We start from the raw sequence: 256,336 nt of genomic DNA, 5'->3' as shown, positions 1-256,336 counted from the left end.
AGCCTCCCAAGTTCCCAGGGCTACAGGTGGGCACCACCATGCCTAACTAATTTTTTAACTTGTTTTTTTGTTTTTGAGACAGAGTCTTGCCCTGTTGCCTAGGCTGGAGTGCAGTGGTGCAATCTCGGCTCACTGCAACCTCCACCTCCCGGGTTCAAGTGATTCTCCTGCCTCAGCCTCCTGAGTAGCTGGGATTACAGGTGCCCACCACCATGCCTGGCTAATTGTTTGTATTTTTAGTAGAGACGGGGTTTCACCATGTTGGCCAGGCTGGTCTCGAACTCCTGACCTTGTGATCCACCTGCCTCAGCCTCCCAAAGTGCTGAGATTACAGGCGTGAGCTACTGTGTGCCTGGCCTGATTTTTAAATTATTATTATTATTATAGAGATGAGGTCTCACTATGTTGCCCAGGTTGGTCTGCAGCTCCTGGGCTCAAGTGGTTCTCCCACCTTGGCATCCTAAGTGCTGAGATTATAAGCATGAGCCACCACACCTGGCCCTTTATCCATCTTTTAATGTTAATAATTATATCCATTTCTGTTTTCTTCAAAAATTCAAGTGGAAAACCTGACATAACTAATGGTAACTTTATTATTATACCTATATCAATTAACACATATGATAAAACTTCTACTTAGTTGTGCCAAATATAAGTGCACAGTATGGGTGATTTCCCCCACTTGTGAAGAATAGTGCTGTAGTCACCCCACAGGAGCAGGATAGATCCCCGCTTTCAAAATTGGGTTTGGATGCCAAAATCAATAATGCCATCACACATGCAGCAAAGGGGTTTGAAAGGTTTATTGCTCACAGACTAAGCTTTTTTGGGGAGAGTAAGATGGGTTCCCAAGCTGGTCTGTAAAAATCCAGAGAGAACAAGAAAGGAGAATGGCTTTGGGATTCTTATTGTGGTTAGGAGTGGGGCTGTGGTGAGGGTTCCTGTACATGGGCTAGGGCTTACTCTGTTGGAACTTCCTGCTAGTGCCAAGGAAGGAGCACCTAGGCATTCTTATCAGTTTGCCCAGATGTGGGGCAGAGAGGAAGGGAAGTGGTGGGGCTTGAGAGCTGTCAGCAGTCAAACATCAAAAATTAAGTCATACTCTGTATTACAACAATTAGAAAAGAAATAAAATGTAGTATATCAGTTCTCCATTGCTATAATATTGTTACATAACAAACAACCCACAAACCTCAATGGTATACAAAAATAAATGTGTCCTGCTCACACATCTGGAGTCAGCCAAACAGCTCTGCTGATCTTGCCTGAACTCATTCATCTGTCAGCTTGATCTTGGCTGGCTTTGCCTGGAATGGGCTGTACTCTGCTCCACGTCTCTCATCCTCCAATAGGCCAGCACAGGCATGCTATCATGGCAAAGGCAAAGGTGCAGGAGTAAGCCAGCCCAATCACACAAGCACTTTTTAAGCCTCTGCTTGTGGCACTTTTGCCAAAATCCTATTGGCCAAGCATGTTACATGGCCAAGCCATGAGATGTGTACACAGAAGAATAAAAGATGTGTACATGGAAGAGTAAAGAATTGGGGCCTTTTTTGTAACCTACTGCACCTACTAATGGATTGCTAATATATTACAACTCTTATCCTAGGTTACAGTATTAAGAGAAGGAAAGTCAATTCAATGATATATTTACTACTAAATGTTAGGTACTGTACTTGGAATTAGAGTTACAAAAATAAATGAGATAATACTAAGGAGCTCACAGTCAGATACTGGAAAAAAAAACAAATCAATACATTATTAAAATAAATGAAATAAAATCCAGTGTAAGTACATGAACAGATATTTTAACAAGAAGTGGCATGGAAATGAAAATAAACTCTTTTGTCTCCTTTATCATATATTTCATAGCTAATTAAATTAATTTTATTGTAATCAAATTTACTTTAGACTCTGAGGACATAAAGAAAAAGTTTACTGAGACTCCCCAGTGAATGGCTGCATAAAAATGCAAGCCCTCTAAAAGCAAAACCAGATTGTAAATTCTGCTAGGCTAACAGAAAGTCATTTGATTCTTTTGTTTTTCCATTACACTTAGTAGTCAATCAAAATGTATAGTGTGCCTATATGTGTTATTAGTCAGGGTTCTCTAGAGGGACAGAACCAATAGGATAGATAGGAAGGGGAGTTTATTAAGGAGTATTGACTCAAGATCACAAGATGAGGTCCCACAATAGGCTGTCTACAAGCTGAGGAGCAAGGAAGCCAGTCCAAGTCCCAACACCTCGAAACAGGGAAGCTGACAGTGCAGCCTTTAGTCTGTGGCTGAAGGCCCAAGAACCCCTAGCAAATCACTGGTGTAAGTCCAAGAGTCCAAAAGCTGAAGAACTTGGAGTCTAATGTTTGAGAGCAGGAAGCATCCAGCACAGAAAAAGATCAAGGCCAGAAGACTCAGCAAGTCTGCTCTTCCGTCTTCTCCTGCCTGCTTTATTCTAGCCTTGCTGGCAGCTGATTAGATGGTGCCTACCCAGACTGAGGGTGGCTCTGCCTCTCCCAGTCCACAGACTCAGGTGTTAATCTCCTTTGGCAGCACCCTCACAGACACACCCAAGAGCAATACTTTGCATCCTTCAATCCAATCAAGTTGACACTCAACATTAACCATCATGATGTGCAAGCTGTTTTGCTGGGAATTTGCTAGGAATCGAAAATTCCTAGTTTTTCTTGTGTGTTTGTTTGTTTGTTTTTTGTTTTGAGTCTTTAATGAGGAAAAAAATACTATCATGCTCAAGAACACTGTGTGTCTGGTGTGTCATTGGGTCAAGGGTTGGGGACACACATGGCAGAATTCAGAAACAGGGTAACATTAACAAAAATACACACAAAAATAAAAAGAAAAACTAGCACTTAGCATGATCAACTCTGTTTCCTCATCATTCAGCAGCATGTTGGGGATCCCGCGGCTGACGGGGAACACATGTCCAGACTCTGGGCACTGCAGGGTGCCCTCCAACACATCTCCAGCAGTATGTGGTGCATCATCCTCACCATGGAGATTCCTAGCAAATACTCTAGGTATTTTAAATAGAAGAAATTTAATACAGGGAAATGATTACATATATAATGGAAGAACTGAGATGTCAACCGGAAGAGTGAGGCAATCCACATTTTAGCAACTACAGTAAGTGATCTCCAACGTCATGGCTGGAGGACTCAAATGGTGAGAAGGCAGAAGCTAGAATCATGGTGGACCTCACCTGCAAGAGCCACAAAGAAGATACATCCATTCAGTTCACAGAGAGGGAAATACTCTAGTTTCTACCTTCTACCTTCTTATTGCTCTCTAGTCTTCCATTTTATCTAGACTGCTGACAAGCATGCAGTGGAAGGTGAGCACCAGATCTGAGAGGAAACAGGCAATGTCTGGTGCACTACACAAGAACTCTCGCAGGCATCTACTAGGCGTGCTCGGTGACTCATTTAAGGAGTAACCCTCTTTTATGTATCAGAGTAGTCTATGGTGTGATATAGTATATTGTTTCTTTTTTTTTTTTTTTTTGAGGCGGAGTCTCGCTTGGCCGCCCAGGCTGGAGTGCAGTGGCCGGATCTCAGCTCACTGCAAGCTCCGCCTCCCGGGTTTACGCCATTCTCCGGCCTCAGCCTCCCGAGTAGCTGGGACTACAGGCGCCCGCCACCTCGCCCGGCTAGTTTTTTTTGTATTTTTTAGTAGAGACGGGGTTTCACCGGGTTAGCCAGGATGGTCTCGATCTCCTGACCTCGTGATCTGCCCGTCTCGGCCTCCCGAAGTGCTGGGATTACAGGCTGGAGCCACCGCGCCCGGCCTATATTGTTTCTTTTGATGACTGGTTTCATTTGTTCCCTGTAGGCACCTAATCACTGTTTTTTAAATTCCCCAGGAGATTCTGATATACCCAATCAGCTGAGAACCACTGAATAGTGGCTTTCAAAATTTTGAACATCCAAACATTGTCTTCACAGAAAATCTTAATCTCTGAAGTCTACTGTACAAAATATAGAAAAGCAAGGCTGTTCTGCTTGAAGCGTAGGTTGGGAACCTGGATTCCTCTCAAATCCAGGCCACTCCTGGGAACATGGTCTGGAGATTTGAAGATTCCCAAATCTAGTCCATCTCATTAGTTGATATGTATGGACATCCTCTGTGTCTCTCAGTGCTCTCTCATGTGTAGACATATGGTGCCCCATTCCAGAGAGTGACTTTAGTGTAATGCGGCATTAAAGGAACCCTGGATAGACCTGTACTGGACCTTACATATTAGAGAACTCTGCAGATAGCTGTAAATTGAGTAATAATTGGTGTCAGGTTATTTTAGCACAGTTTGGGGATAAAATGGTGCATTAATCTCCCAGTTTGTGGCTTATTAAACTTTGAAATGGAATTATTTGAGACATAAAAGAGATAGCAGTACTTTGCTGGATCTTCTCCATTAGTCGAGATTGTTACAGAGGAGAAATTTTTGCCACTGTTTATCAAATATTTTTTCCTCTAGTTAATCCATATCATTCCGGGAGCTTTACCCAGGAGGAGGACGAATTACTTGCCTTCCCTCGATCTCTTTCAAGTCCTACCCCCATACCTTTAAACTGTCACATGGAATCTTTGGTGACAGAGGAATAGAGGTGGGCAAGCAAGGCGTTTGGAAACCAAACTGAAAACAAATTCTCCATAAAACACAGATTCACTAGCCTAGAAATGGCTCTGTCTGGATGGATTCCTTGAGATGTGTTTTATTTCCATTAAAAACACAAAAACTTTCCTTTCACTGTGTCTCAAAACGATAGAGAAAAACATTCAGCCTTTCAAGTATTCAAGAAAAGCTTGAAGAAATAAAAGAAACTCGTTGCTCTCTAGGCCACGTTAGGAGGCAGAGCGTTCCTGGAGAACTTCAGGATTCTTTCTCAAGGGAACCCAAGGTGGGCGTTCAAAGCCGATCCAAAGGGTAGTCCTCTTTTTAGAAAACAAAAGGAGCACAAGGGTGGGGGACTGAAGGTGCCCAAACCTGGTGGGTCAGTGTCACTTTCTTCCTCCCTTTCGCCCCTTTCCTCCCGCTCCTTTCTCCCCTGTGGCCCCGAGTGCCTCTGCTCAGCACCCCTTTCTCTCCAGCCCGGACTGCCCATCTTCGCTCCTACCCTCGCGCGTCGGGGCCGTGTCTACACCCACCCCAGGACCTGGTCCGTCCAGGCTCCTTCCCATCCTCACACCCGCGCCTTTCTCCCTGCGGCCCCGGCTTGCGGCTCCAGCTGCCCAGCTCTTCCCGGGACAGGGGATCCCGCCAAGGGGGCCGCCCCCGCCCCGGCCCTCCCCCGCCCGGCCGCACCATAAAGCGCCGGGCCGCGGCAGCTGAGCCCAGCCGCCAGCTCCCAAGCACCGCGCGGCCGGGACGCGAGCGCCTCCCCCGACGGCAGCCCGGACTCCGAGCACCGGTCACCTGCGCCGCCGGCCCGGGCCCCGACCGAGGTCCAACGCACGGCCCGGGGACCCCCAGACAGGGCCAACGCCGCCGTCGCCCCAGGCCTCGCGGGGAGCAGGAAGAGCCAACATGCTGGCCCCGTGCGGAGCCGCCGTCCTCCTGCTGCACCTGGTCCTGCAGCCGTGGCTGGCGGCCGGCGCCCAGGCCACCCCCCAGGGTAAGTGGGTTCGGGTCGGTCCCGGGGGCCACAGGCACCGGGTGCCCCCTCCGCGGAGCGAGCGGAGGAGGGACCTGCTCGGCCCTGTGCTCCTGGGCCCTTGCTCAGCCCCTCTCTGTTCCTCCCGGGCCCAAAAAAGCATATTGTGATTGGACGTAGTGATTAGTCTAGAATTTTCTGAAATTTGATTATCCAATGATGGGAACAATTCCCTAAATAGGTGGGGGATGTAAAATTGATTCAAACTATGCAAAGACGCGGGGTTGCCTTCCAAACTTGCTACACGGCGCTAGACCTCTAACATGTTAGGCTCTGGTGTAGGGTGAACTCCGGGTCCTGCATCCTGTGCCGGTTCCCTCCAGGCAGCCTTGCACCCTAAATTCTTCCATAAGCAGAGCGATGTTCGCCCAGAGTCTGCTCTTGACATCCCTGAGAAAGACGCAGAATTACTCTACTTGCCCTGCCACCTGCATTTTCTGCTCTGACTTTGCTTGAACGCCAAAGAGAACGTTTCTTTCGAGAGTTGGCTTGATGTCTTAATTTCTGAGATAAATAGGAAGGGCTGAAAAACTGGTCTTTTTCAGTGAAATCATGTTCTTTGCAGCAAGATGAGTGCAGCTGGAGGCCATTTCCCTAAGTTAATTAAGGCAGGAACAGAAAACCAAATAGCACGTTCTCGCAAGTGAGAGCTAAACAGTGGGTACATGTGGACATAAAGGTGGAAACAGTAGACACTGGGGACTCCAAAAGTGGGGGTGAGGGTTGGGAAAACTACCATTTGGGTACTACGTTCACTGGGTGATGTGTTTACTAGAAGCTCAAATCCCACCTTATGCAATACACCCGCGTGACAAACTTGCACATGTACCCCCTGAATCTATAATTTTAAAAAAAAAATTGGTCTTTTTCTATGAAAAGGTAAAAATATAAATAATGTGAAAAGATACCTGGACAGTCCTCAAACCCCTTGGTTAAATGGGGTGAGATAGCCATTGGGTAGAAAGCAGTTAAACAGTTTTTTTGTAAAGACCAAAAGAAAGACATAATTTAAGCAAAAAAAAAAAAAAAAAAAAAACTTAGGGCTATAACTGGTCCTAACTGGTCAGGGGTGAGCTTCATCTGTTTGAACTTGGTGCCTGGGTTGATTTATTACTGACTATGGAAATAAAACTGGAAGAGACACACAACTTGAAGTAAAAGTTGTTTTTCCTCTTGAAGCCAGAGCAAAGAATGCCTATGAGGGTGTTCTCAACTCCCCTGCCTCCTGCTGCTGGAATCACCCATTTAAACTGCATTTCGCCAAATAACTCATTTTCATTCCAGACCAGACAACCAGAATTGTGGTTTCAGGGGCTAGAGTGCTGCTAACTTTTCGTTTGTGTTGCAGTATTTCAAATGCTGTAGTCTGTGCCCCATACTTCTAGGAAGGTAGGAAAGGAAGCTTTTAAAGACACTTCAAAAGTCTTATTGTGGTGATATTTGGCAAGTTTGAATTTACAGGTATAATTTTTTTGCATTATATGCATTCTTGACTTTTGAACATACAACGTCATGGTGTGCCTTAGGTATGCTGTTTCTCAGACATACCTGACCATTTTGTGGAGACTTGAACTCAGCCTATATAACCTAAATTATCTGGTTAATTTAGTTGCTGTAGATGATCTGATTAAGTCAACTTTCTGATAGATTCTTTTATTGCATTATCTAGTCTGCAATTATCAGGCTTAACAGGATAATTTGCTTATCTCCTTCTTCCTCTGAGCTGCATTGCTAGTCTTAAATTAGTATATATTCAATTTACATACCATGGTAGCTGGGCTCATTGGTAGCAGTAATTTCACCTCTAACACTAGAGGATTGTGCTTTGATCCTGGCACTTTTACTAAAATGTAATAACATTAATAGAAAATGGTAGTGTCTCATTTCCTTTTCAAAACACTCTGTATGTTCATTACTAAGTAATCCCATCTCTGCCTCTTGAGAGAGATGCAAACGAATCAGATGAACCATAGATTGAAATACAGCAAGTTTAGCTTGAATTACATCATAGACCTGATCATAGTCAAAGCAAAAATCAAGAGTACTAAGAATTTTATTTTGAAGGTAGTTCCCATACTTTAAAAACATATCTCTTTTCTGAAGATGTTTTGTCCTGAATGGAACTTTAAAACATAATACCTTATTTCTCTTTGCCCTCATTAGTGGAAATGTAAAGTTTCCAATTCTCTTGAAAATTAAAAAATCCAATTTCCCTTTTGAAATGCAGTAGGCAACAGTGTTTATGGTTTAGGGATATAGGCACTAAGAGGAACACAGTAAATGTTCTACTTTCCAATTAAATTCATTACTGTGTAAGGACCCCGGTACGTGCGAAAAATACAATATAGATCCAGTTTGAAGACAAATTGTCTTTTAAAAAGGGTGGACATTCTTGAGTAATTAGGTTTTTGCCTGTTTGCTTTAGAACTTTTATTCATTCTTATTACAAAAGCAATACCTGCCCATTGTAGCAAAGATAAAAGTTAGAAAAGCAAAAAATAAAGAAGAAATTTAAAACTTATATTTATGCAACTCAGGGATAGCTTCTATTAACATTAACATGTTGTTTTCTTTCATTTCAAATCTTTTTCTACGTGAAAATATATTTCAAATGGAATTATGTTATACATATAGTTTTAGAATCCTTTTTTCTTAATGTATCATGAACATCTTTCCACATCTGTAAGTATTCAGCTACACTTTAAAATTAGGTAGTATTCTGCTTTTTGGAAGAATCAAAATGTATTTAGCCAGGGTTGTAATATAGAACCCTTAAGTTGTTTTTGGTGTTTTGATATTGTAAATAATAATTTATTGAACAAGTGCGAGTGTCACAGGATGGTTTGGGATGATTTTAACCATCCCCTCAATCTCAGCCAAACCCTTCTTCTTTTTTTTTTTTTTTTGCTAAGAACAGTTAATATTTTCATAGCAAAATGCTATGCCAACAGAGCTCAGGTTTACCTCTCTTCCAATTAGATTTTCACCTAATTCTTTCCTAAATAGAAATTATAGAATAGTGTATAATATTCTTATACCTAAATAATTTACCATGTTATCCATGATTTCCATAGGATAAATTCCCATAAGTAAAACTGCTAGATTAAAGAGCACATATGTTTTAGAGCCTTTGATACTGTTGTTTAAACTGTCTTCAAAATGTTTATACTAGTTTAAATGTTACACAGTGGTACAGAGACTGCCCATTTCCCTGAACTCTCACCAATAGTTGAGTACTGTTGTATTTACTAGTTTTCCAACTCGATGGTGAAAACAATATCTTATTGTTTAAGTTAGCAACTCCTGCATCATTAGATAAATACATGAACATTTATTTATATACTTAATGGTCATTGTAATTCTTTTTATGTAAATTGCCTTTTCATATTCCTTGCCCATTTTTCTGTTAGGATGCTTATCATTTTATTGATTTGTAAGAACTCTTTATCAATTGTCAATATTACCCATTTAATAACTAGGTTATTATATCCAAGAGACAGCTGTGGCCGGGCACGGTGGCTCAAGCCTGTAATCCCAGCACTTTGGGAGGCCGAGATGGGCGGATCACAAGGTCAGGAGATCGAGACCATCCTGGCTAACAAGGTGAAACCCTGTCTCTACTAAAAAAAAAAAAAAAAAAAAACACAAAAAATTAGCCAGGCGTGGTGGCGGGCGCCTGTAGTCCCAGCTGCTCAGGAGGCTGAGGCAGGAGAATGGCGTAAACCCGGGAGGCGGAGCTTGCAGTGAGCTGAGATCCGGCCACTGCACTCCAGCCTGGGCAACAGAGCAAGACTCTGTCTCAAAAAAAAAAAAAAAAAAAGGAGACAGCTGTAGGTGCTGAAGTTTCTGCAGGCTATGGAATTGTTCAAGTGATATTTGCATATGCTAATACATATACTAAGTAACTTCTACTGAGTATTACCCAAATTTGGCCTTTGCCTTTTAAATGACTCTAGGCATACTCTCTCATAGCTTTCATAAATATTACAAAGTTTGTGAGAGAAAGTACTGCTTGCTTGATCAAAAGCAACTTATACAAATACAAATGCAGATTCTGATTTTTGTAGACCAACTCTATAAGTCAAGATACAGTCAAGAAACAGAAACCACATCATTTTGTTTTGTTTCCACATTGGGATCTTTTTAAACAGAGAAATGCCGCAAAATTGTAAAGCCACAAAGGGAACACTTAGGTCTCACAAAGGTAGCAAATCATTTTCCGCCAGCACATCTACCACCGTATCCATGTTTTCTGCTGCATTTCCTGTCATTTGTCACTGACCAGGAAAACACAGTTGGCTCTGATCCTGGAGGTGCCTAAGGGACTCTGTGACAGAAATTCACTGCTTCGGGACATCAGTAAAGCAATGGCTTGGATGCTTTCACCAGTCCCCCTTGTACTTTAAGCCTTTAGTGCTTTTCCTGGTGGGCATTTTCAGAGCTACTTGTTCAGCCAAACCCAATTTTGTGTTTGCAAATTCAGTCCTCTCTTGAAGGCTACACCCAGTGATGAATATTGTGCTATATTTCTTCTGGCTCAGATGTCCAGCCACTGTAAAAGTAACAGGGAAGAACTGGTGAGTTTGGCAATATGGAAAAGGGATTACAAGATTAGCTTACATTACTTTGTAGCTTACTGTCAAATTGCCCCCCCAACCAAAAAAACGCTGTTTTCCCCCAAATTGAATCTTTCACTTATACCCCTTTTCTCCCTTCTCCCCAGTCTTTGACCTTCTCCCATCTTCCAGTCAGAGGCTGAACCCAGGCGCTCTGCTGCCAGTCCTGACAGATCCCACCCTGAATGATCTCTATGTGATTTCCACCTTCAAGCTGCAGACTAAAAGTTCAGCCACCATCTTCGGTCTTTACTCTTCAACTGACAACAGTAAATATTTTGAATTTACTGTGATGGGACGTTTAAACAAAGGTAAGCAAATTTGCTGAAATTATTTTCTTAAAAATCTCCTTTTTCTATTCCAGGGTTAGGGGTATGCTTTCTATGAGATGGTTTTCTTGTACAATTATATTCTCACTCACTAGTCATCTCAGTTTTCAATATTGAATTCTTCTTACTGTACATTTACCTATATGGGGGTGGTGGGTTCAGGGAGAAAATGACATTGGGAGAAAAAAAGAAAAATTGCTGTGACCAAGATGGCCTTTGACATTGTCTCATCCTTATGTTATTCTGAATCCAGTTCTGGAGCAGACAGGACAAGGGACAATTCAGCCACTATCTTAGGCAGCTCAGGCTGCTATAACAAAATACCATAGACTACGTGGCTTAAACAATAGACATTTACGCCTCACAGTTCTAGAGCGTGATAAGTCTAAGATCATGGTGCCATCTTAGTCCATTTTGTGTTGCTATAAAAGACTACCTGAGACTGGGTAATTTATGAAGAAAAGAGATTTATTTAGCTCACAGTTCTGTAGGCTGGGAAGTTTAAGGGCATGGCCCTGGCTTCTGACAAGGACTTTATTGTGTCACAACATGGTGGAGAAGGTCAAAGAGGGAGCAGACACATGGGAAGAGGAGAAAACCTGAGGGGCATCCTAGCTTTGTAACAACCTACTCTCTCAGGAACTAATCCATTCCCTTGAGAACTAATCCATTTTCACAAGGGCCGAAACTCACTATCTCGAGAACGGCACCAGGCCATTCATAAGAGATCCACCCCCATAATCCATATGCCTCCCACAAGGCGCCACCTCCCAACACTGCCACACTGGGGACCAATTTTTAGCACAAGTTTTGATGGGAACAGACAGACCATATCCAAACCGTACTACCAGCAGATTTGGATCCTCGTAAGGGCCCAGTTCCTAGATTGTAGATGGCCATCTTTTTATTGTGTCCTTACATGATGCAGACAGACAGCAAGCTCTCTTGTGTCTCTTCTTATAAGGTCACTATTTCCATCATGAGGGCCACACCCTCAGGACCTCATCTAAACCTAATCATCTCCCAAAACCCCCACTTCCAAACACCATCACACTGGAGATTAGGAGTTCAATATATGAATTTGGTGGGACAGGAGGAAGGGGCAGATACAAACATTCAGCCCATGACAGCCACCCCATACCATTCTTAGGTTCCCTTTGAAGCCAGTGCTCAGTAGACCTAGCTCCTAGCTCCATAAGCACCTACCTGGCTGTGATGGAAAGAATAGACCTTAACCAGTAGAACAGGATGAATAGGGCTCTTTTCTCCCTGTGCATGCCAGACACAGGCCTGTCCCTGGTTTGATCCCTCTGCTGTCATTTGTTTTATTGCCGTAGTTAGTTACTATAAGCACTGAGAAGTGAGTCCCAAAGAAAATGGTCACTATTTTTCATTGTCTTCTCCTCCACTCCTGCCCGGAGGACAACACCTGTTCCTGTTTATTAAGGAATGTGACAGATGTGTGTTCCTACTGCTTCATGCTTTTAATAAAATAGGAGAACTGGTTCTTCTGGCTGGATTTTATGTTTATTTCAGTTTGCTTTACAAAGTAGACCCTTCCTAGTGCTTCAAACTCTCTCTTAGATTGTACTTGTGATTGTACACTTAAATCTGTAGGCATTAGGAAATAAAAGAAGTTTCTAATTCTTAATTTTCATAGGACTCTAAAGTTAAAAGTGTAAAGGAATGGGATTTTAACCCCTTCTTTTCTGTCAAATTCCAACATGCTTCTTCCCTGCTTCCATTCTACTCCCAAGTCTGCTTTCTCTGTATGTGCCTCACAGCCTGTCAGGGGCCATAAGGAGGTGTCAGATAATAAAGTGAGTCTGAGGACATAGCCAGCAGATGGGTCAACCATTCCTGTCCCCCTTTTCCCATCTTCAGCCCTAATAAGGGTTGATTCTGCCCATGTCTCTGCCTTGAATCAAACAGCCCCATTTTGCCTAGCATCTGTTGAAGGAACTGCTCATCTTCTGACAACCCAGCTACTCAGTTTGTGATCTGTAAAAATCACCGTTCTTCATCTGTGGATCAGCAACTTCTCCTAACCTGTCTATTTCAGAGGCATTGCAAAGATTTTTTTTTTTTTTTTTTTTTGGTTCATCCAGCTTAATGGCCAGAAGTTCCTCTACAGAGTAAAAAACTGCTCCGAGCTTTTGCCCTCACTGCCTCTCACCCTCTATTTCTAAATTGGTCAGTATGTGTGAGCCCATTGTGGAAAGTCTGTGTTGCTGGGAAGCACAAGGAAGCAACTTCCCCTGAACTGATCCTTTCAGTTTGCATAGACAAGAGTAACACTAGATTTAATGGGCAGTAGGTAGAGGGTAAGGGAATCGTTACTATGTTTCCTCTGAAGAATCACCAGATGTGAGTCAGCTGTAAACACCAGCTGATCAAAAATTTTAGGGGCTGTAATCCCAGCACTTTGGGAGGCTGAGGCAGGCAGATCACCTGAGGTCAGGAGTTCGAGAGCAGCATGGCCAACATGGAGAAACCCTGTCTCTACTAAAAATACAAAAATTAGCCGGGCATGTACCATGCCTATAGTCACAGCTAATCGGGAGGCTGAGGCAGGAGAATTGCTTGAACCCACGAGGCAGAGGTTGCAGTGAGCTGAGATCGTGCCGCTGCACTCCATACTTCAGCCTGGGCAACAGAGCAAGACCCTGTCTCAAAAGAAAAAAAAATTTTTTAGAAGAAAAGATGAAAGGTTTGAGATGAAGAACTGAAAGATGAACATCTCCCTACCCTCCAACCTATTAGGAAAGATAAATTGTTCTTAGAAACTATGGGGACAGAAGGAGTCCTGGAAGAATCTAGAAATGAGAATTCTTATAAGGCAAAGAGGGATTTAAGGTATTATTAGAGCTTGGGGAGTTGAAGAGTGACACAGAGAAGTTGTTTCACTGGAGCAGTCAGAAAAAGTATGAAGATTTGCCAGCACTGGTGAATATAAAAGTTCCAGGAAGGAGAAGTCCATTCTGACTGGAACAATAAAAAGAAGTCACTGGGTTCATCAGATCCAAGGAAAAGACAGAGCCTGTGGCTGAGACTCCCCACTGAAGCGTTCAGTGGTAGCCATGCTGGCTTGACATAATTCTCCGCACAACCCTCCAAAAATGATCTTCCTGGATGTGGTAGGCTCCAGACAGCATTCATCTGGCCAAGGTTCAGCTGATCTCCTCTTCTGCTGATTTGCGTGGAAAACAGGGAAACAGAAGAAATCCAAATGGATCTCTACTGACTTAAAACACCTGAGTAGGAAATAAAACACACCCTTTCTTCCATTAAAATCCAGGACTAGGAGATGAAGGAAGGTGACTACACAGCATCAAAGAGCAGAATTTGGTCATCTGGGCACCATATGACCTCCTGGAACAAATTAAAATGTAGCTAATGAAGACTGCAAAGAAAGAGTTTGCCACTGAGCTCTCTGCTACTATTCTCACCCTCTCCAAGTCAGCCTACCCCAGAACACCAAATTACTGTTCACAGACATAATTTGGATGAAGATACACCTGACCTCTGAGACCTCTAGTGGCCCCCTTTCCAAACCGAATAATGTACCCATGTCTCAGTGAGGCATTCAGGGCTTCCACTGCATGGCCCCAAGCAGCCTTTCCCGTTTATCCCTCGTTCCAACCTCCATACAGCCTGAGCTTCAGCAAGATAGGCTGTTGCCATTCTTTGGGGCCGCGCATGCTGTCTCTCCTCCATCCTTTTGTTCCTGCTCTCTGCTCCCTCGGCACATGTCCTACATCACCTCTCAACACCCAAATCCTACACATTCAAGACTCATCTCCAGCTCCTTCTGATATTCTTTCTAATATGACTTTGTACCTCTTAAGGAAGACATTCATCTTAGCTCATCTTGTACTTGAATTACTTCTAAGCCTTCTCTTCGTTTGGTTGGGAGCTCCCTTGAGACAGGGACTGTGCAGCCCTTATCTTTGCATCTCTTACAGCACTTAGCAAGGTGCCTTGTACATAGAAGTGGTTCATGGGCAGATTGAAAAGAATAAATGGAGGCTGAGAAGAATAGACTTGTTTGTGAAAAATGACATACACCATTGTGAAATTCTGGGATTCCACAATATCTGACACACAGTGGGTAATAACAAAAAATTATGTATTTATTTATTGAGACAGAGTCTTGCTCCATCACTCAGGCTGGAGTACAGTGGCTAGATCTCGGCTCACTGCAGCCTCTGCCTCCTAGGTTCAACTGATTCTCCTGCCTCAGCTTCCCGAGTAGCTGGAACTACATGTGTGCATCACTGCACCTGGCTAATTTTTCTATTTTTTTAGTAGAGAGAGGGTTTTGCCATGTTAGCCAGGCTGGTCTCGAACTCCTGGCCTCAAGTGATCCTCCTGTCTTAGCCTCCTAAAGTGTAGGGCTTACAGGTCTGAGCCACCGCACCATGCCAAAAGATATATATATATATATATATTATTTTAATGAATAAATGTTGAAGGCCTTTTGGAATAGGATATAAGAGGATACAAGTAGTATTTCTGGTAGAAGTGAGCTGCCAGGTTATTAGTAATACAGGCTTTAAATCTTGATAGAAATAAGCATCCTACAGAAACCGCCTGGCTGGATAGAAGATATGGCTGATGTTCTTCTAGTATCTGGCATAAAGACAACTTTCCAGGTTGTATCCTGAGTTTGAGTCACAAACTGCATCACGATAAATACATCTCTGAATCTCTCTTGGCCTTGGTTGGTTGCCTATAAATGGGGATAACAATAGCTACCTCTCAGGTTGATTGCAAGAACTGAATTATATAAGGTATAATAACTTTCTTTATGAGGCTCAATAAAATTTTCATATTCTTTTTTTTTTTTTTTTTTTTTTTTTGAGACAGAGTCTCGCTCTGTCGCCCAGGCTGGAGTGCAGTGGCCGGATCTCAGCTCACTGCAAGCTCTGCCTCCCGGGTTTACGCCATTCTCCTGCCTCAGCCTCCCGAGTAGCTGGGACTACAGGCGCCCGCCACCTCGCCCGGCTAGTTTTTTGTAGTTTTTAGTAGAGACGGGGTTTCCCCGTGTTAGCCAGGATGGTCTCGATCTCCTGACCTCGTGATCCACCCGTCTCGGCCTCCCAAAGTGCTGGGATTACAGGCTTGAGCCACCGCGCCCGGCCAAAATTTTCATATTCTTAAACAGTATTAGAGAGAGATGTCCGCTATTTAGGCAACTGTTTTCTAATGATGATGGTTTGGTGAACTCCTGGCTTGCCTTGATGACAATTTCACCCTTCAGAAGAAGAAAAGGAGAACTGCTTCTTTAGTCTTAGTATGATTATCTCAGAACAATTTGGTGCTGTGAAGTGAAGGAAACCCAAAGTGTTTGCTGTAATGACCAGAGAGTGTCAGTCAAACTCCTTAGCCTAAGGATAGGACATGCAAATAGTTCAGAGTAGTGGTTCTGAAGCTTGCAAGCTAAAGAGAAATATAGATTAAGAGAGATGGTAGAGCTTTAAAAAATAAAATTTTAGACCCAATAATAAGTGGAAAAATTGAGGGGCCTCAAACATTAATAATAATATTTATGGAGTCTTTTTTTTTTTTTTTGAGATGGAATTTCGCTTTTGTTGCCCAGGCTGGAGTGCAATGGCACGATCTTGGCTCACTGCAACCTCCGCCTCCCGGGTTCAAGCAATTCTCCTGCCTCAGCCTCCTGAGTAGCTGGGATTACAGGCATGTACCACCAGGCCCGGCTAATTTTTGTATTTTTAGTAGACATAGGGTTTCTCCATGTTGGTCAGGCTGGTCTCAAACTCCCGACCTCAGGTGATCTGCCTGCTTCAACCTCCCAAAGTGCTTGGATTACAGCCGTGAGCAACCACGCCCGCCCTATGGAGTCTTTTCAATGTACCAGGACTGTGTTAAAGGCTCAAAGCCTATTTTCCCTTTTAACTTTCACAGTATTCCTATGAGATGCCCTTGAATTAGCTTAATTTTAAAGTGGTCATATGCAGAAGATGGAAAGAATTTTAAAATTTGACACAAAACTATAAAAATTAGGACAGAAAAGCTAAAACCTAATTGAGTCAAAGTTGGTGATTCACACATAAGATAATAAAATGGATGTTTTTAGCCATGTTCAGAATAAGATATGGAAGATATGGAAGAAATAAGCCCACCTCCTGGAATAGGTAATGGGAGATTAACAGGTGATTGAGGTAAGTCAAATCATAGATGGCTCTTCTGTTTCTGTCTTACCCATCAAGGGGAATGTTCTTCAAATTGTCAAGAATGGTTAAAAGAAAACAAAAATCCAAGCTAGATGAGGAGATAACAGAAAAACACCCACTCTCTTTAGTGAGACTAACTATTCAGGTCCAGATGAATTACATATGGGGATAGTTAGTGAAGAAAGTGATAGTGGAGCCACTGTTAGTATCATTTAGAAATCGTAGAGAACAGAAAGGTCCTAAAAGACAGGACAGGCAAATGTTTCCATTTTTATAAAGAAGGGAAGGTGGATTCTGAAAACCACAGGCTACTGAAATTTAGGACAGAGCTCCAGAGGGTTATATGATTATTCATGTATTTTGGGATTGCCTGGAAAAGAAATCTGTGATTTTTTAAAAGACAAAATGGATTTACTAAGAATAAACCATGCCAAACTTTTTTTTCAGTAAAGTTTCAAAGCTGATAGATAAAAACCATGCTGTGAGCATAATGTATCTGACTTCAGAAAAGAATTGGATGAAGTTGCTCATTATACCTTTCTAAATAATATAAAAAAGAATAAGCTAGATTGTAGTACCACTAAGGGTTGATAATCACTGTATAGCAAATTATCTAGTGGTTTTTGACACGGCTCTGTCTTGGATATTGAACTGTCCAACATGTCAGTGACTTGAGCAAAGACAGCATTTTATTGTGTTTGCAATTCAAAGCTAGAAAAGAGTTGAACATGTTGGATGCTATCATTCATATTTACAAATTCCTACCAGATAATACAATGGTCCAAAATAAATCAGATTAAATTCAACAAGAATAAATGTAAAGCTATCAACTAGGAGTGAAAAGCAAATTGCAGAAGTTCAGGATGTGAGACATCTATCCTAAGAGTTCTAATCAACAACAAATCCTAATCAGTGTTGAGGATAGTGCCTGACACATAATGGATACTCAAAAATGTTTGCCGAATGAATGAATGAACCAATACTGTGATGCAACTGTTTATAAAAAGCTCCCTATATTTTAGGTTTCATTAGTGCATACATATGGCTAGGTTAAGAAAGCGAATAGTCCCACTGTACTCTTAACTGTCCAGGCCACATCTAATACTGTGTCTAGTCCTGGACACATTTCACAGAGACACTGTCAAGTCAAAGATTATCTTGAAAAGAGTCACAAAAAGAGCACCTATCTGGGCCCCATTTTGGGGTTTTGTTTTGTTTTGTTTTGTTTACCACATTTAAGTAGAAAAGTTAAAGGAACTAGAGAAATGAAGGAGCCAGACAGAAGACATGAAAAATATGAAATTTGCCTTACAATATTTGAAAAAAGGGCTAGGTGCAGTGGCTCATGCCTGTAATCCCAGCACTTTGGGAGTCTGAGGCAGGAGTATCACTTGAGCCCACACATTCAACACCAGTCTTGGTAAAAAATTAAAAAAAAAAAAAAAAAAAAATATATATATATACATTTTTTGAGACAGAGTCTCAGCCGGTTGCCCAGGCTGGAGTGCAATGGCACGATCTCAGCTCACTGCAACTTCCACCTCCCAGGTTCAAGCAATTGTCCTGCCTCAGCCTCCTGAGTAGCTGGGATTACAGGCACACGCCACCATGCCCGGCTAATTATTTTTGCGTGTGTCTTTAGTAGAGACAGGTTTCACCACGTTGGCCAGGCTGGTCTCAAACTCCTGACCACGTGATCCGCCTGCCTCAGCCTCCCAAAGTGCTGGGATTACAGGCGTGAGCCACTGTGCCTGGCCAAAAATACATTTTTTTAAAAATTAGCCAGACTTGGTGGTACATGCCTGTAGCTCCAGCTATTCAGGAGGCTGTGGCAGGAGGATCACTTGAGCCCAGGAGTTTGAGGCTGCAGTGAGCCATGATCATGCCACTGCACTCCAGCCTGGGTAACAGGGCAAGATCTTGTTTCAAAAAAAAAAAATTAGAAATAATTTTAAAATAATATTTGAAAAATGTCATTTGGAATGAAGATCAGAGTAAATCTCTCTGTAGCTCTGAAGAGTAAAATTAGGATCCATTGGTAGAAGACAGAGGAAACATATTGGCTCTGTATTAGGAAAATCTTGGAGAGTGATCCAAAAGTGAAATGGGCTTCTCTGCAAAGTAATGAGTTCCTTGTTACTGGAAATGTGCTGGTAGAGGCTGCACTTTTATTGAAGGAATTTGTGAAGTGAGATATTAAGCTGGATGACTTATAATGGTCGTATTTTGTCATTCTACCAAGGCTAGAGAAGTTTCATGGGCGCTTAAGAAATTGCTTTGCAGTTCTCTCCTGTAACATGACCTTGGGCTTCTGTGCACACTCACAGCTTTGTTGCCTACCAGATAGTTGCATACTATGATGAATCTCATACTTTTTCAAAACATAAAGTCCTCTGCAGATGTTTAGCATAATTGCTGTGTTTCCTTTCACTACATTACATTGTCCAAACTGCCATAAGAAAACTTTGAAACAGACTGCATTTATCACAGCTAGGAGTCACCCAGAGTACTTTCAGAAAAAGCAGTTTGCTGATTTACCTTTTCTATGTATTTCCAAAGCACTAAAGTTACAAAGACCTCGTGTATAGGGCATGAAGATAAATAAGCAAAGGCAAACAAGCATATCCATCACAAGAGACATTAATGTCAAGGAGGCAATTTTTAAATGTACAATTATTTTAAAAGAAGAGGAAAGGTTGACAATGATGGCTTCCATCATATGTTTAAAAGTGCCAAAGAGCAAAGCCATTTGCCAAATAAAGCAAAAAGCTCCGGACTACCTTTGTGAGTTTGCTGCCTACAGGCCAGTCCACTCTGGACTCCTTTGCCCAAACAGACAAAATATTATCATTTCCAGTTCTTTAAAGCTGGCACCCTGCTTCATAACTTTGACATTCAACATATCATAATATTTTTGACTACCAGGTCCACTTTTCAGAAAGCACCTTTTGAAAATTCTTTCTGAAGATAGCAATATTTCAAATCTTCATTGCCTGGGCTTGCTTTTTAATCTCCTGCCAGTCACTGAAATCGTATTTAATCAGACGGGGCTATGTGGTTCCTGTGTCCGGCTGGTCCCAAGCATGGAAATGTAGCTTTTGGACAGTGCCATAAAATCGGGCCCCAAATTGTCAATTACACAAAGATGCCAAGTTTAGAGGGAAAGGATTTATATAACCAACAAAGTGTTCCACATTTAAAAAAAGACATAATTGTGAGTAATAAAAGAGTGGACACACTCTATTTTATCTATTTTTTTCCCTTCATAGGTAGTTGTAGTGGTGCCCTCAGATACTATGGGATGTGGGAAAATCAGTAAGATATAGACTTAGCAACAGGGAGGGACTTAAGGTGGTGGGAAGATTAGAGCCAGTCCTGGGATAAGGAGTTGAAACGTTATTTAGAATCCACTAGGGAGTTATTGAAGGATTTCATTTGCTTCATTGCTTGCTTTGAGGAGGCAATAACTTGATCAGAGCAGTCCTCTAAGAAGTTCAATCTCTCAGTCCAAAAAGTCCATGCAGAAAGAGCCCTAAAGTAGGAAGGGGAGTCAGGAATCTAACAGAGAAGCCCAGAGGTGGAGCAGAGGCAGAGACGTCGTTTGAGATTTGAGCACCCACTGACTGACAGCCTTCAATTCCAATCCAATCTGCACTGCATTCTCGGTACTAACCCTGCAAGATAACCAACTGCAATCGCCAAGAAAGCCTGTGCAGCTGGTGGTGAGTGAAAACTGAGGATGCGAACTGAATGTGCTACAGCTGAAAAAACAGAGTTGTACCTGGAAACACTCAATGGGTTCACCTTGCCTGCTGCCTACACAGAACCCATTTATCAAGACAGGGGAATTGCAGTGGAGAAAGAGTAATTCACGGAGAGCTGGCTGTGTGGGAGACTGGAGCTAGTCTCCCCTAGCATTCGGGGATCAGAGTTTTTAAAGATAATTTTGCAGGTAGGGGCTTGGGAAGTGGGGAGTGCTGATTGGTCAGGTTGGAAATGGAATCATAGGGGGTCGAAGTTAGGTTTTCTTAATGTCTTCTGTTCCTGGGTGCGATGGTAGAAATGATTGGGCCAGATTACTGGGTTGGGTGGTGTCAGCTGATCTGTCAAGTGCATGGTCTGCAAAATATTTCAAGCACTGATATTAGGCTTTACAATAGTGATGTTACCCTAGGAGCAATTTGGGGAGGTTCAGACTCTTGGAGCCAGAGGCTGCATGACCCCTAAACTGTAATTTCTAATCCTGTAGCTAATTTATTAGTCCTTTAAAGGCAGACTGGTCCCCAGGCAAGAAAGGAGTCTCCAGGAAAGGGCTGTTACCAATTTTGCTTCAGAGTCAAACCATCTACTGAATTCTTTCCCAAAGTTAGTTCGGCCTATGCCCAGGAATGAACAAGGAAAGCTTAAGTGTTAGAAGCTAGATAGAGTCCGTTAGGTCTGATTTCTATCACTGTCATAATTTCCTGAGTTATAATTTGGCAAAGGCTGTTTCATACCCAGTGACTGTTTTCCTGAGTGCTCTCCAGGGTGGTGGCCAGGCAGAGGTGTGGTCAAGCTGGGAGGTGGGATGGTTCCAGCCTCAGGGGCCTGGCTGCTTCTTCCTTCTCAGAGTCATCCTCCTCCCTCTGTAGTGTTTTCCCCTGTGTTTTGCTCCTTCTACTATGTGTGGATGTGTTGGGATAAGATAGGGTGAGATGAGCACCAGGAAAGGGGGCTGGCAAGAGGAAGGGAACCCTGTCTGTTCTCTTCCCCTTCCCGATGATGCTGCCTCTGGAGAAGGTGAGGAAAACTCGCACCCAACAGGCTGCAGGCTCCTGGGGCCAGAACTTTCTGCTTTTCCTGGACTCTGTATGACAGACGTGAAAACATTGAGTTTCCTGAGCCTGCTTGCCCTCTGGGTAGTCTAACTGCTCTGATAATAAAATAAGTGTAGAGGCACTGAAGAATTTGCAATAAAAAAGAAAATGAAAAATGGAAGCCATAAGAGAAATGAGTATTGGATCAATTGTGAAGAATGGGAAATGTCAAGGCACTTGATAATTTTTCTGCTAACAGACATTGCGAGGATGGAAGTTTCCATGGTTTTCCTTGCCTGCGTTTTCTTTTGCTATCGTCATGAGATCTAGGGGCATGAGGGATTTGTCATTTGAGTGTTACATTGCAACAAAAGGCAAGGTAGAAGTACAGAAACCACTTCAATGAGAGTATGAACACAATAGGTTTTGCTACCTTGAATTAGATGTTGAATTGCTACTCTCTAAACTTTATTTTCTATATAAAAAGCTTTAAATGCAATCATTTAATTATTCGTTGAAAGTTTATATTAGCAACATTTAGTGTGCACCTGCTATATATAAAGTATCCCACTAGGTACTATTCATCAAATTAAAACCAGCTATTTAGTTATGAAAATAAACCATGCCCCACATGCCCTGTGAAGCCCTGTTAAAAGCAGGCAACATGCCCAAGAAAATATGTTTCCTTTGAATTTCACAGAAATCTTAGTTTGGGGAGGAAAAATCAAGACTTTTTGTTATAAGCCAGTATGCGCATCCTCTGAAACAGTTAATGTAGAGAACAGAGGTAGTGGCCATAACTGAAATAAGGAGATAGTGAGTGAGTGTGTGTGTGACCTAATTCAAGTTTGGTGGTCCAAGTGGTATTTTTCTTGGCCTGTAAAAACTCCAGGTATTTGCAAAACTGTTCTAAATAGTAATGTAATAGAAGATTTTAAAAACTTGAGTTAGTGCATATGTTTGGACTCAGTTTCTCCCTCTTTTGGTTACTATATATGGTTCTAATTTCCAGCTGTGCAGTTACTATTGTAAATTCTCAACATTTAAAAAAATGTTTGGCTGGGCGCGGTGGCTCAAGCCTGTAATCCCAGCACTTTGGGAGGCCGAGACGGGCGGATCACGAGGTCAGGAGATCGAGACCATCCTGGCTAACACGGTGAAACCCCGTCTCTACTAAAAAAAATACAAAAACAAAAACTAGCCGGGCAAGGTGGCGGGCGCCTGTAGTCCCAGCTACTCCGGAGGCAGGAGAATGGCGTAAACCCGGGAGGTGGAGCTTGCAGTGAGCTGAGATCGGGCCACTGCACTCCAGCCTGGGTGACAGAGCGAGACTCTGTCTCAAAAAAAAAAAAAAAATTCAGATTTAAATTATTTGTATTGATACATAATTTTTACATATTTAAGGGGTACATGTGAATTCTCAACAATTAACGTTAAATAAAAGAAGAAGATTCTGTTATCTCCCAGATTAGAAATACCTTAGAATTTCTATTTGTGTCTATTTTTCTCCATTCCATTATTTTCTTTCTCTTCATACCACATTTATATACATCTTACCATTTATTTATATTTATTTAATACTTTACTTCAGGAAAATTAGTATTGTTCTGGAATCAGAAAGCCCTTCTAGCTAGTCTGTCTTGCCAGGTCTTTCTGATTCTTCTCCCTCGGGAAGCAAGCGGTGGTGACCACGTCGACATAAGAGATTTCCTGTCTGACTCCTCCCACCATCTCTGTAGGTTACAGAACCTCACGTCAACTGGCTCTCTTCAGACTGTGATCAACTGGAAAATCCAGTCAGAGTTCAGAAGGGTGGGAAAATGAACCTAGAAAGTCTAATGTGGAGAAAGCCTTAAAATATATCCTTCATGTTCCACAGTAGTGATTCTTTTCTTTGGCGACACTGCAGTGTAAATAGGTATTCTTGGCTAGTTCATCTGCAGGCAGCACCATCTTGGCATTTACACTCTACAGAAAAGGTACCTGAGGAGAAAGATGGTCCAAGTTACTTGCCACAAATCACACAGATTAACAGTAACACAGTCTGGGTATATATGTGCAATATGTTTCTTTTTTTTATTATTTTTATATACAAGTAATGGTTGTTTCTTGTAGAAAAGTTAAAACAATGAAGATGAGCAGGAAGAAAAACAAATACCATCCAAGCACCCAGAAAATAACCATATTAATGTAGACATATTTTCTTCTAATCTTCTAGGTATGTATGTATACATATATGTACATATATATACACATGCACACTTTTTTCTAAATTAACCCATATTGACCTATAACCTCCTTTTTTTTTTTTTTTACTTAACAAAATACTGGGAATGTCTTTTTGTGTTTTTAATATTCAGCTATTCCATAGTATTCCATTTTATGATTATACTGTAATTTAAGTAGCCAGCCCTCTCCTTTTGGACGTATATGTTGTGCCAAGTGTTGATTACAGTAAGTATTTCTGAAATGAACATTCTCATCCATACATCTTGGTGCTGCTTTTTTTTTTTTTCTATAACCCAGGACAGTGCTGAAGTGCTTCTTTTTTGTTCTTTAATTTCCTCAGTTTTAGTTCCTAGAAGTGCCAATGCTGGGCTGTTGGGTTTACACATGTTTAAGGTTCTGATGCACATGACTAAATTATCCTCCAGAAAAGCTCTACTTTAAGTTCTACTTTTTTTTTTTTTTTTGAGACGGAGTCTCGCTCTGTCGCCCAGGCTGGAGTGCCGTGGCCGGATCTCAGCTCACTGCAAGCTCCGCCTCCCGGGTTTACGCCATTCTCTCGCCTCAGCCTCCCCAGTAGCTGGGACTACAGGCGCCCGCCATCTCGCCCGGCTAATTTTTTGTATTTTTTTAGTAGAGACGGGGTTTCACCGTGTTAGCCAGGATGGTCTCGATCTCCTGACCTCGTGATCCGCCCGTCTCGGCCTCCCAAAGTGTTTAAGTTCTACTTAAGGCTTTCCCACCCTGGGACAGCTAAAGACTGGCCAGAGCTTTGCAACTGCAATGATGTGTTTACCACCTCCCTTATCAGCAATATTTGCAATTAGCCTCCAAACCTTGTTCCTGGGATTGTTTCCAGTGAAAATTAGCCATGCCCGGCTGATTTCTGTATTTTTAGTAGAGACAGGGTTTCACCATATTAGTCAGGCTGATCTTGAACTCCTGACCTTGTGATCTGCCCACCTCAGCCTCCCAAAGTGCTGGTTTGGGAATGGTACCTGTGGGTGCACCTGGAGGCATGTTTAGACACTAGCTGAAATCACTTTGGTCTTTCTAGCAAACCTTAACTAATGGGCTCCACTCACAAAGGGTCAACTTCCAAGATTTTAGCTAAGGGCCTCTTATGTTCAGGACAATAATGGAGTAAAAAAAACAAGGCTGAAAACCAGAAGATATGTGGGCTTAAGCAGATATGTGAATAGCTACCCACATAGGGAAAAAAAAAATGAAACAAAAGCAAAAACAGAAAATAAGGTGGGAGTCCTTCTTTTACAACCACAGATACCTTTTTTTTCTTTTTTTTTCTTTTTTTTTTTTTTTTTGAGACAGGGTCACTCTGTTGCCCAGGCTGGAGTGCAGTGGTTCGATCAGGGCTCACTGCAGCCTCAATCCCCTAGGCTCAAGCAGTCCTCCACCTCACTGTGCCAAGTAGCCGGGACTACAAGTACGTGCCACCACACCTGGCTATTTTTTTTTTTTTGGAATGGAGTCTTGATCTGTCACCCAGGCTGGAGTTCAGTGGTGTGATCTTGGCTCACTGCAACCTCCACCTCCCAGGTTCAAGCAATTCTCCTGCCTCAGCCTTCCGAGTAGCTGGGACTACAGGCGAACACCACCATGCCTGGCTAATTTTTGTATTTTTAGTAGAGATGGGGTTTCGCCATATTGGTCAGGCTGGTCTTGAACTCCTGACCTCATGATCTGCCCACCTCAGCCTCCTAAAGTGCTGGGATTACAGGCGTGACCTACCGCGCCCAGCCTGGCCAATTTTCTTAAATTTATTTTTTGTAGAAATGAGGTCTCACTATGTTGGCTAGGTTGATTTCAAACTCCTGACCTCAAGAGATTCTCCCACCTGGGCCTCCCAAAGTGCTCGGATTGCAGGCATGAGCCTCTGTGCCCAGCCAATACCTTTTATTTTCTAACTGAGCATTGTTAAATTCAGGGATGGGTTGCTGCGGGGCGATATGACAGATTACATGCGATTTGATGTGTGCTGACTAAGGCCTGTGCATGCCTAGCATTTTTTAGTCACAGAATGAACCATACTCAAGTTCAGATTCTAGTCCTGCCACTTCCTATGTCCTTGACCAAGTGCCTTCACTTATCTGAGACTCACTTTCCTCATCCATAGTTATTCCAATTGCATTTGGTTGCAGTGAGTAGAAATTAAGTATTTAGGCTGGGTGCGGTGGCTCACACCTGTAATCCCAGCACTTTGGGAGGCCGAGGCAGGTGGATCGCTTGAGCTCAGGATTTCGAGACCAGCCTGGGCAACACGGCAAAACCCCGACTCTACAAAAAATATATAAATTAGCTGGTTGTGGTGGCTCACACCTGTGGTCCCAACTACTTAGGAGGCTAAGATAGAAGGATTACTTGAGCACGGGAGGCAGAGATTGCAGTGAGCTAAGATAGTCCCACTGCACTGCAGCCGGGGGGAGAGAGCGAGATCTTGTCTTTAAAAAAAAAAAAAAAAGGGTGGGGGGAGAAATCAAGTATTTAAAGCACTTAAGGACAGCCCCCAGCCCCATGGTAGTGCTTAGCAAGTGTTTGGTGAATGAATGGATTCATGCTCTAGGCTTACTTAGAGTTTAGTTTGCTTTCAGATGGGGTTCTGCTTGCTCACTGTAGTTACCACTATATGAGAATTGTATTGTTTATTTTCAAATTTGCCACATATTATCTGTTTCTCCATCAGCACAAAACATTCTCAGGAGGAGAGTTGGTTCCCAGTGCCTGAAACAGTGCCTAGCACACAGAAGATGGTGAATTAATATTTGAGGTTATTTCTCACTCACATTCTGTCCAGCAACCCAGTCATGTTACCAGGAGGCTGTTCAGCATGGGACACTTACCACACCATTCGTTGACCCTCCACTTCCCCCTCTTCCACTTATCACACCATTCGTTGACCTGTGCTTGCTTCCAGCCATCCTCCGTTACCTCAAGAACGACGGGAAGGTCCATTTGGTGGTTTTCAACAACCTGCAGCTGGCGGACGGAAGGCGGCACAGGCTCCTCCTGAGGCTGAGCAATTTGCAGCGAGGGGCCGGCTCCCTAGAGCTCTACCTGGACTGCATCCAGGTGGATTCCATTCACAATCTCCCCAGGGCCTTTGCCGGCCTCTCCCAGAATCCTGAGACCATTGAATTGAGGACTTTCCAGAGGAAGCCACAGGTAGGAACCCACAAACCATTCTCTGAAGTGGAAAAATGAGCTGCCGGTGCCTAGGGAGTGCAGAGGAGTGTGCTGAGAAATTCCTGCTGCAGGTCAGTGGGTCTAATGCCGGTTGCACATCAGAATTGCCTGGGGAGCTTGAAAAGCAAGTGCTAGGGGGCTGCCCCTAAGACAAACTGAATCTGAATCTGTCAGGTGAGGCCTAGGCATCAGCACATTTTTAAAACACCAATTCTAATGTGATGCCAAAACTGAGAGCTTGTGCTTTCAATGATAAGTAGAGACTCTGGATACAATTGTAAAGTTGGAAAGGAAGGGCAAAAATAAAAATAACTACCTCAGAGTGATGACATTATCTATTTTCAGTTTTCTATGATCAAAATAAAAAAGAATGATTGGAAACTGCCAAGCTGTCAGAACAGCATTTCCACAGGTCTTATTAGAACATCCACTAACAAAAGGGAGCTTAGCTTAGCTCCATTTGGTCTTAAGACACCATCACCTCTGTCTTGTGTTTTACTCCATGTTGATGGCATTTTTATTATTCTTTCATTGCACCTGCTGTAGAAATTGCCACATACATTTCTTTTAGAATTTTGTGCTAGTCAGTGCTTTGTTTTCTATAAAGAACTAGTATTCTTTGTCCTTTCCAATAATGTATATAACTGGTTTAAAGTTCCTGAATTTCATCCGTTATATAAGCCAATGTCAAATCAGTAACTATGTTCATCTGCTATGGCCCATATTATTTTTGTCTGCTACCTCTCAATCCTCACTTTCCATTTCCATTTGTTAATTCATTATATTAATATATGCTTTAGTTACAAGCTACTCTGAGCCCTTTGTACAGAGAAGCAGAGTGTAAGCAATAATTTCCATTGCATGTAGGAATGCTGTACAGTTTTAGATAGCAATATAAAAACTATGAATCTGATCCTAGAAGTTTTGCGCTTGAACAACAGGAAGCATTTTTAATCAGAAATTCCAAGAAAGTTAAAATCCAAGGTTTTGGGGTTTTTTTGTTTTTCAGTCATATATAGAGAGAGATTTTTAAATGTAGATTTACATATGGAAAAAATTAATAGAAAGATGTGCTCAACTTTATTTCTGAATCCCCAAAGTAGCACACATAATCAGAATGACAGTCAGAAATTGTGTCACTGCTCATTTCAGAAATTAGTGTTCACCACAAAATAAGTCAATTTCTAAGAGTCAGGACTCAGCCTTGACAAAGTCATCAGAAACTGTACTTATTGGAATTTTCTCAGAAGCTCTACCTCCTTAGACCATCGGTAGTGATCACAGTGGCTCAGTCTCATAGTCACCTACTCAGTCAGTCGACAAATAGGCATATTCTAGGCATTAGTGCTACTATGGTGGGCAAAGCCAGTCATTGTCCTGACTCTGCAGAGATTGTAGTCTGATGTGCAATACAATATGTGTTAAATAGCATATGTTGCCTAAATCTTAGCTAAATCAAAAAGCAGAATTCCTCTGAAAATCTTTAGCTGTGCTCATTTATAAAATAAGGATGATGACTTGATTTTGGCAGTTAACATAAATGTTTCGTTGTATATAGATACAATAAAAGTGATTGCAAGCAGAATTCACAAGATAAAAGGGCAAGAAAATTTACTTTTTGACTAACAATGAATAATATCAACCCGAAATGTAAAAATACGATGCCAACTACCTAATGATCATAGAAGATATCATTTATTCATTCTCATAGCCCGAAGAAATCATAGGCTTTGCTAGAACCTTGAGTCAAGACATCCAAAAAATAATACTGTTTAAAATTGGGATTAACACCTTATTTATTGCGATCTAAATTCCATAAACAAATTACAGACAATTCTTAAGAGCTTCCTATCACAAAATAACTCCTTTACCATGTAGGAAAAGAGCCTTTCCTTCTCTCAGCCCTCTTGGTGACAATGCCAGCATCTTCCTAGGCTACTGGCTACTTACATATTCACTTCAGTCAAAAGGATAGGGCTGGCAGGCTTTAGGAAAAGATGTGATCCTACAAAATTATGTAAGATGTCAGAGGGTCCAACTCTACAGCACTACTTGATTATGAAAATTGCGTGAGTAGGCAAGCACATTGGCTTTTGAACAGTGTCAGCAATCTGTGGTATGAATGTGATTTCTTCCAGGACTTCTTGGAAGAGCTGAAGCTGGTGGTGAGAGGCTCACTGTTCCAGGTGGCCAGCCTGCAAGACTGCTTCCTGCAGCAAAGCGAGCCGCTGGCAGCCACAGGCACAGGTGTGGGCTCTTGGGCAGTTTGCATACCTTCATCAACACAAACTCCAAAGACCCTGAATAGGCAGGGTCCCATCACCAAAAAGTGGGACTGTCAACAGAGCAGCCCAACAAAACGTATCTACGAAAATCAGGCTCTTGAACAACATCCAGGGCAAGGAGTATTTTCATTATACTTTTATTTTTATGATTCACATGAATTTAGACTTAAATAGTCAGTGGCATCATTATCTTTTTTTTTTTTTAGCTGAATTAAAGAAATTACCCCAAATTAAATTCAAATATTCTGGGTTTTTGAATCATCTTGTCATGATGATTTCCTGGGGAATCATTTGGTTTTGAGTCACTTAGAAATGACCATCACTGGTTGAAAACTCTTTGCCTTTTGCTGTTCCTACAGGGGACTTTAACCGGCAGTTCTTGGGTCAAATGACACAATTAAACCAACTCCTGGGAGAGGTGAAGGACCTTCTGAGACAGCAGGTAACAAGTGGGGCATATCATCAGAAAAGCCCCGGTCTTTTCAGAGCAGCTCCCCACAAGCTAGTGGAGCTGCAGGCCTGCCCAGGCATGGAGGCGGCCTCTGAGTCAGACCTCCGGGGGCCCACGCAGCCCCCCACAGCAGGGCTCCACTGGAAGGTCTCTGGAAATGGGGGCCAAGTTCATGATGAACACACCATGGCTCTAAGCAGAGCGGGAGCCATCAAGGGCTGCTAATGCTATTGTAAGAAGTGTTACAGAGGGCCAGGTGCAGTGCCTCACGCCTGTAATCCCAGCACTTTGGGAGGCTGAGGTGGGCGGATCATGAGGTCAGGAGTTCGAGACCAGCCTGAACAACATGGTGAAACCCCGTCTCTACTAAAAACACAAAAATTAGCCAGGCATGGTGGTGCGTGCCTGTAATCCCAGCTACTCAGGAGGCTGAGCCAGGAGAATCGCTGGAACCCGGGAGGCAGAGGTTGAAGTGAGCTGAGATTGTGCCACTGCACTCCAGCCTGGGCAACAGACTGAGACTGTCAAAAAAAAAAAAAAAAAAAAAAGTGTTACATAGATAGCTGCACATGGATTCTTTCATTCCTGGATGATATCAGGCATTCCTTTTCAATCCTTTTTCCCCTTCTCATTTTTAAAGGTTAAGGAAACATCATTTTTGCGAAACACCATAGCTGAATGCCAGGCTTGCGGTAAGTGCTTTCCTAGTAATGGGCTCGCCTGAGTCGGATGATGCAGGCTGATGAAGGGCTTGCGGTGAGTCTGCGTTAACCGCAGTTTCTGAAGGTCTACCACATAGTTGGAGGGGAGGGAGGAAAAGTTCAATAGGAAACTAAATTTTGTTTTGTCTTCTGTATATGTTCCTGGCGGTGAATAAGCCTGTGGATGATTGTTTTCCTCTAGGTCCTCTCAAGTTTCAGTCTCCAACCCCAAGCACAGTGGTACCCCCAGCACCCCCTGCACCGCCAACACGCCCACCTCGTCGGTGTGACTCCAACCCATGTTTCCGAGGTGTCCAATGTACCGACAGCAGAGATGGCTTCCAGTGTGGGCCCTGCCCTGAGGGCTACACAGGAAACGGGATCACCTGTATTGATGTTGATGAGGTAAAAAGTTCACTTAGACCAGGAGGGAATCCCTAAGTATCTTCCTCACCCTGCAGCTTTTGGAAAAAGAAGCCAGGCTGATGATTAAGGGCTGACTTGGGCTGTCCTCCAGGCTCCATCAAAACCACTTGCTTGGAGACCCTGAGACACAGGGATGGCGGAAGGAGACATGACCCAAGGTTATGGCTGCATTTGTCATTTTTCCTCTGCGTTTCCAACTCTTCTACTGGTCCATTGGCTACAGTGCTGAGGTTTCTGCTTTACACGCTGACATTTGCATTGGTTATTTCTCTTAAGCAGTCTGTGCTACAATTTTGTTTTTCCCTCACTTTTGCAAATGTGGAAGGGGAGGATTTTTGTAAGGGTATATTTCAGGAGTCACCATGGATTTCTTCAGGCTTCCTAAAATAAAGGAGCAGAGGGGAATGTCACACCAACGAGGGGGAGGCCCTGTAACCTATTAGTAACTAAACGTGCCCAGGGAGGGCCCCAGAGGAGGCACATCCAGCTGTTTGACCGGCTGGCAGAGCCCTAGAAGAGACTGTTTCAACACCGTGGTTAGGCAGGCCAGGCCCAGTGGCTTAAGCCTGCAATCTCAACACTTTGGGAGGCCAAGGCGGGAGGACCACATGAGCTCAGGAGTTTAAGACCAGCCTAGGCAACAAGACAAAACCCTACCTCTACAAAAAATATGATCATTACCTGGGCGTGGTAGCATGTGCCTGTGGTCCCAGCTACTCTGGAAGATGAAGTAGGAGGATTGCCTGAGGCAGGAGGTTGAGGCTGCAGTGAGCCATGATGGCACCACTGCATTCCAGCCTGGGCACGACCCTGTCTCAAAACAAACCAACAAAAAACATGGTTAGGCAATCACCAGTCCAGTCGCAAAGTAGTGTTCATAGGAGGTAGCAAGGCTGCCACCAAAATGTGCCTTCAATGTGCCTTTCTCTTCCCACCCAGCCAGAGGAAGGCTGAAAGGAGAAGCGCAGGGGAGAGACGCAGGTAGGGAACTTAGGCACACTGGCTCCCTGGGGCTCCTGCAGGCCCTTGGTAATCTTAGTAACACTCAGCTGATTACCTTCCCTGGTAGTAAGCAATTAAGATGGTCTCTAGTAATCCCTCAATTGGAGAAACATCTGCACGCATTTCACTGAAGTGCATCTGGTTTTTATCTGTGAGCTGGAATTTTCCTCTTTCTGAAAGGGCAGGAAGTGGTCATGTTTTTTACATTAGTTGAAGTGGATTAAAAAAAAAAAAAAAAAAAAGAACCAATCTCCAAGCTTCTTAGAGCCTTGGAATAGCATGGACTTGACAGGACATGGAGGCAGGCACAGGCCCTCAGGGATTATGTGGTACTGAAGAGGCACCGGCCCTGGCTTTGCCTTCTTGAGGTCTTTCTGACTGAGTAGTTGGTTTGCTGATGCTTTTGGAGTCATCTTAACAGCCAGCTAAGTGGTCCAGAGACATAGTGCTTTCACAGAGATTTGCAAATTCTGTGTCAGAATATCAGGGAGCTTATTACATTGAGAGGTAGGCTGCTTAATATCAAGGACCATTTCAACATGGATGTTGCCATTATTCTACAATACAGCAGAGCCCACTAAAAAGCAACGTTAGATTGTGTATGTAGTCAGGGATTCAGTGGGTAACTGGAGTTGGAAGCCTTTATTTCTTTTTATTATTTTTTCCACCAAAAGATAGTTAAATGACTAAACAAGTATGTGCAAATAGATGAAGAAAAGTTGGAGTGTTTTCTCGGGGTGGCTAAAGACTTTGGACTTTTTTGTCTTCAGTGCAAATACCATCCCTGCTACCCGGGCGTGCGCTGCGTGAATTTGTCTCCTGGCTTCAGATGTGACGCCTGCCCAGTGGGCTTCACAGGGCCCATGGTGCAGGGTGTTGGGATCAGTTTTGCCAAGTCAAACAAGCAGGTAGGCTGAAGTCATGGTTTCTATTCATTTCTCATCTTAACAGAACAACTGTGGTTGGTTCCCACCTCTTTGGTGTAACCCTTTACCCTCTTGAGCAGCCAAGGCCATGTGGAATGTCATGGTGCAAAATGAGCAAATTAGGAAGTTTTTCAACCATTTCTAAGTATTTACATTTATAAAACCTAGAAGGGAGGAAGCTTTTAAGATGGGATAATAGAGTATTACTGGAAAAACAGTAAAAGGGGTAATATGGCTATTGGCATAATTTCAGGCTTATTTTGTTGATGGCCGTTGAACATTTTGTCCTGCAGAATAAGTTGAGAACCAGGGAAACAAAAGCTTTGAAAAATTAGGTCACTTTTATAGAGTCATTGTTGCCAATCCGAAGCTGTTTCAGAGATGAGGGGATTTTAAGAGTAGAAATAATCCCCCAAGGCAACCTCCCCTTTTTCTTATGTAAGCTCTAAATTGCCATAAAGCACTTGAGTACTTCTTGACAGTCTCCATTTATTTCCAAATGTTCTACTATATCCTGGTCATTATTTAACTGACTGACTGTGAAATTCTTTTTGATGTTTTTAGCCCTTAAAAATGGTTGGTCTATAAATATATTTTACTACCTTAGGGAAATTATTAGCTTTGAAGAAGGGCAGGGGTTTATTATTTCCTAGCTGCCTGTCAAAGGGTTCTAGAGGGCATGATTTTTTAGACTAGAAAAGGTAGGCAAGCTAGACATGTAGGAATGACAAGAAGCTGTTAAGAGTCCTCTAAAGACAGAATCTCTAAGAACAAACCAAGGAAATAGACAAAACAAAATATAAGGTACTTGGTGTAAGGTAGTAAGGAACGCTTCTCAATAGACTTCCAGTAACATGGCAGACAGAACTGAAGTGGAAGGGAGCCACCTTGCTAAAATTTAACAGCAAATGTTACTGCATTCCAAAGTCAAAAGAAATAAAAGGAAATGACGTAGTGTCCAGAAACAGAGAGAAAACTCAAAGCCGGAACTGTGACTAAGAACTGATGCCACAGCAGATCCTGGGAGGTGGGAGCCAGGTCCAGGTCCTAGGAACGGGGACCTGGCTTTTACCACCTGTGTGGAGTGGATGCAGCAATGTAGTCTGGGAACTTTGCAAAGGCCTAACACCCCTGCATAAGCCCAGGACCCTCAAAGAACCACCCTATCCATTACAAGGAGACAGGAAAACTTGACTAGCCCTAAGAAACAATAAAGAAGCTTGACTTCACCTTGAAGACATGCTTGACAAAAATGAAAATTGCCCACAACAAATGTGGCACACATACAGTGTGGAACACATACAGTTACGAGTTCCAAATCTGTGTTATACATATAATGCAGAAACACAAGCCAGAAAATTAAAGTCATAACCAGCCATGAAAAGGTAAAATCCCCAGGGCCCTGTCTCAAGTCAAAGACACACCACTCTGTAAAGACACGCCAAAATTCAGGGCCAGTGGAATGCCCACAGGCAAAATCTGGGCTATTGAAGATACGCTCATAAACAAAAATGGCAGTTTCTATAAAGAAACTACCATGAGGAAACATGATAAACATAAAGTAAATATAAAAAGGTAAAGAAATAAATACCATACTTAAAGAACAGGGCAATGTCCCATCTGAACAACATGGCAAAATCCCATCGCTACAAAAAAATTAGCTGGGTGTGGTGGTGCGTGCCTGTGGTCCCAGCTACCTTGGGAGGTTGAGGTGGGAGGATCACCTGAGCCTGGGAGGTCGAGGCTGCAGTGAGCTGTGATCGTGCCACTGCACTCCAGCCTGAGCAACAGAGCAAGACCCTGTCTCAGCAACAACAACAAAAGTGTAGGACAATGTGAGAAAAACAGACAAGTTTGAAAAAGAGCCAAATAAAACTTTTATCAGTGGAAAATCATTGACCTTAACTAAATAGACGGGCAAAACAGATTAGACACAGCTTCGCAGGGAATTCATAGGCTAGGAGGTGAATTTAAATCATCTAGAACACAGCACAGAGAAAGATATGAAGCATATAAAAAGAGGTTAGGAGTCAAAGGAAGATATTAACGAGGAAGTCCAATATTCATCCAACTGTAGTTCCAAAGAAAGACTAGAAAGCAGTTGGGGGAAACTGAGAATGTTCCAGAATTGAAAAAAGCTAAGAATCTTCAGATAGGAGAACTACACTGAGTCCCAAGCAAGATAAAAAAAAAAACTTTCCTAACCTAACAAGGTGGTGGAACAGATGAATTACACAAGTTGTCTTTTCTGAATAACTTTCAGTGCCATGAAAGCAATTCTCATTTGCAATTAGATTAAGTACAAACTGGTACAAATGCAGGGAGATGGCACAAATAACCCTCAGATTACTATTCTACCTGAAATTCTGCATCTTCACTTCACACAAAGATAGCAAAACAAAGGAGATTTATTTGCATTTCTATTTAAGCAGCATGTCTCGCTAAACTTTCTTTGAACTTTTCTGCACTAGGTCTGCACTGACATTGATGAGTGTCGAAATGGAGCATGCGTTCCCAACTCGATCTGCATTAATACTTTGGTGAGTATTTCTCACAGCTGTTGTTATCAAAGCAGAACTGGTTATTAAAACAAGTGTATGTTTATAGACCATAGCTTCCAAACACACCTAGAACATGTGGGCATAATATATTTGATTGGCAGAATAAGGGCAAAAGTTTGTGCTAATAAAGTGTTTGAGTAATTGTATAAGTAATTTTTATGTAAGAATACTTTTATAAGTGCCAAGTTTGTCATTTTCTACCAAAGTTGCAATATTAGGCTATTAGATAACTATTTATTGAATAAATTATTACTCCTGTATTTTAAAATTGCAAAGAGCTTGGTAGTTTATGTTAATAGTTCAGTATTTTACTGGTGACTATACAATCCCCAAATGTCATTCTTTATTTTCATAAAACTTTTCAATCACGAGGTCAGGAGTTCGAGACTAACCTGGCTAACACAGTGAAACCCTCTCTCTACAAAAAATACAAAAAAAAATTAGCCAGGCCTGGTGGCAGGCGCCTGTAGTCCCAGCTACTCGGGAGGCTGAGGCAGGAGAATGGCGTGAACCTGGGAGGTGGAGCTTGCAGTGAGCCGAGATCGCGCCACTGCACTCCAGCCTGGGTGACAGAGTCTCAAAAAGAAAAAAAACAGACTCAGTCTCAGAAAAAAAATTTTTAAAACTTTTCATTGTATTAAATTAAAGTGCTTAGCACTTAGGGATGGCTATAACTTAAGTATTCAGATATGGGTTTTATTTCTGAAAGTTCCTATCAAACTATGTCCAAGATGAAAGATGTACCAGACTAGACTATCAAGAAAGAACTACTGATTACGTGTATGACTATTTGAAAGTTATCCAACCTCTAGGTTCCTTGTTTCCTTGTAAGTAAAAGCACTTTACATTTATCGAGTCACTTATATTAATCCTCACAACAACCTCATAAATGGGTATTATTATTATTATCCACATTTTACAATTGAAGAAACTGAAGCACAGAAATATGACATCATTAAGTCCAGGCCTGGTGGAGCATTCCTATAGTCCCAACTCCTCAGGAGGCTGAAGCTGAAGGATCATTTTGGTCCAAGAGTAGTTTGAGGTTATAGTGAGCTGTGATCGGCACTGCACTCCAATCTGGGTGACAGAGGGAGACCCTGTCTCCAAAAAGAAAATAAAGGAATGTTACGTATTTATACTAAGGTCACACATCTTAGAAGACTTCCAGGTTGGCTACAGAGCCTGAGTTCTTCTCCACAATGCTATATTGCTTAGGAATAGATGGGAATGTATTGCTTCTCAGCTTTTACCAGGACAAAGTAGTCTGCAAATAGATTTGCGAGATCTTGGTGTAAAGGTAATAACTGAGCCACCTAGAGAGAAGGAAAGTAGACAGTAAATAGAACTCCAGGAAACCCCAAAAATGAAGGACTAGGCCAAGGAAAAAGAGCAGAAGCCAGAAAAAGGAGCGAGTGGACAGCATCACCAGGGAGGCTGAGAGACTGAGACAGGTCGCTGGAAAGCGTGCTTTGGATGTGGCAATTAAGAGGTTGTGAGTGACTTAAATCATTAAACTGCATACTTCAAATGGATGTCTTTTACGATCTGTAAATTTTATGTCAATAAAACTGCACAAGATGAACAAGTTCTGAGGATCTAATATACAGCATGGTGACTTAGTTAATAATACTATGTTATATATATGAAATCTGCTAAGAGAGCAGATCTTAGGTGTTCCCACTGAAAAAGAAAAAAGGGGAGGGCAACTATGTGAGTTGATGGATATGTTACGTAACTGACCGGTAATGATTTCACAATGTACATGTCTATCACATCATCACACTGCACACTTTCAATATATTCAGTTTTGTCAATTATACCTCAACGATGAAAATTTTAATTTTGATTTTTATATATTATAAAATATATATTACATATATTGTGTGCAGTGTGATTATATATATTATGTATATATTATATCTATAAAAGCTAAAAAAAAAACCTGGCCCCTGAAGTGTCACTGCAGTGGAGCTGACAGCTCATTTGTCAGTTTCTCAGCCTGCCTCATCAGAAATTCTCAATGCAGGCCACCAGCATTTCTCTGTGCACCCATTCCTTTGTCATTCCACTGTAAAAGAGCCAGAGGAACAGCAAGAAGAAAAATTAACTTGCTTCTTAAGCAGATGGTCTCCCTGTCCCCAGAGTAAGCTTCTCACACTACCTCCCAGGACTTCATTGGAACTTTTGGCCTCTCCCCTTATGCCCTCCATGGTGGCACGGGCAACTCAGTGTCACTGGTTCACTGTGCAGCCCTCTTCCCTCACTTCTATTCCGTGTTTGTCTGAGTGGCCGGACACAGCCTCTAGTCTGATGGTGTTTTCACCAACATTCACATGATCTTACATGTAAGCAGAGAGGCAGGCATGGGTCTGATGCCTGAATCCTGCCAGCAGTGAGTACCTGTGAAAATAGACACAATAACCATATCTTTGCTCAAACTGTACCTTTGCTCACAGCTTTCAGCTCATCACCTGATCTTTGTTCCCTGCAGGGATCTTACCGCTGTGGGCCTTGTAAGCCAGGGTATACTGGTGATCAGATAAGAGGATGCAAAATGGAAAGAAACTGCAGAAACCCAGAGCTGAACCCTTGCAGTGTGAATGCCCAGTGCATTGAAGAGAGGCAGGGGGATGTGACATGTGTGGTAAGTTGTTTTTTGACTTCCTCTATCATTTTTCCTCTTCATTTCTGACTTCCTCTATCATTTTTCCTCCTCCATTTTTAACATCACCTCTCTCCAGTTTCTACGTGCTTCGGGGTAAAAGTACTTCAAAATGAAAGCATTGCAATCAAAATGAACATGGAGTGTAATAGGAACAGGGTCCACTGAGCTTTTGGGGAGCAGCCTGACATCCATCTAACCATCAGCTGCCTTTTCTCTCCCTCTCGGCTATGGGGCAACACTGTCTACTTGGGCACCTGAATGCCAGAGCCTCCAGTGAAGCCCCAGCTCCCAAGCACCTTCTGTGGAAAGGCCCAGAAGCCAGCAGCAGGGAGGTGAAGGAACATTCTTCTCCCCTTTCCTTCTTCTTCCCCGTCTACTTGCCTGTATAATGACAACATACCTGCTGTCATCTCTAACTGTCCTCATCCTTACGACTTCCACAGTGTCTGCCTGGACACTCCTGTTGGGGGTGGGCCGCTGTGGAGATGTGGGGGCTGTCTAGGCCCCTGGGGAGAAACCTCCCGTCTCCTGCAGGTGACTGGCAGGGGCCAGATGGTGCCATGCTCTATGTCTACCTCCACTCCAATCAGGGACAGCTCCATGAATGGTCACACCTCCTGTGCATTATCCAGCCCTGGAGCTGATCTGGGGAGGGGAGACTGGGAAGAGAGTAGAGCAGTCACAGCAGGGCCTGACATGGGTCTCATGCTGAGCTTGCAGTGGGCCCTATGTGACGGAGAGGGTGCGCTCTGGCCATCCATTCCCAAATCCAAGGATCCAGAGCCCTGGGGATCCTAGGCACTGAAAAATCAGCAGACTTCAGCTGCCCCCTCCTCTGCACTTCCCGGGGTACCAGGCCTTTGGCAGGTGGCCTGTCAGACTCTGAATTCACCGGTCCACAGTGATCACCCCTGAGCAGCAAGATGGATCCTTAGAGCCCTTTTCCATCTTCTTTGTCTCAAAGTTATGCTTCTTTGTCTTGATGCATGCACAGTTTTCCACAATGAGCCTATCACTTTTCAAATAGGAAAAATCAGAGTCAAAAATTAGTTAAATAAATAAATATAATAAAGTCAGCCCTCCCTGGCAATACAGATATTCTGCAACAAGGTCAGATGGAGGAATGTGCTGTATCAGAGAGGGAATAACCCCAGCAAGTTCCTGAATTCCTCATGGTTGGGCTTGTTTATTACCAAAAAGCAGTCATTGAGAAGCAAGTGTATATCTCTGTTGAAATCCCCATTTACTGTGAACAAATTGACAACTCCCCTGGGATGGTGGGTGATGGGGCTCTTAATATGTTTTTGAATTTGTAATAAGGCACAACGACAGATGGTAAAGGATTAATAAACTTGGTGTGACTCCTAAAATAATTGAATCTGCCAGAAAATGGCTCATTAAAAATGTGTTTGTTCCTAGAGGACATTTTTTCCTCATTAAAGTGAGTCAAGGACCAACCTCATGGATCAACCTTCCAAAGGCCCTGCTGGGGCAAGTGAGCAGGAACCAGGAGCCCGGTAGGGTCTCTCTGGAGTCCTGCCTCCTGAATCCTGGTTGCAGAGGGAGAGCACAGATGATTGAGAATAGGCAGGCTGCAGCTGAGGAAGTCACTGGTCTGAAAGCTCCTTATTTTGGGTAGTGAGGCCAGGAAATTTAACCTGTGCTCACATAAGTCTGATTTCCATTGGCCCAGACTCTGCTCCTCAGACTCTCTCCCTCCTCCCTCCTTTATCTTCGATCCCAGGTCAGCTTTCTCTCCCTCTGCATTTCCAGTTCCCTGTGACCTTCTGGTTCCCCTCTTCCCGTCTCCCTTCTGCTGCTCTGCCTGTTCCTGGAAGCGGAAGCGGGAGTGGGAGGGAGAGTTTTCTCTCTACGTCTCCCTTTACGTCTTTAGAACAGTGAACCATCATACTACTCAAGTGCAATTAAATAGTTTCTAAGCCCCACTCAACAAGGCTGAGTGACTCTGGGCCCTCCCCCTGGGAATGAGCAAAGGAGCAGAGAAGCCCTTGTCAGCCACCAGCTCCCTGCCAGGCTCAGCTTCCCAGGCCTCTGATGGGCTTTCCCTTTACAGTGTGGAGTCGGTTGGGCTGGCGATGGCTATGTCTGTGGAAAGGATGTGGACATCGACAGTTACCCTGATGAAGAACTGCCATGCTCTGCCAGGAACTGTAAGAAGGTAAGGGGTGTTGGGGTGACAGTAGGCACACATGCACTGTGGCTTTCCAAAGTCACATCTTCTATGGGGAGAGGTTCTATGGATCTAATTTAAAATTGCACTTGTAAAGTAGCTGTATCTCAGATGAAGTGAAACAGCCACCAACAATAAAGCCACAGTGTCTTGAGGTCAGAAACAGTTACTGGCTTAACACAAATGTAGGATGTCATTCAGAACTGCGTTTTCCCCTTAAGGACAACTGCAAGTATGTGCCAAATTCTGGCCAAGAAGATGCAGACAGAGATGGCATTGGGGACGCTTGTGACGAGGATGCTGACGGAGACGGAATCCTGAATGAGCAGGTACCTGCTTTGCTGGGAGGGCCTGTGAATTGCCATGTACCAGGGATGATGGGAGAAAGCCTGTGAAGTCAACTATGTATATGAATCATCCCAAATGTTAGTTTCCATGCCTGCATTCCACGGCACTGCAGCTTTTTACTCCATAAGATTCACAAATGTTTGAAATATAAAACTGACAAATTTGGGCCACCAGAGTTCTGACTCTTCCTAACAATGGGGGAAAGTGGATTTAGTAGAAGTCTGAGTGATGTTCTATCCTTTCATCTTTTTAGGATAACTGTGTCCTGATTCACAATGTGGACCAAAGGAACAGCGATAAAGATATCTTTGGGGACGCCTGTGATAACTGCCTGAGTGTCTTAAATAATGACCAGAAAGACACGGATGGGGATGGAAGAGGAGATGCCTGTGATGATGACATGGATGGAGATGGTAGATTTGTCGTGCTTTTGTCTTTTATCTGGGATTCAATTGACCTTGTTCCATTGTTCTCTCTCCAGAGTAGGAATAGAATGACTGATTCAGGGCCTTCCAGCTGTGGGTGGCTCACCGTGGCCTGCATCTGGAGGGCCCAAGGTGGACTTGTGTCTGTGGAAGGAGACTCCACAGCCCACTCCACTACTTAATGGCTCTGGATGTTTCCAGGACTCTGTATCATTGCCAGAAACTTTGTAGGACCCCTTCAAGCAGTGTCTTGTCAGGGTGTGTCTTTGTGGGCATCTCCCTTCCCATTTCTACCTCTCCTCACTCGCCACTAGACTTTCTACATGTGAGAGACCCAGAAGTGGAGAACTGAATGAGAAGGCATTGAGCAGGGTCACAGATTACACATCACAGGCTACACATCACACTGTGGGCCCTTGAAGGAAAAATCTTTTCAAAATACCACCTGCCCCAACACACACACACACACACACACCCCGCTCCAGAACATGCACACCCCCCCTAAAACATGACCTCACCTTCTGCAAGCCTAACTGATGACCCATTTCCAGTGGTGTGCTGGTAAACAAACCACAGAAAGCCCTGGTTGGTAGCATTTGCCAGTTTCCATGAGGTAACTCCATACTGTCCTCATTGCTGATTTCAAGCTACCAATGTGACATCATCAAACACAAAACTGAAAAGAAAGAGGGACACAAAGGACCCAGCTCCAGCACAACACTGCCTAGAGCCGTAGGGTCTCAGTCATAGCTCAGATACCCATGAGATCCTCCCTCTCCAGGGTCAGCCCATACAGCCATCATGATCCCCTCCTCTGGTTGCTATCATAGCCCTTGACATCTTGGACAAATTAGAATTCAGTCGACAAATACCTCTGAGAGCTGTTCATTTTTAAGTCTCCCAGAATCCATCCTTTGAAGCTACCTCTGGATAACTGCTGAAAAGGCTAGTCCCTATGTGACACTGGCCCAGGCAGAAGCAACTCATCATGTGCCTGATCTCTCCAGCACCTAGAAGTCAGTGACATCTCCCTGACTCAAGGTAGCATTTCTTTCTCACAGGAATAAAAAACATTCTGGACAACTGCCCAAGATTTCCCAATCGTGACCAACGGGACAAGGACGGTGATGGTGTGGGGGATGCCTGTGACAGTTGTCCTGATATCAGCAACCCTAACCAGGTTAGTAGGATACTGGGGAATTCAAACTCCAGGCTGAATTCCTCTATGCAAAGACTCATTTAAGATGGGTGTCTAGAAAAACAGCAGAGCCTCTTAGCTGTTGCCACTTACCTAACAAAGCAGAGGTGGAGAAATGACACACCATGGGCCTGAAGATGGTGGGATGAACACCACACGAGATCGGAAGCCCTAGGGACTATCTCCCAGGCTGTCGATTGCCTGTGAGGTTAGTAACACAAGCTTCATGACGCTCAGTACAAGTATTTTTCCTGCAGAAAGGAAAATGGAACATGGAAATTAACCATTGGGAGCCTTGTGTCCCTTTAGTCCTGAAACCCCTACACAGCCTATGTACGGACATTTCAGATTAAGTTCAGCCAGTGATGTGTTGCATCTCCCTTCTCACTCCTCCTTCCTTTCTGGATAATTGGGTATGATGTGTCATTTATTTTTAAAGCCCTGAGACAGGGGAGTCATGGTTGCCCTCTGTGACTCACTCACGATTTTGGCCAAATTTCAAATTGCAGAAGCAAAGCAAAATCAACTTGTCTTCTCCCCGTGCCTATGGCTGGCTCCCTCTGACCCATGCCGGAGTTCCATGCCTCCACCTGCCACCATGCTGCCCCAGCGCCCCTTTCCAATCAGCTCATCTGGTGTGTGGGCAGCCCATCCATGTAGCTTGATATTTTAGAAGGCTTTTTTGAAAATTCAGCATTGTGCCTACACCAATATGGTGTTGTCCTTTTGCAGTTTTGCACCACCCCAGTTCCAGAGAAATAATTCCCCAAATCCAATGATGATGAGTGAGGTCTGCCTTCTCTGGAACATTCTGTATATGCAGGCCCAGGAATAAATAACATGTGCTGTTCTCTTTGCAGTCTGATGTGGATAATGATCTGGTTGGGGACTCCTGTGACACCAATCAGGACAGGTACGGCATGTCTCCCAACTGCAGAGAGCCAGATGCAACATCCGGAGAGGGTTTTAAATTTCAGAACTTCCTGCCGCTCCATTCCTTGGGATCTCTCTGGGTTGACTGAGCTGCTGGTGGGATAATAGCCCTGCCTTTGGTCAGGATTACCATGAAAATTCTCCCTGAAAGTTCTGTATAGGGGATAACGGTGTCAGAATAGGTTACTAGGCACTCCAGCAAGTGAGATCTATTTCAGGAGAGGTAATATAGCATCATGCTGCACAGATGGGCTCTGGAATAAGACAGCTAGATATAAATCTCAGCTCCTTCTCTTACATGCCAGCTAACCTTATACTAATACTTATTACCTAATACTTCTGTGCCTCAATTTTCTCATCTGTAAAGTGAGGATGACAGTAGATCTAGCTAATAGGACCATCGTGAAGATTGAATTGATCCATGGAAAGTGCTTATTATGGTTTCTGTTACATACATAGCACTCAATAGATATTAGCTCTTTTATTTATTTTATTTTATTTTATTTTATTTTATTTTATTTTTATTTTTTTTTTGAGACGGACTCTTGCTCTGCCGCCCGGGCTGGAGTGCAGTGGCCGGCTCTCAGCTCACTGCAAGCTCCGCCTCCTGGGCTTTCGCCATTATCCTGTCTCAGCCTCCCGAGTAGCTGGGACTACAGGCGCCCGCCACCTCGCCCAGCTAGTTTTTTGTATTTTTTAGTAGAGACAGGGTTTCACCGTGTTAGTTAGGATGGTCTCGATCTCCTGACCTCATGATCCGCCCGTCTCGGCCTCCCAAAGTGCTGGGATTACAGGCTTGAGCCACCGCGCCTGGCTGCTCTTTTATTTTTATAATCTTTCAGCTCAGGAAAACTTCACCATCATCCCAAAATAGAAGGCTGTCAGTTTGCTGAGGGATTGCTATTATTTTCTGGAAATTTCCTTGAAATTTTTAAAATTCCATTTCCCTTACTTAACTGGAACTGTTCTGTGGAAGTGAGTTTTGTCAACCTTCCTAGCTCAACACGATGGAGTCCTACATTAAGACTCAAGGCTGGATCAACTGATCAGATACTGGAAGAACATCACCAAAAACAGACGTGTACCACTCAGCCCTAGAGGCACCTGCAAACCAAGGTTCTAAACCCTTTCATCTCCTTAGGGAATTCTTACAAAGGCAGCTAGGACAAGGATGAGAGTGAAAGGATTCTGAAAGACAAAGCAAAAAAAGAGGTAATTTCTCTCCTGATAACGTGGATCAGAGGTTGCCCTGCAGAAACCAGTTCTTGACCCAAATCTTACTCAAGGACAGCTCCTATGAAGCCACGTCTCTCTTTTTTCTGGAGATGGAGTCTTGCTCTGTCACCCAGGCTGGCATGATCTCAGCTCACTGCAACCTCCACCTCCTGGGTTCAAGCAATTCTCATGCCTCAGCCTCCTGAGTAACTGGGATTACAGGTGTGTGCCACCATGCCTGGCTAATTTTTGTATTTTTAGTAGAGACAGGGTTTCATCATGTTGGCCAGGCTGGTCTTGAACTCCTGGCCTCGAGTGATCCACCTGCCTCAGCCTCCCAAAGTGTGCATCTTTTTCATTATGCTCTGTGTCCTTGCTGCAAAGTACAAATAGTCATCCCTCAGTATCCCAGGGTATTGGTCCCAGGACATCCCTCTGCCCCCAGGATACCAAAATCCTCAAATACTCAAGTCCCTTATATAAAATTATGTAGTATCTGCATATAACCTATACCTGTCCTCCCATATGCCTTAAAAATCCTCTCTAGATTACCTAATACAGTGTAAATGCTAGGTAAATAGTTATTATACTGCAATGGTTTCTTGTTTGTATTATTTTATGTCATTTTTTATTGTTCTTTTTCACATCTTTTCAATCCTTAGTTGGTTGAATCTGCGGATATGGAACCGCGGATACAGAGGCCCGACTGTGCTAGCTAAGTGAACTTAAATATATTTCCCAGTCTCTTGGCATCGCAACTTCTTCACCTGCAAAGAGGAGATAATAAATGCATCGCACAGGTTATGGTGAAAATTCAAGATAATGTAGATAAAGCTCCTGGCCCAAGGGTGACATGCAGAAAGCAGGGGCCATGTTATTATTGGTATCACAGTACAAGAAAAGGCACGTCAGCAACAGAGCCTGACGTCAGATGTCCCTCTCTTCTTCCACAGGGAAGGTGGGACTGTATCCCGACAACTGCCCTAAATAATGTGCATCAAGAATGTTCCCTGGTGCAGGTCATCTTGCACTCTGACTACTATCTACATTAATTTCTAAAATATCCTATCCCACCAGCCTCTAGATATTTGCCCAAAACAAATGACTCATTCTGCTATGCTTTAATTCCCACAAAGTTGAACCTTGGAGAAGAGACAGGAACTGCTTGTTTTTACATAAAAATGTTCAGGGCTCTATAGAACGGCTGCTAATGGAAATAGCTCAGTCTTGTGTTTTATAAAGCAGGCCTGCTGCATGCATAGGGATTCTGCTGTTTGAGCCACATCATCTTCTGCTTGTCCAGGCTGGCTTCACTTTTGCTGGACTCTTTCTGTCCCCCTGTACCATCTGGAAAGTGTGGCCATAGAGCGTGGTCTGGTCCCTGGCTTCCCTCTCCAAGAGGGTGCAGGGGTAGCTCCTGGCCCAGGACAGGCCGCAGGTGGACCAGGGCTAAAGGACTCCTAACTCTTTTCCAGAGTAACCATGAGCGGTCTCAGACTCCAGGACACCTCTTGGAGGCAGGGCAGACTCAGCTTCAGGTGGCCTCTCAGCCCAGAAAGTCAGGTGGACAGAGGAGGAGAGTTCTGAGAAGTCCTTGAGACCAGCACTGAGCCTGGCCTACATGCTCCCCTCGGGAAGGCGTGGCCCTGTTCACTTAGCCCTTCTCCCTATGGTGTTCAGGTCTGAATCCTCATGGGATCCACTAGCCAGGGATTGTGAAGAGTAATATCCAGAAAACACTGTAGGACTTCCTAAGAGTCAGTACTTTTTCATATATTGAAATTTAATATGCAAAATCCTGATTTTCATCATTTAATCTTCACAACAACCCTATGAGGTAGGTACTATTTTCATTTTACAGATGAGGACACTGAGCCATAGAGAGGTCAGGTATCATGCCTGAGGTCACATGCTGGCCAGTGCCTGAGCCAGGATTTACACTGGGCTGTCTGGTTCCATTGCCTGTCACTCTGTTCTCCTCATACGTCCTCTGAGTTGAATATTATCTAGCAGTTCCCAGGGACTGATAGGAGCATCTGGTCACAAATAATAGAAATAGACCCTTATCTTCATGAGTAGGAAATGACTCACTTGTTTCAAGAGGTTGAGGATGGGAAGAACTGTCTCTGAGGCCCATAGGGCAGCCTTATCTAAGGGAATGACCCCAGTGGGTTTGATTTTAAAAGCCATCCCTGGTTTAAAAAAAAAAAAACCTCAAGCACAGACTGTCCTTCCTAAGAATGGATCCTTCCTGTTCTCGGCTGAACTGTGAGCCACATCACCTGTCCTTTCTCCCGCAGTGATGGAGATGGGCACCAGGACAGCACAGACAACTGCCCCACCGTCATTAACAGTGCCCAGCTGGACACCGATAAGGATGGAATTGGTGACGAGTGTGATGATGATGATGACAATGATGGTATCCCAGACCTGGTGCCCCCTGGACCAGACAACTGCCGGCTGGTCCCCAACCCAGCCCAGGAGGATAGCAACAGTAAGCAGGCTCAGCCCAAAGCTGCGCAGCACCCCTGGGCTCCCTTCTGCCAGGCATGTGGGGGCATGCCTCTCTCCAGGCACCAACTCAGAACATCCCCAGCTCCCATCAGCTGCTTCTCCATACCCAGCCTCTCTGCATAGCTGTAGCTTGTGTGGACAGCAGATATCTGGTAGACACCAGTCTCCAACTAAGTCAGGACTGAGCTGCTTTGCATCTTCCTGAACAACCCTAGGATGCCATCACACAGGTCAGGGAAGCAGCCACACACTGTGGCTCAGTTCCCAAAGGGCTTGGAGAGCTGCTTCACCATCTTACCTGTCACCTTCCACCTTCCACTGGGAGTCCCCGAAAAGGAGCAGGATAGAGAGAATGGCACAGAAGTGGTATATGCCAGGTTCACAAACGCAGATGCCTGCAGGGGCCAGGCAGATAAGAAAAGGTCTGCACCAAGCCAGACATGAGACAGCAGGGAGTGTTGGGGACTGCGGTGACCTGGAGAGGGCGTGCCCATCCACAGCAGTGCACGTGCAAAAATGCCAGCACGTGAGCTGAACAACACACACGTGGGGGCCACATTCAGTCTAGGGGCCACCAGAAGTTAGTCTTAGAGATATTCTGGTAACAATAATTTCCCTGTTTTCTATACATTACAGTCCAGAAAGTGCTTTAGACATTTGCTTATGTGAGGTCAGGCTTAAGATCCACCCGTTGGTGAACCCAACTGTAGGTAATAAGAACTTCTATGGGGAGAGTGGAGGGCAACTGTTCAAACTGATCTTTCAAAAAGCTCTGGGAGGACTGGCCTGGTCACCCAGTACAAGGACTCCAGGATGGGGCCTGGGACCAGCTCAGACATGACCCCAGGGCTCCTGTCCCAACACTGATGGGAAATCATGGCCCTGGTTGTGGGAGCTTGAGCCCTTCTGTTCCTCATGTAGCCCCTTTCCCTGCCAAGGAGTGGCAGTGGGTGTGAGCGCTATTGAGCTCCTGTCCTTTTCCACCCCACTCAGGCGACGGAGTGGGAGACATCTGTGAGTCTGACTTTGACCAGGACCAGGTCATCGATCGGATCGATGTCTGCCCAGAGAACGCAGAGGTCACCCTGACCGACTTCAGGGCTTACCAGACCGTGGTCCTGGATCCTGAAGGGGATGCCCAGATCGATCCCAACTGGGTGGTCCTGAACCAGGTGAGTGTCACATGGGCAGCAACGGCTCAGCCTTGCCTCTCAACAGAGCCCTTCTGATAGTGGTAGGTCATGTTTAGAGGGTGCAGACAATGAGCCAGGCATTCTTCACATCGCTCTTATTCCTCAACAGCCCTATGACAGACTACTTCAATTATGCCCATTTTACAGAGGATGAAATTGTCTGCTACAGCTTTCATGATTGTAGCATCTTAATGATGGTAGCACTGTGGTAAGTAGCCGAGATAACTGCAGTTGGGACCCAGGCAGTCTGACCCTAGAACTGACACTTCTGATCTCTGTAGCAGACTGCCTTCTGCATATCCTCCTCATTGTGTAACCAAGAAAGGCAAGAACAGAGAGGCTTAGTAGATTTTCCAGAGTCACAGAGCAAGTCACATTGATTAGAAGTATATGTTGCATGTTCCCCAGTTAAAGGCCTGTTCAGTCAGCTTAAGTGACAGTCTCAGCAAACTTATTTCTATTCAGCTTTGAGCTTTTTTTTTAACCTTCTTTACAAGCACATGCTTTCTTTGAGCACATAACACAAGAGAGCAACTATTCAGATGATGAAATCTTTATATGGAGGTCAGACATCACTGGCCACTCACTCATGGTGCCTGAGGTGTTCAGCTTCCTCAGGGTTACTTGACCCCTTCAAGACTGTTCTGAACTCCCTCACCTCTCTCTGCAGGGCATGGAGATTGTGCAGACCATGAACAGTGATCCTGGCCTGGCAGTGGGTACGTCCAGGGCCTCAGTTGCCACTCGCATAGAATTCTTCCAGCTACTAGTGTGGTTTGTCTGTTGTTCTAATCTTATCTGGTCCCTACAGGGTACACAGCTTTTAATGGAGTTGACTTTGAAGGGACCTTCCATGTAAATACCCAGACAGATGATGACTATGCGGGCTTTATCTTTGGCTACCAAGATAGCTCCAGCTTCTACGTGGTCATGTGGAAGCAGACAGAGCAGACATATTGGCAAGCCACCCCATTCCGCGCGGTTGCAGAACCTGGCATTCAGCTCAAGGTATTGGTGGTCTGAAGTCATTCATCGCCCTTTCTTCTGGACCCTTCATCTTTTTCCAGATATTGTGTTTTCCTATATGGCACTTAATCTAAAAAATTGATGCATTTATGCTAAAGTTAGAGCCAGGGAAGACTACAGCTGACCCAGGCAGGGCCTTGCCTTCATTCCTGTGTACCAGCTACATTCTAACCTCTAATGGTGGGAATCCCAGCCTACGTGAGGTCAGAGAGAGGGAAGGTTTAGAGTGCACCTTCAGGCACACTGTGTTGGAAACTGGCTAATAAGTTTCATCGATAGGTCCAACTTTGTACAGGAGGGCTTGTGGGCTACTTCTGTCACTCCTGCTAGGACACAAGGCTGACTTACGTAGCCAGACGTTTGATGGGAGCCTCATTGGGCAAATGTAGGGAGCAGTGGATTTGCAGCAGGAACAACATGGAATGTGTAGTGGAATACTGGGCAAGGCTTAGTAGTAAAAGGTTGGGGTCACCTCCATAGATATGACATTTAAGCGTTTATGCTTTGTTTCGAATCCAAGGCAGCCAGATGATAACCATGACTGTAACCTGGATCATCACTTCAGATCCAGGAAGCAGGAAGGGCGGTGCCTGGGTCCTGTCCTAAAACCTTGCTTGTGTCATCATCCAGGCTGTGAAGTCTAAGACAGGTCCAGGGGAGCATCTCCGGAACTCCCTGTGGCACACGGGGGACACCAGTGACCAGGTCAGGCTGCTGTGGAAGGACTCCAGGAATGTGGGCTGGAAGGACAAGGTGTCCTACCGCTGGTTCCTACAGCACAGGCCCCAGGTGGGCTACATCAGGTAGGTGAAGGCCCCATCTCCTTACCTTGCTCTAGAAGCAAAGCACCCTCTGTTCTGCATCCCAGAGCCTTCACTTCTCTGAGCAGTTCTGACCTAGGATAGTCCCCAAGGACATGCCAGGACTTTTGTGACTGCAGGGTGGGGAACCTAGAAAAGAAGTTGGGGAGAAGGCACTCAGACTCAGACAGACCACCCGGACAGGACAGAAGGGCCAAGATGGGGAGAGAAGGAGCAGAGTTGAGGGGAGGACCCAGCATTGTGGGGTTGGTGCATTTGGATGGCTGTGCCCTTCTGCCATGCTCTGAAGAGAAGCCTGAGGGTGGACATGCCAATCAGTATGAGGTAAGAGGTGTGGCAGGGTCTGTTCTCCACACCCTCCCCTGTGGCACCTCTGGGCCCTGCGTAATCACTTACTAGTGCACGTTTCACCCTGACTGCACTATGCCCCTTACAGTCTGTCTTCCCTCCTGGATCACAAACTGCATGAGAGCAGCACTTGTATCTTTTTTTTTTTTTTGAGACAGAATCTCACTCTGTTGCCAGATGGGAGTGCTGTGGCGTGATCTAGGCTCACTGCAACCTCTGCCTTCCTGGTTCAAGTGATTCTCCTGCCTCAGCCTCCCAAGTAGCTGGGATTATAGGCATGCGCCACCACGCCCAGCTAATTTTTGTATTTTTGGTAGAGATGGGGTTTCATCATGTTGGCCATCGTGATCCGCACACCTCGGCCTCCCAAAGTGCTGGGATTACAGGCATGGGCCACCATGCCCAGCTGTATCTTATTTTATCTTGGTCTCCCCAGTGCCTAGCACAAAGCCTGGCATCTACTACACATGGCACGAACTAATCGTCTTGTAAGCCAAAGTAGTCTGTCTTGTTTCTTTATAGGACTTTTTTTTTTTTTTTTTAAGTATTCTCGGGAGTTAGGAGGCTTAGGGCTGTATCTTTGAAATGTAGATAGTGTTCTTCATTTGAACTTGCAGCTCAACACCCATCCTAGCCTATGTAGTATATTGAGGAAGGAGTACTGAGTGCATTCTCCTCCTCAGGGCAGGAAAACAGCCTCGTGGAAAAAAGAAAGTCATGAGGGCAAATCCATGTTTTGTTTCTCTTTGTGACATTATGTCAAATGTACTCTTTTTGTCTCACAGTAAGATGATTATGTTATCAGCCCTATTAAGCCCAATGCCCCTTTTTTATAATATTTTGAAATGCCCCCTTTTCCATCCCAAAATGGATTCATAGAAATTACAACCTACCTACACATATAATCTAGAAAATCAGTCTGAGCCCTAACAATATAATAGAGAAATAAGAATAACTTATAACAAAATAATTTAAATACTTGAGCACAGCCACACCAGAAGACAAAATGAAATAGACACTTGCACCTATACCTAGAATCACTATGCAGGTGACACTCTAACACAGACTGTTGTGTCAGTGACTTAAATGTTACACTGGTGTTGATGACAGCAATGTCAGTTTCTCAAATGGTGAACATTTTAGAATGTTAATTTTCAAACAAAGTACTCAGTTTTCTCAATTTACCCTGGAAAATACAGTTTATATTAAAATGTGTGCAAAATATATTTGATGTTCACAAGTGAAAGGGAGTCAGGTTCTAGGCCCTGATAGTTGCTCTTTACCTACCCTCGTGTCTGAGGAACACTCCAGAAGTGTATGGAATGCAGGACAGGTTTTGATTGTTCTCTTTAGGGCATTGCACGCCATCCAGCATCCCTGGCTGCCATCACTCAGTGCCGCTGTGACAACCCAAAGTGTCCCCACAGATTCCTGCAACTCTACTTAGGGAGAGCTGAATCCTGTGGAGAATCATAGCTCTGAGATTCCACTAAAAGAGAGAAATCAGACCAAAGGAAAAGCAGAAGTCTTTAAGCATGGTATATAGACAAGGCAACTCACATGACAATGAAGACACAAAACTTTCTCACTCATGACATCAGCTTTGGTTTGATTTTTAACTCAAGTTTGATAGTGTGCTCAACATCATGTTAAGCCTTGTAAGAGACAGAAGTTGGGAAGAAACACCCCCCCAGACACACACACACACACACACAGAGGGACACACACACACACACACACACAGAGGGACACACAAAGGGTCCCTGCCCTCAGGGACTTCCAGTCTAGTAAGTAAGGTGGAACAGCTACAGCATAATCCAGGTCAGCGAAAAATTGAGCCTAAAACAGAGTAAAGACACAGGTGTGTGTAAGAAGTGGGGCCCCTGGGCCTCACAATAGGCACTTTACCCGGGTGGATTTCATGGAGACCCCTCCGGCTGTGTTGTCCGCAGGGTACGATTTTATGAAGGCTCTGAGTTGGTGGCTGACTCTGGAGTCACCATAGACACCACAATGCGTGGAGGCCGACTTGGCGTTTTCTGCTTCTCTCAAGAAAACATCATCTGGTCCAACCTCAAGTATCGCTGCAATGGTAACATGCATTCTCATTACTGTTCAATGTTGTTACTAGAATTAGTCAAATATTGCCACCTTATTTTTATACCGCACTTCCCCCCAAAAGCCCAACGCTCATACCACGTAGTCATTAAAACCTGATAGTCCCTGTGTACCAGAAGTAAAAAGCAGATCGCATTTATCCTATTTTATGCATGTGGAGATTAAGACCCACAGAATTTGACTGCATGGTTTAGGGTTTGGGGTTCAGTGAGAAATCCAGTCAGATTTAATTTACAGAAAACCTTAATTTTTTCATGTAGTTAAAACATAATCATAGATGCAAAACCCACTCTGCCTGCTGCTTTTCTGTAGCGCCGGGAAGGAGCACTCCTGGGCTTTAAGCCAACGGTTTGCAAAGCAGCCTGCAGGAGAAAATGGCGGCGAGGGCCTGCGGGGCCTCCTGGGCGGGCTAACAGCGCCCCCTACGGGATGCCTGCGCCTCGGGCAGGGGTTCGGGGTGGAAGGAACCTCGCTAACCTCCCTGTGCGCATTCCTATTGCAGACACCATCCCTGAGGACTTCCAAGAGTTTCAAACCCAGAATTTCGACCGCTTGGATAATTGAACCAAGAGAGCAATCCGTAACTGCTTTTCCGAACACTAAAACCATATATTTTTTAACTTCCTTTAATTTTCTTTATATACACTGTGGCTTTCTTTTACCAACCCAAATAAATAAAAATGTTTTATATGAATGTGGCAATAAAGGAGATCATTTTTAAAAACCGTGTTGCTCAGACAGTGCTCTCGCGTGAGGGATCCCCGTTAACTTGCAGGGTGGTGGTTTCTTCTCAGACCCGGTAGCTGGTAAGATGAACCTGTGCGTGAATCACAAGGTCCAGGCCAGAGGTCTCATCTGGGGTTCCCCCCCAGTTTGCTCCATACAAAAGGCCTAACCGTTCCATGCTCATCTCGGCAGCTTCCTTATTTTGGCTAAAGGGTCTCGAGAAACACGTGTTCGTGGGGGCACCTTCCCTAGGAAGGCGTTTTTCTGACCTACTCCTGGGACAGATTTGCCCAATTCTTTCTGATGCTCTCCACCCATCCCACACCTTCCAGACTTCTATTCTGGTCCCTTCAACGTCATTCTTAAGCTTATTTATATATTTGGCTCCCCCTAGTGGATTATAAGCATATTGACAATAAAGGATCATGTCATTACAATCAATATCGCCACAGTACCTGGAATATAGCCAATAAATGTTTGCTGAATAAACGAAGAATGAATGAATGAATGCCTCTTAAGTGAAAGGACAGTAGAGTGTATATGATCATAAAAGCCCTCCTCAACTCAAAAAGTCACAACATATCCTCTATCTGTGGTACCAGTAGCTGGATGGACAGGGCAGAAACTTGCCTAATTTGTACACTAGCCTTTCTTGTATCTCAGTTGTAAGTCAAAGATACAAGCAAATTTGTATAAGTTCTCTAGAAATTTAGTTTCAAAGAATTTGCTGTGTGGTTATAAAGTTTCTTATCCCAGAATTCCTAGAGATATATTAAATCATTTATGAAGAAAAAACACCACAGTTTTACCATGACTTTAACAATAAGAAAATACAACGGTGCATGCATGAGATCTGGTGGATTTCTGGACATCCTCCTCTCATGTACAGCCTGGAGATGTGTGTTGCCTTGTAATCCAGGACATCTGATCTCCTACATCAAAAACTCCAATGGGGCCACGTGTGGTGGTGCCTGCCTGTGGTCCCTAGCACTTTGGGAGGTCAAGGCAGGCAGATCACCTGAGGCCATGAGTTCAAGACCAGCCTGGCCAACATGGCGAAACCTGTCTCTACTAAAAATACACAAATTAGCCGGTTGTGGTGCCACTTGCCTGTAGTCCCAGCTATTTGGGAGGCTGAGGTGGGAGAATTGCTTGAGCCCGGGAGGCAGAGGCTACAGTGAGCCAAGATGGTACCACTGTACTCCAGCCTGGGCAACAAGAGTGAGTGTCCTATGGCTCCTATATTCTCCCTGAGGCTGGTGTAAGGAGGAGGCAACCCACGCCATGCCCACCCCTGGGGCAGCCTCCCTGCTGTCAGCTGTGCAAGCCCCAAGAACACAGTATGTCCACAGGAAACAGACTCTCTTGGTTAAATCTTTTGTGTCTATAATTGTTTTAGAAACCATGGGCCCACAGGCGATCTAGAACATAATTCCATCCCTTAGGGAGCTTATTTCATTTTTGGGAAGACAAAACTTTTTATGCAAAACAAGCAACAAAGATGCATGTAGATCCAGCAGTGTGCTGAAGCCAGCTCCTACCAGCTCATAAGAGCCAATTATTCAAGTTTTAGGAACACTGTGAGCCAGTTAAACTGTTGGTAGTTTCAAATTGTCCATGGTGGGAGTATTTACACAGAAACTGGCAAACACTACAAATCAGGGCTCCAGAGAACTGGTGGTTAAACATTTATCAGCACACAAGTGATTATTCTACCTTGTCCTATTCCTAGTTGGCCCTCATTTTTTTTTGAAGCTGATATAGAAAACATGAGGCTTTCAGAAAATACCTTGCATATTTTCTTACTTCAGAAAATGAAGTAAGAAAAGTGAAAATGGACAGGGTGCTATGGCTCACACCTGTAATCCCAGCACTTTGGGAGGCCTAGGCAGGAGGATCACTTGAGGTCAGGAGTTTGGGACCAGCCTGGCCAACATAGTAAAACCCCGTCTCTACTAAAAATACAAAAATTAGGCCAGGTGCAGTGGCTTATGCCTGTAATCCCAGCTCCTCAGGGGGCTGAGGCACAAGAGTCTCTTGAACCCAGGAGGCAGAGGTTGCAGTGAGCTGAGATCATGCCACTGCACTCCAGCCTGGGCGACAGAACAAGACCTGTCTGAAGGAAAAAAAAAAAAAAGTAAAAATCAGGAAGCACTCGAGAGAAACAAGCCAAGTGGAGACTCAGAGGGTGAGTTAGCAGGTGTGGTATGCTCTCCCCCCAGTAACTCCCTGGGCTTCTTGAATACTTGTTATACTCAACCTTAGCACAATGACTCAAATTCCTATTACAGTTCCATTAGGTTAGTAAGAGCCTCATTTGAATCTTACACCTCTAGGACTGAGTGGCCATCAATCTCTCACCAACTAGTATGAATTCATTCCAATGCCCATTCACCTCCTGACTTCTCATGGAGATTGAGAAGACTGAGGAGTTGGGCATGGTGGTCCTAGCTACCTGGGAGGCTGAATGGGGAGGATCACTTGAGCCCAGGAGTTCAAGTCCAGCATGGGCAACATAGCAAGATCCTCTCTCTCTCTCTCTCTTTTTTTTTTTTTTTAAGTACTAGGGGAATGGGAGGTGTGACTGGGAAAGAAAAGAGGCATTGTCACTGTAGGGAAAAGACCATGGCTGAGTAGAATCCCATGGGAAGTGTGGGAGATCTCTGGGGGCAGGATGAGGACACTAGGGGCAGCCAGAGGAGGCCTGGGGGCATGGGAGCAGGTGCACAAATGGAGGTGAAGCCCTTTTTGCCTACACCCAAGAAAAAAGAAAAAAAAAAAAAAAGCTCTTCCTTCTCCCCATCCAGGTTATTAGTCCTAGGCTCCAGAAGTATTATGGTGATTATTCTTAGGTTAATTTTGGAGACAGGCTATAGAGTTAAAGAGAATGAGGAGGATACTGAATCCAGCCACCTTCTACTGAAATATTTGTAGGCATTTTTTATGGCCTAGGCTAGAAGATAACTGGGAACAGACTCAAGCAACAAAAAATAATTTGGTCCAGAAGCGAAGCTGTGGGAAAAATAGATAATGTACAGCACGAATCTAGGGGTGAGAGGTGGGGTGCCCCTGCTTGGGATACACACCTGGGGTCCCCAGTAACATCGGGACTGTAAAGGGTGGCTCACCCTTTCAGTGGCACGAAGAAACCCCCTGCAGTGTCTACAGCTCCGCATCTTACAGTCCCACCCAATTTGGTCATAGGCAACCTCAGGTGACAGACACTCACCCCAAATTTCCTGGGGCAGTATAGTTGATACTCAGCCCAAATTCCCTGGGGCAGTATAGTTTCCACAGTGGGTGAGGGTGTTTTATTCCAGAGAAATAATTCTAGTACTTTAGAATTAAGTACAGAGATGCTGAAGTCAATTGGACCCACCACCCTAATATTTTTGTGTGGTGTTGGGGAATTATGTGTGAGTATGTGGCAAGGCACTTGAAATATCTAAGAGAATTTGGCATAATTAGAGAATGCAATAAATTGAACTTATGATTCCAATTTAGGATCAGACAGATGCTCCTCACCTTAAAATGGGGTTTTGTCCTAATAAATCCATAAGTTGAACATATCTTAAGTCCAAAGTGCATTTAGTACTCCAATAAAGCCAAGTCAAAAGTTTAAGTCATCCATCATTAAGTCCAGATACTCCTCAATTTAAATAGGGTTATGTTTTGATAAAAATCGTAAGTCAAACCATCATTAGTTGGGAGTTGTTTATAGTTGAATATCTGGTTTATCGTCATCATCATTATTATTATTATTGAGACAGGATCTCACTGTTGCTCAGGCTGCAGTGCAGTGGTGCAGTCACGGCTCACTGCAGCCTCAACCTCCTGGGCTCAAGTAGTCCTCCCACCTCAGCCTTCCAAGAAGCTAAGACTACAGGCACATGCCGCCATACCCACCTAATTTTTTGTATTTTTTTTGTAAAGATGGGGTCTTACTGTGTTGCCCAGGCTGGTCTCAAACTCCTGGGCACAAATGATCCCCCTGCCTTGGCCTCCCAAAGAGAGTATTTGATTTTAGACTTGTGATTTTTAAGTCAGAAGGTAGGAGAATTTGGTTGAATATGCAAATATTGAGGTGATTAAGATAATTTATCATCCATTATATAAATTTTTTAATTTTACAAGTTATATAAGCACATAGGTAGGTTTCATCAAATGACAAAAATATATTTTAATGTTACAAATTAGCATAGTATATTATGTCATGAATTAATATATTACGTTTATAAATGGGATTTAGAGTGTTTAAGGAAATTTAATTAACTAAGTTTGCAAATGGGACTAAACATTAATCAAAGGCCTAAAAGTGATTATATATTTTGCTGTAGAGTAATAAGTAGATTTGCATATTTATAGAATATAGTAAAGTAATACAATTTGTAAGTTGAATTTTTTAACTTAAGGTTTTGTAATTTGTAACTTTAATAGAATATTAATTTTAAAACCAAAGTCACCATAAATTGTGTTTTCTGTAAAAGAAAACCTTTCCTTCAGGGATAAGGAAAGCCTCCTGCAAGCTCCACATTTTACCACCTCACCCAAATCATTGGTTAATAAACAACTTCAGTCAATTGACATGCACCCCAAATTTCCTGAGGCAGTAGAGTTTCCTTAGTGGAGAAGGGTCTTTTCTTCCTGAGAAATAATTCTACAATTGTAGAACTAAGTACAGAGATGCTGAAGTCAAGTGGACCCATCATCTAATATTTTTGTGTGGTGCTTGGGAATTATGTTTGAATATGTGGCGAAGTACTGGAAATATCTAAGAGAATTTGGCATAGAGAATGCAATAAATTCAACATGGGATTCTAGTTTAAAATGCATACAGATGCTCCTTGACTTACCATGTAGTTACATCCTTGGATAAATCCACGGCAAGTCAGAAATATCATAAGTGAAAATGCATTTAATATCTTGATAAGTTCATCATAAAGTCAAAAAAATCTTAAGTCAAACCATTATAAGTTGGGGATTGTCTGTAGTTGAGTATTTGATTTCAGACTTGTGATTTTAAATCAGAAGGTAGGGAGAATTTGGTTGAATATGTAAATGATATTGAGGTGGTTCAAATAATTTATAATCCACTATATAAATTTTTTTAATTTATAAGAGTTATTTAAGTGTGTAGGCAGGTTTTGTCACACAAGTGACATAAAAATAATACATTAACTTTATAAATGGAATTTAAATTTATTGTTTATAATGTGTTACAAATTAGCATAGTATATTGTGTTATAAATATATTAAATTTATAAATGGAATTTAGAGCATTTAAAGAAATTTAATTAAGTTTACAAATGGCACTAGACATTAATCAAAAGCTTACAAATTATAAATTTTGCTCTAAAGTAATAGATTTGTATATTTATAGAATATAGTAGAGTAATAAGATTTTTAAGTTGAACTTCTATACTTAAGATATTGCAATTTGTAACTTTAATCAAACATTAATTTTAAAAACCAGTCACCATAAATTGTGTTTTCTGTGTACAAAAGCTACCCTTATAAGCAAATAACAAAATCAATAAAAAACAGTACAGTGACAGTCAGCACTGATTTTTTTTTTATTGAGGGGTGAAGATCTGGGGAAATGCATCCTCAATTCCAAATAAGGGGCTAACAATCATTCCAGAGCACTGCCCTTTTCTACACTGGGGACTGTCACCGCACAGAGGGATTAAAGGACCTTGATTCAGCTCTCCCCGGCTCCAGGGCATCACCAAGCAGCTGGCTGCAGCATCGCTGGGGGCCTGGGCTCTCCTGCTGTCAGCTCTCAAACCCCTCATTTGCCAGGACACATGGCCTGAAGAATGCACTAGGCCCAACTTGGAGCCCTGGTGTGGCAATGCGGCAAGGAACACCTCTCTCTTCTCCCTGCTGCATTAAAAATGTTAAGGGTGCCTAAACATGTCTGCTTATCTGGAGGGCTGGGGTGAATGAGGCCTCCACAATGAAAGCTCTCCTATTCTGGCTGTGCCACCTGACTAAGAAGTAACTTTAGCTTATTTCCTTGGCTCATCATAAAAGAGTGAAAAGTATTTTCCTCACATTGTCTACTTTCTCAGCTATGGAGTGAACATGCATCACGCCTTCAACTCGGGTCCTTGAGAAAAAACAACTTTCTTTCCCAAATTTCACCTTGTTTTTCTTCTGAGAACTTATCATGCCAAACTCAAGAGAAACATAACCTCAGTCTTTCTTGGGGTTATCATTCTTCTTCCAGAATCAAGACTCTAGGATGTCTTCTCAGCACCAAGGTGTTTGGGGAGGAGGACATCTATCCACACACATTCCTTCCAACGTGACCATAGTCAGCACCCACCCCCCATACTCTGTTAGAGTTAACAGACCACACTGGGGACCTCAAATCTGTGTGAACCTTTGCAGCCAGTCCTTTACTGGCCCTCACCTATGGACTGCAGAAAGCCCCCACAGGCCTCCCTTCCTTCCCTCTCAGCATGGGAGAATCCTTCTCAAATATGAGGAGGGAAGCCTCATTCTCCCTCTTGCTTTTGGCCAAGAAATCTCCATTCCCAGTGTTCCTTCACTTACGCCCTGCTATGACTTGAATGTGCCCCCCTGAAGCTCATGTGTTGGAAACTTAATCCCTAATACAACACTTTTGAAAAATAAGGCCTAATGGGAGGTGTTTAATTCATGAGGGCAGAGCCCTTGTGAATGGATTAATGTCTGTTATAAAAGTGCTTGAGGCTGTGAGTTGCATTTCTTGCTCTCTTATGCTCTCTGCCCCTCCATCTCCCACCAGGGGATGACACAGCACAAAGGTCTTTGCCAGATACCGGCACCTTGATCTATCTTGGACTTCCCAACCTCCCGTGTAAAATAAATTTTCTTTCTTTATAAGTCACCCAGTCTGTTGTATTCTGTTATACCAACACAAAATGGACTAAGACACTCCCAAAAACCCTAGAATTCAACTATGGGCTTAGCTCTAGGTACACAAAAACTAGAACAGTTTGCAAGCTGGCTCTGACTCACACCACCACAGCCTCACTGATATAGTGGGCCCAGAGTCCACTCTGCCTGAATGGGAGGACAGGTGCAAAGGGAAATATGAAAAGGAAATGGGTCAATATCTCAAAGTGCTACTGCAACATATTGTGAACAACTTCAATAGCTAATTTAGAAAAATTCTTTTTTAGAAATGAGGTCTCACTATGTTGCCCAGGCTGGTCTCACACTCCTGGGCTCAAGCAATCCTCCCACCTCAGCCTCCCAAAGTGCTGGAATTACAGGCATGAACCACCACACCTGGCCTCCTACTGTTTAGATTTGTTCCTAAAAGTAAAAGATGCCTGTGTTTAAACCAGGCCAGATCACTCACCCTAGAAATTCCACAAATAGCCCATGAGCTGAGGGTTCCAGGCAGACGGGTGGCTGAGCCCAGTTCCCATGCTGGCCTGGAGGAGAAGACCTAGGAAGTCACAGCTTAGGATACACTGGGGTGGGTGGGAAGGTTTGCTTTTATCCATTACCCAAGCTGTGATTCAGTGCACAAATCTCCCTTTCGTTAAGTTTAACTTGTTGAGTAACATTAAATTTATACGCTGCAAAGCACAATAGAATTTCACTGCTGTGAACATATATGTTCACAAGCGTCCAACTAAGTGTGAGTATCTGCTGCCGCATTGGGGGTATTTACTAAATAGTTGTTCATTAGTTATTTATTTTGTAGCAGCTACTAGAGTAAACAGTAGCAGATATCTAATGTCTAAGAAAAATTTATGGAAGGAAGATTTGAATGGAAAATTTTCTCCATTAGCATATTTTTAAGGAGTTTTCCTCACAACAATTCCATCCCACTCCTACCCCTCCTACCCCTCCTACCAGAATTCTGAGGATCAGGGCTTGAGAACTAACTTCTCCAAAGTCCCAGTAGCCCTGTGGCTTTCTATAGGCTCCTGGAGGATGAGGACTGTGCCACGTTTATCTCACCCTCCACCCCCCCAATAAAGTACAAATTTGTGGAATTGGAGAGGCCAAGAGGCCTCAAACTCTTGTCTCTTTCATGTCATCCACTAGGAGGCAGCAATCCTCTAAAAATAGCACCTAAACCAGCCACTTTTTTCGCTCAAAGATGACTAAATTTCATTAAAAGTAGGATAACAAACGCCTGTTATCCCAGCAGTTTGGGAGGCCGAGGCGGGTGGATCACGAGGTCCGGAGACCGAGATCATCTTGGCCAACATGATGAAACCCCATCCCTACTAAAAATACAAAAACTAGCAGGGCATAGTGGCGGGCGCCTGTAGTCCCAGCTACTCGGGAGGCTGAGGCAGGAGAATGGCGTGAACCCGTGGGGGCGAAGCTTGCAGTGAGCTGAGATCGCGCCACTGCACTCCAGCCTGGGCGACAGAGCAAGTATCTGTCTCAAAAAAAAAAAAAAAAAAAAAAAACTACAATTTTTTAAACTCTGCTCCTAGCACTATGCTATATGCTAATAGTTCAGGGCTTAAGAACACTTTTATTGGCCAGGAGTAGTGTCTCACCCCTGAAATCTCAGCACTTTGGGAAGCTGAGGCAGGACGATCCTTCAGCTCAGGAATTTGAGACCAGCCTGGGCAACATATTGAGACCCATCTCTACTGAGAATGTTATAACAATTAATCAGGCATGGTGGGGTGCGCCATAGTCCCAGCTACTTGGGAGGCTGAGGTGGGAGGATCACTTGAGCCTGAGTGGAGGGGCTGCAGTGAGTATGATTGCACCAGCACCACTGCACTTCAGCCTGGGTGACAGAGCAAGACCCTGTCTTAAAAAAGAGAACTCTTGGCCGGGCGCGGTGGCTCAAGCCTGTAATCCCAGCACTTTGGGAGGCCGAGACGGGCGGATCACGAGGTCAGAAGATTGAGACCATCCTGGCTAACACGGTGAAACCCTGTCTCTACTAAAAAATACAAAAAAACTAGCCGGGCGAGGTCGCGGGCGCCTGTAGTCCCAGCTACTCCGGAAGCTGAGGCAGGAGAATGGCGTGAACCCGGGAAGCGGAGCTTGCAGTGAGCTGAGATCCGGCCACTGCACTCCAGCCTGGGCGACAGAGCAAGACTCCGTCTCAAAAAAAAAAAAAAAAAAAGAACTCTTATTTACCAAACCAAACATCTCAACAAAAAGCAACAACCACCACATAGGAAGGAAACCACCACCTAAATTTGAGTTATTGTAGTCTCTGAATGAACACTGAAGCCTTAGCTTCTTTTAGGTATTGCCTCGCAAAGAATTCTGCCTTTTCCCTCAGCCTAAATTCACAGGATAGAGTCTTCTCCATGAGCAAAGCAAAGAGCCATTCATCTTATCCACTCATCATTCACTCATTCTTCAGACACACACTGAGCAATTACTATATACCAGGCCCTGTGCTAGGTACTGGGAGGGATTTTAAAAGAACACAAAGCCAGTCCATTTTAGTCCAGGCCTCTGTATGACTGAAAGCCTTTGTCATCCTATTAATAATACTGATCATAACTGCAAAAGTATAGTGTAGTTTAGAAGTAAATGAACCTGGCTGGGCACAGTGGCTCACGTCTGTAATTCCAGCACTTTAGGAGTTGGAGACAGGCAGATCACTTGAGGTTAGGAGTTTGAGACCAGCCTGGGCAACATGGCAAAACCCATCTCTACTAAAAATACAAAAATTAGCCACGTGTGGTGGTGCACACCTGTAGTCTCAGCTACGTGGGAAGCTGAGACAGGAGAATCACTTGAACCTCAGATGCAGAGGTTGCAGTAAGATTGCACCACTGCGCTCCAGCCTGGGTAGCAGAGGGGGATTCCATCTCAAAAAAAAAAAAAAAAAAAAAAAATTAACTGCACCTCAAAGCCAACCACTAGATTCTCTCACTCTATTTAGAGGATATTTGTTTGTTGTAAGAACCCAGACTTAATCCTGAGAGGTTTTAGCGGGTCTAAAGAGAGCCTCATCCTAAACATCCCTGCAGGGAGAACTCTTCCAGGCAGCAGGGGGCAGGCAGCTTCCTGGCCCAGGACAGTTTGCATGACCTAAATTACTTGAGTCAAAAATTCTTTGGCCCACATAGTAGTTTGGTGGTGGTTGCTGGGTTTTCAATTTGCTAACTTGAGCAAACATTTGAGTGTTTTTACACAAAAACCTGGATTTCCAACTTCTCTTTAAAAAGTCAAAAGCTCCGGCCTCCATCTGCATTCATGCCCAGAAACCTTGAAAAGGGCCTGTGTTCTCCATGCATCACAGTGTCCACATATGTAAGTTTATACCTGGCCCTGTAAGTGATCGAGTATGAGACTCCGTACTTGGGATTTCCCAGGCGCCATGCGGCCTGCAGGGGATATGGAGAAGGTTGGGACTCAACCCCTCTTGTGGCAGGTCGGGTCTCACTAACAGCTAAACAGGCAGGCCTCCATGACCACTGTTTCAGCACTGCCTGAGTGCTTAGATTAAATATTAAAGGCTGCAAGAGCCAGTGCCCTTACACAAAGGCTGGAATGTAACAAAAGTCCACCAAGAGTCTTGCCTAGGCCTTTCCTGGGCCTGGAAGCATGATAAAATAACAAAGAAATTCTTACATTCCTTGTACCCACGTTGAGGATTAAACACGTTTTATTGGGGGTCAGCAAAGAACTCCCCAGACCTCCATAACTCAGCAGGAGACAAGATAGGGGAATCACCTCCAGCATCTGGATCCATCTAGATTAAGTAAACTTACTAAGGCTCCGGAGGAAGGTCTCCAGGACTCAGACCTTAGTTATGGATTAGAGGGAATCAATCACTTGTGTCTTTTGATGAATGCACACTTACACATAGACACATAGCTTCAAAGTATATAAGCACTGGAAAACTTTGTAAATTTGAGTTGGTCTGTGATATTTTCCTGGCCTTCTCCCTGTACTCGGTTACAGAAATAACCTCTCTTCTTTCCCGGTTTATCTGCATCTCATTACTGGGCTGTGAGAACAAGCAGCCCAAACCCTTGGTTCAGTCTGGGAACATTTTGGCTGACAACCTGTTAGGGGTTGTCACCATTGCCTGGAGAGGATGGGGTGCAGTGAGGGCCAGCCGACAGGAGCTGAGGTCTCGGGTAGAGGACACCTACCTCATCAATAGATGGAGAGAGATTCAAACCGAGCATCACTGACTCTGGCTCCAAAATCTGAAATTCTTTTATAGCTACAGCACATATTCATCAGGTGTACAGAGAAGAGCTAACAGCAGGCCCAAGATGGCTGGCGATCCTTAGTTAGAAAGGCCTAATTGCAAAGTTGGCCCTTGGCTGATATCTGCACACTTGACTTTCCAGAGTGTTCCCCATGATTTCTGAACCTGATAAGAGTGGTTCACTGTGTCTTGACTGTACAGTGTGGTTTATGCCGAGCATCTGCTTTCTTTCTGGGAGGTGGAATTTTGGTACGTGGTAGGGAAAAGGTGCCTATGGGACCAGACCCTAATAAAAACCCTGGGTGCTGAGTTTCTAATGAGCTTCCCTTGTGGCCAACATTTCATATGCTTTGTCACAACTCATTGCTGGGGAAATTAAGCACATATTATGTGACTTCCACCTGGAGAGGACTCTTGGTAGTTTGCCCCCTGGTTTTCTCCGACTGGGCCCCACACACTGTTGTTTTTTTTTCTGCTGATTTTGCCCTGTATCCTTTCACTGTAATAAAGTATAACTGTGAGCATAAGTAGATGCTGAGTTATGCTTCAGCCAATCACTAGCTTCTCTCTCTCTATTTAGAGGGCATTTGTTTATTGGAAGAACCCAAACTTAATCCAGAGAGTTTTTACCTGCGTCCAAAGAGAGCCTCGTTCTAAACATCCCTGTCTAGAAAGCTTCCAATGAAACTTTCTAGCCAACCACTTAAATGTAGTGGTGTTGGGGACCCCAAAACATCAGTCACCTATCTGCAACAACTGAAAGATGCCTTGGGCTTACAAAGTGCAAAGAATAATTGAGGTGCTAGGTCATCACAGGCATCACTAATGAGAAAATAGTGGGAAACAGGGGCCTAAAAGTTGAGGCCAATAACCACAAAACGCCTGCAGAGCTGGAGGAGCAATACTCAAAGTGGAGACCCCTGAGACTGGACACATGACAAGGGACAGAGTCTAACTGAAGTGGATTATTTGGTGAGTCTCACACCTGGAGAAACTTAAGGTGAGGCAGTCACCCCTAATACCTGCTCTACCCTTCTTTTGTAGTCATAGTGCCCCAAATTTTTGCAGGAACCCAGATGCCCAGAATAAAAGAGTACACTTCCCAGGTTAGTTGTGGCCATCTAAGTTCTGATCAGTGGGATATAAGCAAAAAAGTTCATGGCAGCTTCTGGGAATCTTCTTCTAAAGATGGTTACTTTTTCTTTTTTTAAAAGATGGATTCTCCCTCTGTCGCCAGGCTGGGGTGCAGTGATGCAATCTTGGCTTACTGCAACCTCTGCCTCCTGGGTTCAAGTGATTCTCCTGCCTCAGCCTCCCAAGTAGCTGGGATTATAGGCATGCACCACCATACCTGGCTATGTTTCACCATGTTGGTCAGGATGGTGTCAGTCTCTTGACCTCATGATCCGCCTGCCTCGGCCTCCCAAAGTGCTGGAATTACAGGCGTGAGCCACCATGCCCGGCCAGATGGTTAGTATTTCTTATTCGTCCTCTTCTCCCTCCTCCTAGGCTGGAATATGGATATAATGGCTGACGCTCCAGAGGCTGTCTTGAGTTGATGAGAAAGCCTTGGGAATAGAGGTGTCATCGCAGAGAACAAGATAGAACCGCCACCGTGGAGTAACATGCCAGTAACTTACCATAAAATTTCTCTCACTGGACTTTGTGGACGTGAAAAATCTACATCTGTTCTTGGGGCTTTACTGTTACTTCCAGCTAAATTTAATCCTCCTTAATGCAAAAGAAATTCAGGATGGGGAAGTGTTTATAAAGTCATGTATCCAGAACCATAGACTCACCAAATCTTCAATCTAAAGAGTCATCAGGAAGCTTTTTGTTTCGGCCTTTTCATTTTACAGTTGGAAAAACTGAGGCGCCTCTGTGATTTGTCAGGGTTACATGGCTAGTTAGGAGCAAAACTGAGGCCAGATCCCAGGTTTTGGGGCTACAGACTCTTGGTTCTCATTTTCCTGCTATGAGAACTGCCTCAGGTAGGCCAGGTCAGGGGTAAAGTCCAAAAGGGAGTTTCTCTCTAGAGGACTCAAAGAAAAAGTAGTGCCAGATTGCCGTAGCTCACGCCTGTAACCCCAGCATTTCGGGAGGTCGAGGCAGGTGGATCGCTTCAGCCCAGGAGTTTGAGACCAGCCTGGGCAACATGGTAAAACTCCATTTCTTCAAAAAATACTAAAATTAGCTGGATGTGGTGGTATGTGCTTGTCGTTCAAGCTACTTGGGAGCCTGAGGTGGGAGGATAGCTTAAGCCCTGGAGGTTGAGGCTGCAGTGAGCTACAAATGGTGCTACTGCACTCTAGCCTGGGTAACAGAGTAAGACTCTGTCTCAAAAAATAAAAAATAAGAAAAGAAGAAAAAGAAAATGCGCTGATAGAATGTACATGATGAAATTTCAGAGGTCTCCTGGGAGGCCATCCCACTTCTGGTTTTGATGAGCAGAGACTCAACAGTGGAAGGCAGGTATGACCTCGGCTTTCTCAGGCCCCAGCTTCCCTTCTCTTCACCTTCCTCTAACCCATCAGACTTCACACCTCCCTCTTCCCTTGGTGTTAAAACCTAAGTCTATTCCGAGTGCCTCGAACCCATATGTTGCTTACTAGTGGAACCCAGGCTGGATTTCACCCCACCTGTGCCTTCTTGGCCAGTTGCCTCTATGAAGTACCCAGACCGACAACCTTTTACAGAGGACCAGGCTTGAGAAAGAGCTCGATGGAATCCATCTTTCTTCCCCATGCACATCCGGCCCCACTCACACCGAGGGAGTTTCGTCCCTGCTGGAAACACTGTGGCAGATGCTTTGGTGGCCTGCCCATTTCTCTTTCCACTTTGTCATTCACGGATGTCAAAGCACTAGCACCTGTAGTTCTTTGTTTCTGGGCTTCCTCTGGTGCAGAAGCTGCTTTTTCTGCCTATGTTGGAGGTGCGGGGGATTTAGGAGACCTAAGGAATGGGCTCCAATGAGATGAAGGGAGTGGGTGTGAAAAGCCTCAGCCCCTCGCCTGGTGGGGGCTGCCTCTGAGGAATGTACCCTGCATTGTTCCCGCATGATTAGGCTCCAGCTGCCCTCAGTGGTAATGGCCCCCTCCTCCCTCCCCAGTCTAGGGGTGCTTCACCTCCCAAATAAAGAGGGTTCACGCATCCGTATCTCATGGTCTGCTTCTGGGGGAGCTGACCAGAGGCAAACCTTCCTCAGCACTCAGATTTTACTTACTCCAAAATTAGGGAATATTAAGTTTGAACGCATACCCTGTGCTCAAAAGCATGCACACAGACGTATATTTAGAAATTTCTGGCGGGGTGCAGTGGCTCACACCTGTAATCCCAGCACTTTGGGAGGCCAAGATTTTGGAGGCCAGCACTTGAGGCCAGGAATTTGAGATCAGTCTGGCTAACACAGGGAGACCGCATCTCTACAAAAATAGTGACTTAGCTGAGTATGGTGGTGCACACCTGTAGTTCCAGCTACTTGGGAGACTGAGGTGGGATGATCACTTGAGCCTAGAAGTTCAAGACGACAGTGAGCCATGATGGCACCACTGTACTCCAGCCTGGGTGACACAGCGAGACCCTATCTCAATTAAAAAAAGAAATTTCCAACTCTTCTCTGAGCCCACTACCCAAAGACAATCATATCACTCAGCCACTCAGCTGAGCTTTACTGTCCTTCCAAGAATAGCCTAGAAATCCGGTAAGGACAATGAAAACTAGAAAAATGAGGAGACACTGATACTGGATCTCATTATATTTTTAACCCCACTCACCACCTGCAATTACACCCAGACCACAGCCTTTGGTAAGTGCTCAGTAAATCTCTGTTAGTCAACAAAGCTACTGGCAGCTCACACTCTGCCCCTGTGCCATACACCCTGCCCCCAACCCCTGCTCTGTTATCTTGTTTGCACCAAGAATGATTTCCCCACTCCTAGTCTCTCTGCACAGAATGGTGAAGAAACTGCACTTGGTTTTTCCAAACTGTTCTTCAGGCCGGGCACAGTGGCTCATGCCTGTAATCCCAGGACTTTGGGAGGCTGAGGTGGGCGGATCACAAGGTCAGGAGTTCCAGACCAGCTTGGCCAACACGGTGAAATCCTGTCTCTACTAAAAATTTAAAAAATTAGCCAGGCATGGTGGCGCACGTCCATAATCCCAGCTACTCAGGAGGCTGAGGCAGGAGAATCGCTTGAACCTGGGAGGCAGAGGTTGCGGTAAGCCGAGATCGCACCATTGCATTCCAGCCTGGGCAACAGAGCAAGACTCTGACTCAAAAGAAAAAAACAAAAATAAAAACAAAAATTATTCTCCTGCACCCTCAGAAGAATGGGCCAGGAACATGCTCTTGAAACAGGCTGCTTGCTCAAAAGTATATTTCCATATTAGCAGGTGCAGCTGTCACTCCTGCTGGAGGCCTGTTGGCTTCTTGAGAACTGCTAGTCTCACCATTTGCCACATGCCCAACAGGAAAATTTAATTCACAGAAACTCAGAATGCCAGATTCCTCCTCCCTCCCAACTCAGGGATCCCCTCAAGAGCCTGCCTGACAGCTGTTATCTTCTTCATGAACACCTCAAGTGACAGGGAACTCACTGCTGTATGATGTAGCCTATGCTATTGTTGGAAGGCTCCAGTTATTAATAATTCTTAACAGTAAACATCATTTATTAAACATTTGCTATGTGCCAGGCTCTATTAAAAGTAATTTAACTAGCCAGGTGTGGTGGTGTGCACCTGTGGTCCTAACTACTTGGAAGGCTGAGGCAAGAGGATTCTTTGAGCCCACGAGTTCAAGACTGCAGTGAGCTACGATCATGCCACTGCGCTCTAGCCTGGGCCACAGAACAAGAACGCAACTCCTTTAAAAATACAAATTAAATTAAAAGTGCTTGACCTGGGTCAACTCATTTAATCACAACAATCCTATGAAATAGATGCTATTGTTATTACCTCCACCTAACCTGACAGGCAAGGAAACTTGCAGCACAGAGAAGTAAATAATTAGCTCAAGGTCACAGAGCTAGCAAGTGGCAGAATGTGATTTCAAACAAAAAGTGGCCTTCGAGAGCTTTCCTCTGTTGCCTTTTTTCTACTTGGGGCAGAAATCTTCCACCCTATAAGTGAGCCTTTTTAGGTCCAGATCCTTGTGAAATTGTGATGAATGCCAAGGACCCTCTCCATGCTAACGTGCATATGGTCACAAAACTCTGCATATTATTTCAGGGAGTCAACCCACCCAGCTCTTGGACCCCAGGTTAAGAACCACAGCTAACACAAAATAATGTTGCTTTTGTATCTATTTGGAAATTCTCTTATGAACTTTTTTATATCTAACAGACTTTCTCCAGGCTTGATTTTCCCTATTTTTTTTTATTTTTTATTTTTATTTATTTTTTTTTATTTTTTTGAGATGGAGTCTCGCTCTGTTGCCTAGGCTGGAGTGCAGTGACTGGATCTCAGCTCACTGCAAGCTCCGCCTCCCGGGTTTACGCTTTTTTTTTTTTTTTTTTTTTTTGAGACAGAGTCTCCCTCTATAGCCCAGGCTGGAGTGCAATGGTGCAATCTTGGCCCACTGCAACCTCTGCCTCCTGGGTTCAAGTGATTCTCCTGCCTTAGCCTCCCAAGTAGTTGGGATTACAGATATGTACCACCACTTCCAGCTAATTTTTGTATTTTTAGTAGAGATGGGGTTTCACCGTGTTGGCCAGGTGAACTGGTCTGGTCTTGAACTCCTGACCTCAAGAGATCCACCCATCTCAGCCTCCCAAAGTGCTGGGATTACAGGCATGAGTCATTGCGCCCAGCCAATTTTCCCAGTTCTAGATGAAAGAATGTTCAACCACACCAATACTCAAAGATAGACAAATTCAAATAAGAATAAGGTTAAGGTGTTATGTTGTACCTTTATAACAACAAACAACTATAAAGAAAAGACTCAAAAATCAAGTGCTGGCCAGGTGCAGTGGCAGACACCTGTCATCCCAGCACTTTGCAAGGCCAAGGCAGGTGGATCTCTGAACTCAGGAGTTCAAGACCAGCCTGGGCAACATGATGAAACCCCATTTCTACAAAAAAAAAAAAAAAAAAAAAAAGCAAAAAAATTAGCCAGGCACAGTAGTGCGCACCTGTAGTCACAGCTACTCAGGAGACTGAGGTGGGAGGATGACTTAAGCCTGGAAAGTCGAGGCTGCAGTGAGCCATGATCATACCACTGCATTCCAGCCCGGGCAACAGAGCAAGACTCTGTCTCAAAAAAAAAAGACTGCTGGGAGGGTTGTACTCCTGTTGCTGCTGCTATGGTACCTGTATCCACTACCATTAGAAATTCGGCAACACACAGGAAAGACTGATGAAAACACCCATAAGCTTTTGACCTGGTAATTCTACTCCTCGAATTTATTCCAAGAAAATAATTTAGGTAGAAATAAAAGCCACATGTAGAAAGATATTTATAGCAAACTTTTCTCTCAGAGCCAAGAAAAAAAAATGTCCAAAAAAAATTGGGAAATTACAAGTAAATATGGTCATTAGCTTAATGGAATATATAAAATAATGAAAAGCGTTAAAATAACATTCAGGAAAAAATGTGGAGGGCAGAAATTAACATGATGATGATTGTCAATTGTGGGGTGATAGGGTGGGAATGCCCAGGGAAATTTCCATTCACTTTTTAGTGCCTCACTTTAAAAAGTGAGAGACCAAATAATCAGAACAAAAGCAGCTCAGAGGACAAAGAGAGAAACTATAAGGGACCAGAGGATCCCTCAAAAAAATGAAAGAAAACACTATAAATAATATCCTCTATGAAATATGAAAAGATATGCATCCATGAAAGATAAACCGAAGAGGATGGGGGATAATCAGAAAACATGAAAGAAGACCTGGCACGGTGGCTCACACTTGTAATCCCAGCACTTGGGAGGCTGAGTGGGGCAGATCGCCTGACGTCAGGAGTTCAAGACCAGCCTGGCCAACATGGTGAAACCCTATCTCTATGAAAAATACAAAAATTAGCTGGGTCTGGTGGCGTACACCTGTAATCCCAGCTACTGGAAGGCTGAGGCAGGAGAATCGCTTGAACCCAGGAGGCGGCAGTTGCAGTAAGCTGAGATCACACCACTGCACTCTAGCCTAGGAAACAGAGCAAGACTCTGTCTCAAAAAAAAAAAAAAAAAAAGGAAAACATGATAGAATTCTTGGAGATGTAGTTATGACAACTGAAGTAGTAAATTCAACAGAAACTCTGGAAGATAAAGTAGGATAACTATCCAGAAAATTGAACAAAAATAGAGAGATAGAAAATGGGAGAAAAGATGACCAATCCAGAAGACCCAATATCTACCTAATAGGAGTCCACTAAGAGACACAGAGACAATCTCCAGGACAAAGAGTGTAACTGGCCAAGCCAAAGGCATGTGCCCAACCCATGGCTAGGTAGGAAAGGGAGGATCTGACCCATTTGGGTCTAGAATGAAAGGGCACTCTCTTCCCCTACAACCCAAGAATATGGTCCCCCAAAAGGAAAAGTAATAGATGCTATTAGAAAATGAGAGTTAGATGATATACAGCCAAAAGCTACCACTGTCCACTGCACAGGAACCTCTGTTGACTCCTAGTAACCACACCTTCTTCTCTAACTACTCACAGAGCATTTTCAATAGGATTTTTGCATCCTATCAAATGCAAAACCTCCCTTTCTAGGCCTGTTGTGCATTATCATAGCTGAGATGTGTTGTGCACATCCTACATGCCAATTGTTTCTCATGAGTTATCTCATTAAAGCCTTAAAACAAAGCAAACGAGAAAATCATCTTAATAACCCCAATTATAAATCAGGACACTACTGCCCGGAGAGGTTAAGAAGCATGCCCAGTTTCACCCAGCTAATAAAGAGAAAAGCCAGGATTTGGACCTAGTACCCTGACCGTGGAGCTCGCACCCTTATGCCACAGGACTTTATGTACCTCTCCCAGGAGGCTTCTTGGTGCCCCCAGTGACCCCGATGCCTCACCGCGTTCTGGACCCCAAAGAGGATCTAAGGTAGGTCATCAAATGGCCATGAGAACTTCCATCAAGTCACACACGCCGAGCTTTCTGCATGCAGCCCGGTGCCTGGCTCAGAGTCCCTGGCATGCTTGGTCACCCTAGGAGGTCCATCAGCCCTCCCAAGTCACCAGGGTGCTGGGAGCAGCCACTAGATCTCAGCCCTCCTTCAGGTCACACACCTCACTCAGGGGCTGCCCACAGGCTTGCTCTGGCTGTAGCACAGGAACCCCTGCTCCTTCCTATCTGGTGCAAGGAGCCAAGGGGATGCCTTTAAGGAAGGTTACTCCTGTTGGTGAGATGTGTTGTGCAAAAGCAGGTTGACTAGAGAAAAATCATATACATTTATTTAACGTTTATGCACAGGAGACTTCAGAATGAAAACCCAAAGATAACAGGGAAATTGGCCATGTTAATGCTTAGGATTAACGAAGTACGAACAGCTATGTAGAAATGCGATTGGACAAAAAAGGGTACGATCTAATGTTAATAGGCTGAGCTGGGAGATTCAGTGAGGCCTGTGTAGATTCTTGGCCTCTCTGTACAGCGTCCCTTCCTTCTGTGTGTGGAACAGGACCCTCTCTGGAAAGGGAGTCTTATGACCTAGTCAAACGAGGTAGGTCGGATCATTTATTTATGGCTAGTTTTTACACAGAAAGGCAGAGGGAAAATAAGAGTAATATTTTTAGGATTTATGGCTGGCTTTGGGGAAAAGAGGTTCTGGTTTCTATGGGGAAGAGGGATTCTAGTTTCTATGGCTAGACTAGGAGAGAATGGGCCTGAGAGACAGGAGGGCAGGTATGCAGAGAAAAATGTTTAACTTCTGAGGCTTTCATTTTAGAGTAGTGTTTTCTGAGTCCCAATGGTGGGAAGCCAGAGAAAGCAGAACTGTACTTTTGAGAGCCCCCAGACAGCTGACTCTTCCCCCACGCAGCAGCAGTCAGGCCCCAGAGCTCCTCTTGCATGTAAGCAGCAGGGCAAAGCCTCTCTGGGCTGGTGGAAGGTTCTGTGGGTCCGGCTGTATTGGGGTGAAGACCTGTCTGGGAGCCTCTGCAACTATTTATCTGTTCTGCCTTCCTCCCCCTTTGAAAGCTAACCTGGACACAGAAGCTCTCAACATGTAGGAGGCCTTAATTCCAGCTCCATTTAATGCAAGATCTCTTGAAGTGGGTCCCAATCTTAGGCCACAAGTTCAGGTGTGCAGAAAACAAACCATTTTCCTTTTTCTTTTTTTTTTTTTTTGAGACGGAGTCTTGCTCTGTCACCCAGGCCAGAGTGCAGTGGCGCAATCTCTACCTCCCAGGTTCAAGCGATTCTTGTGCCTCAGCTTCCTGTGTAGCTGGGATTACAGGTGTGCACCACCACACCAGGATAATTTTTGTATTTTTAGTGGAAACAGGGCTTCACCATGTTGCCAGGCTTGTCTCCAACTCCCGACCTCAAGTGATCCACCTGCCTCGGCCTCCCAAAGCGTTGGGATTACAGGCGTGAGCCACCGCGCCCGGCCAACAAACCGTTTTTCTGTCACAGACTTTAATTCTACTTTGATTCCTATCCTGCCAATGTGGCAGAAACATAATCTCTGTTGATTTAGAATTTACCCAAGCCCTGAACCTAGGATGTTGTCAACGTCCCATTGAGCTCTGGGAAATGGGGTCTTTATTGTCTTTTGTCACATGGGTGTCTGGAGGATATTGTCACTTACTTTGTGCCCTACACAACTGCAGACCACTATTCAAAGGCTATACAGTTTGCTCTCACTGCTGTAACAAATTACCACAAATATAATGGCTTAACACAACACAAACTATTTCTCACAGTTTCTGTAGAAGTGCAACATAGGTCTTACCAGGTGTTGGCTGTGCTGGGCTTACAGACGGAGACTCTAGGAAAAAATCCTCTTCCAAGCTCGTTCAGGTTGCTGGCCCAGTTCAGTTCTTTGTGAGTAAACTTGCTAGGTGGCAGCTAGGGTCACCCTTAGCTCCTTAGAGTTCCTTCTTTGCTCCTTGCACATCATCCAGGAGGCATCAGATCCTTCTCACACTTAGAAGATCATGGACTCAGCCTTCTGCGGCATCTGACTCTTCCGCCTTCCTTTTCTGCTTGATTACATCGGGTCCACCTGGATGTGCTGCGTTTTCTCCCTATTTTAAGGTCAGCTGATTAGTAACCTTAATTCCATCTGCAAAGCCCCTTCCCAGCAGAACCTAAATTTGTGTTTGATTGACCAAACAGGGAACTGGAGAAGGGAGAGTATCTTTAGAGTTTTGCCTGCAGCAGAGGCCGCCGTGTGAGCACATCCCTGGAGGTGTGCAGGGCAGCCACCATCACTCACCTCTCAGCCCAGTCACTAGACAGATACCCTGTCAAGGTCATGGTCCTTTTAAGGCTGAAGGTTTGCTGCCCCTACTGTGGCTGTCTTGGGAAGGAACTGATTCTGTTCTGAACCATGCTGGGATGAGAACCTCTAGAAGGCAAGGTGCCATCTACCTCAACATGCACACTAAGCCATTACCTCTCTGGGGTCTCCCAGGGCTCTTTCTAGGTTGCAGGAAACAGGACAATCTGCCCCCTGTTTCCCAGGGACCCCCATCTCTGTACTGTCGTTGCTTTCCTTCTTCCCCTCACCACCAAGGAAATCACCACCTCATCAAACCTCCCATATGCCAAAGATTTTGGCTAGATCTGGAGTCCTGTACATTCTGGAGTGGCTTTGGGCTTTTTGAATCTTAGGTCCAGTCCTGCCTTCCCGTCTGTCACATTCCACAGCTGAGGCAATGAACCAGGAAGTCACCTGCTTGGAAGTTGGAGGGGGACAGGGAGCTGGAGAACGGCAAAGTGGGGTTAATACTGTAAATCTGTCTTCCTGCCACTCTCCCGACATGCTCTGTTCTTTAAAATACCCTTGGCACTTGGTCCATCACAGGCCCACCCTTGGCAACTGAGTTGGAAGAAATGGGTCTCTTCAGCCAGCAATGTCTCCCCACCATGGGCTACACCTTCAGGTGCCAGGCAAGGAGGACTGCAGGCAGCTCTGAAGCCTCCACTCTTCCTTATGGGTTTTTGGTCACTCTCTAGGGCCTAATTCAGATGCCACCTCCCCTGTGCGGCTTCTCCAGCCCTTCAGGTAGATGTGATCACTCCCTCCCCTGAGCCCCAGAACACTTTGTCCAGTTCCTGCACCCTCTGAGAGCCTGGCACAGGCCCCCTCCACTGTGTAAAAATTCACAGCCCCTCCCTGCATCAGAAGCCCAACCCCTTCCTCTGGGGGTGCCTCTTCCTTCTAGTCATACAGTGCCCGTCCCTCTGGGGCTCCTCAGTATCTTCCCCTCCCCCTCAGCAATCCCTAGCACACCTGAAGCTGTGAGGGCTGCACCTGAGGACAGAGCAGGGGCGGGCACCCCAGGCTTAGAGGCTGTCGTCATCAAAGTTCAAATGGAACATGCTCTGAGAAGGGTCTGCAGGGAGACCAAGGTTGCCACCCCTGGGAGAGCCAGGCTTCTGTGGTATCTCAAGCCCTGGGACCTTGAAGCAGCTTCCAGGAGGGAGCAGCCAGAAGACCCTTTCCCTACTCCCTCACCACCCAAAGAGGCCTCCCTGGGATGCCCTCCCCTGAACCCTAGAGCTTCTTGGGGATTGCCATGTTTGCACTGTGATGTCCTTTCAAGATCACGGTGATACACGCTACGACTGAGCAAGATTGTTCCCAGCATCAGATTGGAAGTTGAAAGAAAGACCAAGTCACAAGAACCCAAGAGCTGAGTGCATGCACAGCCGTGCCCCAGGCCCACCAGCAAGGACCACAGTTATTAGGCTCAGCCTCCCACACAAACCATGCCAGAAAGTCTAAGAGAAGAAGGGGAACAGAGGAAGGGGGGGAAAGTCCTTTAAATCAACATGGTTTCATTGAGTTTCTGCACCATGCAGGGGCCTGTGGGATTGAGAAGGAGAATATAATCCTAGTCCTTGCTCTCAGGAAGCTTGTAATCTGTGTATAGCCCAAGACTCAGCAGCTGGGTGAACAAGAAGTAGTGCAAGGGGGAAGAGGTACCACAAATGGTGTATCAGTTTGCTAAGGCTGCCTGAAACAATAGAAAGTTACTGTCTTTACAGTTCTGGAGAACTGGTCTAGGAAATCAAGATGTCTGCAGGGCTGGTTTCTTCTGAGGGCTGTGAGGGGTCTGCTCCAGGCCTCCCTCCTTGGCTTGTGGATGTCCATCTTCTCCCTGTGTCTCTTTACATCATCTTCCCTCTATGCATGTCTGTCTTTGTACCCACATATCCCCCTTTTAAGGACACCAGTCATATCGGATGAGGGCCCATCCTAGTGGCCTCATTTTAATTTTTTTAAATCTATAATGACCCACATTCAGATGTACTAGGGGTTAGGGCTTGACATGATTTGGCTGTGTCCTCACCCAAATTTCATCTTGAATTGTAGCTCCCATAATTCCCACATGTCATGGGAGGAACCCAGTGGGAGGTTGTTGAATCATGGTGGGTGAGCCCTTCCTGTGCTGTTCTCGTGATAGTGAATAAATCTCATGAGATCTGATGGTTTTATAAATGGGAGTTCCCCTGCACACATTTTCTCTCTTGCCTGCTGCCATGTAAGACGTGCCTTTCACCTTCCACCAAGATTGTGAGGCCTCCCCAGCCACGTGGAACTGTGAGTCCATTAAACCTCTTTTTCTTTATAAGTAACCCAGTCTCAGGTATGTCTTTATCAGCAGTGTGAAAACGAACTAATACAGCCCTGTATTAGATATGCTCCAACATATCTTTTCTAGAGGGACACAATTCAACCCATAACAGGTGGCTTTGCGGGAAAGGAAGACTTGAAAGAGGAGAATGTCCTCATCCATCCATGCATCCATCCATTTGTTTATTTATTTATTTTTGAGATGGAGTCTTACTCTTGTCGCCAGACTGGAGTGCATTGGTGCCTTCTCAGCTCACTGCAACCTCCGCCTCCTGGGTTCAAGTGATTATCCTACCTCAGTCTCCCAAGTAGCTGGGATTACAGGCACCCACCACCAGGCGGGCTAATTTTTGTATTTTTAGTAGAGATGGGGTTTCACCATGTTGGCCAGGCTGGCCTTGAACTCCTGACCTCAGGTGATCTGCACACTTCTGCCTCCCAAAGTGCTGGGATTACAGGTGTGAGCCACTGCACCTGGCCAGAATTTCCTCATCTAAAAGGGCAGGTTCCTGGGCAGAGGTAAACACTGGAAGGTTTTATACTTTGTGCTTACTGAATAATTCTTCAAGGTTGTTTTTCCAGATTTGAGGAACATCTTCAGTGACAGAACATGCCACGTTGGGCAGGACTTCTTCATGCATGCCCCAACCACAGGAGCAACAGAATCCTGGCCCCTGGGGAGACTGTGCCCAGCCATGGGCATCAGCTGAAGCCACAACCTCAAACATTCCTACCAAAAGGGAAGCTAGCTGCTGGAATCCACATGAGGGCAAAGTGGAGATGAATTCAGAGGGCAAGAAGCAGCCAGTAGGGCAAGAGGGAGAGAGGACCTTTCTTCTTGACCCACCCCACACATACAATGGACTAAATGTTTGTGTCCCCTTAAAATTCATGAGTTGAAATCCCAAACCCCAAAGTGATGGCATAAGGAGGTAGGACTTTTGAAGGGTAATTCAGTCATGAGGGCAGAGCCGTCACGATTAGGATTTAGCGACCACAGAGAGCTAGCTCACCCACTCCACCAGGACACAGCAAGAAGGTTCCATCTATGAACCAGAAACTGGGCCTGGCCAGACACTGAATCTTCCCACACCTTGATCTTGGACTTCCCAGACTCCAGAACCGTGAGAAATAAATTTCTGTTGTTTCTAAGACACCAGTTTATGGTATTTTTGTTTTAGCAGCCCAAACAGACTAAGACAACACACCAACAGGAAAAATCAGATACCTCCTGCTCCCCACCAAGATGGCTTAAGAGTCCAGGACATAGACAGAGGTAGGGGCAAGAAGGCCGCTGGGCCTGGGCTTTACATTCAAGTAAGGACTTTTAGACTTTTGATGTTATTTCCAAATGATGTTTGCTGTGGGCCAAGTTGTGTCCCTCCAAAATTCATATGTTGAAGTTTTAACCCCCAGCAACTCAGAATCTGACTGAATTTGGAGGATAGGATGAAGAGGTCAGTCAGTTAAAATGAGGTTGTGAGGGTGGGCCCGAATCCAATAAGGGTGTATCTATAAGAAGAGGAAAATTGGCACAGACACGCACAGAGAGAAGACCACATGAACACATGAGGAGAAGATGGCATCTGCAAGCCAAGGAGACAAGCCTCAGAAACCAACCCTGCCAACATCTTGATGCCTGGCTTCCAGCCTCCAGGACTGTGAGACAATAAATGTCTGTTAAGGGCTTAAACAGCCCTAGCCCTTGCTAGGGCTGCAGTAGTTTATTATGGCAGCCCTAGCCAAATAGTATAAAGTTCTATCCATATGCACCTGGGATGTGTTTCTAAGCATTCATTTTTAAAATGTAACATTTCTTTAAAATATTTTTATTTTTACAGTACATTTCTTAAAAATATACTGTAACATTTTAACTTGTTTTGGCATTTCTGTTTTTTTTTTTTTTTTTTCATGAGACAGAGTCTTGCTCACTCGCCCAGGTTAGAGTGCAGTGGCACGATCTTGGCTGTCTGCCTCCGGGGTTCAAGCGATTCTCCTGCCTAAGACTCCTGAGAAGCTGGGACTACAGGTGTGCACCACCAGGCCCGGTTAATAATATATATATATATTTAGCAGAGACAGGTTTTCACCATGTTGGCCAGGCTGGTCTTGAACTCCTGCCCTCAAGTGATCCACCCGCCTTGGCCTCCCCAAGTGCTGGGATTACAGGCGTGAGCCACTGTGCCTGGCTAGCATTTCTGCATTTTTAATACATTGGGAACAACCACCACCCCTCCAAATGACAGTGGCTCATCTTTGTCAATTACACCTTAATAAAACTGGAGGGAAATTAATAAAATGGACTACCAAAAAAAAAAAAAAGAAGAAGAAGAAGAAGAAGGAAAGAAAAGAAAGTGGCCCAAGTTCTCTGTACCTCCCAGACTCTCCATTGAAGGGCCTCAGCTATGATGAGAAAACCCAGCAGCCCAATTCCTGGCACCTCTCCCAGGATCTGGAATGATGGTGTGCCTGGGCACAGCCTTCCTATCTGGCCCGAGAGCCAGCTGGCACCATTAGAGCGAGGAGAGGGCTCTGAACTTTCCCAGTAGGCTGGCAACCTCCCAGGCTCCCTCCCCCAGCCCCTATAAAACCATCTGGAAAATGAAAATAATACGTTCTGCTTCCTACCAAGCTCCAGGGACCCTGTGAGGAACAAGGAGAGACGATCCCCATACTCTTCACATTCCTGGAGGAGGTTGCCCTGGAATAAGCTATTGCCCCGCCTCTTTTATCCCAAGTGGCAGAAATGAGGGTCGCTCCGTGCTCTGCCCAGCTGCTCTTACTTCCCCTCAGGAGCCACTTCTGCTTCCATCCCACCTGATTGGAGTGGGCTTCCCACAGGCCCCCACTCTGCAGCTCCTCAGTGCTCGCCTCCTCCTCCCTGCTCCCCCGAGCCCAGTCCAGTCTGAGGTCCATCCCCCTGCGAGGGGAGCTGAGCAGTGCTGCAAACTCAGTGCTCCTGAGTACCCCGGGGATGTGCTGAACTGCACATTCTTGTTCTGTAAACCGGAGCTGAGCTTCTGCACGTCTAACCTGCTCCCTGGCGATGCTGATGTTACTGAGCAGAGTGGAAAAGTGCTAGACAATACAGCAGGGGGAAATTTCAGTCTCAAATGCATTCGAGCAGAAACCAGGACTCCCAGTCAAGCTGCTCTATGGGTTTTTAGAGCGAAATGTGATGCTCTTCATTCACTGCTCTGAGTCGCTCAGAGCGGGGGACAGAAGCTGGGTCTACCTGAGTGTCTGTCTGTCCAGCCACATCCCCTCACTCTTCAAGGTGGCACTGGGCACACAGCCCCAGAGTCAAGGTGGCATTTAGCGGGGCCTTCAGACTGGCACCAGCAATTCCTCTTTAACTTGGGGCCCTAGGAGTCCATAGGTGGAGATGCACAGCTCAATTTGGAGATGCACCTGAGAAAAAAGACTGCCCCCCCTTCCCAGATGGGCTTTTCTGCCCCATCCCTCTCTCCACCAGGCCTGGCCAGACCCCAGGGTGAATTGTTCTAATTCCTTGCACTTTTCCTGGCAGGGTTTCCAGGCTCATGAAATCTGCCTCTTGCCAAAGGCAGAGGATCCGCTGGCAGCAGAGCACACTGGCTGCAGTCAAGCAGGTGCAATCAGTTTTTAATGACATCTTCCCCCGCTTATCAAAATTGTGCAACTCACTTTAGAATAGTTAGAAAATATTGGAAAATGTAAAGAAGGAAGTAATCCTGCAATCCTACAACTCAGAAATGATGTTTCAGCACTTTGGAAAATATCCTTCCAATCTTTCACATGCACAGGTGTGGTTTATATACCAGTCTGCACTGAGATCCCCAGCACCAAAAAGTTAACACTGTAGGAAAAGCATTTATCCATGTCAGTTATTCTTTGAAAGTATGATATGGGGAAAAAAAGAGAGATCAGACTGTTATTGTGTCTATGTAGAAAAGGAAGACATAAGAAACTCCATTTTGATCTGTACCCTGAACAATTGTTTTCCCTTGAGATGCTGTTAATCTGTAACTTTAGCCCCAACCTTGTGCGCACAGAAACATGTGTTGTATGGAATCAAGGTTTAAGGGAATTAGGGCTGTGCAGGATGTGCCTTGTTAACAATATGTTTACAGGCAGTATGCTTGGTAAAAGTCACCGCCATTCTCCATTCTCGATTAACCAAGGGCATGATGCACTGCGGAAAGCCGCAGGGATCTCTGCCCGGGAAAGCCGGGTATTGTCCAAGGTTTCTACCCACTGAGACAGCCTGAGATGTGGCCTTGTGGGATGGAAAGCCCTGACCGTCCCCCAGCCCAACACCCATGAAGGGTCTGTGCTGAGGAGGATTAGTAAAAGAGGAAGGCCTCTTGCGGTTGAGATAAGAGGAAGGCCTCTGTCTCCTGCATGCCCCTGGGAACGGAATGTTTCGGTTAACCCAGTTGTACATTTGTTCTATTCTGAGATAGGAGAAAACCGCCCTGTGGCTGGAGGTGAGAAAAGCTGACGGCAATGCTGCTCTGTTATTCTTTACTATACTAAAATGTTTGGGTGGAGAAAAGCATAAATCTGGCCTACGTGCACATCCAGGCATAGTACCTTCCCTTGAACTTATTTGTGACACAGATTCCTTTGCTCACATGTTTTCTTGCTGAGTTTCTCCCCACTATCACCCTGTTCTCCTGCCGCATTCCCCTTGCTGAGATAGTGAAAATAGTAATCAATAAATACTGAGGGAACTCAGAGACGGGTGCAGGTCCTCCGTATGCTGAGCGCCAGTCTGCTGGGCCCACTGTTCTTTCTCTATACATTGTCTCTGTGTCTTATTTCTTCCTCAGTCTCTTGTCCCACCTGACGAGAAATACCCACAGGTGTAGAGGAGCAAGCTGCCCCTTCATATGATGTTTAGGTCGGGTGCAATAGCTCACACCTATAATCCCAGCACTTTGGGAGGCCGCGGTAGGAGGTTCACTTGAACCCAGGAGTTCAAGACGAGACTGCGCAACATAATGAGACCTCATTTCTTAACAAAAAAAAAAAAATCGTTTTAATTAGCTGGGCATGGTGGTGCATACCTGTAGTCCCAGGTGCTCAAGAGGTTGAGGTGGGAGAATCAGTTCAGCCCAAGAGTTCAAGGCTGTAGTGAGCTGTGATCACACCACTGCACTCCAGCCCGGGCAATAAAGTGAGACCATGTCTCAAAAAAAAAAAAAAAATGAATGTTTTTAATAGCTGCATAATAGTCTATCCTATGGATGTTTTTATTGTTTACTTAATGCTTGCCCTATTTGGGGGCATTGAAGTTATTTAATTCTTTTTCCAATATAAATAATTTTATTCTGGCCATGTTTTTATTGAAATCTCTAACCCTGTAATCTCTTTTTTTCCTTAGAATAGGTTTCCAGGATTGGGATATTGGAACCAAATATTAAATATTCTTAAAGTTCCTGATAGATGTTGTTGAATTGTTTCCAGAAAGCTTCAACAAATTCATCCCCTCTAGCAGTAGTGCCTGTTTCAAGACATGATCAGCATTGTCCATTATCTTCTTTAATTTTTTCCCAGTTTGGTAGGTAAAACTAGTATCGTTTCTAGTCCGCATTCTGCTTAACTCTCGTGTGGCTGAACACTTTTTTCTGAGTGGCATAGCCATTCATGTTTCTTCTGTGACAGGTCTGGACGCATCCTCAGTACTCGCATTTTAAGGAGAGCAAGGATGGAGCATGAGGGGATATGCATTGTATTAGTTTGTTTTCATGCTGCTGATAAAGACATACCAGAGACTGGGAAGAAAAAGAGGTTTAATTGGACTTACAGTTCCACATGGCTGGGGAGGCCTCAGAATCATGGCAGGAGGCAAAAGGCACTTCTTACATGGCAGCGGCAAGAGAAAAAGAGGGAGAAGAAAAAGCAGAAACCCCTGATAAACCCATCAGATCTCATGAGACTTATTCGCTGTCATGAGAATAGCACAAGAGAGACTGGCCCCCATGATTCAATTACCTCACCCTGGGTCCCTCCCACAACATGTGGGAATTCTGGGAGATACAATTCAAGTTGAGATTTGAGTGGGGACACAGCCAAACCACATCATGCATCACCACCTGATGGCACCCACCCATAACCTCTGCCATGCTGTGCCCCCGCCCCCATGCCTGTGGGCGAGGCTCCGCAGGCCTGGTGCCTTTGCTGCCAGACTCTGAGTACTTCCACTCACACTCCCATCTCTGGGTGCCTTCAAGATAACCCAGTGTTCCCAGGATCCCTCCCTCTATCAACAATGACCTGCCCTAGGCCCCATTTCTTCAGCACTGTCTCCATGTTAAGTTATAAGAAGTGGGCCCAAACAAACAACTGAAAGCTAAACATCTTCACCTAACCAAAATGTTGGCCGTCTGTATTAGTCTGTTTTCATACTGCTACAAAGACTACCTGAGACTGGGTAATTTATAAAGAAAAGAGGTTTAATCGACTCACAGTTCTGCATGACTGGGGAGGCCTCAGGAAACTTACAATCATGGCGGAAGGTGAAGGGGAAGCAAGGCACATCTTACATGGCAGCAGAAGAGAGAGAGCATGCAGAAGAAACTGCCACTCTTAAACCATCTGATCACGGCCGGGTGCAGTGGCTCACACCTGTAATCCCAGCACTTTGGGAGGTTGAGGCAGGCAGATCACTTGAGGTCAGGAGTTCAAGATCAGTTTGGCCAACATGGTGAAACCCCATCACCACTAAAAATACAAAAATTAGCTCAGCATGGTGGCACATGCCTGTAACCCCAGCTACTTGGGAGGCTGAGGCAAGAGAATAGCTTGACATTTGGGAGGTAGAGGTTGCAGTGAGCCAAGATTATGGCACTATACTCCAGCCTAGGCAACAGAGTGGGACTCCATCAAAGAAAAAAAAAAAATTAGATCTTGTAAGAACTCCCTCACTATCACAAGAACAGCATGGGGAAACCACCTGCATGATCCAATCACTCCCACCAGGTCCCTCCCTCAACATGGGGGGATTACAATTTGAGATGAGATTTGGGTGGGGACACAGAGCCAAACCATATCACCATCCACAAAAGCTTTCTGACAAATAACTCTGACTAGGAATTGTAAGAAATGCTTTTAAATGAGTAACGTGGAAGCAAACATTATTCCCATTTTATAGACAAGAAAGGTATATCTCTGGAGCTGTGACACTCCATAAACCAGGGACAAGGCAGAGACAATGACTGATTTTCTGCCTCCCAATCCAGTTGCCCAACCCTCCTGGCTCAATGCCAGGTCTTCCCTATTTTTGATTAGGGAAAGTGGAGCCACCCACTCCCTACATGCGATTGTTGCACACCCAGTGTCCCAGAAATGACATTCAACTTCACTATAGGGACTGCTTTTACTGACATCATTTTTAGCAGATGTTTTACTATAAAAATGGGGTGGGGAGAAATAAAGCAGATAAACTGCTGCCAAGGATCATTGCTGCTAGGGTGAAACTGGGGACACAGGGTATAGCTCAAGTGCACCCCAGGTCCAGTCCCAGCCTTTCTCATTACCCAACCCAGGAACCAGACCTATCGTCCAAGGTTGTCCTCTCCAATGATCTTAGCAGGTTCAGAATAACCCTCTAATATTCCTCATTTACTGTAGTTGCTTATTATGAACCCACCAACCATTAATTCAATATTTTTTGAATTCTCAGTTTTCAGTACATTTCTCTTCAGGCTGTGGTACATATCACACCATATAGTAATTATTTGCTATTTTCTGCTTTGCTGTCTAGACTTTGAGTAAGTTGAGGGTAGAATCTGTTCTTTTTCATATTCTTAGAATTTGACAAATAACAGGTATTCTTAATCACAATTCCGTTGAAGGAAGGAATCAATGAATAAAAATTTCCTGAGTTTACTGCTTACTGCAAAAAGACTATAGATGTTTGCTGTTTTACACTTTCTTATTTTAAGGTCTAATATCAATATGTTGATGTTTGGTAAATATAATTTCAATCCCAGTTCCATCTCTGAAGCCAGGCAAGAGTACTACAAAAAGTATAAATAGAGGTCAAGTGCAGGTGCCCTCTGCAAGCAAGACCATTTAGAACTCTTTAATGGCTCTTTGACAAACCTTCAATGGGAGTTCTGTCAAAGCTGACAATGGGTAAAATTATAGAAAGGAGGGAAAGCCTTGATAAGCAGTCCTTAATGAGTTGGTCACTAAGTTAATTCAACATTGAAAGGGATAGAAGATGTTAATTACACACACATGTGAAAGAAATCAACAGTCAGGCTTCATCTAGGAAAATCATAATGGGGAAGGCTGGGGCTGATGGATGAGGGGTGTGAGGCAGGGCAGAAAGCCTCCACATTGCTGCAGCAATGCAAAAATAGGCACCTTGCCTTAGGCCTCTCTGGCACTCCATCTTGTCTCTCCTCCCTGGAGAAAAGCAAGCTGTATTCAATCACCTTTTCAACGCTAAAACCAGGCTTTACTGTCAGAGTTGGGGCCAGAGATTTTTCCATCCCCCCTTGCAAAAAGGATATTCGTAAGAGGCCTTAAGTCTACAACACTGATAGTTTCTGGGGACAAAATAGAAATTAAAATCTTACCTTGTGTTCCCCTCCTCTTCCTGGACAGAGAATGGGACAGGCTCAGGCCATCCAGATCACTATGAACCTCATCAGAAACTTCAGTCCATTTTCTCCGTTCCCTTCCCTGGGACTTGCATGCTATATCTCCATACTCCTCCTTCCCCACTCTCCAGGCTTCGTGGATGAGGTAGAGAGTGAGAGCCAGGCTCACCTGCCTTTTCCCCCACAGTGGGAAGAAGCTCAGTAACGGAGCTCAGACACTAGTGGTATACCTGCCAAGAGGATGACATAAATGCCTCCTGTGGCCCTGAGATAGGCAGAGCTCTGCTGGCAGCCCAACCCATATGTTCACTCGTTCATTAACAAACATCCACAGAGGCAGGCTGCTCTGGCCTGGAGGAGGATGTTGTACACTACAGGACTCAGGTTCATAGAGCCATGCCTCATTCCACTCCCGCTGGCTCAAATCACTGCAAACTGTAGAGCTCTTTTTATTTTTCAGATGGGGTCTTGCTGTGTCACCCAGGCTGGAGTGCAGTGACACAATCTCGGCTCACTGCAACCTCTGACTCCCGGGTTCAACTGATTCTCCTGCCTCAGTCTCCCAAGTAGCTGGGATTACAGGCAAGTGCCGCCATACCTGGCTAATTTTTTGTATTTTTTAGTAGAGATGGGGTTTCGCCATGTTGACCAGGCTGGTCTCAAACTCCCAATCTCAGGCAATCTGCCCGCCTCAACCTCCCAAAGTGCTGGGATTACAGGTGTGAGCCACCGCGCCTGGCCCAGAGCTCTTAATTACAATGACTAAGCATATGCAGAAGAACAAACTGACACGGAAGATGGCTAGGAACCACGTAAGCCAAGACTCTGTAGTAAGACACACTTGAGTTCTGGTCCTCACTCTGCTGTTTACTCACTGTCCAACCGCAGATGGGACCTCACCTCTCGGAGCCTCAGTTTCCTCATTTGTAAAATAGGCAAATACTGGCACCTACCTCATAGAATGAGTGCGAGGCTTAACTGAGGCGATCTAGGCAAAGCATTTAGCTTGGGACCTAGTACATATTAAGTGCTCAATAATAGGTGATGGTGATGATATAAGTTGGACACAAGAGAAAGGGACACATAATAAGTGATAACCACACAGAGCCACTGACTCGATTTTGTGTCTTTCTCTGATATTCAGTTTTTCTTACCATCTGTCAGCATGCCACACTCCTTCAGCCTTGAATTATATGCTGCCTTGTGGTTTTGCTTTTATAAAACAAATAGAATGTATTAGTCTTCCTAAGGCTGCTATTAAAAAAGAAAAAAATGACCACAAGCCAGTGATTTACAATACAGAAAGTTATTCTCTCACAGTTCCGGAGACCAGAAGTCTGAAAGTACTATGTTGTCAGGGCTGTGCTCCCTCCGAAGGATCTAGGGGGCGATCTATTATTTATTTCTCCCAGCTGTCAGCTGGTGCAGCTGCAAGCCAAGGTGGCTGTCAGCATTCCTTGGCTTGTAACTGCACCACTCCAATTTCTACCTAGTCTTCTTATCATTTCATCTGTGTCTGTTTTCTCCTCAGTGTGTCTCTTATAAAAACACTTGTCACGCCAGGCATGGTGGCTCACGCCTGTAGTCCCAACACTTTGGGAGGCTGAGGTGGGCAGGTCACTTGAGGTCAGGGGTTTGAGACCAGCCTGGCCAACATCTTTAGTAGAGATGGCCCCATCTCTACTAAAAATACAAAAATTAGCTGGGCGTGGTGGCAGGCTCCTGTAATTGCAGCTACTCAGGAGGCGGAGGCAGGAGAATCGCTTGAAACTGGGAGGTGGAGGTTGCAGTGAGCTGAAACTGTACCATTACACTCCAGCCTGGGTGACAGAGCAAGACTCCATCCCCCAAAAAAAAAAAAAAAAAAAATCACTTGGCTAATCCAGGGTGATCTCTTCAAATCAAGATCCCTTATTTCATTACATCTGCAAAGTTAACATTTACAGTTCTGGAAATTAGGATATGGACATCATTTTGGGAACCATCTATCTTAGACTGTTCAGGCAACTATAACAAAATACCAGATACTGGGTAGCTTATAAACAACAAACATTTATTTCTCACAGTTCTGGAGGCTTGAAAGTCCAAGATCATGGCACTGGAAGCTGTAGTGTCTGATGAGGTCTGTTAACTATGTCCTCATTGTGGAAGGAGCCAGGGATCACTCTTTCTTTTATAAGGCTTCTAGTCTCTCTCTCTTTTTTTTTTTTTTGAGACGGAGTCTCACTCTGCCACCAGGCTGGAGCACAGTGGCACGATCTTGGCTCACTGAAACCTCTGCCTTCCAGGCTTAAGTGATCCTCCCACCTCAGCCTCCTGAGTAACTGAGACTACAGGCGCACACCACTATGTCCAGCTAATTTTATTTTATTTTTGTAGAGACGGGGTTTTGCCATGTTGGCCAGGCAGCCAGGCTGGTCTCGAATTCCTGGCCTCAAGCGATCCACCCGCCTCGGCCTCCCAAAGTGCTGGGATTACAGGTATGAGCCACTACACCCAGCCTCATTCATGAAGGTTCTATCTTCATGAACTAATCATCTCCCAAATACTATCACCTTGGGGGCTGGGATTTCAGCATATAAATTTTGGGGAGACATAAATATTCAGTCCATTACAACAACATTTGGTCCACTACTCGGGGTCCCTAAGAACATGGACTTTAGAGGTAGACTGACCTGGATTCCAATACCAGCCCCCCTACCACTCACTAATTGGATGACCTTGATTCAGTTACTTAACATCTTTGAACCTCAGCTTCTGGAAAAGGGCCAATAATGCCTATGTCCCGGGGTTGTTTGATAGAATTAAATAAGCTAATATGTTAAAATACTCGATAATTGGTAGCTCTCATTACTAATGGTAGGTTTACCCCGCTAGGCTACAAGCTCCTAGGAGCAGGAGTTATCTCTGCTTCCTTCACAAGTCTGCAAACAGTCCATCCTTAGTGAAGGTGAGGTGACAAACTGACTGAACAAGTGACCTAGACAACCAATATCACCAATTATCTAAGATAATCTTTAGATTCCATGGGGATCTAAAGAAGGGAATTAGAAGCAGCCAGTAGTGACCCCAACCTAAGCAGTGCAGGGATCAGCTGGGTGGGTTGGTCAGCAGAGAATAGGGCCACCAGGGCAGGCACATAGAACTGATTACACTCACTGCACTGCTGTTACCATTCTTTGAATCCCTCCACATGATGTCCTTCCTACAGATGGGAGGTCAGCTACACTGGAGAAGTTCCAGAAATCCCTAAATAGATTATGATCCCAAATCCCAGAGAGGGGGACTTTTCCAGACTACAACTGGGAATTTACCTTAATGATTTCCCCATCCCAGAAGGGAAAGCTGCTCTGGTATATTACAAACATTACAGCACATCTGAATAACCCAGAGAGCTTGTTTAAATGCACATTTTGGGGCCTCTACCAGGCTGGTTAAGCAAAGCTTCAGTAGAGTGGGGATAGGAACAAACCATTTTAAATATCCTCCTTTGGTAATTCTGACTCAACCATAGCAATCAAATTATAGTCCAATCTAGGCAGGGGCTTGCTACCTAGGAGTCAATATGTAATACTGGAAAGAGTAAGAGTTTGGAAATTAAACAGGATTAGGCTCCAGTCCTGGGTCTTCCACATAATAGCTGTGGGACCTTGGGCAAGTCAATTCATTTTTTTGGATCTCAACTTCCTCTTCTATAAAGGGGGGATGTACCTGTCAGGGTTGTGGTGTTAATTCAGTGATAATTATGTAAAGTGCCAGCTCATGGTAGATTGAGGCAGAGACCGCTACTATTCACCAATCCATTTATTCTTGTTGTTCATACACAGCTAGACTGTATTTCCCAGCACCCTTTGCACCCAGGCACAGCCACACTAGTTCTCACCAAGGGGATATGGTTCTAAGTTATAGTACCTATTCTTGGCGAAGGCTTAAAGAACAGATATGCCTCCTCCATGTTTTCTTTTGTCTTGCATCACTTGGATGCAGGTGACAGGCTCTAGGGAAGTGGGGATCTACAACATGGAAGGAGCCTGGATGCCTGAGTTACTAGGTAGGGGAATGCTATCTATCAACCTGAATGCCTGCCTTGGACTTTTCTGCAAATGAGAAATAAGCCCATATACCATATTAGGTTATAATATAGTTGCTTTAAAGAAAACCCGTGGCTGGGCATGGTGGCTCACACCTGTAATCCCAGCACTTTGGGAGGCTGAGGCAGGTGGATCACTTGAGGCCAGAAGTTTGAGACCAGCCCGGCCAACATGGTGAAACCCCATCTCTACTGAAAATACAGAAAATTAGCCGGGTGTGGTGGCACATGCCGGTAATTCCAGCTATTCAGGTGGCTGAGGCATAAGAATTGCTTGAACCCAGGAGGCAGAGGTTGCAGTGAGCCAAGATTCAGGCTGCACTCCAGCCTGGGGGACAGAGTGAGACTCTGACTCAAAAAAAAAAAAAAAAGAAAGAAAGAAAGAAATACCTGCATTGCTATAAAGAAATACCTGAGTCTGGGTAATTTGTAAAGAAGGGAGTTTTGGAGGCTTTTGTTTTGTTTTGTTTTGAGACAGAATTTCGCTCTTGTTGCCCAGGCTGGAGTGCAATGGTGCGATCTCGACTCACTGCAACCTCCGCCTCCCAGGTTCAAGTAATTCTCCTGTCTCCGCCTCCTGAGAAGCTGGGACTATAGGCATGCACCATCACACCTGCCTAATTTTATATTTTTAGTAGAGACAGGGTTTCTCCATGTTAGTTAGACTGGTCCTGAACTCCCGACCTCAGGTGATCCGCCTACCTCGGCCTCCCAAAGTGCTGGGATTACAGGCATGAGTCACCGTGCCCAGCCAAGAAAGGAGTTTTAATTGGCTCATGATTCTGCAGGCTGCACAAGCAAGGTGCTGGCATCTGCTCAGCTTCTGGGGAGGCCTAAGGGAGCTTTTACTTAAAGCCAGAGCAAGCGTCTCACATGGCAGAGCAGAAGCAAGAGTGAGAGTGGGCGTGGTGGTGAGGAATCTCAGGATGACCTCCCTGAGATTGCTGGCCCCTGATTATTCACAAAAACTCACTCACTATCACAAAGTCAGCACCAAGGTGTGAGGCAAACACCCCCATAACCCAAACACCAGGCCCCACCTCCAACACTGAGGATTACATCTCAACATGAGATTTGGAGGGGCCAACTAAACTATATCATACACTTTTTGGATCTATTTTACAACTAACCTATAGTCAGTGTGTTAATCCATTTTGCATTGCTATTAAGGAATACCTGAGACTGGGTAATTCATTTTAAAAAGAGGTTTATTTTGCCTCACGGTTCTGCAGGCTGTATAAACATGGCACCTGCATCTGCTTCTGGTGAGGTCTCAAGAAACTACCAATCATGGCAGAAGCAGGTGTGTCATATGGCGACAGAGAGAAAAAGAGAGAGGGGAGGAGATGCCAAGCTCTTTTAAACAACTGGCTCTCATGTGAACCTAATAGAGTGAGAACCCACTCATTACCTCAGGGAGGGCACCAAACCATTCATGAGGGATCTGCCCCATGACCCAAACGCCTCCCACCAGGTCCCACCTTCAACACTGGGGATCACATTTCAGCATGAGATTTGGAGGAGACACACATCCAAACCATATCAGTCAGGAAATGTTCACCCCTTTCTCCACCTCCAAATAACAATTACACAGTACCCAACATATGTGCAAACATTTTGTTCTATTCACAATTCCCGTATGGTGCAAATTGCAATCTCTCTGTAGTAAGACAAATTCTAGGGATGACCTCTGTATTAGTCAGGCTTCTCTAGAGGGACAGAACTAATGGAATATATATATCAATATATAAATATAAAGGGGAGTTTATTAGCTCACACGATCACAAGGTCCCACAATAGGCCGTCTGCAGGCTGAGGAGCAAGGAGAGCCAGTCCAAACTTGAAGTCCGATATTTGAGGGCAGGAAGCATCCAGCACGGGAGAAAGATGTAGGCTGGGAGACTAGGCCCATCTCTCTTTTCACATTTTCCTGCCTGCTTATATTCTAGCAGGGCTGTCAGCTGATTAGATTGTGCCCACCCAGATTAAGGGTGAGCCTGCCTTTCCCAGCCCACTGACTCAAATGTTCATCTCTTTTGGCAACACCCTCGCAGACACATCCAAGATCAATCCTTTCAATCCAATCAAGTTGACACGCAGTATTAACCATCACAGCCTCCCTGAGATTCCTGTTCCCTGGTTATTTAATTAAACACAAATCTAGGTACTCCTGTGAAGGGATTCTGTAAATGTAATTACAGTTTCAAGTCAGTCAACCTTAAACTATGGAGATGATCTGGGTGATCCTGATCTAATCACAAGAGCCCTTTACATCACAGAAGAGGAATTCGGAGAGATTTGAAGTATGAAGAAGACTCAAGTGCCATTGCTGCTTGAAGATGGTGGGACCACATGGGAAGGAATACCTCAAGGAACTGAAAGTGGCCCCTTGCCTAACAGTTGGCAAGGAAACAGAAACCTCAGACCTACAGCCCTAAGGAACTGGATTCAGCCAATAATTGGAATGAGCTTGGAAGCAGATTCTTCTTGGTGCCTCCAGGTAAAAGCTCCGCCCAGCCAATACCTTGATTTTCAGTCCTGTGCTATCCTGAGCATAGAACTCATGCAAGCATGCCTGGACTTCTGACTACAGAACTGTCTACTAATAAATTTATGTTGCTAAATTTGTGGTGATGTGTCACAGCAGCAATGAAAAAACTAATACATTCTCTAAATCTGTTTTGTCATCATTTTTTTTTCTTTGAGACAGAGTCTCACTCTCCCAGCCTAGAGTGCAGTGGTGCGATCATAGCCCATTGTAACCTCAAACTCGTGGGTTCAAGCAGTTCTCCCACCTCAATCTCTTGAGTAGCTAGGACTACAGGCACATGCCACCATACTTGGCTGATTTTTTTTTAATTATTATTTTTTATGTAGAGATGGGGTCTCACTATGTTGCCCAGGCTGGTCTCAAACTTCTGGCTTCAAGAGATCCTTCCATCTCAGCTGGGAGGATCCCAGGATCCCAAAGCGCTGGGATTACAGGTGTGAGCCACCATGCCCAGCTTCCTCACTTATTTTTTATTAATAAAAACTGATGATATCTGAATATGTTCCTGGCTTTACATTTGCTCGGTTCCTTGTGCTCAGTTGTCTGTTAGGGAGCTTCCTGCCCTTATGGTGATGACATGACATAGTCTGGGCATCAGTTGCAGCTCTTTGAACAGAGATGATCCAGCTCCCCATCTGACCAGCCCCCAAATCCAAAGCTTAGAAGTGGAGCTGCTGTCAAGGAAAACAAAGTTGAGCAAAATGACTTCAAAGCCCAATGTGCTCACCTTCACTCTCCCAGTGGGTCCTGGCACCTGAGAATGTTCAGGGTCTGTCAGTATTGACCTCCCCTTTCTACCAGCCCTGGAAGTTATGAAAAGGGAAGGTAGCTTATTCTGATATCGTGCCCTGGAATAATGCTTCCTGGCCTGGCACATATATCCTTGTTTCTGTGCCTCTTGTTCTAAAACATCCTCCCTTTCCAAAAACTGAAACTGTTCCTGCACATATTATGCACTTAGCCAGGTAAATTTCAGAAGGTTTTACAAAGCCTCCCAGTGAAGGAAGGCGAGAGAGGTATTGTCATGAGATACTGAATATGCAGATGGCCAGACTAGATATCAAAATCGAACCCTGACCCGCAATCTGTGGCAACCAGCCTGGGAAGCCAACACATCATCTGCAGTAACCAGGCTAGGAAGCAAAGCAATAACCCCATTAGCAATGGGTCCCGAATGACCAGGACTCGATTAATAAACTGACAGCCCCCCTAGTTTTTGCCCTTACCTCCAACTTTGGACTAACCAGTGAAAGTCAAATGGGCAACTCTAACCAATCACATAGCACGCCATACTTCTAGTTGGCCCACTTGCAGCTTCCCCATGCCAGCAGTCTCAGGGCATGCCCGGAGTCTTCCCTTTTTTCTACTACAAGGCTTTTCCACATCTCTGCCTGCCTTTAAGTGTCTGCCAAACACAAGTGATGGTGGCTAACTACCTTGCAAGCTCTCTATAGTAGGCTTTGTTTTTTCTCATTTGGGTGGTCTTCATTTATTTCCACAGTCCTTGTATTTCAGGGAGATTTAGGGCTTAATACAAGGAAATTTCATGTAAGGATGCAGGAGTGCTTCATGGAACCTCAAGCTCAGGAAAGCAGCGTGGCCATGGGAAAACCCTAGAGCCAGAGTCTGGAAAAGCAATCAGGGCTTGCTCTCTCTGGGATCTTAGCAATCTTTTCTTCTTGCAAACAGGGTTCTCTGGTCCAAATGGCCAAAAATATGACCATGGACAGGACCTGTGCTTATCTTGTCACCTGCAGAGAGACAACTCTCTGTATGTCCTGATTCCAAGTTCCTGGAGAAGGATACAGACTGAACCACCTTGGGTCAGGCACCATCCAAGATCAATTTACTAACAGTGCTCAGCTCCCACCCAGGGTGGGGAGTAGTTGCAGGTAGTCTTGTTTATGAACATGGCAATCAGGAGCCCATCCCTGTCACCATGTGGAGGGGAGGGGAGAGAAGGGGGATGGTTCCACCAAACATGTAGGGAGACAGACATCCCAATAGGGGTCCACTCCATTCCTGATGGCACAGTGAGACAGTGGTCATGTGTCACATACTAGACTCTTAGACTCTGTGCCTCCCAGTACCTGTTACTGACCAACATGGTCTAGTGAGCAATTTTCCTTGTGTAGGCATCTATCCATTCATTCATTTAGCAATTATACATACCTACCTTATGCTAGGTATACAATGGTAAAACAAACACAAAAACCAAAACCACAATCTCTACCCTCAATGTGAGGAGATACCATCATATAAACGAACAATACAATACTGTGAAACATGTTATGCTCAGTCTATGGCCTAAATCAGATCAGAGGCTGGGCTGAGGATCAGGCTGCCAAGAAATGCTTCCTAGAGAGCATGCTGCCTGAAATGAACCTTGAAAATCAGGGAGTTTGATAGAAATAGGGTAATAAAGAGTGTTTCAGGCAGAAACAAGGTTCACTGTCAAGGAAAGGCATTTGAGGAGACCAAAAGTAGTATCTGGTTGACATGAGGTATATTGGAGTGAGAGTACAGGGAGGTAGGCTAGAAAGGAGGACAGAGACTAGATATGAAGGAACTTGAAAGCCATAAGTATATGATGAAGGCAATGGACTTTCTACACAGGAATGACCTTGATGACTTGATTTGCATTATTGAAAGCTCACTGTGACTGGAACGGATCGGGGATGTCTGATGGGAAGACTCAGTTGGGCAGTTGCTGCATTAACTGTGGAGTTACAATGGTGACCTACAAGAGCAGCCTTGGATATGGAGAAGAGCAAACTGGTTTAACAAATGTCACCACCTGGGTCAAGAAAAGGACATGCAGTAGGTTGGGTAGGGAGGAAAATCGATGTAAATAAAGTTATTAGTTGCAAAAGAAAAGCAAGATTGAGAGAGAGAGAGAAATTCTACAGCCATCTATTCATCAGAATCACAAGGCTAAATCAAGAGCCTTCCTGCAAACCTAGACTCAAGTTGGTTCAGTTCAGAGACTCTATCAGAAAGATGAGGAGCTCATGAGTCATCCATCAATGTGATCTTGTGATTTTTCTTGTGACCACAAGACAAAGGAAGAGAAAAGTACTTTGGAGTCGTTATAACGAAAATTCAGCTGAATACACAGAAAGTCAAAATGAGAGAAGGAGGAACTGATAATCTGATTCAGTCTTGACCACCAAATAGAATTGGGACAGAAACAATCAAGTAGGCATAGATCCAATTTGGATTATAAAAAGCTAGTTCATCAGGAAGGCTACTATAAAGCCAGAAGCGAACAAAGAGTCAATTAAGTACAAAAGGTTTTACTATGACTATGCAGTGAGGTCCAAGTTGTCCTAAATTTGAAGTTTCCTGCCAAAGAGAAATGTAATCTTCCCCGGTGGTGTAAGTCAGAATTTCATGACATCAGCCAGATAACTACAAACGAATGTATCTTTTAGTGCAAGATGCTTCTAAGCCTTTCTCCACCCAACAAACCAACATTCATTTACTGATGTACTTATTTCTTTAACAAACACACTCCATTTCATAGCCACATTCTTTCAAAACTGACAGATTGAGATATATCTAAAACACAAAATCTCCAACACACATTCTTCTTCAATGTTGTGAGATGTATTTTTCTAAAACACTATTCTATATATACTACCATTCCTATATTAAAAACTATTAGTTATCCACTGCCTTTTTTGTACAAACGAAATTTATAAATTTTAATTTGGTTACAAAAAATTTTTCATCAACTTTTTTGCCTATTTGTTTATATAAAAATAGAGACAGGGTCTCACTATGTTGCCCAGGCTGGTCTCAAACTCCTAAGCTCAACTGATCTTCCCACCTTGACCTCCCAAAGTGATAGGATTACAGGCATGAGGTACCATGCCTGGCATAATTTAAATTTTTAATTAAAATATTTTAATTTGACTACAAAATTAATATATACTCATTGTCAAAAACTTTCAAAGAAGAAGATTAAAATCACCATAATTCCAACACCCAGACACAATCACAATCACTTCTATGTTAGGATATACTGACAGCCTATGTGACAGGGAAAAAAACAAAGTTGTAAGAATTTTTTAAAAACCTCCTATTCCCCATTACAGTAGATTTTATTACTCAAAATATTTGCTGCCCCACCCTGGGGAAAATAATACTTCTCTGCGTCATTGCATCAGTCTTAGAGATGTGATTTGAAGTGTCCCTTCTTGTGGGAGGATTACATATCCTCACCTCGTTGACCTCAAGAGTGGCCATGAGACTTGCTTTGACCAATGCAATGATAACAGAAGTGATGTGTGCCACTTCTAAGCAGAAGCTCTGATTCATCTTGTGGTTCTACTATGTTCATTCTCTCTTCCATGAAACCAGCAATATCCCAGATAGAGACTGCTGGTCCCAGGATGGAAAACCTAAAGCAAAGCTACAGGTAGCCCATAATTGACACGTAATGTGAGCAAGAACTGAACTTTAGTAATTGTAAACCACTGAGGGTTTTGGAGTTGCTTGTTACCACAGCATAACTTAGCTGACACTAACTGATACCACCTACCTGCAAAACGTCAACTGAGTTTTTCTTATGTCTGAAGGGAGCCTTTATGCATTGAAATAAATATTCCCTTTAATTTCAACTTATATTTTATATATTTAAATTATATATTTTAAAACTTAATTTTGAAGACTAAACTTGTGTTAATTTATAAATCAATTTTGTTAATATTTTATTATCTACTTTTATTTGGTTTTGATGAATACCTAACTGGCTTGTAAGTTTGATAAAGTACTCCCAAATATTTATGAAACTTTCAAAATTAAGTTTTAGACATTTCAAACCACAATCTAATTTTAATTGATTTTTTGAGGAAAAAAAACAACAAAGCAAAATCTTAAACACTGAAAACATACTGAACTTAAAAAGTTTAACCCTACAAATTTAATAAATTATAGCAATTAAAACATTTGAACACTATTTCAAACTTAGTTATCAGTATCTTATAAATTTTTACTAATATTTTGAGTCTAATGAATCAGTCTCTTTATTTACCATAAAGAGCAGAAAAATATACACAAAATACTATAATGGTTACAAAACTTATTTCTAGAAAAAATTTATGACTAGACGTAACTTAGCTCATCTTCCAAGGGTCTTTATGTTTGTTTTCTGGCAATAAGAAGATATTTCCAGACTCATCTTGATATTTCCTACCCTAAAACATGCTCCAGGGAGCCCAGTGCCCTCAGAGTCTTCTGACCGGAATGCAGATTAGATGGATTGGCAAAGCAGCTCCTGGGGGCTACAAGAGAAACCCGAAATCCACCGTAATCTTTGACCTGATGTCCTTGAGCTGCTGAACCAACATCCCAGGTGTTTAAGTCCCTGTGGCCCATTCATCAAATGTAATTCCTCGCTGATATAACGGTTACACAAACAAAGAAGCCCAGAGAAAGCCCTGCATATGGAAAGGAAAGATTGACCTAAAGGGGAAGATCTTGTGGGGAGGAGAGGCAGTGAAGAAAAGAGGAGGTGGGAAAGGGAACTGGGGAGAGAGGAAAGATCTGGCAGTTTCTGTGAAAGCAAATTAGTAAGGATGTTAAGAAAAGTTTGCCTTTTCTCCATGTCCATAATGGGGATTAGAACAGTAATGTCCATAGGATCATTGTGAGAATTATGCCAGGCACACGTTAAGTGCTCAATAAACATTGGCTATCATTATTATTTTATTAAGCTGGGCCTCTAGAATGGATTAGAGTTGCAGACTGGAACATAATAAGGAAATCCAGGAAGTCCGTTCATTCTTACTCTTTCCCTCCCTCTCCTCTCTTCCACAATTGCTCCTCTGCACAGCTGTTTTAATCCTATATCTTTCTGCAAATTGACTTTCTTTCTATGTCAATGAGGCTAAAACAGTCACTAACAACATCTTTTAAGTTTCCAACTCCTTGGTTCAAGACAGTAGCCATTTCAAAGTGCAAAGTGCATTCTTTCAGTCTCAAGTCCACATTTCCAGAAAGACACTGATTGTCCAGCGTAGATGGAAAGTCCACTCTTGGATCAATTAACTGAAGCTATGACAGGAGAGTTGTATGGAAAGGACATGGCTGCTCCTACTAGAAAACTTCCCAAAATATGGGTGGGGGGTGGGGAAAGCCGGGAGGAGATGCCGCTGTGAAGAGAGAATGGTAGGTGAACATTTGGGTACATTTCCTTTGGGTCCATGTGCACACATGAGTACATTTATGCATGTGTGCATAACTTGGATAGCACTGTATAAAGGTTTTGTTTGTTTGTTTGTTTTAGAGATAGGGTCTCCCTCTGTCACTGAGGCTGGAGTGCAGTGGGGCAATCATAGCTCACTGCAGCCTGGAACTCACCTCCTGCACTTAGGGGATCTTCCCGCCTCAGCCTCAAGAGCAGCTGGGATTACAGGTGTGCATCATCATGCCTGGATAATTTTTAAAACAGTTTTTTCTAGAGACAGGGTCTCATTATGTTGCTCAGGCTGGTCTTGAACACCTGGCCTCAAGTGATCCTCCTATCCCAGCCTCCCAAGTAGCTGGGATTATAGGCATGAGCCACTGTGCCTGGCAACAGTTATCTAAATTATTTTTTACAAGGCATTCGGAACACATTCAATAAGATATTTTTCTACAGCACTATATTTATTAGCTATGTTAACATTTCCATGTATAGATATTCTAAGTGAATTTAAATTATTTCTATTATTTTGCTTTTATGAACTCTATTTGATATTATTGTAACTAAATAATTGAAACTATTTAGTATTAATTCCTTAGGGAAATTCCTTAAATTGGAATTGCCAGGTCAGAAGGTGTGTCATTTTTTAACAGTTTTGATACATGTTGCTAAATGTGCCAGGCAATTTGCACCACAACATACAAAATGCAGTTTTCCTCAACATTGTCTCCAGTGCTTAGTTGAAAATCAATCTCCATTTGATACGTGAAACAAAATTTCCTTAATTACTAATAAGATTAAAGGATAGTTTCATGGTTTTTTTTACCAACTGTTTTTCTATTATATTCTTATTGGTTTATAAGAGCATTTTAGCCAGACGTGGTGGCTCACACCTATAATCCCAGCACTTTGGGAGGCCAAGGCGGATGGATCATCTGAGGTCAGGAGTTCGAGACCAGCCTGGTCAACATGGTGAAACTCCGTCTTTACTAAAAATACAAAAATCAGGCGGTCCTGGTGGCCCTGTAATCCCAGCTACTTGGGAGGCTGAGGCAGGAGAATCACTTGAAACTGGGAGGCAGAGGTTGCAGTGAGCCGAGATTGTACAACTGTACTCCAACCTGGGCAACAAAGAGAGACTCCATCTCAAAAAAAAAAAAAAAGAAAAAATAATAAGGCATTTTAATTACTAAATATATTGCTGGGTGTGGCAACTTGCATCTGTAGTCCCAACTACTTGGTTGAGTCCAGGAGTTTGAGCCTGGGCAATACAACAGGACTCTATCTGTAATTACGTCTTCCCACTTTGTCATAACCTTGATATAATTTAAGTTCAGATACTCAAATCTCTTCTTTCCAGCACCTGTCTTTATCTTTACATATGCCTAGAAGGGTATCATCTACCATCTACCTATGTATCACCCTTTCCTATGTCCCGTTCCCTAAATTTAATTTAGACATTTCATTTGGCATTTAAAAGTCCTTCACAAGGCACTATAATGTCTTGTTTTTCACTAGTGCCATTCACAAATCCTTCTTTCTTTTATCCATCCATTTGTTCATGTATTCATTTGTCACCTATTTACTAAGCACCTATTATGTACCAGGCATCATTTTAGACACTGGGGATACAGGAGTGAACACATCCCTACCCCTCAGGGAGCTTGAATTTTAGTGTCACAGAAGACAAACTGAAAAGGTAAGAAAATATGTATAGTTGGCTGGATGGTGATAAGTACTATAGAAAACAATAAAGCAGTAAAGTAGGGTAGGAAATTCAGGGAGAGGGTGAAATCTTACATAGAATCGTCAGGGAGAACTTCACTGAAAAGGTAATACATATTTGAGGAAGAGTGTGAGGATGGTGACTGATATGGTTTGGCTGTGTCCCTACTCAAATCTCATCTTGAATTGTAGCTGTGTACACATGTAATTCCCATGTGTCATGGCAGGGACCCAGTAAGAGGTAACTGAATCATGGGGCTGGGTCTTTCCCATGCTATTCTCATGATGGTCAATAAGTCTCATGAGATCTGATGGTTTTATAAATGGTAGATCCCCTGCACACGCTCTCTTGCCTGCCACCATGTAAGACGTGACTTTGTTCCTCATTCTCCTTCAGCCATGATTCTGAGGCCTCCCCAGCCATGTGGAGCTGTGAGTCAATGAAACCTCTTTCATTTGTAAATTACCCAGTCTCAGGTAAGTCTTTATTAGCAGCGTGAGAACAGACTGATACAGTGACAGAATGGGCCAAGTGCTATCCAAGGGAGAAGCATTCCAGTATGGGAAAGAGTATGTGCAGAGAGCCTGTGGTGGAGAGGGGGAAGAGGAGCATACCTCCTGGATTTGAACACCAGCAAGGGAGCCAGTAATGCAGGAACAGAGTGGGCAAAGGGTAGTTGAGGCAGGGATAGGGAATGGGTCATGCAAGGTTTTGTAGACCACTGTAAAGATTTTGGCTTTTACTTCAAAGGAGATGGGAAGCCATTTTGAGGGTGTGGTAAATTGTGTTTTCAAAGATGGCAGCAGAAATATCTCACACCTCACACAGTCTTTTGCAATGTGATCTTGCCACTGTCCTAAGAAGAGATGGAGTCTCTTTCCCTTTTCCTTGCATTTGGGCTGACCCTAAACCAATTCTGACCAACAGAATCTAGTTCTGTAACTAGATTCTATAATACTGTAAATTCTTTTAGAAACCTTCCTTTCACCTCTTGAAATGCTCCTTCTTGGAATCCAGAAGGCATGTGGAGAAAGACATGTAGAAGAGAACCAAGACCCAGCCATTTCGGCCTAGTTGAGCATTTCTGCCAGCCCCCAGCTTTCAAGCCAGCCAGCTGAAGCTGCAGACACCAGATAACAGAGATAAGCCATGTTCAACATGCTTTGCACAAATTTTTCACCCCCAAACCATGAGCAAATAATAGCAATTGTGGTTTTAAACCATTAAGTTTTAGGGTGATTTGTTACTGATGACAAAAGAGACAAATAGAGATGAACTAAATAGCACAGGCCACAGGGGAGTAGGCATGAGACCCCACAGTTACTCTCCTGAAATTCCTAGATCCCCTCCTGCTTCTATAAAGAACTCCAGGTCTGGGTTAATCACAAACTGATGACTATTCCAAGAAGTGCTGTACTCCTTAGCTCATCATCTGTTAGCTTATTTCTGTTAACTAATGGTGTTTCTACATGAACATGCTGAGACCACCTTGTTGTATCTCCTCATTTTGTTCCTTAAAATCTGCTTGTAACCACCCCTACTTGGAGCACCTCCTGGACTTTGTATGTAAGTGCTTCCCAGGTTGCAATCCTCAAATTTGGCCCAAATAAACTCTTTACCTATATGCATTTGCCTTAGTTCTTTTTTTTTTTCCCACCATGCCTGGCTAATTTTTAAATTTTTTGTAGAGTCAAGGTCTCACTATGTTGGTCAGGCTGGTCTCAAACTCTGGGGATCAAGTGATCCTTATACCTCAGCCTCCCAAAGTCCTGGGATTACAGGTGTGAGCCACCATGCCTGGCCCTTAGTTCTTCTTTTCAGGTCAACATTACAAAGCAATAGGGGACTGGAATAAAAATTGACACCAGAACGTGACATGCTACTGCAATGAAAAGCTAACGCCAAATGCTACATGTTTGGGACCAAGGAACACACAGAAGACTGAAGAGCAGTGAGAAGGCTGTTGGTGGAGTCTTCATATGGTTTGGTATTTGTCCCTCCCAAATCTCACGTCGAAATGTAATCCTCAGCGTTGAAGGTGGGGCCTGGTGGGAGGTGTCATGGTTGCAGATCCCGCACGGCTTGGTGCTGTCTTCACAACAGTGAGTTCTCATGAGATCTGGTTGTGTGTGGTATCTCTCCCCACCTGCTCCTGTTCTGCCATGTGACGTGCCTGCTCCCACTTCACCTTCCACCGTGAGTAAAAGCTCACTGAGGCCTCTCCAGAAGCCGAGCGGATGCCAGTACCAATGCTTATACAGCCGGCAGAACTATGAGCCAAACAAACCCCTTTTCTCTATAAATCACCCAGGCTCAGGTATTCCATTAGAGCAATGCAAGAAAGGCCTAACACTAGCCTAAAACAGGAAGAAAAAACTTACTCTTGCTCTTGTGGGCTAGAGAAAAGGGGGCCTGAGTTACATACTGGCAGCTCAATTACACTGTCACTTGTAGTAATGTGGAAGATGACACATGTATTAACGAACTGGAATGCAGAATGCTGAAAATGTCAACTGGCTTGTGATAGTTGATAAAGTACAGAAAGAGATAAACTAAAGAGGGAAATGTTCACCTTTCAATCAAATTTTAGAAGACTATTGAGGGCCCAAGACTGAGTCAGTTAGCAGCGTGTTCTAAAAGCAAAATAAAACTTGGAGGCAAAGAACCAATGTAAGATGCTGTAACTGCCCAACAAGTTCTCCTTGCCCACTGCCTAGACAGACTCAATTTAAGACAGGGGAATTACAATAAAGAGTTTAATCCACACAGAGTCATCTGTACGGGAGACTGGAGTTGTATTATTACTCAAATCAGTCTCCCTAAAGACTTGGGATGGGGTTTTTAAGGACAATTTGGTGGGCACAGGGTCAGAAAGTGGGGACTACTGATTGGTTAGGTCAGAGTTGAAATCAGAGGGAGTTGAAGCTGTCCTCTTGTGCTGAGTCAGTTCCTGCGTGGGGGGCCACAAGACCAGATGAACCAGTTTATCAATCTGGATAGGGACAGCTGATCCATCAAGTGCAGGGTCTGCAAAATATCTGTTATCTGGGGGAGCAATTTGGAGGGGGTTTAGAATCTTGCCACCTCCAGCTACATGATTCCTAAACCATAATATCTCATCTTGTAGCTAATTTGTTAGTCCTGCAAAGGCAGTTTATAGTTCCCAGGCCAAAAGGGAGTTTGTTCGGGGAAAGGGCTGGTACCATCTTTGTTTCAAAGTTAAACTATAGGCCGGGTGTGGTGGCTCACACCTGTAATCCCAGCACTTTGGGAGGCTGAGGTGGGCAGATTATTTGAGGTCAAGAGTTCAAGACCAGCCTGGCCAACATGGTGAAACCCTGTCTCTATTAAAAATACAAAAATTAGCCTGGCGTGGTGGCATACGCCTGTAGTCCTAGCTACTCGGGAGGCTGATGTAGGAGAATCGCTTGAACCCAGGAGGTGGAGGTTGTAGTGAGCCAAGATGGGGCCACTGCACTCCAGCCTGGGTGAGTGAGACTGTGTCTGAAAACAAAACAAACTATAAGCTAAGTTCCTCCCAAAGTTAGTTCAGCCTGCACCCAGGAATCAACAAGGACAGCTTGGAGGTTAGGAACAAATCACAACTCACTCCAACCTCTGTCTCCCTGGAGTTGCTAGGACTACAGGCACATGCCACCAAGCCCGGCTGATTTTTGTATTTTTTGTGGACAAGAGTTTCACCATGTTGCCCAGGCTGGTCTTGAACTCCTGGCCTCCCAAAGTGTTGGGATTACAGGCATGAGCCACCACGCCAGGCCCAATCACGCTTTTTCAAGTGGTAAAGGAAGGCCGACCCAGAAGGTGGAATTAGGAAGTAAATCAGGTCCAGTTGTGTGTGGATAAGGTGCCACAGGGATGGCTCTGTGGGTGCAGAGACCTAAGAACTAAAAAGACAAGTTATCTGCCTCCTGCATTCCTTCTACAATGTGAAGAGGAATCCCTTTCAAAAAGTAAGGATGAGTGTATCAAATCTGAATAAGGTTTGCAGTGCAGTGTAAACCGTTCACAGTGTCCCGTGCTTCTGATAGGTCAAGTAAGGACGATGGACGTGGCAACATGGAAGTCACCCATGACTTTGAAAAGCAGTTTTCAATTTGTGTGAAAGCTTTATTGTGGCAAGTTCAAGTGTGAATGGAAGAGATGGGGGCAATGGTAGAAGCATAGTTTTTGGATCTTCCTGAATTGCTACATAAAAATAGCAACTAGATAGCACAATTGAAAATCAAAAGCTGGAAGAGCTGACAACTATCAGTATCTATGTGGGAACAAGCAGAGGGGAAAAAAAAAAGCAAATGACGTATTCAGAGTCAGAAAGTAGGATTATGGTTGCCACAGGAGAGGGGAAGAGGAGAACAGGGAGTTCTTTAATGAGTTGTTTTGCAAATTGAAAAAGAGTCCTGGAGATTGGCTGCAAAACAATGTGAACGTACTATGCACTTCATACTACTCAACTGTACACCTAAAAATGGTTAAGCGCCGAGTGTGGTGGCTCACACCTGTAATCCCAGCACTTTGGGAGGCCAAGAGAGAAGGCTCACTTGAGGGTAGGAGTTCAAGACCATCCTGGGCAACAGAGACACCCCGTGTCTACAAAAATTTTTTAAATGAGCCAGGCATAGCGGTGCACACCTGTAGCCCCAAGCCCTTGGGAGGCTGAGGTGGAACAATCGCTTGAGCTCAGGAGCTGGAGGGTGCAGTGAGCTATGATCACGCCACTACACTCCAGCCTAGGCAAGAGACCTCGTCTCAAAAAAACAAAAAAATGCTTTACTCCAATTCTCATATTCAGGACAGGGTGTCACTAGCATAAGGGCAGGAAAAAGGAAGTGTGGTCCACAGGAGCTTTCAGAGTTAGAAGACAAGCTTGGGGTTTCATGTTTATATTCTCAACAATTAGCACAACAATGGGAAAAGGAATGTCTTTTTGGTGCTGGGAAAACTGAATATCCACATGTTGAAGAATGAAATTAGACCTTTATTTCATACCATATTCAAAAATCAACCTACAATGAATTAAAGACTTAGCTGTTAAAACCTGAAACTAAAACTAGGCAACAAAAATGTAAACAAATAAGATTACATCAAACGAAAAAGCTTCTGCATAGCAAAGGAAACAACAAAGTTAGGAGACAACCTACAGCATCGGAGAGAATGCTTGCAAACTTAACATCTGATAAGGGGTTAATATTTAAGATATACAAGAAACTCAAAGCTGCTCAATAGCAAGAAAACAAACAACCCACTTAAAAAGTGGACAAAGGAACTGAATAGGCATTTCTCAAAAGACATACAAATGGCCAATAGATATATGAAAAAGTGCTCAAGTCAGGCTGGGTGCGGTGGCTCGCGTCTGTTATTCCAGCACTTTGGGAGGCCGAGGCAGGCAGATCACTTAAGGTCAGGAGTTCCAGACCAGCCTGGCCAACATGGCGAAATCATCTCCACCCAAAAAATACAACCGGGCACTGTGACACGCGCCTGTAACCCCAGCTACTCATGAGGTTGAAGTGGGAGAATCACTTGAACCTGGAGGCTGATGGAGGTTGCAGTGAGCCGACATCGTGCCACTGTACTCCAGCTGGGGTGACAGAGTGAGAACCTGTCTCAAAAATCAAAAAAAAATCCAAAAACCTGCAAGTAGAACTACCATATGATCCAGCAATCCCACTAATGGGTATATATCCAAAGGGAATGACATCAGTATGTCAAAGAGATATCCACACCCCTATGTTCACTATAGCATTATTCACAATGGCCAAGATATAGAATCAACCCAAGTGTCCACAAATGAATAAATAAAGAAAATGTGGCAAGGTGCAGTGGCTCACGCCTGTAATCCCAGCACTTTGGGAGGCCGAGGTTGGCGGATCATGAGGTCAGGAGTTAGAGACCAGCCTGGCCAACATGGTGAAACCCTGTCTCTACTAAAAATACAAAAACTAGCTGGGTGTGGTGGTGGCCACCTGTAGTCCCAGCTGCTACTCGGGAAGCTGAGGCAGGAAAATTGCCTTGAACCGGGGAGGCAGAGGTTGCAGTGAGCTGAGATCATGCCACGGCACTCCAGCCTGGTTGACAGAGCAAGAGTCTAAGTCAAAAAAAAGAGAAAAAAAAGTGAGCTGGCCGCAGTGGCTCACGTCTGTAAATCCACGCACTTTGGGAGGCTGAGGCAGGATGATTGCTTGAGGTCAGGGCAACATAGTGAGACCCTATCTCTACAAAAAATACAAAAATTAGTCAGGCTTGGTGTTGCACTCTGTGGTCCCAGCTGCTCGGCAGGCTGAGGCAGGAGGATTGCTTGAGTCCAAGAAGTCAAAGCCAAAATAAGCCATGATCACGCCACTGTACTCCAGCCTGGGTGACAGAGTGAGACTCTGCCTCAAAAAAAAAAAAAAAAAAAAAAAAAAAAAGGGAAAAGAAAAGTGGCATATATACACAACAGAATAAAAAATTCAGCCTCAAAAAAAGGAACTCCTGTAACATGTAACAACTTGGAGGAACCTAGAGGACATGGTTAAGTGAAAAAAGCCAGGCACAAAAAGACAAATACTTTGTGATTTTACTGATCCATGAAATCTTAAAAAGTCAAACTTCATAAGTTTGACTTAAGAGATGCAGAGTGTAAAGGTGGTTACTAGGGGCTGGAGGTGGGGGATTGGGTGAGGGGGAGTTCAGGGTGATGTTGGTCAAAGAACACAAAATATCAGCCAGAAAGAATAAGTTCAGATCTACTGTGTAACATGGTGATTAGTTAGGAAACTTGCACTACCTTAAAAATTCTGAGAGTAGGCTGGGTGCAGTGGCTCATGCCTGTAATCCCAGCAGTTTGGGAAGCTGAGGTGGGCGGATCACCTGTGGTCAGGAGTTCAAGACCAGCCTGGCCAACATAGCGAAACCCCATCTCTACTAAAAATACACAAATTACCTGGGCATGGTGCCACATGCGTGTAATCCCAGCCACTCGGGAGGCTGAGGCAGGAGAATCGCTTGAGCCTGGGAGGCAGTGGTTGCAGTGAGCTGAGATCACGCCACTGCACCCCAGCCTGGGTGACAGAGCAAGACTCTGTCTCAAAAAAAAAAAAAAAAAAAAATTACTGTGGGCTTTTAAATGTTCTCAGCATAAAAACATGAGGTAATACATATGCTAATTAGCATGATTTGGTTATTCCTGAATATATACATATTTCAAAACATCATGTTGCACACCACAGATATGTATCTTTTATTTGTCAATTAAAGGATCAGCATATACTCCATGAAACTTAAGAGAGACCTCATTAACATCTGAAGGCAACATCTCTGCAAAACAACTAACTTGAGTACTTTAATTATATATGTATCTAGCAGAAGAGAAAAAAACAACATAGTTTTAATTTCAAATTTTATTAAAGTACAGAGTTAACAAGTTTTGAGTTTTTTACATAGGAAAAGCCTAGTCAATTCAGATGCTTTATAGAAATATTAAAAAACAAACAGAAGTCCATGACTAAAGGGGGAAAATAACTTTCAAAAGTTACCAAAATTCTAATCATATCAGAGACAATTATAAATTTCAAACAGTAGATTTACCAGACATATTGCATTTTCAAATTCTAACGTAGCAAAACGTAACCACATAATTTGGCTACAGCTAATTGTTTCAGAAAAGTTTAAAAAATTAGCAAAGTTATATCTATAAAACTTTTGTAGTTTTCTTTTTGCAAAGTAAAAAAGGCTTAAATCTTTAATAAAGGAAAACAAAACAATCCTCTTAAATTTCTTATAAATAGCTCTCGAGACATATATTACGCATCTGCTGTAATCTTTCTTTACCTGAGAGAACATCTCAGGATCCTTTATCCCGAAGGATTACCTTAAAGAATTCTTCCATCATTTTGCTCATGTGAATATGATTAAACTCCTATAGAAATGGATTGGGACATATGCATTCTTAATCTGCCCTTTCCCATTTGTTTCTTTCTGAAAGGATTTTGCTTAAGGAAAAAAAAAAAGCTCTTTGGTAAAGGCCAAATATTTCAACCTTTCAAAATGACTGCCTGTGAAAGATTTGTTGAGGAAGAAGAAAAAACAGAGAGAGAGAGAAAGGTCTAAACATCTGTGTGAATAGCTCTCCAGTCCTGTGAAGTCAAAGGCCCAACATTACAGAGCACACCTCTGCCTGAAATGCAAAACTAAGTTAACTAGCAAGTTACAGAAAATAGCCTTCAGAAAATTCCACAGGCCAAGTGGCTCCTGCATTGTCCCTGAAGAAGGAGGGCCCATGTTCTTTCTGGGTGTGTAAGGTCTTACTAAGTTCAAGGTTTGTCCCTTCTTAGTTGTAGGTTGGGTCCTCTTTCACTTCCAAGAGGTATAGGATACTAGAGTACACCAAATGAGACACTATTTAGAAAGGCAATAAAGGGAGGGTAAAAGCCTAGGCAGCTTAAATACAGGCTCTGGAATTTCCTTCGGAGGAAGGTGAAGCACCAATGATGGCAAAAATTAAATAAATACATCATCTTAAAAAGGCAGAGGGTAGGCTGCGTGCAGTGGTTTATGCCTGTAATCCCAGCATTTTGGGAAGCCAAGGCAGGCACATTGCTTGAGCTCAGTTTTGAGACCAGCCTGGACAACCCCATCTCTACAAAAAAATAAAAACTGGCTAGCTGTGACGGCGCAAACCTGTGGTCTCAGCTACTTGGGAGGTGGTCCTTGAGCCCAGGAGGTCAAGCCTGCCATGAGTCAAGATCATGTCACTGCACTCCAGCCTGGGTGACAGAGTGAGCCCGTCTCCAAGAAAAAAATTTAAAAAAAGGCCGAGGGTGACAATTTTGGCATGGGGTGGGAAATTAACATTACACTGAGGTTATTCATAATGAAGGATCTTCTGAGGAATCAGAAATAAACAATGTTGTATGGAAACAGAACCCCAAAACCCCAATAACTCCACCCTCCCCACAGCCCACCCCCACTCTATCTCCCCTTCAAAAAGGCTCCAAATACCTCTGGCAAACAATTTCTTCAGACAAAATGAAGAAGCTTTTTGCCCAAGAAACTGTGCGCAAAAATAAAACTAACCAATGAGTATTTAAAAAAAGCTAGACCCAGTAAAGACGTGGTTGGGTTTCTGAAGGCTTATGATGGACATAGTCTCTAGTCTCCAGTCAGGTAACATGCCTCGGTATGACACTCCCATAAAAACCCCCACCCCCCTGCCACCCACTTAGTGTTTTTACTCATAAAAATGAGGGGAAAACTTTTCTACATCAGACAAATGACACAGAGGAAATATTCACATGCAGCTTTAAAAAATCCTCTTCATCTGTCATCCCTAAATGTGTCTGACCAGCAGCTTCTGGGAATATACTCTTTAAGTCATGTACAAAAAGGTGTAGGAAGCAAATGTCTATTATTTTTAAAAGATATCAGTGAGTTAATCAAATTAACACCATTGTTAGAGCAACTCAAAGCCATTGGCACAATGTTTCCAGTTTCTTAAATCACAATCGCACAAAACTATAGTTTCTTTAAATCCAGGAATGTTGACTCCTCGCCTGAGAATTGTATATCACAATTAATAACCATTAACATTAACTTTGCATTGATAGTCCCTCATCCTCAGATACATCCACATCTCTTTTTTTCATGCAGATACACGTGCTAACATTTTCAGCTGAGAATAAAATTCAGAGAAACTGTAACTCTTCCTCCTGCATCAGACCAACCAGCAGAAGGGAACGGGATGTCAAAAACCAGATTCACGCATCTGGAAAACATGGGGTGGCTGGGCTGGCTCCAGAAGGAAGTGACGAGGGCCTTCCACCAGCCACACTCCCTTGCTTGGGCTTCCCTGAGCTGCTTTCTGCAGAGGAAAGGGCCAGCCACGGCCAGCCAAGGAATCCAAGGCCTTGTCAGCTCGACCTTGACTGGGCGTAAGGTCAGTTTCTCAAATCACACCAGCTGGCAGCCAGACCCAGTCAAGAAGACAAAGTAAAGGCTCTGCTAGACCTCAGCAGGAGGAAAACAATGAAACTAGTCACAATACTGCCCGGGCCCCTGATCTGCTTCTCCTCAGGGTGTTTCCTAAAGACAACCCCCAAGGCCCTAGGCCACTGCAACACAGCTACTGTGTATGACACACGGCCCCACTCCCTGAGCCCATTCTTGGCCCACGGAGCTCCTGTACCCTAACTGGGAGCTCCTGTACCCTAACTGGTTCCCCAAGGAACCAGTTAGCCTTTCATTTTGCGACTCCAGATCAGTCTTTGAACTGCTAAGTACAGAGCTCCTGCCCTACAAAAGGAAATTTAATGGAGTTTACAAAACAAGGCTCTCTTAACCACACACACAGATGGAGTGCCTTTTGAAACTGAATCTCAAACACTCTAAGTAGGGAAAGTTCTAAAGGAATTCGTCCCCTGTAATTTGTTTCCCCATGGGTTTTCTTGGGAGAAGGGCAAAGGAATGAATAGAAAGAATTTCACTAATTTCACCCACCAGCATTTTGGCACACGGAAGCTCAGCTTAGGTGGCACTCAATTCTGCCCAACTCATACAGTACAGCACAGAAAAAAATGACTAGGCTGAACCTTTTATTCTTAGATCCTCACTTCCAGAGAGCTTGAGAAGATTCTTTTCATCCCGAATGAAATTCTAACAGGAGTTTCCAGCAAGTAAACCTTTTCCCTGCCTGAGAACATCAACACTGAAAATAGGTATCATCTTGGGTAGCTGCCGAAAGTCATGTTTCTGTATTACTTTACAAGTATGTATTTTGGAAATTCCTGTGCAGTGTGATCTCGGCTCACTGCAACCTCTGCCTCCCAGGTTCAAGTGATTCTCATGCCTCAGCCTCCGAGTAGCTGGGATTACAGGCACACGCTACCATGCCCGGCTAGTTTTTCTCTTTTTAGTAGAGACGGGGTTTCACTGTGTTAGCCAGGCTGGTCTTGAACTCCTGACCTCAAGTGATCCACCTGCCTCTGCCCACCTCTCTTTAAGTATATTCGGCCACTCCCACACGTTGCCTAACAGGCTTCCTCTGGTCAGTGTGTCTGAGATCCTCACCTCAGAAATTCTCACGTTAGCGAATCTATTCCAAGGATGCCAGAATGAACCTGAATGGTATGGTCACATTACAGATCCAGAACACAAAACGTCTTCTGCTTTTACAGTTTCAAAGGCCTCAAGGTGGAGAAGAAACTGAGGGGCTGGCCTCAACACCTGAAAGAGCAGTGCATGCAGCGGGCTTCAACACGAAGCAGCTTTTCAGTTAAGGTCCTAAAAGTATTATCATTATCAACAGCACAAACAAGAAAGAATGATAGCCCTCCTTTGCTTAGGCAAAGAAAACAACATGAATCTTGTTCTATAATAGTGTGAATAACACCACAAATAAGCGCCGTACTTATTGCGGTAACTCGGATCAGGTAGTGGTAATACGGTGGAGAACCACGTGGGGGGTGACCAGGCAAATTGTGCTTTTTCACATTATTACAAAGACGTGGGACCCAGAAAACATGAGACCTCGGGAAAGGATGCAGGCAGAGAGTGAAGTCTGTGATTCCCAGCATCACAACCTCAAAAGGAGATGTTTAGGGGCCATGAGGAGGCAGCACTGAGGGTACAGTTGAAAAGCAGGTGCCACCTCTTGCACCCTATAAATACCAGGGGCCCTGCAGGCTGAGTCCTGTCCTCAAAGCCGCCTGGGGACAAGGCTCTAAGAGGTGGAAGTGAGTGAGAGGGGTCTGGATTCTGTTAGGGGCTGTGGACTCAAGATTTTGGCATATTTTCTATTCCAAGGATGAGAATGACTGGCCACACAAGGTATTTCACAGGTATCCCTGTGAAAAGATGCTGTCTCCCAAATTCTGTTTTGGCAAAAACATGCAGAAGGAAGTCAACATAATCGGTATCCACTTTCTAGGGGTAAGATATTTCAACCGTGATCAGTTTGGTTGAAAATTTCAATTCCTTTGGGACAAACTGGTAGTTTCTTTTTGAATTTCAAAAGAAAAAAGTTAATCAGGAGATTTTTTTTTTTTTTTTTTTTTTTCCTCACAGCCTTTTCAGACCCACTCAGGCACAGGGCGCCAGTCCTTGCTTAACCCCCGGGGACACTGTTCAAACGATGGCACTTTCCAGGCTGTAGGCCAGCAAAGCCCAGGGGACCGCTAATATCGTCACACAGAGAACTCCCGGGTGGGGCAGCAGAGGGGAGCGACCAGTGTACACAGGTACAACAGCACGCATATCCAGCAGGAGGCCATCTTGACCCAGAAGATGGACCAGCTCCCGCTGAAGAAGCTCTCGATGTTGGCACTTTCGTAGCTGTGGAAACAAGAGACCCAGCCGCGGTCAAAGCAGGAATGTACTGAGATACAATTCACTAATTCACATCCATTTGTAATGTACAACTCAACGGCTTTTAATGCATTCATACACAGATTTGTGCTACCATCAATACAACCCATTTCCAAACATTCTCATCACCCCCAAAAGAAACCATGCACCCCTTAGGTGCTCTCCCCTTCCCCATGGCCCCCCGGCCCATCCCTGGCATTCACCAATCTACTTTCTGTCTCTATGGATTTGCCTATTCCAGACAATTGATATAAAAGGAATCACATGGCCTCTTGTGTGTGGCTTTTTTGCCTCATGCACCATTTCCAAGTCTCAGCCATGTGGTAGCATGTGTCAGTCCTTCATTCCTTTTTATTGCTAACCTAGTATCTTATTGTATGGATAGAGCACATTTTGCTGTATGCAGTCACCAGGTGATGGTCATTTGGGATGTTTCCCCTCTTTGACTATCACAATTGATGCTGGTATGAACATCCCTGTGTAAGTTTTGTGGACCTAGTTTTCTTTTTGTCTTAGGTACACGCTCAGGAGTGGAAGAGCTGGATTACATTGTAACTCAATGTTTAATTGTTTAAGGAGCTGCCAAACTCTTTTCCAAAGTAGATTTCACATTCAAACCAGCAATGTAAGAGGGTTCCAATTTCTCCACTTCCTCGACATTTGTTATTATCTGCCTTTTTAATTATAGCTTTCTCCATCTTTTCTTAAGCTTCCCAAGCCAAAAGTTTCCAGCAGTTCCCACAGCATCACTGGGAAGCATTAAAGCTCCCTTCTCCTCTCCTCCTTCAGGAAGAATCGCTCCACTCACTGTGCTTGAAACCACCACTCCCACCACCCCTACCCCAATTCCCTTTGCTCATTTCATTTTTCTCCCCAATACTCATCACCATCTAACACACCATATTTGACTTGGGTCATAGTCTGTCTCTCGCGCTAGACTATAAACCCTGCCTCCTAGAACCGTGTGGCACATAGGAGCCACTTGCACATCTGTTGAATGAATGATAAAAAGAAGTACAATGAGCCTACATGTCTAAGCTTAACTTAGCAGTCAAACAAATTATGATACAACCGAAGCTGTGGACCTCCAGCAAAAGTATGAACCTCTGTGTAGTGACAGGGAAGGTCAGGTCAATCATGTACTGCCAAGTTAAAAAAAAAAAAAAAAAAAAATTAGCCAGGTACAGTGGCTCACGCCTGTAATCTCAGCACTTTGGGAGGCCGAGGCGGGTGGATCACAAGGTCAGGAGTTCAAGACCAGCCTAGCCAATATGGTGAAACCCCATCTCTACTAAAAATAAAAATAAAAAATTAGCCAGCGTGGTAGCAGTGCCTGTAGTCCCAGCTACTAGAAAGGCTGAGGCAGGAGAATCACTTGAACCCAGGGGCGGAGGTTGCAGTGAACCGAGATTGCGCCACTGCACTCTAGTCTGGGCAACAGAGCAAGACTCCATCTAAAAAGAAAAACAATAAATAAAAAATTACGTAGGTTTATAAATGCACAGAAAAGGAATACACATCCTAGCAGTGGTTATCTGTGTAGGGGGAGTAGAGGTGGGTGGGGGTACCACATTTTTACTTTTCATAATTCCACATTTAGTTTGTATTTTTAAAAAAGATGTTTCCAACTTTTGTGATGAAAATGAAGAAAAATGGGGAAGAAGATACACAAAATTTGAAGTAGAAAAAAAGGGATATTTTCTCTTTCTGAAAGGCAGATGAATGCTTCGGAATTCCCATTTTTCCTCCATTACCATGTTTTCCAGACTGTCCATATAGAGCTAACCTTCCATTTTCTTAAAGTTGCCATAGCATCACCAGTTTCCAGGGTTAAAACATACCCGTCCACTGTTAAAACTCGGAACTCGCTTATAATCCCGGCACTTTGGGAGGCCAAGGCAGGTGGATCACTTGAGGTCAGGAGTTCAAGACCAGCCTGGCCAACAGGCTGTACTAATTTTGTACTAAAAATACAAAAATTAGCTAGGCATGGTGGTGCGTGCATGTAATCCCAGCTACTCGGGAGGCTGAGGCACGAGAATCGCTTGAACCCGGGAGGCAAAGGTTGCAGTGAGCCAGGATTGTGCCACTGCACTCCACCTGGGCAACGGAGTGAGACTCCTTCGCAAACAAACAAACATGAACAGCACTTAACTCTTAACTTTAAGACTTCGCTTCAAAAATACCTAAGCAAATGGGCCACTCACTTGAACCAGTTGGTGACGGTCATCATCACATACAGGGAAGCCAGGAAGAACACGAAGTGGAAGTAGGAGTAGATGTAGACGGTGCCTTTCTTCTCGTCATAAATGACCCGTGGTCCCTCCTTCCCCTGCTGCTGCTCTTCAGCGTCTGTGAAGCACAAAGGGAGCCCAGGCTCAGTGAGTGAATGTGTGTGTTTACCATTCAGCAAAGCCACACTTGCTAATTCTACAGGGCTGTCAGTAGAAAAGATGCCAGAAAGCCATCTGTACCCTCTGGCAACTTCAATCTGTGCCCTAAGCACAAAACTCCCACCCCACCCTAGCAACTTCCATAATAGGAAGAGTTACCTAATGCTACATTTATTTTTATTTATTTATTTTTTGAGATGGAGTTTTGCTCTTTTTGCCCAGGCTGGAGTACAGTGGTGCGATCATGGGTCACTGCAACCTCCGCCTCCCAGGTTCAAGACATTCTCCTGTCTCAGCTTCCCGAGTAGCTGGGATTACAGGTGCACGCCACCATGCCAGGCTAATTTTGTATTGTTTTATAGTAGAGACAGGGTTTCACCATGTTGGTCAGGCTGGGCTCAAACTCCTGACCTCAGGTGATCCACCCGCCTCAACCTCCCAAAGTGCTGGGATTACAGGCATAAGCCATTGCGCGTGGTCTGTCACATTTATTTTAACAGAAAGAGAACCCTTAAAAACCCCTAAAGATGTAAAACTTACTATAAGCTTTGCAGAAACTGAGAGAGAGTAAAACAAGAGTTAGTTCTTAAGCCCTTGGAATCCTCCAATCCAAGAAGGAAAGTAAAGTGAAGGAATGAAATGGCCCCAAAATAAGGTATCAGGACCTCTTGGTATTTTCCAAATCATTTCTTTTTTTAAAATGTGCTTTCTGGTTCTCTAAAGCTCACTGTATAATTTAACTTACATATAAACCAAAATTTGGACTGATTCTCCCTACCAAAATAACAACACAAACTAACTCAGCTAGCAGTCAATCAGCTTTAGAATAAGTTTCCCCTTACTATTCAAGTTATTTGTGTCTGAATCCCAAATGATAACAGATTAGAGCTATAGGACTGCAGTGTCACACAGATGCAAAGAATAAATGTACTCTGCTTACCCTCTCCACCAGGACTGAAGCAAAAACAACAGCGGGCTATCTGTGAAAGCAAAAGCAACAGTCAGATGGCTTGTGTTCTATTTCTAGTCCATCTCAGTAAGGCAGCAGTAACCCTTACCTGAACAACCTCCCAGGCCCCGAATTGCACGTATCCCTTCAAAAGATGTGGACTGTTCTTTCCCAGGTGTGCTGGGTGTTGGTGACAGGAAACACCATGGAGGGAGACGTGCCAGAGATCCTCATCCATGGACTTGGTGCTTGTTCCCGCTACCATGAATGCTGGCAGCAGAGCCTTGAGACAGCAGCTCCTTTACCCTTCTTGGGTAACCGCCATGGAATGGCTGATCACAGCAGGGGTAAAGGCCGTGCCATCATGGCCCCTGGGGTTAGGGAGGCTTTGTCCAGCTGCACTGTCCTTCAACTTCACCCTCTGCCCAATTTTGCCTCCTTCCCCTTCTCCCTCCACATGTGCTGATTTTTAATAAATATCCCTCAACCTCTGCTTCTGGAGAACTTAATGTGAAACCCAACGAATATGACAAGAGCCCCACTCCCCCGGCGTTCCCTTCTCGTGCTTTGCCTTCAATGCTATTTCATTAAATCCTCTTTGACCTTTGCATTGGGCTTATTATTATCCTGCGTACAGCTGAGGAAACTGGGGTCAGGCAGGTTAACTCGCCAAAGTCACCAAACTAGCTTAGTGACAGAGCTGGGACAGACGAATGCAGGATGGGGACGCCAAGATCCATGATTCACAATAGGTAACACGTGGTGTCTAGGAGCTTGGTGAAGCCGGAAGAATCTGAAATAGTAAAGCAAAGGAATCTGGAAGCAGCCTACCCATGTTTCCTATAAAAATCAAGCTGTTGCATGGGCCATGGACAGGGATGGAGGGAATGCTTGCCTTTGAAGCATCTCTGGTACCTTGTGAAATTTTTTATCATTATTTCTTTTCTTTTTTCTTTTTTTTTTTTTTGAGATGGAGCTTCGCTCTTATTGCCCAGGCTGGAGTGCAATGGCACGATCTTGGCTCACTGCAAACTCTGCCTCCCGGGTTCAAGCAATTCTCCTGCCTCAGCCTCCTGAGTAGCTGGGATTACAGACATGTGCCACCACACCTGGTTAATTTTGTATTTTTAGTAGAGACAGGGTCAGGTTGGTCAGGTTGGTCTCGAACTCCAGGCCTCAGGTGATCTGCCCGCCTCAGCCTCTCAAAGTGCTGGGATTACAAGCGTGAGCCACCGCGCCTGGCCATTATTTCTTACCTACTCAAAACAATAAACTTAATTTTTAAAAATCAGGTTATGTGTATTCCCAGCTATTTGGGAGGCTGAGGGAGGAAGACTGCTTAAGCCTATGAGTTTGAGGCTGCAGTAAGCTGTGATCCCACCACTGCACTCCAGCCTGGGTGACAGAGGCCCTGTCTCAAAAAAAAATAAAATAAAATAAAAAGAAAAGAAAAAAAGTACGTGATTTCAGAAAGACTCTGGTAAAGAGAGTATGAAGACTGCCTGGGAAGTGCAGTGCCCTTAGCACTTTGGGGCTGAAGATATTTCAACTACAAAGAACAGAGAGCCAAGGATGAGAATATGAGAGCTTGAGCCTTCATCTCATTTGTACATTAAGGCCAAGCCCTTGTTTCCCTGCTTGGCAAGGAAACCTTTAACAGGAGCTTGGATTAAGTGGTATGGTCTAAAAACCACTAATTCATTCAGTGGGCCCAAGACACGGTATGCTGAGGTCTTAGTTCTTTTGAAGCTCAAGTTACTGTAAGAAACTATGAACTCTCACTTTCAAAGTTGTATCCTGTGAAATGGGATGCAGGAGAGCGAACCAACTTCCATCCTGCATGCTCTCCAGTTCAGAAGGAAACACTAGGACATTTTCCCCTGGACTGAGAAGAAAAACACCCTCTCTTAAATCTAACTTGGAGACTTGCTGCTCTTTGAGCTTGAACTCTGCACACAATAGGGACATTGAAACCATAACCATACAACCTCAGCAGGTGGTCACCTAGTCAGTGGTGAGAACAAACACCCCTTCCTTCTACAGACCATTCTCTTCTGTATAATAGGCAGTAACCTATTCAAACTTAGCACAGTTTTCTGCTTTGGGCAACAGAAAGAGTTGGAGAATGATGCTGGCAGACTGACAACCCTTCATAATGGCTCACTATCTCCAGGTCAGGTGCAAGAGAGACCATCCCATCCCCAGACACCCAGCTGCAGAGTGAAGTGCCCGTATCTGGACAGACACCAGGACTTTTCCATCCTCGGAAAGCTATTAGAACGCACGCAGTGGCCGGATGCCAGCTGCCCACAGTCAGCAGGAAGAACCAGGCTTCAGCAGCTCAGCTCCTGGGCAGCAGTGGTCAAGAACACAGACTCTGGGGCCAGAGTACACGGTTTACATTCTGGCAAATCAAAACCTGTGAGGCTTAAATGACTTCACTCTGCTGGTTTTCCCCTCTGTAAAATGGAGGTAAAAGCATGTCACTGGGTTTTTATGAGGATTAAGTGAAATCACATAGGAAGAACTTAGAACAGTGCCTGGGACATAGCAAGTGCTGTAAGTCTTAGTCATGCTTGGAACCCCTGGTTCTTTTCATTCTTGGGTCACAGCTGAGTCTTTCCCTGGCTGCCTCCATCTGATTAGACCCTCCTGATATTGGTAGATGAGAGCTCCAGAAAGACCTTTGCACAATTAAGAAAGTAACAGACATTTTGGTGACTGATAGGCACCTGCTGAACACCTGGAGGCGCTGGATGTGCAGGCAACCAACGTATTGCTCATAACACTCTACCTGACAAAATGCCCACCTGATGGAACTGACATTCAGTTACACGAGTTAATGTATCTAGCACGTTCAACAGCGTCAGGCAGAGCAGATACAGTTCCTTCCTTTTCCTCTCTCCTTCCTTCCAAACAGTTATTACATAATCTCACAGCCATGTTGTGTATGGAGGGCACAGACAAGTATGAAACAGGTGGATGGATCAGAAGTTAAAATAAAACCCACCCAGACCCAATTATGGCAAAGGAAGAGTACAGGGTGCAGCCTGACAAGGTTACCCGAGCCTCTGGTTGGGGGCGAGTGGCAGGATGCCATCCAAAAGGCCAGTTTTCTTACAGAAAATCAAGAATGGACTGATTCATTTTAATCCCATAGCATACAAAGGAAAGCATTTATTTTTCCTTTTTCTTTTATTTTTTTTGAGTCAAAGTTTCACTCTATTGCCCACGCTGGAGTGCCGTGGTATGATCTTGACTCACTGCAACCTCTGCCACCAGGGTTCAAGTGATTCTCGTGTCTCAGCCTCCCAAGTAGCTAGGACTATAGGTGTGAGCCACCACACCTGGCTAATTTTTGTATTTTTAGTAGAGATGGGGTTTCACCATGTTGGCCAGGCTGGTCTTGAACTCCTGACCTCAGGTGATCCACCCGCCTTGGCCTCCCAAAGTGCTAGGATTACAGGTGTGAGCCACCACACCTGGCCAGCATTTATTTTTCTATACAAAAATCTCTTTTTTCCCAAGCAGAAAAACAGGATCATGGAATGCAGATTGATTAAAGACACAAACACAAAAGGTCTTCCTGAGAAATGGATCTTCTGAGATGAAGCAGAACAGGAAAAGGAAATGAACTTACTTCCAATTCAGGAGCTGCATATCGCCCCTGCAGAGCGTCGGAACTCGATCTTGTTGTAGATGTCAAACTAAGAAACAAACAAAAAAGTCAGCTGGGTGTATTAACACGTTACAACACATGGAACAAAGGGGAAAGCTGGCTGGTCAGTGCTCCGACGAGAGCCGCAGTGTAACCTACCGTTCAGGTGACTTAAATCAAAGCAATGTATTTTAATATCTCTCCTTATTCCAAAATTGGCTGGCTGATTCTATAGTTGATATCATTTTACACGGATTGCATTAGATCATTTTATGCAAAGAAGTTTATAGGTAGAGAAGTAAGATATCTTGGTTTTCAGTATTGCTTTTTGCCTCTTCTCCCTCAAATGTTAGAATAGTTTTCTAATTTCACTTTCTCTTTCCCTCCCTTTGACTAGTCTTGCTTAGAGGGAATCAAAAGCAACGAACCCAGAGATGGCAACAGAAAGCAAGGGCGTGAAAGCAAAAGTCACAGTTATTTACTGTGATAGCCTATAGCAGAACAAGGCTTGCTGTTTGGAAATTTAACAGAGAAGCAGTCGATGTAATAAAAAATTCTGCCACTTCCCCGAGACCTAGAAAGGTAAAATGTTAGAAAATTTGCCTTGCATGGGGCAAAATAATTTATTTTTTCTGAAAACAAAAACAGGCCAGAGGTAGTAGCTCATGCCTGTAACACGTTGAGAGGAAGGGGTGGGTGAGAGGATTGCTTGAGGCCAGGAATTTGAGAAGAGCCTGGGCAACATAGCAAGACCTCGTCTCCACAAAACAAAAACACAGAACATTTTTTTTTTTTTTTGAGATGGAGTCTCGCTCTGTCGCCCAGGCTGGAGTGCAGTGGCCGGATCTCAGCTCACTGCAAGCTCCGCCTCCCGGGTTCACGCCATTCTCCTGCCTCAGCCTCCCAAGTAGCTGGGACTACAGGCGCCCGCCACCTCGTCCGGCTAGTTTTTTGTATTTTTTAGTAGAGATGGGGTTTCACCGTGTTAGCCAGGATAGTCTCGATCTCCTGACCTCGTGATCCGCCCATCCCGGCCTCCCAAAGTGCTGGGATTACAGGCTTGAGCCACCGCGCCCGGCCAAAGAAACACAGAACATTTTAAGCAAATAGAAATATATACCACAGTTAGGGTTCCAGCTAACTTTAGAGACTGATTTAGCAAATATTTACTGAAGGTCCACTACGTGTCAGGCCCGATTCTAAGCACCGGCGACTCACTGACACAGGCAACAATCCTGCCATCAGGTAGCTTCTGAGCTGGCCTGACATGGGCAGGGCATGTTGGTGCTCAAGAAGCTGGTCCGCTCATGGGAAGGTGGGACACACACTCATCTCAATCCAGCGAACTCCATGGAGCAACACTGCGCAATCTCATCCTCTTTCCCAGGGAGAGAAGAGATCAATGATACAGAGATGAACAATAGAACGCTTTCCTCATACAGGAGCTACTGAGATCCAAGTTTGCTGCTTCTTTTGTGGTCCGCCCAAGCACAACAGCATCATTTTCATTTCTGCTTTGAAATGATGGATGCTAATCCAGGCCCACGCCACTCCACCTCCTGTGTGCCTGGTCAGACAAAGACAGAAACATCTCCCAGTGACTGTGCACCCAAGGAACACAACACCTGATCCGACATTTAAGAGTGGCCTGGCTGGCAAAATTGACAAATGGGATCTAATTAAACTAAAGAGCTTCTGCACAGCAAAAGAAACTACCATCAGAGTGAACAGGCAACCTACAGAACGGGAGAAAACTTTTGCAATCTATCCATCTGACAAAGGGCCAATATCCAGAATCTACAAAGAACTTAAATTCACAAGAAAAAAAATCAAACAACCCCATCAAAAAGTGGGCAAAGAACAGACACTTCTCAAAAGAAGACATTTATGCAGCCAACAGACACATGAAAAAATGCTCATCATCACTGGCCATCAGAGAAATGCAAATCAAAACCACAATAAGATACCATCTCACACCAGTTAGAATGGCGATCATTAAAAAGTCAGGAAACAACAGATGCTGGAGAGGATGTGGAGAAATAGGAACACTTTTACACTGTTGGTGGGACTGTAAACTAGTTCAACCATTGTGGAAGACAGTGTGGAGATTCCTCAAGGATCTAGAACTAGAAATACCATTTGACCCAGCCTTCCCATTACTGGGTATATATACCCAAAGGATTATAAATCATGCTGCTATAAAGACACACGCACATGTATGTTTATTGCAGCACTATTCACAATAGCAAATACTTGGAACCAACCCAAATGTCCATCAATGATAGACTGATTAAGAAAATGTGGCACATATATACCATGGAATACTATGCAGCCATAAAAAGGGATGAGTTCATGTCCTTTGTGGGGACACGGATGAAGCTGGAAACCATCATTCTGAGCAAACTATCGCAAGGACAGAAAACCAAACACCGTGTGTTCTCATTCGTAGGTGGAAACTGAACAATGAAAACACTTGGACACAGGGTGGGGGTGGGGAATATCACACACTGCAGCCAGGAGGGAGGAGGGGGGAGGGGGAGGGATACCATTAGGAGATATAACTAATGTAAATGACGAGTTAATGGGTACAGCATACCAACGTGGCACATGTATATATATGTAACAAACCTGCACGTTGTGCTCATATACCCTAGAACTTAAATTAAAAAAAAAAAAAAAAAAGAGTGGCCTGGCTGGGTGTGGTGGCTCACACCTATAATCTCAGTACTTTGGGAGGCTGTGACAGGCAGATTGCTTGAGCCTAGGAGTTCGAGACCAGCTTGGACAACATGGCAAAACCCTGTCTCCATAAAAAATACAAAAATTAGCCAGGTGTAGTGGCACATGCCTGCAGTCCTAGCTACTGGTGAGGCTGAAGCAGGAGAATAGATTGAGCCTGGGAGGTTGCAGTGAGCATGATCACACCAGTGCACTTCAGCCTAAGTGACAGAGGGACTCTGCCTCAAAAAAAAAAAAAAAAGAGTGGCACATATTCTGTGCATGTAAGTTTTGATTTAGTACAGTGTATAGTTTACACAGGGGAAAATACAAGTTTTTAATTTTAAAAAGAGATCAGTATCTGAAATTTTCATTTGAAAGGTAACATTCATTGTTTACGAGGCTCAGAATCGGCCAGGTGCAGTGGTTCACACCTGTAATCCCAGCACTTTTGGGAGGCTGAGGTGGGTGGATCCTTAGAATTCAGGAGTTCCAGACCTGGCCAACATGGCAAAACCCCGTCTCTACTGAAAATACAACAATTAGCCAAGTGTGGTGGCTAGCAGCTGTAATCCCAGCTGCTCAGGAGGCTGAGGCAGGAAAATTGCTTGACACTCCGGAGGCAGAGGTTGCAGTGAGCTGAGATCACACTACCGTACTCCAGCCTGGGTGAGAAAGTGAGACTCTATCTCAAAAAGAAAAAGCCTCAGAGTAAATATTCTACTCTATAAATTCTTTGGATTAACATAATTTCCGGAAAACAAAGCTCTTTATTTGGGCTCCTTTGCCACTTCACCATCAAAGAGGCCTAACATGGGGACGGTTTTGTTTTTACTTCTAAAAAGAACTACATTGAGAGCATCACTAACGCCATGTGACTTCTACAGGCAGATGTTACCCTACATTAAGATCTTTATTCAGTTTCCAGGCATGGTGGCTCACAACTGTAATCCCAACACTTTGGGAGGCTGAGGCGGGTGGATCACCGGAGGTTAGGAATTCGAGACCAGCCTAGTCAACATGGTGAAACTCATCTCTACTAAAAATATAAAAATTAGCCAGGCATGGTGGGGGGCGCCTGTAATCCCAGTTACTCGAGAAGCTGAGGTAGGATAATCGCTTGAACCTGGGAGGTGGATGTTGCAGGGAAAAATAAAAAAAAGATCTTTATTCCGTTGTAGCCTTTCTCCATAAAACACTCTTCTTGGAATTATCAAGAAAAAGCTTTTTTTATAAGCTCTTAAAGCCTAGTGAATTCTTATTATCTGCATTCAGGCTATTACAAAGACCACTGTTTGGTGAACACAGCTCAAACTGCTATAAAACAATTCCTGCGTTACCTATAAACCTCTCCTCTTCCTGGGCTAAGATAGGTGTGACTAATTCAGTGTTTCCCGTGGGGATAGAGGGAGACTTACAGCATTGGGTTAAGACAATGCTTTATTGTACGGAGAATGTCTAACACACCACAGCGTGTTTACTGTCTCTGCCTGCTGCCACCTCGCCCCGACCCAGCCAAAATGCCAGCAGTGCTCTGCAGTCATGGTGACAGCCAAAAAGAAAAAAAAAATAGCCACGCCCTGTTTCCCTGCAGAACCACTACAGTGCTCAGAACCCCTTCACACTGGCAGAAGAATGGACAATGCAGGTGCCCCTCAACACTGGCACAGCAGATGCTTCTGAAGCTGGCCAAAGTCCACTAGACCACAGAAAATCTCTAAATAACATGTCCAAACTTTCCTGGAGATCACACATTCTGCCTCCCCGACAAACATACAGGGCAGTCCCTTGACAGATCCCATGACTATTCCCAGCCTTTGTGCAATGATAAAGATCAGTCATGATCGCCTGTGCTATAGAACACAAAGGAGACCAGGGCTCTCTGTGAACCTGGGGCATGGGGTGGAAGATTTCTTTTTCTTTTTTTGGAGATGGAGTTTCGCTCTTGTTGCCCAGGCTGGAGTGGGCTCGATCTCGGCTCACTGCAACCTCTGTCTTCCGTGTTCAAACGATTCTCCTGTCTCAGCCTCCCGAGTAGCTGGGGTTATAGGCATGCACCACCATGCCTGGCTAACTTTGTATTTTTAGTAGAGACGGGGTTTCTCCATTTTGGTCAGGCTGGTCTTGAACTCCTGACTTCAGGTGATCCACCCACCTCACCCTCCCAAAGTGCTAGGATTACAGGCGTGAGCCACTGCACCTGGCCACGGGGTGGCAGATTTCTAACTTGAAGATTTCTAGCTGGCAGGCAGCCCAGAGCAGAATTCCCAAAATGAAGATACAAATCTCCCCCCTCCTTTCCCCACCCACCCCTTAAAGACCCAGAATGTACCAAAAAAATAAATATCCTTCTTTGATTTCGCAACTTTTTTTAATGTAAGCCAACCCCCTCACCAATGCTATCACACCAACCTGCGAACCAACCCACTTCAAACTGGGAAGTTGTCTGACATTGAATAAAGATTCTTACTTTTTCCAGTTTTATATTTAAAAGGATATTTTCAAAGATGTTTCACTATTAAGAATTATTTTTTCTCTTAAACACAGATAAAAGTGGAATGGCGAGAAAACTTTATAGCGCAAATGCTTTGTAATAATATAATTACGCAAGTCATCCAGTTTATCTTTCTCCCTCAGGGGACATTACACCAAGCCATCTGAGGAAAAAGAGCAGGAAGAGACTATCCACCAGTGTCCCTAAATACTCCTGCAAAGAAACCTCAAGGAAAGGTTGCCCCAAGTTGGCAGTAGAGAGCTACAGGTACAGGCTCCATGTCTCCTTACATGTACAATGAGGAGACTGACCTGATCAACTCCAGGATCCTCTCCAGGCTGACAGTTTGAAATTAAAGGCAACAGAATACCAATTTCAATCAAAATCCAGAGACCAAGGGAGGAATTAAGAAATAGTTTGTGGAGACCAGGATTTGTCACAGCAAAGTTCCAGACTAAAGGGGTGTGGAGGGATGGGCCTATAGAAAGAGCCATCAGGGCTGGGCATGTGGCTCACGCCTGTAATCCCAGCACTTTGGGAGGCCAAGGTGGGCAGATCACCTGAGGCTGGGAGTTCAAGACCAGCCTGACCAACATGGTGAAATCCCACCTCTACTAAAAATACAAAAATTACCCGGGCATGGTGGCGTGGTGGCGCGCGCCTATAATCCCAGCTACTCAGGAGGCTGAGGCAGCAGAATCGCTTGAACCTGGGAGGTGGAGGTTGCAGTGAGCTGATATCTTACCATTGCACTCCAGCCTGGGTGACAGAGCAAAACTCTGTCAAGAAAGGAAGAAAGAAAGGAAGAAAGATGGAAAGAAAGACAGACAGAAGGAAGGAAGGGAGGGAGGGAGGGAGGGAGGGAGGAAAAGAAAGAAAGAAAAGAAAAGAAAAAGAAAAGAAAAGAAAAGAAAGAGAGAGTCATCAGAATGCCAGGTGCCACGGTTATGCCTGTAGTCCCAGCTACTTGGGAGGCGGAGGCAGGAGGATCCCTTGAGCACAGGAGTTTACTCAGCCTGGGTAACATAGTGAGAACTTGCCTTAAAAGTTTTTATCTAAAAAAATAAAAAGAGCCATCGGAGAACCCCACAAGTGGACCAAGGTGAGGGCTTACATGGGGTCCAAGTTATGATGTTCTTTCACAGCAATGATTCCTGGGTGCAATGGAAGGAGGCTCTGGAGAAAAGGCGGCCCCAAGCAGAAAGGCAGGGAGTAGGTTTGGGTTGAGCCCTTCTTCTGAGCTGAGGCTACAAACATTAAAACATACGTCTAGAGGGTGCCCCAGCTGCAAGAGTCAGGACGGAGACACCCCAAAGGAAACAAGTATTTGGGGGTGGGGCTCGGGGGCTCTGGAGGGGGAAGGGAAAGAGAGGAGCTGGGGAGCTTTCCAGTCTTCTACAACTTTACAAAAGAGTGGACCCCAGGCAATCTTGGCCTTCTTCTCCCTTTAACCTGCATACTATCTATAGTCTCTGGCTTCCTACAATTTCTATCAAGAATTCTAGATATTCCTGCAATTATGTTCAAATGACAGTTCCCACCCAGATGATGTGGCCTTTCTGTAACATCCTCCAACCTTTCATTCCTCTGAGTCAGGAAGGAAAACAAACTCTTCAGAAGTCCAGATCTGAAAAAACCCTAGCTGGGCTGACTCCCACTCCTACAGCATCCCTTTTATTCCCAGGCCCTAGTAAGCCTGAATTCAGTGTTCTTAAAGCTGACCCCTTGAAGAGCTGCAGTGGATAATTACAGCAAACATCAATCACATGGGCCCCGAGGAACTAACTCCTGGGGGCACTAACTGCCCAGCCCACAGAGTGTGCTCTCGCCTACACATTACAGAAGTACCCACAGGGCAGACTGGTCATCCTCGTCCCCACTTTGTAGGGGCTGCAGTTTTATATGTTCTCATCCCATCAGGCACTGCAGTTCTGTGGTTTACCCATTCAATAACAATGCCAGTTTGTTGCTGGCATCTAGAAAGATTTTTTTTTTTTTTTTTTAGTAGCTATCAACTTCGAAAATTGACATTTTTGGGAATACCAGACCAGCCCTTGACAATCTCCACTATGGTGACTCAGTCCTGTAAGAGATAACATTTTATTCATCATTTCTCACTCAACTGCCGACTCAGAAGAATTCTTTACACCTGCTAGAAATAGTGAGAAAATATGATAGGGTGAAAATTCCATATTGTGAAATGCCCTGTGTGTGGTAACCCTATGCAGGAGGCTAAGAAGAATTTTTGCCTTCTTTTCCATTGAAGCGTTTACGGCAAATCCAAACTCTACTTTATCTAAAGGGAATTTCTTTCTTTTTTTTTTTTGAGATAGAGTTTCTCTCTTGTTGCCCAGGCTGGAGTGCAATGGCGCAATCTCAGCTCACTGCAACATCCACCTCCCGGGTTCAAGCAATTCTCCAGCCTCAGCCTCCCGAGTAGCTGGGATTACAGGTGTATACCACCACGCCCGGCTAATTTTTGTATTTTTAGTAGATATGGGGTTTCACCATGTTGGCCAGGCTGATCTCACTCCTGACCTCAGGTGATCCACCCACCTCAGCCTCCCTAAGTGCTGAGATTACAGGTGTGAGCCACCACACTGGCCAATGGCAAATATATATTTTTTTCATATGCTCGTAGGTACCCAGTAACCCACAAAAACATATGATTTTATTCTGTCAAATATCTTCATAGTTGTTTTTTTAAGAGACAGGGTCTCACTCTGTTGCTTAGGCTGGAATGGAGTTACCCCTAGCTCACTGCAGCCTTAGACACCTGGGTTCAAGTGATCCTCCCATCTCAGCCTCCTGAGTAGCTGGGACCACAGGCACGCGCCATCATGCCTGATTTTTTTTTTTTTTTTTTAGAAACAGGATCTCACTATGTTGTCCAGGCTGGTCTCAAACTCCTGGGTTCAATTGATCCTCCTGCCTCAGCCTCCCAAAGTGCTGGGATTACAGGTGTGAGCCACTGTACCACGCAGCCTGCTTCCTGTATTGTAGGTACTCAGTGAACAACTTAGGAATTAGTAAAATTGAAAGGCCAGAAAGAAGTCACCAGAGTCCATTCTGCAACAAGGAGACTCTGTCACTTTGTCACACACAGGCCAAGAATGAATGTGTGTAATCATCATCTTAACACCCACCTGCAAAACAAGCATTTTATGGCTTGATGCATGACCCTGAGCAAATAGACTCCAAAACGTCTGTGTCCCTGTTGGTCCCTTTCTAATAGTAGAAGGTGTTAAAGGAGGTAAGAGAAAATGCCAACATGCTCAGAAAGACATTGTATTTATACAAGCTATCACCACCAGGAGTGCTTAGTTTCAGCAAAAAGGAAGATGATAATGTGCCTATGACTGAATTCAATGGGATTGAATTTTTACACTGAACATTAACAAAATGTAAACACAGAAGTAAAGGTTAAATGTGAAAAGGTTACTGTCAAAGGGAAGCTTAGTTATCAGCAAAATACATATCCAGATTAACTAGCCATTTCTATCCTTGACTTTTCTCCCTCTAGCAATCTTTTAAGCCTTTTAAAGGTGGAATAACACCCACCACAAGCATCTGAAACACAGCCCACTTATATATCACATCTACTTTTGGAGGAGCTGCTTTGCTTAGTGAACAACAGCACTGTGGGTTTTAGCAGAAAAGAGAAGGAACATTTCCTGTCTGAACAGAATGACCACGCCTGCAGCACTTTGTACGCTTTCCATCAACAGCAGAACAAAGCTATTTCCTTTGGATTAGAAAGCTGCCAGGACATGCTGGCACATTCTAACTCTTCTTCACTTTGTGCTCCCCTGCCCTCCAGTAAGGGTACAGCAAACTACTATTCAACCATCTTTTAAAGGGTGTTAGGCAATGGTGCTGCAACATACCATATATTTGCTTTACTGACCCCAAATAAAAACAAGTAAGGTAAACGAAGTTCAAATATTTAGAATTCATGCTCTTCACCTTTTTACTTGTGGTTGTTTTCCCCCTCCTCAAATGGTATTTGTTTCTGCAGCCTCACAGCTACTGAAAGTTACTTCAATTCTTTTCCTGTAATTTTAAAGTCTGCAAAAATGGCCTTGAGTAACTCCCAAGACTTACCATGAATATAAGATACATCCGATTAAGAGGCTGGTCCCCAGTATAGTCACCAAGTTTTCATCTCTGTACAGGTCTTGACCAAAGTCAGGCACACAGATTGTAACATTTTTCCCATGTTCATCTAGAACTTGTAAAGAAAAAACAAAGTCATCACAGTCAAATAGAAAGCCCAGTTGTAACTCACAGAAGCACTCATTTTGGCAAAACTCAGGTAGCTGTGGTGTACCTCCTTAGAATAGTGAAGACTTATCACTGGAAACCTCTACTCTACAGGCTGTTTCCACGCAGACTGGATTTCTGCTATTTCAAAGAACCATTCTCCCACATCATCACACCCTTGGAACAAGACCCTCAGATTCCAGCTCAGTGCCATGGGACTCAAACAGATCCAGGACCAAAGGAGAGAGTCTTGCTCATTTTCAGTACTATTCAAACAATAGTAAAAAGACAAGTCAGGCACATTTTTCAGTTGACAGGGCAGCCCCTAAAGAGAGGTAGGGTGCAGATACCAAGCAGTGCTGAGGCGAATCAACAGCAAACAATAGCTGCTAAACCAGTTGAGAAGCTATTTAGATGTGATATGATAATCGCGATATCTTTCCGTCTACAACTTGGAAATCCTCCTGAGGTTTTTTTTTTAAGTATGGGTGACTATATGTGATATTGTGAAATATACATTTGGTCTTCATCCACATTTACTTGCATGCAACTCCTAAAATCCTTGAAATCTCCAAAATGGTCTCTTTTTGTATGTTAATGATGGACTAATGGCTGGCAGCCCCTAGGCAGCTTCAGGATGGGGGCTGGTCACCAGAAAGACCAAGGTAGGATTAGAGGGTTGGGACTTTTCAGACCCACTCTCCAAACTCCAGGAATGGGAGGAATGGCAGTTGATCACCAAGGGCCAATGGTTGAATCATTTAACCAATCATGCCTGTGTAATGAAGTCTCCATAAAAGGCCCAAAAGGACGTGGTTCAGAGAGCTTTCTGAGACCTAGAGGCTTACAGGAAGGTGAACACGACCTCATCCACATGTTAGGAGCCCAGCCACACCAACTCCATGGAGACAGAAGCTCGGGACCTTCCAGACCTTGCCTTGTATGTATTTCACCTGCCTGTTTACTTGTATTCTTTAAAATATGCTTTGTAATAAATCAGTAAAGGGAAGTATTTCCTGAGTTCTGTGAGCCACTCTATAAATTCATCCATCCCAAAGAAGGGGTAACTGTGGGAGCCCTAACAGTTGGTCAGAAGTTCTGGGGGGCCGGACTTGTGACCAGCAGGAAGGGTAGGGCTGTTTTGTGGAATTGAGCCTTCAACCTGTGGGATCTGACCTTATCTCCAGGTAGAGCATCCGAATTGGATTGGAGGACACCCAATTGAAGCCCACGGCGGAACTTACTGCCTGCTTGCTGGTGGGGAGAAATCTCCACATATTTTAGTATCACAGAAACCTTCTGTGTTGACTGTTGTAGTGTGAAACAGAAGAAAAACGGAGTTATTCTAAACACTACGTAACAAAGATTCCTATAATATAGCCATCAGTGGTAATTTACCTTTTACCTGACCTTTGACCACTTTTTAATGGGATTATTTAGTGATTTTTGTTGTTGAATTGAGCTCCTTGTAAATTCTGCATATTGCTCCCCTGTAAGACACAGTTTGCAAATAGTTCTCTGATTCTGCAGGTTGTCTGTCCACTCTGTTGATTATTTCTTTTGCTGTACAGAAGCTAATTAGATTAATATAGTTCCATTTGTCTGGTTTTGTTTCTGTTGTCTGTGCTTTTGAGGTCTTAGTCATGAATTCTTTGCCTTGAGCAATATCCAGAAGAGTTTTCCTAGGTTTTCTTCTAGTATTTTTATAGTTTCAGGTCTTACATGTAAGTCTTTAATCCACCTTTTGTTGGTTTTTGTATGTGGTGAGAGACAGGGTAGTGGTTCAGCATAAGGAAATCCAAATTTTCCAGGACCACTTACTGAAAAGGGTATCCTTTCCCTAGTGTGTGTTCTTGTCAACTTTGTCAAAGACCAGATGGCTATAAATATGTGGCTTTACTTCTGGGTTCTCTATGCAGTTCCATAGATCTATTCTTATGCAAATACCATGCTATTTTGCTTACTGTAGCTTTGTAGCATAATTTGAAGAAGGGACTCCTCCAGCATTGAAGTGTGATTCCTCCAAGCTTTGTTCTTTTTCCTTAGGATTGCTTTAGCTATTCTGGCTCTGTTGTTTCCATACAAATTTTAGGATTGTTTTTCTGTGAAAAATATCATTGGTATTTTGATAGGGATAGCACTGAATGTGTAAGGCTGCTTTAGGCAATATGGTCATTTTAACAATATTTATTCTTCTGATCCATGAGCATGGGATGTCTTTCCATTTGCTTTTTTTTTTTTTTTTTTTTTTTTTTTTTTTGAGACGTGGTCTTGTTCTTTCACCCAGTCTGGTGTACAGTGGCCTGATCATAGATCACTGTAATCTCAAGCTCCTGGGCTCAGGTGATCTTCCCACCTCGGACCCATGAGTAGCTAGAACTACAGGTGCATGCCACCACACCCAGCTAATTTGTAAATTTTTTGTAGAGATGGGGTTTTGCTATGTTGCTCAGGCCGGCCTCAAATTCCTGGCCTCAAGTTATCCTCCCAACTTGGCCTCCCAAAGTGCTGGGATCACAGGAATGTGCCACTACTCGTGGCCCCTCCCTTTAAGGTTTTCATCAGTGTTTAGTAGTTTTCATTGTAAAGATCTTTCACCTCCTTCATTAAATTTATTCTTAGTTATTTTATTTTTTGTAGCTATTGTAAATGGGACCAGCTTCTTCATTTGGTTCTCTGCTAGATGATTACTGGTGTATAGAAACACTACTAATTTTTTTTTTTTGAGGCGGAGTCTTGCTCTGTTGTCCAGGCTGGGGTGCAGGGGTGCAGTAGTGTGATCCTGGCTCACTGCAACCTCCCCCTCCCAGGTTCAAGTGATTCTCCTTTCTCAGCCTCCCAAGTAGTTGGGATTACAGATGTGTGCACCACCAGGACTCACTAATTTTTGTATTTTTAGTAGAGACAGGGTTTCACCATGTTGGCCAAGCTGGTCTTGAGCTCCTGACCTCAAAGGATCCATCCACCTTGCCCTCCCAAAGTGCTGGGATTACAGATGTGAGTCAACGTACCCAGCCAAAATACTAGTAACTTTTGTATGTTGATTTTGTATACTTCAGTATTACTGAATGCATTATACAAATCTAAGAGTGTTTTGGTGGAACCTTTTGGGTTTTCTAGATACAGAATTATATCATCAACAAACAGGATAATTTGACTTCCTCTCTTCCAATCTGGATGCCTTTTATTTCTTTCTCTTGCCTGAGTGTCCTGGCTAGGACTTCCAGTACTATGGTGAATAGGCATGGTGAAGGTAGGCACCCTTATCTTGGTCCAGTTCTCAAAAGGAATGCTTCCCATTTTTCCCCACTCAGTATGATAGTGTCTGTAGGCCTATCATATATGACCTTTATTATTTTAAGTTATGTTCCTTCTATTTATCATTTTAAGTTATGTTCCTACTTTATTGAGGGTTTTTTTTTTTTTTAACCACGAAAAGATGCTGAATTTTAACAAATGCTTTTTCTGCATCTATTGAAATGATCACATGGTTTTTATCTTGAATTCTGTTTATATAATACATAATGTATGCTGTATCATATTTATAAATTTGCATATGTTGAACCATTCTTGTATCCATGGTATAATGCCCACTTGATCATGGTATATTATCTTCTGATGTACTATTACATTGTGTTTGCTAGTATTTTATTGAAGATTTTTCCATCTATGTTCATCAGGGGTATTGGTCTGTAATTTTCTTTTTTGTTGTATCCCTGTCTGGTTTTGGTTATCAGGGTGATATATCAGGCCTTGCATAATGAGTCAGGGAGAGTTCTTTCCTCCTCCGTTTTTTGGCACAATTTCAGGAGGACTGGTATTAGTTCTCCCTTATATGTTTGGTAGAATTTGGCTATGACTCCATCCGGTCCTGGCTTTTTCTTACTGGAAGAGTTTTAAAATCATTGATTCAATATCACTACTCATTATTGGCCTGTTTAGGATTTCTATTCCTTCTTGCTTTCCAGAAATGTATCCATTTCCTCTAGGTTTTCTACTTTGTAAGTATATGGATGTTCATAACAGTCTGTAATGATCTTTGTACTTTTGTGGTATTATTGTGATTTTTCCTTTTTCATTTCTAATTTTGTTGATTTGGTCTTCTCCTTGGTTAGTCTAGGGGCTTATCAATTTTGTTTATCTTTTCAACAAACCAACTTTTTTTTGTTTTGTTGATCCTCTGTATTTTTCTCATGGGCTTTTTTTTTGGTGGGGGGAGGTCTGTATTTTATTTAGTTCCTTATTTTATTTTTTTGAGACAAAGTCCCTGTCTATTGCCTTGGGTAGAGTGCAGTGGTGCAATAAGAGCTCACACGTCACTGCAGCCTCAACTTCTGGGGTTCCAGGGATCCTCCCACTTCAGCCTCCCGAGTAGCTGGGACTACAGATGTGCGCCACTATGCCTGGATTTTTTTTGTATTTTTTTGTAGGGACAGGGTTTCGTCATGTTGCCCAGGCTGGTCTCAAACTCCTGGGTTCCTGCAATCTGCCTGCCTCAGCCTCCCGAAGTGCTACGATTACAAGCATGAGCCAACTCACACAGCCCTGATCTTTGTTATTTCTCTTGTTCTGCTAACTTTGGGTTTGGTTTCTTCTTGATTTTCTAGTTCCAGGTGCAACATTAGGTTGTTAATTTGTGATCTTTCTGCTTTTTTGATGTAGGCATTTAATGCTATAAACTTCCCTGTGTATGCTGTGGTTTCAAGAATCTTTATTCTTAGGCTAATTAAAAAAATGTAGAGCACTTGAAATTTAAAATAACTTTTTTTCTGTTTTTTTTTGTTGTTGTTGTTGTTTTTTCTGGTAGAGATGCTATGTTGCCAAGGCTGGTCTCAGCTCCTGGCCGCAAACAATCTTCCTGCCCTAGCCTCCCAAGGTGCTTAGATTACAGGCATGAGACACCATGCTCAGCCTTTTTTTCTGTTTTAAAGGGATACCTGCCATTTAAAAAATATTGTAAATAAAAATCCCAGTAAGTTAAAGCCAGAAATTAATACATAAACAGACATAAAAGAAAGTCTTAAAGAGACTAAATTTATGTACACTTACAGAGTCAAGATAGAATATTAAAAAAAAAAAATTAAATCCAGGATACGCAATACTTACTTAAGACCTCCACTTACATTACTTTCCACTGTAAACAGCAACAAGGACAAGCCCATAAATAGTATGCATATAAGCTAAAACTTTCAGAATTATCATTGCACCAGTTTTCCAAATTTAAGAGGAAACAACTTCAATTTTCTTAGACACTACATTTATTTAATTTGATTTATATAAGCTCAAATATACCCAAACATACATTTATATATGCTTATGTGTATGTATGTATATATGCATGTATATGTGTGTGTGTATTTGCATTTATACATCACAAAAGTAATAGAGAGGGTAAGTTAAGTTTCTGCAAGTTACTTAAGTAGCAGGATCAGTCTATAAACCAGGCAGTCTGACTTCAAAGCTCATGCTCTAATCACTATGTTCGGCTGTCTCTGTAAATAAATGTCATTTAGGACGAGTGGTTTGAGGTCACATAGCCAGTAAATCACGGGATCTGTGCTCAGATCCTGCTCCCTGCTCCCCACTCCCCCACATTCTTTCCACTCCCTCTGTTCCACTGCTATAGTCACAAAAGAAAAGAAATACAACTACATTAAGAGGTTATTTAGGCCTAAAAGCAAACTCCGCAGCCAAACCTTTCCTCCTGTCTGTCCTACACACCAGGAAGAATTGAAAAAGGGAATTTTCCTTTACATAGCTCAAGTTAAAGACTTTTTTAACTTGAAAGATGAAAAAGTCTAGATCATCTCTCTATTGTGATTTAGTACACTTCTATTATTTATTTTTAAACTTAATTTTTGTGGATACATAGTAGGTGTACATATTTATGTGGTACATGAGATGTTTTAATACAGGCATGAAATATGTAACCATCACATCATCTAAAATGGGGTATCCATCCCCTCATGCATTGATCCTTTGTGTTACAAGCAGTCCAATTATACTCTTTTAGTTATTTTTAAATGTACAATTAAATTTGACTATAGTCACCCTGTTGTGCTATCAAATACTAGGTCTTATTCATTCTTCCTATTTATTGTGTACCCATTAATCATCCCAACCTCCTCCCAAACCTCCCCCAAACCCTTCCCAGCCTCTGGTAGCCATCCTTCTGCTCTCTATCTCCATGGCCTCTCCAATATTTAAACAATAGTTCATTCCTCCATGAATGAAAATATTCACACCGCAAACACAAGCCCCCTAACAGGCTGGCTTACCTACTTCTGCAGGTTTGCTGGACAGAGCTGAGAAGGTGAGGTAGGTGACATAGCAGCTTATGACCCCTGATTGTAGGAGCCCTGAGTGCGGCTGTCCTGAAAAATGACAAGAGACAGACAGACAACAGGCTTTAATTTGAAGAAAAAGAAAGCATATGTCCAAAAACACCTGATAGTCCCCATGACAGTCCTCAAACTTGAGCATCCACATTTAAAGGAAAGAAAAGAGAAAAAAAAATGTAGTATGTTTCTCAGATAAAACTAAAAAGATATTAAGGGGGAGAGAGTTACACCCTGAACGGAACATTGCTATTTTAAAGATGTCAGGTTCTGCCAAGTTCTCTACCAATACTTTATCGAGCCCATGGCTATACTTAAACACACTAACTAGTCTCCCTGAGGTTTGTAACATTAGTTCTTAAATCCCAAGATCAGAAAAAAAATTACCGTCGTCGTTGATAAAACCACATAGCTTAGTTGGGGAGGGGAGTAAGCGGTAAACCAGATATCACAGGCGACGTATTCCGGATTCTACAAGGTCATCACATACCACAATCTATGACAGGACAAAAAGCTCTCACCTGCCAATGGACAAAAAGCTTTTGGGAACAGAATATAAGAATTGCTCTTGGCTAAAGAGGAAGGCTATGGGGCTCAGCATTCACTGGGAGAAGGGCTTTAGGGTTCTTTACTGATTCATTTATTTTTAACTTTTATTTTAGGTTTGGGGGTGTACATGCAGGTTTGTTGTAAAGGGAAAATTGTCATGGGGGTTTGTTGTCTAGATTATTTCATCACCCAGGTATTAAGTCTAGTACCCATTAGTTATCTTTCCTGATCCTCTCCTTCTTCCCACCCTCCACCCCGACAGATAGGCCCCACTGTGTGTTGTTCCCCTCTATGTGTCCATATGTTCTCATCATTTAGCTCCCACTTTTAAGCAAGAACATGTGGTATTTGGTTTTCTGTTCCTGTGTTCGTTTTAAGGATAATGTCTTCCAGCCCCATCCATGTTCCTGAAAAGGACATGATCTCTTACCTTTTTATGGCTACACAGTATTCCACAGATTCCACAGTGTGTATGTGCCACATTTTCTTTATTCAGTATACCACTGATGGGCATTTAGGTTGATTCCGTATCTTTGCTATTGTGAATAGTGTTGCAGTGAACATACGTGTGCCTGTGTCTTTACGTGAGAACCATTTATATTCCTTTGGGTATATACCCAGTAATGAGATTGCTGGGCCTAATGGTAGTTCTGTTTTTAGGTCTGAGGAACCGCCACACTGCTTTCCACTATGGTTGAACTAATTTACATTCCCACCAACAGTGTATAAGTGTTCCTTTTTCTCTGAAACTTCACAAGCCATCTGTTATTTTTTGAAAGTTATAATATTTCAAGTAAACTAAAGGTTCAGATCCTTCAGAGTAACCAGGATGTGATAAGGGATCTCTCTTTTTTTCCTGCGAAATTTTTGACCACTTACTGACATAAAAGGATGCAGTTGTACTCAGTCTTGTGGTCAAATTTGTTTCCAAAATTATCATTATTAAATTATAATTACCGATAAAGACATAAAATAGACCCTGTTATAATGTTGCACTTTGGCAAGGGAATAAGATTTCCCTTAGCACCTAATGGTATTAAACCAAATATTTCAGAACATTATCCCTATTTCAAAAGATAAGATTTAACCCAAGATTTTAATCAGAATATCAAGTTGTTCTAGGAACTCTTAACTGATCAATTGAAGGGATTAGGAGAATATTCTCAATTTCAATAATGGTCTTAAAATTTTTAGTAGAGGAAAACATATTATTTGTGACTAGTTTTTTTTTTTCTTCTTCTTCTTCTTTTTTGACACAGAATCTCACTCTGTCACCCAGGCTGGAGTGCAGTGGTGGGATCTTGGCTAACTGCAACCTCTGCCTCTCGGGTTCAAGCAATTCTCCTGCCTTGGCCTAACCAGGTAGCAGGGACTACAGGTGTGCGCCACCACAGCTGGTTAATTTTTTTGGGTATTTTTAGTAGAGACGGGGTTTCCCCATGTTGGCCAGGCTGGTCTTGAACTGCTGACCTCACATGATCTGCCGCCTGCCTCGGCCTCCCAAAGTGGGGATTACAGGCATGAAACACCGTGCCTGACCACTAGTTGCCTTTTTAAACCACTATTTTAGAAAGGATTCAAGGGGGCTATAAATTTATTGCCTATATTTTCCTACCTAGAACCTGAATGTCATGTGCATTTTCATCACCTATAGGGTCCGACCCACAAAAAAACATCAGACCAGGGACATCTCACTGTAAGCCCAAAGACACTATATCCTGGCTTAAGAAACCAAGAGTAGTTTATAAATGACAATTCACATGTATACTTTCCTAAAGCACTTTGAAATCTCACTGTCTCTTCGTTTCGGCTTTGAAACAACCATGAGCAAGGTCAGGCTCACATGTTTCCACTGACTTCATTGAGGAAGAGCACATGGGCCAGCTGCTGGCTGAGCTGGGATGGGATGTCCTGCTTCCTGACTCCCAGACCACACTGCCCACAGCCTTGAGTGAAAGATGACCCCGGAACCAACCCCTTGTGCGGCCCTTTCATTCAACTTTTACACAGAGATTGTAGGCAAGCTCATAAACAACTGACTTGATATACTCGGAAGGCATTTCCCATTTAAAGGCTCCTTGTGGTACGTTATTTAGCAAAGGCAGTATCTTCCTATTAATTGACTTCATTAAGTTCAGGTCTTTCTCGACATGAGAAATGCTTGGCTATCACAGCTCGAGCGTGAGATATGAAGAGACTGGAGCCCCACCTTGCCCACTACTGACACATCCACAGTAAGTTAAGGAATACACTAGTTAAAACAAACAAACAAACAAACAAAACACCATTGGGTTTGCTCAAAGACACTTAGGAAAATATAAATAAGGAAGAATGGAAAAAAACATGCTTACGATTTTGGACACAGGGCGAGATGGCTACCAATGAAATAAGCAGGCACAGGCCTCCATTTACTCCTAGCAGAATTTTGTTTTCCATGCAGCCGTCTTTGTGTGTGTAAAACACTGCCATCAAAACCAAGCCTCCAGTGGCAATGGAATACATGATGAGTGTCACCAGGGCCAGGGAGGCGTACCACAGCTTGTTACTGGCTGTGCCTGCTGTCCTGTTTCTCCGGGAAGTGGGTAAGAGGGAGAGGAGAGAAGACAAGTCAATGAAGTCCACCATTCTCTGATAACATTCACCATCCCTCAGGCAGTAACTAGTACTACAGGCCACAGGCACCGGTACCCAGCTGCCCAGAAGACACATTATTTTTGCAGTGATTATGCTCTATCAAAGCTAGAAGGTTCTGGTAAATATGGAAACTTCTTGGCTAAAGCTTAGAATTTTCTCTCAACACTGAGAGAATTCCACTTTCTGCAGCAAATGTATTCATTCATTAAAATGAATAATGTCAACCCAAATGAGAGACTGAGGCAACAGCCTCAACCAACCGAGGTTTACTGAACCAGAGGTTTGAGGGTGCACCCAAAAACACACAAGTCACAGAATCTTCTGTGGCCGGTGCTCCCAAAGAGGTTGCAGAAGGCTCAGGATTTACCCATTTCTTTAAAGGGGAGAAGGCATGCAGGAAAAGGGGGCAGGTGGTGAGGCAAATGCGACATTCTCCCGAGATTTTAACTAGTGCCCAGTAAACTCCACTATACAAGAGATATGATAAACATTGCAAAAGGGAGTAAAGGAAGAGTTAATTATATAGTCTCAGGGTAGGCAGAGAAATGACTGCTCTCCTGTCTTTGTTCTGCACCTGGGAAGATAAGCTTGTAATGGGCATTGTCAGTGTGAAATGTAACAGACTGCAATTCCATGGACAAGGAGCTACACTTAGGTCGCAGACCTAAAGTTACAGCTGATATGCCCTTTTTAATGGGAAGATACACATCTTGAAAGGCTTAGGGATCAACAGGTAATTTACTTATGAGCAATTTGAGGGCAGTAATCCGGGATGCACGGGGCCTTTTGCCTTCTGTAGAGGTCTACCTAATGTGTAGTCCTTTGACACAAGGTTGGGAAGTCATAGCTTTCTATGGGCAGGTGGGAGGGAGACAGCAGTGTCACGTGACTCTGTCTCCAGGTTTAACTCTCCGTTTGGTGTAATGAGTTTGAGCAGTCCTGAGACTCTTCATTTCCTTTAGCCACCTACAGACTTCATTCTAGCTTCTCCATTCTGACTGTGAACCACCTTGGGTCAGTTTTTGGCAGGATGAAAAAGTTGCTCTTCACTGGGCTTCTCCAAGTTTTCTCCATAAACATAGAGCCCCAAAGTGCCATAGTCTCTACTCCAAAGTGCTGCCAGGAGAGGTAGCTCACATCTGTAATCCCAGCACTTTGAGAGGCCGAGGCAGGCAGATCACTTGAAGCTAGGAGTTCAAGACCAGCCTGGGCAACATGGCAAAACCTTGTCTCTACAAAAATTAGAAATATTAGCAGCGTGTGGTGGTGCAAACTTGTAGTCCCAGTTGCTTGGGAGACTGAGGTAGAGGGATCACCTGAGCTTGGGTGGATGACACCTGCTATGAGCCATGACTGCACTCCATTTGGGGCAAGAGTGAGACCCTGTCTAAATTTTTTTTTTTTTTTTGAGATGGAGTCTCGCTCTGTTGCCCAGGCTGGAGTGCAGTGGTGTGATCTTGGCTCATTGCAACCTCCACTTCCCAGGTTCAAGCAATTCTCTGCCTCAGCCTCCCTAGTAGCTGGGATTACAGGCACCCACCACCATGCCCGGCTAATTTTTGTCTTTTTATTAAAGACGGGGTTTCACCATCTTGGCCAGGCTGGTCTTGAACTCCTGACCTTGTGATCCACCTGCCTCTGCCTCCCAAAGTGCTAGGATTACAGGCATGAGCCACTGTGCCTGGCTCTAAATATTTAATAATAATAATAAATAAACTTTTAAAAACAGAAACAAAGTTTTGCCAGCAGCTCTTGTGGATGCCATCTTCTTAGGGAGAAAAGAGAATTATCTTTACTAAGAACCATATTAGCTGACCTTAGCTCTTTATTCCTTGAACTGAAGAGAAGGGCCTGTAACTGTGCTCCTTCTTTATCTAAAATAGTATAAGGGAAGAGTAAAAGAAAATTTGACATTAAAAAAAGTTAAATAGATAGGAATAAATTCTGGTGATCAACTGTATGGTAGGGTGATGATGGCTAGCAGTAAGGTATTGTATATTACAAAATAGCTAGAGGAGAGGCTTTTGAAGATTCTCAACACAAAGAAATGATACAGCCTGGCCAACAGAGCAAGACCCCATCTACAAAAACCAAAAACCAAACCAAAACAAAAAACAAAGATATTAGCTGGACATGCTAATTAGCTAGCTTCTTGGGAGGCAGAGAGGCAGGAGGATCTCTCGAGCCTAGGAGTTCAAGGCTGCAGTAAGTTATGACTGCGCCACTGCACTCCAGCCTGGGTGACAGAGTGAGACTCTGTCGCTTTAAAAAAAAAAGAAAAAAAAAAAAAGAAAGGAAAGAAAGAAAAAGATGATAAATCCATGAGGTAATGAATAGCCAACTACCTTGATTTGATTACTGTATGACATATATGTATCAAAATGTCAAAATGTACCCGATAAATATGTACAATTACAATATGTCAATTAAAAAATAAATTAGGGCACGGTGGCTCACACCTGTAATCCCAGCACTTTGGGAGGTCAAGGCGGACAGATTACGAGGTCAGGAATTCGAGACCAGCCTGACCAACATGGCGAAACCCCACCTCTACCAAAAATACAAAAATTACCCAGGCGTGGTGGTGCATGCCTGTAATCCCAGCTACTTGGGTGGCTGAATTGCTTGGACACCAGAGGCAGAGGTTGCAGTGAGCCCAGATCATGCCACTGCACTCCAGCCTGAGCAAGAGGGCAAGACCCTGTCTCACACAAAAAAGGAAATTGTTCAGAACAAAGAAAAGTATCTATAAATGCTAAATGAACCGGACAGAACAACAGGGAGAACGAATTGAATGAATCATTGTCATCTGCCTTATGATTAAATTGCTCTTTGTAACCACATTCTCCCAAACCTCACAGAAAAAGCAACTTACTTTATGCCCTCACAAAACTGGAAAGTGTTCAAGCAACCCAGTTAAAATGTTTTAATGATGAAAAAATTCCTGCAGCCAGAAACAAAGAAAATAGGGAGGAAAGGCCAAAATGAGAATGACCGTCATATTCCTGAAACTGTGCCAGACACTCCAATGGCCTTGGAATTATTCTAACATAAAAGGCGTACAAAGGAAATGAGAGAAAATGGGATTTTAAAAAGGAAAAAACAATCTAAGAGCAAATAATAATGGATGATGGGGAGACAGCATGAATTATACAGAAAAAGGTAAACACTGCTGACTGGTTTGTGGGTGGGAGACGACCAACACTTCTATTCACTACCCTTTTTGGTTATGTTATTAGAATATGAAGGACTTTCTTACAGTTAATTAATATTTACAGTCCATCCCAAAGTTAAATCTTCAACCCCAACCTTTCCCCTGAATGTCACTTATATTAACCAACTGTTCATTTAACAACTGGAGACCCACTTGAAGGTCTAATTGGCATCTCAAACTTAGCACATTCAGGCTAAGGTAACTTCCTGATATTGACACCCCCATTCCTCCCTCCCCAAAACCTGCCATTGTGCAATCATCCCAACCTCAGAAAACAGCAATTCCATCTTCCCATTGTTGGGGGAAGAGAGAAAGAAAGAGGAAAGGAAAGAAAGGAAAGGAAAGGGAAAAGAGGAAAGGAAAAGGAAAAGGAAAAGGAAAGAAGGAAGGAAGGAAGGAAAGAAAAGAAAAGAAAAGAAAAGAAAAGAGAGAACAGCACAGAAGAACTGCGGTCACTCTGGAAGCTTCTTGCTGCTCTCCCCTCCCCTACCCACCTCCACTCAGAGCTGGCTTTGGAACATAGGAGGATCCAGCTCCTTAGTACCACATAGTTCCAGACTACTCCTCCCTCACCTGGATTGTCTCCCCCTGACCTCCTTACTTGCACCTCTAGCATCTTTTCACCTTTCTTGACTTAAAACAGATTATATTCCTTCCTTCTTTTTTTTTTCTTCTTTTTTTTGAGGCGGAGTCTCGCTCTGTCGCCCGGACTGGAGTGCAGTGGCCGATCTCAGCTCACTGCAAGCTCCGCCTCCCGGGTTTACGCCATTCTCCTGCCTCAGCCTCCCGAGTAGCTGGGACTACAGGCGCCCGCCACCTCGCCCGGCTAGTTTTTGTATTTTTAGTAGAGATGGGGGTTTCACCGTGTTAGCCAGGATGGTCTCGATCTCCTGACCTCGTGATCCGCCCGTCTCGGCCTCCCAAAGTGCTGGGATTACAGGCTTGAGCCACCACGCCCGGCCTCCTTCCTTCTTAAGGCCCTCTGGTGCTCTCCCATCCCACTAAAAATACAAAAAAAAGTCTTTACACTTGACACCTAAAGCCCTTTGTTTCAATTCTAATAGAGAACTGACACTGTAAACCACAAAATTTGAGCTAGAAAAGAAAAAAAAGAACACACCAGTTAGTCCAAACACATTATTTAAGTGTGAAAACTGAGGTCAGAGGGGGCAACTGATGTGCCCTACAGTGAAAGAGCAAGCATTAAAAGGGGCACTGAAGCCAAACACAATGTCATCCCAGTACTTTGGGAGGCCAAGGCAAAAGGATCTCTTTAACCCAGGAATTCAAGATCAGCCTGGGCGACGTGGCGAAACCCCATCTCTACCAAAAAAAAAAAGAAATTAGCCAAGTGTGGTGCCACATGCCTGTAGTCCCAGCTTCACAGGGGGGCTGAGGTGGGAGAATCACTTAAGCCTGGGAAATGGAAGCTCCAGTGAGCGAGCCATGGTCACACAACTGCACTCCAGCCTGGATGACAAAGTGAGATCCCACCTCAAAAAATAATAATAATAATAAAAAAAGAAAAAGAAGAAAAGAAAGGGGTACTGAAATCTGCATCTCCTAGTTGCCAGGCCCAAGACCTTTCTACTCTATTGTTTTCAGGATCATCTCCTTCTCAAGATGTTTACAAAGAGATAAATGAAAAAGGGAAGAAAAGGTACTTTAGTTATTCTATCAAGAGCAATGAGCATATTTTCTAGATTCTTATACGCAAGAGTCTGTTAAACTATAAACATGTTGGCAATAGGGATTTTTGTTGGCATATATGCCTCAAAGCTTGGAAAATAGCAACACTATTTGCAGAGCTTTTAAGTCATTCTGAGTTTCTGAAAGTTTTTAAAGCAACCAAACTTTTCCAAAATGCCTGCTAAAAACATGGCATCAATAATTAGTCCCAGCAAATGGATTCAGAATCAATCAAAACATTAAAGTCAGACTGAAGAAGCACAAGTGTTCTCAAGGGAACATACTATTTAATGGGCAGATCAGGCACCAAGGATCAAAACTGTTAATATTTTACCATGAAGTTCCTTATTTGAAGTATACTTGTGAAAATTTTAGGATGATGAATTTATTTTCTTTTTTTTTTTTTCTTTTTTTGAGACAGAGTCTCGCTCTGTCACCCAAGCTGGAGTGCACTGGCCAGATCTCAGCTCACTGCAAGCTCCGCCTCCCAGGTTCATGCCATTCTCCTGCCTCAGCCTCCCGAGTAGCTGGGACTACAGGCGCCCGCCACCTCGCCTGGCTAGTTTTTTGTATTTTTTAGTAGAGACGGGGTTTCACCATGTTAGCCAGGATGGTCTTGATCTCCTGACCTTGTGATCCGCCCGCCTCGGCCTCCCAAAGTGCTGGGATTACAGGCTTGAGCCACCGCGCCCGGCCAATGAATTTATTTTCTAATACAAAAATCAAATTAAAAGCACATTCAGGTCAGGTGTGGTGGCTCACGCCTATAATCACAGCACTTTGGGAGGTCAAGGTGGATGGATTACTGGAGGTCAGGAGTTCAAGACAAGCCTGGCCCACATGGTGAAACCCCGTCTCTACTAAAAATACAAAATTAGCTGGGTGTGGTGGTACACGCCTGCAATCCCAGCTACTTGGCAGGCTGAGGCAGGAGAATCAATTGAACCTGGGAGGCGGAGGTTGTGGTAAGCCGAGATCATACCACTGCACTCCAGCCTAGGCAAAAAGAGCAAAACTCTATCTCAAAAAAAGGAAGCAAGCACATTCAGAATAATCATGGAAAGAGTGATTTTTAATCAATTAAAATTCACTTCCAACTTATTGTATTTCTTCTGGACTACTGAGGAAATAGGGTCCCATACAATTATAGTCACCCATTTGGCTTATCTTTAAGAAAACTCCAGGCTGAGCGCAGTGGCTCATGTCTGTAATCCCAGCACTTCGGCAAGCCAAGGCGGGTGCATCACGAGGTCAGGAGATCGAGACCATCCTGGCCAACATGATGAAACCCCGTCTCTACTAAAAATACAAAAATTAGCCGGGTGTGGTGGCACGTGCCTGTAATCCCAGCTACTCAGGAGGCTGAGGCAGAAGAATCACTTGAACCCGGGAGGCAGAGGTTGTAGTGAGCCAAGATCATGCCACTGCACTCCAGCCTAGGCAAGAGAGCGAGACTCCGTCTCAAAAAAAAAAGAAAAAAAAAAGAAAGAAAGAAAACTGTGCTGCCTCAAAACAAGATCTAGTGGAGACCACAACATAAATTACTGGATCTCATGGATAACTCAAAATGCAGACACTGTACAATAACTGATACAACAGCCTACTTCAAATGCAGAAATCTGTATAATTATAGAGTTTAGAACTTTAAAACATAGCAAAACATATCTGTAGGGCTACTTGTATGACTATTCAGTGTTGTGTAAACCATTTGAAAATTGTTCATATTTGGCCATGCTTAATCCAGTATTTACCAAAGAGTCAAATGACTAACTCTGTCTTTTCACTGATGCATCCCAACAACAGCTGTACCTCATGATTTGATCCTTAAAACCAAAAGAAAACAACAACTACCAAGTTGAACAACATATTCAGGATAAAAAGTATTGAGAGTATTTGGACAGTGTATTTTGTTTTGTCCATGGTAAAAGTAAACTTCACATTCACATGGCACTTATGATTTCAAAAATTTGAGTATAAAATAAAATGATTCCTGTAAAATATGCAAAAAACAAAAGCCTTATTGGGTACAATAGGCAGTTGTTTTTATTCATATTTTATAAGTAAAGAAAGTTAGGGCTGGACGCAGTGGCTCACGCCTGTAATCCCAGCACTTTGGGAGGCCGAGGCGGGTGGATCACCTGAGGTCAGAAGTTCGAGACTAGCCTGACCAATATGATGAAACCTCGTCTCTACTAAAAATACAAAAATTAGTCAGGTGTGGTGGCATGTGCCTGTAATCCCAGCTACTTCGGAGGCTGAGGCAGGAGAATCGCTTGAACCCAGGAGGCGGAGGCTGCGGTGAGCTGAGATGGCACCATTGCACTCCAGCCTGGGCAACAAGAGTGAAACTACGTCCCAAAAAAAAAAAAAAAAGGTAGGCAGAAAGCAGCTAAGTGCTTTGTCCAGAATCACAAACAGGGTCAATTAGGTCTTAGAACTCAAGGGTTGTCATTTTCTCAGTGTGGCTTAGCAAGAAATAAAAGTAGCTATTAATAGCTGGGCATCTCCCACCTGACCCAGGATATGAACTCAACTTCCAAGGCACTTAGAAAGAGTCTACCTTTTTCAAAGACAAGATGGTTTTCTAAGGTAGCACAACATATCTTCCTAATGAAGGAGTCCTTTTTCCCCTCGTGGGAAGTTGAAAAGAAATTTTAAAAATCTTTTTTGTTGAGACAGGGTCTTTCTCTGTTACTCAGGGTGGACTGCAGTGGTGTGAACTCAGCTCACCAAAGCCTTGACCTACCAGGCTCAAGCGATCCTCCCACCTCCGCCTCCCATGTAGCAGGGACTACAAGCATGTTGCACCATGCCCAGCTAATTTTTTATAGAGACAAGGTCTTAGTATGTTGCCCGGGCTGGTCTCAAACTCCTGGGCTCAAGTAATCCTCCCACCTTGGCCTCCCAAAGTGCTGGAATTACAGGCATGAGCCACCATGCCTGACCCAAAAATTTTTTTAAAGGAGGGAACTATTCTATCTCATAGTCTGCAGAAGATGAATCTCCAGCTCCAAAGTTTGAGTTTTGTGTTCACTTTTTAATTTTACTTTTAATTTCATGAGGATGGGAGGCTAAGATGAAGCCTACCCAATTTTTTAGCCACCCTCAAAACCAGAGACTGACAGGTATGAGCAGGGGATTAAGTGTGGCTAATTCACACCACTGGTTGACTTAGAGCCCAAACAAGGGAGTAGGGGCAGGGGGTCAAAAAGTGAGAAGTAAATGAAGGAGAGGAGTAAATGAAGAGGTACAAAAAAGCAGGTATAAAGAGAAACAAAACTGCAAATCCCTAGCAATGCAATTGAGTACAGCCTTTATCAAAACTGGGCAGTTTCTGTGAGTCAATGGGAAGCTTTCCATAAAGGCACACACCAGTTCTTGTTCCACTTATGTGCAAACTCCACGAGCAGGAGGAGCTGGATGCCTATGAAGAGGAAGCCTCCGACGGCTCCCACATAGCGCCAGGCTGCAAAAGACCATGAAGAACACAATGAGGCAACCTTTCGTTGTATTTCGCTCAAAAGAGAATAACCACAGCTAATTTTTACTAGGTAAGTGTACCTAACACATTCAATTCCCACACGACCATATAAGATATGTATTACAAGTTTCACTCACTTTACCTAAGAGAAAAATCGAGAATCTACGTAGGTTGACAACATCTCTGTCAATAAATGGTATAGCTGGGATCTGAACACAGGCAGTCTGACCCTGAAATATCCAAGCTTATCCTCCACACTACATCTGCCAGGTACCCCTAACAGATGCCCTCATTCATAAAATCCACAATGACCCACAACTTAAAAGCTAACACATACTGCCAGAAAAATCAAAGGTTCAAATTTTACTGGGTAAAAAGTCAACAATGACCAGTAAGGAAACAAGGTTCAGACAGGGGACGGACAAGGACTCAGCTCGACTTCTGGCTCTGCCACAAAGATGGCAGGGCCATCTTTTAACCTTGAATAAGTCACATCACATGGGTTCCAGTTTGTCTATAAAAATCACTGAGCTGGGGCTGGGCACGGTGGCTCATGCCTGCAATCCTAGCACTTTGGGAGGCTGAGGCAGGCGGATCGCTTGAGGTCAGGAGCCGGAAACCAGCCTGGCCTACATGGTGAAACCCCGAGTCAACTAAATAAATAAATAAATAAATAAATAAATAAAATAAAATAAAATTAGCCAGGCATAGTGGCTGGTGCCTATAATCCCATCTACTCAGGAGGCTGAGGCAGGAGAATCGCTTGAACCCGTGAGGTGGAGGTGGCAGTGAGCTGAGATTGCACCACTGCACTCAGCCTGGGTGACAGAGCGAGACTTGGTCTAAAAAAGAAAAAAAAAAAGACTTTGCTTGGCTGGGTGCAGTGGCAGATCATAAGGTCAGGAGTTCGAGACCAGACTGGCCAATATGGTGAAACCCCATCTCTACTAAAAATACAAAAATCAGCCAGGCGTGGTGTTACGTGCCTGTAGTCCCAGCTACTCGGGAGGCTGAGGCAGAAGAACTGCTTGAACCCGGGAGGCAGAGGCTGCAGTGAGGTGAGATCGCGCCACTGCACTCTGACCTGGGCAACAGAGCAAGACTCCATCTCAAAAAAAAAAAAAAAAGACTGAGCTAAACCAGAGGGTTTCTAAGTCTCTTCTCTCTCCAAATATACATTCTAATACATAAAAGGATCTCTGTAGAGAATTTTAAAACTTTTAACAGTATTTTAGGTAAAAGCAAGACTTAGGGAGTATATGAAAAACAACTAGCCAGGCCCTGATACATAACTATATGAAGGATTATGACTGTTCCTTATAAACTGACACAATCTAAATGTTTAGTTTAGTTTTGTTTTTGAGACAAAGTCTCACTCTGTCACCCAGGCTGGAGTACAGTGGTGCAATCTCGGCTCACTGCAACCTCTGCCTCCCAGGTTCAAGCAATTCTCATGTCTCAGCCTCCAGAGTAGCTGGGATTACAGGCACACACCACCATGCCCGGCTAATTTTTATATTTTTTAGTACAGATGAGGTTTCACCATGTTGGCCAGGCTGGTCTCGAACTCCTGGCCTCAAGTGATCCACCCGCCTCAGCCTCCCAAAGTGCTGGGTGTGAGCTGCCACATCTGGCCTAAATGTTAATACTTTACTTAGGAAAGTGAATCCATTTGGGTTGAACAAAATGCTCTGAACCACTGAAATTCAGGTTTTTTCCTCAGCTCATATGAAAAAGGGCCCCCTGTTTCAGCTATGATTAAAGGCTTCATATTAATGAATTAAGGCAGGTTCTAACAATAAAGAATATAATTCAATGCTACAGATCTTGACATAAGGTAAGTTTAAAAACAGACTGAAAGATGCTTTTCCTGTCCCACTATCGCTGCAGCAGACGTTTAGCTGTTGACAGCCCTGTGCTCCCTGTTTCTGGGTTTTCTGTGCAGTGCTTGGAAAGAACAAGGTCTCCCAGGCCAGCAGAGTACCGAAGTCCTCTTACACCCTGCCTGGAAGTGGCATGCGGTAGTGAGAAGAGGGGAGGTAGATAGGCAATGGCGGAAAAAGTATGGGCAGGTAAGTCAGGAATTTCTTTTGAAGCCAAAAGAAAAATCATTAATTCAAACTATCAAAGGTACTTTGGACTGCACTTCTGAGCAATTTGACAAAATGGGTAAAAACAAAACAAACAGGTACCCAAAATACCCCATTAGTACCGTTCAGAAAGGTGTCCTGATCTGGAATGAAGAAAGCTCCTGAGCACATGGCTCCCAACAGCAGAAGTTTAAAGAACCAAAAGCTAGAAGGGGGGAGGGGGGAAAAAAGAGGAAATGTATTTAAGTGACATTCAAGGACAAAGGACCTCTTAGAAGGTAAAGCATGTCAATCCATGATTCTGCCATTGGCCAACGTTCTCTCCTAATCGAGGGAAAGTAATTAGGTGACTTGAAGAATGCTTTTTCCCATAATTAGACTCAGTGCAGCCTCCAATTGTGCAAAACACCATTTTATTGCATGGGTGGAAATGACCTGGGGGAAGGTCTTGGAACAAGAAATAAACTCTTTGTCTTGAGTAAATTTCACATCAGGGTACCAGAGTAAATGTCACATCACCGTACCAGGTGTTACAAATAAGATTCTAGCTCTCAGGCAACCATGTGGGTAAGTATCAGTTCCACCTTCCCCTAAATCGACAATTTCAACTAGCAATCACAGTGTCTGGTGGACAGACGGGATCCTGGAATACTGTCCTGAACATAAGAAAGGAGAAAGAAATCCCCAAGAAGACTGAAATACTTACCCATTGTGAATATGAGCTCTACAACTTTTGCTGTTGTTGATTTTCAAGGTCAGTAGACAGAAGATAAAGAAGAAACAAGCCATTCCAAAACAGACTCTATACACGGCAGAATATCCCACCAGCTTCTCACAGGTGTCACCAGCTTTAATGCCTTTACACATATCTTCGAAAAAAGGAATCTGAGGAGAAAGTTTAGAAAAGTCTTCCGTTACAACTGAGTGACAGGGGGACTGTCATGGAGTGTTCATGCAGCCGACCACAACATCCACTGTGGAAATGGATCATGTGCATAAAGAAACAGACTGAGGATCTATCTTCTAAACAGAGATTTTTCTAATTTTCTCTAATCTTTTTTAAAGATACAGTGATCATAAAGTAACATTCAGCCTTCATTTGCCCCAAATGACTTCCGAAAGCCAACATCAGATTTCACAAAAATTACCTTTTTTTAAACCCCCTCCTAGACAAGGTCTCTTGCTCTGTTGCCCAGCCTAGAGTGTAGTGGCACAGTCACAACTCACTGCAGCCTCAATCTTCCGGGCTCAGGTAATCCTCCTGCCTCAGCCTCCCAAGTAGCTGGGACTACAGGCATGCGCCACCATGCCCAGCTAATTTTTGTATTTTTTTTTTTTTTTTGTAGAGACGGGGTTTCATCACGTTGCCCAGACTGGTCTTGAACTCCTGAGCTCCAACAATCCACCTGTCTTGGCATTCCAAAGTGCTGGGATTATAATAGGTATGAACCACTGCACCTGGCCAAAAATCCCATTTCAATACATGGACATATTTTTGTTGATATGTATACATATACAGAAATAAAAAATCAGAGACTTCTTTTACTATCCACCCAGAATGTCACTCCCCTCCCTGAGAAGAGTAAACAATTCGGTGGGTAGAGTATTTGTATGAATTCACATAGATAAATGTATGTGTATACACATATACAACACACCCACATATACATACACAACACACATACATACACTCATATCATACTATACATATAATAAATATATTAGAACAGCTTTTTAAAATAAAAGACTGTGCGTAATGTTCTGCAATATTTTTTCTCAATTAACAATAAGCCGGGCCAGGTGCGGTGGCTCGTGCCTGTAATCCCAGCACTTTGGGAGGCCGAGGTGGGTGGATCCCCTGAGGCCAGGAGTTCGAGACCAGCCTGGCCAACATGGTGAAACCCCATCTCTACTAAAAATACAACAATTAGCCTGGCATGGTGGTGTGTGCCTGTAATCCCAGCTACTAGAGAGGCTGAAGCAGAAGAACTGCCTGAACCCCGGAGGCAGAAGTTGCAGTGAGCCAAGATCGTGCTACTACACTCTAGCCTGGACAACAGAGCAAGACTCCATCTCAAAAAAGAAAAGAGAACAAAAATAAACAATAAGCCATGAAGAGTCTTTCTCTATTAATATACAAAATCCCATCACATTTTTTCATCACTATCTTTTATAGTAGAAAGGCTAGTTCAAAATCAATAACCATTCTCACACTGATCTTATTTTTTTTGTTGGGGAGTGTTTTTAAATTTTATTTTCTTACTTGGTTTTTATTATCACAAACACTAATTCAATAAATACCTCATTGCACCTGTGCCTCATTGCACCTGTGCCATTATTTATGTAGGACAGACACCTGAGCTAGAAATGGAATTAGTGGGTCAAGCAATCAGGTTGAATGTCCCTTATCCAAAATGCTTGGGACCAGAAGTGTTTCGGAATTTGGAATATTTACACTATATTACTGGCTAAGGTTCCCTAACCCAAAAAATCCAAAATGCTCTAGTGAGCCTTGCCTTTGAGCATCATGTTGGCACTTTAAAAAGCTTCAAATTTTAGAGTATTTCACATTTCAGATGTTTGGATTAGGAATATTCAACCCGTATCTACATTTTTAAACTTCAAGATAAGAGTTAAATCGTACTTTCAAAGGCTGTACCAATTTACATCCTACCAGTAATATCTGAGATTGCACATTGCCCAACTGGGACATCTAATTTAAAGGCAAAAACCCACTATCCTGTTTTAATGTACATCTTCCTTATTACTAGTGAGATTCAGCATCTTTCCTCAAGTTTATGGCCATCTGTTTTTTTCTCTGAATTGGCTATTAATTGGGTATTTTCTTGATCCACTGGAGCTTTTTATTAATGGGTCTTCATCTTCTGCCAAATGTTGACAATAGTTTATTCTAGCCAAATTAGAAGGCTTCAATGTGAACTCATCACTTTCATTATCAGAATAATCAAAATCTTACACAATGAACAAGCAGCACATTCCTAGGAATGTCATAAAATAAGGATTTGGTCAGTCATAAAAAACTTGCTTCTTATCAACATCAAAGTTGAACACTCTTCTGAACAGAAAATAAGTTAAATCACATTATAACTATTATTCATAAGAAAAATAAAGTATCACAGAGAAAAAAATAGCACACAACTGAAGGTAAAAGTAAAGTGTGATAAAGAAGAGAATTTACAGTTCCTTCTCCAGAAAAGATACTGAAGAAACAGTAATATCTGTGGCTATCAGGATTTCCGTAAACAAACGTCAACCCAAATGAAGAGACTGAGGCAAGAGTCTCAATGGGGAATAATTAAGCCAGAGCTTGAGAGGCTGCTGAGAAACACACAAGTCACAGAATCCTCTGTGGTCATGCTCCCAAAGAGGTTGCAGAAGGCTCAGTACTTACCCATTTCTTTAAAGGGGAGAAGGCATGCAGGAAAAGAGGGGCAGGTGGTGAGGCAAACGCGACATTCTCCTTAGATTTTAACTAGTGCCCAGTGAACTCCGCTATACAAGAGATATGATAAACATTCAAAAAGGGAGTAAAGAGTTAATTATGTAGTCTCAGGATAGGCAGAGAAATGACTGCTCTCCTGTCTTTGTTCTGCACCTGGGAAGAAAAACTTGTAATGGGCAATGTCTGTGAAATGTAACAGACTGCAATTCCATGGACAGGGAGCTAGACTTAGGTCATAGACCTAAAGTTACAGCTGACATGTCCTTTTCTATGGGAAGATACACATCTTGAAAGGTTTAGGGGCCAGCAGAGAATTTACTTATGAGCAATTTGAGGGCAGTCATCTGGGATGCACGAGGCCTTTTGCCTTCTCCAGGGGTCTGGCTAATGCACAGCACTTTGACATAAGGTTGGGAAGTCACAGCTATCTGTCAAGCAGGGAGGCAAAGTGCGAGGGGACAGCAGCAGTGTCACCTGTCTCTCCAGTCTTAAGTTTCCCTTTGGCAAAAAGAGTTTGGGCAGTCCTGAGAGGATTTATTTTCCTTTATACAAACAAACAAAGAGTTCCATTTTCTCCCCACTCCTTTTTTTTTTTTTTTTTGAGACAGGGTCTCACTCTGTTGCCCAGGCTGGAGTGCAGTGACGTGATCTTGGCTTACTACAACCTTCACCTCCAGGGCTCAAGTCATTCTCCTACCTCAGCTTCCTGAGTAGCTAGGACTACAGGCATGCACCACCAAGCTCAGCTAATTTTTTATTTTTTATTTTTTGTAGAGATGGTGTTTCACCATGTTGACCAGATTGGTCTCTAACTCCTAAACTCAAGCAATCCACCTGCCTCAGCCACCCAAAGTGCTGGGATTACAGGTGTGAGCCACTATACCTGGACAGCTCCATTTTCATGAAGACATGTGAAAGACTTCATGAGGAAATAGCCAACATTTTGTTTTCAGCAAATTCCTAAAAAACTGTACATTTTTTATGACTTTTTTTATGCCATTTTGTCACAACAGAGACAAGATGTTTTTCTTGATAAATAAAGACTGCGTCCAACCAGATAAGTAGATAAACAAGCACAGTCTTCAACTATCAGTCCTCACTGGAGGACTCTGTGGCCATAAAAAGGGTAGGTACCATTGTAACTAGTGACAAGCACCTGGCATCTGCCCCTGAAGGCTATGCCTACATCAAAGACTTTCTTACACGACCAACCAGATTGACCAGCCCAGACCAGGAAATTCTTTTTTTCTTTGTTGCTCTCCCTGGACTAGTTCATTAACCCTTTTCCTATTCCCTTTCTCTTAATGTCAAATGTTATTTTGTTTGTTGTGCAATGTTTAATCAGTAACATTTACATATTGACAGAGTATACGATTGTGTAAGGTTTGCAATACTGACTGGCTGGTGCAGAGGCTGGAACCTGTGTGCCTACAGATCTAACGAGTGGATGAGAAGTACTAAGAAGAATTCCCTCCCTGGGAACTCCACATAGCTGGTGGCTTTTGTAATTGAAATAGCATCAATAAAAGTCCAACACTGTGGAAAGACACAAATGTTCGTGGACCTGGTTACCTCTGACCTTGGCGTCACTCACAAAAACCAAGATATGCCACCCTAAAATATTCTTCTTTGCATATTTCAAGCTCGTTATTCTGAAAAGCTGCAGACACAGGAGTAGCTCTGCGAAGCTGCTGTTTTATACAAAAAATTTGCATCTATAGAGGAAATCTACATTAGTAAAGTGTATCAGATGTTTATTCACCATACATTTCTTCCCCTTACCTTCCCATTACATGTTGCCAGCAACTCTGAGGCCCCAAGCCCCTATTCCTCTCTGTAGCTCAAGATGCTATAAGCTTCTATCATTTGACCTTTTTTTTTTTTTTTTTAAATTGAGACAGAGTCTCACTCGGTTGCCCAGGCTGGAGTGCAGTGGCACAATCTCACCTCACTGTAACCTCTGCCTCCTAGGTTCAAGTGATTCTCCTGCCTCAGCCTCCTGAGTAGCTGGGATTACAGGCACTTGCCACCACACCTGCCTAATTTTTGTATTTTTAGTAGAGATGGGGTTTCGCCATGTTGGCTAGGCTGGTCTTGAAATCCTGGCCTCAAATGATCTGCCCACCTCGGCCTCCCAAAGTCCTGGGATTACAGGTGTGAGTCACCATGCTCAGCCTATCTGACCCTTTTTAAAATTGCTTTTTCTCCTGTAATTGGTCTTATGTTAATTTAATTTGCTTCCCAGAGAAAGAACCTAGAAGAGTGGAAGGGAGCCATTTTTCCCTTCCCTACAAAGGCAAGGTCTTGCTGGGAAGGGCCAGGTGCATGCCAGGCTTAGCAGTCGGGCTCCCATCCTATAAGCAAGGGGAAAAGCACTACTGAAGCTAGAACATCTTTGGCTACAAAGTGGAAGAACACGGTGAAAGGGTACAGACTTGAGGCAAGGGGACAAGTCTGAAGGCCATTGGGAACAGGTGAAGAAGGTAACCCCAGGCAGAGAAACCAGAGATTCTGCAGGTAGAGCTCACAATTGGCAGGACAGCATGGATGACAAGAATCATGAATGAAGTAGAAGAATCAGATAAAGCTCTTTTGTTTTCTTCTTTTTTTTTATGGCATTGCTGTTTGGGGTGGAGGGAGGAGTACACTGGGCAGGGGACAGAGAGCAGAAGTGAGGAACAGAGCAGAAGTTTGCTCTTAAGGTATCACCAAGGGGCATCCCAGCGAGAACAGTCCGGTCTGGAAATTGCTTTAGAATAGCAATTGGGGGCCGGGCGCGGTGGCTCAAGCCTGTAATCCCAGCACTTTGGGAGGCCGAGACGGGCGGATCACGAGGTCAGGAGATCGAGACCATCCTGGCTAACAGGGTGAAACCCCGTCTCTACTAAAAACTACAAAAAAAAACTAGCCGGGCGACGTGTAGTCCCAGCTACCCGGGAGGCTGAGACAGGAGAATGGTGTAAACCCGGGAGGCAGAGCTTGCAGTGAGCTGAGATCCGGCCACTGCGCTCCAGCCTGGGAGACAGAGCCAGACTCCGTCTCAAAAAAAAAAAAAAAGAATAGCAATTGGGGCTGGATACAGGAAGCACCCGCAGGCGGGTAAGAAGTCAGTCACACAGGTACTTTCTGGAGGAATCTGAATTTTTAGCTGTGTTTAAACATGAGTGACCAAACAGCATGGTTAATTTTTCAGGTGCTGAAATATGGTAGGGGACACACACAAATGAATGTTTCAGAGTCTAACCCAAAACAAAATTACACCTGTATGAGTAGTGCCAGTAATGAGGAGGTAATACTGCTTTGCATCTGTAAAAACTACATCCATGTAGAAGCCATACTACCTCATTCGTTAGGCTGTTTCATTTACACAGGATTTATTGCTCTAAAACATTCATTAAATTACTTTTTGCCCACCTTCTCTCTTCCACTCCATCAGCAAATCTAAATCCTGAACCACATCTCCCCCATAACACATGCACGTTAGCTCCTCTTCCATCTACACCAGCCCATCTTTCACCTTTAGACCTTCTCTACCTCCCTACCTCTCTTTTTTCTTCCTCCAAAATTCATTTCAAGGAGAATGCTAACAGCAGCAGGCTGAGCCATCATCCCCAACAAATCCCCTCCCTTGTTTGTTTAGTCCCGAATCTAGCCCTTTAAGGCTCATCAAAGGGTTAGTACATTGGCACTGTATATTCATCAAAAGCAGGTAAACAACCCCCTGCTCCAAATCCTAACCAAGACCTCCTTTATGCTCTGTGGGTGACTTAGCACATTTAGTTTTCCGTATGTGGTGAGTATTTTTGGGCAAAGAACCTCCAAGGTGAACAAGCTAGCAGGATTCTGGCAGGGGAATTTGCTCCGATTAAATATTTGCTGTTCCAAAGTCCATCCCAGTTTTGGAAAAAGAAAAAATACATCACATACAAATTCCACACCACAGGGTGAAGGGGACGTGCCTGCTAAGGGTGTTACCTCTTAAGTCTGGCTCTGGGCACCCAAGGACAGGGCACTTAAGCGAGGCTCACACATTGTATGTTGTTTCTTTCTTTCTTTTTTTTTTTGAGGCAGAGTATTGCTCTGCTGCCCAGGCTAGAGCACAATGGCGCAATCTCAGTTCACTGCAACCTCCGCCTCCCAGGTTCAAGTGATTCCCCTGCTTCAGCCTCCCAAGTAGCTGGGATTACAGGCACACACCACTATGCCCAGCTAATTTTTGTATTTTTAGGAGATGGGGTTTCATCATGTTGGCCAGGCTGGTCTCGAACTCCTAACCTCAGGTGATCTGCCTGCCTCACCCTCCCAAAGTACAAGGATTACAGGCGTGAGCCACCGCGCCCAGCCTGTATGTTGTTTCTATACAGATCCCTGAGAGCAAGGCGTTTCCTTTCAATCCTCAAAGCAACCAAACTCAAAACCACAAACTATCAAGTAAGAATAAATAGCTCATAAGACTTCCAATCCTAACTCCATTGCTAACTTGAGCTAGTTACACACATGTACATCCTGAGCCTCAAGTGCTATCTGTAAAATGAAACAATACTGACACCCATTTCACGGACTTGCCTGAGAATGACATCAGATAATGCCTGTGAAGTGCTTATCACAGTTCCTAACCCATAGTAGTCATTAAGTTAGCTTCTTTAATTCTAAAGCACTATTATATTATATAAAAAGAATTTCAGGGAAGAGACTCAGGTACATTACACGATCCACAAACTAATGCATTCCAATTTAAACAAGATGGGAAACTGAACATCTTAGAACCCAGTAGATGCTCTATTCACATTACCAAAGGATCTACTAACTTTGGATTGAAAGATTAACTTTCTTTTAAAAAAAAAAACAAAAACAAAAAGATAGCGTTTCACTCTTATCGCCCAGGCTAGAGTGCAGCGGTGCAATCTCAGCTCACTGCAACCTTTGCCTCCTGGGTTCAAGTGATTCTCCTGCCTCAGCCTCCCGAGTAGCTGGAATTACAGGCGCCTGCCCCCACACCTGGCTAACTTCTTGTATTTTCAGTAGGTATGGGGTTTCACTATGTTGGCCAGGCTGATCTCGAAATCCCGACCTCAGGTGATCCACCCACTTCGGACCTCCAAAGTGTTGGGATTACAGGCATGAACCACCACGCTCGGCCTGTCAATAACCGTGCTCGGCCTGTCAATAAGGTGAATCTTTCTTGGTACATTTATATTAGAACTGAGGTCCAAAAAATAGCACTCGCTACTTGTCCTTCAGAGACCTAGCCACCATCTAGAAGAAAGCATTCTGATCTCACAAATTAGGAAAAACATTTCCAAAACATGAAAACAAGTAATAAACTCAACAAGATGCAAGCGAGAAGAAAATTCACGTAATTCTGTTTACACAGGAGAGATGCTAGCTATGTCCCTAAAACAACTTCAATCCCAGGCAAATAAACAACAAAAAAGCTACAGGAAGACCTACAGGTCTAATTGGCCAGGGGCCCAGATGCTATAAACATAGAAAACATGTATAAGTTTTGGGAGTTTTGGGAGTGGCTTCTTAAGAAATGGAGAGGAAGTAGATGAAAGTTGTAGTTGTGTAACAGTGTTACTTGAAATTAGAAAATGCAATACTGCCAGGCACGGTGGCTCACGCCCGTAATCCCAACACTTTGGGAGGCCGAGGTGGGCGGATCACGAGATCAGGAGATCGAGACCATCCTGGCTAACACGGTGAAACACTGTCTCTACTAAAAGTACAAAAAAATTAGCCGGGCGTGGCAGCGGGTGCCTGGGAGGCAGCTACTTGGGAGGCTGAGGCAGGAGAATGGCGTGAAGCTAGGAGGCAGAGCTTGCAGTGAGCCGAGATCACACCACTGCACTCCAGCCTGGGCGACAGAGCGAGACTCAGTTAATATTAGGCCAGGCACGGTGGCTCACGCCTGTAATCCCAGCATTTGAGCAGGTCAAGGTAGGCAGACTGCCTGAGGTTCGAGACCAGCCTGGCTAACATGGTGAAACCCCATCTCTACTAAAAATACAAAAAGTAGCCTGGCGTGGTGGCACACGCCTGTAGTCCCAACTACTCGTGAGGCTGAGACAGGAGAATAGCTTGAGCCCAGGAGGAAGAGGTTGCAGTGAGCTGAGATTGCGCCACTGCACTCCAGCTTGGGCGACAGAGCAAGACTCCGTCTCAAAAAAAAAAAAAGAAAGAAAGAAAAAAGAAAATGCAATATTAGCAAAGCTAATTATTCTTACATTTCATTATATTAATATCAAATTTCAAAGAAAGCTTTGGGCAGCTCAGCATGAGGGATAAATGAAGTTCATAAAAACTAGAAGAACTAGATTTGCAAGTTCTGTTTAATATCCCTCACTTGAAAATGCATTTCAGAACCTAGAACGTCTGCCAGTCTGCGTCTCCCAGTCTGCCTCTCCCTTTTCTGAGATTCCATTCATCTTCAAACTTTCCAGAACAGTTTGTGTTTCTCCACGAAGTACTTCCAGGGCCCACGACACTGATGACTTCCTGTGATTGGCCAGTGGACAACAGCCATGAAATGGGGAACACTAAAATCAGCTTCCCTCTTTCCTTACGCAGCCTCTTGGCAACCAAGGCTCATTTCTCAGTAAGTGATTGCCTTTGAGGCCCTTTGGGGGATCTGGGGCTATTTAATACACAATAACAACAACCAGTACTGGCTTCTCTTTTCTTTGGGTTATGTGAGCATTTTTAATAGAAAAATCTACATTGTATCATTATTAAAAGCCAAAAGAGGAATGAAAATTAATCTCAAAAAGCATGCAAAGACTGAGACTGCGAGTTCACAGCTCTTCCTCCACCATGAATATTTTGTCAGGATCAGAGATTCATACAGAGGATTAAGCAGCCAGAAAGCAACTCTAAGCAAACTGTTAAACAACAAGCTCCAAAGGAGACAACTCACAGAAGACGAATGACTATGGAAAGAAGGCTCCTCCACAGATGCAGAACAGGATTCAACTTATTTCAATCTCCATGGAGAGAATTAGGGAAAATTGAAGGCAGAAGGCTGGGCGCAGTGGCTCATGCCCATAATCCCAGCACTTCAGGAGGCTGAGGCAGGCAGATCACCTGAGGTCGGGAATTCGAGACCAGCCTGACCAACATAGAGAAACCCCATCTCTACTAAAAAAACACAAAATTAGCCAGGCGTGGTGGTGCATGCCTGCAAACCCAGCTACTCAGGAGGCTGAGGCAGGAGAATCGCTTGAACCCGGGAGGTGGAGGTCATGGTAAGCCAAGATCACACCATTGCACTCCAGCCTGAGTAACAAGAGCGAAAACTCCGTCTCAAAACAAACAAACAAACAAACTAAACTAAAGGCAGACGGTGCAGACAAGAACCACACCCGTTACTGATTATGAAAGAAAAACAATTTTCCCAGAGAAAAGTTTTGTAGCTCTTCAAAGAGGCAGCAGCAGTGGGGGTTGGGGGCTGTAGAATGGATACAGGTCTGCTTCCTGATTTGATGTGGACTATAGTAAAGGTCGAAGAACCCAGGCCTAGGAACTTGTTTTTAGGTTGGCAGGCCAATCATGGATAGGAACTGCAGGCGAGCAGTTTCGGGGTGGTGGAGCAGTAATTCACCTAATAACAGGTTGCACTGGAGGTGCCTGTATGAAGAAGTGTGGGAGGATGACTAAACAAGAGTGCTCTAGAAAGAGCTCAACTAGAGAGATGTGGAAGTGGACACAGCAAAGGAGGCAACCAGACAGAATGTGCAAGTGAGCAGAGAGACAGAGGTGAGCCAAGCACAGAACCCTGGGGAATGCAAACCTTTAGGAGCTGGGGAGAAGGAAAAAAATCCGAGGAGGAAACTGAAAAAGTGCCAGGCAAGAGAGAAGTTGAAAGAGCCGTTGGCAGTGTCAAATACGGCCAAGAGGGCAAATGTGATGAGGACTCTGATGTAATACTGGATTTGGCAGCAGGAGTCAGTCATCTGCAACCTCGATGGGAACATTCTCTAGAGCACCATGGAAGCAGCAGCTGAGCTCCAGACTGAGGAGACCATCAGAAAGTGCACCTGGTGAGCATATTACCCACACTTTCAAGAAAGCTAACTGCAAGGCTGGGCACGGTGGCTCACGCCTGTAATCCCAGCACTTTGGGAGGCAGAGGCGGGTGGATCACGAGGTCAGGAGTGCAAGACCAGCCTGGCCAAGATGGTGAAACCCCATCTCTGCTAAAAAATACAAAAATTAGCTGGGCGCGATGGTGGGCACCTGTAATCCCAGCTACTTGGGAGGCTGAGGCAGGAGAATCGCTTGAACCCAGGAGGCAGAGTTTGCAGTGCCCCGAGATTGCAAAACTGCGCTCTAGCCTGGGAGACAGAGCAAGACTCCTTTTCAAAAGAAAAAAAGAAATCTAACTGCAAAGGATTATTCTCAATTTTATTTGCACTTATATAAGCAAAACAATTATATTTTTACTGCCAAATGTGTAAATTACAATAAAAATACAAATCACCCAGTGTCCTTGACCATCAATGCCTCTATTTTAACTTGATTGCTTCCCTAGAGGTGCCACTGTCCCCAGGTGTGAGTGGATCTTTCTAGACCCTTTGCTGTGCCATTATTCTACATTCATTATGTCTTGGAGGTTGCTATATGTTTAACACATAATCTATTTGCATCTTCTTACATACTACATAGAATTCTAGGCTGGGCCCAGTGGCCCACACCTGTAATCCCAGCACTTTGAGAGGCCAAGGCAGGAGGATCACTTGAGCCCCAGAGTTCAAGAACAGCCTGGGCAGCACAGTGAGAGACTCCGTCTCTACAAAAAAATTAAAAATCAGTCAGGCATGGTGGTGCATGCCTGTAGTCCCAGTTACTCAGGAGGCTGGGGTACGAGCATCTCTTGAGCCCAAGAGTTCAGGAGACTGAGGTTGGAGGATCACTTCAGCCCAGAAGGTTGAGGCTGCAGTGAGCCATGATCACGCCACTGTACTCTAGTCTGGGCAACAGAGCAAAACCCTGTCTCAGCAAAATAAATAAAAATTTAGAATTCTACAACTTGATTGACTCTAATCTAGTTTGTTATCCTGCTGATAGGCATTTAGTTTTTTTCTGATTTTTTTTCACTATTATAAACAATGTACCATGGATATCATCCTTATGTGTATCTCTCTGTTCACATGTAAAGTGTTGAGAAGGACATAAAGTCAGCTTTATGACAGAAGTCATAAAGTTAGTACATTTAAAATTTGGACGGATACTGCCAAACTCTCCATAAGGAGGGTTTTGGAAACTCTGAAATTGGGGGTAATAGAGACAGCAGAAGAGAGGAGTGGAGGTGCCGGCAAGAGAGGCAGAGCCAGGGGCACACTATCTCTCAGCCAGGTACTCCTGTGCTGCCCCTGCAGGGTCAACAAGTCAATCTTCCAGATTTCTGAGGGTCTTCGTAAGCACTACCCCTAAAACTAAAGCCAGGAAGAGAGTGAATAGGGCCCTCTCAGCCCAACACATAAATCTATTCCTAACTCAAGACAATTTAAAACCACAGCTACGGAGGTCTGAACTTCTGTTTCGGCTAGAAAATATGGTTATGGCGCCACACAGAACACAGGTTCTAACAGAAGACACTGGGCTGCCCTGAGGTGAACACAGCTGATGCAAAGATATCTCTTGAACACAGAAATGTGAAATTTCTACAAAGAGAGGACTAACTGCTGAAACATGCAGGTCTTTCTATTCTAACCATTTAGAGAAAACACATGCTTATAGTCTAAGTAAGCCTCAAATCTGCTGGCCTCTTTTTTTTTTTTTTTTTAATAGAGAAGGGGTCTTGCTCTGTCCCTCAGGCTGGAGTGCAATGGCACAATCATAGCTCCCTGCAGCCTCAAACTCCTGGGCTCAAGCCACCCTCCCACTTCAGTCTTCCCAGCAGCTGGGACTAGAGGTGCATACCAACACATCCGCTACTTTTTTACTTTTTGTAGAGACAGGGTCTTACTATGTTGCACAGGCTGGTCTCAAATTCCTGGTCTCACAAGATCCTCCCACTGTAGCATCCCCACACTGCTGGGATTATAGGTGGGAGCCACCTCACTCAGTCAAAATTAGCTTGCTTTCTTCTTAAATGTGTGGACGTGGAACACAGTGGTGATACATTATTTGCAAGTTCAACTATTTACATAACTGTCTTCAGTTTTTTTTTTTTTTGAGACAGGGTCTCACTCTGTCACCCAGGCTAGAGTGCAATGGCACAACCTCGGCTTACTGCAACCTCCACCTCCCTGGCTCAAGCAATCCTCCCACCTCAGCCTCCCGAGTAGATGAGACTATAGGCATGCGCCACCACGTCTGGCTAATTTTTGTATTTTTTGTAGAGACAGGGTTTCATCATGTTGCCCAAGCTGGTCTCGAACTCTTGGCTCAAGTGATCCTCCCATCTTGGTCTGCCAAAGTGCTGGGATTACAAACATGAACATATAATTTGTAAAAATCCAGTGAATTCAGAGTTTGCATGTATAATCTTCATTCCATACTATATGTTACATGACATAATTATACACATGTATTACAGCATAGAGTCTGATCATCCATGCACTCATTCCCATCTACTATGTGCAGGTATCGCTCTAAATTAGGAGGATACGACCTGTGAATAAAACAGGTTAAAAGTTCATGCTAAAAGGAGCTAACGTTCTACTAGTGAAATGCTGTATGCACAAAACTATGCTCTACTTCATGGATATTTCAAGTATTTTCACGGTTAATTCAGACTAGTCATGATGTTTGCCTTAGGCAGGACATTAGAACCTAATATTCCCCAAAAGACAGGACTCTACAGCATACCTATAACCTCAAGATTGGCGAGCTCCATTACCTGTTCCCCAGTTCTAGTGGTGGGAACCAGGACATGGCAGACATTTAAGTTTCTGGCCCCAGCATCTTTCTTATATCAGACCTGGAATTGAATGATGGTGCCCTGCAGCTGGGGAACTAGGGTGCCCAGACGGTCGTTTTCTCCATCCCCGCTTCTTCCTGGATCAGCAAAATGCTTGGTTTGGATTGTTAAAGTTTAGTAGGAGAGGCCATTGTTTTTGACTCCTGCACTAGGCCCCAGCAGACCAGACCAAACCAAAATGAAGCCACTTGTACTAAGTGCCACTGAATTTGGGGGCCAGTTTTCTTTAAAAACAAAAACCGAAAAAAAAACCAACAACAACAACAAAAAAAAAACCACTGAAAGATTCCAGTCAGTGTGAGTCTGCCTAATAAGGAAATCCTCTCTGTTTTAAACCTTTGTTCTGTTTCTGCTTTTTTCAAGCCTTTTCTGCCTATAAAGACACCCTCCTCTGCTCAGCTAACTGGAACACTTGCTCTACTTCACATTCTAGAATCACAAATAAAATCCAGTTCAACTTTCCAACTAAATTTGTAATTTTGTCTTTTGACAGAATACATAAAAAGACAACTGGCTAGGCACAATGGCTCACACCTATAATCCCAGCACTTTGGAAGGCTGAGGAAGGAGTATCGTTGCTTTGAGCCTAGGAGTTTGAGACCAGCCTGGGCAACATAGGGAGGCTCCATCTCTACCAAAAAAAAAAAAAAAAAAAAATTAGCCAGGCATTGTGGTGCACATCTATGGTGCCAGTTACTCAGCAGGCTGAAGCAGGAATCGCTTGAGCCCACGAGGTTAAGCCTGCAGTGAGCTATGATTGTGCCACCATATTCCAGCCTGGGCAACAGGGCAAGGCCCTGTCTCTAAAACAAAAAGAAAGGAAAAAAAATGGCTTTTTTTTTTTAACCTGTAAACAATTTGCCATTTATTCCAAAATGCCACACACACATAATTACTATTAAACATGTCATACTAATTTACTGCCACATTATTCTTACCTAGTCTACCCAGTATGTGGTTCACACAGCCTAGTCAGTTATCTGCAACTTAAGCAAGAACTCGGGTACTCTGAGCACAATGTTTAGGCCACTGATGTTTCCCTTTTGAGAGAGATGGGAGAATAACTGCACATAACACATATAAGACCATGGAGGGTCTAACACAGGAGTCAGCCAATGACAGCCACTGGGTGGGTCAAATCCAGCTAGCCTCCTATTTATGTAAATAAAGTTTTATTGGAACGCAGCCACACTTGTTGGCTGGCCATGCCATTGGCTGGCATATTGTTTTGGCTGCTTTTGCACTACAAAGGCGAGAGCTGCTACAGAGACCACAGGGCCTCCAGTGTGTACTAGCTGGCTCTTTGTAGGAAAAGTCTGCCTCACCCCTGCGCTGCTAGGAAGAATAGCTGAGGAGTTGTGCCTAACTCTTAACTGCTTAAGTACAAATGCACATTTCAAAAGCAAGTGACAACTGGTGATAACTTACTCTGCAAATCAAGAGCCAAAGGAGCAGCTCCTTTGGGCTGCATTCCAGCTGTCCCAACCCTCCGCTCTTGCCTTCTCCCATGAGACTCTTCCCCTCTTCAGGGCTGTCCTCAAATGAAACTTGGGCCTTAAGTGAATCAAATTGTACATCTCCCATATGTCATTTTTTTTTTAGCAGAAAATAAAGTACCTTAATTTATCCACCCACAGAAAGTTTTTCAGATGGGGTGGGAAGGAATGGGGGGAGAACATGTCTATGAGCTTCCAGTGCTCATCTCTGTGGCTCAGAAGCCGTCAATAGCTGGAACAGAAAACGTCCTCACATCTGTCACACAAACACACCCCATGGAACCAAAAATAAACCCCACACTGATGAAAGCCAGCATGTCGAAAGATAATTTTAGATTTATTTGAAGACTGCAGAGACAGTCTCGCTGAAATTTTAAAACCACACCCCCAGAATACCCAACCCCTTGTGATTATGCTCAGCCCTGCTGAGGAGGCAAAAACACTTCATTCCCTTTTACAAACCTCCCAGGCACCTCAGCTCTGTCTCCAGAATGGGGAGAGCATTCCTGAGTTACCATGTGACCCCGAAGGTCAGCCAAGTCATAGCTGAGCCGACACCCACTGTCCAATATCCACTAATGGAGTTCACATATTTTTAACTTTCAGACACACACAGTTCAGCATCACAGGCTCTGTCCAGACACACTTGCCAAATTGCTCTCTTCTACCCTACCTGAGGGTCAGCTCTATGGGGACAATAACTGTGTGTTACTCAGCACCTCTGAAATCCCCAGCACCTTTCGGGGTGCTCTCCACCTCCATTTGAAAGAATGACAGCTAGCCAATTTTTTAAACTTTTGAAGAATGAGCTCAGATTACAGTTTAATCAAGTCACAGAACCATCCTATTAAATTTCTATGCAGAGTATCAAGATTCAGCTATTCACAGTATCTATGCATTGTTTCCTGTTCCCATCGCTCTGAGGCTACTTTATCTTCTTCCATTCTTCGTTGTGCCATTTCTCTGTTCCCTCCAGCCCCATGTTTATGATGGCTGACAATGCTTGTTTCCAAAGCTCTTGTCTGTTCTATTTATCTGCAGGGTACTCCAAGGCCCTGTCTGTGGACAGTTGCTTAACAGACGCTTTAGATGATTGCAGAAAAAAACGTGTCAGGAAAAGTTTCATTCTCACATCTTATCATTCTCTCCCATCCACAGCCAGACCAATCCTAAAAGAGATCCAGCTGACACCTGGTGCTCCCCAAAAGGTGCAGGTAATGGATCCTCACAGACCAAGGGCAGTAAGTATTGTTTCTAATTTGCTGCCTCCTGGCAAGCTCATTATTACTGGACAAGGATCAAACCTCTTTGTCCTTGGTTCAGACTCAAAAAAAGACTCTCAGCAGGATATCCATTAGTTCAAATTGCTGCCTCCAGTACAAAACGATTTCCCACCACTATTTCCCGGCATCCACTTGTATGGGGGAGGACTCCTTGCTTTCTCTCACATGTTATGTCTGGATGAAATGTAGACCAAAAGACAAAACTGTTTGGAAACATGTCTCCAGAGTCATCCTAACTTGGAGGGGAGGGAACTCAGAGGATTTAAGAGGCAAAACCTCAAAGCCAGTTCCCCACAGGAAGATTCTAAAAGGCCATGGTGAGAATTTTCCCTCAGTTCTACAATGGGCTTGAGGTTTGATGGTCCCAACCCACTTTTAATCTCAAAAACTTCCTCCTTGATAATTTGACACATAAGGTAAAACAGTACCATGAACTCAGTTGCTATACAGAAAGAGAACTTTTGAAAAGCACTCCATCTCGGCTGGATTTTTAAAAAGCACTCCAGAATCAAAGAACTGAGTCAGCAATATTTTCTTGTTATTGTTAATTTGACACTTGTTCTGACGCAAAAGCATACAAGCTGAGAACGGAGAGTTCTACTTGGGGTTTCAACATGCCTTTGCCAGCCCCTGATGCGGGTCTCAGGTACAGTGTGCCCTGAACATTCAACCACTAGATATCAAAGGAAAATCAAGAGCCAGACTCTCCAGCTTCAGCATGAAGACCCGTCATTTTACACTGGGACAAACTGTACAGTATTTTGGATCAAAGTGGAATATTTTTCACTGATGATGCTTGTTTTAAAAAGATGGTTATACCAAACACAACCTGAAAACAAGTTCTATTTTACATGCAAAGCCAGTGAATAAATAAATACTAGTTTTGTGGCTACCTCTGTTTTCTACTTCAGAATAAGTCATCCCTTGAGCTCAGTTTCTGGTCATCACAACAGGAAGGAGGCAGATGGGAAATGTAACTAAGCTAAGATCGCTGCTGAGGGCCCCAGGCAGTGCTACTTCCACAGGTAATACTTCTTACCACTGGGCCCAGAAGAAAGTCTAGGAAGTGGAGGAAGGATATGCTTGATAAAAGGCATTTACTGTGACTTCTGTGAATATCTGACCAACAAGCAAACCTACTTGCACAAATAGGAGACACACTGGCCAGGCGACCAGCAGCCCTGGGTTCTAATCCCAGATATACCTGGTGTCTCAGTTCTGACAAGTCACTTCATTTCCGGGGCCACAGCTTCTCACCTGTCAAAAGACAGGCTGGTTAAGATGACCACTTAGAACTTTTCTGCTTTTAAAAATTCTTAACAATGGGCTAGGTGTGGTGGCTCACACCTGTAATCCCAGCACTTTGGGAGGCTGAGGCAGGTGAATCACCTGAGGTCGGGAGTTTGAGACCAGCCTGACCAACATGGAGAAACCCTGTCTCTACTAAAAATACAAAAATTAGCCGGGTGTGGTGGCGCATGCCTGTAATCCCAGCTACTCAGGAGGCTGAGGCAGGAGAATCCTGTGAACCTGGGAGGTGAAGCTTGCAGTGAGCTGAGATCATGCCATTGCACTCCAGCCTGGGCAACAAGAGTGAAACTCTGTCTCAAAAAAAACCAAAAATTCTAACAATGTATTCAAATTATATCCTAAGCAATATATCAATGTAACAAAATTACATTTGTACCCCCATAAATTTATACAAATTTAAAAAACAAATTATATCCTAAAAAAATCACTGTTTTCTCTGTAGAACACTTACCACCACCGTATTTGCTGTCTCTTCTCAAGGCAGAACACTTGCTTTACATATGAGCTGCAGCCGTTTTCCACTCATCTCTTTAACTTGCTCCTTTAAGGAGCCTTGTTTCAGGCATTTTTGGATCCCTGGAACCAGTACAAGGAGGGCTTCCCACAAGGAATATTTACCATTATGGCTTCATATTTATTTTAATTCTTCAGGTTAAAAATAGGAAATAAAGTAGCTCATCTCTCCAGTTTCAGAGTTTCAAACATAACGAATCAAAGAACTCTGTCAACTCCAAGAACCACTCAAGTATTTTAACATGTCACTGTGAAGGGACTAAAATATGAGCTTATGAATAGCCTTTGGAAATCCAAGTTGTTTTTAAGGAAAGTAGCCACTGTATTAACCTACAGTCACTACACTGTGGTGACCCCAGAATTTAGAAACAGGGTATCATCTGGGAGAAATGTAGCAAACAGCACCTTCAGCTCAGCCTAACTAACGGGCTAAGTGATCTAGAGAAAGAAGTCTGAGGGCAGCTGGGCACATTTGGGAACTACCCAAGTTCAAACAAGGCAAATGTAATATACAACACCAGGGAGGGGGGCGTGGCTGAATCTTCGTGACTGACTGGAATGCTGAGTGGAAGACTGAGACTTTTATGTCCAGTCTGGGGAAAAGTATACACAGGATCTAGAAAAGCGAACATGCAGGAAGAAAGAATCTACCAGTGTCCTCAGCACTGTCCTGAGTGAAGGGTGTCTTGACAAGCAGATGCACATATGGGGATAGGATAATCAAAGCCAGAAATGAACAAGCTGCCCCGGGGGAAAGTAAGCAAACAGGAAGGGCAGAGGGCAGTGTTAGAGGCACAGGCAAAGAGAAGATGACTGCCTCACACACATTACAGTGACTAAAATAAAAGAAGATGTACCATTAAGTGTTGGTGAGGGTGTGGAGAAATGTGAACCTTAATACATGACTTCATCCTGAATATCTCACATTACTGGTGGGAATGGAAAATGATGTAGCTACTTTGGAAAACAATATGGCGGTTCCTCCAAAGCTTCAAGTTACTACACAATCCAGCAATTCTGCTCCTAGATATAAACCCAAGAGAAATGAAAACATATGTCCATACAACAATCAGTACATGAATGTTCATAGCAGCATAATTTATAATAGCCAAAAGGTACAAACAACCCAAACGTCCATCAACTGACAAATGGATAAATAAAATATGTTATAGGTATATTTATAATCCCAGCACTTTTGGAGGCCAAGGCGGGCAGATCACTTGAGGTCAGGAGTTCGAGGCCAGTCTAGCCAACATGGTGAAACCCTGTCTCTACCAAAAATATAAAAAATTAACCAGGCCTGGTGGTACGTGCCTGTAATCCCAGCAACTCAGGAGGCTGAGGAAGGAGAATCGCCTGAACCTGGGAGGCAGAGGTTGCTGTGAGCCGAGATCATACCTCTGCACTCTAGCCTGGGCAACAGAGTGAAACTCCATCTCAAAAAAAAATAAAAATAAAAATGAAATATGTTATATTCATACAACAGAGTATTATCTAGCCACTTAAAGGAATGAAGTACATATGCTACAACCTGAGTGTGAGCCTTAAAAACATGCTAAGTGGGCTGGGCGCGGTGGCTCATGCCTATAATCCCAGCACTTTGGGAGGCCTAGGCAGGTGAATCACATGAGGTCAGGAGTTCGAGACCAGTCTGGCCAACATGGTAAAACCCCGTCTCTACTAAAATTATAAAATTTAGCCGGGCGTGGTGGCAGTCACCTGTAATCCCAGCTACTTGGAGGGCTGGGGCAGAAGATCGTGCCACTGCATTCTGGCCTGGGAGACAGAGCAAGACTCCATCTGGGAGAGAAAGGGAGAGACAGAGAGAGAGAGACACACACACACACAGACAGAGAGAGAGAGAGAAACAAAGAGAAAGAGAGAGAGAGAGAGAAAGAAAGAAACAAAGGAAGGAAGGAGGGAGGGAGGGAATGAGGGAGGAAGGGACGGAGGGAGGGAGGGAGGGAGAGAGGGAGGCAGGGAAGGAAGGAAGGAAAGAAGGAGGGAGGGAGGGAGGGAGGGAGGGAGGAAGGAAGGAAGGAAGGAAGGAAGGAAGGAATCGAACCAGGCACAGAGGGCTATATATTATATGATTCAATTTATATGAAATATCTAGAATAGGCAAATCCACAGAGATGAAATAGATTAGTGGCTGCCTAGGGCTGGGGAGCTTGAGGGGAAGATGGGGAGGGAGTAGACAGTGTAACATGGAATGAAGGAAACAGATCTAACATGTTTCAGGCTGGGAATATCTATGGCTCTTCCTACATTGGCCTGGCACATTGAGCTCTCAGGGGAGAAAGTGGGGGCTGCACAGGTCACCCATCCTTCCTTCTCCAGTACAGGTTTTAGTGGCCCCTACTCCCTAGGAAACAAAAACTTTCCTTTCTCCTCCCTCCCTAAACACCCATGTGGCTTCCCAGGGTGCCTAAATCTGAATCTTCCTCAAACACAGAAGTTACACCTTGACTTAGCAGTTTGGGTCGGCAGGCTTTACTTTCTTGCCCACTTTTTTTCCCTTTGCATTCTACATTCTAAAATGGACCTTTTTTTTTTTTTTTTTGAGACGGAGTGTCACTCTGTCGCCAGGCTGCAGTGCAGTGGCGCAATCTCGGCTCACTGCAACCTCCGCCTCCTGGATTCAAGCAACTCTCCTGCCTCAGCCTCCCGAGTAGCTGGGACTACAGGCATGTGCCACTACACCAAGCTAATTTTTGTATGTTTAGTAGAGATGGGTTTTCACCACGTTAGTCAGGATAGTCTGGATCTCTTGGCCTTCCGATCCGCCCGCATCAGCCTCCCAAACGGCTGGGATTATAGGCGTGAGCCACCACATCCAGCCCTCTAAAATGGATTTTTAATCCCCCAGGTATCAAATCTCATGAGTGTGTACCTGCTTAAACGACATAGTTAATAACAAGAATGACCTGCAAAATAAACAGCCCTTATGTTTTGAGATGGGGAAATGCTCCAAGAGAAGACAGAATCATGCCTTATTCAACCAGCACAGTCGAGCTTTCTCTGAGCCAAAGTTCTCCTGGGAAAGAAGAGTTTCTCTAAAGAAAAGAAGCAGGACAAAGTCTGGCCCAGTATCCCTTGCAGTCTCCAAACTTAAACACAGGCCACATTCTGAAACCAAGGCAAAAACTGGAAATAACTGACAAGGGAGCTGCCCTTGTGCTCCTAACCCACATACCAAAGGCCCACGCGACTCTGGCAGAACGCTGGGTAGGAGGCACTTCCACACTCCCATCTGGGCCGTTACAAGCATGCAGTTCTTTCTCCTCTTCCAGTCACAGTCTCAGGCACTTTCACGGCCAACAAAGAGGGGGTGAGGACTCCAGCAGGAGCCCAGTGTGCATCCCCACAAGGGGACCTTTCAACCCCCTCCCGCAAGTACCGCCTGAGGATGAAGTCAGCCTCTCTTCTGTAGGCCACGAAACAAGCTGACTTTGTGGCCAGATGGCCAGCCCCTTGTGAGGCGCTAAAGCTGGAAAAGGATTGGTTTCACCCACAGGGATCTCACTCCCTATGCAGGACACCCAGCCAAACCATTTGTAGATATGCACATTCAGGGCACAGGCATAGAAACATTTACAAGAGCCTCTGTGAGCAACATCAGGGTTGCCCTTTCCTCTCTTCCTCCCTCTCTCTGTTCTCTGACCATAAGTCACCCTGTGCCCACTGCCACCACCACCTCTAGGCTCACCTCCCAAAATATCTCCCTCTGCTTCCATGATGATAGCCTCCTGCTCCAAAATCTCTAATGGCTTCCCACTTACCACAGCCCACGTTCAAACACTTCACCTTGGCACTACAATTCCTGCAAGATGTGGCCATTTCACCTCCCCTCTCCTCTTGGCCCTTCTCTACGTGCCTCTCCCTCCTCTCTAGTCACACAGCCTCGTAGCTAACAACACATTCAGACCAGGTTCAAATCCCACCCCATCATTTAATAGCTGGAGACCTTGGGTGTGGTATTTAAATGCTGGATATTTCAGTTTCCTCATCTGTAGGGCAGGGGTAATGCTAGTACCTACTGTTCAGGTGAGTACAGTGCTGACGAACTAAGAAAATACAGTAAAGTGTTCAGAATAAAACCTGACACATGGTATCACTCAATAATTAGCTATTAAAATACTTATTATTACCCCTACAAGTCACTTATTTCACGAAGCCTTTCCTAGCAACACCAGTGAACATCCTCTGTTTCTCAAAAGTTCCGTAACCATCAGAAAGCATAAATACCGACTGGAATTGCTAGGAACTGTTTCATGGGGCAGGTTACTTGGATGGTAATCAGGTGTTAATATTATCATTATGAAATTCATGTCCTAAAACACATACCAATGGCTCCCAAATTATCTCTCCCTCTAATGTCTTAATAAATTCACTACTGAGGGACACTACCTATTTGTATAGTAACAGATTTTGTGTTTTTGGATGCAGGGCTTAATTCTATTAAAGAATAGAAATTTATTAAGGGCAGGGATCACACTACATCCAGTGCACACCAGAGTTCCCAGCATAGTACCACAGTGGATCATTAAGCCACCTTAATAGATTCAGAAAATCAACCTTGTTGAATTTACAAAGAGAATACTGTATTACTTAAAAAAAAAAAAAAGTAGTACATGGAAGATTAAGTGGATGCTCAGAATAAGAGTTAAAACCTACTCTTTCAGATAGAAAAATTAGCCAGCATGGCGGCTCACGCCTGTAGTCCCAACTACTCAGAAGGCTGAGGCAGGAGGATCGATTGAGCCTGGGGGGGTCAAGGCTGCAGAGAGCCATGATTGTGTCACTGCACTCTAGCTTGGGCAACAGAGCGAGACTCTTATTAATTTCTGCCTTGTTTTAGACCTTTGAAGACTTCATAACTTCTCTTCTGAATTATAAGCTCCATTTCTCACAAGTTTGAACACCCCACGGCTCGCACTAGTGTCTTACTGAGGACAGAACCAATGTTTCAAGCAGAGGGGAACCCAAATTCCACTGTAGTATCCACTATATCCAAGACCATACAACCATAATTATAAAAGCACTATGCAACAGAAAAGCTTCAGAGGGCCTATTTTAATGAATAAGAATATACAAAGTCCTGTTAAGAAAATGGTTGTTTTGGCCGGGCGCGGTGGCTCAAGCCTGTAATCCCAGCACTTTGGGAGGCCGAGACGGGCGGATCACGAGGTCAGGAGATCGAGACCATCCTGGCTAACACGGTGAAACCCCGTCTCTACTAAAAATACAAAAACTAGCCGGGCGAGGTGGCGGGCGCCTGTAGTCCCAGCTACTCAGGAGGCTGAGGCAGGAGAATGGCGTAAACCTGGGAGACGGAGCTTGCAGTGAGCTGAGATCTGGCCACTGCACTCCAGTCCGGGCGACAGAGCGAGACTCCGCCTCAAAAAAAAAAAAAAAAAAAAAAAGAAAATGGTTGTTTTGAAATATTTGAGTGTATTTAAAATAGCCCTAGTTTCAAGGCCAGGCATGGTGGCTCACACATGTAATCCCAGCACTTTGGGAGGCTGAGGCGGGCAGATCACTTGAGATCAGGACCAGCCCAGCCAACATGGTGAAACTCCATCTCTACTAAAGAAGGATACAAAAATGTAGCCAGGGGTGGTGGCACGTGCCTGTAATCCCAACTACTCAGGAGGCTGAGGTGGAAGAATTGCTTCAACTCGGGAAGTGGAGGCTGCAGTGAGCTGAGCTGAGATCGCGCCATTGCACTCCAGCCTGGGCAACAGAGCAAGACTCCATCCACCCCTCCAACAGAAAAATCAATCAATCAATAAAAAAATAAAATAGCCCTAGTTTCAGTATAGGTTGGGGCGAACATTTGCTCAGGTGTTGCCCCAGGCAATGTCATCCCTACTATGGGCAGCTCCATCAGAGCCTGCTCCGGACTCCCCTCCGCCTCCTCACTTGTTCAGCTGGGAAGATGCAGTGCAGAGTGGTCAGTTTGCAAGGGGAAATGACATTTGGACAACAAGGCTTTCCTCTCCCTCTATCTCTAGAATAAGAGCTGCCCCAAGGGAACATGCCTGCTGCTCTCTCTTCCTGGCAAACTGCACCTTTGCAAAGAAGTCTGCCCTTCCTGGGCACTGATGGTGCCCTGCTGGGTAAGTCTGAATCATTTGGGGGTTCAGCAAAAGCCTGCTTCCCTGCAGATATGAGCCACAGAGTCTCACATCAGTTTTATGATGAATAAAGGTGACGTTTGGCAACCTGCTGACATCTTAGTCTTCTTTGTCAATTTGCTTAGAACCCAGGAGGCAAAGAATGGTGTTATTTCTTGGGCTCTCTCAAAATCCTCACCACATTCCCCTGTGATCTAAGAGGCCTACTATGGGGGAAAAAAGGAAATCCAAGAAAAAGAGGTCCCACATGTATCTCTATCAGCATCACACACCAGGCCTACTTCTGACCAAAGAATGGCTGAAAATCCACCCCTCACCCATGAAGACACCACTCACCCTACAAGCAACCTGTCTAGAAAGGTGGAAAATGCCCCATAACCCATTCCCCATTATTTGTGAGAATATCTAAGCTTTATCATACTTCCCATATAGGCCAAATTAAGTGTTTCAGCTGCTATGTGAAATCCTGGCAGCTGGTCAGGCACAGTGGCTCACGCCTGTAATCCCAGCACTTTGAGAGGCCAAGGTGGGTAGATCACCTGAGGTCAGGAGTTCAAGACCAGCCTGGCCAACATGGTGAAACCTCGTCTCTAATAAAGCTACAAAAACTAGCTGACCGTGGTGGCGGGCACCTGTATTCCCAGCTAATAGGGAGGCTGAGGTAGAAGAATTGTTTGAACCTGGGAGGTGGAGGTTGCAGTGAGCCAAGATCACGCCATTGCACTCCAGCCTGGGTGACAAGAGCAAAACTCTGTCTTAAAAAAAAAAAGAAGAAGAAAATCCTGGCAGCCATCCTATAACAAAGGAAAAGGACAGAAGTGTACAAGAAAAGATTGTATATTTCATCAGGAACAGCTATAAACAAGGCTAAGATAAAATACATAATTGTCTGACAAACAGACGATTGTGATGGACAATGATGTGTCCATGATGTGTCCAATGACTAATGGACAATGATGGACAATGGGGACTCAGGGGCTGTAGAGCTGGATGATGAGAGGCTGCCTGGTGGGTACAACATGTGTTGCTCCCAGGTTGGAGGCACCAAAGGCCCTGACTTCACCACAAGGTAATATATCAACGTAGCAAAATTGTACTTGTAACCCATGAATCTACACAAATGTTTTAAAATTTAAAAATTAAAAGAAGAATTCTTCACCAAAAGCATCAGATAGCATCTACACTACTATTAAAGATCAAGCTGTTGATTGGTTTTCCTGTTTAGCCAGAAGGCACTGGATCCTGGAAAACACAGAGCAGGCTTCAGGAAGGTTCAAGGAAACCAGGTATATCCCAAAACACAGGGGGGTACATGGGCCCCATCCTCTAAATCATGTGTTTCCCACACACCCTCATCAAACGTCGGAAACAGGATGAGCTGAACACGGACAAACTTACGTGCTCTTTCATCTTGTGAGCCACAGTTGTTGACATCATGATGCAGCAGAGGACGACGACCAGAATGAAGTAGAGGGCATACATGAAGCGGGTGCTCAGGGACTGCCGAATCCTGGGGCAGCAATCACAGCAGAGAGAGCAGCCTGCAGACCCACAGCAGCAGGCCAGCTAGAAAAGGAACAGAAGGCATCTGCTTAGAGCATGATACTGCGAGAGAATAAGAAATATGGCCAGGCACTGTGGTTCACATCTGGAGTCCCTGCTACTCGGGGGGCCGGAGGATCACTTAAGACTAGGATCGCTTGAGACTAGAGTTCAAGTTTAGCCTGGGCAATACAGCAAGAACCTGTCTCTAAATATATATATTTATATATATATATATATAAATATGTGTATATATATTTTATATGTGTATATATTTATATATAAACATGTGTATATATAGAGACAAGCTATATCTAATGTATATTTTATATACACATACATACACACACACACACACACACATATATATATGTATTTTTTTTTAAACAAGGCCCAGTGCAGTGGTTCACACCTTTAATCCCAGAGTTTTGGGAGATCAAGGTGAGAAGATCGCTTGAACCCAGGAGTTTGAGATCAGCTTGGGCAACACAGCAAGACCCCATTTCTTACAAAAAAAATTTTTCTTTAATTAGCCAGGCATGGTGGCACAAACCTGCAGTCCCAGCTACTTGGGAGGCTGTCTCCAAGAAAAACATGACCAGGAAAAAAGAAAAAAATCATATTAGGTTGGTGCAAAAGCAATTGTGGTTTTTGCCATTACTATATATATGTGTGTGTGTGTGGTGTGTGTGTGTATATATATATATATATATATATGAAATTTGGTCTGATGCTAGAGCTTCTAAAACTTCTGGAATTTCCTGAGTGATAGAGGTTGACAGGAGAGTATTTCGTTACTAATGCTCTTTTCAATCATACCAGAGCTTGTACTAATGAGGCAACTCTTCCTGGGCCCCTCGACAGCTTCAGGATGGAAGGCTGGCTATATTAGTGGAACCCACCATGTGGTTTAGAGGGTTAGAACTTTCAGGAGCACACACCTGGGTGGGGACTGGAGACTGAGCTAATTACCAATAGCCCACGATTTAATCAGTCACATGTACATAATAGTGCCTCCATAAAAACCCTAATCAATGGGATTCAGAGCTTCCAGTTTGATGAACGCATCCATGCGCCAGGGGGGTGGCGTACCCCAACTCCACGGGAACGATGCTCTGGTGCTTGGGACCCTTCTGGACAACGCCCTGTGTACCTCTTCATCTGGCTGTTCATTTGTATCCTTTATAATAAACTGGTAATCACCAGTAAAGAGTTTTCCTGAGTTATGTGAGCCATTCTAGCCAATTATTGAACCTAAAGAGGGAGTGAACCCCTGATTTATAGCTGGTCAGTCAGAAGTACGGGAGACTTAGATTTGCAATTAGCATCTGAAATGGGAAAAGTCTTGTGGAACCGAGCCCTTAACCTTGGGGTCTGTGCGAACTCTAGGTAGCTAGCATCAGAACTGAATTAACTTGTGGGATGCCCAGTTGGGGTCCTGTACTGCGTCACACCACTTTACCAATGTATTCACACAGGCCTTCTGCAGGTTGACCTTCCAAGCTACAAGATGACCATTCTTCCCAGGTACCTTGACCATACGGCATGCAGGAAGAGTTTGGTATGTGAACAAAGCTTTCATCAGAATTGTTCTGGTGCTATCTTTAATGACAACCATCAACGGTTTGGGAGATGCCCAATTATTACACAGAAAAGGCACAGTTCATCTGAAGTATTATAATCGTGACTCTTAGACAAAAAGATTTCTAGAATCAGCTAAGAGCAAGAGAAGAAGCCCAGAACTAGTAAACAAAGTGGGAAGAACATGAAAAACAAAAAGTTGGGCCCAAGAAAGTGAGGGAGAAGAAAAGGAAAAATTAGTTAGACAGACAGCTAAGGTTAGTCCTCAGAGATACAGCCTAAAAATCAGCTACATGTACAAATAGAGCTACCTGGGGAAAAACTAAACTGCAGCTGCACTGAAAAGAAAGCAGGGACCAGCATAGAAGCCTTTTGTTCTTTGTGTGACTAGCAGGCTCCCAGGGAGAAGTTTCTTCCCCTTCTCCAGCATATACACAGTAGGCTCCATGGGAACTTGCACAGGGAGTGGGGAGATGGTGGGGGAGGCTTACCTAAAACACAGTTATACAAATGAGGTGTTGCACTTTGTGTTTACTCAAGACATGCCGGGGTCTGCACAGATGAGGAGAGTTACACAGACAGCTTCTCAGATAAGGGAAGTGACGCAAACAGCTACAGAGATGAGGGGAGTTTCTCACAAAAGCTTTCGGATTCAACTGTAAAAACATCGACCCACTCAGGTCCTCCTTTCCGCTGCACAGAGCTTTCTTCATTCACTCCAACTTTACCCTTGTGTTCACATTAATCCTTACTTTTCTTGGCCGTGAGACAATGGGATAACACCTTAGACAACATGAGCATCAACCCTAGACAGTTTCAAAAAGGGACTTGTCAAAATCCATGAGCCTAAGGATGAATGTACAAGCACCTAGGGTACTGGGATGGGAAAGGCTATGCCTGCCGTCATCCACCCTTGCAGGAAATAATGAGTATGTAACTTGAAGCTCAAAAGAAATGGGTGCCTTTTACACTGCATTTCTACCAGAGCTTCATGCCCCAAATGGTAAGCTTTTTAGGTTCATTAGTAGGATGTGGGCCCAGAGGAACACAGATCTCCTGCTATACCACTAACAGCATACACATCTTTTATCTGGAGAATGTGAATATTTAATAAACTATAGGGCAACAGAGGATGGTGATTAAAAGCTCAGGCTCAAAGCTTGGCTGGGTTTGTGATCTGGCTTTGCCACCTACTAGCTGTGGACTACAAGCAAGTTATTTACCCTTTAAAAACTCAAGACTCAGCCGGGCACGGTGGCTCACGCCTGTAATTCCAGCACTTTGGGAGGCTGAGGCAGGCGGATCTGAGGTCAGGAGAACAACACCATCCTGGCCAACATGGTGAAATCCTGTCTTTACTAAAAACAGAAAACAAAAAACAACAACAACAAAAAAATCAACCGGGCGTGGTGGCCAGCACCTATAGTCCCAGCTACTTGGGAGGCGAGGCAGGGGAATTGCTTGAACCAGGGAGGCGGAGATTGCAGTGAGCTGAGATCGCTCCATTGCCCCCTAGCCTGGCGACAGAGTGAGACTCCATCTCAAAAAAAACAAAAAACAAAAAAAATCCCTCAAGACTTCTCGTTTGTAAAGTGGGGGTGGCAGAAGTACTACATAGTCTCTTGGATAACCTAATCAGACACACCTGGTGCCAGAAAGGAGTCCCTGTTAAGCAAACAGGGAATGCTACAAGAAATTACCATAAACTGCAAATTACAATAAAATTTGTATGTATTAACACTATATTCTATATAAACCTAAAGCCCAACAATTCAATCTCTTGATAATGATTTGGAAGGAAGTTTGAGACTCTGCAAGGCTTCAAAGCAAGCACCAATTAAAATGCTACACCATAAACATCACTTAACAATGAGCTAAGATCACAGGCATATGGGTAAGACAACATAGCAACGGCGTGACAGATCTTGAAATTACAGGCATTTCCCTAGTTATCTCATCTACTTCATGAGACTGTCATTGTTTGAGTTCATTGTCATTCTGTACTATTTCATCGCTACAAATTTTTCCTAACCAACTCTCTCCATCTTACATCCAATTTTCTAAGCCAGCTTCCTCCAGATTCTTCTTGACTCACAAAACTAAGCCACTGCTTTGTAAAAGAAGACATTCTACTCAGGCTGAGATAAGAGAATACACAAGTGGTATCCTAACATTACTGCATGTGTGGGTGTTTTATGGGCCACTTTCCTTTACAATTCCTTCATTGATGTTCTCAATCTCTGATTTTACTGACCTCTTTCCAATCACATGCCCCAATTTTAAACACAAACACATACAACTGTCTCCTCCCACTGCTTTTGCTGGCTTTTCTCTGGGCCCTGCCTCCTGAACCCTTTCCTAACTGCCTCCTTCACTGATTGCTCCTTTTTTTTTTTTTTTAACTGTAAAATACTGTTTCACTGAATTATACAGGCTGGCCTCAAACTCCTGGGCTCAAGTGATGCTCCTGCCTCAGCCTTAGCTGGGACTACACGCACAGGACACCACGATACCATGCCTGGCTGGTTGCTAACTCTGTTACCATGTGGTCTTAGATAACCTCTCACTGTATTTCAAGTTCAAATGTGATCAACAAAATACTTATTCTATTTGGGAAAATAAGTATTTTGGAAACAGTTAATGCCTCCCACAATAAAACATTCCCACAGCTGAATCAACATTTAAACTATTATCTCCACAGAGGGAAAAATAAACAGATACAAACATCACTGTGAGCCTAATTGGAACTGATCATCTAAAGGCAGACAAATAGCAAAAGGGATGCGATTGTGGAAAATGTAAAAAGAAAGTCATATTGGTCTAACTCCATTCTATCATTAAAGTCATGTATCATTGTACGGATCTGATTTTCCAAATTTCATTTTCACTCTTACTCTATACAGTGCTATAGTATTACCAATTTACATATGTATATATATTTTTATGTGTCTATATATATGTGTACCTATACACACACATTCTGAATATTAGAATGGACTAGCCTTTTTCTACTAGGCCAAAAGTGATTTATCAAAGTAAACTATGCTAATAATTAAGGGTTCAAGCACATTATCCTTAAGCTACACATTGATATATACACCAGGTGGAAATTCAAAACAGCATCCGTAAAAGAAACATTTATGTTAGCATCTAGGGAAATCTCACAGCCCTGCTGACTGACCACTTGTTTCTGGAAGAGCATACCTTTGAATAAAATGGGTTCACATTGAGCCCCTGCCACCTACAGGGTTAAGACACTGAGCACGTCATTCACTTGCAAAACTGAAAAAATCAATTCCTGGCTGGAACTACTGGTGCTTTCACAAGCTTGGAGAGAAATGCCAGGGTTTCGTTACCCCTGGTTCCAAGAGGGCATACGGCTTTTACTGAAAAAGTCACAACATATAAAACAAATAAATATAGAATATACAACGCCAAGAGGTAACGCTAATGTAAACCATGGACTTTAGGTGGTAGTGACGTGTCAAGGTAGGTTCATCGATTCTAACAAATGCACCACTCTGGTGGGAAGCGCGGATAATGGGGGAGGCCGTGTGAGCGGGGAGGGGAGGTATATGGGAATTCTCTGTATCTTCCTCTTAATTGTGCTGTGAACCTAAAACTGCTCTAAAAAAAAAAAAAAAAAAAAAAAAACCTAAGCCTAGTTTTTAAAAATATAAATAAATAAATGAACAAAACAGTTCCTGCCCCCCAATGGCTCAGTAAATGGATGTTGGCTGAATAGCGTATGGTAAAGTCACAGTGGCAACACTCCTCACATACAGTGGCTGGCAATCCCCTCCATGGGACCAAGTTCATGATTGCATGCTACACTCAATTTCCCACGCAAGCACTGAATCACAGAGAATACTAAGGGCGTTAATTTGTAGATACTGCAAACTCTCCTCCTCCACAGGAAGTAACATTCACACATGCAAAAGGAGTCCAACAATACCTTTGGAGGGCAATGCTTGCAATCCTTCCAGAAACTCCTCTCACAGATACATTTCCAAAAAGACACAGATTTAGGTATGAGGCTGTTCATAGCAAACACTGGAAACAGCCTTATTTTCCAGCTACCCAGGGACTAGTTAAATGAATTACGACCTATACAATGAAATATTTTTTAAAACAACACGTCAGGTGTGTTAGGCTAAATTGTGTCCCCCAAAATTCCTATGTTGAAGTACTAACCCCTAGTACCTCAGAAAGTGATTGTATTTGCAGTAGGTCCTTTAAAAAGGTAATTAAGGTTCGGCCAGGTGCGATAGCTCACGCCTGTAATCCCAACTCCCAAGGCAAGTGGATTGCTTGAGGCCAGGAGTTCGAGGCCAGCCTGGCAAACATGGCGACACCCCATCTCTACTAAAAATATAAAAATTAGCCAGGCATGGTGGCGCATACCTGCAGTCCCAGCTTCTGAGTAGACTGAGGCACGAGAATTGCTTGAACCCAGGAAGCAGAGGTTGCAGTGAGCCGAGATTGCACTCCAGCCTGGGTGACAGAGCCAGACTCTGTCTCAACAAAAAAGGTACTTAAAAGGTAAATACGACCACTGGGGTGGTCCTTAATCCAACAGGACTGCTTCTTAGAAGAGGAGGACACACACAGGGACGGCACAGCAACACGGTGGCCGTCTACAAGCCAAGGAGAGAGGCCTCAGAAGAAAGCAACCCTGCACACACGTTGCTCTTAGACTTCTGGCCTCCACAAGTGAGAAGCTGAATTTTCTGTGGGGTAAGCCACCCAGTCAGTGTCACTTTGTTATGGTGGCCCCAGCCAACTAACACGGGCAGTATGCTCTACTATTTCATATCTATGTACATACACATATGTGTAGATATAAGACCACTAACACTGACTACCTGAGGAACAGGCCTGGGGAGGGACAGGGAACATCCATTATACTTATCGTTCTGCTCTCCTGGTTGGGTTTTTACCATGTGCATGCATTACTCTTATAGTTAAAAGCTGAAGAAAACTGACTACTTGAGAAAAGTAAACTATGTGTGGTGGCTCATGCCTGTAATCCCAAAACTCTGGGAGGCACCCAGCACTGGGTGGGCGGATCACTTGAGCTCAGGATTTCGAGCCCAGCCGGGCCAACATGGCGAAACCCCATCTCTACAAAAAATACAAAAATCAGCCAGGCGTGGTGGTGCATGCTGGTGGTCCCAGCTACTTGGGAGGCTGAGGCAGGAGGATTGCCTCCCGCGTAGCTGGGACCACAGGTCCAGGCTGCAGTGAGCAGAGATTGCACCACTGCACTCTGGTCTAGGCCACAGAGATCCTGTCTCAAAAAAGAAATAAAATAAAAGCAACTAAGCTGAACGATAGTGATATAAAAGCATTTGCAAATGTGGTATTGCTGTAGGTTGGGCTTTTCCTTTCTGAAGAAGCATCCCCTCCCCCAAACATACTGCAAAGGAAAATCTTTCAAAGAGCCTGGCACACCCTCCCTCCAACCGCAGGAATGGCAAAGGCTTTTCTAAATAGGAGGTGCTTTGTTCTTGGCGGGGCAAAGAATCAAAATGAAAGGATAACCTGGCTCTTGCTTATCTTACCTGAAGCTGGGACTCCCAATTACTGTTATTTTTCTTCTCCAATCCAAGGACCAGCCCTGCAACAACACACATACTACAAAAAATAAATATGTCTCCCTCTCTGTCCTCCGCACCGGCCTTGCGCACAGATGGTCCTTTCAAGGATTGATCTAGGTGTGTGAGGAAATGCTCACAGAAACATGAGCTAGGGCTGGTAGTAACTTCCAAGTACTTCTTCTGTTAAATTAAAAAGCACAATACCTTCATTACCTAGAATTTCCAGTTGGCAACAAGAAGGCCAAACATATTCCAAAATCGGCATGCACACACACACACAACACATGCACCTTAATCATAAAAGGGTCTCTGTCTCCCTCTCTCAAGTCTTACTGTCACAGTTCCAAAGGCCTGACTACCAGGTTCTTAAACCACAGCAACCAAGAGGACAAACTGCTGGGGAGAACCAGGGAAGCTGGACTCAACTCTAGTGAAGTGACCTGCCCTTCTGGGTCTTAGCTGTCATGACCTGTAAGTCGAAGGAGCCCAGGTAGACGATGGGTGGTAGATCAACAGGTGTCATCTCACATCCAACGGATGGGCAGTGGCTGCCTGAAACTGTGCTGAGGAGGATTCCTAAGGCGGAATGTTTCAGCAGGGAAAGTGCAGTGATCACTTGGTACCATCTGCCACAGGCATGGAAAGATAGCATGGTGGCATCACACCACACTCCTGTCAACCCTGCAAGAGGTAACTGGATATCCTTAGCATCCATAACTTCTTAGATGTTGAAAAACAAACTGCAACGGGCAAGCACGATGAGTCAGCCCCACAGCAAGGAGAGAAAAACAACCAAAAGGAGAAGCCAGAACTAAAAAATGGAGCAGCAGTAAGCTCTTTAAGCACCCCACATGTGAGACAAAATGGCAAATGTAAGAAGCCACGTTTGCTTGTTCTGCTTGCCTGCAGAATTTTACAAAATCCCCTTATCAGCAGAATTCCACAAAGCCCCTGGCTCTGACTGAGTACAGCCCTCCAGAAGAACGCCCTGAAGATGACCAGCAGCACACAGCATGGGTTGCCAAGTCTCTTGCCTGAATCAGGTAAGTTCAATGACCCTAGGCCTTGCCTCTTTCTGTACATATCTGACAGGATTAATGACTATGCCTCTATCATCTATAACCACATGTACTCTTGCACCCAAATCTTGATGAGATACTGCTCTAATCTAACTTCAAGCACATCTGTTGTAACATCTGAGCACTGGAAGAGCTGCCATCACTTGTCTATAAACTGCGGGCTGAAACTCTGGCTTGGAGCAGTCTAACAGAAACTTTCTGAAAGACTATCGGTTGCAATCTTCAGCAAGACTTCTGAATAAACTAGGTGGGTTTGAAAGCCTGATTTTTCTTTAGCTGACACACCAGTAATGTAAGCATCGCTCTATTGCTGCATGGTCTATGTTCTGCATGGTACCAGCTCACACACGGCAGTGTGACCACTCATATTCATGACAACGGCCCAGGCAGCACATATGTTCTGTTACCTTCATTCCACTTAGGAATGAAAGAAGTATACTAAGCAAATAAGTGCTTAGGACACTTCTGTCACAAGTATGATCCCAAAGGTGGGTCACATTTTTTAGCTTCAGTGCTTGAGTTTTGGGGAGCATGAACCCCTTGGCCATGTGGAAACCAACTATTCTGAAGGACCTGCTCCTCCTCAATGGGGCTGGACAGCCAAGTTGGCTTTCGTGTGTCTAAACTAAGTACAAACCGTAAAAGGAAGTGTGACACCACCCTTCATTCAGTCCCTTTTCCTATTTCTGGAAATACAGGAGACCTAGCAAAGCTAACGAAAGACATTAAGAGTTTTCTGTGAGCTACAAAAATTATAATACTGCTCCTTAATAAACAGCAGTGGGATGGGGCACAGTGGGGAAGTTCCTCAAATATTGAAGCTGACCAAGCTGTTAGAACTCAGGTGTTCCTGGGGATGCTGGGAGGTTGTAGTACCAAGGAAATAGAAGAAATGCATTAAAAACATAAAACTAGGTTCACAGTTTTTCATTCAAGTAAACAACACTGCATCTTTTAACTACAGAGTTCCACATCTTTCAGTAATACATAATACTACCTATGCCGTGTGAGGTATGGGTAGTATTCCTTCTCTTTTGAAGCTTTAGGGTTACCTTTGAGTCAACTGTGATGTGCAGAAGAAATGAACAATTCTCTACTTTGAAGAGCAACATTCATTGAAATTCTGGACCCAACAACCAACATTATGCGGCTTCATCTTCCCATCTCAAGCTCAGAAATAACTTCCACTGAACTTAGACCCTTCTTCCCACTGCAAGAGGGCAGTGGTGGGGTGGGGAGTGGGGGTGGGGAGGTGTTGGTAAACCCTCCCTCTTGGCACCACAGTGCCAGGTACTGTCCTTTACTGATAGCTATGCAATGGCATGGTGCGACTTAAAAGCTAGGAGAACAAGCACAAAAATTCCTCTGCTCAATAAAGGAGTGTTTTACTGAACAAACAGTGTAACTGCAGGTGGTTCCTAATTCACAAATGGTTGTAATCTAGAAAACTCAACACATACACATGTGGTTTATCTGAGGCTTACAGTGGCTTTCCCCCATACAAAAGAATACATGGCAACCTATGAAAGCTTACTAAATCAGCCAGGTGCGGTGGCTCACGCCTGTAATCCCAGCATTTGGGAGGCCGAGGCAGGTAGATCACTCAAGGTCAGGAGTTTGAGACCAGCCTGGACAACATGGTGAAACCCTGTCTCTACTAAAAATACAAAAAATTAGCCAGATGTGGTGGTACCAGGGTGCTTGTAATCCCAGCTACTCAGGAGGCTGAGGCAGGAGAATCGCTTGAACCCGGGAGGCGGAGGTTGCAGTGAGCCAAGATCGCGCCACTGTACTCCAGCCTGGACAACAGGGCAAGACTCCATCTCAAAAAAAAAAAAAAAGAAAGTTACTGAATCCATAATAATATTAGCTAGCAATAGTTAACACTTATTAAGCTCTTACTGTCTGCAAGGCACAACAATTATTATGTGTTACAATCATCCCTATTTTACAGAGATGAGACCAGGGCTCAGAGAGGGTAAACGGCAGCTTAAGATCACAGAATCGACAAGTACTAGACTTAATTTAAATCTGGTAGGCTCTTTGCCATTCTCCTCCACTTACTGCTGGCATAAGCGCGTGAACAAGACAGGTAACACTGGCCTGAAACTGGCTTCAAACCTCGGTTTCCTACAGGAGGGAGACAGGCTACACTGGAAAAAGGAAACAATTTTTCTTCCCTGCCCCTGTGTGTACAGTAACCATTCAGCAAGTATAAGAGGTCACTTCCCTTTCTGTGCCCCTTCCTGTCTCCCATGCAAACTCTGGCCTCAGTGAACATGGATGGCTTCTTCCAGTGTCTTGCCCCAAGCAGCTCAACCACCCCAATCACCAAGCTCCCTGCCTACCCCATATTAAAAGCCCTATTCCTAATTCTATGGAAATAGCCAAGCCATCCATTCAGTCAGCTAATATTTACTATACTATACATGTGCTATGTGTTTTGTCAATTCCTGGGAATGCCGCAGTAAACAAGAGACCTTGATTCTACACTCTCTAAGCAAGAAAACAAAGATATACATAAGATGACCATCTACATGACATCTATTACACATCTATTACATGTGGCTTATGAGAAGAAACCTAGATGTCCAATAAAAAGATTAAGATTTAAGATCAGTTAAATTATGGAAGGTTCATATTATAGAATATAATACACCCACTGAAATGATTATATAGGTTATACAGAAAAATTTATGGCCATGGAAAGACATCCACACTGTATAAACTAAAAATAGTTAATAAGGATTTTGGGTAAAAATATAACAAGACATAGATCAGCACTAACAACAAGAAAACACAAACTAGAAGGATATACCAGTACATCAACAGTAGTAAACAGAGTTGTAGAATTATGAGTGATTATGCTCTTCTGTATTTTCTGAACTTTCTGCAACAAGCATACATCTTATAATTAGAAAAACATTACAGGTTTCTATTTTGGAAGAAAGTAAAACATTCCTGTTGTACCTCATAGGTGGCAAGCCCTCAAATATTTGTTAAATGCATCAGCCAATGAGTAAATCAAACCCTACTTCAGCTATGTCATTGGAAGAAAACAGCCAGAGTGAACTATCACCATAAAAAAAAAAAAAAAAAAAGAAACATTAAAAAAAGAAAAAGAAAAATCTACTGTACTATACCCTTAAAAATATTTGGGCCAGGAGCAGTGGCTCATGCCTGTAATCCCAGCACTTTGGGAGGCCGAGGTGGGCGGATCACTTGAGGCCATGAGTTGGAGACCAGACAGACCAACATGGTGACACCCTGTCTCTACTAAAAATACAAAATTAGCCGGGTGAAGTGGCACACATCTGTAATCCCAGCTACCTGGGGGGCTGAGGCAGGAGAATTGCTTAAATCCATGAGGGAGAGGTTGCAGTGAGCCAAGATCATGCCACCCCACTCCAGCCTGGGCAACTGCTTAAACCCATGAGGGAGAGAATTGCTTAAACTCATGAGGGAAAGAATTGCTTAAACCCATGAGGGAGAGGTTGCAGTGAGCCAAGATCATGCCACTCCACTCCAGCCTGGGCAATGAGAGCAAAACTCCATCTCAAAAAAATAGTTAAGATTGGTAAATTTTATGTATGTGTTTTTTATCCTGCAAGAAAAAAAAATTTCCTTAAGCCTTGTAAAACTTTTTAGAGTTTCACTGAAGTAAATAAAACAACACTTGGTAGAATTTGAAGCAATTAAAAATAAAATGAAAAAAACAGCTATCGATAATGGCTTGGATTTGTGTCTGCACCAAAAGCTCATGTTGAATTGTAATCCCTAATGTTGGAGGTGGGGCCTGGTGGGAGGTGACTGGATCATGGCAGAAGATTTCTGATGAATGGTTTACCACCATCCACTTGGTATTGTTCTCACAACAGGGAGTGTGTTCTCATGAGATCTGGTCGTCTAAAAGTGTGTGACATCTCCCTACTCTCTCTCTCTCTCTTGCTTCTGCTCCTGTCATGTAAGACACCTGCTCCTCCTTTGCCTTCTGCCATGATTGGAAGCTTCCTGAGGCCTCCCCCAAAGCAGAACCTGCTATGCTTCCTGTACAGCTTGCAGAATGGTGACCCATTTAAATCTCTTTTCTTTATAAATGACCCAGTCTCGGGTATTTCTTTATAGCAATGCAAGAACAGATTAATACGGCTACCTAAAAGTTCAAGAAGTTAGAGAAACAGAAAGCTGTATATCTGCCTAGCCTTGAAATATGCTCTTACAGTTCCTTTATCTGGGTTTCTTAAATTTTATTTTGAGTTCATTGAATCCTCTAAAGCACCAAGGCTTTCATCATCATGCCCATAACTGTGGCAGCAGGATTGTAGGGACTGTGAGAGACGAGTTTCTGGCAAGTGGTTTCTCAAACAAGTTTCAACATACTAGAGCTGTGTTATTTTCCACGTTGAACATTTCCGTGAAACGAACAGTCAAGGGTCAACTTAGTATCTCCAGCCATCAGAACCAAGTCTGAAATGGGCAAGAACAGGCTATGAACACATACAAAGCCAGCAACCAGCTTTGCGGTTACAATGGAGTCTGAGACAAAGATGTTCCCCTTTTTTGGAGTCTCCTTCTCAGGAGGTTAGGGTTACTTTCAGCACCAGAAGAATGTTTATCAAGTCCTCTGTTCTCAGACAGCAGTGGGATTATTTGAATCGTTCCATCACACCACCCTCTCTCTACCTTAAAATAAAAAATATCATATCACACTTAATACATTTTAGCAGGTTGGTGAGATCTATAAGGTTTGAGGTTGAAGGGTAATCAACATCCCTTCTGACAGCTCAACAGAAAACAAACGTTCCTGAGGGGCAGATCCTTCAGAGCAGGGTTTCTATGACTCATCACTATTAACTAGGGGCCAGAAAATTCTTTCTCTTGGGGGGCTGTCCTGTACACTGGATGCTGATGTTCAGCAGCATCCCTCCCTGCCTCTACCCACTAGATGCCAGTTGCAACTCTCCCTCTCCCCTGCAAGACGTAATCATCAGAAACGTCTCCAGACAATGGCTCCCCAGTTAAGAGCACTGGGTTAGGGGTGAGGAGCAAGAGACATCTCCACAGTCAGACTGTCGGGGTTCACCACCTTCAGTCTGAACACAGGAGAGCATGCTGGCAACTTATGTGTGTGAGAACACTTGCTGGAAAGCTAAAGCCGTCTTTACACCTTCATTTCCACTGAGGAAAAAACAAGAGCTGCTGGCACCCACTGAAGCAACAAATACCTGTGGCAGAACAGGGCTGAGAAAGGTAAGTTAGGTAAATTCTAGAAGAAAAAGGTATAAGAAAATGTAACCTTGAAACTCAAGCCGGAGAAGTGTAGGAGAATGGGAGAAAACAAAAGTACTTATTGGGTTTTAAATATTTTTTTTATATTAGTTTTAGGGCTGGGCACAGTGGCTCCTGCCTGTAATCTCAGCACTTTGGGAGGCCGAGGTGTGTCGATCACTTGAGTCCAGAAGTTTGAGACGAGCCTGGGTAACATAGTGAGACACTGTCTCTACAAAAAAAATACAAAAATTAGCCAGGCATGGTGACACAAGCCTGTAGTCCTGGCTACTTGGAAGGCTGAGGCAGGAGGATGAATTGAGCCCAGAAGGTCAAGGTTACATACAGCTGAGATGGCATCACTGTACTTCAGCCAGGGCAACAGAGTGAGACTCTGTCTCTAAAAAAACAAATAAAATGAAATACAGTAAAAACTAGTTTTATTTAATTTATAAAGTAAGTTTGATTTTTACTTTTTAATTCTTAATTTTTAATTTTAATATTTATTTTGATATTTTTATTTTACAAAGTTTTACTTTTAAAAATACGTTTATTTAAAAGTTTTATTTTTAATTTATAAAATAAAGTCAGTTTTAAATAGTCTCAGCAAAAAAGAAGGTGGGCAGAAACCTTGCTTGTTCTACTTTATAAATAGTAGCTTATCAACCGGCAGTCAGTGAAACACTAAACTCAAAATTTGCATCATTGTGTCATGGAGATTATGCTGCAAGGGAGAAACCTGCCAAGCCCTTTCCAAGAGGTGCTATGTGCCAGCCCAATCCCCAAACGCTGCCAAGCCACGGAGTGCTTTCTAGGCTGGTGACGGGCCCCGGTGCCAGCTAGATGCCCGTATGCTCTGGGATGGAAACAGAAAGGAGCTCATTTCACTGCTCTCAGAGAGCTGGAGTGCAGAGGACCTTAGAACTCAAGTGCCCCAAAAGCTTCAAGGGTTTAACGGCGAGTGCACTTCTTTCCCCACCAAACGAAATTCTACGCACAATATATAACACATGCGGATGCATTATAATACCACAAATGTAGTTATATATTCATACAGTATTTATTAAATGCTTACTGGTGACTGGGTACTAGTTCTATGAGTTGGCAGTATAGTCCCTGCTCTCAGGAAGCTCACATTTTAGTGGATTTTTTTAAATCAAACTCAGCATCCAGAAAATTCAACCTAAACCGGCTACATTCCAAAACCTGCACTGATCTAGTCCAGTCCTTGTATTTTCCTGATGTGAAAACTGAGGCCCAGAAAGGTTAGGTGATTTGGCTCAAGGACAAATCTAGTGACAAGCATCAGTGGTGCATCAAAAAACACATCAGTGCAAACAACTCAGCAGTCTGGAAGAGGAAGGAGGTAGTAACTCATCCTCTGGGTTCCACACTTCTTATCTACTGGGCAATATACTAACAGACACTTGAGACAAGTAAATGAAGTCATCGTTAGTAGCTTTAAAAAACACTCTGCTCCATCTCAAAAACAAACAAACAAACAAACAAACAAATGCTCTGCTGATCCTAGTAAGAAGGCAGTTAGGTCTCTCAGAGTCTAATACATTTTCAAAAGTATCCATCATGACAGTTAAAATGAAAAGCCGGCACATGCTGCATTAATCCTGGGGTGGCCATAAAACTGGTGCTCTTGGCTGGACGCAGTGGCTCACGCCTGTAATCCCAGCACTTTGAGAGGCAAAGGCGGGCGGATTACCTGAGGTCAGGAGTTCAAGACCAGCCTGACCAATATGGAGAAACTCCATCTCTACTAAAAACACAAAATTAGCCGGGCATGATGGCAGATGCCTGTAATCCCATCTACTCAAGAGGCTGAGACAAGAGAATCACTTGAACCCGGGAGGCAGAGGTTGTGGTGAGCCGAGATCACGCCATTGCACTCTAGCCTGGGCAACAAGAGTGAAACTCCATCTCAAAAAAAAAAAAAAAAAAAAATATATATATATATATATATATATGCTGGGCATGGTGGCATGTGCCTGTAATCCCAGCCACTTGGGAGGCTGAGGCAGGAGAATCACTTGAACCAGGGAGTCAGAGGTTGCAATGAGCCGAGATCACGCCACTGCACTCCAGTCTGGTTACAGAGCAACACTCCGTCTAAAAAAAAAAAAAAAAGTCTGGTGCTCTTGAACAGCTACAGGCTGTGCTATGGTAATGCCCACCCCCATCTACCTCCCCTCCCCCGCTTCTGGAAGCAGCTGACTAAATCACCCCACATGCAGATTCAACCACTGGCCGCTCTCCTCACAAACCACATCACAGAAAGGGCTCACTACTCAAAAGAACACCTCTGACCCACTCCACTGCCCAGTAACAAGATGTTTCTGTTTCAAGGTGGTTAGTCTAGAAACAAGGGCTCTGTACAAGGAAAAACTTGCACACTTCACCTACCCTAGATCCCATAAAATCCTGTTCTTTAGGATTCACAGCGTTCAATAAAAGATGATTATTTCAAGCCTTTCTAATATTTTTCACATAAATACATAAATTAGAAAAAGAAATGTCAGACAACAGGCCTCTGGTTTGGAAAACCACAGCTGTACCCGGATAGTACCAGTGCTCAGAGGCAGAATCAGGGGAAGGGGAAAGGGAGGCAGAGGCCCACACTAACCTCTCAGGACACACATCCCTCCTACAGGGTCACCCTCACTCCTAACCCACCCTGTGTTCTGGATGCCTGGTGCTGACAAGAAAGTTCTGGTTACCAGCTTTTTTCCTGGAGTAGCAGCTGCACTGTTTTCGACAGCTGAGAAAACACTTTTTCTCACAGTTAGCTGTAGCCTTCATCATCCCTCCGATTTCAGGAAACCTTCTTCCCAGCTCTTCCCTCTTTTCATCCTTGAAATTCATCTTCTTCTTCCACTTACAGCTTGAAGTGGAAGGAATGAATAGGTATGTGCCTTTCCCCCAAACAAACAGCTACTGTTCATTGCCTTTTCAAGTAAGCACCGCCAGACGCCCAGTGGGTTTTATCAGCACCCCTCCACCCACTTCTGAAGCAGGTCCTCATTCCAAGGCAAGCTGGCACAAAGCCCTAGACAGCCTTTGTGAGGATGCCTTCATTCAAGTACCAGCTGCCTCGATGGCACCACCTGGCAGAGAATTGTCATGCAATTACCCCCTGACCCCCAGCTTGAGAAACTCCTGTTCTTAAAATAATTTGCAAAAGGAACCAGGGCCAAATGAAGGTGCTTATCATACTTATTTCTTCTATCATCAACAGAAATGAAAATAACCTTACATCACCACCCACCAACCTTTGCTTTTTTGTTTTTTCATTCAGAGTATTGGCTGCACAACCAAATATGGGAGTACAGAGATAGAAGCAAGTCACAGGCCAGGCGCGGTGGCTCACGACTGTAATTCCAGCACTTTGGAGGCCAAGGCCGGTGGATCACCCGAGGTCAGGAGTTTAAGACCAGCCTGGCCAACATGGCCAAACCCTGTCTATACTAAAATCACAAAAAACTAGCTCAGTATGGTGGCACGTGCCTGTAATCCCAGCTACTCAGGAGGGCAAAGCAGGAGAATTGCTTGAACTTGAGAGGCGGAGGTTGCAGTAAGCCTAGATACCGTCACTGCACTTCAGCCTGGGGGCCAGAGCGAAACTGTCTCAAAAAAAAAAAAAAAAAAAGAGAGAGAGATAGAAACAAGTAACTTGTTCATGTTGGCAGTGGTGTTCCCTCTACTTTTTAAAATTACAAGGCAGAGAAGTCTTCTATCAGCCCTAGATTGTGAAGACCAGCACCCCGGCATCAAAATCAAACACAATGGACCTCAATGCTAGGCTGACTGAACGAATTGTTATTGGGCTGCAAAGTAAACAGGCCCAAGGGGGAGGCTGCTCAGGAAACAGATCTTAATTACTGTTATTTGTTCAGTCAAACCTAGCATTTATTTATCCAGTCAGCTGGGTGGAGTGGATGTTGGACTGGGCAAAGAAGGCTCCTTTGAAGATTCTGGATCTTTCTCACCCCTCCTTCCTTCCCCTGCAAGGAAATCCAAGGCCTCAACACTCAGGGAGCCCCAAGTGGAAAGCCAGTTTGGGGCCAGGACACACCTGACTGATGGTGCCTCTGAGGTGGGAGTCACTGCTCTCCATGGAGAGAAAGGAATCTGAGGGCTCCCAGACAGGAGCCTGAGGGGTGAAGCGGGGAGGCGGGCAATCAAGTAGCAACTGGAAAAAAAAGGACTCCGATATGGTGGTGGGAGTGGTGGCGGGAGGAGGGGTGGCCTGGGGAGATGGAGGAGGCTGCTGGAGTGACAGTAGCAGAGGTTTGGGAGGAGTGTGGATGTGAGCATGAGACAGCAGGGAAGAAATGGGGTCTTGAGCAGTGTGGATGAGGGAAAAGAGCCAGGAAGTGGAGGAAGCCCCCCAAAGCACGTCAGCCCTGAGCAGAACAAAGGCAGAGACTGCCTCACTCCAGGAGCAGAGAGCACTCAGCCATGCTAGGGACCTTTGCTCAATGGCACCCCAAAGGGGACCCACGAACAGCTGCCTGGGCATCATGGGGAGTCTCAGGCTCCATCCTAGACCTGCTGAAGCAGAACTGGAGCCTACAGGGTTTAAAAAACAAAACCTCCCCAGGGGATCATCTGACATCAGCCGACAGCAGGCACCTTTAACTAACAATGCCGTGTTCAAGTGATGATAACATGCCACACACCCACCAGCCAGCTGCCCTAGCTCTTCACTCAGAAGTGCCCTTTGGTGATGGCAAATAACGAAAGCAAGTTTCCAGTGAGATCACACATGACTTCAATATAACAGGTAAGGGAATCACGAGAGAGTAGTATGCAGTCTCTGAAAAAGGTGTAATTCAACCTGGAAAAAATGCTAATGGACACATCCTTGGGAGAGATGAATACACAAAACTATTAACCAGGATTATGGGATGTTAGATGGCCTTTGTTTACTTTGTCTATGTTTTCAAGGTTTAACATTAAGCATGAATTTCTAAGTTTTTTAAATGAACAGAAAACTGCAATATTTTAACAGGTAAAGAATTAAAGAGCAGGCCGGGCGCGGTGGCTCAAGCCTGTAATCCCAGCACTTTGGGAGGCCGAGACGGGCGGATCACGAGGTCAGGAGATCGAGACCATCCTGGCTAACACCGTGAAACCCCGTCTCTATTAAAAAATACAAAAAACTAGCCGGGCGAGGTGGCGGTGCCTGTAGTCCCAGCTACTCGGGAGGCTGAGGCAGGAGAATGGCGTAAACCTGGGAGGCGGAGCTTGCAGTGAGCTGAGATCCAGCCACTGCACTCCAGCCTGGGCGGTAGAGCGAGACTCCGTCTCAAAAAAAAAAAAAAAAAAAAAAAGAATTAAAGAGCAGAAAAAAAGTAAAAAGCCTATTTAATTTGCTACCCACCATACAGGATATGTTTTGTTGTCCGTAAAATGCATTCCATTGCTCTACATTAAAAAGCAAGACAACTTTGGCAAAAAAAAAAAAAAAAAAAATCAATGAACATCAAAAGAAAATAAATACTATAAAATGAGTTTCGAGGCTACCTTTAATGGCCAGACACGGTAGTTCACGCCTACAATCACAGCACTTGGGAGGCTAAGGTGGGAGGGTCTCTTGAGCCCAGGAGTTCGAGACCACTCTGGGTGACATAGGGAGACATCAGCTCTACCAAAAAAGTTTTTTAATGAGCTAGGCGTGGTGGTGCCCATCTGCTGTCCCAGCTACTTGAGAGGCTGAGGCAAGGAGAATCACTTAAACACAAGAGGTAGAGGCTGCAGTGAGGTGTGATCACACTACCACACTCTAGCCTGGGTGACAAAGTGAGACTTTGTCTCAAATAATAATAATAATAGCTTTAATAAAAATGGTCCCAAGCTCACTCTCTGGGGTAAGCACTTTCCAGACACTGAGGAACACACACAGAGGACCTAGAGGAAAATCTGCTGCGCTGTGCTCCCTGAAGAAGAATCACCCCCACTTTGCAAGTGTGGATGGGCCACTGTTTCAAGGTAATTTCTCAGTGACCGGACAAAGCTTTGCTGAATCATTATCTCCTGTTTTTTTTTTTTTTTTTTGAGACGGAGTCTCGCTCTGTCGCCCGGACTGGAGTGCAGTGGCCAGATCTCAGCTCACTGCAAGCTCTGCCTCCTGGGTTTACGCCATTCTCCTGCCTCAGCCTCCCGAGTAGCTGGGACTACAGGCGCCAGCCACCTCGCCCGGCTAGTTTTTGTATTTTTAGTAGAGACGGGGTTTCAGCGTATTAGCCAGGATGGTCTCGATCTCCTGACCTCATGATCCGCCCGTCTCGGCCTCCCAAAGTGCTGGGATTACAGGCTTGAGCCACCGCGCCCGGCCCCATTATCTCCTGTTATTACCTCACTTCATCACTGACAAGTTAGGTGTCTACAGGGAGACTCGGGAAATGTGATATGGTGGCCTCTGAAACAGAGATTTACTCCATAAGAACAAAACTGGACCACATGGGGACCAAATCCAAAATTGTGACCTCACCAGATCCAACCCAGAAGTTTTGGTGGTTTTTGTTTGTTTGTTTGTTTGTTTTTGTGTGTATGTGTGTGTGTGTTTGAGATGAGGTTTTGCTCTTGTTGCCCAGGCTGGAGTGCAATGGCGTGATCTCGGCTCACTGCAACCTCTGCCTCCCGGGTTCAAGCATTTCTCTTGACTCAGCCTCCCAATTAGCTGAGATTACAGGGGCGCAACGCCACACCCAGCTAACATCTGTATTTTTAGTAGAGACTGGGTGTCACCATGTTGCCCAGGCTGGTCTCAAACTCCTGACAGACCCAAATACAACTTTTTGAGTACCTGTTTTGTGCAACATACACTTCACTAGTTTCTTTATATATGTTACAGAATGTAATGTTTATCACAGCCTTACATTGTTATCATCTACCTCTATTACAATGAGAAAATGAATCAAATAACACAGACATACCTAGTAAATAGAACTGGAGTTTCTGCCTCAGTCAGGTGACTCTGAAGTCCATTTCTCTGCAATACTTTATAATGTTTAATGATTGGTGTAACACCTTGATCACGCCTTCACAGCCTTCCTCTCATTCTATCCTTATAACCACTCCACAAGGCAGGCAGGGAGAGTAGCATTATTCCCAACATAGAGACAAATGTGAAGCCTGGATAAGTTACCTTATTTTTCAGAACTCATTCTCCTCCTTTCTAATAGCACCCTGCTGGGTGAGCACAATGAGCAGCAAAGCCCTGATGGTGCTGACAGAGGAGACCAGCAACACCCGAAAAGACAAAGACAGCAAGCTTTGCTGCTTCCATACTGCCTTGAAAGAGTAGGGTTATCCCATGCACCTGTGTAAAATGCACTCACCATGCACACGTGTGTGTAGCAAGGGCAGAGAACAAAGCCCTAAAGACAGAACCAAGTCCCAGAGCCCCAGTTCTATTTCAAAGTGTCAAACTTTGCAGCACGTTCAACAATTTAAGGAGGCAGAGAAATATATCTTGTGCTTCCATCAAAACACCAAAATTCAAGATGGGAGTGTCTTCGGTAACCAAGGAGATCCTTCTACCCAGCACTCATTATAAGTAATAGTTACGTACCATTTTTTAAGTACTTCCTATGTATCAAGGCACTACTCTAAGGTGCTTTCAAGACCTTTCATTTAATCGCCCCAAAGGAAACAAAAACCAAAAAAAACCCACCCCCTACCTTCTGTTTGAGAGAGAGTCTCACTCTGTTCGCCCAGGCTGGAGTGCGGTGGCCCGATCTCAGCTCACTACAACCTCCAACTCCCAGTTTAAGCAATTCTCGTGCCTCAGACTCCCAAGTAGCTGGAGTACAGGTACACAACATGACGCCAGGCTAATTTTGTGTATTTTTTAGTAGAGATGGGGTTTTGCCATGTTACAGGCATGAGCCACTGCACCCGGCCAAAAATAATAGAAGTATCACAATCTCCATTTGACAGATGAGGAAACCTGAGTCTCGGAGGTTAACCGACTTTCCAGAAGCCACTTTGGGATAAACCGGAATCCTAATCTCTGATTCCAAAGCCCAACAGGGTTCTAAAACCAGTTTTCTTTTGCCAGATCTCAGGATATCTGGAATATACTGTTTTGACCCCTCCTCCACCTACTCCCCTAGAGAAACATAAAATCAAGAGAGACCCTAAAGCAGGTGCATGCACCCACAGCAGTCAGAAGAGTCCACTGGATGCTGCATCTCCCTCACCTGCCCCTCCTGAGGGCTAGTCCTGACCTTGAGATGTGCCATTCCCAACGCTTGCTGTGAGAACACAGCACAGCCTTGGGCATCCCACCACCGTTCCGAAAGCCATTCTTCATTCTTCTTGCAATTTGTGGCAGGGATACTAATAATAATTTTTTTAAATAATAGGAAATTGCATTGTGCATTTTCTAGGTGCCAGGTAAGGTCCTCAGTTCTTAGCATGGATTCATTTCATCCTCACAACAATCCCACAAAGTAAATACTCATACGGCCATTTTTCACCAATAAGACAGGATTATTACTTAAATTTTTGGCATACTATGCCCTACTTTTTCTTTTTTTGAGATGGAGTCTGGCTCCGTTGCCCAGGGCTGGAGTGCAGTGGCATGATCTCAGCTCACTGCAACTCCGCCTCCCAGGTTCAAACAATTCTCCTGTCTCAGCCTCCTGAGTAGCTGGGATTATAGGCGCCCCCCCACCACGCCCGGCTAATTTTTGTATTTTTAGTAGGGACAGGGTTTCACCATGTTGGCCAGGCTGGTCTCGAACTTCTGACCTAAGGTGATCCACCCGCCTCGGCCTCCCAAAGTGCTGGAATTACAGGCATGAGCCACCACGCCTGGCCTATGGCCTACTTTTATAATCAGAAAAAATGTTATAAGCTATACTGACAGAAAAATGAGGAAAAGACAAAATAAGTAGAGAAAACATAAAGAAAGAAAAGAGAGAAAAAGGAAAAAAGAATTCCATTTTTTTTCACAAATGAGAAAACTAAGGTCTCTCCTAAGGTCGACATAGGAATCAGTCAGCCAGGCCCTAAACTCTTTCCTGTGCTGCTATGGTGCCGTCTCTAGAGCAGAGCTGTCTCTAGAGAGTCACAGCACACCTCATAATAAAACTGTGTTTACAGCCGGGAGCAGTGGCTCATGCCTATAATCTCAGCACTTTGGGAGGCCCAGGCGGGTGGATCACTTGAGGCCAGGAGTTTGAGACTAGCCTGGACAATATGGTGAAACCCCGTCTCTACTAAAAATCCAAAAAAAAAAAAAATCGCATGTGTAGATGTTTATTTTTAAATTCACTATCTGATTTTTGCAGTCAATCATTTGAAAGTTAAAAATTCAAAAACTAGCCAGGGTGGGGCGAACACCTGTGGTCCCAGCTACTCAGGAGGCTGAGGCATGAGAATCACTTGAACCCGGAAAGCAGAGGTTGCAGTGAGCCAAGATAGTGCCACTGCACTCCAACCTGGACAACAGAGTGAGACTCTGACTTACAAAAAAGAAAAAGACTGTGTTTACACAGAGTAAGACAGTTTAAAAGTTTCTAGCAATTGTTCTGGACTTTGGTTAAAAGTACAGACAGTTGGCCAGCATGGTGGCTCACATCTGTAATCCCAGCACTTTGAGAGGCCAAGGTGGGTGATCACTTGAGCCCAAGAGTTCGAGACCAGCCTGGGCAACATGGCAAAACTCCATCTCTACAAATAATACAAAAAAAAAAAAAATAGCCAGGCATGGTAGCATGCACCTGCAGTCTCAGCTACCCAGGAGACTGAGATGGGAGGATCACCGGAGCCTGTGAGGTCAAGAAGGCTACAGTGAGCTATGATTTCAGCACCACACTCCAGCCTGGGCAGCACAGTGAGGGAGCGAGGGAAGGAGGGAAAAGAGGGAGGGAGGGAGGGGGAGAGGAGGGGGGAAGGAAGGAAGGAAAAAATGTATAGACACTCGGCATAAAACAGAGTGAAAACTGAGTTTGGCACTTGTAGTGTGTATAAAATTTGAATCACAATCCAAATCTTTCATCATTGCCTTTCTCTTTACACTATTAATAATTTTTTTTTTTGGTTTAAGAAAGGGTCTCATTCTGTTGCCCACATTGGAGGGCAATGGTGCAACCATAGCTCTTCGGAGCCTTGAACTCCTTGCCTCAAATGATTCTCCTGCCTCAGCCTCCCAAGTACTTAGGACTACAGGCACATGCCACCATGCCCTGCTAGTTTTTTTATTTTATTTTTTGTTTGCTATACTCCCCAGGCCGGTCTTAAACTCCTAGCCTCAATCCCAAAGCACTGGGATTACAGACATGAACCACCACGCCCAGCCAAGACAAAAATTTTAAGTTGCCTAAATTCTCATTCACTATCATTCTGCACAAAATGTCCATGTCTAAAATTTCCCAAGTAATTCATTTTTTTCTTGTTGATAGCATTAGAACACCTCATACTCTAATATAAATGAAAAGATCATTCCAAACTCTTCAAAGTTAACTATAACAAGAAACAAGAACAAAAGAAAAAGGCGGAAAACAAAAACTATACTTAGGTTTAAAACAAATTTAGTGATAAATTCAGAAAATTTCCTTTTTCTCAAAATACCACCAATATTTTACATACTTTATTTTTTGAGATGGAGTTGCCTAGGCTGGAGTGCAGTGGCACAATCTCGGCTCACTGCAACCTCCGCCTCCTGAGCTCAAGCGATTCTTGTGCCTCAGCCTCCCCAGTAGCTAGGATTACAGGTGCACGTCACCACGCCCGGCTAATTTTTGTATTGTTAGTAGAGATGGAGTTTCACCATGTTGGCCAGGCTGGTCTCTAACTGCTGACCTCAAGTGATCCACCTGCCTCGGCCTCCCAAAGTGCTGGGGATTGCAGGGGTGAGCCACCATGCCTGGCATTTTACATACTTACACACTTTTTTTTTTTTTTTTTTTTGCTACTTTAACATCTCAGAATCCTCTTTTCAGAGACTGCAAAAAACAAAATAGTTTTGCAACCAACTTTTAAAGTTATTAAGTAACTAAAAGTGATCAATATAAACAAACTAGAATTTGAACTCGCCTACATTGAACATTCATTGTTTAAGTCAACACTAGGAAAGGGTAAAAGTAAACAACAGAAACTTGCTCTCTAATGTAGGGAGAAATCTGTTGGCCAGTGAAGCAGTACAAAAACACAGACATTCCGCTTACAGGAACTAATTAAAAAGAAAAGGAAAAAACAAAACACAGACCTGTTCAGCCATATAAAGTTATAATGATGAACATCTGTAAAGATTACATGAAATCACCCATGTAAAGTGCTCAGCACATGTGCCTGGCCCATAAGTGTTTAATGTTAGCTTGTATACATGCTCATTTCATTCAATACAAGGCTACTTAAATGCTCTGTGCCTCTGCTGCCTCATACAAAACAGACACAACAGTAGTTCCTACATCATAGGATTATTAGGACTGAGAATGTTTTCAAGGCACTTAGAACAACGTTAATTGTCAATATTATTCTTAGTGTCCTCGAAAAGGAAGTCCAGAGGTTTACAGGGCTGGGATCTAAACCTAGTCACTCCAAAGAAGTAGCATCTCATTTCCTCAAACTCTGGGAGATTTACCTAGTTGCCAGTTCTCCTCCCACTGCTCAGGAAATTCCCAGGGCAGAAGGAACCCAAGGACTCGCTCCCTCTTGGAGGCTCAGCCTGCTCCAGGAACTTGCAGCTCTAGCATCCCCAACTCCATCACTCAAACCTCACACCTGGCCAAAAAGCTACTGGCCGGGCACAGTGGCTCATACCTGCAATCCCAACACTTTGGGAGGCTGAGGCAGGCAGATCACTCGAAGTCAGGAGTTCAAGACCAGCCTGGCCAACATGGTGAAACCCTGTCTCTAGTAAAAATACAACAAAATTAGGTATGGTGGCACGCACCAGCTACTCAGGAGGCTTAGATAGGAGAATCATCTGAACCCAGGAGGGCGAGGTTGCAGTGAGCCATGATCCTGCCACTGCATTCCAGAGCAAGACTGTCTCAAAAAAAAAAAAAAGAAAGAAAGAAATTATGGCTCTTTGAATTTGTTGCCAACTACTGATTTGCCTTTTCAAAGGGGGCTTGAGGGAAGTTTTATAACCATGTAAAACAAATAATAGTGCAACAATGGCAGCCATTCTCATTTATGCAGCACACTCCCTCCCAAGTGCTGTCACAGACTCTGTAACACCAGCACAATCTGTCCCAATCTGTTAGGTATTACTGTTATTATTATTTTTCTCCTCTGTAGCAGTTGGGAAACTTGAACTCTAAGAAATAAATTGCCTAAGGTCACAGCTTCTTGGTGGATGGAGTGCAGTGGCACGATCACAGCTCACTGCAGCGTGGACATCTTGGGCTCAAGCAATCCTCCCTCCTCAGCCGCCCGAGTAGCTGGAACTACAGGCGCACACTTCCAAGTTGGCTAATATTTGTATTTTTTGTAGAGATTGGGTTTTGCCCAGGCTGGTCTCGAACTCCTGGCTTCAAGCAATCCTCCCACCTCAGTCTCCCACATGGTGGGATTATAGGTGTGAGCCACTGCAACAGTCCCAGGTAATTTCAAAGCCAGTATTCTTAACTACCTCACCAAATTGAAAGTGGAAAAGAGAAAAAGGGAATAGTACTTTTAGAAAACAGTAACTATAGAAAACCCAATCAAAATTCATTTTCCAATTAAGTTATTGCTTAGTAAATGAAAATATTAAATAAAGAACCGGCTACTGCGCCATATGGCAAGGAAGTGTACTTCAGTGCTGACAACTACATTACTCAGGAGAACAGTTTAACCGTGATATATGGATGGCTCCAGTGACCACTGCCACTGTATTTATAGTTTGTGATCTGTATAAACAAAATCATTTCTCATGCCTGTAACAGCATCTACTGCAGGCCTTTGTTACTTACAATTAAATCTCTGTAAATATTTAAATCTCATGGTCACAAAAAAGATGAGTCAACCATCTAAGAATGACTGGTCACCAGTTCCCAAAACACAACCTCCAGCATCATGACCACCAGCCCCAGTAGGTCTAAATTCCAGATGAATAATTCTTCCAACATACAGTCAAATTAAAAAAAAAAAAAAAATCAATAGAATTGAAAGCCCAGAAATAAACCTTAACACTGACAGTCAACTAATTCTGCCAAGATAATTCAACTGGGAAAGAACAGTCTTTTCAACAAATGTTGGTGGAACTGGATATTCAAATGCAAAACAATGAAGTTGGACCCTTTCCCTATACCACAGACAAAAATTAACTCATTAAGAATGGCGAGGTGCTGTTGCTCATGCCAGTAATCCCAGCACTTTGGGAGGCCAAGATGGAAGGATTACCTGAGCCCAAGAGTTGGAGACCAGCCTGGGCAACATAGTGAGATCCCATCTCTATAAAATATCAAAAAGTGAGCCAAGTGTTATGGCACGCACCTGTGGTCCCAGCTACATGAGAGGCTGAGACAGGAGGATCACTTCAGCCTCAGAGTTCAGGGCTATAGTGAGCCATGACTGTGCCACCACACTCCAGCCTGAGAAACAGACTAAGACTCTGTCTTTAAATAAAAACAAAAACAAAAACAAAAACAGCCAGGCAAGGTGGCTCATGCCTGTAATCCCAGCACTTTGGGAGGCTGAGGCGGGCAGATCACGAGGTCAGGAGATCAAGACCATCCTGGCTAATACCATAAAACCCCATCTCTACTAAAAATACAAAAAAAAAAAAAAAAAAAAAAATTGGCCAGGCGTGGTGGCGGGCACCTGTAGTCCCAGCTACTCGGGAGGCTGAGGCAGGAGAATGGCGTCAACCCAGGAGGCGGAGCTTGCAGTGAGCCAAGATCGCACCCCTGCACTCCAGCCTGAGCAACAGAGCAAGACTCTAGCTCAAAAAAAAAAAAAAAAAAAAAAAAAAAAAGTGGAAACAAACGGCTGAGAAATGGGTTTAAGTAAAGTGTGGTAAAAGGAATGAATTAAAAAGAATGAAGTACCTGGCGGGGCACAGTGGCTCACAGCTGTAATCCCAGCACTTTGGGAGGTCAAGGTGGGCCGATCACGAGGTCAGGAGTTTGAGACCAGCCTGGCCAATATAGTGAAGCCGCATCACTACTAAAACTATGAAAATTGGCTGGGCATGATGGCACACGCCTGTAGTCTCAGCTACTCAGGAGGCTGAGGCAGGGGAATCGCTTGAACCCGAGAGGTGGAGGTTGTGGTGAGCCAAGATTGCACCACTGCACTCCAGCCTGGCGACAGAGTGAGACTCCGTCTCAAAAAAAAAAAAAAAACAAGTACTGACATATGCTACAACATGGATGAACCTTGAGAACATACTAAGTTAAACAAGTAGTCCTAAAGACTATACATTATATGGTTTCATTAAGAGGAAATGTCGGCCGGGCGCGGTGGCTCAAGCCTGTAATCCCAGCACTTTGGGAGGCCGAGACGGGCGGATCACGAGGTCAGGAGATCGAGACCATCCTGGCTAACACGGTGAAACCCCGTCTCTACTAAAAATACAAAAAACTAGCCGGGCGAGGTGGCGGCGCCTGTAGTCCCAGCTACTCGGGAGGCTGAGGCAGGAGAATGGCGTAAACCTGGGAGGCGGAGCTTGCAGTGAGCTGAGATCTGGCCACTGCACTCCAGTCCGGGCAACAGAGCGAGACCCCGCCTCAAAAAAAAAAAATAGGAAATGTCTATGAAAGTCCATAGAGACAGTGAGTAGATTAACAATTGCCAGGACTCTGAGGGAGTTTGGGAGGGAATTGGGAGTGACTGCTAATAAGCATAGAGGTGACAAAAACTAAGTTGTCATGATGGTTCCACAACTCTGTACATATACTATAAAACCACTGAATTGCATACTTTAAATGACTGGGCTGTATGCTATGTGAAACTACTTTTTACTTTATCAATAATTTCTTTAAGGCTGGGCACAGTGGCTCAAGCCTGCAATCCCAGCACTTTGGGAGACCAAGGCTGGTGGATCATCTGAGGTCGGGAGTTCGAGATCAGCCTGACCGACATGGAGAAACCCTATCTCTACTAAAAATACGAAAAATTAGTAGGGGGCATGGTGGCGTATGCCTGTAATCCCAGCTACTCGGGAGGCTGAGGCAGGAGAATCACGTGAACCCAGGAGGCGAAGGTTGTGGTGAGCCAAGATCACACCATCGTACTCCAGCCTGGGCAACAAAAGCAAAACTCCATCTCAAATAATAATAATATAATAATAATAATTTCTTTAGTTAAAAATAACCTAATAGCCATTTTAGTATAAGTTTAAAAAAAAACTCAAATAATGATTCTAAAATCACTTGGTTGGACATCTCTGCTCAATGGAGAAGTAAAAGTGTGGATATCTCTCAATGTCACTTTAAGAATAAAAATAAAACTAGGACTTTTTTTTTGGAACGCTTGTTAATTTAAATAGCAATAAAGTATTCCCAAAGGCAAATTCCCAGGCCTTTAGGAGCTGAAATTGCTTCATGTGTTTCTTATTAGTCTGCTATAAAATGCTTTGTAAAGTTTACAGAAAGTATTTTATAGATCTTTCAACTTTTACTTTTTTTTTTTTTTTTTGAGACCGAGTCTCACTCTGTCACCCAGGCTGGCGTGCAGTGGCATGATCTCGGCTCACTGCAACCTCTGCCTCCCTGGTTCAAGGATGCTTCTGTCTCAGCCTCTCAAGTAGCTGGGACTACAGGTGCCCACCACCACGCCCAGCTAATTTTTGTATTTATATTAGAGACAGGGTTTCACCATATTGGCCAGGCTAGTCTCAAACTCCTGACCTTGGGATCCATCTGCCTCAGCCTCCCAAAGTGCTGGAATTACAGGCGTGAGTCACTGTGCCTGGCTCCAACTTTTATGCTTAAGAGATTGCCCATTTGAAATGGCTGAATCTTAGCACCAGAGCAGTCATTTCTCCAGCAATTTTCCTGTCTTGTACCAAAGAAGCCCTTTGAATAATACTTCCTAATAATCCACAGCCAGCTGGAGCACTTGACAAAGACTGATCTGACAGTTTAATCTTAGCACCATTTTTGTTAGGATTGGCATACCCTTTTTTTCCCAGTTCCATTTATCTCACTACACTTAAGAAAAATCTATATTTACATATGTAAATTGTGAACAATGTTGATAAAAATAAATTACACCACATATTCATACCAGTTGTGCAACCAAATTGATGTTTCCTTTCTAAAGCAAAAATGGGTTAAACTCTGTTATCTCCAAACCTACTTCTAAACACATCACACACTACCACCACAAACGGCAGAGATGATATCACAATGAAAACAATGCTAGCAAATACAATTATAAAGCATGATGAATTTCGCACATTTAGGTTTGCTAAAATAAGCTTTAAAATTGTTGAACGAAAAACAAATGCCCCCAACATTATCCCCTACCCTCCAACCTCCTATTATTACTCTATTGCCATAACCACTGGTGGTAGTTTCTAGGGTATCTTTAAAACTCTCAGAATTCGGCCGGGCGCGGTGGCTCAAGCCTGTAATCCCAGCACTTTGGGAGGCTGAGACGGGCGGATCACGAGGTCAGGAGATCGAGACCATCCTGGCGAACACGGTGAAACCCCGTCTCTACTAAAAATACAAAAACTAGCCGGGCGAGGCGGCGGGCGCCTGTAGTCCCAGCTACTCGGGAGGCTGAGGCAGGAGAATGGCATAAACCCGGGAGGCGGAGCTTGCAGTGAGCTGAGATCCGGCCACTGCACTCCAGTCCGGGCGACAGAGCGAGACTCCGCCTCAAAAAAAAAATAAATAAATAAAAATAAAAATAAAAATAAAAATAAAAAAAATAAAAAAAACTCTCAGAATTCTTGTGTATATATGTATCTACATACATGGAAACGTATGTGCCTTTTAAATTGGAAACCATAATTGGGTTCATCATAGACATAGTGTTCTTTAACCTCCTCTTTTTATAACCCCTACCTAACTAACACTGTTAGCTGGGCTACCTGTTCCTCTCTGTACATACAGATTTAACTTACTCTTTTTTTACTACGGTGAAACACACATAACATTAAACATATCATCCTAACCATTTTTAAGTGTACAGTTCAGTAATGTTAAGTATATTCATATTGTTGTGCAACAGATTTCTATAACTTTTTCATTATGCAGCAGTGAAACGCTATACCCACTAAACACTAGTTCTCCCTCCCACCTCCGCTGGGCCCTAGGGAACCACCTTTTTACTTTCTATGATTTTGACTACTTTAGACACTTCATATGAGTGGAATCATATAGTATATGTCCTTTTGTGACTTTTATTATATACTTTTATTTCACTTAGCATAATGTCCTTGAGGTGCACCCACGTTGTAGTATGTGACAAGTTTTCCTTCTTTATTAAGGCTGTATAATATTCCATTGTTAATTTCATTCTTTTTAATGGCAACATGATATTTCATTGTATGAAAGGCTAGTAACTTTTTATTTTAAATTAGTCTTCATTATCAGTGTTTAAGATGGTCCAAGTTTACTTCTGATACAATAGAAGAATTGCTAGACCCAAGAACATATGATTCAAAGAGATTATGACGAAATAAATTCTCCATAAGTGAACGAACACAAATCCAGAAGAGTAGGTTTTTCTTTCACCTTTCTTTTCAACTTTGCCAATGAAAACTCTCTCATTTTTAATTGTAATTTTTGTGTTGTTTTGTTTTTAAGACAGTGTCTTGCTCTGTGGCCCAGGCTGGAGTGCAGTGGCATGATCTTGGCTCACTACAACCTCTGCCTCTTGGGTTCAAGCAATTCTCGTGCCTCAGCCTCCTGATTAGCTGGGATTACAGGCATGAGCCACCGTGCCTGGCTGAATTGTAGTTCTTAAATTATAAGTAAGACTGAGCATTTTCTCACGTTTGTTGGCATTTGCATTTTTTCCTAAATGATCCGTAACCTTTTAAATTTTTCTGTTATGTGTCCTTTCTGTTGATTTATAAGAACACTGTGCAAATTAAGGCAAGTGGATCTCTCTTCTACGAATCACTGTGTGTCATTTTTCTTTCTTTCTTTAATTTGGTTTATGGATCTTGTGTCTAGAAAAACCTTGGCCATTTTAGATTATTTTAAAAGGTCACCCATCTTTTCTCAATACTTTTAATGGACTCCTTTTTAACTCATTTTATCATGGTTAAATATTGGATCTACACATTACTTATTTTAATGGAAAGGGTGTGGAGCAAACTTCAAAGAAAGCTTACTGACAACTTACAATTTGGATATCAGTATCCCAAGGAAGAGTGACTGTTCTCCCCAGTCACTGTTACTCCCCAGTAACTACAACATCTAACATTTATGAACTCAAACTGTGGGCCAGTCACTGTTCCAAGTGCAAAATCCTATAAAGGAGATCCTAGGGATTACCCCATTTTACAGATGTACGAATTAAACAACAGACAGATGAAGTAACTGATCAAGGCCACACCACCAGTAAATGGCTGAGAACATATTGGAACTCAGGTTTCCCATCACTTAGAACTGGCTCTTAACTTCTCTGCTACACCGCCTCCGAACTATCTGAAAAGAAAAGCCTAAAAAATCCACATCAAAAATATGTTTAAATTAATTCTCAGTAGAAAGCAGGTTTGTCCTTTTCCTCCCATCAAATACTTCGCGTAGCTTAAGTACTACATCTTTTTTTTCCTTGAAACTGATTCTCGCTGTGTCGTCCAGGCTGGAGTGCAGTGGCATCTTGGCTCACTGCAACCGCCACCTCCCGAGTTCAAGCGATTCTCCTGTGTCAGTCTCCCGAGTAGCTGGGATTACAGGTGCACGCCACCACGCCCGGCTAACTTTTGTATTTTCAGTAGAGGCAGGGGTTTCACCATGTTGCCCAGGTCGGTCTCAAACTCCTGACCTCAGGTGATCCACCCGCCTCAGCCTCTCAAAGTGCTGGGATTACAGGCATGAGCCACCGCACGTGGTCCAGTGTTTTTCTTTTCTTTTCTTTCTTTCTTTTTTTTTTTGAGACGAGGTCTTGCTCTGTTGCCCAGGCTGGAGTGCAATGGCGCATTGTCAGTTCGCTGCAACCTCCGCCTCCCGGATTCAAGCGATTCTCCTGCTTCGGCCTCTCGCCATCATGACGGGCTTTTTTGTATTTTTGTAGAGATGGGGTTTCACCCTGTTGGCCAGGCCGGTCTGGAATTCCTGACCTCAGGTGATTCACCCGCCTCGGCCTCCCAAAGTGCTGGGATTAAAGGTGTGTGCCACTGTCCCTGGTCCTGGTGTTTCTTTTCTGGGCAGTATCACTGCGTGCCCCAAGGGCCAGGTGCAGGGGTAGTGTTTTCACAAAGACTGGTGGGTGCTATCGGCATCTGGGGGTAACTTAAATATCAGCTATGCACAGGACTCCCTAATTGTTTTACAAACATGAAAAAGGAGAATGAAACACTAAGAAGAGAAGTGGAGGGCTTTCTCTCTCTCTTTTTTTTTTTTGTTCATGTCTTTTTGTCATGTCACTCAGGCTGGGTTGCAGTGGTACCATCATGGCTCACTGCAGCTTCAACTTTCCAGCCTCAGGTGATCCTCCCACCTCAGCCTCCAGAGCAGCTGGCACTACAAGTGCACGCCACCACGCCCAGCTAATGTTTGTATTTTTTTGTAGAGATGATATTTCACTATGTTGCCCAGGAAGGTCTCGAATTCTTGGGCTCAAGCAATTCATCCACCTCGGCCTCCCAAAGTATTGGGATTACAAGCAAGAGCCACCTCCTCACCAGTTGCCAGTTCTCTCTAATAATCAGAGAATACCCTCAAGCAATCCATAATGAAGGGCAAATGAAATAAGCATTTGTGTTCCTCTCAAGCACTGGGTCCAGCTATCTGCCACACCCCTCTTCCAGAAAGAAAAGAAAAAAAAAAAAGAAGAGAGTCAGCCCTGCTGGACCTCTTGCTTCCAAAAAATATGCAATCGGCCAGGCACAGTGGCTCACATCTGTCATTCCAGCACTTTGGGGAGGCCAAGGCAGGCGAATCATGAGGTCAAGAGGTCGAGATCATCCAGGCCAACATGGTGAAACCCCGTACTACTAAAAATACAAAACATTAGCTAGGCATGGTGGCGGGCGCCTGTAGTCCTAGCTTCTTGGGTGGCTGAGGCAGGAGAATCGCTTGAACCCGAGAGGCGGAGATTGCAGTGAGCAGAGGTGGCACCACTGCACTCGCCTGGCGACAGAGCGAGACTCTGTCTCAAAAAAAAAAAAAAGGAAAAAAGAAAAATTGCAATCCGTGGCAACCCTCATTCCTACCCGCCCTCTATCATAAGGAAATAATTTACAGCTTCAAGCTTTTCAAAGCCTCCAGCCAGAAGCCGCTGCTAGGCAAAATGATTTGCATAAAGTGCCTCATTTAAATGGCCTCATGCCCCTGACTCAGCAACCTGCAACTTCCACCAACTACACTAATGGTGAGATAGTACAATCTTAAAACCTGCTTTCTGTTAAACTCTATCATCCATGCTTAGTGCAGAACTTTCTGGAAAATAACTGCTTGGGGTTTAAGAGAAGGAAGGGAACAAAAAGTTTAAACTGATTTTATTACAACAAAAAACAGCATAAAAACCCAACCCGAAACCAGGCATAGTGGCTCACGCCTGTAATCTCAGCATTTGGGAGGCTGAGGCAGGTGGATTGCCTGAGATCAGGAGTTCAAGACCAGCCTGACCAACATGGCAAAACCCCATCTCTACTAAAAATACAAAAATATGCTGGGCATGGTGGCAGGCGCCTGTAATCCCACTACTTGGGAGGCTGAGGCAGGAGGATAGCTTGAACCCTGGAGGCAGAGGGGTAGAGGTTGCAGTGAACTGAGATGCTGCCACTACACTCCAGCCTGGGCGACAGAGCAAAACTCCTTCTCAAAGAACAAAAAAAACCCAATCTGAGATTCAAATAATCAAATCATAAGACTGTGTTTAAAATCCATAGCTATGAACTCTTTGTTGAACTGCTCTGCAAAGACAGCAGATTATCTTTGGGAAAAAGCCCAATATCCACTCATTCAGGCTCTCATCATTTACCACAGGCCAAGTGTGTACTGGGCACTGGGAAACAGAAACGCTAGGACAGCACAGGGGCAGTACCTGCTGTGAGCTGATTAGCTGTGTGGCCTTGGAAGATACCCTGTGCTCCGGGACCTGTTTCCTGGAAATAACTTGTTAGGTGGAAATGCCACTGCCTTGAGGATCCTTCTAGCTCCAGAATTAGACTGTGACCTCCCAGATTCTCATAACCCCATGGACAGCCCATAAGCCATCTGAGAATGGCAACGCAGGACCTGGAGCAACGGGCATTACGCCCATCAGAAACCTCAGCAGCAGCTGTGAGACTTTCTCTGGCTGGCTGCCAACCAAAGATTTCCCACAATGGTTCTAATTTCAAACTCCCCGACCATTATCCTTAAAAACTATTGGAGTGTGCTAAAAGGTCTGATATTTTGGTTTCTTAGTTAAATTTGTCATACCCAGAGGCACAATTCCCCTCTGTCAGCATGTCCCAATTTTCAGTTTATGGTTTGGGTGAATACTGGGGATCCTCTTTTTTCCATGTCAGATGGGTAATGTACCAACAACATGACAAGATTGAAGGGAGGCACATCTCACAGACAAGCATGAAAACCCAGTCATCATGCTTATGAACTACAAAAGAAATTGCATTCTTACAATCAGAAACAGAAACATCAACCCAATTGTGGTACCCTATGAGCCAGGAGCCACAGACCATGCCCACCTTCCACTCTGCCTCTTTTAACTTTATTATACAAAAATAGCTGTATCCCTCCCCAGGATATAGGCAAGTCACTGCAGCCTTGAGAGGCCAGCAGGAAGAGGAATTAAACAGAGCTCCCTAAGGGCGAAGTAGAGCTGCCTCCAAAGATAGGAAGTTCCCGCCTCTGGAGTTGTTTATTATGGTAAAAGAAATCAAGCACAACTGGGTCAGAAGAGCAGAAGACCCTTCCAGTGCCGATTTTCTGGGAGGTGGTCCAAAGGAAGTCAGTGGGGCCAGCTCCCTCCCTCAGACAGCTAACAGGAGCAAGGCTTGGTCAGCCTTCCTGAAGCTCTGCAAGTCCAAGGTTTCTGAGCTATTTATTCTATACTTACTTTGAAAACACAAAATTGCTCCAACAGGATGGATATGTTAGGAACAATTGAGCATAATAGGATGTGCATTTCTGTCTGTTGAGAAACACCAGGTAGAAAACTGCACCAAGCTGAATTGAGCTCCTTGGTAATATACAAAATACACACAGCTCAGCTCAACAAGTGTACTGAGTCACACCAAACACATTTGATGTTATAACTTTCCATCCAATTCCAGATAACCCTCCTCCTGCTGCTTCTCAACTGCTCAAAAGCCTAACTCTCCAAACCCATTTCCACAAGGTAATTTCAAGACTTTTTCAAATAAAATGCCAAATTTACCATAGTAGTTATGTATTTCTTAATCATTTAACATTTATAAAACTATAGTATCATTTTCATTCAGTTCGTTTTTTCAAATGTGTCACTGACAAAGTTTTAGAATATTGTGCCCTTAACCAAATTTTCCCTATGAGATATGTGGTTTCATTGTGTAGTTCTGCTTAATGTGGTAATTTTTAGAATGCATATGTCATGTTGTATTGTAGCAGAACTATTTCCAGGGCTCTAGTGTAGAGTATTTACAATCATTTTAAAAAATTACACTAAATGCCCAAAAGGAAAATAAATGTTTATATGATTAATTAAATCATATAATTAAGATAATAAGATAATTAAATCATAAAACCAAAAAGTGCTGGGATTATAGGCATGAGCCACTGTGCTCAGCCATGTATTTCTGTAAAGCATAAAACATTGCTTTTAAATTAGTTTTCATGTCATGTTACTTAATTCATCATTTCAAGATTAAATCAGTATCTAGTAAATTGATCTGCCTACCTAGTGATTGGTTTCCATCACTAATGATAAAAGTTTTGATGCTTCTCCCCTTTTCAAGGTGCTACATACTGTAATCCTTAGAACAACTTAAGAAATAAAAAGGCAAGGCTGGGTGCAGTGGCTCACACCTGTAATCCCAGCACTTTGGGAGGCCAAGGTGGGGTGGATCATGACGTCAGGAGATTGAGATCATCCTGGCCAACACAATGAAACCCCATCTCTACTAAAAATACAAAAATTAGCCAGGCATGGTGGCACGCACCTGTAATCCCAGCTACTCTGGAGGCTGAGGCAGGAGAACTGCTTGAACCCAGGAGTCGGAAGTTGCAGTGAGCGAAAATCACGCCACTGTACTCCAACCTGGTGACAGAGCAAGACTCCGTCTCGAAAAATAATAATACTACTAAAAAGAAATAAAAAGACACATAAAGACAATGAAAAATCTTCAATTAGCCCTCTCCTTAAAAAAAGGTAATAACAAAGAACAGAAGAGGAAATGAGGCAGGTTTCAGTTACCTAGGAGGCTGAGGCAGGAGGATCAACTGAGCCCAGGAGTTTGAGGCTGCAGTTGAGCCGAGATCACGCCACTGCACTCCAGCCTGGGTGACAGAGCGAGACTCCATCTCAAAAATAATAATAATAATAATAGTAATAGAAAAAAAGGGGAAATGAAATGGGAACTGATCAACAATTTATAGCCTTAAACTCAAACATATGAGTAATTACATTAAATATAAATGATCGAAGCATCCAATTAAAAGACAAAGATTGGCTGGGTACAATGGCTCACACATGTAATTCCAGCACTTTGGGAGGCCAAGGCAGGAGGATCACTTGGAGCCCAGGAGTTTGAGACCAGCCTGGACAACATAGTAAGACTGTGTCTCTGCAAAAAAAGAATTAAAAAAAAAAAAAAAATTCCATGCCAGGTGGTACATATCTGTAGTCCTAGCTACGTGGGAAGCTGAGGTAAGAGGATTACTTGAGCCCAGGGCATTGAAGGTACAGTGAGCTGTGATGGTATCACTGCACTCCAGCCTGGGCAATGGAACAAGATCCCATCTCAAAACAAAACAAAACAAAACAAAAAAATGAAACAACACAAAAAGACAAAGATTGTCAGATTGGATTAAAAAGGAAGAAAGACCCATTTCTATCACATTTATAAAAAGCATACTTTTAAGTATGAAGACAGATTAGTCAAAAGCCAAAAGGGTGGTATGGCTATATTAGTATCTACCAAATACTTAAAAAAAGACCCTTTTAGAAAAATAGGCCAGGCATGGTAGCTCACACCTGTAATCCTAGCACTTTGGGAGGCCAAGGTGGGCGGATCAGTTGAGGTCAGGAGTTCGAGACCAGCCTAGTCAGCATGGAGAAACCCCATCTTTACTAAAAGTACAAAAATTAGGCCGGGCGCAGTAGCTCATGCCTATAATCCCAGCACTTTGGGAGGCCGAGGTGGGCAGATCATGAGGTCTAGAGTTTCAGACCAGCCTGGCCAATATGATGAAAGCTTGTCTCTACTAAAAATACAAAAATTGGCCAGGTGTGGTGGCATGCACCTGTAGTTCCAGCTACTCGGGAGTCTGAGGCAGGACTGAACCCAGGAGTCTGAACCCAGGAGACAGAGGTTGCAATGAGCTGAGATCTCACCACTGCACTCCAACCTGGGCAACAGAGTGACATTCCATCTCAAAAAAATATATAAAATTCAAAAAGTAACTGGGCGTGGTGGCACATGCCTGTAATCCCAGCTACTTCAGAGGCTGAGACATGAGAATTGCTTCAACTCGGGAGACAGCGGTTGCAGTAAGACAGGTTGCAGTAAGACAAGATCGGGCCACTGCACTCCAGCCTGAGTGACAGAGCAAGACTGCATCTCAAAATGTTACACATTGTTACATTTCTTCCCTGCTACACAAACCTCTAGTTTTAGCAAGTCAGGGAGATGGATTTGACACCAAGCTCCTATCTCCCTGGCTGCAGCACCCGATTAAAGCCTTCTTCCTTGGCAATCCTTGTCCATCTCAGTCATTGGCTTTTTGTGTGCTGAGCAGCAGGACCTAGACAGAACCCCGGTCTTTAGGCAACATTCTTAAGTTCAAAAGTGGGTGGCCCCTTCATTCTTGCTCCTTTAGTTCTACAATTAGTTTTTAAACATACCTAATTCCCTGTAGTAAACCCTTTTTTAAAAATACCTAGAGCAATCTTGGCTTCCTACACTGAACGCTGACACACTGCATCACCACTTTACAGATAAAAAAAAGACTCTTATGTATAACATCTGATTTGTATTCCTTCAACAATCACTAATATTGTTAAAGGGGATTTTATCTCTTTAACAACATTAGGGAGACAAGACAGGAATTTCCCCTACTTAACAAGAAAAATTAAGAACTAGGAACAGTAGTGAGCTCCCCAAAACTGGAGTGATTCAAACATAGAAGCACACTGAAGAGGGGTATTAAAATGGACATCTGAGCTTCAGATGGGTCATTAAAAACAGATGCCTTTTAAGGTATCTTCCAAGAGTTTCTGTGGTTCCATGACCTGCCTCAAAAATCAAGCAAGGCTGGGCATGGTGGCTCACGCCTGTAATTCTAACACTTTGAGAGGCCAAGGCAGGAGGATTGCTTGAACCCAGGAGTTTGGGACCAGCCTGGGCAACATAGTGAGAGCTTGTCTCTACTAAAATTAATTAATTAATTAATCAAGCAAGCAGCAAAACCTGGATCTCACCAGAACTAGACTTGCTTCTCCAGAATTGTTCAAAGAATTGAATCCCAGTTGACGAGATTCCACAAACTTTGATAGTAAAAGAAGGTGGGGGAGAGCACAGAAAGTGGGGGATTTCTTTGAAGAAAAAAGGGGATGGAGGGCTACCCTTGGACTCGATGTTGGCAGAACTTAAAGAATAAACTTCAGCATCCTGCAATTTGGGGGCAGGAAGCTATTTCCTACTACCATCCTTTAAGGGTCAGCCCAGACCTCTTTAGGCTCTTAATCTGCACCTCCTTTTATCTTAAAAGATAATAACCTCCCCCCCCTGGCTTCAGTCCCTCAGCTCCCCAGCATTTCTCTACCTTTTGCTGCCTGGAACTGAGACTGCCAAAACCCCCAAGCACTTTTTTTTTTTTTTTTTTAGATGGAGTCTTGTTCTGTCACCCAGGCTGGAGTGCAATGGCGTGATCTTGGCTCACTGCAACATCTGCCTCTCAAGTTCAAGCGATTCTCCTGCCTCAGCCTCCCGAGTAGCTGGGATTACAGATGCCTGCCACCTGGCCCAGCTAATTTTTGTATTTTTAGTAGAGACGGGGTTTCACCATGTTGGCCAGGCTGATCTCAAACTCCTGACCTCAAGTGATCTGCTGCCTCGGCCCCCCAAAGTGCTGGGATTGCAGGCATGAGCCATCACACCCAGCCTTACTTTTTTTTTTTGAAACATGGTCTTGGCGGGGAACAGTAGCTCACGCCTGTAATCTCAGCACTTTGGGAGGCTGAGGTGGGTTGATCACGAGGTCAGGAGTTTGAGATCAGCCTGACCAACATGGAGAAACCTCATCTCTACTAGAAAATACAAAAATTAGCTGGGCCTGGTGGCATGTACCTGTAATCCCAGCTTTTTGGGAGGCTGAGGCAGGAGAATCACTTAAACTCGGAAGGCAGAGGTTGCAGTGAGCCAAGATCGCGCCACTGCACTCCAGCCTGGGTGACAGAGCAAGACTCTGTCTCAAAAAAACAAAAACAAACAAAAAAAGAAACATAGTCTCGTTCTGCCACCCAGGCTGAAATGTAGTAGATCAAAACTCACCCAGTCTCAACCTCCTGGACTCAAGCAATCCTCCTACCTCAGCCTCCGGATAAGCCAGCACTCTTAAAAATCCACAGGCACTGATCTTTGACCTTCCTCTCTCACTTGACTTCTTCTGACCAGGCCAGTAGCTCCACACCTGTCCCCACCCTCCAGGCAGGCTCTACCTTCACTTAATTTCCTTTCTTTCCCTGTTGGCTACAGGGAATGTCTGCCTTTTAAATTGGAGATGTTTCTCAAGGTTCCAAGGTTGGGCTTTCCTTCTCATACTACAGCTGTTTTTTCCTGAAGTCAGATTTCCTTGAGGAGCTGAGAAATGATGGGGACTTTCTTCTTGGAAAAGTTTCAGGACATAAACAACACAACTGTGTGGGCAACTGCAGGATTGCATGGAACCCTAGAGCCCATTCAGGAAGGAGGACCTCCTCATGCTCCCCTGTGTGGGCTCATCCACTTCTGGGGGCAAATGTCCCTGCCAAGGGACCCCCAGCTTCTTCCCCTTTTCCAAAAGATAAAAGGCGCAAAGTTGAGCAAACAACCCTCAATCCAGTCTGTCCCAGGCACAGTCTCACACAGCTAGCAAATTCAGCATCTATTCATAGGTCACTCCCAAGCACAAGCAGGGCTAGCTACAGCCTCTGAACTTTATTACTCTAGGCACCCAGTGAATATTTATTTATTATTATTATTATTATTGAGACAGAGTCTCACTCTGTTGCCCAGGCTGGAATGCAATGGCATGATCTCAGCTCACTGCAACCTCAGCCTCCCACGTTCAAGCGATTCTCGTGCCTCAGCCTCCTGAGTAGCTGGGATTACAGGCACGTAGCTACCATGCCCGGCTAATTTTTGTATTTTTAGTAGAGACGGGGCTTCACCATGTTGGCCAGGCTGGTCTCCAACTCCTGACCTCAGGTGATCCACCCACCTCAGCCCCAAAAAGTGCTGGGATTACAGGTGTGAGCTACCACACCTGGTCCCAGTGAATATTTATCAATTGACATTTTACTTCAGGGATTGTAAGCTCTTAAAAAAAAAAAAAAAAAAAAAAGGAGTAACAGCTAACTAAATAAGTCCAACAAAGTCCTAGAGTCCTCAGGGATAAGGCTAGCAAAGCTAAAGAAAAATTACCACTATAGAATCCTATTGGAGCAAACAGTGTCATTACTATGGAAACAAAATACTGCCATTGTTTCTGAGAATGGCAATGGAGGAGATCAATGAGGATGGAATCAAGAACAAAAGACTGAATTCCTCCCTAGTTCGGGTGAACCACACTCACCAAGGATCAAAGCATTAGGAAATCAGCCCTCCATTAAATTGCTGAGACATAATGTGAGCACAAAAAAACAAAACAAAACAAAACGGAAAAGGCATTCCACAAAGACCTCATGAATTTTGTTTCAAAATGCACTTAGCCAGTTTATAAAAATGATACTTAAACAGAAGTCTGATTTTCCCATCTCCTCCAGTTATCTTTTCATAAATAAGATTTAAGAGGTCATGCATGTGTTTTTCTCACTTTTGTTTTGACTAGACACTTTTCATGAGGGAGTAAAAATGCTGTCTAATCACTATATACTGTAACCTTACTTCAAAAATCCACAAATTGTTTCAAAATTTACTCTCTGATAAAAACGCATTAAGTTTTTCCACAACAGCTGCTTTCCTTAAACATCAGCAATTTTAATCTCACAAGGCAAACTACGGAAGAAAAGCCAAAAGTAAAATCCTGCTTCCTTTTAAAATTCAAACAGATGTTCTGTGTAATCACACAACTCACTATTTGAATTTCCTACTGCCCTATACTGACTCTCTGATTAAGTTCTAAAATGTTTTGAAATATCATTAATATATAAACTAGAAGAATATGAAGATATTCTCACTGGAAATGTTTTAAAATACATTTTAAGCACGGATGCAAAGGTTTACTGTGGACTACCTGAGATGCCTAAGATTTGGGAACAATCACAGTGGTTTAGATTGGTAACTTGATTGCTACTACTCTCAGGATCCAATCATAACCCTAAATTCAACTGAAAACAGCAATATGTAAAATTCACTAACAATGCGGCTTGACTCAGAACACTAAGAGAACACTGGGTCTTTATAATTAGGCAGGTATGACCATTTAAAATACTAAAAAGAGCTTGGTCAAAGAATTACATCCAATGGCTAGTTCTGTAGACATATCGGCTTATACGAAGACTTCCTTTTTAACATCAAGTTATCATAGATGATCTAGCCACACATTGCTCTGAAATAAAAGTAGACAATGCCATAATTACTGCACTGCCCTTTCTGAGGCTCTAACTGATGATTACATTAAAACACCTGGAAAACTGGAAAAGTAAAGCTTCCATGTCTCATAGTCACTCCCAGATACTGAGTATCTGTGGGAAACCTACAGCCTCTATTTATACAGAAAACCAGGGCGGGAAGCAAGCAATGGGGAAGGGGGTGTTACCTTTTATTTAATTAGCACAGAGAGATGAGTCAGAGGCTGCCTTCCACGCCTACAGACTGTCCTCTCCTCAACGGTGCCTACAAAATCAGACTTGCTGCAGCCCAAAGCTATTTGTCAGCTTGCCAGGTCAGCTACAGAGCTGCCCAAGAAAACACATTTGAATGAGCAACCGTCAAGCGAACTCTCCAACTAAGAGTGCAAACTTCACTCTCCATACTGTTCAAGGTTAAGTGACGGAGGATTATCTGACAACTTGAACTTAGCTACACTACACAAAGACACCTCAAGCCACACTTCCTGTATCAGATCACCAGTGAGCTATTTAGAGTAGTCCCTCCTTACCAGAGGAGGGTGTGTTCCAAGATCCCCAGGGGATGCCTGAAACTCTGGATAGTACCCAACCCCATATACACTGTGTTTTTTCCTGTATATACATACCTATGATAGTTCTGTTGTTGTTGAGACAGGTTCTTGCTCTGTCACCCAGGTTGGAGTGCAGTGGCACAACCATGCTCACTGCAGCCTCAACCTCCCTGGGCTCAGGTGATCCTCCCACCTCAGCCTCCCAAGTAGCTGGGACTACAGGCACACACACCACCATGCCCTGGCTAATTTTTGTGTGTTTTGTAGAGACAGGGTTTATCCATGTTGCCCAGGCTGGTCTCTTAACTCCTGGGCTCAAGTGATCCACCCACCTCAGCTTCTAAAAGTGCTGGGATTATAGGCATGAGCCACCTTGCCTGGTCTTATGATAAAGTTTAATTTCTAAATTAGGCACAGTAAGAGATTAAAAACAGTAACAAATAATAAAATCAAACACTTATGATACTATGCCAGCATCACTACTCTTGCGCTTTGGGGCCTCTAAGTCAAATAAGGGTGACTTGAATGACTTGAACACGACTGCAATTCTGCGACAGTGGATGTGACACCCGAGATGGCTCCTAAGTGACTAAGGGGTGAGGAGCATAGGTAGACAGCTAGACAGCATGGATATGCTGGCCAGAAGGGATTCACATCCCGGTGAGATGGAGTGAGATTTCATCACGTTATTCAGAACAGGGCATAATTTAAACTTGTGAATTATTTCTGGAACTTTCCACTTAATATTTTCATACCCCAATAGACCTCAGGTAACTGAAACCACAGAAAGCAAAACAGCAGGTCAAGGGGGACTACCGCATTTAGCCAACGTCAACCAAAACATCACCTTGACAGAACAATTATAGGGCATTTTACTGCATTTTGCCCACATCTTTATAAAGATGAATAGGAAAATAAAAGTGCCAGTGCTAGTGATAAGAAACACAGGTCTCAATGTTAATGCAGTGGAAGCAAGGATGGCCACCATCATACAGCAGGGAAACAGTGACTCAATCACCATTTGGACTGTGAAATTGTAAAAAGAAAAGGTCAAAGTTAAAGAAAATGTTGAAAATGACAGAAATATATTGTCAATGTTGCCAACCGACAGAGATGAAATTAGGGATTTTTTTTTCATTACTTTTGGCCTTTTGGGAATAGAAACACACCCAAACCTCTTAACGCAAAAACTCATTAAGTGACTTTCACACATTCAATGTTAACACCTCTAAAGAAACCATCAAGTTTGAAGGTAGAAGACCATCTACATATGAATGTAAGCCCCGAAAACATTAACAGCTACAAATAAGTGGTGGGTGCATGTTAAAAAACTTTCTCAGTCACCCCATAATTCTGCAAAAAGAGTGAGATCAGGCCGGGCGCGGTGGCTCAAGCCTGTAATCCCAGCACTTTGGGAGGCCGAGGCGGGCGGATCACGAGGTCAGGAGATCGAGACCCTCCTGGCGAACACGGTGAAACCCCGTCTCTACTAAAAATACAAAAAACTAGCCGGGCGTGGTGGCGGGCGCCTGTAGTCCCAGCTACTCGGAGGCTGAGGCGGGAGAATGGCGGGAACCCGGGAGGCGGAGCTTGCAGTGAGCCGAGATCGCGCCACTGCACTCCAGCCTGGGCGGCAGAGCCAGACTCCGTCTCAAAAAAAAAAAAAAAAAAAGAGTGAGATCAAATACAACACTTCCAACATAATCCCAACTTTGCAAAGTAAAATTATAAATAATGGCCAGGCGCGGTGGCTCACGCCTGTAATACCATCACCTTGGGAGGCTGAGGCGGGCAGATCACCTGGGGTCAGGAGTTCAAGACCAGCCTAGCCAACATGGTGAACCCCATCTCTACTAAAAACACAAAATTAGCTGGGTGTGGTGGCGGGCACCTGTAATCCCAGCTGCTCGGGAGGCTGAGGCAGGAGAACTGCTTGAACCTGGGAGGCAGAGGTAGCAGTGAGCCAAGATCAAGCCATTGCACTCCAGCTTCGGCAACAAGAGCAAAAACTCCATCTCAAAAATAAATAAATAAATATATATATATATATTAAATATAAGTAACTGAATATAAAGCATCAAAATGTTGTTCTCTCTGGGTAATGATATGTGTGATTTCCCTCTGTTTCACAAATACTTCCCACATTGTTCAAAACAGTATCATCATGGAAAGAATGAATTTTTGTAACTGGATCCCTTCCAGTGGAAGCACCATGTAATATAAATGAGGACCTAACATCTCCAATCACTATAAACAAAGAGCAATAAGGAACAAGAGTTTTGTAACCAAAAGAGCTCAACAGGGGGTTCAGCTAGGTCACAGTAAGAGCTCTGCCTATGAGAAGACAGGAAACATCCTTGCAGTAGCCAGGATTTAATTTCAACAAATCGGATGACCCAGTACTAAGTGGTGCAATCAAGTCTACGAAGCACAAATTCTGTGAGGACTCTCAAAACAAGAGAAGGATCATTACTGAGGAAACATTAATTGAGCGGGGACCTCAAAGTAGAGATCTGGGTTTTACAGTGAAGAAGGAAGGACATTTTGGGGGAAACATCATCATTATTATTATTATTTTTTTGAGACAGAGTCTCACTGTCTTGCCCAAGCTGGAGTACAGTGCCCTGATCTTGGCTCACGGCAACTTCCGCCTCCCAGGTTCAAGTGATTCTCCTGCCTCAGCCATCTGAGTAGCTGGAATTATAGGCATATGCCACCACGCCAGGTTAATTTTTGTATTTTTAGTAGAGACAGGGTTTCACCATATTGGCCAGGCTGGTCTCAAATTCCGCCCGCCTCGGCCTCCCAAAGTGCTGGGATTATAGGCTTGAGCCACCGTGCCCGGCCTGGAATCATCATTATTGTATGTGGTATGTCATTTATTTTTTAAATAAGTCTTCATGGACTCTGTGTATGTGGGTGTGTGTTTTAAGCTGCATTCTAGGGGCATCAGTTGCCCTGCTAAGACGTATTCCAGCAAACATTTAATCAAAGGCCACACTGCTGGCAGACACAGCTGGCCTAATTGCATTTACACCGACCAACCCTTTGTAACTTTTCGCTTTCCTGACTGTTGAGCCACTGCTCACTCCCCTCCTTACTCCCTTATGCTCACTTTAAAGGGCCCAGTCACCTCGGCACAAAACTGAATGGAGCTCAGTTCTTTCCCCTACAGTCAATAGTTACTGAATAAAACATGTTTTTACTGCTTTAACTAATGTCTGGCTTTGTTTATCTTTGACAATGGATAGTCCCTGGTGGCATTCAAGGCTTTGTTAATTAACATAACAGACATTAGAAATGAGTTTTACTAGCCTGGGCAGCAACGCCAGACCCATCTCTACAAAATTTAAAAACTGGCCAGGCATGGTAGAACACACCTGTAGTCCCAGCTGCTTAGGAAGCTGAAGTGGAAAGATGGCTTGACCCCAGGAGTTGGAGGCTGCAGTGAGCTATGACTGAACCACCGCACTCCCGCATGGGCAACAGCCACATCCCATCTTTACATACATACATACATACGTACGTACATACATACGTACATACATGCACACATACATACATACATGCATACATACATACATACATGCATACATACACACATAAATGGGTTTTCATTGAGGAAAATCTTGGTGATCTAGAAATAGGATCTGGCTGGAAATACTGGGCCTAGGCATTCCTGCTTTGCATAAACTGGCTATAAAGATAGAGTGAATAGGGCCGGGTGCAGTGGCTCATGCCTGTAATCCCAGCACTTTGGGAGGCAGAGGCGGGCGGATCACCTGAAGTCAGGAGTTCCAGACCAGCCTGGCCAACACGACAAAACCCCATCTCTACCGAAAATGCAAAAATTAGCCAGGTGTGGTGGCAGGCGTCTCTAATCCCAGCTACTCAGGAGGCTGAGGCAGGAGAATCACTTGAACCCGGGAGGCAGAGGTTGCACTGAGCCAAGACTGTGCCACTGCACTCCACCCTGGGTGACAGAGTGAGACACTGTCTCAAAAAAAAAAAAAAGACGGAGTGAATCTTTACTCAGAATGGCAACCATGGGCTTGATCCTCCTGGTGCAATAATCTTGGCTGCCCACCAACCAGAAGTTAGCTGAGTCCTGCCTACTAGAATGTTGGCGCATCTGCCTCAGGTGAACTTTTCAGGCAAGAAGCCTATGACAGCACCAACAAGGTCAAAGAGCTGGAACGTCAGGAAGTCTTAGAACAGGCTGCATCACTGTTCTGTACGTATGCCACTGTCTGTATGTGTGACAGAATTTGGTCTGTGACTTTGGTCTTTATGACCTGAATTAGGCATGAGGGAGAAGTTAAACCTCATCCAACCATTAACCACTGGCAGCCAACAATATCTACCAAAACGGCCTAATAGCAGGGTATTCAAAACTGCATTGGGTCCATCTGGAGCAATTATTATTTATTCATATAGGAATAATAAGGAATAGCAGTCTGGTACAAAAGTCACCGAACTCAAGTCAGATGGGCCAGTATGCAAGGCCTGGCTCTACCATCAGTCAGTTGGTAACATCAGTTCACTTATTTCTCTATACTTTAGGTGACTCACCTGTAAAAGGAGTCCAAGCAGGGGTTTTGTGAGGAATTAATGAATTATAATGTATGTAAAAACAAAGCACATACTGTGGGCTGAAATAAATTTCAGCATTATTATTGTCATACATGCCTATACTTGCCTGCAGTAAGCCCTCCCAATCCCTATTGCCAAACTGCCTTGGAAAGGTTGTCTAGATTTTCCAAGCACATACCTCACTTCCGCTCTGACAGAGCGCAGTCATTTTCTTTTTTCTTTTTTTTTTTTTTAGACAGCGTCTCACTCTGTTGATCAGGCTAGGGTGCAGTGGCTCAATATTAGCTCACTGCAACCTGCACCTTCCGCGTTCAAGTGATTCTGGTGCCCCAGCCTCCCAAGTAGCTGGGACTACAGGTCGTGTACCATCATGCCTGGCTAATTTTTGTTTTAGTAGAGACGGGGGTTTCGTCATGTTGCCCACGCTGGTCTCGAACTCCTGGTCTCAAGCGATCCACCCGCCCAGCCTCCCGAAGTGCTGGGATGATAGGCAGGGGCCACCACGCCCAGCCAGCACTGTCATTTTTTTGTAGCTAACTTCCCCCACACTCCCACCTCCACATAGCCCTTAAGTTAAAGGAGAACAAGGAAGCCCTGTGTTCATTACCTTGTCCCTAGGGGCCTAGCACAGAACTTTGAACCCATAAAGTGTTGAGTGACCACTCCCCTGTAATCTCTACCTTCTTAGCATCCATTAGCCAACACCCTAAGCAAAATCTAAGTGAATATCAGAGTAGATACAAAAAAAAATAAGATGATCTGGATATTATCCTGATGCAGATGGGTAATGGCCACTAGTAAGTTAAGATTTGGGGGGTTCCTCACACTCTGCCAAATCGTATATTACAGACTTTACACTTATCATCACATGTAATTTTCACAATAACCCTAAGAAGTACCCATTCAACAGTTGAGGTACAGTTAGGTAATAGAGGGTAACTCATCCAGTCACACCAGTCCTCACTGTCCAGATTTCCAAGTTGAAACCCAGGCCTGAGTCCAAAGCCCAGGCTCTTTTATGGGTTACATATTATTCATGATGGTCCTCAGTTAAAGAAAGTCGTCAAAATGTCTCTCTCCGACCTCAAACTTCTCCCGACTTAAATACCTAATTGGTGACTTGCCATTTCCATTAAATTTATAATAGGCATCCCTAATGTGACAAAGCCAAGAAACTTGGGTTTTCCTCACCAAATGTCCTCTTCCTAACAGCCTCCTACTTCACCTCAGTAATGCTATTATTATCTACCCAGTGGCTCAGGCCAGAAACCGAGTCTGTCTCATTCCCATATCCCACTTCTAATCCTTGCTCAAACCCAGTTCTACCTCTGAAATATACCCAAAGCCAACAATGTCCCACTGTACTCACTCCTACAGTCATAGCCTAAATTAAGGTACCACGCTCTCTCCTCCTGGGACTACAGCAACAGCAGATTGCCAGGATTCGCGCTCCATCAGGAAAGGATTTTTGTTCACTACTGAAGCCTAGAACACTGCTTGCCCCTAAGAGGCAAATATCCACTTGGGTTTTCCTCACCAAATGCTGCATGACCAGCTCGAACTGCTTTCCTCACCTCTACTCTAGCCCCCGTTACAGTCCAGACTGCACAGCACCCCAAGTATCTTCTAAGTGCAAATCAAACCACAGCTCTCCCCTGCTCAAAATGCTCCCACAGCCTCTCACTGCAACCAGAATTAAATCCAAAGTCCAAAGGCAGCTGACAGGCTCTGGCCATTTCTGGTCCTGCTCTTCTCTCTGACCTCATCTAAGACACCCCAGCCACCCTAGACTCCCTTGCCTCTTCTCACTGAGCAGTCTCAACTCCACAGGCATCTTCTCAGACTCTCTCAGCAACCCTCCTCAAGGCTGCTTACCACAGGCCTTCTGACAGGACCAGTATCACATTCATCGTTTCATTGTTTACATGTTTATGAATGATCTCCCCTGCCCAGACAGGCCATTGAGGGCAGAGATGCTTGTCTGACTTATTACTATATAGCCGGCTCCTGGCACAAGGTAGGTGCCCAAACAAACAAAAGAACTGGTAACTTCTGAAGGTGCTGTGAGGTTTTGTTTGCTTTCTTTTTTTTTTTTTTTTTTTTCTTTGAGATGGAATTTTGCTCTTTTTGCTCTTGTTGCCCAGGCTAGAGTGCAATGGCATGATCTTGGCTCACTGAAACCTCTGCCTCCCGGGTTCCAGCAATTTTCCTGCCTCAGCGAGTAGCTGGGATTACAGGCATGCATCATCACAACCGGCTAATTTTGTGTTTTTAGAGAGACGGGGTTTCTCCATGTTGGTCAGGCTGGTCTTGAACTCCCAACCTCAGGTGATCCGACCACCTTGGCCTCCCAAAGTGCTGGGATTACAGGCATGAGCCACTGCGCCTGGCCTGTTTGCTTTTCTTTTAACTTCCTACTGCCCCATCCACAGGAAATCAGTGTGATCACTATCACACTGCACTGAGGCCCACCACAGTGATGCTTCCAGCAGGCCTGGGAAAACAGGGGTTAACTTTGATTTGGTTCTTTCCAAAGTCCTAAGAGGGGAGACTTTAGAAACCTGCCAAAACATCAATAGTAAAATAATTCTTTTACAAAGCCCATTTGAATACTGGTAATTACAGAGCCCTAAATTGGGCACTTGGGAATGACAGAAAGAGCCTCAAGGGGACTTCAAGGGACCAGGACAGATGCCCCTTAAGAGCTATAATATAATTACTACGTAATAAAAAGTGTTGCATCATATTGGAGAGAAATATTTCAAAACGAGAATAAAAGATTTGCAGAGTTTTCTGAAAACAGTCTTTGCTGGTCCACCTTGTTCTCAAATACCTGGTAAGGTGGGGACCATTCTCATTCTTTTTCTCTCTCTCCCTGCCTGGCTCAGGGAAAAAAATCATTTCATCTCAGTAGTCAAAAGCCTCAATTTCCTCAACTCTGAAAAGACCAGCTTTAATGCATGCCAAGCACAGTATTAGACCTCAAAAACCAAGACAGCTCCACGTGGCCACTCCAAACAGGACAGATAATCTGCCAATATAATCGCCGGTTACAGAAACCCACAGTTTAACCCCTGCATCACTTACAGCTGGCCTCGACTGTGGAAAGGCTGAGTGTCAGCAAGAACACCCCAAACCTGGATGCTCCCCAGAGTCTGATTCGTTCGTGAAAACTACCTCCATTAAAACTCTGTACCGAAACGCTGATAATCTACATATACAGAGAGAAAGGAGCTCCACATCCAGGAGACGCGCCTACTTCGTTTTTTCTAACTCTGCAGGAAGGAGTGATACCAGCATTACAGGACTAAGACGTACTAATTCTACACTGATGCAGTAAGTTGTAGGAGACATAATGTTTTAAGATATCATAGGTTTAAACAGGCGAGAGTTAAAAAACAGGTTAGAGCAAGTTTATTTGCAAAGAGAGACAGGAAGGCTCGAGCCCTACGCAGGCAGTCGTGCTAGTATCGAGCCAGGGTTGGGTCGGGAAATTCAGGAAGCAGGGCTGAGTTTTCCCTTCGCCCAGACCTGCGCCCGGTAGTTTGGAAGTCAGGCTTCCAGACATTTTCAAAGGTACAGAACCCACGCTCGACTTCGAGATGCCAAGCGCAACCTGCTTGGGTTGTTTGACCCGAGTTTTATTCAGGGCATAGCAAAGGAGACGTTGCTTAAACCCACTTTTCTTCCTGATTCATACGACAGGCAGAGTGGAGAGGGCTACGGAGCTCGGCGCTATTCACCAGTGCCGGGTGCAGGAGGCGACCAGTCCCTGGAGCAGTCGGGATCCTCCGCCCGAGCCCTGCACGCCCCGCCCCACGCGGAGTCCCGGAGGCCGGAGGGGAAGACCCCAGGGTAGCCTCTTGGGCTTCCCCCTACCCCTTCCCGCCCGCCCAGGGCACAGGATTTCCCGGACGGCTGAGTGCCGCAGGGCCAGCCCGAGCGACCCACCCGAGCCCTACGTTCGGCAGCGGAGCTGGGAACGCACCCAGGCAGGTCCTCGACGCCTGGTCTCCTGGCCCGGTTCTCCGATCTGACAACCCCCGCGCTGCACCGGGTCTCGCTCACCTGGCCTGCACAGCACTGAGCTGACATCGCGGCGGCTAACGCTGAGGGAGCGCTCGCTGGCTCCCCGCGCCGCACCGGCTGTCCTGGCTGCCTCGCGCCTCGAGCGCTTGGCTCAGCTGCAGCTCACAACTTGCACGCAGATCAGCCGCGGCCAAGCGCCTAGGCGCGGAGGCCTGGGTAAAAACAACCGCGGCCAAGCCCCGCCCCGCCGCCGGACCCGCCTCACCCGCCCCCAGCCCCGCCCCGCGCCCGCCCCTTCCCGGGCGCCCGGCGGCGAAGCAGGCTCGCCCGGGGCTCGCACTTCCGCTGGCGTCAGGCGGGTGGGCTGCCGCGATCACTTCCCGGTTGGGGCGCCGAGCTCCGGAGTCGGCCGCCAGCCTTCAGGCCCCACGTTGCGGGTCTGGTGCGCGGTCTGGCCGCGCTCGGGCCCTCGCCAAGGAAGGCGCAGCGCCCCTCCGCCTTCAGATCCGGAGAAAGAGCTTGTTGCTGACTCTAAAAGGTTGGAGCCTTAGTAAGCGATTCCTGTCTGTCCTGCACAGACCAGACCGCCGCGTGCCAACTGGGACAGCCCACCCACGAGATCCTTGTTCGTGAAATCCCTTTCCCTCCCTCATCTGCCAAGAAAACTTTCAACTTTTGGGCTCTGCGCTCCGCCCAAGCTTCCTCGAATCCCTGGGCCCTTGACTGTTCTGCCCTGATTCTGCCCTGACGGCACTTTGTGAGAGATCCATTGAGAGCCCTTTCCGTGCTTCCCTAAATAGTGGTACGTTTTCCACCCTCTCCTCCCGCGCTGTCCCAAGGACTCATTTTATGTCCCTGCTTCCTCACTAAAAAGAGGGCCCAATAATTGCTTGTTCCGTACAGAAGGGAGTGACACCGTCTCTAGGTTTTCTCCCACTCAGATCTGCTGTCCTCACAGCCACCTCCCCAAGAGGAACGAAAGTATTTTTTTTTTCTTTCTGAGACGGAGCTTCACTGTGTCACCCAGGCTGGAGTGCAGTGACGCGATCTCGGCTCACTGCAACCTCTGCTTCCCGGGTTCAAGCAATTCTGCCCCAGCCTCCCGAGTAGCTGGGATTACAGGCACCCGCCACCACGCCCGTCTAATTTTTTTGTGTATTTACTAGAGATGGGGGGGGGTTCACCATGTTGGCAAGGCTGGTCTCGAGCTCCTGACCTCAGGTGATCTGCCTGCTTCGGCCTCCCAAAGTGCTGGGATTACTGGCGTGAGCCACCCCGCCCTGCCAGAATGAAGATATTTCTGTTAATGCGATTTTTGTGCCAATCCCTTTGCTCTTTCAAATAAACATCACCGTACCCATTTTAGCAGTGAGGCAACTGAAGCCCAGACAGGTTAAATAACTTGCCCAAAGCCTCCCAGCAAAGTAGAAGCAGCAAAACTGGGCCTGGAATCCACTCGTCTAATCCCCTGGCACATGACGCAAGGCTTGACCTTAGATGGACTCGTTTCCAGACAGAGCTTTGGCGAAGGAGTGTCTTGGGCAGCTTAGAAGTAGAAGAGGAAAGGTGAATGGGAACCAGGCCTTGGGTTATGAGCTGCGCAGGGTTTTCCAGCATCTCAGATGGAGGCGTTTAGAGGAAGAGATATAATGGAGCAGGTCCTACTCAGAGCCACGAAAAGGAATGAGGACAGTTGGCTCTAACTCAAAACAAAAATAGGGTAAACCCAATCAGTCAAGCGCAGCAACCTGCTCCGTGGCGTTCTGACTCATCAGAAGCTGAGGTTCTCACCAGGACTTTCTAATGAGCTTCGCAGTTTGCTATAGCCGCGGTCACTTCACTTCAGCCTTACTCCTGGCCTGGGGAAACGGGCTGGGCCCCTAGTAGCTCGGGGTGGGAAGAAGGGTGGAGAGGAAGGAGGGGCGAAAAGGGAAGGTGCGAAATCTACAAATGTTCGAGCCAGCTGGAACTCCGATTCCTCTTTGCCTTTTACGGAAATTGACTGCAATCGGAACTCGAGGACCTTTCGCAAGAGACCATTGGGTTAGGGGACAGAGCTGGTAATAGAATCCAGGGCTCCCAACTCTGAATCCTGTGCTCTTTTTGCTGCTGAGGCTCAGGCCACAACACCCCAAATTATGACTGTAGAATACCAAAATATGCTATCCCAAAATACACTTCTTTGGCACATTTCAAGCTGGTTATTCTGAGAAACTGCAGACGCGGGAGTAGTTCTGAAAAGCTGTCCTTTTGTAAAGCAAATTTACATCTATAAAGGAAGTCCACATAGTAAATCTGTGTCAGGAAGGCAGCTGCTCAGAGACAACTTTTGTTACCTGAGAGACTATCTGCGTAACAAGGGAATTTTTTTTTTTTTTAAGACAGAGTCTTGCCCCATCGCCCAGGCTGGAGTGCATTGGCATGATCCCAGCTCACTGCAACCTCTGCCTCCCGGGTTCAAGCGATTATCCTGCCTCAGCCTCTGCAGTAGCTGGGATTACAGGCGCACGCCACCACGCCTGGCTAATTTTTGTGTTTTTAGTAGAGACGGGGTTTCACCATGTTGGTCAGGCTGGTCTTGAACTCCTGACCTTGTGATCTGCCTGCCTCAGCCTCTCAAAGTGCTGGAATTACAGGTGTGAGCCACCACGCGCGGCCACAAGGCAACATTATTTACCATACATTTCCTCTACTAACCCTCCTATAACCTGTGGCGCCTCCCCACTGTCCCCACAGAAGCCCCAAGTCCCTATTTATTTCTAGCTCAGAATGCTATAAGCTTCAATCACCTGGCCCTTCATGTTTTGTGAGATTCCTGTGCTGCTGCCTATGCAGGTAATTAAAATGGTTTTTCTTCTGTTAATCTGTCCTATGTCAATTTAATTTGCAATCCAAGCAAAGAACCTACAAGGGTAGAGGGAAGCCATTTTTCCCTCCCCTGCATTGCTATTTCCATGCCAATGTGAGAGGACTCTGAAATGTGGATGTCTGCCACCTGAAGAAAGAGTCTTAATAACCTGGGGACTTGGCCAGACAGGGTGACTCACACCTGTCATCTCAGCACTTTCAGAGGCTGAGGTGGGTGGATCACCTGTGGTTAGGAGTTCGAGACGAGCCTGGCCAACATGGCAAAACCCTGTCTTGACTAAATATACAAAAAATTAGCCAGGCGTGGTGGTGGGCACCTGTAATTTCAGGTACTCAGGAGGCTGAGGCAGGAGAATCACTTGAATACAGGAGGCGGAAATTGCAGTGAGCCGAGATGGTACCATTGCACCCCAGCCTGGGCAACAAGAGCGAGATTCCATCTCAATAAATAAATAAATGACCTGGGGACTTGTAGCCTCTATTGAAAGGTACCAGAAAAGGATAAAGCCTGAGTTTTCGAGCCAGGAAGTTGCAAATTCTAACTCTACCAAGAAGTGGCTAGGTGACCTCCAAGCTTCAGTTTCCGCATCTTCAAAACCAGGTTAATAGCGTCAGAGGCATTTAAACCAGAGAGACTCCATCTTGAATAGGGACTGTAAAATAAAGCTGAGACCTGCTGGGCTGTATTCCCAGAAAGTTAAGGCATTCTTAGAGGATGAGATGGGGAGTCAGCACAAGATACAGGTCACAAAGACCTTGCTGGTAAAACAGGATGTAGTAAAGGAGCCAGCCAAAACCCACCAAAACCAAGATGGCGACCAAAGTGACCTCTGGTCGTGCCCACTGCTCATTATACACTAATTATAATTCATTAGCATGCTAAAGGACACACCCACCAGCACCAGGACAGTTTACAAACATTAGGGAGTTACCCTATATGATCTGAAGGAGGAAGAACCCTCAGTTCCGGGAATTGCCCACCCATTTCCCGGAAAACTCATGAATAATCCACCCCTTGTTTAGCATATAATCAAGAAATAACTATAGGTATACTTAGTTGAGCAGCCCATGCTGCTACTCTGCCTATGGAGTAGCCATTCTTTATTCCTTTACTTCTCTGATAAACTTTCTTTCACTTTATGTACTTGCCCTGAATTCTTTCCCGCGTGAGGTTCAAGAACCCTCTCTTGGGGACTGGATCAGGACCCCTTTCTGGTAACAATATACTTACTTTCTGTTCAATCACATTTCTACATGACTGTCCATACTTTGTTGAATGTAAACATAAGAATGGACATTTTGGCTGGGCGCGCTGGCTCACGCCTGTAATCCCAGCACTTTGGGAGGCCAAGGCGGGAGGATCATGAGGTCAGGAGATTGAGACCATTCTGGCTAGTACGGTGAAACTCTGTCTCTACTAAAAATACAAAACATTAGCCTGGCGCGGTGGCGGGTGCCTGTAGTCACAACTACTCAGGAGGCTGAGGCAGGAGAATGGCGTGAACCCGGGAGGCGGAGCTTGCAGTGAGCCAAGATCAGGCCACTGCACTCCAGCCTGGACAACAGAGCGAGACTCTGTCTCAGAAAAAAAAAGGAAAATACATTTTTCCTGTATCTTTGGGTCTTCATTCCGAAGGCTCCCATGGCATGTAAAACTATGCTCAAATACATTTGTATGCCTTTTCTTCTTTTAATCTGCCTTGTCAGTTGATTTTCAGTGAACATTCAGAGGGTAAAGGCAAAGTTTGCCCTTCACCCCTACATGGTCAAGCTCAAGATACCAAAAGACATCAGCTGAAAATTCAATCAACTTGCTGAATCACCCACCCCCAAGCTTAGGAAGCATGCTTGAACCCATCTGGCCAAGGCTGGTTTTGCTGGCCAAAGTCCAAGGCCAAGGCTCCAACCAAAGCCCAGGCTTCAGTTGCGGCTCCAGCTCCAGTTCCAGTTCCAGCTCCAGCTCAAATTTCCAAGGGTGCCCATGCACACCCACAGAGGCTCTGGAGGAGAGACCTCTGTCTACCAATGGGAGAACGGAAGGACTCCTGTGAGCCCTGGGCTGCCATCTGCTTCTGCATGGTACCCTTCTTTTCTATTTATACAAACAAACCTGAGGCAGGATCTGTCCATTTAAAAAAATCAAAAAAGGAGGCCAGGCACAGTGGCTCATGCCTATAATCCCAGTACTTTAGGAGGCCTAGGTGGGTGGATCACCTGAGGTTGGGAATTCAAGACCAGCCTGGCCAACATGCTGAAACCTTGTCTCTCCTAAAAATACAAAAATTAGCTGAGAGTGTTGGCACATATCTGTAATCCCAGTTCCTTGGGAGGCTGAGGCAGGAGAATCGCTTGAACCCGGGAGGTGGAGGTTGCAGTAAGCCGAGATCACACTACCGCACTCCAGCCTGGGCAACAGAATGAGACTACATCTCAAAAAAAAAAAGAAAAAGAAAAAGAAAATTAAAAAGTGACAATCTATGCAGGCTCATTCCCCATCCCCAGTCAAAGTTTTTTCAAAGGAATGTGGCCAGATCTGGAGGTTTACCTGCCTTCTGGCTCCGAGGACTTTGCAGTTACTATTTAAGGTCTGGTTAGTAGCTTCCTTTTCATCCGTGGTTGGTTAACAAGAGTAGAGGTAATGCTAGCAAACATAACACAAAACAGTGCCACCTTAATTTTTATTTTAAGTACTCTGCAGACTTTTTCAGGGAAGACTTGATGTTCATAACATGTAGATAATTTTACAGTCAAGCTCTTTTGATGTGGCTTTTTCAGTAACCAGCAGTAACAGACCTGTTTTAATAAGACTGTAGCTCTTGGCAGACCATGTGAAATATTTCCCCCACAAAAATTTTCTTAAATTAACTGAATTAGCTCCTTTTATACAACATAATTATATATATGTATATATAACATAAATATCTAGCTTATAATTTGCTTTTCTCCCTCCTGAATTTGAAGATTTTTTTGGTAGAGTTCAACGATGAGTTTAAAAACACCACACACTGGCTGGGCGTGGTGGCTCACGCCTGTAATCCCGACACTTTGGAAGGCTTAGGTGGGCAGATCACCTGAGGTCAGGAGTTCGAGACCAGCCTGGCCAATATGGTGAAACCCTGTCTCTACTAAAAATACCAAAAGTAGCTGGATGTGGTGGCGGGCACCTATAATCCCAGCTACTCAGGAGGTTGAGACAGGAGAATCGCTTGAACCTGGGACGCGGAAGTTGCAGTGAGCCAAGATCACAACTTTATTAGAAATTTAATTTCCAATTATTCTAATTCTCTAAAACATGAACAACTTTGAAAAAACCTAGTGAAGCATTCTGTTGGTTTTTAAATATAAAAGGAGAAATTTCTTTAATTTTCACTTATGAGGTTTCTAGGAACCTCAGTCTAGTGGATGAAGTTTAATTAATTTCAATTAAAAGTAAACAAGAAAGTATTTATTTAGAAACAAGTAAGTATAAATTTGCAAGCCCCAGGCAAAAAGTAATCAGAGCCCTATAGTGCCCTCACCCCACACACTGTCATTTATTTCTATTAAATTAATATGTGCACAGGTTTTTGTTTGTTTTTGTTTTGTTTTGTTTTTTGAGAGACAGGGTCTCTCTCTGTTGCCCAGGCTGGAAGGCTGGAGCGCAGTGACACCATTATGGCTCACTACAACCTTTACCTCCCAGGCTCAAGTAATCCTCTCACCTCAGCCTCCCGAGTAGCTGGGACTACAGGTGTGTACCACCACAGCCTGGCTAATTTTCGTATTTTTTGTAAATACTGGGTTTCACCATGTTGCCCATGCTGGTCTTGAACTTCTGAGGCCAAGCAATCCACCTGCCTTGGCCTCCCAAAATACGGAGATTACAGGCATGAGCCACTGCACCCAGCAGATGCAAATTTTTTTAAATTTTTTTTTTTTTAAGTAGAGATGGGGTTCCACCATCTTGGTCAGGCTGGTCTCGAACTAATGACCTCGTTATATGCTTGCCTCGGCCTCCCAAAGTGCTAGAATTACAGGTGTGGATTGCCGTGCCTGGCTCTTTTTTTTTTTTTTTCTTTTTTTCTTTCTTTTTTTTTTTGAGACAGAGTCTCACTCTCTTGCCCAGGCTGGAGTACGTTGGTGCAATCTCGGCTCACTGCAACCTTTGCCTCCCGGGTTCAAGCTTTTCTCATGTCTTAGCCTCCCAAGTAGCTGGGATTACAGGCGCCCACCACCACGCCCAGCTAATTTTTGTATTTTTAGTAGAGGCGGGGTTTCACCATGTTGGTCAGGTTGGTCTCGAACTCCTGACCTCAGGTGATCCACCCGCCTTGGCCTCCCAAAGTGCTGGGATTACAGGCATGAGCCACCACACCTGGCAATTTTTTTAATTTTTAAAGTAAAAATTTTTAACGTCAAGATTTTACAAATTGACATTGACATAAAACGTGTCCAAATATTACAAAAAATAAAATGAAAAAATATCCTCTCCAGTCTCCATACCTTACCTTCTAGCCCCTACTCCGGAGGCAACCACTTTCAATTATTCTAACAGTTTTCCCCTATTCACTTCCATATACACACACACACACACACACACACATATATATATATATTTTGAGATAGAGTTTCGCTGTCTCACTCAGACTGGAGTGCAATGGCGCAATCTCGGCTTACTGCAACCTCCGCCTCCCAGGTTCAAGTGATTCTCCTGCCTCAGCCTCCCGAGTAGCTGGGATTATAGACATGCACTACCATGCCTGGCTAATTTTTTTTTTTTAGACAGAGTCTTTCTCACTTGCCAGGCTGGAGTGCAGTGGCACCATCTCGGCTCACTGCAACCTCCGACTCCCTGGTTCAAGTGATTCTCCCAACTCTGCCTCCCGAGTAGCTGGGATTACAGGCACACGCCACCACGCCCAGCTAATGTTTTGTATTTTTAGTAGAGATGGGGTTTCACCATGTTGGCCAGGATGGTCTCGATCTCCTGACCTCGTGATCCGCCCACCTTGGCCTCCCAAAGTGCTGGGATTACAGGCATGAGCCACTGTGCCTGGCCTTTTAGTTTTGTTTTGTTTTTGGATCATAGTCTTGCTCTGTCACCCAGGCTGGAGTGTAGTGGTGTGATCTCAGCTCACTGCAACCTCCGTCTCCCAAGTTCAAGCAATTCTCTGCCTCAGCCTCCTGAGTAGCTGGGATTATAGGCACCTGCCACCATGCCTGGCTAATTTTTTTGTATTTTTTAGTAGAGACTGGGTTTCACCATCTTGGTCAGGCTGGTCTTGAACTCCTGACCTTGCGATCCACTCACCTCAGCCTCCTAAAGTGCTGGGGTTATAGGCGTGAGCCACCGCACCCAGCCCCAGCTAATATTTTTGTATTTTTAGTAGAGACGGGGTTTCATCATGTTGGCCAGGCTGGTCTCGAAACTCCTGACTTCAAGTGATTCACCCGCCTCAGCCTTCCAAACTGCTGGGATTACAGGCATGAGCTATGGTGCCTAGCCAATATCCCATTCCCCTTCCCTTTTTTTTTTCAGTAGAGACAGGGTTTCACCATGTTGACCAGGCTGGTCTCGAACTCCTGACCTCAGGTGATCCGCCTGCCTCAGTCTTCCAAAGTGCTGGGATTACAGGCATGAGCCACTGTGCCTGGCCTCATATTTTCAAATAGTGTTCTTCTGCTGTTATTTCCTGATGTGTGGGCAGTATTTATTTTGCAGTTTCTTTTATGTTCCATTTAGGTTGAATTCTCAACCCACTTCCACCTGCCCCCTTGCCAATCTAATTACATCACAGTTTTCATAAAATCTATCAGCTAACATGTAATTATGTCTAGTAAAAATTATGCATTGCATAGTCACATAGTATACAATATTAGTATTTTTTGTCTACTTTTATTTTCCAATTTCATCCCTCCTGTTAGAGGCAGTGTATTCTAGTGGTTAGGGTTAGAACCCCCTGGAACCGGACCCTGGAATCAAATTTGTTCTTTACCATTTTTTAGGTCTGTAATCTTGAGGAAGTGACTTTATTTCTCTGTACCTCAGTTTCGTCCTCTACAAAATAAGGAGAGTTCATACATTTATACACAGTGAAGTACAATAACATATAGCATGCGTTAAGTTCTTGGGTTATATATTACTTGAATGGTTTTCTATGTACTTGTTCTTGCTTCTCCACTTGTCCATCTGATCTGTCATAATCCTTTTTTTTTTTTTGGAGATGGACTCTCACTCTGTCGCCCAGGCTGCAGTGCAGTAGTGCGATCTCAGCTCACTGCAAGCTCTGCTGCAGCCTCCTGAGTAGCTGGGACTACAGGTACCTGCCACTACGCCCAGTTAATTTTTGTCTTTTTAGTAGAGATGGGGTTTTACCATACTGGTCTTGAACTTCTGGCCTCAACGAGTGCTGGCTTCCCCCCGCCTCAGCCTCCCAAAGTGCTGGGATTACAGGCGTGAGCCACCATGACTCTTTTTTCATATCATAATCCTTTTTTTTCTTCTTCTTTTGAGGTGAGGTTTCTCTCTGTCACCTACCTAGGATGGAGTGCGATGGCACAATTTTGGCTCACAGCAGCCTCAACCTCCCGGGCTTGAGCAATCTTCCTGCCTCAGCCTCCTGAGCCTCTAGGACTACAGATGGCTAAATTTTGTAATTTTTGACCAGGCTGGTCTTGAACTCTTGGCCTCAAGTGACCCTCTCACCTCGCCCTCCCAAAGTCCTGGGATTACAGGTGTGAGCCACTGTGCCAGGCCTGTCAAAATCCCTTTTTCCCAGATGATCATCCATGTCAGACAGTCTGTCATTCCACTTTCCCTGAGGGCCCTGTCTTGGTTCCAGAGACCTCTGCACTACTGCAGTCTGGATTCCTCCAGGTTGCTGCTGCACTTTCATCCTGGGACTCCCCTTTGCCACTTTCTTCTGCTGCTGTGGTTTTCTGGAGCTGGCGCCCTCCTTCTTGGTTTACTCCCTCATTTTGGTGGAGCATCATATCAGAAGTTTGTGGACTCCAGAACTCCTGCTTTTAACCCCGTGTGAACTTTCCTTGAGCTGCCCAACTTGAAATAAAAATCGTTCTTTTTTTTTTTTTTTTTGAGACGGAGTTTCGGTCTTACTGCCCAGGCTGGAGTGCAATGGCGCGATCTCAGCTCACCACAACCTCCGCCTCCCAGGTTCAAGAGATTCTCCCGCCTCAGCTGCCCGAGTAGCTGGGATTACAGGCATGCGCCATCACGCCCAGCTGATTTTGTATTTTTAGTAGAGACGGGGTTTCTCCATGTTGGTCAGGCTGGTCTTGAACTCCCGACCTCAGGTGATCCACCCACCTCAGCCTCCCAAAGTGCTAGGGTTAAAAGTTGTTCATTTTTCTTGTTAACATTAATCTCTTAATTTTGCCTTCAATCTACCTTTAATTCCATTACCTCGCCTATTTCCTCTCTTCCAAGCATTTTCAGTTCTTCCTTTCTATTGAATCATTCTCAAGCTACAAACTGGGTCAGATTTTTCCTAAATTAAACAACAAACCGCTCTTTGGCCCAGCTACCATCGTTTCTCCTTTTCTTTGTCCTAAACTACAAAACAAAGCTTGGTGCTCCATGCTCCAGATCCCTCTCTGGCTTGGCTCTACCCATGCAGCTCACCCAAGATCACTGGCGCCTCCTGCAGCCTCCCACCTGCTTTTGACAGGAGTAGCTCCTTAAAATGGTTTACTATTTAACTATGTATCCAAAGGCAAAAAGAAAATTTAATGTAACTACTAATTCTTAATTATTCTTAATGACCGCAATAGGTTAGCAGAGTATTGCCTGGTCATGATTTTTAGGGGAGCTGCTTAAGGGAACAAGAGAAATTCTTTTGTACTATTCATCAGTTAGTTTGTAAGTGCGGAAAGCTAATGATTCTTCAGCACTGTAATGGTGCTTTAAAAGTTTTAAATGGTGCTTTAAAACCACTGTAATGGTGCTTAGTGGATCATGAGGTCAGGAGTTCCAGACCAGCCTGGCCAACATAGTGAAACCCCGGCTCCACTAAAAATACAAAAAAAAATTAGCCAGGCGTGGTGGCGGACACCTGTAGTCCCATCTACTTGGGAGGCTGAGGCAGGAGAATTGCTTGAACCCAGAAGGTGGAGGTTGCAGTGAGCTGAGACTGCAACACTGCATTCCAGCCTGGGCGACAGAGTGAGACTAACTCAAAAAAAAAAAAAAAAAAGTTTTGCCTTAGTATTTTAAAGATTCTCCCTTTAATGCCTTTCACATTACCAATTTGCATGGCAAGTCCTTTGAGTGTAGATAGTACAAAGGAAAATCTCCTTTACACACCCCAGGGAACCCAAATTCCAAATTAATGAAGAGAGTAGAGAGTTGCTCAACAGGTTTTGCAGCCCTGTTCAACCCTTCTGGGAACAAATTAATTTTTTAAGTCCTCTTAGATTAGGAGACTACTCTTGATATATTTTTTTCTAAGTTGAATCAGGTACACTCAGATTTTGAGTTATAATCCTTTGTGTCAAGGAAACTGGACTGGGCACAGTGGCTCACGCGTGTATCCCAGCACTTTGGGAGGCCGAGGCAGGATGATGGCTTGAGGTCAGGTGTTCCAGATCAGCCTGGGCAACATAGTGAGACTCCGTCTGTCTCTACAAAAAAAATTAAAAAATTACAGTGTGGTGGTGCATGCCTGTGGTCCCAACTATGCAGGAGGCTGAGGCAGGAATATCGCTTGAACTCACAGGAGGCTTGAACTCACAGGAGGCGGCAGTGAGCTGGGATCATGCCACTGTACTTCAATCTGGGTGACAGAGAGATACCCTGTCTCAAAATATATAATATATATTTTATATTTTTCATATATATGAAAACTATTTTTTTTTTTTTTTTTTTTTTTTTTTTTTTTTTTTTTGAGGCGGAGTCTCACTCTGTCGCCCGGACTGGAGTGCAGTGGCCAGATCTCAGCTCACTGCAAGCTCCGCCTCCCGGGTTTACGCCATTCTCCTGCCTCAGCCTCCTGAGTAGCTGGACTACAGGCGCCCGCCACCTCGCCCGGCTAGTTTTTGTATTTTTAGTAGAGACGGGGTTTCACCGTGTTAGCCAGGATGGTCTCGATCTCCTGACCTCGTGATCCACCCGTCTCGGCCTCCCAAAGTGCTGGGATTACAGGCTTGAGCCACCGCGCCCGGCCAATATGAAAACTATTTAGAGAGGCTTTGCCTCCTTAAGTAAAATACATGATAATCTTTGAATTTTTTTTAATCTCCATTTTCTTCACTTAGAAATATTTGGGTAAATTATTATAGTCACTATTCAACTTTATTATAAAATTTAAAAAACATTTTTTTTTTTTTTTTTTGAGGCGGAGTCTCGCTCTGTCGCCTGGACTGGAGTGCAGTGGCCGGATCTCAGCTCACTGCAAGCTCCGTCTCCCAGGTTTACGCCATTCTCTGCCTCAGCCTCCCGAGTAGCTGGGACTACAGGCGCCCGCCACCTCGCCCGGCTAGTTTTTTTTTGTATTTTTAGTAGAGACAGGGTTTCACCGTGTTCGCCAGGATGGTCTCGATCTCCTGACCTCGTGATCCGCCCGTCTCGGCCTCCCAAAGTGCTGGGATTACAGGCTTGAGCCACCGCGCCCGGCCTAAAAAACATTTCTTAACAGAGCTCATGCCTGTGATTCTGAATAGCATGGAAAATTATTCTGACTTCTTTGGTTTTAAAATCAATTCAAAAAACTTTCCACATCCTGATTTCAGGTAAACACATTCAGCTATGTTTGAGGCTGAGAGGGGAAAGAAAAAAACATACAAAGGCGAGACAAGTCTATCTTTTCAGTTTTCTTGGTTAATCCATTCTAATTAATTTCCTGAGAGGAAGTACAAGAGGTTAGGCCATTTCTTCAAACAACAGCACTATGTGTTGACTTATCTTTTTAATGTGTATTTAAAGAGCGGACTCCTGTCAGTTTCTTTTAAATTCACTTTATAAGATGCACACTTTGAAGTAAGCTCTCTTTGGAGGTGCTTGGTTTTAAAAGAACCACTGCCAGCTCACTGCCTGTGCAACCATATAGTTCCATGAAAATCAACAAAAGGCCTTCATTGTGGGTTTCACTTGGAAGATGTTTACATTGTTCTATGAAGGTTAGAAAGGCGGAAGGAGCTCCCTGAGGTTTTATAGGAAGACTGTCCAGCCTGTTTATTCATAATGGGATTTCGGTTACAGAAGAACATTTAAATTCAACAGAAGGAGAATTTTAAATGGCTGAGAAAAGATGATAAGAAAATGTTCATAGACTATTTCATTTTGTTTCCCTCTTTAATGAAAAGGGAGAAGACACTCAATGAAGAAAGTTAATGACTCTGAAGTCCAAATGAGAAGTTTAGAAACTTCTTGAAAAAAAAAGAAAAAGTATGCATTTATTAAATGACATTACTCAATCAATAATTTTGGATATTTTCTTTTTGTGTTTTTTCCCATGCTAATTCTACAAACTGAAGCAAGAATAAATGTTATTATTATTATTTTTTTCTCAAGATGGAGTCTTGCTCTATCACCCAGGCTGGAGTGGTGCAGTGGTGTGATCTCTGCTCACTGCAACCTTCGCTTCCTGGATTCAAGCAATTCTCCTGCCTCAGCCTCCCGAGTAGCTGGGATTACAGGCACCTGCCCCCGTGCCCGGCTAATTTTTGTATTTTTAGTAGAGACGGGGTTTCACCATGTTGGCCAGGCTGGTCTCAAACTCCTGACCTCTTGATCCGCCCGCCTCAGCCTCCAAAAGTGCTGGGATTACAGGCATGAGCCACTGTGCCAGGCCAAGAGTAAATGTTCTTATGACTTTGCTTTATTTAAAAGAAGCAGACTGGCCGGGTACAATGGCCCACACCTGTACTCCCAGCACGTTGGAAGGCCGAGGCGGGCAGATCACCTGAGGTCAGGAGTTCAAGACCAGCTTAGCCAACATAGTAAAACCTCGTCTCTACTAAAATTACAAAAAATGGCTGGGCTTGGTGGTGCACGCGCCTATAACCCCAGCTACTCAGGGGCTGAGGCAGGAGACTCGCTTGAACCTGGGAGGTGGAGGTTGCAGTGAGCTGAGATCATGCCACTGAACTCCAGCCTGGTGAACAGAGCGAAACTCTTGTCTCAAAAACAAGAACAACCAAAAAACCACAGTGGACTTCTACTCCATCTTCAGACTATGTTTCTGAAGAAGCAAATGGTGTCCTAAGCACGTTCATTTCTGATCTACCACTCAAAATATGAAATTCAACATAGGTGTATGTGACTTGAGCCACAGTAATCTGAGGCAGGCAACAGGCATCAAATTTTGCTTACTGGGACATGGGACCAATTAGTGGAAAGCACAGAGTTAAAGCCACATTGTAGACTTGAAAGTGGAAGGGTAAAACTAAGAGAAGGAAGAAAGCAAAAGGCTGGCCACTGAGCAGAGAAAAGGCTCAACTGGATTCTCTCTCAAAAACTTTAGGTAGTAATTTGTGAAAATTGCTGTTGTCAACCTCCAGATTTACCACCTAGCTCCTGAAAAGCTACTGGTGATGACTTCACACCCTCATCAAGGAGATAACTTTGAGAGGTTTCTCATTTAGAAGTACAAGATTTCAGTCAGGCATGGTGACTCACACCTGTAATCCCAGCACATTGGGAGGCTGAGGAGGGCGGATCACTTGAGATCCAGGAGTTTGAGACCAGCCTGGCCAACATGGTAAAACCTCATCTCTACTAAAGATACAAAAATTAGGCCGGGCGCGGTGGCTCAAGCCTGTAATCCCAGCACTCTGGGAGGCCAAGACAGGCGGATCACGAGGTCAGGAGATTGAGACCATCCTGGCTAACGCGGTGAAACCCCGTCTCTACTAAAAAATACAAAAAACTAGCCGGGCGAGGTGGCGGGCGCCTGTAGTCCCAGCTACTCCAGAGGCTGAGGCAGGAGAATGGTGTAAACCCAGGAGGCGGAGCTTGCAGTGAGCTGAGATCCGGCCACTGTACTCCAGCCTGGGCGACAGAGCGAGACTCCGTCTCAAAAACAAACAAACAAACAAACAAAAAATACAAAAATTAGCTGGATGTGGTGGTGTGTGCTGTAATCCCTGCTACTCTGGAGGCTGAGGCAGAATTGCCTGAACCCAGAGGTAGAGGTTGCAGTGAGCCAAGATTGTGCCACTGCATTCCAGCCTGGGCCACAGAGTGAGACTGTCTCAAACAAACAAACAAAACCCAAGAGGACTGGGGTTTTGAAATGGCAGGCTTTGTAATCCCAGCAATTTCAGAGGCCAATGTGTGAAGATGCCTTGAGGCCAGCAGTTCAAGACCAGCCTAGGCAACATAATGACTCTCTCTCTTCAAAAAATACAAATAAAACATTAACCAGGCATGGTGGCATGTGCTTGTAGTCCTAGTTACTCAGGAAGCCAAGGTGGGAGGATGGTTTGAACCCAGCAGAGAGCTATGATTGTGCCTGTACTCCAGCCTGGGTGACAGAGTGAGACACTGTCTCAAAAAATAAAAAAAGAAAAGGCAAACTGAATGACAACTTTTATCTCCCTTCTTTCTCGGTATCTATACTTATTCTTTTAAGTGATGGTGAAGGAATAAAAGAAAAAAGTTCCCCACAGTAAAATAAATGGGAGTGGTGAGAGATATCAAGTAAATGATATGGAATAAATAGTCTTTTTTTTTTTTTTTTTTTTGAGACGGAGTCTTGCTCTATCGCCCAGGCTGGAGTGCAGTGGCCAGATCTCAGCTCACTGCAAGCTCCGCCTCTCGGGTTTACGCCATTCTCCTGCCTCAGCCTCCCGAGTAGCTGGGACTACAGGTGCCCGCCACCTCGCCCGGCTAGATTTTTGTATTTTTTAGTAGAGACGGGGTTTCACCGTGTTAGCCAGGATGGTCTCGATCTCCTGACCTCGTGATCCGCTCGTCTCGGCCTCCCAAAGTGCTGGGATTACAGGCTCGAGCCACCGCGCCCGGCCAAATAAATAGTTCTTAAATGATGTAACTGTATTGCTGAGCTAGCCAAAGTGAAATCACAATGATACGCCATTTTACATCTACTAGATTGCAAAAATTAAAAATACAATAACAAGTGTTGAAAATGTTAGAAAATGCTTAAAACAGTCCTGATGTAGCCAGGTGTGGTGGCTCATGCCTATAATCCCAGCACTTTGGGAGGCTGAGGTGGGTGGATCACCTGAGGTCAGGAGTTCGAGACCAGCCTGGCCAACATGGTGAAACCCCATCTCTACTAAAACTACAAAAATCAGCCTGGTGTGGTAGCACACACCTGTAATCCCAGCTATTTGGGAGGCTGAGGCAGGAGAATTGGTTTGAACCTGGGAGGCAGAGGTTACAGTGAGCCAAGATCATGCCACTGCACTCCAGCCTGGGTGACAGAGTGAGACTCTGTCTTAAAACAAAACAAAACAAAACAAAAAAACCAGTCCTGATGTATAGTAAGTTTTATATAACTTTTTGCTATTATTATTATCATCATTGTAGTATTACTACTACTATAAACACTGCTAATCTTTGGTTAGTTATATATGTCTTTTCCTAGTATGTGGCTACTATCTTTATAGTATTTCGTTGGTTTTTAAAACAATTTATTAGAGAGATAGGGAATCTCTCTATGTTGCCTGGGCTGGATTTGAACTTCTGGGCTCAAGCCATTCTCCCTCGGTGGTCTTCCACCTCAGTCTCCTGCAGCTGGGACTTCAGGCACATGACACCTATAGTGTTTTTTGATTATGAGAAATTCACTTTTTTTTCTTTTTTTTTTTGAGATGGAGTCTCGCTCTGTCGCCCAGGCTGGAGTGCAATGGCACGATCTCAGCTCACTGCTACCTCCGCCCCCCAAGTTCAAGTGATTCTCCTGCCTCAGTTTCCTGAGTAGCTGGGATTACAGGCGCCCACCACTATGCCTGGCTAAGTTTTGTATTTTCAGTAGAGACGGGGTTTCACTATGTTGGCCAGGCTGGTCTTGAACTCCTGACCTCAAGTCATCCACCCACCTCGGCGTCCCAAAGTGCTGTGATTACAAGCATGAGCCACCGCACCCGGCTGAGAAATTCTTCACTTTAATGTAGAAGATTCCTTTTGTCTTAAGAAATCCTTCCCTACATAAAGTTGTAGAGATATTCTCCTGCATGAAAATAAAGATATTCCTCATGTATATATTTTTAAAATTATATAGTGTTGCTTCTGTGATTTCTTTTTGTGTGTAGGTTTAGGTAGGGATCTAATTTTCTCCCAGTGTGACCAGCCAATTTTTCCTGTACCTATTATTAAATATACTTTCCCTGTTCATCTGCAATGCTCTCTAAGTCATGAATCAAGTTTCTATATATGCATGGGTCTGTTTCCTGGGCTCTTTATTACATTTTATTTGTCTATTTATCAATCCCTGCACCTATATATACCATATAATTTAATTTAATTAATTTATTTATTTAAGATGGAGTCTCACTCTGTCAGCCAAGTTGGAATGCAGTGGCACAATCTCAGCTCACTGCAACCTCCCCCTCCCAGGTTCAAGCGAATCTCCTGCCTTAGCCTCCTGAGTATCTGGGACTATAGGCATGTGCCATCATGCCCGGCTAATTTTTGTATTTTTAGTAGAGATGGGATTTCACTATGTTGGCCATGATGGCCTCAATCTCTTGACCTTGTGATCTGCCTGCCTCAGCCTCCCAAAGTGCTGGGATTATAGGCATGAGCCACCGCACCCGGCCATGCCGATATTTCTGAAATGCAGATGCATGTTACCCTCTGTGTTGGCCAAGTGGTGGGCTTGCCATGGTTATCTTTGCCTGACACCTTCTGGTAACAGCAAGAAAGTGCCAGCATCAAAACTTGAAGAATGGATGTCAGTGACTTAGAATAAAATTTCTGGGACAAGAGTGAGTAGTTTTTAGGAAATGCTGCTTCGCCAGTGCTCTTGATGCCCCTGAGACAACTTTTTTTTTTTTTTTTTTGCAATGAAGTTTCACTCTTATTGCCTAGGCTGGAGTGCAGTGGTGCCATCTCTGCTAGCTGCAACCTCCGCCTCCCAGGCTCAAGTGATTCTCCTGCCTCAGCCTCCTGAGTAGCTAGGATTACAGGCATGTGCCATCACACTCGGCTAATTTTGTATTTTTAGTAGAGACAGGGTTTCTCCATGTTGGTCAGGCTGGTTTCAAACTCCTGACCTCAGATGATCCACCTACCTCGGCCTCCCAAAGGAGGTGGAGGCTGCAGTGAGCCAAGATCATTCCACAACACTCCAGTCTGGACAACAGAGCAAGACTCCATCTCAAAATAAACAAATAAATAAAATAATAATAATACAATAAAAATGCCTCCTGCTCATGTGAAAATTCTATTTCTGTGATACCCCTTTCTATGTCTCATTCACGTCTTGCACTCCTGTGGCAGAAACTGCTAGCTATTCACCCCAATACCTTTGTCCTCTCTAAGAACTCTCAAACCAGGCAAGGTCAGCACAAGAAAAGAACACGAAAATCTCATTCATGGACATATGTGGAAAATTCCTAAATGAAATACAAGAATCACTTCCACTTTCATCCCATTGGCTAGAACATGTAGTCCCATGACAATATCTAGTTGCAAAGACAACTGGGAAATTTACTCTAGACAGCCTTGTGACCAAATAAAAACTGGTTTTACATTTTCTTTTTTTTTTTTTTGAGACAGAGTCTCGCTCTGTCACCCAGGCTGGAGTGCTGTGGCCAGATCTCAGCTCACTGCAAGCTCCTCCTCCCGGGTTCACGCCATTCTCCTGTCTCAGCCTCCCGGGTAGCTGGGACTACAGGCGCCGCCACGTCGCCCGGCTAGTTTTTTGTAGTTTTTAGTAGAGACGGGGTTTCACCGTGTTAGCCAGGATGGTCTCGATCTCCTGACCTCGTGATCCGCCCGTCTCGGCCTCCCAAAGTGCTGGGATTATAGGCTTGAGCCACCGCGCCCGGCCTGGTTTTACATTTTCAAGGAAATCATTTCCCCCTCCCTCCACTCAGCAATAAGGTCAAGATAAGCAAGTTTCCTTACTGTTGCCTTAAGAACATTTATTTCTAGTTTACCTGCACACAGAGGGCTTAGCCTTTGTAGACCCAACTTTATGAGGAAACCTTCTGTTAGACTTTGAGGCTGGACACGGTGGCTCACGCCTGTAATCCCAGCACTTCGGGAGGCCCAGGTGGGCAGATCATGTGGTCAGGAGTTCCAGCGACACAGTGAAACTCCATCTCAAAAAAAAAAAAGAAAAAGACTTTGAAATGGCCTTGTCACCTACCCTCCTGCATTTGACTCAGCCGACAAAATTAAAATTAAAATTCACCAAGATTTGGAGATGCCCTGAGGGAAGGTTCTGGTTTCTTGCTTCCTCTGAATTCCTGCTTTCCCTTGCCTTTTTTTTTTTTTTTTTTTTTTTGCTAGCTCAGCAATACAGTTACATAATTTTAAAAATATTCACTCCTGCCTGTGTACTTGTTTTACTGGGAAGCTTGTCCATGATATGTAGACACCATCTTGCCTAAGGAGTAGTTCACCCTGATATTTTCAGAGGTGTGTTTAATACAACTTCAAACGACAGCTAATCTTCATCTTACACAAAGTATTTCAGAGAATAGAAAAGAAGGAAAGTTACACAAATCATTTTCCAAGACTTGTTTAACTTTGATACTCAAACCAGACAAGGTCAGCGCGCGCGCGCACACACACACACACACACACACACAGAATTAAAAATCATTCTCATATATAAATATAGATGGAATTATGACTGAACTTTCCAGTTAAATGAGCTAATAAATTCTCTTTTGTTCTTAAAAAGCAAAAATGAAAAACATTGCTCATAAACATAGTGTTAAAATCCCCAAATAAAATACAAGCAAATCCAATTCTAGAAAAAAATAACATGATTCAATAATAATTCCATAGCCGGGCATGGTAGCTCAGCCCGGTAATCCCAGCACTTTGGGGGGCCAATGTGGGCAGATCACCTGAGGTCAGGAGTTCAAGACCAACCTGGCCGACATGGTGAAACCCCATCTCTACTAAAAATACAAAAATCTGCTGGGTATGGTGTTACATGCCTGTAATTCCAGCTACTCGGGAGGCTGAGGCAGGAGAATCACTTGAACCTGGGAGGTAGAGGTTGTAGTGAGCCAAGATCACACTACTGCACTCCAGCCTAGGCGACAGAGAGAGACTTCATCTCAAAATAATAGTAATAATAATAATAATTCCATGATGGGTGTTTTGGGTTTTTTGTTTTTGTTGTTTTGAGACAGGGTCTCCTTGTGTTGCCCAGGCTGGAGTACAGTGGCATGATCTCAGTTCACTGCAACCTCCGCCTCCTGGGTTCAAGCAATTCTTGTGCCTCAGCCTCCCCAGTAGGTGGGATTACAGGTGCATGCCACCACGCCTAGCTACATTTCTTTATTCTTTATAGAGATGGGGGTCTCACCACGTTCATCAGGCTGATGTTGAACTCCTGGATTCAAGCAATCCTTCTGCCTCCACCTCCCAAATTGGTGGGATTACAAGTGAGAACCACTGTGCCCAGTGTTTTTGTTTTTTTTTAAATAAATTTTATTGTGTATATTTCAGGTTTACAACATGATGTAACAGGATATATATAGATAGTAAAATGGTTACTGTAGTGAAGCAAATTAACATAACTTTGACCTCACATAGTTACATTTCTGTATGTGACAAGAACAGCTCAAATCTATTTATTTAACAAAAATGTCTAATATAATACTTTATTACCTATAGTCCTCATGTTGTACATTGGATCTCTAGACTTATTCTTTCCACATATCTACTAATTTGCATCTTTTGACCTAAATCTTCCATCTCTTCCCCACCCCACAATGATGGTTTAACAACAGAAAATATGTCAATGTGGCCAGGCTCGGTGGCTCCGTGAGCCTGTAATCTCAGCACTTTGGGAGGCCAAGGTGGGCAGATCACTTGAGGCCAGGAGTTGGAGACCAGCCTGACCAAGGTGGTGAAATCCTGTCTCTACTAAAATACAAAAATTAGCCCGGCATGGTGGCAAGTGCCTGTAATCTCAGCTACTCAGGAGGATGAATTGGGAGAATCTCTTGAACCTGGGAGGCAGAGATTGCGTGAGCCCAGATCACCCCACTGCACTTCAGCCTGGGCGACAGAGTGAGCCTGTCTCAAAAAGAAAGAGGCTGAGCACAGTGGCTCACGCCTATAATCCCAGCACTTTGGGAGGCTGAGGCGAGTGGATCACCTGAGGTCAGAAGTTCAAGACCAGCCTGGCCAATATGCTAAATCCCTGCATCTACTAAAAATACAATAATTAGCTGGGCGTGGTGGCGGGCGCCTGTAATCCCAGCTATTTGGGAGGCTGAGGCAGGAGAATCACTTGAACCTGGGAAGCAGAGGTTGCAGTGAGGCGAGATTGTGCCACTGCACTCCAACCTGGGTAACAAGAGTGAAACTCAGTCTCAAAAAAAAAAAAAAGAGGCCGGGTGCAGTTGCTCACACCTGTAATCCCAGCACTTTGGGAGGCCCAGGTAGGCAGATCACCAGAGGTCAGGAGTTCAAGACCAGCCTGGCCAACATGGTAAAACCCCGTCTCTACTGAAAATACAAAAAAATTAGCTGGGAGTGGTGGTGTGCACCTGTAATCCCAACTACTTGGGATGCTGAGGCAGGAGAATCACTTGAACCTGGAAGGCAGAGATTGTAGTGAGCTGAGATTGCGCCCCTGCACTCTAGCCTGGGTGACAGAGCAAGACTCCATCTCAAAAAAAAAAAAAAAAAAAAAAAAGGAAAGGAAAAGAAAGGGAAGGAAATATATCAACATAATTTAATTTACCAGATTAACAGATTTAAGGAGAAAGCCACATGGTTCTTGCAATAGATGTGGAATCAGAGAACATTTGATAAAAGTCAATATTCATTCACGACAAACTAGAAATAGAAGGAAACTTCCTTAACCTGGTAAATGGACCCTACCTAAGACATTCAACACTTGTTCAAGTTCTGCATAATTAGAAGCTAGACATGGCTCTGACTTTGTGTGAAAATAACACAAGGAAAGAGTCAGGCTGCTTGTCCCGGTCTAGGTAATATGCCGTTAGTTATTTCTCCTAAATGAGCAACTTCCCCCAAGTCATCTCCTCCCAGAAGAGTAGTTCGCTTTTCTAGGTTAATCACTATTCCTTCAAAGTCTGGTCACTAACCCCTGACCACTGGACACATGTAGGAGTACCCTCATGATCATCTAGTTCAAGCCACTTATCTTACAGGTGACATCTATGAAGTCCATAGTAAAAGGCCCGAGGTAAAATACGAGTTCAGCTAATGGCACACCTGAGATTGGGATCCGGGCCTTCCTATACCCAGTCCCTCCTCCTTACACTTCTCTCTCATGAGCAAAATCAAATGCTACTCAATTTCTTATGCAGCTTAATGATTTCCTTTAAGGTTCTGGGCTTCTCTGGATGCTTATGACCTCAGGGGCTTACCTTATTTCCTTTGTTTTGAGACGAAGTCTTGCTCTGTTGCCCAGGCTGGAGTGCAGTGGCTTGATCTCAGCTCACTGCAACCTCTGTCTTCCAGGTTCAAGTGATTCTCCTGCCTTAGTCTCCCAAGTAGCTGGGATTACAGGCACGAGTCACCATAGCCAGCTAATTTTTTTTTTTTTTTTTGAGACGGAGTCTCACTCTGTCCCCCAGGCTGGAGTGCAGTGGCGTGATGTCGGCTCACTGCAAGCTCCGCCTCCTGGGTTCACACCATTCTTCTGCCTCAGCTTCCCAAGTAGCTGGGCAGCTGCCACCACGCCCGGCTAATTTTTTGTATTTTTAGTAGAGATGGGGTTTCACTATATTAGCCAGGATGGTCTCAATCTCCTGACCTTGTGATCCACCCACCTCGGCCTCCCAATGTGCTGGGATTACAGGTGTGAGCCACCGCGCTTGGCCAATGCCCAGCTAATTTTTTGTATTTTTAGTAGAGACAGGGTTTCACCATATTGGCCAGGCTGGTCTTGAACTCCTGACCTCAAGTAATCCACCTGCCTCGGCCTTCCGAAGTGCTGGGATTACAAGTGTGAGCCACCGTGCCTAGCTGTTTCCTTTTATTTTGTTTTAGAGACAGGGTGTTTCTCTGTCACCAGGCTGGAGTGCAGTGGCATGATTATGGTTCACTGAAGCCTCAACGTCCTGTGCTCAAGCAATCCTCCCACCTCAGCCTCCTCAGTAGCTGGGACTATAGGCACTGGCCACTATGCCCAGCTAATTTTTCATTTTTACTAGAGACGAGGTCTCTCTACATTGCCCAGGCTCGTCTCAAGCTCCTGGGCTCAAGTGATCCTCCCACAGTGTTATGATTACTGGTGTGAGCCACCAAGCCTGGTCTACCTTCTGTCTTGAGTGGCAATACTGGGAGGGGGTGAAGGAAGAGGGAGGGCAGGTCAAATGAAATGTGCTAGAGACGCAAACTTTCCCAGAAGTAAGGGAATGCCTATTTTTATTTATTTTTTGAGACAGAGTCTCACTCTGTCGTCCAGGCTGGAGTGCAATGGCGTGATCCTGGCTCACTGCAACCTCTGCCTCCCAGGTTTAAGAGATTCTCCTGCCTCAGTCTCCCGAGAAGCTGGATTACAGCACGTGCCACCACACCCTGCTAATTTTTGTATTTTCAGTAGAGACCAGGTTTCCCTATGTTGCCAGGCTGGTCTTGAACTCTAGACCTCAAGTGATCCACCTGCCTTGGCTTCCCAAAGTGCTGGGATTACAGGGGTGAGCCACTGCGCCCAGCCAGGAATGCTTATTTTTAGGATCAAGTTAGGGTAGGGAGTTAAAGAAGCCCAAGGGGGCTTTGAGGAAGTAGGGGGTCACATTGCAGGAGGTAGGAGGGACAGTCCACAGTGTATGATTGTGCAAGTTGTGGATGGTGTGACTTTCAGAGGTACCAGTCACATCATACTCATTGCAGATTTGTGTGTGTATTACAACAATCTTGGAGGCAGATGACAGCAAAGAATCCTGAAGGAACATTCTGGAAAGGTACCACTAGTACTAACCGTACTGCTGAGGAGAGGGTCCAATTGCATCAGGGTGGGAATAGGATCTGGGGATGCGTCTGCCTTACTTGATTCTATAATTCAGTCCTGGGTACCACAGCCAGATACTACACAGCAGGAATTCCTGTGGGGAGCAATGGATTCCAAGCTCCAGCTCTTTCTTCCCCTGGGCTCTTCTTTTCACCCTGGCTCTGCCAGGAACCAGCTTCAACTAGTCACCTACTGCCTGTTCCTGGGCCCAGGCTCTTATCTCTGGCACTTCTCTCTCTTCTCTGCCACATCATTGTCCTCCAGTCTAATCTCCATGGCCTGAGTTGTAATAAGTGCCTTGGGAAATTATAACTGCCGTACTAGGAAGTAATTACTTTGGCATTTTCCTCATGGAGAATGCTTCTGTCGATAAAAAGAAAAAAAAAAAGATATGAAGTGACTGGTAGTATGCTTGCAGAAATAAAAAACCTCTTCAGGACAAAAAGAAATGCTGTGGCCAGGCATAGTAGCTCATGCCTGTAATCCTAGCACATTGGGAGGCCGAGGGAATTGCTTGATCCTAGGAGTATGAGACCAGCCTAGGCAACATGGTGAAACCTCATCTTCTCTACAAAAAATTAGGTGGGTGTGTTGGTGTGTGCCTGTAGTCCCAGCTACTTGGGTGACTGAGATGGGAGGATCACCTGTGCTCTGTGAAGGCTGAGGCTGCAGTGAACCATGATCGAGTCACTGCACTCCAGCTTGGGTGACAGAGCGAGACCCTGTCTCAAAAAAAAAAAAAAAAAAAAAAACAGTCTTAGAAAGTTGTCAGATTATCAGAGAGCATCAAAGATACAAAGAAATCTTTTGTGAAATCCAAGATACAAATAAGAATCATAAGAATCTCTTTGAGGGATTAAAGATGTAATCAAACGGCTTGAAGGAACAAATCAAATGTCAGTGGTAAATCCTCTTGTTATTTTAGGCCACAATGTAAAACAGGAATGAAAAGAAACAGGAAAAATTATTGGAAAACAAGAACTCAGTGGAAATATCACTAGTTTTTACAAGGGCTTTTGCAAAACTTTCAGAAATGAAACATACCTTAATGAAGTTAATTTAAGGAAAGAGACAAAGCCTGAATTCAAAAGGGTCAAAACAGGTCCAAGATTAAGACCTTGGATTTAAAATACTTAAATACTTCTGCTCTAAATTTTATTTTCTCCTTTCTGCTAACTTTGGGCTTAGTTTGTTCTTCTTTTTCTAGTTCCTTGAGATGTGAAGTTAGGTTGTTTATTTGAGATCTTTCTTTTTTCTTAATGTAGGCATTTATTGCTATCCACTTCCCCCTTACCTGTGTGTTTGCTGCATCTCATGAGTTTTGCATGCTGCGTTTCCATTTTTGTCTGTCTCAGGATACTTTTTTTTTTTTTTTTTTTTTTGAGACGGAGTCTCGCTCTGCCGCCCAGGCTGGAGTGCAGTGGCCGGATCTCAGCTCACTGCAAGCTCCGCCTCCTGGGTTCACGCCATTCTCCTGCCTCAGCCTCCCAAGCAGCTGGGACTACAGGCGCCCACCACCACGCCCGGCTAGTTTTTTGTATTTTTTAGTAGAGACGGGGTTTCACTGTGTTAGCCAGGATGGTCTTGATCTCCTGACCTCGTGATCCGCCCGTCTCGGCCTCCCAAAGTGCTGGGATTACAGGCTTGAGCCACTGCGCCCGGCCATGTCTCAGGATACTTTTTGATTTCACTTTTGATTTGTTCAGGAGTATGTCATTTAATTTCTACATATTAATTTTTTAAAATTCCTTCAGTTATTGATTTCTGGTTTTATACCATTATGGTCAGAAAAAATACTTTAGATGATTTTAATATTCTTTTTTTTTTTTTTTTTTGAGACGGAGTCTCGCTCTGCCGCCCAGGCTGGAGTGCAGTGGCCGGGTCTCAGCTCACTGCAAGCTCCGCCTCCTGGGTTTACGCCATTCTCCTGCCTCAGCCTCCCAAGCAGCTGGGACTACAGGCGCCTGCCACGTCGCCCGGCTAGTTTTTTTTTTGTATTTTTTAGTAGAGACGGGGTTTCACCATGTTAGCCAGGATGGTCTCGATCTCCTGACCTCGTGATCCGCCCGTCTCGGCCTTCCAAAGTGCTGGGATTACAGGCTTGAGCCACCGCGCCCGGCTCGATTTTAATATTCTTAAATGTGTTAAGACTTGTTCTGTGGCCCAAAACATGATCTATCTGGAAGAATGTTCCATGTGTGCTTGAAAAGAACATGTATTCCACTGCTATTGGATGGCATGTTGTATATATGAACAGATGTTAGGTTCATTTGGTCTATAGCATTATACAAGTCTTCTGTTTCCTTACTGATTTTTCTGTCTGGATGATTCCATTGCTGAAAGTGGGGTACTGAAGTTCTTTATTATTGTATTGCTATTTCCCTCTTCAGTTCTGTTGGTATTTGCTTTCTATATTTAGGTGCTCCAGTGTTGGGTGCATGTATATTTACAATTGTTATATCCTCTATTAATTGACCCTTTTATCATCACATATTAACCTTATTTGTTTCTCATGACAGACTGAGTGAAAGTCTATTTTTTTCTTTTTTCTTTCTTTTTCTTTCTTTCATGGAGGGATGAGGGAGGAGGAGCAGAAGGAGAGAGAGGGAGCTGAAAGACTGTTTTGTGTGATGTAAGTATAGCCACTCTTGCTCTCCCCTGGTTACTGTTTGCATGAAATATCTTTTTCCAGGCTGGGCGCGGTGGCTCAAGCCTGTAATCCCAGCACTTTGGGAGGCCGAGACGGGCGGATCACGAGGTCAGGAGATCGAGACCATCCCGGCTAACACGGTGAAACCCCGTCTCCACTAAAAAATACAAAGAACTAGCTGGGCGAGGTGGCGGGCGCCTGTAGTCCCAGCTACTCCGGAGGCTGAGGCAGGAGAATGGTGTAAACCTGGGAGGCGGAGCTTGCAGTGAGCTGAGATCTGGCCACTGCACTCCAGCCTGGGCGGCAGAGCGAGACTCCGTCTCAAAAAAAAAAAAAAAAAGAAATATCTTTTTCCATCCCTTCACTTTTAGTCTGTGTGTCCCTTTAATGCTAAAATGAGTCTCTTGTAAGTAGCATATTGTTGGATCTGTTTTTTTTAAATCCATTCAGCTACTCTGTCTTTTGATTGGATAATTTAATTCATTTACATTTAAAGTAATTATTGACAGGTAAAGTATTTATTGATAGGTAAGGACTTACTGTTGTCATTTTGTTAATTATTTACTGACTACTTTGTTGTTTCTTTCAATCTTGCTTTCTTCCTTTGTGATTTGTTGAATTTTTTTGTAGTGGTATGCTTTGATTCCTTTCTTTTTCTTTTTCTTTCTTTTTTTTTTTCAAATCACCCAGGCTAGAGTGCAATAGCACTATCTCAACTCACTGCAACCTCTGCCTCCCAGGTTCAAATGATCCTCCTGTCTCAGCCTCCCAAGTGGCTGGGAATACAAGCATGTACCACCACGCTCAGCTAATTTTTTTATTTTTAGTAGAGATGGGGTTTTACCATGTTGGCCAGGTTGGTCTCGAACTCCCAGTCTCAAGTGATCCACCAGCCTTGGCCTTCCAAAGTGCTGGGATTACAGGTGTGAACCACTGCACCCAGCCTTAGGCTGTTTTATTTATTTATTTATTTATTTATTTATTTAGAGACCGAGTCTTGCTCGGTCATGCAGGCTGGAGTGCAGTGGTCCAATCTTGGCTCACTGCAACCTCTGCTTCCTGGGTTCAAGCCATTCTCCTGCCTCATCCTCCTGAGTAGCTGGGACTACAGGTGCATGCCATCACGCCTGGCTAATTTTTGTATTTTTAGTAGAGATGGGGTTTCACCTTGTTGATCAGGCTGGTCTCAAACTCCTGACCTAGTGATATGCCCGCCTCGGCCTCCCAATGTGCTGGGATTACAGACATAAGCCAACATGCCCAGCCTAAGCTGTTTTATGTTGCTATAAAGGTTGGGCAATTTATAAAGGAAAGGCTGAGGCCAGATGCAGTGGCTCACGCCTGTAATCCCAGCACTTTGGGAGGCTGAGGTGGGCGGATCACCTGAGGTCAGGCGTTTGAGACCAGCATGACCAACATGGAGAAACCCCGTGTCTACTAAAAATACAAAAAAAAAAATTGACTTGAACCCGGGAGGTAGAGGTTGAGGTGAGCCGAGATCAAGTCATTGCACTCCAGCCTGGGCAACAAGAGTGAAACTCTGTCTCAAAAAAAAAAAAAAAAAAGGCTGGGTAATTTATAAAGGAGAGGTTTATTTAGCATGGTTCTGCTGGCTGAAAGGTTCAATATAGGCATCTGGTAGGGGCCTAAGTTTGCTTCCACTCATGGTGGAGGGTGAAGGGGAGCTAGCGTGTGCAGAGACCGCATGGTGAGAGAGGAAGTGACAAAGAGGTTGGGAGGTGACAGGCTCTTGTTAACAACCAGCTCTCTCTGGAACTAACAGAGAGACAACACGTTTATCCTGCCCACCCCACCCAGAGAGGAGATTAATCTGTTAAAGAGGAATCTGCCCCCAATGACCCAAACACCTCTCGTTAAGCCACACTCCCAACACTGGGGATCAAATGTCAACATGAGATTTGGCGGAGAGAAACATCCAAACTGTAGCATGTACCTACCAGAGGTTTCTTTCTTTATAGTTATCATGGGGCTTATAGAAAACACCTTACGATTATAACATTCTAATTTGGCTGATAACAATTTAACTTCAATTGCATACAAAATCTATATACCTTTACTCCTACCACACACATTCTATACATTAACAGTGAACTATCCAGAAAAGAAATTAAGAAAATGATCCCATTTACAATAGCACCAAAAAGAATAAAATATTTAGGAATAAATTTAACCAGGAAGGTGAAGAATCTGTACACTTAAAACTATAAAATATTGATGAAAGAAAGAGAATAAATAGAGTTGGGCATGGTGTCTCACACCTGTTAATCCCAGCACTTTGGGAGTCT

The 256,336-nt window shown here is 44.2% G+C and overlaps 2 protein-coding genes, 1 non-coding gene and 1 pseudogene across 4 annotated transcripts; 2 read left to right on the top strand and 2 right to left on the bottom strand.

Moving 5' to 3' along the window:
- Positions 1 to 5,322: 5,322 nt before the first annotated feature.
- THBS4 (thrombospondin 4) lies at positions 5,323 to 53,106 on the top strand. Its single transcript, XM_033180163.1, has 22 exons — positions 5,323 to 5,628; positions 10,391 to 10,594; positions 26,764 to 27,011; positions 29,171 to 29,279; positions 29,677 to 29,759; positions 30,409 to 30,460; positions 30,672 to 30,874; positions 32,668 to 32,805; positions 35,295 to 35,363; positions 37,879 to 38,031; positions 40,127 to 40,231; positions 40,465 to 40,572; positions 40,845 to 41,004; positions 42,078 to 42,196; positions 43,075 to 43,127; positions 46,663 to 46,856; positions 47,870 to 48,048; positions 48,740 to 48,788; positions 48,881 to 49,077; positions 49,726 to 49,898; positions 52,217 to 52,356; positions 52,885 to 53,106. Exons 1-22 carry the CDS (start codon positions 5,541 to 5,543, stop codon positions 52,944 to 52,946), a joined length of 2,886 nt encoding a protein of 961 aa, XP_033036054.1. The 5' UTR covers positions 5,323 to 5,540; the 3' UTR covers positions 52,947 to 53,106.
- Positions 53,107 to 107,539: 54,433 nt separating this feature from the next.
- On the bottom strand, positions 107,540 to 227,672 carry SERINC5 (serine incorporator 5). 2 transcript variants are annotated; one of them, XM_033180161.1, is made up of 12 exons: positions 227,469 to 227,672; positions 175,527 to 175,694; positions 149,705 to 149,883; positions 149,121 to 149,203; positions 146,800 to 146,893; positions 138,242 to 138,453; positions 135,282 to 135,377; positions 128,845 to 128,971; positions 119,511 to 119,577; positions 115,862 to 115,901; positions 114,736 to 114,880; positions 107,540 to 112,495 (listed from the first exon to the last, which is right to left on the bottom strand). In XM_033180161.1, exons 1-12 carry the CDS (start codon positions 227,493 to 227,495, stop codon positions 112,348 to 112,350), a joined length of 1,386 nt encoding a protein of 461 aa, XP_033036052.1. In that variant the 5' UTR covers positions 227,496 to 227,672; the 3' UTR covers positions 107,540 to 112,347. The 2 variants fall into 2 exon arrangements, with proteins under 2 accessions (XP_033036052.1, XP_033036053.1); XM_033180162.1 differs by lacking the exon at positions 227,469 to 227,672 and adding an exon at positions 227,389 to 227,412.
- On the bottom strand, positions 210,791 to 210,894 carry LOC117066279. The gene has a single exon (XR_004430257.1). It is a non-coding gene; the product is annotated as a small nucleolar RNA U13 (small nucleolar RNA).
- Positions 227,673 to 251,296: 23,624 nt separating the features above from the next.
- The window catches only part of LOC117066077, a 15,469-nt pseudogene continuing 10,429 nt past the window's right edge, over positions 251,297 to 256,336 (top strand).

Source organism: Trachypithecus francoisi, unplaced genomic scaffold (assembly GCF_009764315.1).
Source record: "Trachypithecus francoisi isolate TF-2019V2 unplaced genomic scaffold, Tfra_2.0 Lachesis_group2, whole genome shotgun sequence".
Classification (NCBI taxonomy): domain Eukaryota; kingdom Metazoa; phylum Chordata; class Mammalia; order Primates; family Cercopithecidae; genus Trachypithecus; species Trachypithecus francoisi.
The sequence above is the reverse complement of the archived record's forward strand: the minus strand, read 5'-3'. Positions and strand labels throughout refer to the sequence as shown.

Coding starts and splice junctions, on each gene's coding strand:
- THBS4 (XM_033180163.1), top strand. CDS start 5,541: ATGCTGGCCCCGTGCGGAGCCGCCGTCCTCCTGCTGCACCTGGTCCTG. Junction 29,760..30,408: donor AGGACCTTCTGAGACAGCAG/GTAACAAGTGGG, acceptor TCATTTTTAAAG/GTTAAGGAAACATCATTTTT. Junction 48,049..48,739: donor ACTGGGTGGTCCTGAACCAG/GTGAGTGTCACA, acceptor CTCTCTCTGCAG/GGCATGGAGATTGTGCAGAC.
- SERINC5 (XM_033180161.1), bottom strand. CDS start 227,495: ATGTCAGCTCAGTGCTGTGCAGGCCAG. Junction 128,972..135,281: donor CAGCAAACCTGCAGAAGTAG/GTAAGCCAGCCT, acceptor TTTCTTTACAAG/TTCTAGATGAACATGGGAAA. Junction 119,578..128,844: donor GGATGTATCTTATATTCATG/GTAAGTCTTGGG, acceptor TTTGTTTCTTAG/TTTGACATCTACAACAAGAT.